The sequence below is a fragment of the Ahaetulla prasina genome, chromosome 7 (genome assembly GCF_028640845.1).
Source record: "Ahaetulla prasina isolate Xishuangbanna chromosome 7, ASM2864084v1, whole genome shotgun sequence".
NCBI classification, from domain to species: domain Eukaryota; kingdom Metazoa; phylum Chordata; class Lepidosauria; order Squamata; family Colubridae; genus Ahaetulla; species Ahaetulla prasina.
Genome location: NC_080545.1, coordinates 85,270,416 through 85,522,070, shown reverse-complemented (window position 1 = coordinate 85,522,070; position 251,655 = coordinate 85,270,416). Strand labels below are relative to the sequence as shown.

The window sequence follows — 251,655 nt, the reverse complement described above, 5'->3', positions numbered from 1 at the left end:
AAATGGGCCTACCAAAAGTTTTGGAAGGCTGGAATCGAACCAGAGGGCCTCCAGAGCCTGGGGAGGCTGTTTTCACCCTCCCGGAGGCTCGAAAGAAGCCTCCGCAGCCTGGGGAGGGCATAAACACACACCCTGCTGTGGTGCAGGAGGCCTACTAGGCCACACCCACCATGGCCATGCCGACCCAGCAACCAGGCAGAGAACCCTTTGCTAAAATTTTTGAAGCCCATTCCTGAGGAGATTGCTGGCAGTACAATATTCAGTGCTTGGGGTTTTGACTCCTAGTGAGCCTGATTGTGATAATAGATGCTATGGATACTAACAAGCTGGATCGTTTTTTTTCCTCTGAGTAATATGCACAATAATTTCAATGAAGCCTGTTTCAGATTTTAGCAAAATCTAAGATTCCTGAAGCTGGGATGTGGGGTGTGTGTGTGTGGTAAGGAGAGGAGGACAACGCAGCAAGATCCTGCAGATGGTCCTTGACTAGGTCAAAGGTTCAACGGCATTGAAAAAAGTGACTTATGACCATTTTTCACTCTTGCAAATGTTGCAGAACCCCCATGGTCAGGTGATCAAAATTTGGACCTCGGTAACTGGCATTTATTTATGTCAATTGCAGCATCCCGATACCATCGCCATTTGTAACCTTCCTAAAGCGAGCTTCCCACAAGCAAAGTCAATGGGGAAAAGCCAGATTTGCTTAATGGCTGCATCAACGGCAGTGATTTGCTTAACAACTGTGGCCAAACAAAAAGGTCATAAAATGGGTTGCAACTCAGTTAACAACTACCCTTCTTGCCCAAAAATAAGACTTCCCCGGATAATAAGCCCAATTGGGCTTTTGAGCGCATGTGCCCCTCCAAAAAGATAAGCCCTCCCAAAAAATATTTAAACGTATGCACAGCCAGGCCCAGCTATTTCCTCTGGTTAGGTGGAAATCAGGTAAAATGGCAAGAGGCAAGATTTTGGGTCTTGCTCCACCCGCCCCAAAATAATAAGACCTCCCCGAAAATAAGGCCAAATGCTTATTTTGGGGTTCAAGAAAATATAAGACAGGGCCTTGTTTTTGAGGAAACATGGTATCTCAATTGAAATTTTGGACTCAGTTGTGGTAATAAATCATGGACTATTATTGAATTTGCTTTCCAGGAGTAAGACTTTTCAGAGGGGGCCCATTAGTGCATGTGGAGTTGCAAATAGTGCCAGAATTTCTGAATTGCCTAGCAATGTAACAAATATTTATTTTTTTTATTCTACCTGCTTCCTCCTTACACCTCTTCTTAAGAATAAACAAGATCCTGTTGTTATCCTTTAGCAGAGAGGCATTACTGAAAACAACAACAGCATGAAAAACCCTAGGAATTCAGTCCAGCAGGCTATGCATCTCATCTAGGATGATTCTTTTTTCTTTTCTTTTCTTTTCTTGTCTTGTCTTTTCTTTTCTTTTCTTTTTAGGTCATTTGTCCACTCGACAAAGTTGATAGCCATTGAATCTTCTGCTGTAATGACAAAATATTTGCACAGCTGTATGGCACGGGAGAGAAAAGACACCAAGGAAGGGAAAGCTTGTTTGTATTTGTATTTTAGAGCTGCAAATCATTGTTAATTGTAAGCAGAGATGGCTTAATCTTTGCCTCCCTTCAGTCCAAAACTTCTTTGGTTCAGCTGCTAGCCATTCATTCATCCTCCCTGCACACCAAACTTTCACACACATCTTGATATGATCATAAAACCATTCATTCCATCACTGGGAGGATATGAATGACGTAACTCAGAAATAAAACTAGCTTCAGTAGAAACGAAGGCTTGAAAATAGTCCTGGGGAAGAATCAGTATAAATTGACAGGATTTGAAGGAAACAGCAGCCCCGCATCTGGGATAATTTTAACTGGCAGCTGTTTCCATTCATTAACCAAAGATACATGAAAAAGGAAAAGGAAAAATTGTTACCTTCACTAATATTGGGGTAGAGCCTGCAAAATGGTTATATTGCTACGAAATGAATGGTGCTCCCTTTTCAAAGCAAAGCTGGCTGAGGAACTCTGGGAGTTGAAGTCCACAAGTCTTAAAAGTTGCTAAGGTCTGGGGGAAGGGGAGGAGGGGAGAAGGAAATGATACATGGATTGATTATTAATGTACAGTAATTTTTGAAGATATGAAATTAAAAAATTTAAAATGATATTGGGGATGCTCGACTGCCATTTCAGGAAGAAAAGGAGAGAGAAGTAGAAGGAGGGAAGAAAGTAGGTAGGAAAGAGTAGAGAAGGAGGAGGGGAATAAGAAGGTTAGATAGGGTGGAAGAAGGGGGGAGTGGAGAAGGAGGAGAGGAAGTAGTAAAGTGAAGGAGATGAAGGATGGGAAAGTAGTAGAGGGTAGAAAGGGAGGTTGTGAAGAAAGGAAGTGGCAATCGGGCAGGCCTGAATCAGTAATAAATAAAAATTAATGATTAATGATGGATAATAGTTTGTACATAAATATGATGTTGGAAAATGGAAATAAAAAAATTATTTATAAAAAATAAAAAAATAAATAAAAAATAAAAAATAAAAAGTTGCCAAGGTTGGAGACCCCTGTTTTAGGGGAATAAGCAGCTTTGCCAGGGACTTCCACCCTGGAAAGCCCCGTCCAAGTATTATAATTAAAAGAAATAAACACAGATTGCTTTCTCGGCCTCAGCAGGCGAGCATTTGAGGGATTCTGCCGCTCCATCAGATACGGCAACCTTTGCACAGGGAGCGGTGATGATGAGGTGGCTGATGAGAATGGCGCCTGCCATTAGCTTCTGTCACGTTAATGTCCTCCTTGGACATTAATGCTGAGACTGATGGAGCACTCAAGGCCTCATCCCATTAACCGCTCCGGCAAGATGTGAAAGCTGCCAATTGCTGCCAAGGGGAGTGGACATGGCATACTACAGGTGGAAAGAAGCCACAGGTGACCACGCCTGCAGAAAAAACAGGGGAATTTTACAGGGCCAAAAGGATCTGAAAAAGGCCATTTTTACACTGAATCGTAAGCCCAAGATTTGTCTTGGAAGCTACACGGAGAAATCAGGCTTGGTTCCCCTCCCCATGTAAGTAGTCCTCGACTTACAACATTCATTTAGCGCCCGTTCGAAGTTACAAAGGCACTGAAAAGGGTGACTTATGACCATTTTTCACATTTATGACCGTTGCAGCATCCTTACGGTCACATGATCAAAATTAGGATGCTTGGCAACTGGTTCATATTTATGACCTATTTACAACTGAAGACTTAACAACTGTGGCAAGAAAGGTTGTAAAATGGGACAAAACTCCCTTAACAACTGTCTTGCTTAGCAACATAAATTTTGGGCTCAATTGTGATCATAGGTCAAGGATTACCTGTATGGTGTTAGGTGCTCTCAACCCCCTATTTGTAATGTTGACACATAACTGTTGTGACCCAGGCCCGAGTAGGTAGAAATAAACTTAGTCCATGGAAAAACAAACTTTATTCAAACAGCTGGGAATTACTTCATTCCCAGCGTCATTCAACTCAAAGTAAAACAAATGCCTCCCAACACAAATTCCTCAGTTATCTCACAAACCTTAGTCCAATTAGGCAAACTGCCAAAGGCCCTTCCTGGCAAACGTCCAGAAGCCACAAAAACAAAGACATACACAAAGCAGAAGACGGAGCAGAAGACACAGCTACAACATTGTTTTCCGGCAAAGCTGAAACACCGGTGCTGGTCTGTTTTAAGCCTTATGGGAGGGGCCAATCATCTCTTGGCCCTACTCCCGAGTTGTCCTCTCTGCTTGAGCTGCTCTTGCCTTCTGGCAGCTCTTCTCATGCGTGCATTAGGAACAGGCTCCTCCTGTTCCTCTGCCTCACTACTATCAGTCTCTGGAGGCTCTGGAGTCCGCACCTCACTTCCCGATGGCCTTGGCCCCACCTCAGCCTCATCGCTGTCTGACTCCATTGCCAGCTCCATTGACCGCTGACGGATCACAACAATAACTTTGTTTAGGCATACAAGATAATCCTTGGTTTACGATTGGTTGGTTAGCAACTATTTGAAGTTACAACAGAATAAATGGGATTTACGACCCAGATTCGAAGTGTCAGTGACCCCACGCCTCATAGTCACATGGTCACATTTTTGGCCGTTGGCAAAAATGGCTCACATTTATGGCCATTTGCCGCCTCCCGCAGTCACACAATTGTAATTCACAGTGTTTTGTGCTGGTGTTTACTTCAGTTTCCAGCAAAAAAAAAAAGAGGAAATGGTTCCATCAAGCAAATGCGAAACATTATAGATTTTAATTGCTATCATTTTGGATTAGACTTGGATGCTCTGTTGCAACCTAGCCGTTAAATTGCACATTGAATGACCAATTAATTTTTAAAAAGTAAATTATTACTGAGCCCCTACAACAGGATTGCTCAGGTTAAGGATGCCAGGCGGATTCTCTGAGAATAAAACTTCCAGGCAATCTTGTGCAAATTATCTCTCTAGCCATCTTGATGATAAAACGTCGGTGGAAAGGCATGAAAGCAGTGATGGGTTTCACATTTTGTTGCTACCGGTTTGCCCTGCATGTGCACGCTCGTTTGTCATGTGCGCACCTTCTGAGCGTGCACCGGGCCTTCCGTGCAAGCGCCTGGCCTCAAAACCGTGCCTAAATAGGACGGCATAGAGCCAGCGCGGGTGGACTCACCCACCCGCTATCTCCGCTATCAGTTCACCCGAATCGGTACAAACTGGCTGAATACCACCTCTGGATGAAAGACTAGTCTTTGATGATCATTCATTTAATGACTGTTCACAGTCAGATGATCAAAATTCCGGCATTATAGTTACGATGGTTGCAGCATCCTGGGCTCATATGATTGCCATTTACAAGCTTCCCCAGCAGCTTCTGACAAGCAAAGCCAATGGGAGAAAGTTTAACAACCCTGTGGTTTGCTTAACAACCACTGCAAAAAAAAAAGGTAATAAAATTGGCACCAATCAACAACTGCATCACTTAGCAATGGACATTCTGGCTCCAGTTGTGGTGGTACACTGTGGACTACTTATAATGAAACCAGACAACATAAATTGCACTTTAGAGAATTAAAAGTTCTATTTAGGCAAATGTTGGAGTTGTCTTTCTGGCCACTGAGAACTACGAACTATATAAATGTATAGCAACTTGGAGCTGAAGGGATATTGATTCACTCTGGAAAACATTGCTTTCTAATAACTCTCAAGTGTCCAGAATCATTCTCCATGCATTTTTTCCCAATATAGTCAGGCAGCTCTGATGGTTTTCTGTTATTTCACTGAGAAGGCTCCCCAGGGATTAGATTCGTTCACAGGATTAATGAACATAAAACAAAAGTTTTAAAAATCCATGTTCAGTCAAGATTTCAGAAAACTGGTAAGAAGCTCTTACATTTTTCAGAAGTTTTAATCAAGCTGAGATTGTAAAAGAGAAAAGAAGAAGCTTGTTGCTTTTAAAGGAAAATTTATAAAATTTATATTTACTGCATGCAGCCTCATCAACAACAAACTTCATTAAATAAGAACTTAAAAGAATTTCTTCTGAGCCACCAACATTTATTTTAATGATAATAGCACCATTTACTTTCATCTCCAGTGTTGCTGTTTGCTTGTAATGGATTATAGTTTAGTGATTTATATGAATTCATCCATTGTTGTTTATTTAATCAATCATAGTTAAATAAATCATGGCTTAGAATAATGTCTGAATCTATTTGAAACTATGGCTGCTTGGTAAAAATCACCTTGGATAAAAAATACCAGCTTCAAAACTGGTATTTAGTTATTTCCAGACTGACATCCTTAAACATTTTTCTATTTCTAGAATTCCCTGCTAGCAAAAACAGTTTTATTAGCAGAGGTTTTTCTGCTAATAATTAGGTTCATTTCCTGATATACAGTATTGAATTGTAATAAGCGTCACCATATATTAATGTCTGATTATCACATTGTTGAACAAAGCCCAGTAAAAAATAGTTGGCAGCCAAAATGTCTATGGAAATTCTCAAACATCCAGTACATGGTTGTCCCAAAGGTGCTTTTTCCAAAAGTCATTTGGACTTTTTTCCCTTTGAAATGTTTCACTTCTCATCCAAGAAGCTTCTTCAGTTCTGAGAAGTGAAACATTAAAAAACAATACCACCAAGAAAGTCTAGATGCTTTTTGGAAAAAAGCTCCTTTGAGACAGTTGGCAGCCTAAGATGTTTGTGTGTGTGTGTGTGTGTGTGTGTGTGTGTGTGTGTAAAACATAAATACATTTATGGAATAAGCATTATAGACTCGAGTTACAATCACAGTGGAGCCCAAAATTTATCTTGCTGGGTGAAACACTTGTTATGTGAGTTTTCCCCCATTTTACGACTTTTCTTGCCAAAGTTGTTAAGTGAATGATTGTATTAAATTAGTAACACTTAAATTAAGTGAATCTGGCTTCCCCATTGACTTTGCTTGTCAGAAGATCGCCAAAGCTGATCACATGACTCCAGGACACTGCAACCGTTATTAATACAAACTAGTTGCCAAGCACCAGAATTTTGAAACACTGTTACCTTCCCACCAAAGGTGGTCCCTATTTTTCTACTTATTTATTTATTATTTATTTATTGGATTTTTATATCGCCCTTCTCCCGAAGGACTCAGGGCGGTTCACAGCCAAGATAAAACAGCAATAATATACAAATAAAACAGTAGTTAAAAAACTTATTAAATATAAGGCCAGATTAAAACATTTAAAACTGTAAAAAAAAAACATAAAATTTGTATCAAATATTAAAAGCTATTTAAAATTCCTATGCCAGTCCTGCGCGAATAAACAGATAAGTCTTCAGCTCGCGGCGGAAGGTCCGAAGGTCAGGCAGTTGACGAAGTCCAGGGGGAAGTTCATTCCAGAGGGTGGGAGCCCCCACAGAGAAGGCCTTTCCCCTGGGGGCCGCCAGCCGACATTGCTTGGCGGACGGCACCCTGAGAAGTCCCTCTCTGTGCGAGCGTACGGGTCGGTGGGAGGCATTCGGTAGCAGTAGGCGGTCCCGTAAGTACCCTGGCCCTTAGCTATGGAGCGCTTTAAAGGTAGTAACCAAAACCTTGAAGTGCACCCGAAAGACCACAGGTAGCCAGTGCAGCTTGCGCAGGAGTGGTGTTACATGGGAGCCACGTGCGGCTCCCTCTATCACCCACGCAGCTGCATTCTGAACCAACTGGAGCCTCCGGGTGTCTTCAAGGGGAGCCCCATGTAGAGAGCATTGCAGTAATCCAAGCGAGAGGTAACAAGAGCATGAGTGACCGTGCATAGGGCATCCCGGTCAAGGAAGGGGCGCAACTGGTGAATCAGGCGGACCTGATAAAAAGCTCTCCTGGAGACGGTCATCAAGTGATCTTCAAAAGACAACCGCCCATCCAGGAGAACGCCCAAGTTGCGCACCCTCTCCACCGGGGCCAATGATTCGCCCCCAACAGTCAGCCGCGGCTGCAGCTGACTGTACCGGGGTGCCAGCATCCACAGCCACTCCGTCTTGGAGGGATTGAGCTTGAGCCTGTTTCTCCCCATCCAGACCCGTACAGCTTCCAGACACCGGGACAGTACTTCGACAGCTTCGTTGGGGTGGCCTGGGGTGGAAAAGTACAGCTGCGTATCGTCAGCATACAGTTGGTACCTCACCCCAAAGCCATTGATGATCTCACCCAGCGGCTTCATATAGATGTTGAACAGGAGAGGCGAGAGAATCAACCCCTGCGGCACCCCGTGGTCGATCTCTGCCCCCCTGCGAACACCGTCTGCGACCGGTCAGAGAGATAGGAGGAGAACCACCGATAAACGGTGCCTCCCTCTCCCAAACTCCCCAGCCGGGGCAGCAGGATACCATGGTCGATGGTATCAAAAGCCGCTGAGAGGTCTAATAGGACCAGGGCAGAGGAACAACCCCTGGCCCTGGCCCTCCAGAGATCATCAACCAACGCGATCAAAGCCGTCTCCGTACTGTACCCGGGTCGGAAGCCAGACTGGAACGGGTCTAGATAGACAGTTTCATCCAGGTATTGGGGTAATTGACGTGCCACCACACTCTCTACAACCTTCGCCACAAAGCGAAGGTTGGAGACCGGACGATAATTTCCCAAAACAGCTGGGTCCAGGGAAGGCTTCTTGAGGAGGGGTCTCACCACCGCCTCTTTCAAGGCAGCAGGGAAAACCCCTTCCAACAAAGAAGCATTGATAATCCCCCGGAGCCAGCCTCGTGTCACCTCCTGCGTGGCCAGCACCAACCAGGAGGGGCACATGTCCAGTAAACATGTGGTGGCATTCAACCTCCCCAACAACCTGTCCATGTCCTCGGGAGTCACAGGGTCAAATCCATCCCAAACAGTCTCAACAAGATGAGTCTCCAACCTCTCACCTGGATCTACCCAATTTTGATCCAACCCATCCCGAAGCTGAACGATTTTATTGTACAGATAACCACTAAACTCCTTGGCAGGGCCCTGTAAGGGGTCCTGCTGCACCTCCTGTTGAAGGAGAGAGCGGGTCACCCGAAACAGGGCGGCCAGGCGGTTATCTGCCGATGCAATGAGGGAGGAAACGTAAAAACGCTTCGCTTCCCTCAATGCCAATAGGTAGGTCCTACTATAAGACCTAACTAGTGTCCGGTCAGCTTCAGAAAGGCTGGATCTCCAGGCACTCTCTAGGCGTCTTCTCTGGCGTTTCATCTCCCTCAGCTCCTCGGAGAACCAAGGAGCTGGTTGAGATCTACGCCGGGTTAGAGGCCGCAAAGGCACGACGTGGTCTAAAGCCCCAGCCGCGGCCAGTTCCCAGGCCGCAACTAGTTCTTCAGCCGTGCCGTGGGCCAGATCCTCAGGGAACGGCCCAAGCTCCGTCAGGAACCTCTCCGGGTCCATCAGGCGCCTGGGATGAAACCAACGTATTGGTCCCGTCTCCCTGTGGTGTTGAGTGGCGGTCCAAAAGTCCAGGCGAAGGAGAAAATGATTTGACCATGACAAAGGCTTGGTCACTAAATCTCCTAAATCTAGATCATTTAACCACTGTCCAGAGATAAAAATCAGATCCAGTGTGCCTCCCCCAATGTGAGTAGGACCATCAACTATTTGTGTCAGGTCCAAGGCCGTCATGGAGGCCATGAACTCCCGGGCCGCTGTCGATGACAAGCCGGTCGATGGCAAGTTGAAGTCCCCCATGACCATAAGTCTGGGGGTCTCAACCACCACCCCGGCAAGCACCTCCAACAGCTCGGGCAGAGCTGTAGTCACACAGCAAGGAGCCAGGTACATGATCAACAAGCCCATCTGAACCCTATGACCCCACTTCACAAAGAGGGATTCACAACCGGCTATCTGAGGTACAGTGGTCTCCCTCGGTTCTAGACTTTCCTTAATAACAACCGCCACCCCCCCACCCCTACCTTGGGCCCTCGGTTGATGGAATGCTCGGAAACCCGGTGGGCACATTTCGACTTGCGTTTTTTATGTGCTTTCAAACTGCTAGGTTAACAGAAGCTGGGACAAGTAACGGGAGCTCACCCCGTTACGCGGCACGAGGGATTTGAACCACTGAACTGCTGACCTTTCGATTGACAAGCTCAGCATCTTAGCCACTGAGCCACCACATCCCTCATTTCAGATTACTATACAGTAAAAGAGTGTTACTGTTTTGTCCCCCCACCTCAGTCTGGGAGGCACGTGAACTGACTCAATTAGCCGGCAATTTAGTCCACGGCAGCTATCAGCTCTGGCAGCAAACCAGCGAGCGTCTGCCAAGGTTTTCTTTTATCTTCCTTGATGCCGGCGTGTCAGAAGCTCGTTACTGGAGCAACCAGGAAGTCAGGAACAAACAGCAATCCAAGCCAATGCTCAGTCAAATAGTTCAGCTCAAGTTTTCTCCAGTCAGTTTGATTTGTCCGTCACGAAGTAGTAGAGCAGCCATTCCTGCTTTTATACCCTGTGGGGTGTGGCTCTGTGACTCAGCGCTTTCTAGACCTGCTCCACCCCTTCTTCTGTTGTTCCCACCTCTCTTGTCTACAAAACCTGGGATCTAACCAGGACTGATTGTCCACAGCTGGGTCTGGAAGCATTGCCTGGGCGGGGGGAGATACAGGAGACAGAGGCCTCGTCACCTCCTCTACCTGGCCTGCCTCTGGCTCCTGGAGCTGAGCCAGAGAGGCCGGCCCTGCGGAGGGGAGCCCTGACGGCCCTTCCCCCTCACTCTCTGAGTCACTCTCTGGCAGGGGGCCAGGCCACAACAGTTACTTTCTTAATCTGGCAGGACCCTGTTAAAGGGGGGAGGGGGGGAAAGTAAGGCAAACCTATATTGGCACACTGGTCAATGAGGGGAACACAATTCAGTGCTAACCAGCTTATACAGCCAAGATGCAATCAGCAATCCAAGCAGTCAAATTTATGAGCCAATATCTTTTGCCAATGGACAATGGGTTCTTCATTAGCGTGGAAGTGGCCTAATTTCAAACATACACAAATATTAGAGTATTATGCATAGAACTGCAATATTGTAATCTAATACTACTAAGGAATCTTACTACTGTCTGACACAAATACGCAAATAACTATGAATCAAACTGTTCTTTTGTTATGGTGTTTCCCCCCCTTGTCCTTCCTCTAATTGTTAGATTTTAGTCTTAGATGCTTCTATAGAACACTGCACACCAGAACAACTAGACACAAGAACAGTTTTTTCTCAAACACCATCACTCTGCTAAACAAATAATTCCCTCAACACTGTCAACCTATTTACTAAATCTGCACTACTATTAATCTTGTCATTGTTCCCATCACACATCTCCTTCCACTTATGACTGTAACTTTGTTTGCTTGTATCCTTACGATTTATACTGTAATTGATTGTTTTCTGATTGCTTAATTGTAGCCTATGACTATCATTAAGTGTTGTATCATTAATTTTGTACCCTATGACTATCGTTACGTATTGTAAGTGTTGTATCTTGATGAAGGTATCTTTTCTTTTATGTACACTGTAAGCTGCCCTGAGTCTTTGGAGAAGGGCGGGATATTAATGTAAACCAAAAAAAAAACTGAGAGCGAATGCACCAAGACAAATTCCTTGTGTGTCCAATCACACTTGGCCAATAAAAAAAAAATCTATTCTAAATTCTTTTCTATTGTAAACATACAGATGGTTCATTCTTTGTAAACATACAGATGGTTTAAAATTTTCTTACCATAAGGAATTTTAGTGGATGTTCTAAAACTATACAAAATAGGGTAGTGGTAGAAAAAAAATGATGTTCTGGAAACTGATAATTTAAAAAAAAAAAAAAAGGCATATATGAATGGAAACGTCTCTGGTAGCCTCTCCTCATAACATACACTACACAAAATGTGTGTCCTACCTTTGTATCTGCATCATTCTGCCATAGGGACCACATACTGGTTGTCATGGCAACAGTGACGACCAGAAGCCTGCTGCATCATCACGCCATCTCCAGAAGACCCTAATAAGATGCTCACTGAAAGAGATGCGCATTGAAAATAGCAGATCGTTTTCACCTAAGTTTTCTATTTCCTCCATTTCTCCAAACGGGGTTGAAGAAAAGAAATAGTATCTGTAAGTTTTCCAAAACAAAACAAAATAATAATAATAAAAAAAAACACTGTGCAGAGCTAGAGGCGCCGTAGAACAAAAAAAGGAATTTATGATGCTGGAGATTTACCAAGTCAGATGCTGTTAAAACTACAGTATGAGCATGCTAGTTAATGGCAAGGTTTTAACCAAGGAAACGATGAAGAGGACAGCTTCATTTTTGTCCTGTAAGTATACAGCCTTCTTATATATGTTCTAATAGATGTTATTTGCCTTGTTGGAACGGAAGTGTTGTTGTTTTTAATGCAGCAAAACAATGCAAATAGTGCTCTTTGTTAACTGGCTCAAGCAAGATATTCTAAAGGGTGGATTGAGGCATTTGATCTGCGCTGTCAACTAACTGAATATGCCTTGGAGATTGTTGCTTTAGAAGTGGCTCTCATGTTTCTGTTGTTCTGGCATAAATGTAAATGATGCTTTGGGGACTTTGTTTTTCAAAAATCCACTTTTGAAGGTTTGGTTTTGCTGTTGTTCACATTTCAGTGTTCAATAGGAAAAAAAAAAACACAGAATGAGGAAATCATCCAGGGATGTTCACTCATTCACATAAGCATGTATTACACTAAACGGATCCCTTACAAGAGCAATTTAAGCAAAAATGCAGATTCCTGGAAGCTGGTAATCTAAATTACAATCGAGGGATAAGTAAGAGTGAAAATACTGGGAAGTACAAGGACAATAACAAATATGTAACATGGCAGATATACACAAATCTTATCCATGCAATCCTTTACAAGCTTGTTTTGATTTATACATCATTTCTATTGGAATCAGATCCCGTAATATCTGCATTTTAGATAATGGCTCCATGATTTCAGATCTGTATTTCAAAGTAACAGGGAGTAAACGCAGTAATGTTTATATGCAGGTACATGTGAATTCGATTGTATTCAACATACAGTATGAGGGTGAAATATTGCAGAGCTCTGTTCAGCGAGAGATGGTTTCCAAGTCTGTATGAAAGCAAAATTGTTCTGATGCACATGTAATTGTTAACTCGTACCAGACAGGATAGGTTCCTCAGCTATGGAAGCTCATGAGTTGACTTTGAGCAAGTTGTTGTCTCTCTCACCCTACCTTATCTCACAGGGTTACAGTGGAGGAAAAGATTACAGGAGAGATTGTTAGTTATAGTTTGGATGAGCCTTGTTACAGCTTTGGCAACAGCTGAGAAACAAGAAACAAGTCCTGTTAAGAGTCCCTCTAAATGAAAACTATCTACTTGTCAATGGCTCTCCAGTAGGGCGACAAAATACAGAATCCTATACTGTACCTTGAATAGTTATATAGGAGAGGGAATTTCAGCAAGTGTAGATTCCATGCTTGCCCTTCCGTTGCATCCAGCAGATGAAGTCAAAGGCATTTTGTTAATTGGGAAGAATTAGGAGCTTCTTCTAATCCCACCCAGATTTAGAAGACCACCTTGGCAATGGCAAACATTCTTCTCTATTTGCAAGAGTTGCAAGTTAGCTTGGGGAATGCAGAAGGGGTTGTGTTACCTTCTGCCCTTCTAGTACACAGTGTGTCCCCTTTCATCACAACATTTACCACCGTCTGTGCTGTTTCATTGAGCTAATGGTAGGCTGAGCCCTGAGATTTGACCCACCCTAAGCTCCAGTGTCTCATGTAGATATTCTTCCCCACATACTCCCAGCTCCTTTTAAATTGAAGATGCTAGAGACAAGAACTTCTACATGAGAAAAACCATTATTTATTAATTTTCTTTTTATGATTGATCAATCAATCAGTCAATCAATCATGTTGAAGGTATAATAAATAGCTTTTCTCCAGGAAGATCTGTCCCCAACCTACCCCTTAAGGTCTTCCAAAGTGCACCCATCACCACTGTAATCTAGTCTATCCTATCCACTTTTCCCTCTTTAAGCCTATATTAAGAGAACTGGATTTTTATATCATGTGTCCAAAATATGATAATTTGAGCTTGATCGTTTGAGATCATCCAGTGAGACTCTGGACTGATTTGTTCTACTGTCCGTGGGGAAGGAAGATTAGCTATCTCTCTCTATATATATTAACCAATAATGGTATTATTACTTTTTATAATTTAATAAAAGGTCTAGGCTGATTAACTCCATCTAAAGCTATACAAGAAACAGGATTTTGTTTGTTGGCAGTCCTACTTTATATTAGTTATTTGTGTGTAGACAGTTCAAGAGTAGCCCTTAAGATCCACTTTTGTTCTGCTCTTCGGATGCCTCTGAAAAATGTCAATAGTTCCCAAAACGAGCTTAATATAGTTTTAAAAGTTCCAAAAGCCAAAGCAACTCTCTCAAACCTAGGAGGGGTTGGAGAAAGAAAACCTCTGCTTACATGTATGATCCTGCCTTCCTCTTTTGCACCATATTTCTACCCCTTATGAATCTTATCTATTCATAAAGTCAAAATACTGTCATCTTTAACATGGCGCCAATGTAATATAGCAGGAAAAAGGAAGACGTACTTCTTACCCAAACAGAATTTATAGTCTTCAAGGAAGGGAATTGCAGATCCTGATTACCACCACTGAGAAGGCTCTGAATATTTGTACAATATAGAACCTCAAAAAAATCTAATTAAGCAAATTCACTTGGAATTAGATGCCCATCTGTTCAACACCTTGTGGAATCATGAAGCTTATATAACCTAACTTTTTGATTGGGGAGTTTCCTTATTATTTAATCCAGGGGTGTCCAAACTTGGCAACTTTAAGACTTGTGGACTTCAACTCCCAGAATTCCCCAGCCAATATGGCAGATTTGGGAATTCTGGGAGTTGAAGTCCACAAGTCTTAAAGTTGCCAAGTTTGGACACCCCTGATTTAATCAGTCTGGCTGACCCTAAGCCAATGTTTCTTTGTCCAAATTTAGTGCTTGTTCTTTTCTTTCAATTTAAATTTAAAATTTTAAGTCTTTATTGTCAGCGCACAATATACATACAATGAGATTGGTTGAGCTCCCTCAGTGCACTCCCCCACCAACACAGTACAACTCAGAGTGAAGACAGAAAATCCCTAACCCAATAAATCATATTAACCAAACACCCAGTCCTATTGCACCAGTGTGAATATGTTACACATTGCGCTGGCCCTGCAAGTCCATTGTACTATGTAGTTATGATGTTATTTTGCATTCAGGAGTCTGACAGCCCACGGATTAAAAACTGTTCTTCAGCCTGTTTGTGTGGCTGGCTATACTTCCATATCTCCTTCCTAATGGTAGGAGGGTAAAGAAGTGGTGACCAGGGTGAGAGTCATCCCTGAGAATTTTCCTTACTCTTCTAAAGCAGCGAGCCCTATTTAGAATAAGCATTTGAGAACAATACTCAGTGAGGTGGCATTAGATGTGGTTGTTGTTGTTGTTAGTTGCGAAGTCGTGTCCGACCCATCACGACCCCATGGACAATGTTCCTCCAGGCCTTCCTGTCCTCTACCATCCTCTGGAGTCCATTTAAGCTCACACCGACTGCTTCAGTGACTCCATCCAGCCACCTCATTCTCTGCCATCCCCTTCTTTTGCCCTCAATCTTTCCCAGCATTAGGCTCTTCTCCAGTGAATCCTTCTTTCTCATTAGGTGGCCAAAGTATTTCAGTTTCATCTTCAGGATCTGGCCTTCTAAAGAGCAGTCAGGGTTGATCTCCTCTAGGACTGACTTGTTTGTTCATCTTGCAGTCCAAGGGACTCGCAGGAGTCTTCTCCAGCACCAGAGTTCAAAGGCCTCAATTCTTTGGCACTCAGCCTTTCTTATCGTCCAACTTTCACAGCCATACATTGCAACTGGGAAAACCATAGCCTTGACTATACACACTTTTGTTGACAGGGTGATGTCTCTGCTTTTTAGTATGCTGTCTAGATTTGCCATAGCTTTCCTCCACAGGAGCAAGCAAGATGTGGTTATTATAAGGCTATTAAGTTACTCTGCTATCTAACGAGAAATTTGGATGGACCGAAGGCGTTTGAGGGGAGAACAGAATCTCTCCCAACAAAGAGAGAACAGAGCGGAATTTGAACCCAGAAGGAAAAACAAATGATCTCACCTAATAATCAAGTAACAAACTATCTACAAGAAAACAACCAAGCTTGGAAAGCAAGGGATTGGCTGGCTCAGTTAGATGGAGAAAGGAAAAGGTATGCACGCATCTCCTCACAGTGCTAATGGAAGTCACGAGATGAAATTCTCTAAGCCCCATGAGCCAAAGCCACCCCCTCAGTGTTCAAGCAGCATAAAGACGTGTCTGTGTATGTGCTGGCATGGCCACAAGCCTAGCATGAAAGAATAATAGACATCAGAAACGCACATGAATTATTTGTACATCTTGCCTGTCCCCACAGAAACCACCTCAGGGTTACACTCTGCTGTCTCCTCCAGAGAATACAACCCCCAGTAAACAAACACACAGAGAGAAGTGAAAGTCTATTGAGAGCATTCTACAGTTCAACAACAGAGACGCTTGGAGGCTAGTTCTGATTGAATCCTCCTAGCCTTCATTCTTCAGCACCGTTTTGTATTAATCGTATTTGTAGCCAACTGGTCCTCTTAGGGTGCTTAGTTGTCCTGTTTATCTTCAGAATCTTTATTTGATCCCTTAGACTGTGATACAGTGAACAAATCTAAGGGATTTTCATAGCTGAGCAGAGCTCTGAAACCACATTCTAAGTCCAGTACTGTTAAATGTGTAATACATTGACCTAATCGTGTGTCACTTTATACCAAAACAGGGTTGGTTTGGTTTTGGTTTGGCGTACACTGTGAATCCATCCATTGTATCTTGGAAATCATCCATTATTATTCAGCTTGTTCTGTGAATTCAGCCAATGTATAGTTTATTCTTTAAACCCAGGATAAGAGAATCTTAGCTCGTGTGAATTGAAAGGCAGATTCAGCAATATAAAATATAGATAAAAGGAGCGGGAACGGGAAAACAGACGGTGAGAAAACAACCCATTCATTCACTACTCATACAGAGAATGTTTGGATGATGAGAGAGAGAGAACATCAAGATGGTTAAAAGGTGGTGGAAGAAAAAGCTCATATATCTCTCTAAAAAGAGCATTCTAAGGCAGGTGTCCCCAGTCTTGGCAACTTTAAGACTGGCTGAGGAATTCTGGGAGTTGAAGTCCACAAGTCTTAAAGTTGCCAAGATTGGGGATACCTGTTCTAAACCATATAGACTTCTGTAGACAGTCCATTCACAAGCAGCCATAAAAATGGCACTTGCCATGTGCAGTAGTTCTTTTCCTGATTATTTCAGCTGTTAGGTCTGTAAAAGTAAAGAGGGCCTGTCAGTTACCCTTGTTCTAGATCTTTGTATCAGAGCCTTGAATCTGATTCACTAGATAATTGACAACCCAAGAGGTTCCATCAATTGTAATGAGTAAAATCCTCTCTGTCCATGGAAGATTTTTTTCTCTGGGCAAGTTGGACAGGTTGTAGCTTCCTTTCAGTACAACACATAAAGGAGTATCCCTCCTCCCTAGTCAACCCCTCTCAGCTAGAATTAATAAGCCAAGATGGGTACAAGTTAAGGGAACTTAAGATAGGTCATTTTCTTTGGCCTGTCTTGGATGATGTCTGTTACGCTATGTATTAACAGATAATAACAAATACATTGTGCTCTCTAGTATTTAGGAAGAGTAGTTGTTTAGTTGCTAAGTCGTGTCCGACTCTTCGTAACCCATAGCATGCTAGGCTCCCCTGTCCTCCATTATCTCCTGGAGTTTGCCAAAATTCATGTTCATTGTGTTGATGACACTCTCTAACTATCTCATCCTCTGTCCATGGAAGATTTTTTCTCTGGGCAAGTTGGACAGGTTGTAGCTTCCTTTCAGTACAACACATAAAGGAGTATCCCTCCTCCCTAGTCAACCCCTCTCAGCTAGAATTAATAAGCCAAGATGGGTACAAGTTAAGGGAACTTAAGATAGGTCATTTTCTTTGGCCTGTCTTGGATGATGTCTGTTACGCTATGTATTAACAGATAATAACAAATACATTGTGCTCTCTAGTATTTAGGAAGAGTAGTTGTTTAGTTGCTAAGTCGTGTCTGACTCTTCGTAACCCATAGCATGCTAGGCTCCCCTGTCCTCCATTATCTCCTGGAGTTTGCCAAAATTCATGTTCATTGTGTTGATGACACTCTCTAACTATCTCATCCTCTGCCGTCCCCTTCTCCTTTTTCCCAACATCAGGGCCTTTTTTCCCCCAACATCAGGGCCTTTTCCAAGGAGTCCTCTCTTCTCATTAGGTGGCTTCCAAAGAACAGTCAAGATTTCCTTTAGGATTGATTGATTTGATTTGATTTGATTTCCTTGCACTCCAAGGGACTTTCAAGAGTCTTCTCCAGCACCACAATTTAAAAACATCCATTCTTCAGCTCTCAGCCTTTCTTATGATCCAACTCTTGCAGCCATACCTTACTACGAGGATTTATTTTTTTATTTTATTTATTTGTCAAACACAACAGTATATATAAGTATAAGCATGAAATAATCATACAAATTGGATACAATCAAAGGGAACATTAGGACAGGAACGGTAGGCATGCTGGTGCTCTTATGCACCCCCCTTACAGACCTCTTAGGAATGAGGTGAGGTCAACGGTACATAGTCTTTGGTTAAAACTTTAGGGATTTGGGGAAGAGACCACAGAGTCAGGTAGTGCATTCCAGGCATTAACTGTTAGGAAGAGTTGTTGTTGTTGTTAGTTGTGAAGTTGTGTCCGACCCATCATGACGCCATGGACAACGTTCCTCCAGGCCTTCCTGTCTTCTACCATCCTCTGGAGTCCATTTAAACTCATGCCGACTGCTTCAGTGGCTCCATCCAGCCACCTCATTCTCTGTCGTCCCTTTCTTCTTTTGCCCTCTATCTTTCCCAGCATTAGCCTCTTCTCCAGTGTGTTCTTCTTAGGAAGAGTACAGCAGTGTAAATCTAATCAGATTGTTTTGCTCCCTTAACAAGTCCCTCTCATGCCAACCAGGAGCCTTGGAACATTCCATCGTTAAAAACATTTTCCAGATAAATTATTCATGTATCATAGTATATTTTAACTCATCACATGAGAACCACTCTTGTACGTATACCTGTAGTGGAATATTGTATTAGAATAGAATAGAGAATACAATAGAATAGAATAGAATAGAATAGAATAGAATAGAATAGAATAGAATAGAATAGAATTGTTATCGGCCAAGTGTGATTGGACACACAAGGAATTTTTCTTGGTGCATATGGTCTCAGTGTACATAAAAGAAAAGATACCTTCATCAAGAATTCTAAGGTACAACACTTAATGATAGTCATAGGGTACAAATAAGCAATCAGGAAATAATCAGTATAAATTGTAAGGATACAAGCAACAAAGGTACAGTGATACAGTCATAAATGGAAGGAGATGGCTGGAGGGGACAATGAGAAGATTAATAGTAGTGCAGATTTAGTAAAAAGTTTGACAGTATTGAGGGAATTATTTGTTTAGCAGAGTGATGGCGTTCAGGAAAAAACTGTTCTTGTGTCTAGTTGTTCTGATGTGCAGTGCTCTATAGCGTCGATTTGAGGGTAGGAGTTGAAACAGTTTGTGTCCAGGATGTGAGGGATCTGTAAATATTTTCACAGCCCTCTTTTTGATTCGTGCAGTATATAGGGCCTCAATGGAAGGCAGGTTGGTAGCAATCGTTTTTTCTTCATTTCTAATTATCATCTGAAGTCTGTGTTTGTCTTGTTGGATTGCAGAACCAGACCAGACAGTTATAGAGGTGCAGATGACAGACATTACAATAGATATTACAATATCATTTTGTAAATGTGAAATAATAATTAAGTACAAAATAACCAAACATTAAAGCAGGAAGAGGTAAAACATGAAATATTTGAGTTAGCATATGAGATAGGACTACAATGGATTACTTAGCAGGCTAACTAGGTTTGGAAAAGAGAGATCTTTCTAAAACAAAAGAAGACCATCATTGATGGGATAAGAGGGCCCTTTCTTGGCAAGGCATCCCAAAAGAGACTTGAAACCTTGCCAAATTCTGCAGACATTACATGCCAAAAAAGACACGCCTTTCAGTATTCCCGAATGCTTCCCAGCTCTCTCTACAGCAGTGAGATATTTTGAAGTATGGTATAACAGTTACCACTAGAAGCAAGATCACAGGTGTTACCTACAACGCATGCATTTAATGCATAGATATGGACTGAGACATATCTATGTGTATCAACCCCCAGAGGTTAATATATCTTTAATAACTGCGCCTCCAGCTTTAATGCATCTGATTCTGCTTGTTGTTTGTACACAACTATATGTACAAATAAGAAAAACTGGCCTTCTGAATTTGCCTGGCATGCAACTATTAAAGGGACAGCCTTGGGCAGAGATAAAGGGAATGATTTCATTGTACATTGTTAGTCTTGAAAATGCTTCAATTCTGAAAGAGTCTTGAGGGCCCTAAACTTCTTGTAGTTGTGTGTTTGGGACTAAAGGCATAATGCAACCAACTATCATGGAAACAGTTTTGATCATTATTATATTACTGCACTCCTGGAGTTTTCCAAAAGTGAAACCTATGAGTGTATATCCATCTAAACTATTGTGCAAATCAGTGGTGTGATTCAAATTTTTTTACTACTGTTCTGTGGGTGTGGCTTGGTGGGTGTGGCATTGCGTGGTGGGCGTGACTTGGTGGGCGTGGCAGGGGAAGGATACTGTAAAATCTCCATTCCCACTCCACTCCAGGGGAAGGATACTGTAAAATCTTCATTCCCTCCCCACTTCAGGGGAAGTTTACTGAAAAATCCCCATTTCCTCCTGATCAGCTGGGACTTGGGAGGCAGAGAATAGATGGGGGCGGGGCCAGTCAGAATTTTTACTACCGGTTCTCCAAACTACTCAAAATTTCTGCTACCAGTTCTCTAGAATTGGTCAGAACCTGCTGAAACCCACCTCTGGTGCAAATGCATGCAAACCAGCGTGTGTGTTTATAGAAGCCATGATATGCTTTATTTTCATTGCTCCCTCTACTAACTACATATTTATCATCTAGATCAGGGGTCTCCAACCTTGGTCCCTTTAAGACTTGTGGACTTCAACTCCCAGAACTCTGGGAGTTGAAGTCCACAAGTCTTAAAGGGACCAAGGTTGGAGACCCCTGATCTAGATAATAAACTGAGTACAGTAAATGGAGGATGTTTCTCTGTACCGACTCTGTTCATTTGTTTTTATCCCTAGTTCATATAATCACGAGAGCCAGTTTGGTGCAGTGGTTAAGGCATCAGGCTAGAAACCGGGAGACTGTGATTCTAGTCCCACCTTAGGTATGAAACCAACTGGATCAGGGGTCTCCAACCTTGGTCCCTTTAAGCCCTCTCAGCCTAGGGCTGAGAGAAAGCGACTAGGCCAAGGTCATCCAGTTCAGGGGTCTCCAACCTTGGTCCCTTTAAGACTTGTGGACTTCAACTCCCAGAGCTGGCTGAGGGACTCTGGGAGTTGAAGTCCACAAGTCTTAAAGGGACCAAGGTTAGAGACCCCTGAACTGGATGATCTTGGCCTAGTCGCTTTCTCTCAGCCCTAGGAAGGAGGCAATAGCCAATTACGCCTGAAAAATTTTTACCAAGAAAACTGTAGAGGCTTGCCCAGGTGGTCTTAAATATTGGACATGAGTAAATGGAAGAAAAAATATTCAGAATCATGACTTTCTCAAATCAATTTCTCCAGATTCACACAACACACTGAATCATAAACACACAATATGGGCAATGCCTCAAAATGTAGTTGGTTAATTTCAGTGTATTGTGTTAACGGAACCATAGCTACAACTTGATGTCTTCTAAATCAGGGGTCTCCAACCTTGCCAACTTTAAGACTTGTGGACTCCAACTTCCAGAATTCCTCAGTTGAAGTCCACAAGTCTTAAAGTTGCCAAGGTTGGAGACCCCTGTTCTAAATGAACTTCACCTTCCATAATTCCCAGCATTTGCCATAATGTCTGCCAATAATGGGAACTGAAGTTTTGACCCATCTGGAAGATATTAGGCTGGAGAAGGTTAAGGCCAGAGACCATTAATTCCTGTGCTAAAAAGGATTAAAGTTTACGTAAAGCCCAGGTGACTCTTTTTTTAGAATAGCTAATTGTATGGTTCTTTTAAAAGAGCAGAAAGAAAAATGTGACTTCCTTTTTAAGTAAAACAGGGCTAGATTAGAGATACCTTTGGTAGCCAGGAGTGCCTTTCTATTTTTTTTTATTTTTAAAGGTTCTCCTATATATATATGTAATATTTCTAAATTTAAATTTTTTTTTGAAGCTCATTGAAAACTGAATTTAAAATATTATTACCTCAGTGTATCTGCTCTCAGAAGATTTTTTAAACTACTGCTGGATCGGCGCTTCCATTAAAAAGGTAACTGGGTTGTTCTTTAAAACCCATAATAATGCTTGTTTAAATCTTGTTAAAAATCTTTTTATTGTAATTTAATATCTTTGCTCAAGGATTTCCTTTTATCACTTTTGCTACTGGTCAGCTGAAATGTGGCTACTTTGTAGCTCAGTCTATTGCAAAATCTCAACCGTATGCTAATGTTGTATGAATCCTTGCAGTCAGTTTGATTAAATAAACCATTATCAGCTAACAATGGATAAGATCCCTGAATAATTTTTAAATTCTATATTGATACCATTATGTGGAATAGCCCTCTCACACCTCCCTGGGTAAAAGTTATGGATTACTTACTTAACTGAACTTCATTTCTGTTTTTCAAATACTTTTTACATGATAAGACAGGTCTAATTTTCTGGTCTATCAGAATATGCAGTAACCATGAACATTTTCAGGTTAACCAGGGCAATAGGATGTGAACCAATGAATTTATGAGGTTAAAAATATTTTACTTTGCTTTCCTGTCTATAACACAAGGAATATTTGTTGTGTTACCTGCAAACACCCCCTCCCCTCCGAGCCTCTTAAAATAGATTTTTGTAATAAATATAGCCAGGAGGATTTTTGGCTATTAGATAGGTTATGAAAATGAGAGTATAAATAGAGTACTATAAAGAGGGCCAGGCAAATGAGTACAGTATTTTATTTATTTATTTATTGTTTCAATTTCTATACGGCCCTTCTCCCAAAGGACTCAGGGCGGTTTACAGCCAAGGTAAAGACAGTTAGTACAATTTTTAGGACCAGTATAACTAGGAGAAAAACATTCTTGTGTAATTAAAAAAAATGACCAGATTATAACAGATTTTCCAATCCAAAGACTAAGCACATAAATCATGCATCTTAAAGTTGCAAATATGTTAACAAGTTACTTAGAATAAATCCAAAGATTAAGCTGTGAAATTGGACAGAGTTGAATAAACATTGCTCTGAACAAAGAACTGAATCTGATGAAAACAAGGGAGGGGGATTATGCAAATAAATCACATCTGCTTCTATTTATGTTTCCAAAATGAAACAAAAAAAATAAGAGTTCAAAAATGAGCAGAGGTTTAGTTATTGTTATCTTTAGCCTGTTTCTGCAAGGTGGGGGGAATGACTGACTCAAATATAGATTTGTAATATTTGTATAGCAGAAGGAATTTCAGCAAGTGTGTCTATGGTATGTGTGTATGCGTAGTTGTTATTCCCACAGTCCACAGATTTGCTCTTTGTAACATGGTTTAAGCCTCTATACCAAGGTTTGTCAACCTTGGCAACTTTAAGATGTGTGGACTTCAACTCCCAGAATTCCCAAATCAGCCATATTGGCTGCGGAATTCTGGGAATTGATGTCCACATATATCTTAAATTTGTCAAGGTTAAGAAACAGTGCTCTGTACATAATAAGTTATATTTCCTTTCATTTGATTCTCCTTTTTAATTTGTTTTTTAATGTTAAAATATCATTTTAGTCAGTGGGATTTCCGTATTGTAGTCTGACATATGTATCCTACCAATGAATCATTCAGTATCTTCCTGTTTTTGAATATGGTTTGGAGTATAATGACTCACTCACTTCATAACAAAGAATATCATAAAAAGCTATTTTAAATGTTCAGTACTTGCTTTTCAGTACAAAAAAAAATAATTCTCAGCCATTCTGATGAGCCTCATGGCAGCAGGGCAAAACATGTAAAGAACTTTTCCTAGATTATTTAGTATTTTCTCATTCTGATTTTTATTGATGAATTTTGATGAGTGGTTAGCTTTAATTTAAAAAATAAATAAATTACAGTATAGATTTGTATTGTTCAGAATCAATACAATTTGGAGGACAAATATTAGTAACTATATTGGGGTTGGGGCAGGGGTGAAATCTACTTACCTTCCTTACTGGCTTGGGAGTGCTTGCATGCAACTGGCCTTAGGGTTTTTGTAGAAGTTGAAATACATTGTTGTATACATTGTACAAAGCATTTGTTTCCTTTAAAACAGGGGTGTCAAAGTCAAGGCCTGTAGGCCGGATCCAGCCCGTTGGGTGCTTAGATCTGGCCCACAGGCTGCCCTAGAAACAGCGAAGGCCCTCCCGAGCTCCATTTTCACTGGCAGAGGGTTGCAGGAGGCTGTTGCAGCCTCCTGAACTCTGTTTTGGGCTACCACAGGCGCCCCCTACGCGAGTGACATCGAGCTTGCCACGGCTACATTGGCCCCGCCCACCCAGGCCCAACAGATGGGGGCTGTAGAATAGAAGTCAAGCTTTCCTAATTTGTCAATGTGATGGACTACACCTTCCATTAATTTTCAAGCACTGCAATTCATTGTTATGCCGGTTATGAATTATGGGAATTGTTATGGGTAGCACACAGAGAAGCTACCGTACTCAACCACAAAACTCACTGGGTGACTTTTTAGCCAAAGATCGCTGTTTCAGCCCAATTAATTATACATGGCTGGAATGAGGATAAAATGAGGGGAAACTCTACTGCATGGTTTTTGAATTCCTAAAAAAAAAGTTAAATTAATAATTACTAATGAAATAAACAGTCTGATTTCTGCTGTGGGGAAAGTTTCAGATCTCCTAGGGTTGATATCAGCAAGGTCATCAGATAATTGTTGAGCAGTTTTGAAGTTAACCCCAATAAGAATCCACTGGGGAAAAAAACAACAAGATACAGGGCTATTATTCAGTATGAATTTTAATTAAATTAATTCTAATTGTGGTATATCAGTATTTATGATACCAAAAATGTATTTTTTTCCCATGGCTTTGCTTGGATTATTCCTATGGAAAAATTAATGTAAATTTAAAAAACAAACCAAAACTTGTTAGAGCATGGAAATATTAAGTACACTGGTAGAAACTCAGTCTGAGATTAGGTTCAAATAATGCATCAGAATATAATATTTGTTTGGTGTTGACTGGCATTTTGTTTAAACCCACCCATTTTGCTGATTAAAACATGCATCATGACTTAGTGCAGGGGTCGCTCAGGAATTTTGGGAGTTGAAGTCCACAGGTCATAAAGTTGCCATAATTGCTTGCCCCTGGCTTAGTGTTACAACACCCAAGCTATTGTAGTTTATTCAGTAAAACACACTTTGTTACACAATGGTTGTCCGAATACATACTCAATCTTTGGCTTAAGTTGTTGAATGAATTCAGAACAGATTTTATCCCTGATAGTGTCAAACGTATAGAAGCATTTAAAGTTATAACCAAAAGAGCTAAATAAAACCGCTTCCAGTGTTCTTTTCTTGCTCCATAGAGAACTGCAATCTGATTAAATCTTATTTTAGCATTTTGATCCCTGTAGTTTATCAGTTAGACAGTATTTGTTTCTTAAGAGGCAGTGATATATATATATTTCTCAATTAAAATAATGAAGGGCTCCCTCGGGAGAAGGAGTAGTATAAAAATAAACGAAATATTAAGGCTAAAATGAGTGTGTATAGGTTGTAAAGATAGGGTTTATAATTTATTAGTGTGACTTGTAATAAAATGTTGGAATTTTATGTTACTGTTCAGCCCTGTTCCTTTCCATACCAGCTCCCAACTCCACCACAGATCAATCAACAGTTTGTAGCCATTGATCATAATCTCTCCCAAGTTTGTTTGTTGTTGGTGGTGGGGAAGTTCTAAAAATATTTTCTGCCTCCTCCAGGTCCGCTGATACCTCTCTCTCTTTTGGATGGGTGGTTTATTTTTGGCCACATGAGCAAGGCATTGGCCATGCTGAGATCAGAAACACAAAGGGGATCATGAGAGAGGCCTTCTTAGGCCAGCAGTTGACAATTGGAGGGAACAAGGGTCTCTTTGCATGCAAACGTAAGCTGCCTAAACAGAATGGTTGAATTGCTTTTAAGTGACCAAATGATAAAATGATGTCTCCTTAGAGCAGGGCTGTCAAACTCGATTTCATTGAGGGTCGCATCAGGGTTGTGTTTGACCTTGGGGGCCAGGTGGGTGTGGCCAGCTCAACATCACTAGTGTTGGGGGTGCCTATGGCGGCCTGAGAACTCTGCCAGCAAAAACAGAACTCGGGAGGCTGCAATGGCCTCCTGCAACCCTCTACCAATGAAAACAGAGCTCGGAAGGGTTGCAAGAGGTCATCGCAGCCTCCCCAGCTCTGTTTTCACTGGCAGAGGCACCGTGGGCCAGTCCTTCACTGTTTCCAGGGCAACCCTGCAGGCCAGATCTAAGCAATCGGGGCCCAAATCTGGGCCGGGGGCCTTGAGTTCAACACCCCTGCCTTAGAGTTAACTGGTGACTTCAGGGAAGTGTCCATGCAGTTTAATACATGTAGTCCTCGAGTTATGACCACAATTGAACCCCAAATTTATGTTGCTAAATAAGACATTTGTTAAGTGAGTTTTGCCCCATTTTACAACTTTTCTTGCCGCAGTTGTTAAGTGAAACATTGCATTTGTTTAGTTAGTAACGTGGTTGTTAAGTGAATTTGGCTTTCCCATTGACTGTGTTTGTCAGAAGGTCTCAAAAGCGGATCACATGACTCAGGGACATCGCAACCATCATGAATACGAACCAGTTGCCAAGTGTCTGATTTTTCATCAAGCGAGCATGGGGAGGCTGCAACGGTCGTAAGTGTGCAAAACAATCACAAGTAACTTTTTTCAGTGCTGTTGTAACGGTCACTAAATGAACTGTTGTAAATTGAGGACTACCTGTAGATAGTGTCTTGTTTTCTGCTGGGATAATGTTTCCAACTTTCTGCTTGGAAGTGCCCTCACCAGGCTGGGTTCCCCTCGCTTAGCTTTCAGGCCCAGAAAAAGCCAAAGCCTGAGAATACAATGCTAACTGCAATTCATTTTAATCTGATGTTATATATAACAGGAACTTAAAAATGAATTTTCTGTTCTAGCCCTGCTGGTTTTAAGAACCACAGCCAGACACTCCAATGTCAAGTACAGGTAGCCCTCGACAACTGCACTGAAAAAAGTGACTTATGACTGTTTTTTATACTTATGAGCACTGCAGCATCCCCATGATCATGTGATTTACATTTGAACTCTTGACAACTGGTTCATATTTATGACGGTTGCAGTGTCCTGGGTTCGTGTGATCATCTTTTGCAACCTTCTAATAAGCAAAGTCAATGCAGAAGCCTGATTCATTTAACAACAGTGTTTGTTCTGTCCCCCACAACCACAACCAAGAAGACACGCGAGCTGACTATATCTGCCAGCAATATACTCCTACGACAGATATCAGTTCTGGCAATGAACCTGCGATTGTCTGCCAAGTTCTCTTATCTCCTCAGACCAGCGTAACTGCAGTTCAGAAATAAACAGAAATCCAGAAGCCAAAGTCTTAGTCTCAAAATATTGCAGCCAAAGTTTCCAAGAGTCAGTTTTTGTCTGTCACAAGAAGCTACAGAGCAGCTCCTCCTGTTTTTTTTTGTTTTTTTTTTGATTTATATCCCGCCCTTCTCCGAAGACTCAGGGCGGCTTACACTATGTCAAGCAATAGTCTTCATCCATTTGTATACTATATACAAAGTCAACTTATTGCCCCCCAACAATCTGGGTCCTCATTTTACCTACCTTATAAAGGATGGAAGGCTGAGTCAACCTTGGGCCTGGTGGGACTTGAACCTGCAATATTGCAAGCAGTTGCTGTTAATAACAGGCTGCATTAGCCTGTTGCGCCACCAGAGGCCCTGTGGGGTGTGGCTCCATGACTCAGCACTCTCTAGGCCTGCCCCACCCCTTCTTTTGTTGTTCTCGCCTCTCCTTTCTGCGATGCCTGGGATTTAACCAGGACTGATTGTCAGCAGCTGAGTCTTGAGGCGTTTCCTGGGAGGGGGAAGGTGCGGGAGAAAGAGGCCTCGTCATCTCCTCCACCTGGCCTGCCTCTGGATCCTGGAGCGGAGCCAGAGAGGAAGGTCCTGCAGAGGGAAGCCCTGTCGGCTCTTCCCCCTCACTCTCTGAGTCACTCTCTGCCAAGAAGCCAGGCTCGGGAGCCGAAGACACAACAGTGTTCCTAACTTAACAACTGCAGTGATTCACTTAACAAATACGGCAAGAAAGTCTTAAAGGGGGCAAAGCTCACTTAACAGTTTTCTCACTTAGCAACATAAATTTTGGGCTCAATTGTGGTCATAACACGAGAACTACCTGTACACTTTTAGCCCCTCAAAAAGTTACTCTATCTCTCCTTGTTGTATGCCAACCATTGCTAGCAATCCTCAATACCCATGTCATGTTTTACAAGTACATAGTGTAAGCCGCCCTGAGTCTTCGGAGAAGAGCGGGATATAAATGCAAATAAAAAAAAAAAGTACGATGGGATCTCTTAAAATAGAGAATGTTGTTGTGGTCTGCCAGCAGCCTGCAGAGCTGGCAACGAAGCCAGACGGCGATGAGGCTGAGGAAGAACATGAGCCAGTCCTGGAGGCCGGGGAAGGCCCGGATGAGGGCTCTGTGTCTGAGGCAGAGGTGGGGGCCAGGGCCATCAGGGAGTGATGTGCGGACTCCAGAGCCTCCAGAGGCTGACAGTAGTGAGGCAGAGGAACAGGAGGAGCCTGTTCCTAATGCATGCATGAGAAGAGCTGCCAGAAGGCAAGAGCAGCTCAAGCAAAGAGGATGACTTGAGAGTAGGGCCAAGAGATGATTGGCCCCTCCCATAAGGCTTAAAACAGACCAGCAACAGCGTTTGGGTTTTGCTGGAAAACGACATTGGTAGCTTCGTCTTCTTGCATTTATTTTTGTATCTGTGACTTCTTAACATTTGCCAAGAAAGGCCTTTGGCAGTTTGCCTAATTAAGACCAAGGTTGGTGATAAAACTGAGGAATTGTGTTGGGAAGAATTTGTTTTCATTTAGTTTGGACTATGCTGAGAATGAGTTAATTCTCAGCTGTTCTAATAAAGTTTGTTTGTTTTTACACTGACTGAGTTTCCTACTACCTACTTGGGCCTGGGTCACAACAGATGTCTTGAAAATACTTGGTGAGTTTACAGATTATAGATTGCTAAGCATTGTACTTAGCTTTGATTTCTTTATAATTGCAAATGGTAATATGAAGATAGGAGCTGGAAGTCATAGAAGCTTATTATTGTTTTGAAGGTCATTCTATTTTTTCCTCCAGAAATGTTTCACAGCTTCACAGAGGTTTATTATTTTTGACTCTGCAGAATTAATATACCCGTTAGTTCTGAAGCATATCGCTGCAGAAAATGGGCATTAGTGAAATCATGAATCACAAAAATGAATTGGTTTCTCATCCAATTCATTCTTAAAACTTAATCTAATGGGCATATCAGAGTTCAGGAGACTTGCCCAGGCAAATGTAAACAAACCCTGACTTGGATGATGAAAATAGAGGGATTCCCACAAATAAAAGGATTACTGTCTGCCGTGAAAGGACCCTTGTTAGTCTTAACACAATAATCCATTATGCTGGGTGTTTATAATTTGACAGCAGTAAGTTTTTGTCTTTCTCCTTCAGTTGTTGCTTTTTTCCCCCCCACCCTTCCCTGAAAAGATATATGTAAAAGAGAGAGAAAGTGATGTGGTGTTTATGAGCAAGAAAAGGCTGGACCAAACAGGGGGCCTGTGAGGACAACTATGTTGGCTTATAAGAGAAAGAAAAGTCTGTGATTGGACAATGCATTTATTAGGCTGTTCTAAATCTTGCACATTGTGTGGCAGCTTGATTTTAGTTGAACAAGAGTGCCAAGTGGCTCATTTGTGCAACTTTATTGGCTAATTTTGAGAAACTGAATGTAAAAAAAAATAAAAAAACCTTAAGGATAAATTGCAGCAGTTTATATAACAATGTAAACCGTGTAGAGATTATACTGGTCTTTTCTGGAAGGTGAATGCATTTCTTGATGTCAGCTTAGAAGACCATAATGCTCATCACAGTGGATGAGGGTAGGTCTAAACCAGTGGTGAAATCCTTTTTTTTTTTTACTACCGGTCCTGTGGGTGTGGCTTGGTGGGCATGGCTTGGTTGGCGTGGCAGGGTAAGGATACTGCAAAATCTCCATTCCCACCCCACTCTGGGGCCAGCCAGAAGTGGTATTTGCCAGTTCTCCGGACTACTCAAAATTTCCGCTACCGGTTCACCGAACTTCTCAAAATTTCTCCAGAATCTGTCAGAACCTGCTGGATTTCACCTCTGGTCTAAACCCCTGATGGGAAAAGAACTACTTCTCAATCATATTTTTAATTTGGCTTTATTTAGCTGTATATATTTGTTCTGCTTTGTCTTCTAAGAAAAATAAGGGGCCATGTGCGATATTCCCCTATTGCATAGACTCATGTAATCCCAAGAAATAGGTCATGCTGAAATTTAGTGATTGTTTAAAGTAAATCAATGATGTTATTTCTCAGTCCTGTTCTTATTCTGTAATCTACTCTAGGCTCACCACGCATTCAGGATCAGAGAACCATGCATTTGGGTAATTTATAATTTAGCATACTGGATGAATGAGGCCACCCTGTTAAATCATCATTTAGTTATTTGAGGAAGGGTATCATGTGAACACAGACAAGTATGCACTTTTAAAATTGGGATTTATAAATTCAGATGGCATATAAACCCAATCATTACTAAAATCCTAATATGTTTAACACCGAACAATCATAATGGCTGGATCCACAGAATACAATGAGACAAACAATAAATCACATTATGATTTAATGTGATCCAGTTTTAGGCTTCTACTTGCAGTCAGAGCCGCTGAAAATTTTTAGCATGGATATAAAAAAATCTGAACTTCTCTGGCACACTGGGATAGAAGTTGGTGGGTTTGTTTCTGAGAAACCAGAAATTAGAAGATTAAAAAGTATATCTTGTAGAAATTGTTGTGTCCACTTTCCACTACAGTGGAGTTTGAATGTATTCATAGAAAGCTATGCAAAATGATGCAGATAACCCTTTTGTAGGATTAAGCCAAAATCTGAGTTTAACAGCAGGACTGACCTGACTTTAACTGCCTAAATTTGCATGGATTTCAACTTGCATGCTGGTTGAAGAATTCTTGGCGTTGAAGTCTACATATCTCAAACTACCAAGCAGGCGTGAAATCCAGCAGGTTCTGGAGAACCAATAACGAAAATTTTGAGTAGTTCTGAGAACTGGCAAATACCACCTCTGGCTGGCCCCAGAGTGGGGTGGGAATGGAGATTTTGCAAAATCCTTCCCCCAGGAGTGGGGAGGGAATGGGGATTTTGCTGTATCCATCCCCTGCCACACCCACTAAGCCATGCCCACCAAGCCACGCCCACAGAACTGGTAGTAAAAAAAAATGGATTTCACCACTGCTACCAAAGTTAAGAAACACTGCTCTGGAGAAATTGCTTTTGTTTTTATTTTAATTTTATGATGATGATAAATAGATGAGAAGGACAAAGAAATCCTGATTCTATCACAGTAGCAGTACAAGAGAGCCTGCATCCTCAAGTCAGTAAGGCTAATGTGTGTTTTCCTAGCTATGAAAACATTGTTTACTTGGTCTTTCTCTCCTCTTTTTCTCCTCCCTCTTCCAACACACAATTTCCATCTCTTTCTTCAGCATGTCTTTTACTGTAAATCTGACATTTCACAGCAAGTGGTCAAGAATGTGGGTGTTGACGCCCAAGATCCTGGGCTTAATTACACAATTATGCAGCAGTCTGGTCACAAATCTTTCAGAATGGAGCAATGGGAATTAAGGAAATTTACAACCATGATTGTATTGCAGAATTGATCTAGGTATCGCAACTGTGATTAAATGCAACCCGTTGAAATCTCTTCTTCCTTGTAATGGCCAATATGTATATATATATATATATAATAGAATGCTGTGATTTTATGGAGAATATGTGTCTTTCTTCAGCCAACTGTAACATCTGTTAATGCTGTGGGAACTCTTTCGCAATCAGTGTAATTCACATACGTATTTAAGCTACTCTACAAGCCATATTTTAAGTAATATGATATATTTTCCCACTGGCTTTGATGCTGCAATTGGAGAGACTAGCTATAAAAGATGAGGAGAAAAAGAGGACACTGATGTTTCATTCCAAAATGTACATGTGTGTTTCTGTGCACATATTCTTTTAAACTTTTCTTTTTCCAGATGCTAGAACAGAATAGAATAGAATGGAGTGGAATAGAATAGGAATAGAATAAGAAGAGAATGAGAATGAGAAGAGAATGAGAATGAGAATAGAATCCTTTATTGGCCAAGTGTGATTAGTGCAAGGAATTTGTCTCCGATGCATAAGCAACCAAGTAATAATAATCATAATAACAAAGTAATAATAAAAGATACCAATAAGATAAGGTAGTGGAACAGATGAGAAGGATACAAGTAATACAGCCATACCAATAAGTAGTGGGTTCCACTTACCTTTGCTACCGGTTTGGAACTGTGAGCGTGCATTCGCTTTGCGCACGTACAGAGTGTCCGTAGTGATGTCTGGGCAGGTGGGCGGAGCCTCCCGCCGCCACCACTACTGGTTCTCCCGAACTGGGACAAACCACTAGAAACTCACCACTGATACCAATGGGTAAATATATACTTAGACATAGGACAGATCTGTGGGATTAGGTGTTCAACAGAATGATGGCACGAGGTAAAAAACCTATCTGTTTCTAGTTGTTTTGGCATGCAATGTCCTGAAGTTGCGTCCCGGGGAGAGGCGGGGGGGAGATGAAACAGATTATGTCCAGGAATGTACATTTACTGACTACTAAATTACTACATTGGGAACGCCTACTGAAAAAATGAGAACTAGGGCCCATTTCTGATGGTTCAGTTGGTATAATGGGTGTCTTAGGGCTGTGTAACTCCTAGCATACATTTTGCTTCTTAAGGTCTTCCACTCCCACACCCTGAAAGGTGTGTGTGTGTTTAATTTATATAGCTACATGCCTCACCAAATGTCTCTGGGCAGCAAACAAAATGGTTCAAAAAATAAAAACAAATTAAAATACAAAAATTAGAATACCTAGCACCTGAGAATAAATCACACATTCTAACTGATATGTTCCCAAATGTTGCTCATCAATCTGCTCTGGGCAGCAAAATGAAGGCAGACTGAACACAGTACAAAAGTATCTAAGGAAAATAAAGTTTTATTCAGAAAGGATTTCACATTAGATCTCCCATTCTAGCTTCTAAAGTTTCTCTCTCCTGCCTCTTTCAGTACTTTGATAAAACCTTTGACACTGCATCAGTTTACTTAAAAGCATTTGAAAAATTAGTTGCAAACACTCTGGCAGAATTCTATCATAGGAATATCCATTGGCTTGGAACATGTATTTATCCATGGTGGCACAGTGGTTAGAGTGGAGTATTGCAAGCTAATTCTGCTAGTCAGCAGTTCGAGTCTCACTGGCTCAAGGTTGACTCAGCCTTCCATCCTTTCGAGGTGGGTAAAATGAGGACCCAGATTGTTGGGGGCAATAGGCTGACTCTGTAAACTGCTTAGAGAGAGCTGCAAAGCACTATGAAGCGGTAAATAAGTCTAAGTGCTATTGCTCTCTTATGTGTTTCCAAACCAGTGAGAAAATCCAGTGCTTAATTTTCTTTGAATAAAAGAGCAATGGAGAATTACGTGCTCATATTTTATTTACAAAAATAGAAGCATGGTAGAAGCAAACAGGTATTGTTTTTTTTAAACAAACAGGAAGTATCTTACGCAAGGTTCCAAAAGCATCAAATTTTATTCAAAAAAACCTCCTTTCTGATTCCAAGTTTATTTCTCTAGCATTATCTTCATAAATTAGCGTTATACCTTGATGAACATATCTTTTCTTTTATGTACACTGAGAGCATATGCACCAAGACAAATTCCTTGTGTGTCCGATCACACTTGGCCAATAAAATTCTATTCTATTCTATTCTATATTCCAATTATTTGAGGGAGATCCTCAGCTATTAGGGACTTTTCCAGTCCAATGGCTTTTTAATACCATTTGGCCACCCTCGGGAATGCTAATGCCGTAACTCTATTCAAAGCAGTATATTGGCAGTTTACCTTTTTCTGTTTTGCTGGTTTGTCGCCAGGCTAAAAGATACTATCCTTGCAAAAAGTATTTTTATGACTTCATTTTCCTCGGACTTCGTGGATAAAATGTAAAATAAAACGTTAGTTGTGATCTTGGAAAATGAGCACAAGTCTCTGGTAGGTTTTTTTGGGGGACGGATGTTTACGGGATTATCTCTCTAGGCATCACTGCAAAAGTACACAGTACTTATAGTATTTTACTATAGACACCTCGTCCGGGTTGCTTAACAACGCAAAACTACAACTCCCAGGTTTCTTTCGAGAAGCAACGGTCTCCGTTTTGTTTTTTTCCGGCAGTTAAGGCTTCCATAGAAACGGCTTTTTTTTTTTTTGCAGGCATTAACTCTGTAACGTCCTGCGGTTCCTTGAGAGTTACCTCCATTACTCCCTTCCTCGTGCGTGTATAGAGAAAGCAGTGACAAAATTTGATCTATTAAATTGGCTGCGTCTCTTTTAAGCTACGGGTTACTGCTCAAGCAACTCTATTGCGGAATCCTAACGATCACAATTCCAACATGTACATATTGTTAAGCGATCGTGGGTCAGGCGTTTTTTTTTTTTTTTTAAGACAGGAACAAGACGATAATTCTCTGAAGTTTGCACTGGAACAAGGCTGCAAACCTACAGCTTTATATCCCTTGATCCTAAGACTTCCCCCCTCCCCGCTTTAAAAGCCATAGGATCGCAGCGTGCATTTTTTTTTAAATAAAGTGTTTTATTTTATAGACATACATACATTTAAAGCATCAGCAATTCCTTCCCTGTGACTTCTTGGTGTTTTCTTCTTGGCTCCATTATTTTGTTGTTGTTTCTTCTTTCTTCACTTCAATTTGAACGATTACCATTTTTCGACAAATACATTATCATTTTCTTACATAATTATCCAATGCTTATCTGTACCTTTCTTCTACCCAGTGGTAAAATTCATCCCATATCTTAAAATATTCTGAATCCTCTCTTTTCTTTAATCATCAAGGTTAATCTATTCATTTCTGCAGCGTGCATTTTAAGGCGCCAAGCGGAGAATCTTAGTGGTTTATATTTTGGGATGCAAATATTCGGGAGGCTTTTTTTGACATACCCTTCCCCATGGCTCAACTTCGCCCATGAAGCGCGGGACTTCTAACGCGCTGCTCCGACTGTATAGCTAGTACACCTTGGCTACTTTTTAAGTCTTGCGGACTTCAACTCCCAGAATTCCCTGGGAGAATTGTGGGGTGGGGTGGGGTGGGGAATTCTGGGAGTTGAAGTCCGCAAGACTTAAAAAGTAGCCAAAGTTGGACGCCTTAGCTGTACAGTATTAGGAAACCCTTCGTATAATCGAGCTGGCGGGAAAAATACAGCGTCAAGTCCCCAACGGCTTTTCCTGAGCAAAGTCGCTGCCAGAATAATTTTCTGGACTTTAGGCGCCTCCTGGAATTTCCCTTTTTAAAAATAAATATATAAATAAATTAAAAGTTTCTTTTCGGGATGCTGCTGTTTGGCAAACAAGGGAGGTCACCGCTGGGTCTCTCCTCACGGAGCCTGTGGCGTTGGCCAGCAGGGCGGTAGGATTGCTTTCTTCCGTGTCTCCGCGCGCGGTCCTTTTCCTTTCCCGGTTCTTTGGGACGTTTCCAGACACCTGAACCACTCCGTCCCCCCCAGCTGCCGGGTCGCGCGGCTCCTTTAAGCGTATAGCGTCTTGGCCCTGCTGCAGTCCTTTGAGCCACGCTTTGCGCGCCTCCATTGGCCGCTCCCCTTCGCATCCCTCCGCCCCTTAGCCAACCGCTGCCCTTGCGCTTGTATCAAAATTCGGAGCGTACCAACGGGGGCCGCCGAGAGAGGGGCGCGGGGCGGGAGCAACCAATGAGCGGACGCTTCGGCTTGTGCCTGTTCCCGCTCCGCTCCGGAGACCAGCACCGCCTGGCCCTTTAAGGAGCTCAAGGAGCTTCTCCCCTCCCGCGTGTCCAGCGGAGGAGGATCACAGCGGCCAAAGGTGTGCGCGATCGCCTGGCGGCGCGGGGCGGCTGCTTTGGAGATTGCACCGCCGCCTCCCTTCCATCTCCCGCGGGGGCCGAGAGGGCAGCCCGGAGCGCACTCCGAAGCGGCGGCGAGGAGCGCCGGAATCCTGGGGCTCCCGCGCGCGCGCGCGCGCTCCGCAGTGGGAAACCAGCCGCCCCTTTGCAAAGCGGACTTGCCCGGGTGTTCAACTTTTCCCCCCGCGCCCTGCTGCAGGCACCGGTCATGAGCGGAGGGCAAGTACGGGAGGCTGCAATCTACCGGCCGGAGGGAGGGAAGGAAAGAAAGAAAGAGAAGGACGGGCGGGACTGGGTCGCCCTCCTGGCTGGCTGGCTGGCTTCCAGCCCCGGCGATTAAGAAGCCAGCTTTGGCGGGCGGGTGAGCTGGCATCGGCCGCTCCGCCGTTACCTTCGTGGAAGCTGGCCTGTCCTTGCCAATTGCGTGGGGGGGAAAAATAAGAAAAAAAAAGGCGATCGGGTGGAGGAGGCTGCCCTCCGCAGGGCAGTTTCGACGCCGTTGGCTGGGTGGTTGCCTTGCAAGCGAATAAATGGGGATTATGGAGAGGTTGATATATATATATATTTCTTTCTTTTCTTTTCTTTTCTGGGCACGGGAAGCCCTCCTGGCTCCCCCTCGCCCCTTCCCTAAACGGGAGAGCAGCGCCCTCCCTCGGTGCTCCCTGGAGCCGAGCCTTTTCCCTTCGGACCTGGGGGGAGGTGTGGGGTTGGGGCTGCCGGGGCGGGGTGTGTGGGAAGAAGGCTGCAGCAGCGCCTGTTTCAGTCACGATCTTTAAGGAGGGTGCGGGGATTTGCATTAGTGGGTATTAATTCATCCGTATGGTATGGTCCTTTTTTTGGGGGGGGTATTCCGATCTGGGTTAGTCCCGGTTTCCAAATAGCAATAGAATTCTAAATGGGTTAAGATCAGGGGTCTCCAACCTTGACAACTTCAAGCCTGGCGGACTTGAACTCCCAGAATTCTGGGAGTTGAAGTCTTCCAGGTTTAAAAATAGAATAGAATAGAATAGAATAGAATAGAATAGAATAGAATAGAATAGAATAGAATAGAATAGAAAATTTTTTTATTGGCCAAGTGTGATTGGACACACAAGGGATTTTTCTTGGTGCATTTGCTCTCAGTGTACATAAAAGAAAAGATACCTTCATCAAGGTACAACACTTACAACACTTAAGGATGGTCATAGGGTACAAATTTAACACCTAATGATACAACACTTAATGATAGTCATAGGCAACAAATAAGCAATCAGGAAAAAATCAATATCATATAATACATAATATATAATTATATATAATATAAGGATACAAGCAACAAAGTTATAGTCATAAGTGGAAGGAGATGGGTGATGGGAACGATGAGAAGATTAATAGTAGTGCAGATTTGTCTAAAGATTTACTAAAGTTGTCAGGGTTGGAGACCCCTGGTTTAGATCACAGTTACTATGATATACAGGTAGGCTGCCGGTGGAGACAGGGCGAATTGCAATCTTGTCCATTATTATGGTGCCAACAAGGGTGAAGAAAGCTGTAGCCTCGATGGATCGTTTTGAAGTCCCCCCAGTCCCCCTCCTCTATGCCCCTTTTGCCTGCTCTTGCTGCATTCCCACTGGTGAAAAGGAGAGCCTTGAGATGCAACGGGCAGTATTGAATTTCTTATGGTACAGAAGCTTAAGCTGGCTTGGGAGCTAACGTTTTTTGATCTGACAGTCTAATGTCCATCCAGCGTGTGTAGGCTGGCCAGAGAAAGCAATTTTGTCCGTACTGTGTATTTCAGGGAGATAAGTGGTGATTTGGGAAGCAACAGGATCATTCTGTCTCAAAAACAATGAACTCTTGTCTGGGGGGGGGGAGTCTTGTTTTGCAATCCAGTATCATTCCTGGTTTTAGGGGGAAAATATTAGCCCCTTAGGATACAAGTGGATGGAGTTCCAAGTTAGCAAATTCTGTATCCTTTCCTGCAGGATTCTGAGCCCAAGGGTAATATCCGATTGCAAAATGTATGCATGCGAAGAACCCAGATAGTTATTTCAACTTCTCCCAGTCAGAAGTTGTTCACAGTCCTTGCACACATATATATTGGCTGTTGCTTGGAGCTGCCAGAAACCTGTGACAGTCTGCTGAATAGCAGGCATCAGCCAGTAAATCCAGATCCACCTTCCGCTGTGTGTCCCGTTGCTCATCATATGCCGTTGCAGCCCATTTTGCTGGATTGAAAGCATGATCTGGTACCAAAGGGCTGTAAGGCAGAGCAATTATCTCCAAGTTGAGCTTAGGCTGGATTTGTGAGCATGCTGAATCCCATGTGGGTTTAGTTGTGGCTAACGGAAAGCCAAAAGAAACAAACAGAAAACAGCCTACATTTTTAGCGGTGGTGGAGTCTTAAGGGAAGATAGCACAGTTTTACTTGTGAGTGGTCTTCCAGGGGCAGTCAAGTTTAGAACTTAAACGGATTTTGGATTTGCTCTAGAAAGCTCAGCAGCCTTTTCATAAACGGTTTCAAATGCAATTGTTTGAGTAGGATTTATTGAGGGGTTATCTAGCTTCAGTATAAAATGAGAGATGAATAAATGACTCAGTAAACTGCTTCACCTCTCTTATCTAAAGTGGTCTTTTGTATTAGACACAACTCATTGCTTTTCCTCCCTCCTGGGATTATTTTATGTATTACGTTCCACTGTTTACTCCAGGCACTCCTTAGATTATGCCTGAAGCATCTTTCCCCAGGAGAAGTGTAAATCTTTCCATTCTCATCGACTTGGAAATAAAGCTGGTTTTTGCTCTGTTATTTTAGCGTGCCTGGAGGAGATGTCCTTTGAGAGGAAAAACTCCTCATCCTGCGCCTTTCATTGAGTCAGGTGTTGGTTGTCCATTAAGTGTGAAGGGAAGGAGAGGTTCAGTCGCTGCCATTTTTCTTCAGCAGGAAACTACCTTGAGTCATTCAGAAGAATGATGCCCAGTTCTGACGTCAGGGCCTAAAATGCCTGTTGGATTTTCAAGTATCATCATGTTCAGAACTGGTGAGATATAGTGAGGAATTTTTGGGTAACGTCCAGAATGGGAGGAAAATATTTTACAGTAGTACATATTTAAATTTTTCAGCTAGGGTTTAAGGCAAATGGTATGTGTGTTGATTGTTGGACCTGATTTTCATTAGATGTATCAATGCCCAATTGATTAAGGAAATATATTTCAGTTCAATAAACGTATTTCTTAGGAGAACGGTAATGGATCCTAGACAGGAGAAAAGGCCATCATCCATTTTCTCGGTACATATAGTCTCCTCCTGATCCAGCTTATCTGCAGAGTTATACAGAAAGTCATTACTTACTGTCTGCTTTGTTTCATGATTGTTTGAGGTTAAAAAAGCTTTGCAACTAATCCTTGTAGCAGTAGCAATAGCACTTAGATTTATATACCACTTCATAGTGCTTTACAGCACTCTTGAGTGGTTTACAGCTGTCAGCATATTGCCCCCAACAATCTGGGTCCTCATTTTACCGACCTCGGAAGGATGGAAGGCTGTGTCAACCTCGAGTCGGTCAGGACCAAATTCCCAGCAGTGGGCAGAGTTACTGCATTCTAACCACAGTTCAAGTCTGTATTTGACAACAAGCCAGAGCCAATGGAGAGTAAAATTGCGAGGGGCATTCACCCGATGTTTCACTTACCAGCCAAGTTGGAAGAGACGTTGTAAGCCTATTGCAGTGCATGATTTTTCACTTTTTTTTTTTTTTGAATTTATATCCACTTATTGGCCACAGAGCTTAGCGAGAGAGTTGTGGCCATCTTGTGCCAATTATGGTTGCTGTGCACAAACTCAGATACTTCGGCCACCTAATGAGAAGGAAGGACTCACTGGAGAAGAGCCTAATGTTGGGAACAATTGAGGGCAAAAGAAGAACGGGACGACAGAGAATGAGGTGGCTGGATGGAGTCACTGTACGCGTGAGCTTAAATGGACTCCGGGGGATGGTAAAGGACAGGAAGGCCTGGAGAAACATTGTCCATGGGGTCATGATGGGTTGGACATGACTTCACGACTAACAAAGCACAAACCCTTTCTTTCAGGGACCTCCTCCAAATCCCGATGCTCCTATTGAGTAGGATGGTGCTTTGGTCTCCACCTCATTTTAAATCCCATTTTGCAAAAGTGTTACCTCAAGGAGAGGAGAAGTGTGCTTGAACAGACTTGGACTGTGGTTCAGGTATCCAGCCCTGAAATCACAGACCGTATGCAATCATTATTTCCAGTAAAAGCTACCTTCCAGAGTCATTGCAGGGATACAGTGAATGGTGGTAGAACTATGGATGTGCCCTCAGGGCAAGATGTTTGCAATTCAATGTATTTTTCATATTTTGACTCATACATACAGTACATAACTGGGATCGGTAAAATGTTTTGAATTTGATATGCTCCAATTTGAATGTGCAACCATTCAAGCAGTTCTATTTCATTACACTACTTAGTATTTTATGGCCCCCCTCCCTTATTATATAACACTCGTGTGTTGATGGTGCATTTCCCTGGCTTATTTACTGCTGGCATGTCAACTTCAATATATCAGTCAGCACCAGTGTATGTAGTAAGGGCTTGAATATGATGATGTGCTGACTGAAAGCTTACATGTGCATGGTCTCTGTGTTACATAATTTTTTTGGGGGGGTGCAGATGCAGACCCTATGTATTCTTAGGGACACGGTGGCTCAGAGGCTAGGACGTTGAGCTTGTCGATCAAAAGGTCAGCAGCTCAGCGGTTCAAATCCCTAATGTTGCCATGTAACGGGGTGAGCTCCCGTTACTTGTCCCAGCTTCTGCCAACCTACCAGTTTCGAAAGCACGTAAAAATGCAAGGAGAAAAAATAGGGACCACCTTTGGTGGGAAGGTAACAGCATTCCGTGCGCCTTTGGCGTTGAGTCATACCAGCCACATGACCACGGAGACGTCTTCGGACAGTGCTGGCTCTTCGGCTTTGAAATGGAGATGAGCACCGCCTAGAGTCGGTAATGACTGGCACGTATGTGCAAGGGGAACCTTTACCTTTACCTTTACTATATATTCTTATCTCTGCTTTAATGGCGATATCTTTTTGCTCTCTGAATTGGAGGAAGGCCATCTACACTCTATAGAAGTTAGCTATAGGAGGAAATAATGGGAAATGAGGTTTATTTGTTAAATTACTTTTGCATGCCATCCTTGATTCAATGCACGTAAGGCATCTTTCTCTTCTTCCAGCAGCCTTGTAAGACTCTTAAAATCTAGTAGTTTATGACTCCACTGGAATTCAGTTTTGAAGATGAGAAGGGTATGCACCCAAGATGTCCATGTCCCATTTCAGCTTTTAGGTTTTTTGATCATAGAGTTGATCTCCTAGACCTGTCTCTCTAGTCCGAATGGAGGTCAATACCATTCTATATCTGGGAATGGTTTTGTACTGTACCAGAGAGGTGTGTGTGTGCGTGTGTGCGCGTGCTTTTTCCCTGCCAAGCTACTTTTTCAAATACAACGATGATTCATTATCCAAACCTCACTTTGCTATAAATCCAGAAGGAGTTTTATTGTCTGTTGAAAGCTAGAGGTAAGAGTCAGCTTTACCTTGTCAAATGCTACTCTTTGTAAAACAACAGCTGAAAGCTTGGGAGGTTGATATTAATAAATTATAGGAGAAATAGGATCTCTGTGCCATACCTGCAGGGTTACTAGGGTTTATGCTTCTGCTTGTGGTTCCAAATTTATCTCAAGAACATTGGAAACAAAGTAGGCTAAACTCACATGCTGGGAAGAAGGCAGGCTTCCCTCCCTTGACATTCTTAAAGCTCTTTAAAACCAACGTAAAAAGTTCTTTATAGTTTCAAGCAGTTTTAACAGTGAATAATAATAATAATAATAATATTTTAATTTATATACCGCTCTTCTCCCGAAGGACTCAGGGCGGTGAACAGGCAGATAAAATATAAATACACACAGTAATTAAAAACATCCCTTAAAAAACTAATTCAAATGCCCAAAAATGTTAAAAAACGTACTCCCCCGTAAAATAACAAAATTTTAAAAACCCATCCAATAAAAATAAAAATCAGGCTAGTCCAGCCATACGAAATAAATAAGTTTTAAGTTCGCGGCGAAAGGTCCTAAGGTCAGGTAATTGTCGAAGTCCGAGGGGAAGTTCGTTCCACAGGGTCGGAGCTCCCACAGAGAAGGCCCTCCCTCTGGGGGCCACCAGTCGACACTGTTTGGCTGACGGCACCCTGAGGAGTCCCTCTCTGTGGGAGCGTACCGGACGATGGGAGATAGAAGCCGGCAGTAGGCGGTCCCGTAGATAGCCCGGTCCTAAGCCATGGAGCGCTTTAAAGGTGGTAACCAATACCTTGAAGCGCACCCGGAAAACAACAGGTAGCCAGGGCAGTCTGCGAGGATAGGTGTTATGTGGGAGCCCGAGACGCCCTCGATAACCCGCGCAGCCGCGTTCTGAACTAGCTGAAGTCTCCGGTGCTCTTCAAGGAGCCCCATGTAGAGAGCATTGCAGTAGTCCAGGCGAGAGGTAACGAGCATGAGTGACTGTGCATAAGGCATCCCGTCCAGGAAGGACGAACTGGCGGATCAGGCGAACCTGATAAAATGCTCTCCTGGAGACGGTTGCCAAATGGTCTTCAAAGGACAACCGACCATCCAGGAGCACGCCCAAGTTGCGTACCTTCTCCATCGGGGCCAATGATTCACCCCCGACAGACAGCCGCATCTGCAGCTGACTGTACCGAGGTGCCGGCATCCACAGCCACTCCGTCTTGGAGGGATTAAGTTTGAGCCTGTTCCTCCCCACTGGACCCCATCCAGTGCTGCAGGTAACCCTCGATTACGACCACAATTCAGCCCAAAATTTTTATTGCTAAGTGAGACAGTTGTGAAGTGAGCTTTGTCCCATTTTACAACTTCTGTTGCCACAGTTGTTAAGTGAATCTGGCTTTCCCATTGACTTCGCTTGTCAGAAGGTCGCAAAATGGGATCATGTGGCCCCAGGGCACTGCAGCCATCATAAATACAAGTTAGTTGCCAAGTATCCAAATTTTGATTGCGTGACCGTGGGATGCTGCAATTGTACGTGTGAAAAACAATCGTAAGTCACTTTTTCACTGCCATTGTAACTTTGAACAGTCGCTAGACAAATGGATGTAAATTGAGGACTACTTATATCCGTTGATACTTATTTTGAGAGAAGATTTTAGGCTTTCTGCTGAGAAATCTTAAGTGTAGAATTATTGAAAGGTAAAGATATGAATAAATATGTAATTGTATGTAGCCATGCATATTCACTACATTAAATTGTATTAACTGTCCTGGTCTAGTTTCTTAGAATTGTGGAAATCCTATCCTTATTAATGTTAGGTATTAATTTATAAATAATATTTGAACTACTGCGTTCACTGCAAACTTCAGCAACACCAAATGACAACACATGGGTGTGGATTTGATTGTGCAAATGCTGCAATTATGTACCTGCCTTGAGATACCTGATACAACTATGTACTCTGTGATGTTCCTCTGCTTGTGTCATTGTACAGGTATCACTATTTGTGTCCTCTTGAGCCCTGCAGACTTTTGTGATGTGCCCAGAGCTTCTGGGCATTCGGCTGTAAATTTAAACATGATGTACCTCTTGTGTAGCATAGCTCTTATTCTGCTTGACTAGTGACTAAGTCTTAGTTGATGCAATTAACAGCATTGTTCCCAGAACTGCTAGCTGTTCAACAGTTTTGGAAGCCTATTAAAAAAATTATTTAAAAGTGAGAGTTTTATACACAAACATCTAGCGGATTCAAACTGGTTGGAGTACATGTTTTGATGTGGTGGAAAATAAAAGTCTAAAGGGAGCTGAAAGGTACAGGAAAACAGATATCCATATTGCCGGAAAAAAATCCTTTCCTCTCCTTTTTCTACTTACACTTTTCCCTTGATTAATATAAGTTTTGGACTCATTTTTTCCTCCCATGTATTTTTTAAATCCTCATTTCCTGCCCTTGGTTCTCTTAGATTAATTCTGCTTTCGCTTCCTCTTTTCCTTCAGCCAAAGTTACTGTGTGATAGGAAGGCAAATTAGCAAATCCCAGCTGAAAACTTTGAGCCGTTCTCATGTATTACACTACTATCTTTATGCTAAGGATCATATTTGTCTCCTGGGGAAACGTGTGGCTTCAAATGTTACGTTTGAAGGAGCAGTGAAAAGTGAAAAATCTTAGACATCCACAGTTGTAATGAGTGGCGCTTGCAGAATTATTGTTGAAGAGGCCCAAGATTTATTTAATATATGCAGATCTACCAATTATATCTTAGGTAATAGGCTCCAATTAACTACTGTCTGAAATCATAGTTATTGACAAGTCCTCGACATGTTAAGGCTTCTGAATCATTGCCTAATTTAGCAAAGCCAGCGAGAATCTGACATAGGTTTAAGGTTAAGTACCAGCCATAATAATTTTTAGAATTAAAAAAAAATTAAAATGTTGACTCTTTGGTTAGAATTATTTCCCAATTTCCAACTACAATAAAATGGAGAATATTGGATATTCAGTCTTGGTTTGTTAGTTGTGTTGGCCTTAAACCTGAAAATTCAGCGTTGTCTTGCTATGTGGCTTCCTCAATTTCTTAACCTATTTTTACCCTCCTGTGAGGAATTGCAAAACATTAACACATATTCTTAAGAAATCTTTCCCTGAAGAGTTCAGAAAGTTAGGTCAGAAATGTTTGTCTTGCATAACGGAGACATTTCTTTTCAAGAGCTAAATTTGGAACAAAATAGAGTTCATATTTGTCTTAAAGAGGTCATAATCAGTGATGTGCTCGGCAATAAACTTTATAAGGTAGGTAAAATGAGGACCCAGATTGTTGGGGGGGCAATAAGTTGACTTTGTAAAAATATACAAATAGAATGAGACTATTGCCTTATACACTGTAAGCCGCCCTGAGTCTTCGGAGAAGGGCGGGGTATAAATGTAAACAAACAAACAAACAAACAAACAAACAAACACGTTCTGCACAGCTTGAATGTGGAAGAAGATTCTTGGCAGAAGAATTAATTACATACAAGTATTGTACGTATTAGCCCTGCAAATTCAAGAGCTGTATTTGTATTTCTGCCATGGCTTTATAGAGAGGTAATCACTGGCATAGATTTATTAGAGACATAGGATGGTACTGAGTTGCATCAGTGGTGGGATTCAGCCAGTTCGCACCACTTCGGGAGAACCGGTTGTTAACTTTCTGAATAGTTTGGTGAACTGGTTGTTGGAAGAAATCATTAGGGCAGAGAACCGGTTGTTAAATTATTTGAATCCCACCACTGAGTTACATGAAAGATAGTTGTCAGGTGTATAAAAACCCCTGTTGCTAGAACACCGCCCAGCCAAGATCAGTAAATGCCTACTAAACCTTGGCTCCAAAGGCCCTCTCATCAACAGATTCAGCCATTGCAACTTACTGTTAGAATTAAACTGTGCATTATATAGTAAAACCTCAGTTCAACAGACTTTGATGTAATGGATTTTGGCTGCAGTGGGCTAAATTTTCACTTAAACGGCTTCTAGAAAGCGGAGACAAATCTGTTGGATCTGAAGTCTGTCTGTTCCTATTGTTTCTTCTGCCCAGGTTTAGCCATATAGGCTATTGCCACCTCTCCCACACTGCCCAAGAGATCCTTGATTGACATCCCTGTTGCTACCCACCACCCTATGTCCTCTCCCTGCATCTTGCTTGATTGTAACCCTGCAGAAGGTTGTGTCACCTGCCGTGTTGTGCCAATACTAAAGTCACATGATCCAGATCACCCCAGTATTTCTACTCTCCCTACTATCCTTGTCCTTGTAACATTTTGCTCTTCCTGGCCAACAGCAAATAAGTAAAGATTATTCTTCCTGCTAGGTAGGTAATGTTTGACTTGCATCCAGTCATTTAGCGACCATTTGACGTTAAGATAGATTTCCCCAAAGGTACTTATGGTCCAATTTCAACATTACGACGCTATTATGACCTAGGCCCAAGTAGTTATTACCAGACACTATCAGTTCTAAACAAACATATTTTATTAGAACAGCTGAGAATTACTTCATTCTCAGCTTAGTCCAAATTAATTCCAAAACAAATCCTGCAGAAAAAGTCCTTCGGCCTTATCACCTTTGTCCTCTTTGGCACCCTGCCAAAGGCTTTTCTTGGCAAAGCCCCACAAACTTCAGAAACAAGAGACATCGACTAGAAACAAATGTAGCAATGCTGTTTTCCTACAAAGAGCCCAAGAGCCATTGCTGCTCTTTTAAGCCTTATGGGAGGGGCCAATCATCTCCTGGCCTTACTCCTGAGTCATCCTTTTTGCTTTAGCTGCTCTTGCCTTCTGGCAGCTCTTCGCATGCGTGCACTAGAACTCCTCTTGTTCCTCTGCCTCTCTGCTGTCTGCCGCTGGAGGCTCTGGAGTTCATGCATCGCTCCCAGATGGCCTTGGCCCTACCTCTGCCTCCGATGCAGAGCCCTCGTCCGGGCCTTCCCCAGAGTCCAGGACTTCACAGCCTCCTCACTGCCCAACTCCACTGCTAGCTCCATGGGCTGCTGGTGGACCACAACAGACCTACACACACACACACACACACACACACACACACACACACACACACACACACACGGAGTGGCCATGGGATCACATTCTGGCTTGTTAGCAACTGGTTCACCTTCACAAAAATTTGCAGTGGCTCGCTATTACATTCATGCAATTTTTGACATTTTTTGTAGGTTTCTAGTGTTTACTTCCAGTTTCTGGAAAACCTACCTATTGGGCATAATGTTAGGTTAATGAATGCAGCAAAAAAATGTAGAAAGTCAGTAGTGACCCGCTTAATGACCACAATGACTTATACTGTAACTCTAATTGCAGGCTCAATTACAGTCGTAAGCCGAGCGCTAACTATATATTTAATGCCATTGCCACCAGGACTATTCATACACTCGCCACACTTCTTCCTCTTGTTCCATTTTGATAGCATCTCTTCCTCTCTTCCTTTCCTCTGTCACTTTGGACTCTTTGCTAAGAGAACCCTTGCCTTGTGAAAAAGTAAAACATAAAGAACTGAAAAAAAAAATCTTTTGAGGTTTAGGACATATTCTCATTACTGAGAATATACCACTGTTCTTTAGTTTGATGAAGGATTCCATCTATCTCTTAAACAAGGGTCTCCATCCTTGGCAACTTTAAGCCTGGCAGACTTCAACTCCCAGAATTCCCCAGCCAGCAAAGGAAAGCTGGCTGGGGAATTGCTGGGAGTTGAAGTCCTCCAGGCTTAAAGTTGCCAAGATTGGAGACCCCTGTCTTAAAACCAGGAAGCAACGTGGATTTTAAGTTGGTTCTCTATAGAAAAAGCTCTGAAGGGAGTAAATACTTGACTTAAATAATAGTGACAGATAGCTCAGAGTTCTGCTGACTAAGAGGGCAGTCAGCTGTAAGGCGTTGGCTGTCAGTAGAACCAGGCACCAGCAGAACAAGACATAAAAATTGCAAGGTTTAACATTGGTGCCAAAATTTGCCCCTGAGGTGGCAATTTAAGGGAAGACTAAAAGAGAACAAATACCGCTGTGTCCTCAGTTCAACTTAGCATGGATGAGGCTCTAGCCAACACATACTGTTCATAAGTGCTATGGCTACGGCATATTTTTTTTTTAAATTAAATGTTTAATTTAATGTGACACCCACGAAAACTCAACTCTTAAGCATGAAATCATAGGTTGAAAGTATAACATGTTATCACAAACACGAAATAAAACCTTTTTCCAAGAAATGGGGCCTGCTAACTAAAGCCTAGAGATCCTATTGTTTTCAAGGGCAGGTGGGTTAATTCCTGTTGCTGGACCATCCCTGAGAAAATGAAGTGAGAAATCCTGGGACTCTACACATCCCCACTCCAGCATTTCTCGGTTGTGTTGGAAACGGCACTGACCGAATTTCATGGCGGTCAGGAATTTAAGTCCTGCCTATCTTAAAAATGATCAGTTGGGAGAAAGCTGGTGTACCTGGCCACACCTGGGAGAGAGGCAGAAAGAACATGGGGAAAAATTATATCAGCCAAAAGTCATATGATGGTCCAAAGGTCCATTGGGATAAAAACCATTTAGGACCTTTCTGAATACAAAGAGAACAATCATATATCAGCCGCAAACTGTTCCATAGACTGGGGATTGAAGTCAAGAAGGTTTGGCATCTTATCGCTGGCATCTTGTTCTCAAGGGAGCAGAATCCTTAACAGGTCTAGAAGACCAAATTGGACAGGTTGGTAAGATGATCCTTGATCTGATTTGGTGCCATGTTGTACAGGACTTTATATATCATGTCCAGCTCTTTGATTTGGGCTTGAAAGCCCACTGGCATCTTTTTAATAGATTAACAGAGTTGGAAGGGACCTTGTAGGTCATCTCATCCAACCCCACCACCCAAGCAGGAGACCCTACACCATTTCTGACAGATGGCAGTGCAGTCTCTTCTTGAAAGCTTCTAGTGATGAAGCTTCCACAACCTCCGAAGGCAAAGCTGTTCCATTGGTTGATTGCTCTCACTGTCAGAAAATATTTCCAGGTTGAATCTTTCCTTGTTCAGTTTCCATCTATTATTCCTTGTCTGGCCTTCAGGTGCTTTGGAAAATAGCTTGACCCCCGCTCCTCTCAATATTGAGCCCCTCAAATATCTAGTGCAGCATATATAAGAACATGGGTTTCCCCATGCACTTGGCCACCACATTCTGTGCCAGCTCTATTTTCCAAAATCATTTTCAAATCTAGCCCTGTGTAACCACTTGGGTGATGATTAGGGGCCAGTCACCATTGTAAAAGCATCCTGGTCTATGACTTGCACACCAGTTTAGTTTCTTTATATGCTACTGAAGTAGAAATATATTACAGAATATAATAAAGTCTCACCAGAATACATCTGATACAGCAAATTTTATTTTAAACTAGCATTGTATGTTAAAAAAAGATAATAAACTTCATAGGGCACTATTGCTGATAGCTTGCTATCAATGGTGTTGGACGGTAAATTTTGGAAAATCACCCCCTTTTTTTAGCCCATTTCTGGAATGGACAGAAGAATAATACATATGGTGTGTGTTTTTTGGTGAATAGAGAGCCTAAAATAACTCTTGCCATTGCTAAGCTTATAATTGTAGCCTACAGAGTTTGTGTTTTGCTAATAGCAAAATAAACTAAGCACGCTCATAGGTCTATTTATTACGTGTGTTTTATTGTGTTTTTGTATTGTCTGGGACAATGACCCTAATAAAATTACTTGTTTACCACCAAAACATCTGATATGTAAGCATTGTCACCTGATTTCAAGAATAATGCCGACATTTGGTGGCAAAATGACTGAATTCTTGATGTGATTTCAACTTGCTTTTCAAGGTTTGAGGTACTTTTGGAAGATAGGTATGCACCTAGTTTGCCTGAGGAAGTTTTTGTGTTCCCATGCTAGCCGTTAAAATCCCTCCCCAGAGTCAAAAGATTTCAGCCACCTCCAGTGGCCTGTTATGTTCCTGAAAGTCAGTCAAGTTGAGTTTGAGTCTTTAATTGCTTAACTCTGCCTGCCAATTGATGTTACAATCAGTGGTGGGATTCAGCCAGTTCGCACCCCTTCAGGAGAACCGGTTGTTAACTTTCTGAGCAGTTTGGCAAACTGGTTGTTGGGATAAATTATTAGGGCAGAAAACCGGTTGTTAAATTACTTGAATCCCACCACTGGTTACAATCCATTAAACCTCAACATGGATCTTTTCTTTCTCTTGTAGGAGTAAAATAAAATTGTACAGTATCAAATTTCTATGTATTATTATTGCCTTCAAGTCAGTGTTGACTGCCAATATTGATTCGTGCACTTTTCTTGGCAAGATTTTTGAAAGTAGTTTGCCATTGCCTTCTTCCTAGGGCTGAGAGAGTGTGACTGGCCCAAGGTTATCCAACAGGCGTTGTGCCTAGACCAGGTTTAGAACTCTGAATCTCTTGATTGCTAGCCTGGTGCCTTAACCACTACACCAAACTGGCTCTTCTCTTTACTATGTGATTTTCTTAATTCTTGGATGAGAATTTACATCAGCATCAGCTAGCAATATTGTTCTTTAAAAGGCTAATATCTCTAGTCCCAAATATTCGCAGAGCATCAGATTGAAGAACAATGTGAACCAAATCTCACAGCTTCATTAATTATGATTTATGACTTTGCATTTTGAGCAAAGCCAATTCGTTGGAGCTGATTTAAGTAAGTCATGTTTAAGATAACCTTGGCTTAGCATGATGCATTTATGCCCTTTGCACATTCAGCTATATCTGCTATTTTACCATAATACGATATAGCACACTTTTTCTTGTGTGTGTGTGTGTGTGTGTGTATATATATATGTGTGTGTGTTTAGTTTAGTATTTTTGCTTGGTGTTTCTGGATATGGTATGTTGCTGCTTATCAGAAACCACAGCTAAGTAAAGTTGAACATTCTTAATATATTTTTAATCTTGGAGGACAGTGGTGGGTTTCAATTTTTTTTACTAACAGTTCTGTGGGTGTGGCTTGATGGGTGTGGCATGGCTTGGGTGTGGCTTGATGGCCGTGACAGGGGAAGGGTACTGCAAAATCCCCATCCCCTCCCCACTCCAGGGAAAGGATACTGTAAAATCTTTATTTCCTCCCAATCAGTTGGGACTTGGGAGGTAGAGAATAGATGGGGGCGGGGCCAGTCAGAATTTTTACTACCAGTTCTCTGAACTACTCAAAATTTCTGCTACCAATTCTCCAGAACTTGTCAGAACCTGCTGAAACCCACTTCTGTTGGAGGATGTTGAAAGGAAAATTGCATGGCATTTAAGCTGTTCAAGAGCTGATAGTTTTAGTTGGGCAAACAACCTCTTAATAAATCCTGTATTTTTTGAAATAATACACCTTGTTGCTGAAAGCAAACTTTCAGAAGTGTTTGAGTTTTTTTATTTGCTTTAGCTTGTAACCTTTGTGAAAAAAATTAATCTAGAAGGATATTGCATTTCATAATACATATTGTGGAATTCAGCGGGTAATTATTTCTTTCCGATTTTCCCCATGACAGCAGTGCATAACAATAATTTATGATTCAGAAAAAAAAATAATTGTTGTAGAGTTAACTCATTGAAAGCTGCTTTTTAGGGCCAGTCACAACATTTCCAAATCATACTTTTATTTTTTTCTCTCTCTTTGTATAAGTTTCCATTTATGAGTAATTCATATATTATGTCTTTTTGCGGTTTGCCCAAATAGATTCTCTCTTCTGCTTTTTAAGCAGCAAATCCTGTGCCAATTGAGAATATCCTGTTAAGATCATCCATCCGTAAGTCATGAATACAGCAAAAGCTCTAAAACATTGACCGCCCAGGAAACTAAGCAACTACTTATAAAAGCAAGTGTTGGCATATCTTAATTATGAATACTTCATTTATGATGAATTACATGTTCTGTTTATAATCTAATATTTACCATAGTCTCTTACCATTATACGTGCTTATATAATTTTTTCTGCAGTACATTTTTGCGTTTGGATTTGTCTACCTGACTCGGGCTAAAACAAAATTAATTAATTTGTTTGTTTATTTGTCAAACATGTACAAGATAACAAGTATAGGTATGAACATAAACATGAACAAAGGAAGTAAATATAGATAAATGGTGACAGTAAGACAGGGATGGTAGGCACTTATGCATGCCCCCTTTAAAGGTTCCCCTCGCACATACGTGCTAGTCGTTCCTGACTCTAGGGGATGGTGCTCAACTCCATTTCAAAGCTGAAGAGCCAACGCTGTCATAAGACGTCTCCGTGATCATGTGGCCGGCATGACTCAATGCCAAAGGCGCATGGAACGCTATTACCTTCCCGCATTTTTTATATGCTTTCAAACTGCTCAGGTGGCAGAAGCTGGGACAAGTAAGGGAAGCTCACCCCGTTAAGCGGCACTAAGGATTCGAACCGCTGAACTGCTGACCTCTCGATCGACCCACTAAGCCACCTTTACAGATCTTTACGCCCCCTTTACAGATCTCTTAAGAATGGTGTGAGGTCCACGGTAGACAGTTTGAGACTGAAACTGTGAGGGTTTGAGGCTGTAACAATGGAGTTGGGTAGAGCATTCCAGGCATTGACCACTCTGTTGCTGAAGTCATATTTTCTGCAAAAGTTATTGACATTCTTTATCAAACTTTCTTATTGATTAGAAGAGATAACAGTTTCTATGGTAATTTTTAAATTATTTCAAATTTAAATTATTCTGCGGTGTTTTTTTTTAAATTCTTAATCTTAATTTTAGTATTTTAATATTCAATTTGTGTGTTGTTTATATATTGATTATACTGTATACCACCCAGAGCCCTGGCTAAGAATAGGAAATATAAATAAATAAATTATAAAATTATAAGGAAAACTTAGATGTGTTTTTCCCAAAAACGCAATGGGAAATATTAAGAGTTTTTTTAAAAAATCCAACACAGTCTTTAAACATTTGGTTGTGAAAGGCCCAGCAAAATGGTGCTTTCTCACATATCAGATGCTCTGCACTTCAGCCTTCTAAATATTAAAACCCTAGATTTCACAAGGAAGTTAAAAATATATGCAAATGTATGTGCTTCATTTAGATTGCAAAATTGTTGATCTGTTAAATACTGAACAGACGCTCTGTATAGCTCCATCATGGGTATGAAAAAAGAACAGTTTCGTATATAAAAGTTTCTAGAGGAGCAGCTTTCTTGAACCAGGGTCCACATCAGGTAACCAAGTTTTTTTAAACAAACCACAACTGACTTGATTCATATAAACCATAATTAACTGGTCAAAAAACCCCAAATAATCCATGTTACTGGTTTGCATGTTTTAGAACTTAGGCTTTTATCTGTTGCAGCTTTAAAAAAATGTTGTGGCATTTTAAATTTTAATGCAGAAATATTTTTTGATTGTTACGGTCTGCTTTGAATTAAAGAGATTGTGAGTCGTTAGAGTTTATACTTCTGTAATAATTTAACTTGTTAAAATATTATAAGATCATGTTCTTTTCAAAGAATAATAATTATTTTTTTATCAAAAGCTATCCCAACAATTAATATAAATCAGGCTTAAAAAGAATAGAAGTAAAATTGAAATTAAAAAAATACCTCAAGGAGAAAATAATCAGGATAAAAGCTATCCACTATTAAATCCTGCCTCAGGTGTAGGGGTGCTATTCAGCAGGTTCTGACAGATTCTGGAGAACCAGTATCGGAAATTTTGAGTAGTTCGGAGAACTGGCAAATACCACTCTGACTGGCCTCAGAGTGGGGTGGGAATGGGGATTTTCCCATATCCTTCCCCCAGGAGTGGGGAGGGAATGGAGATTTTGCAATATGCTTCCCCCAGGAGTGGGGAGGGAATGGGGATTTTGCAGTATCCTTCTCCCAGAGTGGAGAGGGAATGGAGATTTTGCAGTATCCTTCCCCTGCCACGCCCACCAAGCCACGCCCACAGAACTGGTAGGAAGAAAATTTGAATTCCACCACTGCTCAAATGGATATAAACAACAGTGCCTTTTTAAAAACACCTTTTTTATCCAAAAGTTGTCAACATCAATCACAAATTAATTTTCTTCCCTGTTTGAAAAGGCATATGCCTCCAGTATGATTGTAACTGTTTTAACATAGCTGCACAGTTTCGCTTGAAATACCTGAAATGCATTTAAAATGGTGGGCCATGGGAAATAATAGTCTCAAAAAAAGCTATTGCAATGGGTAAATCTAGTGACTAGAAAGAGCAAAAGGGATGAAGGAAGACAAGTGGCAGATTTATCTCTACTAACCAGGGGTGGTATTGACTTACCTTCGCTACCGGTTCGCAAATGTGAGCGCGCGCACGACACTTCTGCACATGCTCAGAACCTTCTGCACATGTGCAGAGCGTCAAAAACAGGACATGATGACATCCGGGCGGGTGGGCGGAGTCTCCCGCAGCCGCTGCTACTGGTTCGTCCAAAATGGATAGAACCTGCTGAATACCACCACTGCTACTAACGTCATTTACAGCTTACAATGTGGAGGACCTATTTCCTCATAAAACTACCCTAATGGAGTCTCCAAAAAATAAAACAAAATAAAACACCCACCCTCATTTTTTTTTCCTGGGTTGAATAGATGCCACGCTATCCGAATAACCCTCCCACGCGAAACAGAAGTCCGGAATGGCATTGTTAGTGGAGTTTACAGATGAAATAATAGCATTTCAAAGCAAACAGCAGTCTCTTGATGCACATGTAATCATTTACAGTAGTACAGCAAACCAGCTATTCTGGTTAATCCTGATTAAACCCCTCCAGGAAGTACCTTAAGGGAATTTAGTTTGGAAGTTTCATATCACCCATTTGGGAGGAAGCACACCGTTTTTCAAAGGCACAGAATTATCTTGTTGGTTATTCGCCCATGGAAGGTTCCCACAAGCAATGAATGAGTAAATATATATTTAAATTTATATGGATGTATTGTTTTGCAAACAGGGTCAAAGCCGGCTCTTAAATAGAGCTGATAAATATTTTGATTTCCTAAGTAGCATATTTAAATCTATATAGATGTATTATTTTGCAAACAAGGTCAAAGCCGGCTCTTAAATAGAGCCAAGAAATATTTTGATTTCCAAAGTAGCATATTTAAATCTATATAAATGTATTATTTTGCAAACAAGATCAAAACAGACTCTTAAATAGAGCTGATAAATATTTTGATTTCCTAAGTATCAGTGTGTCGAAAACAGTTTTTATCTTTTCTTAGAGCTATCAGTACCATTGAGATTTCAACCAGAACAATCCTCATTCTGTCCCCGAAAGATTTCAGGCAATTTTCCTAACGTGATATATAAGCAGGTTGGTCTACGACTCCCTAATATTCAGAGATAGAATGACCATTGGTTGAGGAAGGGCAAGCCTACAAATAGATAGGGAATGGGGTTATTCACTTGATTCTTGATGAACGTATCTTTTCTTTTATGTATACTGAGAGCATATGCACCAAGACAAATTCCTTGTGTGTCCAATCACACTTGGCCAATAAAAAATTCTATTCTATTCTATTCTATTCTATTCCATTCTATTCTATTCTATTCTATTCTATTCTATTCTATTGCTGTTACAGGATTCAGTTTTAACATGTCCAGTTGCAGTTTGGCACATCTGGAGAGAGATTGGGTTAAGCAGAGTTGGGTTGGTGAAATCATAACTTTAAAATACGCACATGGCCCTAGAGCAGTCATTTCAAATCCCTTGTAATTTCACACAACTATCTCTATCCTGACTTGGTAACGTTGGGTTGGGACATGGATCTTTGCCTACCAACTCTTGGTGTCAGAACTTTAACCTTTGTCTGTCACTTTGCATCATTTTCAAGTTGTAGAACATTTGCCAACTCTTCCTTATATTTATGATGTTAAATCAGGGGTCCCCAAACTTGGCAGCTTTAAGACTTGTGGACTTCAACTCCCTGAATTCTCTTGGAGTTGAAGTCCATAAGTTCAAGCTGCCAGGTTTGAAGACCTCCGTGTTAAATCAAATATTTGGAAGGTCCTAAAAGTAGTATCAAACTAGGTACCAATTGTTTGTAGTGAAAATTAGGATGCTGTTGTTGATTATATCAGATTTGCCTTTTTCCTTTACACTCCTATTCGGTATGAAGTGCCCTTTTTATTGTTCAAGGAGAGTGTTGTCTACTTAATGTACTTTAAAAAGCTTTCCCACTTTTTTCATTTTATTTAAAGAAAGCTGTAACAACAATAAAGAAATATCCTTTAAGGAACAAGCAAAGAGCATTCCTTTTCTTTTATTGCCTCTTCCCTAACTGACCAGCCTTAGGTCTTATGATGGCATGTTATTGCCAAGTCTAATGCAGTTTTGTGGGCTGTTGTCATAGAAGGATCTATGTTTTATATCAACCTTTAAAAAACAACAGGCTGTTAGTCGTCATGATTTCATATTAGACAAGCATTAGCAGATAAGGGCTTTGAGAAGAAGAAGATTGCAATTAGAATACTGCAAATTCGTTTATTTCAATATGAAAAAAATGCACTCAGAATGGAATAGAATAGAATAGAATAGAATAGAATAGAATAGAATAGAATAGAATAGAATAGAATAGAATAGAATTTTTTATTGGCCAAGTGTGATTGGACACACAAGGAATTTGTCTTGGTGCATATGTTCTCAGTGTACATAAAAGAAAAGATACCTTCATCAAGAATCATAAGGTACAACTCTTAATGATAGTCATAGGGTACAAATAAGCAATCAGGAAACAATATCAATATAAATTGTAAGGATATAAACAACAAAGTTACAGTCATACAGTCATAAGTGGAAGGAGATGGATGATGGGAACAATGAGAAGATTAATAGTAGTGCAGATTTAGTAAATAGTTTGACAGTGTTGAAGGAATTATTTGTTTAGCAGAGTGATGGCGTTTGGGGAAAAACTATTCTTGTGTCTAGTTCTGGTGTACAATGCTCTGTAGCATTCTTAACTGTTAACTGTTAACTTTAATATTAACTGTTGCCTTTATCAAATAAGTATGCCGTTTTCAAAGATGGCTTACTTTGGTTTTGGCTTTATCGGTTCTCCAAAGTATAATAAAACTGCACAGCAACTTTCTGTATTTATACCTTATTGTGAGGTTGGGGACGCTGCAACATGTTTTTATGTGTTTGTACTTAGTTCTACTTTATCTCCTTTTTATATTGCCAAGAAGCTTGGTAAGCAGAGCAGCAAAATCCAATTAATAGTATCCTGTGTTCTATATAGTGTTCTAAATAGTATTCTCTTTTTAGAAGCTTGTATCATGGGGAAATGCGTAAGTAGAGACACTAAAGACAGTTCCTGATTTTAGGCCAAAAATGCCATTCATTCAAGATTTCCATTTAAGAAAGTGCATTTATTGTTTCAGAAGAGGTATTGAAATAATAGTGCGTATAGTCAAGGCTATGATTTTCCCAGTTGCAATGTAGGGCTGTGAAAGTTGGACCATAAGAAAGGCTGAGCGCCAAAGAATTGAGACCTTTGAACTAAGGTGCTGGAGAAGACTCCTGTGAGTCCCTTGGACTGCAAGGTGATCCAACCGGTCAGTCCTAGAGGAGATCAACCCTGACTGTTCTTTAGAAGGCCAGATCCTGAAGAGGAAACTCAAATCCTTTGGCCACCTAATGAGAAGGAAGGACTCACTGGAGAAGAGCCTAATGCTGGGAAAGATTGAGGGCAAAAGGAGAAAGGGACGGCAGAGAACAAGGTGGCTGGATGGGGTCACTGAAGCAATTGGTGTGAGCTTAAATGGTCTCCAGATGATGGTAGAGGATAGGAAGGTCTGGAGCAACGTTGTCCATGGAGTCACGATGGGTCAGACATGACTTCACAACTAACAACAATAACAACAAATTGCCTGTGTGTTGGATTTTCCCTGGGCTTTCATTATATATTTGCTCTTATATATTTGCTTTTCCTTGGTTTTAGGTTTTGTTCCCATTGTGAACCCTCTTGAAGCTAGAACTACCATGAATAAACAAAACAATTTTATTTCATCACAATTAATTCCAATTCCAGGCTAATTTTCCCCTCATGGCACTCCCAGATTGAATATGAGTACAGCTATTCTTCGAGTTACGACAGTTCATTTAGTGAGCAAAGTTACAACGGCACTGAAAAAAGTTACTTATGACCGTTTTTTCAACACTTAAGACCGTTGCAGCATCCCCATGGTCGCATGATCAAAAATTCGGATGCTTGGCAACTGACTCGTATTTATAACGGTTGCAGTGTCCCAGGATCATGTGATCACTTTTGCCATCTTCTTACAATCAGTCAATGGGGAAGCCACATTCACTTAACAACCGTGTTACTAACTTAATAACTTCCAGTGATTCATTTAACAACCGCAGCAAGAAAAATTGTAAAATGGGGCAAGATTCATTTTAACAAATGTTTCGCTTAGCAACAGGAATTTTGGGCTCATCTGTGGTCGTAAGTCAGTAAGATCACTGATTGGTCTTGTCGTTCATTTCTTATTCTCCTTGTTGCTACTGAACTGATATAACTTCTCCTGTATTAAAAGTCTGCCTGGGAAGCAGTTGTGCTTTTAAACACTGTAACTTAAAACTATAAAAGAACCACTCCAGTATATTTTACACAAAAATGCATCCTTTCAACACCTCACCAGCTGTTAACATTTACCAAGGAATCTGCTGAGGGTGTATCAGGCGAATGTTGGAAACCAGAGAACCGGAGCATGTGACTTCCCATGGAACAGTTGAGCTTTTTAATCAAAGAGATTAGCAAAGCCTCACAAAATCCCTAAGATCCAAAATGTTGGCAGACTTTACAGATGTTACTTGAGTGTTTGTTTGAAAGAGCGCCTTTCCCAAACTGGTTGTCTCCAGATGTGTTGGATACAAGTCCTGGAATTGCCAACTATTTGACTTATTACTCACGCTGGTTGAGCAGCGTACCGGCGGTAGATCAACTTATGCGGAGGGCACCAAGTTAGAGAAGATTGCTTTGAGAATCTTAGAATCTTAGAATTGCTCTGAGAATCTTAGAGAAGGCTGCCAGGGAAAAGTGTAGGTTGTTAGATCAAAATGCACAGGTAGTCCTTGAATTACAACCACAATTGAGCCCAAAATTTCTCTTCTTAAACGAGACATATGGTAATAGAATAGAATAGAATTTTTTATTGGCCAAGTGTGATTGGACACACAAGGAAATTCTCTTGGTGCATATGCTCTCAGTGTACATAAAAGAAAAGATACCTTCATCAAGGTACAACACTTACAACACTTAATGATAATCATAGGGTACAGATAAGCAATCAGGAACCAATCAATATCAGTATAAATCGTAAGGATATAAACAACAAAGTTACAGTCATACAGTCATAAGTGGAAGGAAATGGGTGATGGGAACAATGAGAAGATTAATAGAAGTGCAGATTTAGTAAATAGTTTGACAGTGTTGAGGGAATTATTTGTTTAGCAGAGTGATGGTGTTGTGTCTGTAGTTGTTCTGGTGTGTAGTGCTCTGTAGCGTCGTTTTGAGGGTAGGAGTTGAAACAGTTTATGTCCAGGATATGAGGGGTCTGTAAATATTTTCACAGCCCTCTTTTTGATTCGTGCAGTATACAGGTCCTCAATGCAAGGTAGCAATTGTTTTTTCTGCAGTTCTAATGATCCTCTGAAGTCTGGGTCTGTCTTGTTGGGTTGCAGAACCAAACCAGACAGTTACAGAGGTGCAGATGACAGGCTCAATAATTCCTCTGTAGAACTGGATCAGCACCTCCTTAAGTGAGTTTTTAAGTTTTGTTTTGTTTTTGTTTACATTTATATCCCGCCCTTCTCCGAAGACTCAGGGCGGCTTACAGTGTGTAAGGCAATAGTCTCATTCTATTTGTATATTTATATACAAAGTCAACTTATTGCCCCCCCAACAATCTGGGTCCTCATTTTACCTACCTTATAAAGGATGGAAGGCTGAGTCAACCCTTGGACCTGGTGGGACTTGAACCTGCAGTAATTGCAGGCAGCTGTGTTTTAATAACAGGCTTCTTACAGCCTGAGCCACCACGGCCCTATATGTGAGTTTTTGTCCCATTTTATGACCTTTCTTGCACGGTTGTTAAGTAAATCACTACAGTTGATAAGTTAGGAACATGGTTGTTAAGTGAATCTGGTTTCCCCATTGACTGCTCGTCAGAGGGTCACAAAAGGTAATGGCATGACCTTGGGATACAGCCACGGTCATAAATATGAACCAGTTGCCAAGTATCTGAATTTTGATCACGTGATCATGGGGATGCTGCAAATGGTAACTTTGAAAAACAATCATAAGTCACATTTTTCAGTGTGTTGTAATTCTGGCGCGCCGGAAACCGGAAGTTTATTTTCAGGTGCATGCATGAGCCATTGGCAGCTCATATTCTGGGTTGCGGCCCAGACACTGGAAGTGCGCACGCTCCCTTTTCAGCACAGTACCGAAAAGGTTTGCCATCACTGCTATAGATTATTTGGGGTTTTTTTTTTTCATGTCCTTGTTTTCAGCTTTAGACAGTTATACGCATCCGAAAATTCTATCTGTATTGTAAAATTTTCAGACATACAACCTAACAGAAATAGTCGGTAGCAAAGTCAAACTTCTTTTCTACTCTTAAACTAATATTTTTTGGAGATAATGCATAAATTTACTTTAAGAATACAGTGTCTGGTGCATATAACCAGGTCCACATACAAAACTTCAAAATTACTGATTTATTGGTCAAGGGTATGAACAGGAATCTTCTCAGACCAATGGTTTGTACTTGAGTAAAATGTATTCAAGGAAGGTTGGTCTTTGTCCCCTTGTGGCTATGTAGAGACTCCAAACTTGTGCCTCGTTTGATTCCTCCCCCTAGCTCTGCCAATCTGTCTTTGATACAGGTAGTCCTTGACATATGACTACAAATTGGGACCAGAATTTTGGTTGCTAAGCAAGGTGGTGATTAAAGAAGTTGTTTCTGATTTTACAACATTTTTGTCATGGTCATTAAGTGGATCTGGCTTCTCCCATTGACTCAGCTTGTTGGAAACTGGGAAGATTTCAGATGATGATTATGTGAAGCCTTGATACTATGACCATTGTAAATATATGCCAAATGTCAAGCACTCAAATCACAATTACTTGATTGTGCAAGAACCAGTTTTAACTCACTTTCTTCAGCATCATCCTAACATGGAACAGTCATTAAATGAATGGCTGTTAATTGAGGATTACCTTTATATGCAATCATGTTAAGATTGTGCTTTTGTCTCTGCTTTCTATAAGATGTTCAGAAAAGTTTTGTTTGTGATGGTATCTGATAATGTCTCGCTGCTTTGTCCAAGCCTAACGTTCTTTTCCTGCTGGAGAACTCGTGACTCCAGGCATGGGTATCACTCTGTCTTCTGGCTCTATGGACTGGGTTCAAACGCTTCCCCACGCTGTGCTACAGCTGATAGGAGGCCGCCGGCGTACTTTACAGACCGTGAAAGATCACCGGGCAGCCTTGGCACGGAAGAAAGAAGGGCCCTCAGCTGAGGGAAGCTTTTCCAAAATCTAGTGGCTGGCGTGCGTGCCTAATGGCGGACCCTGCCAAAATCCGCCAAGGCCACGCTGTGCTGTAAAAGGAGCTGTCAGAGGTTTAGATCTAGTAGAAAAAACTCCCAACGGCCATATCTAAGTCAAAAAGAATCCTTCCAATATCAATCCAATATCAATCCAAGAGCAACCCAGATAAGGTCCTAACGAGCTCAAGACTGAGTTGAAACTGGGAGCGTCTGCAAAGAGGGCGGCCCTTCAAGTTTGAACCCAGTCCATAGAGCCAGAAGACAGAGTGATACCCATGCCTGGAGTCACTCCTTCTCCACAGAAAAGGAGGTATCAGGTAGGACCAACACCCATTTTGTTTAGCCTTAACAATACTCTAGCACTTGATGGTACTTAGAAGGCTCTATATCATTTTTTTAAAAAATTAAAATTTTAATTAATTAAGATGACAAGAGCAAGATTTTGCAGGCATTCTTAGAAAATGAGAACCACAAATAGCTGCCTGGAAGTGAGCAGGCCAACATAATCCTCTTAAAATGGGCTCAGAAAATCCTGGTTTGCTAAATCATAAAATTAACTTGGAATTAAATGGATTACAAATCTTGGTTAATTGAAAATGAAAAGAAAATCTACTGATTTCTTTATAATTGTTCTGGGAAAAATCTGCATGTTTCCTTCAGAAGGACATAAAAAATGAAAGCTCCAATATAAAATATAAATATACATGTGGCTAATTCTTGTCTGGTCTTTGAAAAGCACCGCTATGCAAAGTTATTTGGCTGCCTTGGCTGGTTACAGGCAGTGCTTACCTACTGATGATAATTGGAATCAGGAACTCAATGCCTAAGCAACGTAGGCATCTCGTGAACATGCCGACTTATGACAGCAGTTCTGGCAGCTCTATGTTGTCTGTTAAACAAATCCCTTGTGATTTTACTATCCCACAATCACATAATTGCCATTTGCGATTATGGTAGCTTCCCCTTTGACCTTGCTTGTTGGGAGCTAGCTGGGAAGGTTGCAAATGGCGCAGTCAACTCATCGCGGGATGCAGTGATGTCATAATTGTGAACTGGTTATCAGGTGCCAAATTGCAATCATGTGACTGCGGGGATTTTGCAGTGACTTGAACTACAAGGACCGGTCATAGAGATCCCTCATTCTGCCTTGTTGTAACTTCGAAGCAGGTATTAAATGAGGACTACCTGAATTTTTAAAATAGGCTTGATTTTATTGCATTCTCTACTTCAGAAGTTTCTAATAGATGAGCATGTTTTAAATTTTCAGAGTAGACATCATATTTTCTGATGCAATGGTGAGCAAAAAAAACCAAACATTTCAGAAGACCTGGAGATGTAACGTAAAGAAAAATAAATTGATCAAGAATCTTGAATTTTAAAAAAAAATGAAATCTACTTGTAGAGGCTCTAACCTTGTACCTCATTTCACTTTCTAGTAAAAAAAAAAAAGACTCTTAGCAACAGGGAATCTTTTAAGGCTTACTGGCAAGGTTTAGAAATGTACTGGCTACCATCGGCACTGCCGTGACAGCCCAGAACTGGGAATGAAATTCTGCATTCTTTAAATATTTTTGCCTATGCCCTAATTCAGAATGGCTGCAGTGGGTCCATCTGCAGTGGTTGCCAGGGTCAGATGCCACTTTGCCAGTGTATTTTCCAGTTGGACAAAGTGTGATTTGAGCAGACCTATCCAGAGAGCCAGATGCTTCGTTTTCATGTTAGTTTTGCCAGCAAGAACAGCTTCTTTTTCTACCTTCGTATATTTAATCTTTCTTATCTCTCAGTCCTGCACTGCTTGTGATAAAGACCCAAGCCTCTTCCCCTTAATGCTTTGTAGTAAAAGCAGATAAATTACTTCCATCTCTTAGACATGCCTCTAAGGTGACTGAGCATACAAGCTGGACTCCCGAAAGAACCCTTTCATTTGGATGTTAAAATTAAATTTAAAATTGGCCCACTCGGTCATATCTTGGATGGAAATAGATTGAGCAGATCTGTCAGCAGTGATTTTGGTAAGCTTCCTCTTTTTTCAAAGAAACCACTCCAAAGCAACCACACATTGTGTTGCTCCTGGAGATTACAATGTCCTGAAGGACGAGAATGGTCTGTTTTTCTGCTTGTTACTGGAAGGCTACAAATTTTTCTACGTGGCTTTAGGAATCAAGATTTGCACTGAAGGCTGATTGCGAGTGCCCCGTTGGGTTGGCTGTCTCACATTCGGTGGTCCTTAAGGATAGGTAGCCCTCGGCTTACAACAGTTCGTTTAGTGAATGTTCAAAGTTACAACAGCACTGAAAAATGTGACTTATGACCATTTCTCATAGTTACAACCTTGACGGCATCCCCATGATCATGTGACCAGAATTCAGATGCTTGGCGAGTGGTTCATATTTATGACCTTTGCTGGGTCCTGCGGCATGTGATCTTTTGTAATCTTTTGATAAGCAAAGACAATAGGGAAGCCAGAATCATTTAACAGATTGCTTACCAACTGCAATGATTCATTTAACAAATTTGGCAAGGTAGGTCGTAAAATGGGGCAAAACTCACTTAACAAATGTCTCAACAACAGAAAGGTCGGACTCAATTGTGGTCGTAAGTTAAGGACTGCCTGTATTCTGAATGCTTTAGCTTTCGTTGGTCTACCGCAATGCTCTTCCCCTCTTTAGTTTTAGAAAGAAAATACATACAACTATGAATACAGGTAGTCCTTGACTTATGATCTCAGTTGAGCCTAACATTTATGTTGCAAAGTGAGACATTTGTTAAGTGAATTTTGCCCCATTTTATGCTTTTTTTTTTGCTATGGATGTTTAGAGGATCACTGCAGTTGTTAAGTTAGTAACCCGGTTGTTAAGTGAATCTGGCTTCCCTATTGACTTTGCTTGTCAGAAGGTCACAAAAGGGAATCACATAACCTTGGGACACAGCAGCCGTCATAAATATGAACCAGTTGCCAAGTGTCTGAATTTTGATCACATGACCATGGGGATGCTGCAACCATCGTGTGAAAAACGGTCATAAGTCACCTTTTTGAGGGCCGTTGTAACTTTGAATGATCACTAAATGAACTGTTATAAGATGAAGTCTGCCTATAAAGTGAACACAGTTGGATACTGTCTTGACCTGCTGCTGTCTGGAGATGTTGAGGTTATATTTCCCCCAGGTAATTTGACTGAGTGTTCTAGCGAGGGAAGGTGGGAGTTACGATATACCATCCTTAAAGGAGACCAGGATTGCACACAGCAGTGTAATGATGTATAAAATCATGCACGGTTTGGAAAAAAGGATATAAAATATTCTTTTAATTGCATCAAACATGCGTGATGACAGATTAAATAAACAGCAGCCAGGATTTTCTCCAAGATGTTAGCATTATTAAGCCAATTGGAAACGGTGACCAAAATGCTGTTTTATTCAATGCAGACATTATTGGATGATTGCTAAAAGAAAAGTCTGACATCACATTTGACTAAAAATAACTTCTTAGGTGATGGGGAGATTAATATAAAAAAAGACACTGAAATGCAAAGTTAAGGGGATTGCCTTATTGAGAAAGTCATAAAATTAAATGTCACTGGAATGACCAAGGAAGCATGTCTTTTTCATGGATTGCCCATGTCTTTTGGAACAACATCCCCCAGAGATATGAATAATGCCTAGAGGTTCCATTCTAGCTTTGCTCCTAGACTGGGGGTTAGTGTATTTTGGAAGCCCCTGTCATGTTTTTTATTATTGTTATTTTTAGTTCAAGCTGTTACATAACTGTGTTACGTGTCTTATGTTTTTAACCGTTTTAACTTTGTATTTGGATTTTGTAAGCTGCCCAGAGCCTACTGATGGCCATATAATAAAACTTAATAAAATAAATTTAAGGAACTAATAGTTTTTTTCAAAGCCAAATTGTAGAAGTTTAGTTAGCAACTTTAACTCAAACCTGGAAGCATGCCATCCAGTTTTGCTGAGGATTGCCAGCAGCTGATAAGAGAAAATGATAATGGAAAAATGGTTTCCTTCATGACAGTGAAAGTCTTCTGCATCTAATGAGGATGAAGAGAAGGGAAAAACCAGCATTGCAAAGTTTGTTTTGCACAGACAAATTCTTAGTCTCACTCTTTGGGACAGTTGTTATCAGAGGTGGGTTTCAGCAGATTCTGACCAGTTCTGGAGAACTGGTAGCAGAAATTTTGAGTAGTTCGGAGAACCGGTAGTAAAAATTCTGACTGGCCCTGCCCCCATCTATTCTCTGCCTCCCAAGTCCCAGCTGACTGGGAGGAAATGGGGATTTTGCAGTAACCTTCCCCTGGGTTGGGGAGGGAATGGAGATTGTACAGTATCCTTCTGATGCCATGCCCACCAATCCATGCCCACAGAATCGGTAGTAAAAAAATTGAAACCCACCACTGGTTCTTATGTCCCTTGCTTGCTCATTTCTGAGGCATTGGTAGTAATTATCTATCAATAGTTTGCTTTAAGAGTGCTTACAGGAAATTTCTCCCTCCCATCACTTTGTTGTGTCTTTCTGGTAAATAATGATAAAATGGGCCCTTGATCTTACCACCTCTTTCCTTTCAGGGTTGCTACTTTGTGGTCCTATTAGAGTTGTTTTTAATTATTCTTTGTGAGAAAACCTTAAGTTTGAAGAAATTGAAGGGGAAGTTTTCTGATAGTGAGAACAATTAATCAGTGGAACAGCTTGTATCCATAAATTGTGGGTGTTCCATCACTGCAGATTTTCAAGAAGATTGGACACTCATTTGTCCAGAATGGTAGAGGATATCCTGCTTGAGCAAAGGATCCGACTAGAAGACCTCCAAGGTTCCTTCCCACCCTATTATTCTGTGTTTCATCACCTCAGCTATCATCTGGAAAATGAATTGCCTACGTTCAAAGATCTAGAATTATACATTTCATAGTTTGCAACTGATTCATCTTATTAGTTTTTTAAATAGCTACTTTGCATACTTCTTGTGGGACACATTTTCGCTTTTTATATGTACTGGACTGGGTTCTACTTACCTTTATTACCGATTCGCAGCGGGAGCGCGTGATGCGCAGAAGCTTCCTGATGATTTCGGGATCGATGGGTGGAGTTTCCCCCCGGTTTTACTACCAGTTCACAAGAACAGGTCCAAACCGGGGGCAACCCACCACTGGTACTGGAGCCTTCAATATACTTTTCTAATTGAATGACTTAATTGGCCTCTCTGGATTCTTTATGTGCTTCCAATAGGAAACCATATTCTGCCAATAATCAGAAAGCATCTGGTATCATCTTTTCAATATTTTGATTCTGTGAGAAGAATCACTGTAGCTCAATAACTAGATCCCAACTTCTTTTCCAGTATTTGTATGTATAATATAAGTGTTTAATCAACTTGGCATAGATTCAGTCAGGTGTTTGAATGGTGCAGATCGACTGTTGTTCAGAAGTATTGGTACATAATTTCTGAACCTTTCAAGAAGAGTGGTGAAAAGTTCTTGATTTCTCATTACCTGGTTTTATATCTGTCCAGGCTAAATAAAATTCCCTGTGCAGTTTATGTTATCTTTTGTTGCATAACACTTCGTCGTGAGGCTATTGTCAGTTCTTTATGAACATAGGGCCAGTATCCTAAAAGATTGTAAGAAGTCATAGATCTCATGTTTTCTTTTATGAAACTCTGTGGAATTGGTAGGAGACATGACAAAATAGATTTCTCTTTTGAGGTTTCTGCATGGACTCTGTGATTTAAAAACAAAACAAAACAAATCTGACTTTCTGGTTTAGTTCTAGTCTCTGGCTGTGTGATTGCAATTTCCTTTTATGGAATTGTTAAATGTCTTGCCAAAGGATATTTGTAATAGCTGTTGTAACTGGAATTGCAGGTTTATACCCTTTTTCTTACTTATCTAAATTAACAATTGCCTATTTGCTCCCATCATAAATATTTTATATATTGCTCTCTTCTCTAATTTATTTATTTTGCTTAGGTACTTAGGAGCTCAGACTGATAGGGGTTTGGGTTCCCACTTGATTGTAGAGCTTCATAGGGTAACTTACTCTGCCCAGTTATCTTAGGTCATAAATAAATGAGAGAGAGAGAAAAAAGGAAAGCTTTAGAAAGTTTTTTTTTTGTCACAACAGTACACACAAGCATCAACATAAAATAAACATATATATAGGCTAAAATATGTATAACATATAAAATATAGGCTAAAATATGTGTATATATATAAGCAAAAGTATTAATAGATGATTCTGTGTGTTAAACAGAAGTCAGAGTCGGCAGAGTTCTAAGTTTTCTAATCCCAGGATTTCAAGTCTGGTGGTATAAGGTATTTTGTTGTTTTCAGAGGAGCGAAGAACTCTTCTTGTAAAATATTTCTGGACGCGTTCAATTGTATTAATGTCAGAGATGTGGTATGGTTTCAGACAGGTGAGCTGTATTCAAGAATAGGTCTAGCAAATGTTTTGTACGCTCTGGTTAGTAGCATAGAGTTTTTGGAAAAGAAGCTACGCAAAATTATTTCCATGCTTTTGATTTAAACCTCAACAATCAAAGCAGCTTATATCTTGAGATTTTTAAGAGTAGGAGAGTGAAGAGTTTGGTTTGTGATGGAGTCGAGTTCAAAAATTGATTTTTCTTCTGGAGTGTGTTTCTTGGAATGTGTGAAATGATGGCAAAGCAATGTTTAATTAAATTAGTCTCCATTTGCCCATAGCTTCCATGGCTCCCAATATGGTCACCTGGGACATATGTGAATGGGGATGCAGTCTCAGCTAAAAAGATTGCTGGGATTCATTTTGTTTAGAAGTGAGTCCTTCTGCGTTGCATCAGTTTAGAAATGATGCCTTTGAATATGTGTAGAGGCAGACTTGAAATCATTGTTTCTCTACTGAAAGCAACTTTGGTCTGCATGATGAAAGCCGCTCTTAAGCGTTTGGGCTAGTATCGTCCAACTTTCCATCAACTGTGATTAAGAAGAGAAGGCTGAAAAGATCAGAAAACTGGATTTTTAGACAGGATTGTGCCTCATGTACCTTTCTTTTTGAACTTCTTTGCAGTGTAAAACACTTTCTGTTGATTCAGCTCAATAGTTGTAGGTCTGCCTGGAAGAGAAAGAGTGTTTCACCGTTGGTGGAGATTTATATGTGGGCCTTCTGAATGGAATCCATGTTTAATTCCTGATAGCCAATCTAGAACCAGAGTGCCCCTGATCTAGAACAGTAGATTTGCAGTTAGCCTGGTCTACATATTTCACTACATTCGTTATGCTTTGTATGCTGCTGCTTCTCTTCTGGAGAATGGGAGAATAGGATGGCAAATTTTACTCAGGTCTGTAGTACAGCTGTTAGTAATTTCTGCTGCTCATGAGATGATCCCTTTTACTATTATTTTTAATAATGTGCTGCAGAATTCCTTATTAGTAATTAATAATAATTACTATAGTAAAGTAATTTATATAGTAATTGGAAGCATGAGATTGGGACAGTGGTGGGATTCAAGTAATTTAACAACCGCTTCTCTGCCCTAATGATTTCTTCCAACAATCAGTTTGCCAAACTGCTCAGAAAGTTAACAACCGGTTCTCCTGAATTGGTGCGAACTGGCTGAATCCCACCACTGGATTAGGACCAGGGAAGTCTACCTGTAGCCATATAATCTGACTGGATGACTTGTGGTCCATTCACTCCTGTTTCAGTTCAGACCTTCTCGCCAGGTTATTATGGAGAAAACATTAGAGGAAAGAGTAGCATTAAATTCCAGGAAGAAAAGTGGGGTATGATCTAATGAATCAATAATTCCTTTGCTGTGCTTGGGGCTGCCTTTGAAGACCATTGAAAGGCTGATACAAAATGGGGAGGTTGAATTGATAGCAGGCAAGAGCAGTTATGGTCTTCTAATATCTTCGTAAGAGCTTTACTGGTAGACAGTTTCAGAGTGGTAGTTATTGTTTGCAAACCTCCTAGAGTCACTGAGAGTAAGTAGGCAACCATATAAATCCAATAAATAAAGAACAGACTAAGAATCCCTAACAAACAGGAGATTTAACAAGAGGCAGCCAATAAGCCAACTCCCTTTCCTTTGGGAGAACTCGCCCCTGGTTTGAAAAAAAGAAAAGTTGACTCCTCACCTCACATTTCAAAATATGCTGAAATTTTTACTTTCTCATGGAGCTTTCAAAGCTTGAAGGTTCATATGCATTTATGGGAATGTTTTTCCTCTGGCTTCTGAATGATAGATGGTGTGTGGAATATGGGCTGACAGTACTTTGAAATTCAATTAGTTTGGGGATGATTATTATGTGCATTTTTTCAGTATATATTATTAAATGTTATTGTCTAGGCTTTATGGGCTGTTTAGAGTCATTAGATTGAAGCCCCAATAAATAAAAGAAATATTGCAAAAAAAAAAAAGATGACTGATTTAATGCAGCATTCTTCATTGTCTCGTTACTTGAAATTATGCAAGTGCAAATCTAGAACAAGAGGAGAATTTGGACTAGCTCCATAAACAGCCAGTTGGCCTCAATAAATAATAAGTAGTCCCATCCCTGCATGTGTGTGCTGTTTTCTCTGTCCCGCCTCTAGGAATTTGCTTAAAAAATTGGCTGCTGTTTTAGCCAGCTTGGTCATGAGGCACTTTACAGCTGAAGCAGTAGTACCAACCTACTTCTTGATAGCCCAGCTGCAGACTTAAAAAAAAAAGAAGGCAAAATAGCATGGTTATCTAGCCTGTTGATGCTGGAAAACTGACAACCCAGCCACCTGCTGCTTTGCATCACACCCGCCTTTACACTGTGTTGCTTTTTAATTGGCAAATGTCTCTACTTGGAGGAGGCACAATACTTTTTTCTCTATCGGAAAGATAGCTCTAGTTGGATAGCTTTTGAAGGGCCCTGAGCTCTTTTGTCTGATGTTGTTATAGGGCTGGTTTAAAACACAGAAGAAGGGCGCACTGCTGTTCTTATAAAGATAGTCCTTCTGGGGAACATGTCCCTACAAGTTGCCTTCAGTTCCTGTGGGAAGGGCAGTGTTGATCTTGGTCACTCCCCATTAAGAGCTGGATATTTCCCTTCAGTTATTTAAATTGGCATCTGCTTTTATCTGGCTAATTAGCTAGCAGTGTTTCAATGGACTTTGTTTATACCCTTCTTCCCCTCTCACATTTAGAAGGAAGATGTGACTTTTCCCTTTTGGATTTCTGAACAAACAATCAAGTGATAATGATGTTCCAGATTGAGAGTATCTCTTTGCAACTGGAGGGTTGATTGGTTGATTAGTTGCTTGATGATTACTGGAGGATGCTAGGAGCTGGTAGGGACAAGAGTCTTTTCTTTTGGGCTTTATGGGAAAAGATTTGGAAGAAAAATTGGAACTTTAATCTTATATATGTTGATGGCACCAAGACTACGCACAAAAATGGAAGGACATTTCGACTCCTGCCATGGATGAATGACTACAAAAGTTGATGGAATTAGCAGAGATGGCTAAATTGACCGTTTTGATCAAAGAAAAAAGAATATACCGTATTTTTCGGAGTATAAGATGCACTGCTCCCCCTCCAAAGTGGGTGAAAATTTTAGTGCGTCTTATAGACTGAATACGGGCCTCCCAAACCCTCTGCGCATTGTGTATTCACCCTCCCCGGCCTCCAGAAGCACTCTGCAGTGCTCCACACGTCCCATTTTTGCCAAAACCGGGCTCGTTTTTGGGCTCCCAAATCCTCCATGTGCAGTGTTTTCGTCCTCCCTGGCCCCAAGAAGCACTCTACAGGCCAAAAACGGGTGCATTTTTGGCAAAAACGGGATGTCCACAGCACTGCAGAGTGCTTCTGGGGGCCGGGTTGGGCGAAAATGCAACGCGCCGAGCCCAAAAACTATTTTTTTTCGTGTTTTCCTCCTGTAAATCTAGGTGTGTCTTATAGTCCAAAAAATACAGTAAGTACTTTTGTTTCTACTTGGAAGCCACTTCTGTATTTTTATATTTTATACTATAAACTACTAAACATAACAATTAAAAAAGTATAGTAAAGAGTCTTCTTTCACCTTGTAGGATTATCTATTTTATATTATTGCCAGATATGCTCAGTTTAAATTAAGTAATAATCTATAACAAATAACACAGAAGAATAAACATAATAGCATCAGAGGCTAATAGGGGACTAGCTAGGTCTTCTTCAGCCTTTTGTAAGTTTGCTTTTAGCATTTCAGTAGCATGGAGTTTCTTACATATTTTATGAGCCAAGATCCATTTACTTAAGAGAGTCTTGTTCTCGTACTGTATGCACCTGTCCATGGCTGAATATAATGCAGTCATCTAATCAGAGTATGCCTTCATTCTTTTTGGGAAAACAATAGATGCTGGCTAATGTATATTTGAAAAACACTGAATTTAGCTGAGTTTTGACATCTCTACTTGTTCTTCTCCGGTAAATATTACTGTAGTTTCTGTGTCACTTGCTAGTAACACTTGATATTTTTTTTTAATCTTTAAGGAAAATTAAAAGCAGCACACTGAGCAAGCTCAATTTTATTCCTGACGCTGCATTCAATATTGACCATACTTCCAAACAGATTATGTTAGGTTTCTGAACTAGAGCAGGCCTTTGGATAAGGTTGGCTTTTTGGAAATAGCCTTATTCATTTAAGAGTAGAAGTAGCTGCTGCCTAAATTTGCAGGTAGAGCATCATCAGAACCCAACTGTTCACACGGCAAAGTATTCTCTGTTGCCAGGGAATAGCTTACTACAAACTTCTTTTTTCATTCAAGAATGAATTGGTGCTTTGGGTTGAGTTCTGATAGTCTCTGTAACTTCCCTGACTCTGTGTGGCATTTCCTCTTTCTAGAGTTGTTTGGGTCATATCCTGCAATTGCTGCCAGTGTGTTTGACAGTTGCATCCTCTTCCCTGATTCCAAAGAAATAAAGGGAGGGCAAGAGAGGGATCGAAACAAAAGGCTTTGTTAAGCAGGATTTTCAGTCTTTGAGGATATAATCATTGCAAAGTGATGGTTTTCCTTCTGGAAATCCAGGCTGGAGTGTTAACCTCTCCAAACCAGTTCTTCTGATTCACAGGAGGAGTTTAGAGATGTATTTCAGACTTACCCAACTTGGTAAACTCCAAATGGGTTGGACTTCGACTTCCGTACTCCATAGCCACTGTGGTCACACAACTTATATTGTGTGCTGGCTGTCAGCCTTAGGCTATGAAACTTTCCAACCCACAGATACTTTTACTGCCTCATGTTACCAATATATTCCTCTAGTCATTTGTGGCCGTTGGTGGTCCTTTCCCTCCTGCCCCAAATCCCACATGTTGCCTTCTGTTGATGGGACATGGAGAAGGGTTAAGGGTATGTAGCTATCCACACACATGTAGGTCAAGGAGTGATGCTATCTGACATAATTTACTCTGTACTTTTGTATTTTTCATAAGATTAACAAGTGAGTCAACCCAGCGATCATTAGGATATTTCATTTATTTGTACATTCTGCATCAGTCTACAGATTAGTTGCAGCCTTTCAGATTCTTTACATTTCAGAGCTCTAGGTATACAAAACTGCATATAAATACTTCTGGCTGCATTAATTCATGGCAGCCTCCTATGCTTTTGTAATTCATAGGATACTCTGAGTGTACGTATTTTAAAACCTTACATTCTTGGTTCCCACCACAGCCTGTAGCAGGCTACTCCGTAGTTGAAATGGATATGGTTTGAGGGAAAAATATTTCCTTTCTGTCTCTTTGATTCTCCATATGGAGGGTCTGTAGCCACGGAGAGCTGAGGCTGTGTTGGCAAAGAACTTGCTTGCTTGAATATATATATATATATATAAACGTACAAGATACTCTTTTATCACTCTCTGCTTATTTTTTTTTCTTTGTGGCAATGTTTTTTTGTGGCATATTCAATCTTCATGTTAAGACCGCTCCAGTTATCAACATGCATTATCTTTTCAAACAGGCCACCATCTTTATCTCAGTCATGTAAGAACAAAGCACTGGATTCTTCAGGGACTCAGTTGTGTGCGAGCAAGATTGGTATGAATTTAGTTTTTACATCTAGCAATGCACTGTAGAGTGGGTGTTTTTTAGTGCTGATAAAATAGGGTAGAGCAAAAATAGTAAGTTCAGCAAGGGATGTTTTGAGCTCCATGGCTGTATAGATGCTTTTCACCTGTTTCTCATACCACGTCACTGTCCTTTATCCTATTCCCACTTGCCACAGTATTATGTATCAGGAAACAGCTGAAGTGTCACAGGAGATTCTTTTCTGAAACCCACAAATCTTAATCCATTGTCCCTTGTGTAACTGACTGCTGTGTTCAGTTTTCTAGGAAGCTTGGGCTGAGGAGTTGCATGACAGTCTGGATTTTGATTATGATGGTTGCCTGGTTTGCTGCAGCCATCTCCAGTAATCTATTCTTCCCATTCAGTTTCCAATCTCTGATTGTAACATGGTTTGCAACTGCTACTCTTGTTTTTACAACACAGTTTTTACAGTTAAATACTGTACAAGATCATACCTGAAAAAATACAGGTAGTCCTCGACTTATGACCACAATTGAGACCAGAATTTCCATTGCTAAGCAAGGCTAAATGAGTTACACTTCCATTTTGCGACCTTTTTGCCATGTTGTTAAGTAAATCACTGTAGTCGTTGAGTGAACTATGTGGTCATTAAGCGCCTCTGGCTTCCCCCATTGACTTTGCTTGTTGGAAGCCAGCTGGAAAGATCTCAAATGGGGAACACATGACCTCAGGATGCTGCAAGCATTGTAAATACATCCCGGTTGCCTAGCATCCTAATTTTGGTCACATGACTGTGGGGACGCTGTGATGGTTTAAGTGTGAGGAGCAGTTGTAAGTTGCTTTTTTTCAGTGCCGTTGTAATTTCAGGCAGTTACTAAATAAATGATTGTAAGTCGAGAACTACCTGTATATAGAAATGGCAACACTAGTAGTAATACAAGGAAGAGGAAGAGATATAAAATGATAAATTCAAGAAGTAGGTAAGGAAAAATGTAATGTAAAACTACTTGTTTTGCTCAGGAATGTGAAGTGCTGTCATTCAAACAGGAAAAAAAAACGTGGTAGTCTTTGTTCCATCACAATTGGGAAAAGAAAAACGGTATAGGATGAAATGAAAAAGCTGCAATTTATGCTGGAGATGTTATTTTTGTCCTTCCAGCTTGCTAAGCTACCAGGGTGAGTAACACAATTTAGCAAGATGAGTGGATTTTCACATAAAATGCTTGGCCCTTGACCCAGCTAGAGTTTGGTACTCAGGTTAATTAGAAATAATGTAGAATTATGCCCTTAGTGAGGGTAGTAGAAGAAGAATGAAATGTGAAGCAATTATTCAGCTTTAGTCAAGTAAAGTCTGTCAAATTATCTTCAGGCCATTAAGATTCTTATTTTGGCTTAAAATGGATAAAGATTTAAGAGGTTTTCACCCAAAAGAGCAAAATTGGAAACATTTCTATACTTGCGTTGACACTGATTTACCTGTCTACAGCTGAAGTTTATCCTAACGGGGGCAGAGGTCGACCGCTAGGCAACTCACTTGTGGGGTGCCACAGGGGTCAATTCTCTCGCCTCTCCTGTTCAACATCTACATGAAGCCGCTGGGGGAGATCATCCGTGGTTTCGGGGTGAGCTGTCAACTGTACGCTGATGGCACTCAGCTGTACATTTCCACCCCGAACCACCCCAACGAAGCCGTTGATGTGATGACCCGGTGCCTTGAGGCCGTTCGGGTCTGGATGGGGACAAACAGACTCCGACTCAACCCATCCAAGACAGAGTGGCTGTGGATACCAGCGTCCCGGCACAGTCAGCTAATTCCATCGCTGACTGTGGGGGGCGAATCGTTGGCCCCCAGGGAATCGGTGCGCAATCTAGGCGTTCTCCTGGATGCACGGCTGTCTCTAGAAGATCATTTGACGGCCGTCGCCAGGGGAGCTTTTTATCAGGTCCGCCTGATTCGCCAGTTGCGCCCCTTCCTTGATCAGGACTCTCTATGCGCAGTCACTCATGCCCTTGTTACTTCCTGCCTGGATTACTGCAATGATCTCTACATGGGGCTCCCCTTGAAGAGCACCAGGAGGCTCCAACTGGTGCAGAATGCCGCCGCGCGGGGGATAGAGGGAGCATCGCGTAGCTCCCATGTAACACCTCTCCTGCGCAGGCTGCATTGGTTACCAGTGGTCTTCCGGGTACGATTCAAGGTTTTGGTCATCACCTTTAAAGCGCTCCATGGCATGGGACCGGGATACTTACGGGACCGCCTGCTGCCGCAAATAGCCTCCCATCGTCCGGTGCGCTCTCACAGGGAGGGCCTCCTTAGGGTGTCGTCGGCCAAACAATGTCGGCTGGCGGCCCCCAGGGGAAGAGCGTTCTCTGTGGGAGCTCCGGCCCTATGGAATGAACTACCTGTGGGGCTACGTCTTCTCCCTGATCTTCGGACCTTTAAGCGCGAGCTCAAAACTTTCTTCTTTCATCAAGCAGGGCTGGCCAAATGATTTTATTGAGGGTTTTTAAGGGGTTTGATTCATTTTTAGAATTTTACATACTCATTTTAATTACTTAGCGTTTTGAATTAGATTTTTAATTAATACTGTATTTTAAGTTTCTTGGTATTTATGTTTTATTTGTTCTGTACACCGCCCTGAGTCCTCGGAGAAGGACGGTGTAAAAATTTGAAAAATAAATAAATAAATAAATAAATACAAATATTAGAAAATAAAATAAGAAAATATAGTAAAAAAGTAAAAAAAGAACATAAAAAGAAATAGAAAAGAAAGAAAAGGACAGAAAAGATAAAGAAATAGCTTCCAATCTTTTTTGTAAGGTTATAAATGCATTTATATTTTACCCTCTGGCTCAATAATCTCCTTTCCATTAGAATCCTTTCTAATTTTCAGATCCATAAATCATAAGTTCATTTTTCTTCTTGTTAAAAATCCATAAGGGTTTTCAGCCACTGATAAATGTGGATATCGATTTTTCCCTAACCAAACAAGTTAATTTTGCCATCTTGGCTAGTTTGTCATCTTCACCAATCTGTTCTTCGTTGCAAGGATTTCAGAGTTTTTCCATTTTTACATATATAGTAGTTTCATAACAGTAATTATATATAGTCTTCCATGGTGTGTTTTTTTAATTGACTGTCCATTAACCCCAGCAAGAAAAAAAATCTGGTTTCAGTTGAAAACTGATTTTTAACAGCCTTTGTATCTTTATATATATATATATATCTGAACCCAGAAATTTCTGGCTTCTTTAAAACTCCCTTAGGCATGATAAAACAAACCTTCACAATTTCCATATTTCCAACATAGATTTAAAGTAACTGTATACATTTTAGACAATCTGTCTTCATGGATAGACTACTTATTTTGCTAGTGGAAGTCAGTGGATCCAAACCCCAGACAGATTAGGGTTCGGTCATGGCATTTTACAGAATGTTCATGTCCTCTTAATAATTTATATCACAAATTCCACATATTCTTCCTGCTAGCAGCTGATAGAGTTGTTTCAATTCTTGGACAGAAGGTAGTATATAAATCAAACAAATAAATGAATAATAACTGCACTTATTGTGGGATAAGTTGAAGAATTTCAGATATGTGCAGGATGGACATCAGATGTTGTAGAAAGCTCTGTGTTGTCCAAGAAACTTTCAATGAATGTATGCTTTGGCCTGAAAAATCTCTCAGCTCTTCTTTCATTCTTTGTCTCATGTCAAAAGCAATGTTAGACAATTCAGTACATTGGTTTCCAAGGATTTTTTTTTTTCTGGTCTGAAAGTCTACACAGATTTCGAGATGAAATAGTAGGAAATCTAATCAGCATTTTTTTTGTTCTGTCAAAATTAGTAATAGAGCCAGTCTGGAGAAAACAAGTGAATGTTTGTTTCACCATGAAGAAATTTTAAATTTGAACAATTAGTGACATGTGTTGTTACATTTTTTACAACATTTTTTTACAATAATTTTGAACTCTAGTCTTAGTATTTAACCTTTTGTACATCAAAATGGATGCTATCTCATCCCACATAACAGTTGCAAGAAACAATGCTGTCAAGATGTCTTCCCTCCTACATATGTTACAAAATAAAACAGTTTTCCCCCGAATGCCATCACTCTGCTAAACAAATAATTCCCTCAACACTGTCAAACTATTTACTAAATCTGCACTACTATTAATCTTCTCATCGTTCCCATCACCCCATCTCCTTTCACTTATGACTGTAACTTTGTTGCTTGTATCCTTATGATTTATATTGATATTGATTGTTTCCTGATTGCTTATTGTACCCAATGACTATCATTAAGTGTTGTATCATTAAATGTTAAATTTGTACCCTATTACTATCATTAAGTGTTGCAAGTGTTGTACCTTGATGAAGGTGTCTTTTCTTTTATGTACACTGAGAGCATATGCACCAAGACAAATTCCTTGTGTGTCCAATCACACTTGGCCAATAAAAATTCTATTCTATTCTATTCTATTCTATTCTATTCTATTCTATTCTATTCTATTCTATTCTATTCTATTCTATTCGCATTATTTTCCTCTCTCTTTCTTCTATCCTTCTAAATTCATGAAAGTTGTCCACGAACAATATTGTGTAGGGTTAATGCATTGGCCTTGGACCAGAAATTGCAGATTCCAGTCCCCATATAGCCAAAGAACTCATTAACTGACTTTGAGCTAATCATTCTCTCTCAGCCTAACCTATCATAAGATGATTGTTGTGAGGATATAAAATAAAGAGGGACCCTCAAAGTACTCTGTCTTGAAATCCTAGAAAAAAAAAGATGGTATATTAGAATAGCAAATACCTTCTATGTTAGAGCCTGATGTTGGTAATGGAGTGGATGAAATTAACAGAGTAACAGAGTTGGAAGGGACCTTGGAAGTCTTCTAGTCCAACCCTCTGCTCAGGCAGGAAGCCTTATACTATTTCAGACAAATGGTTATCTAATTTCTTCTTAAAAACTTCCAGTGTTGGAGCATTCACAACTTCTGGAGGCAAGTTGTTCCACTGATTAATTGTTCTCAATGTTAGGAAATTCCTCCTTAGTTCTAGGTTGCTTCTCTCTTTGATTAGTTTCTATCCATTACTTCTTGTTCTGCCTTCTGCCTATCCATTACTTCTTGTTCTGCCTTGTTCTGGAGAATAGGTTGACTCCCTCTTCTTTGTGGAAACCCCTTAGATATTGGAATACGGCTATCCTGTGACCCCTAGTTCATCTTTTAATAAAACTAGACATACCCAATTCCAGCAACAAATTAAAACAACTCATATCCAAATGAGAAAGAGATGATCATTAATCGTACACTCAATCAAGAAATAGAGAATTGATCTTCAGTGAATGATGGGGCAGCTCTCATGATTCATTTTCACAGCTGGATCTACTCTCAAATCTTAACTCTGAGCTTGGATATTCTGATTTTAGAGAAATGCTTAAACATATCTGCCTGCTGATATTAGACTAACACACCCTATTAATAGGGATATGTTCCTAATCTGCTATAGCGAATTCTAGGAGGTGTGGGCATACTTTAGGAGTTCTCAGAGAATTAAACCCATTCGGAATTCTGCATTGAATGGAAGTAATCATTGAGACCTGTAGGATGGATTGGTTGTTGCGGGTATGTGATTTGCCTGGTACAATAATTTCATTGAGAATAATTCAAAGGATATGCCTCTAGAAGTTGTGGGTTCTTCCAACATTAGAGGTTTTTAAGAAGAGATTAGACAACCATTTGTCTGAAATGGTATAAGGCTTTCTTCTTGTGCAAGGGAGTTGGACTAGAAGACCTCCAAGGCCCCTTCCAACTCTGTTATTCTGTTAAAGTGCTGGCAATGTCCTACAAATCTTGGAGAACTTGGAACAGTCTTGTTGGGAAAGCCATGTTTTCTGCTGTGACTCTGCCTAGGTTTTCAGATCTCTGGAAAGTACCTTTTGCTCAGTCTTGATGATCAAAAGAGGGAGACTTATTGCGAGAGATACGTAAATATCTTGGAAGACAAAACTAGTTCCCAAAAGGGTGAATAATTTTATAAACTTTAATAGATGAATATTTAAGCACATGTCTTACCCTGGACAAAACACTGAAATAATCTATAAAGTCCATTCCATATCTTAGATCTATTCTGTGCCTAAAGAGGATTGTTGAGGTAGCAGGACAATGGGAGTCACTAGTTCTAGTGTTACCTGTTCATTACTATAGATCAGTGTTTCTCAATCTTGGCAGCTTGAAGATGTGTGGACTTCAACTCCCGGAATTCCTCAGTCAGCCATGTTGGCTGGTGAATTCTAAGAGTTGAAATCCATGCATCTTCAAGCTGCCAAGACGGAGAAACCCTGATCTATAGTAATAAAAAGGTAACACTAGAAGGGTTTAACTCAAAGATAGTTATAAGCCACAGCCACACTGGCAGAAAGGCACAGAACTAAAATAGATCTGAGTTTTATTTCCATTGTGTAAACAGGTCCAGCTACTATACTTATCTCTGATTTCCCTGTACTAGCAAAACTTGCCTTAAGGTGAAAAGAAATCTGGGCTCTTGCCTGGAGAATGCCATGCATGAGACTGGCTCTGGTAAGATTGGAAGCACAGAATCTGGATTTGCACTGGGTTAAAATTTATCTCTCCAAGGCCAGGGTTCAGGGGATCAATACAGAATCTAGGTAACCGAGGGCAGAGCACAAGAGCAGGTGGAAAGCAAGAGCAACATTAGCAGAGAGCTAATGAGCTGGTTTTCCTTTTATCTCTGCCAAGAATTTTCAGATAGGATTTGGCTGCCCAGGAATAGAAATGAATTTTGCCAAAGCAGAAGCTTTGGCCATTATGTTCACAAACTTGGCCCTGAATGCTGCCCTTGTGCCAATATATAAAAATAGGTAGGATGAGGAGAGAATCTGTTCTCTATTCTGCCCCCCCCCTTTTTACTTTTTTGTTTGGGATTCATCAAGCATAATTTTAATTTAGGGTTGAGTGTTTGCTTTTCACTGCTTTTTGTCCTGCCTTCCTCCTTTAGCCTTTCCTGGATGTATTATGAAGTAAATTAAGCGAAATGGTTCTGCACATTTTCACGTTGATCAATCTATGTATTCAGAGTTATAGCTATATGTAATGTGTAATGTGTAATGAAGGAATATATATTCATTATATATTACACATCCCTATTGCTGACTCTTGTTCCAACAAAGCATTGCTTAACATAGTGTAAGCCGCCCTGAGTCTTCGGAGAAGGGCGGGATATAAATGCAAATAAAAAAATAAATAAAAATTCACATATAAGCCAAACTTAAAACTTGGATGCTACATAGAAAGTAAAATGCTGTTCTATGGCTTTATGCATTTTTATTTAATCTTTGTTTTATATAAACTCAATGAATTTTTTTAAATTTATCATCCTTGCTATCAGTTAATAGTTGAGATAAATAGGAAGGAAAATAGGAATTTAATAGAGAGATTCACAGTCCTTATAACCTTTGCTCAAGAGAAAATAATCTGCTGTTATCTAACCTTGTTTACTCCATACCTTAGTATCTGTTGAGTGTAAGTTGATTCAGATATCAAATCAGTTCCAGTGTTGAGGGCATCTCATTGTAATTTGGCCTCCTGACTAAACCGGCACGCCTGTTTGCCTAAAGTGGGTCTCTAAACCATAATTTTGTCTAATTGATAACACTTTCTTAGCTTTCAAACAAATGGCTTTGTAAGAGGAGAGCTTTGGTCATTTATGGTAGCAAAAAAAAATGAGAAGGAGTCTAAAAGCACACTTTCCAGTTGACAAATGTTATTAAAATATGTATTTATGAAGCATTCCAAATGAAATTCTACATCAATCTAGTCTCACTTCACCTTATAAAGTGAGCTGCAGCTCATGAAAGCTGCTACCTTTTAATGAGTTGGAAAAAGTGCTACGAGGCTACTCCTGACTTCAAACCTGTGGCCTGTAACCCATTACTGAATTCTCAAACCAACTGTCCAGGTCTTATTTGGAAATGTTCACTCTAAAACATTGCATTACATAAATAAAGTAGCATTAACTTAATGCAACATTAAATTAAAACATTTTTTCTTAAGTCATTTCCATTTGTATAACGTCATAGTGGGACTTTGTAATTTCACATTGCAATTTGAGTTTTTAGTTGCTGCTTTTCATTACAGCAACTGGCTGTTAGTTTATACAAGACTCCTAATATAACATATGCAGTACTGCATGCAGCCTGCTATGGAATTTTCTATTAGCCTAGTAATGTTTTAAGTAAATATAGAAAACAATAGTTTGGCTCGACAAGTTGTAACCCAGCCACAGCCCTGCTGCTTCAACAGCCTTATCAATCTTGCACTATCCATAGATGTTGGAGCACCGTTCCCATCATCAGAAGCCATCATCCAGTAGAATATATCTGATGAGCATCAGATAAGGAATGGCCTTTTCTCCTATTTCCCCCATCGAAGGAAAATTCTACAATAGACTTATCTCATTATCTCTTTGGCAAGAAATATTCTTAAATTCTTTCAATATGTGGTTCGTGTAGATGTATACTTATTGAGCTTAGCTGAAAGCATAGTTTAATATTTGGAAAGGTTAGTTTTTCTACTATCATATCTGATTGTATCTCAGATGCTTTAAAAGTACAGCTTCTATATCTTTTTCAGTATGATTCCAAAGAACAACACTTTCTGTTATCCATATATACCCCAAACTCATCCAGCCACAGTGTCATGTCCCCATCAGAGCCGGGGTCCGAGGAGGAGGAGATGGAGCCGGGACTGATGGACTCTCTATGGTCCAGGAGGAACGATCGGAGGAGGAGGAGGAGGAGGAGGCAGTCCTGGGTCCTGGGAGGAAGAATGGGTGCAGGATGACCAAGGGAGGAGGGAGGAGAAGGAAAGGGCAGGCAACGGAGCAGAAGAGCTCGCGAGACGAGCAACTTCCTCCCCCAGCCGATCCCCGAGTGCGGAGAATGGAGAGGAGTGTCGTCAGCGCAGGGTGGCCTGACTACTTGGGAGGAGGGCGCCCCTCCCCTCCTCACAAAGCTCACCTGGGAAATAGTATTTAGGGAGACGTCGTGAGGAGGGGCTTTTGCCAGGAACAAGTGTTTGTTTTCAGATTACACTCTCCCAGCTTTGACTCAGGCCTTTTGCCTTGCTTTGAGGGCTATTCTTATCTTGTCCTAGCTTTGAAGACTTTGCCTTTGAAACTGCCCTTATGTCTGGACTTTTGCGTTGGGGCCTGGCTGGGTAATCTATGAACTGTTGTTTGCGGGACTGAGGGTGGAGTCTTACTGGTCGGCGGTGGGTCATTTGTTTAACTATTCCCAAAAGAAATAACTGTCTGGAGGCTTGCCTAACCATGACCATCTGGGTCACACTGTCTTCAGCATTGTTGTCTTTGTGTTCATAACATTCCAAAAAGGTTTGGCTTCCAGGAGCAATTTTAAGAATTAACTTCCATTGATAGACATTACCTGACTACATTAGCCGGTCCACTACAATTTGCTTGGGAAAAAAATGACATGGCTCAGCTAGAGTATTGGGATACAAAATGCCATACTTAGAAGCAGAAACCATAAGTTTGTGTGCTGCCCAGGAGAAATCTAGTGATTGCAACCTATTTCAAGGATTATCTAGCATTCAATATCAAGAAGCTGTAATAAGAGAATTCTCAGGTGCTGTAGAGGCAGATTTTTCCCGATTGTAGTACAATGGTGCCTCAGTATTCATCGTTAATTGGTTCTGGGAGGCGCAATGAGTACTAAAAACGATGAGTATCAAACAAAATTTTCCCATAAGAAATAATTTAGTGAGCCACTAGACAGCTGACACTGACAAGTTCTAGCGTGTTTGTCCCAAACATCAGGACAAAATTTTCATGTCAAAATGCATCGAGTACCAAATTCAATGAGTTTCAAAGCAGTTAAGTACCAAGGTACCACTGTATGTATACAGGTAGGTATTTGTTTGTTTATATTTCATACTTCCTAACCACCCATCTCCCTCGGAGAGAGGCTCTGAGAAGCGTAGAATTTAATCAAACATTAAAATCAGAATAATTTAGGATTGAACATTTTAAAATTCTAAGACAACTTTATAAAAAATTCAAAAGGTGGATTATTTGTGATGATGATGGAGACTTGGGAAGAAGAGTCATGTACTGCTAAGGATGTGGATATTGGCACATTTTGGATTTTAGAGAAGTCCACATAAGCTGTTGGAGCATTTGCATTTAGCTTGCTGGCCAACATTTCATACTCTGCTCCCCAGCAAACATATAATCACTGAGCTATCTTTAGTCCCTCGGTGGCTTAACTTCACCTCGGGAGAGACAGCGCGGCACAGATGGCCTACGTTTTACTGTGTAAAAAAACATCCACACTAACAAGAATATATCTTTATTCCCATCTACCAGGTCTGACAGATTTCCCCTCCTCCAAGCAAGGCATTGTTCAACTGACTTCCCTTGCTTTTTAAATTTCCTTTGGATGACCTGCTGAAAAAGTTGAAGACATGAAATTGACATACATTAAACCTTAACTTTTATTCCTTTATTTAAAAAAATTACCTTATTTTCTTTCCTTTACAGTCACTTTGTCCCTTTCCTTCAAAGGGTTGCATATCCTTTCGGATACCCTTGCAATGAATGTATTGTGTGTAGCAATAAAAAAAAATCATTTTGTGTTTTAGTAACTGGCTGCAACAGTATTCATAGAAGCAGTGGAGATAATAAAACGTATTCAAGCAGTTAAAAAAACAACAACCCACCATAAATCCTGGACAAAGATATATAGTTGGGAAGATTTCTTCATTGATGATTTGTTGTTTAGTTTTAACAAGTGCCCATCATTCTCATCATTCAGAGTATATCTTGATATACTTTGGTTTACATTAAATGGGCATGTGAATCCTCGTGTTCAAAATTAAATGTGGTGAACAGGGATTTTGTTTGCTTGTTACTTTAAAAGGAGAGTTTCCTTCTTAACAGAATTTATTGCTTGAGTTGCATAATAAGATGTTTGATTTATTCTTAACAGGTTCTGACAGGGTTCTGCAGCCATTTTTTTTTAAGATGATCTGTTTGAATACTGAATTAAAGATTAGTGGGACAAATATATAGATTAAAACTCCATAACCATCTGAGCATATTTTAACTGGATAATGCTTCAATGTCACAAACAATTTAGATGTAAAGCTGAAGTTTCATTGAGGCTTAATTGCAACTGAAATTACTTACAAACCTGTTTTGGATTAATACAATTTCTAGAATATTTAACGCTATTGCTAATTTAACAAAATAATGTACAGTTTACATGTCATAATTTAGATAGAAGATGGATGGGTAGGTAGGTAGGTAGAGATAGAAAGATAGATTTTGGAGTTATCTATCAGGAAAACACTTAGGGTTAAGTATCTACAGATTCCATTCTGAAATCTGCCCTAATTAATCTTGTTATAGATCAGCTAATAATTAGGCTTTTCTCATCCATGATCATATTATCAATGAGAAAATCAATCTAGCATGTACTATTGAGGCCTTCTTGGGCATAGAGGGTGGAATTCCCCTCTCAGGATTGGGTCTACCTAAGTTTCAAGTATGCCATCAGTTGTGATCCCAGGTTATATGTTAAATTCATCCAGGAATTTTGTATCACTCCTTTCTCCCAAGCTAAGGGAGTGCTTGTCCAGTCATTGTTGAATTCCTCTATACCAGTTCACCACCATGGGGTGGAAGGACCCATAGATTGATCCTTTCCAAGCACCTCATGAATTATACTGGGTTTCAGAAAGTATTTAGGGAGGCTTTCAAGGTCTGTTATGGAAGTCAGTCAACTCCAGAAGAACAACACAGTTTGAGACCTCTGAATCTGGAGCTTTTCTTTCTCTAGTTCTAATATTCATCCCCAGATAGAGCTGATGGCTAATCCACTTGTCTTCTTAGACTTATAGATCCTGCTTTAAGAACAGGTAGTGGCTGTGTTCTTTGTAGAAATCCATCTTGTACTCTTTTCTGTAACAATGGGCCTTGGAGTCACTCATGCCTTGGTCACCTTTTGTCTGGTGTTATTCAGATCAGGGATCTCTAACCTTGGCTACTTTAAGACTTGTGGACTTCAACTCCCAGAATTCCTCAGCCGGCAAAGCAAAGCTGGCTGAGGAATTCTGGGAGTTGAAGTCTACAAGTCTTGAAGTTGCCAAGGTTGGAGACCTCTGATTCAGATAACTCTATTTGGGATTGCCTTTGAAGATCACATGAAAGTTGAACGTGGTCCTGAATCCAGTAACACAATTATTTATTTATTTATTTATTTATTTATTTATTTATTTATTTATTTATTTATTTAATCGTATTTATATACCGCCCTATCTCCCAAGGGACTCAGGGCGGTTTACAGGCACTAAAAACAGATAAATAGAATATAAATACAATATAAAACATTTAAAAAACTTATTCTAAAGCCCGTCCAATTAAAAATAGAAATAAAACCCAATTTAAAACCCAAAATTTAAAATCTAGCTCAGTCCTGCACAATTAAATAAGTATGTTTTAAGCCCACGGAAGGTCCAAGGTCCGAAGCTGACGAAGTCCGGGGGTAGATCGTTCCAGAGGGTGGGAGCCCCACAGAGAAGGCCCTTCCTGGGTGTCGCCAGACGACATTGCCTCGCTGACGGCACCCTGAGGAGACCCTCTGTGAGAGCGCACGGACGGTGGGAGGTATTCGGTCGCAGTAGGCGGTCCCGTAAATAACCCGGCCCAATGCCATGGAGCGCTTTAAAGGTGGTCACCAAAACCTTGAAGCGCACCCAGAAGGCCACAGGAAGCCAGTGCAGTCTGCGCAGGATAGGTGTCATATGGGAGCCACGAGGGGCTCCATCTATCACCCGCGCAGCTGCATTCTGACTAACTGTAGCCTCGCGATGCCCCTCAAGGGGAGCCCCATGTAGAGAGCATTGCAGTAATCCAGGCGAGACGTCACGAGTGCGTGAGTAACCGTGGATAGGGCATCCCGGTCCAGAAAGGGGCGCAACTGGTGTACCAGGCGAACCTGGTAGAACGCTCTCCTGGAGACGGCCGTCAAATGCTCTTCTAGAGACAGCCGTTCATCCAGGAGGACGCCTAAGTTGCGGACCCTCTCCATCGGGGCCAATGACTCGCCACCGATGTTCAGCCGCGGATTTAGCTGACTGTACCGGGATGCCGGCATCCACAGCCACTCTGTCTTGGCGGGATTGAGCTTGAGCCTGTTTCTCCCCATCCAGACCCGTACGGCCTCCAGACACCGGGACAGCACTTCGATAGCTTCGTTGGGGTGGTTCGGTGTAGAAAGGTACAGCTGAGTATCATCCGCATACAGCTGATACTTCACACCGAAACCACTGATGATCTCACCCAGCGGTTTCATGTAGATGTTAAACAGAAGGGGCGAGAGAATCGACCCCTGCGGCACCCCACAAGTGAGGCGCCTCGGGGACGACCTCTGCCCCCCTGTCAACACCGACTGCGGCCGGTCGGAGAGATAGGAGGAGAACCACCGGTAAACGGTGCCTCCCACTCCCAATCCCCCCAACCGGCGCAGCAGGATACCATGGTCGATGGTATCGAAAGCCGCTGAGAGGTCTAATAGGACCAGGGCAGAGGAACAACCCCTATCCCTGGCCCTCCAGAGATCAATTACTGGCGCAGGCCCCTTTGCCACCTTGGCATGCTCCATTGCCACTTCTATGAGCTACATTGGTTCCCACAGGTGCAATTTAAGAAACTGATTATCACCTTTACAGCCCATTATGGCATTGGGCCAGATTATTTGGAAGACAGCATGTTCCCAGTCAGGCCTGCCTGCTCAGTAACAAGTGCCAAATCCTGTTTTTTAAACAATGTCTTCTTATGGAACCTGGTCATTGTGGCTTCTCTGTTGCTGGACCTACTCTATGGAATACGATTTCTTGAACTATGGATAGCCCTATCTTGCCCACTGTAAAGCCTAAAGACCTAGCTTTTCTCCCAGATCTTGGATTAGAACAGGGGTCTCCAACCTTGGTCCCTTTAAGACTTGTGGACTTCAACTCCCAGACTCCCTCAGCCAGCAAAGCTGGCTGAGGAACTCTGGGAGTTGAAGTCCACAAGTCTTAAAGGGACCAAGGTCGGAGACCCCTGGATTAGAAAGATTTGTGATTTTGTTCAATAAGGTTGACTTTTGGATTCTATTGAAAGAATTTTCGTGTTAGTTTTTCATATTTTGTTTCCTATGAGAAAGTATTCGTGTTCTGTTTTTAATTACATTAAAACATCCTGGCTAAGAAGTTCTACAATAAAGTTTCTCAGAGCCAAAGAAGATGTACTGTAGATTTAGTTGGCCGTTAAAGGGCAATAATAGGAATATCCAAAGTGAGTTTTAAAAAGTTGAAACAGGTAGTAAGAGAAATGCAGAAAAACAGTCCTTCAATGACCGGCAGTAGCTCTAAAGATGAGGAATGTCTGCCTAGCATGACTTTGAAGGAAACCATTCAGATGGACTTCTCATGGCTGTTTTGGTACCTAAGCCAAAGACTCTGTTTTTCCACTCCATTAGTCAGTGGTGAGACAGCCTTCTGCGATAAAAAGGAGCAGTCCAGAATTTATTCTCTGCATGAGGAAGAGTTCAGCCTGTTCTTTTCTTAAGACCATTATGCTTCTGTTTTTCTCCATTCCTATATAACCTATTCTGAGAAGTCAAATGAAAAGTGATGCATTTTTTTTGCATGGGGGCCAAACCCATCTTCAATTTCTATTTCAGTTGTTTTGCAAGTCCATATTGGTACCTAACAGAAGTGACATAGTAAAGTTTTGGTTCTTATTGTGAATTGGAGGTAGGGGTTAAAAAGTTTGACAGGAAGTACCATCCTAGTTTCATGCCACTCCCTGCTACCGGCTGACACATTGCCTTTTGCATATTCACCTCTGCTCTTCTGTCTGTGAAAAGTCACAATCGCTCTAGTTGTCCTTGTCAGTCAGTTGGCCAAAGGTCATTATAAGGGGGTCTTCCAGCTGCTTTTTTGGTGATAAAACTTGGCCAAATGTGTGCCTTTTTTTGGTAGTTGGTAACACTTTTCAATGAAGCTCTATGAATATCTACTAGAGTTGATCCCAAGTATTCATATAAATTTCTCTATTCACATAATTTCATACTGTATATAAAGATAAAATGAACCTGTTTAACTTCTAATGAACCTTGGACTGCTGCAAACTATCTGGAACAAACATTTTATATAGTTACTGTGTTTATTGCCACAATTCTTCATAAAATCCGTAATGTGATGGCTCCATCGATTTGGAGTGGAAAAACAATAGTGAAAGAACTATTACCGAATTTCTGGAATACCTTCTGCTGAAGTGGAGATAATTTACAACTCTTGTCACACCAATTTTAAAAGTTGCCTCAGATTTGTCATTCCTAATTTTAACTCCTAAGAATATATTTTCAAAACACTAAGAATAACATTGGCTGTTACTGTACATGGATGTACTCTCCAAATTAATAGTTATTGCTGAAGTGTTTTTAGATGGTTTGGTCAGTTCATTGCATTTTGTGTTGAATATATTCTAGAAGGTAAAAATAAGGCAGATCTTCTTGGAGGTGTTTGATAGCAATTTCCTGACTGACTGGCTTAGTATTTATTTTGACATTCCTCCTGGTTGAGTATTTTTGACCTTATGGGCACTTCCTTATTGGAGAAGGCTAACAGTCTGGAGTAGAGAGGGAAAGACAATAGTGTTTCCTTTCCATCAGAAAGCTCAACATTTATCTCCAGGATCCCCTCAAAAGGGGGTTTAGGCACAAGCTTGCATTCTGCCTTCCTCCTTTTGTTTCCCTGATTTGGCAGTTACTGAATTGGACAAACTTGGAAAATGAATAATGAATTTTGAATCTTGGTGGTTCTCCAAGCAGAGCTACTTTGAGCAGGAGCAGCTACCATAATACAGTATGTGATCTCAGTTGTGCCTTATTCCACTTCGAACAAGCCGTAATTTGAGTTTTGTATTCAGGTTTGTTAGAAGCCTAGTTGATCACTGGTATTAATACAACGTGTGTGCTTATTTTCAAAAGTTACATCTACTTGTAAGGAAGCAATTCCCTCAATGTTTAAGATCATGTATAGCTGTATTTTGTGCCCCTTGGCATCTCATTATGGTGGCCACATGACCACTTCAGACAACACCGGCTCCTTTGGCTACAAAACAGAGATGAGCTCTTCCCTCTAAAGTTGGACAGGACTGGATAGGGGAAACCTGTATCTTTTTAAAAAAAATATTATTATAGTATAAACTTAAATGTCTAGAATAGAATAGAATAGAATAGAATAGAATAGAATAGAATAGAATAGAATAGAATAGAATAGAATTTTTTATTGGCCAAGTATGGTTGGACACACAAGGAATTTGTCTTGGTGCATTTGCTCTCAGTGTACATAAAAGAAAAGATATGTTCATCAAGGTACAACATTTACAACACAATTGATGGTCAATATATCAATATAAATGTATTTATATTTATATTGTATATATATAAATGTTGTACCTTGTACCTTGATGAACATATCTTTTTTATGTACACTGAGAGCATATGCACTAAGACAAATTCCTTGTGTGTCCAATCACACTTGGCTATTCTATTCTATTTTAAATCATAAGGATTGCCAGCAACAAAGTTACAGTCATACAGTCATAAGTGGAAAGAGATTGGTGATGGAACTATGAGAAGATTAATAGTAGTGCAGATTTAGTAAATAGTTTGACAGTGTTGATGGAATTATTTGTTTAGCAGAGTGATGGCCTTCGGGAAAAAACTGTTCTTGTGTCTAGTTGTTCTGTTGTGCAGTGCTCTATAGCGTCATTTTGAGGGTAGGAGTTGAAACAGTTTATATCCTGGATGTGAGGGATCTGTAAATATTTTCACGTCCCTCTTCTTGACTCGTGCAATATACAGGTCCTCAATGGAAGGTAGGTTGGTAGCAATTATTTTTTTCTGCAGTTCTAATTATCCTCTGAAGTCTGTGTCTTTCTTGTTGGGTTGCAGAACCGAACCAGACAGATCTCAAGACCCGTCTGTCCCTCCCCCCCCCACGAGCTCTGTTTTTGGCTGGCATAGTGCTTGGGCCTCCACAGGCGCTCCCGACATGAGTGATGTTAGGTTGGCTACGCCCCCTGGTCCCCCCAAGGTCAAACGTAACCCCGATGCAGCCCTCAATGAAATCGAGTTTGATACCCCTGTTCTAGACTATCTAGGCCAGGGGTGTCAAACTCACGTTGTCATGGCGGCGTCCTGTAATGTATTGTGACCTTTTTCCCCTTCGCTAAAACGGGCGTGGACATGGCCAGCGCGTGACACATCCGGCCCGCGGGCTGGGAGTTTGACAGCCCTAATCTAAGCACATAACAATTTTGAATTCAGCTTTTGCTCAGAAAATAACATTGGGGTGGGGAGGTACTGTAGTTCAGATCCCAATCAAAAAAGATATGAATTAATTTAAAAAAAAAAGCAAAAATGGGAATTCTCTACCTGTACTGTGCAGCTGACAATAAATGAAGAAGAGCTCTGTGTGAGCTTGTCTGCCTCACTTAGCAGATGTTTCTATATGTGGCTTCCAATCCACGAATAGGTATTTTTTGTTGCCTCTAAAGACCAGAAAAACAGTCCATCTTTCATTCAGTGAATCACATTATTGATTTTCACATAACTTGTGACTTTTATGTTGTTTTAATAGTCATTAAATTTACTATTAGCAGGTTTCCTTTGTAGCTTTAATTTCCTTTTAAACACTTAGCTTAAAATTAACTCCTGCTAGATGACAGCCCTAAAATGGGATGCGGTGGCTCAGTGGCTAAGATGCAGAGCTTGTCGATCGGAAGGTCAGCAGGTCAGCGATTCGAATTCCTAGTGCCACCTAATGGGGTGAGCTCTGTTACACACCACCCGAGCAGTTTGAAAGCACGTAAAAAATGCAAGTAGAAAAATAGGGACCACCTTTGGTGGGAAAGTAACAGCGTTCTATGCGCCTTTGGCATTTAGTCATGCTGGCCACATGACCACGGAGAGATCTTCGGACAGCGTTGGCTCTTTGGCTTTGAAACGGAGATGAGCACTGCCCCCTAGAGTCGGGAACGACTAGCACATATGCATGAGGGGAACCTTTACCTTTACCTTTACCTTTAGATGACAACCCTAGCTGAATTTGGCCACTCTGAAAAGGCTAAGGAAAATTAGGTGTAGTTGGTTAATATTTAGAAAGAAGACCTCCAAAGGATACAGACTAGAATATAAAACAACCCTGACGGTGGCAAAGCACTTCCATAAAGCTGCCAAGAAAACAATAGGGAAGTATTTAAGAAGACTTCGAGAGTCATGTTGAACAAGACTGCCTTTTGGAGATTGCTTGTTTATGAGCTATCAGGCGGAGTGTGTGTGTGTGTGTGAGCCTTCCAAAATACGTCTAAACTCTGAAAAAATGCCAGTTTGTTTTTCTCCCTTTGCTCCGTGTTTCATTTCTTAAGCTTAAGAAAATTCTTGATTCATAGCATAAATATTTTCTTTGTTTCATCCAATACTGTAATTTGGTAAGCTCTATCTTAATTGTTCTTAGTTGCCCTGTAAGAGAAAACTTCACAAGCTCCTTCAATTAAAGCTGAAGGCAAAGCGGGAACTTTCAGCTGAAATTGTACGATTAAGAATCAGATCTGAGCATTAAGAAAGTATATACCTTTTTTTTTTTTTGCCCATGTTCACAGAATCTTTAATGACTGTCTGCCTATTGCTTATCTTCCCTCTTGCTGTTTTGTTTTATTTGTTTAATTTGGTCAAACATCAAAGCTCCTTGGTGTAAACTGCCAGCAAGCTCTTCCACGTAGTGGCACTTTATGTGATGATTCTCCATATGTTTGCCTCTTATTTTATGGAGTCTTCTGTCTGCTGATGTGTATGAGATTGGTAGTTTTCAGAACACAGAATCAGATTTTAATAATATCTTGGTAATGTAGTTCTCAGATCTTTCTCTGTCAATCAGAGGCTTATCCCATCTGTACCTTTTAAAAATAGGAAATAATGTGACTTACTCACTGGAAATCAGGTATTTTAACATCACAGATAAACATGGTCATTATTTTATGAACTATTAATATCGTAGTATGGAAGATTTTTGTTGGGATTATTGAACATATTCTTCTTGAGCATTTTAGATGGCTCTATGTGATTTTTGACATGGTTTTCCCTTAAAATAACTTCAGCAAGATTTGCAGACAAAAATCCTCAGTAGGGTTTGGCTGTGATTCATCTATCTATCTATCTATCTATCTATCTATCTATCTATCTATCTATCTATCTATCTATCTATCTATCTATCTATCTATCTATCTATCTTATCTATCTATTGCATAAGAATAATTTCTTATTAGCTATTTTTCTGTCCTTCCAAAGAGCTTCATACAATCATGTCAGAGACCTTAATTACTTGAATCTGCTATAGTTCCAAGTTAAACAGTACAACTTTCAAATCCTGGAATTGATGTTGGATTATACTTCCGAGAAAGACTTGCAAATATTCTACTTTTAATCCGGGAGTGTAAATGTTAAGATGTTGAATTCAGACAAGGACAATGTGACTGAAATTTTCATTTGGTTATTGAGATCGTTGACAGAAAGATTAGAGTTTATTTCAATTATTGATCAATAAAAATACAATCAATAAAACGAGCAATACAAGACTATATCCTCTAGCAATAACTATTACCATCCATTTGCCTGCGAACAGCGGGTGACTTTGAACCACTTACTGTTTCTCAGTTGAACCAATTGTAGATTGTTGTTTGAAAATGAATAACACCCCCTCAGGAAATAAGTTCATGGATAATACCCATGTACTGTAATAAACCATTTGCCTCTTTTCTTGACCTATTTGGGTCTTTTGGACTAACTGTACTGCAGAAATATTGTAGATTATCTCTGTATTATATTGTACTTAGCAATACACATTTTTACCCTTTAATTTATAATCAGCATTTAGGAAGTTATGCTATCCTACAATTCCTGATTTAAGCTTTTTGAATTATTTTAAGGCTCGTGACTTTTTTTTTAATTGCCATGTGATTGGTTGCTCTTATTTTTCCACCAGGAACTGCTCGGTGAACTTTCCATATTTGTCAGTCCTCAAAAGTTCTTTTAACTGTTATGGTTTATAACCATCCTTTCAGCTTAATCGTTTGTAAGCTTGCTTGAATACTATATATAGTCCCTAGTCACACTTCTGCTCTAGGCTCACTGAACTGCTTAGGTTACTCATGGATATAGTTGACCAAAGAATACATACCTCGTAGGATTTTTATTACAGTGTGTATAATAAAAGATAATAATACACTCTGTCAGCTGAAACTGATAAATGGGCACTGTTAAATGGGCCGTTGACCTTAAAACCATCAACAGGCATGTCCCGGTTAGATTTCTTACACAGTAAGAGAATGCGTGCTTTTCACTAAAAATAAAATAATCTCATTACAGTTTCCAACAACTCAGTGTCAAAGAATCAGGAAGCAAATTTTGTGGGAAGAATTTAAGAACTGGGACTAGAGTGGACACTTCTGGGATGACTAGACAAGAGTTTGATGTGGCAGAAAGCAATGTTCTGTGTCAGTTGTATTTGTATTGTGCCTGTGTGTTGTATTTAGGAATAAGGGAATGCTTTTGCCCATTCAAGTAGTGGATCTCAGTGAGTAGAGATCCAGATTTGCCACAAAACAAAGAAGGCCTTCAGCCCATGAGGTTGATCATATCTTAATGTACATGATAGACCATTATTTGCAGCTTTATTGATATTGCAGATCTCAGTGTAGAGAATGTCTATTTTCCCTGAGGCAGCCGAGTAGCTAAATACAGGTAGTCCTCAACTTATGACCACAATTGATCCCAAAATTTCTGTTACTAAGAGAAACATTTATTAAATGAATTTTGCCCCATTTTTACGATCTTTCTTGCCACAGTTATTAAGTGGATCCCTGCAGTTGTTAAGTTAGTAGTACAGTTGATAAATGAATCTGGCTTCTCCGTTGACTTTGCTCGACGTTGCCGAGCATCCAAATTTTGATCACGTGACCATGGGGATGCTGTGAACTGTGAAAAACGGTCCTGTCACTTTTTTTCAGTGCCTTTGTAACTGAACGGTCACTAAATGAACTGTTCTAAGTCAAGGACTACCTGTATAGTGGCAACCACATGACTAAGGGACATTGAGAACATCATAAATGGTTGTAGAGTTATATTTTCAGCAGTGTCATAACTCTCAGCAGTCACTGAATGAGATGATTGGTAAGTGAGGATTACTTGTGCTTCAAGAGCAGAATAATACTCAGTGCCAAAACTTCTTCCAATCAAGTTCTTTACTCATGTATTTATATACCCGACCCCAATTCGTATGTATGTGGATCAAGTGAATTGTATAGGAAGGCATAAACATATGATGAAAGATTCTTTACAACTCTTCAAAAACGGTTTGCAGAAGTACAAAATTTTACTTTTATGGAAAATAAAGTAACATTATCTCCATTTTAGCTACAATTTTGTAGGGAATTAGCCTGTACTATAATCAACCGCCTGATTCAGACATTTTTTTTTAAAAAAAGAAAGAACACGGACTTGTTTTTAAAGTGTAAGCTAGATTCTACTACAGACTGGTTCATTTTTTTTATTCACCCTGCTTGCTTAGGCATCCACAGATGTAAGTACAGGCTACACATAATAAGTACTTAAACTGAACTCTGAAAAGAACAGCAGTGCACCGATTCAGAGCTATAACCTTCCATTATTATAATATCCGATGCATTTTCTGTGTATCGAGGCAAGAGAATCAACTTGCGAAACCCTATAGCAAAAAATTGGCATTTTAAAGTCATCTTCCTGAAGTTGACATATTGTAAAGCAGTGGTGATGTATATATAGAGTGGATGTTATAAATCTAAAGAAAAAGTTGAAAGGGAAGTGGCTGACATCTTGCTTCTCTTTAGAAACCTTCCCCAAAGAGAATCAAACATAGATAATATGGTCAACCCAGCTCAGGCAGAGGAAACTCTATAGATATATAGAATTGGAAGGAACCATTTAGGCCAGGGGGGTCAAACTCGCGTCATCACGGCGTTGTCACGTGATGTATCGTGACTTTTTTCCCCATCCGCTAAATCGGGCGTGGATGTGGCCAGCCTGTGATGCATCCGGCCTGTGGGCTGCGAGTTTGATATCCCTGATTTAGGATATCCAAACTGAGGCAACCATCCACGTTAAAGCATACAATAGAGAGATAGTGATACAATGTGTTTTGTAGGCAGTCTTCAGTTTTAATTCTGACAATCCAATTACAAAAATCTCAGGCCACAGGGCTTTGCAAAAATCCCAGGCCATGTTCTTCAAAAGACAAGCCCGAGCAAGATATAGTATGGGCTGTATATTCTTGTGAATGAGAAATCCTCCGTTCTCCATATTGGTGGAGACAGCAGCCAGGAATGGGTTGCACTCGCCTGTTCAGATTGAAGGACTGAGTCTATCAGAGTTGTTAAATCCTGCCCCCTGTTGCTAGGGGTCTTCGATTTACAACAGTTTGTTCAGTGACTGTTGAAAGTTACAACAGCACTGAAAAGTGACATTATGACCTTTTTTCACACTTCCAGCAGCCCCATGGCCATGTGCTCAAAATTCAGAGATTTGACAACTGACACATATTTATGACCCGTGTCCCAGGATCATGTGATCCTCTTTTGCAACTTTCTGACAAGCAAAGTCCATATTACTAATTTAACTACTACTGGGATTTACTTAGCAACTGTGGCAAGAAAGATCGTAAAATGGGGCAAAATTCACTTAACTGTCTCACTTAGCAACAGAAATTTGAGGCTCAATTGTGGTCATAAGCTGAAGACTACTACCTATAGTTAGTATAGGTCGTCCTTTGCCTGTCCTGTTGCGTTCCTTCCCCCCCCCCTTGCAGAGTGGAGAAATTGGAGAAGAAGGGATTACAAGAGAGTATGTAGGCACACAATGGGGAATACACATGAAAAGAGTATGGTGCAGCCGACAGGCCCAAGGGCACCATGCAGACAACCCAGCATGTTTTCCATTGTGGACCTGCTTGTTCTTTTGTAATCTCTTTCTCTCCAATGAATGCGAATAGAAATATTAATTTCCTTTTTTGCTAATTATCCCAGTTCAGGAAGGGCGAATATTTCAAATGGGGAGGTGAGGGGTGGGGAGAGAGGAAAGGAAGCACAATCAAGGTCATGTGATTTTCCACTTAACAACCTCATTGCTTAATTATATAGTTGCAAGTCCTAATTGTGGGTTGCTGATAAGAACTGCCTGCATTTATGTGCAAGTCTCTAGAAAGCTAGCTTAATAAATAATGAAATAATACAATTTAGCATTTTCACTTAAGTTAACCTTTTATCTCTCGACTTTCTTCTTTGCCCCATGCATATGTAAAGATTGCAGGTGGAATGGATTCCAGCCTATTTACTCATCTCCATAAAATCCTTGGTTTGATGTTGCGAGGGGAAAAAAATTGGAAGTCCATTAAAGAGCTGTTCTTGTTCCTTACTCTTACACTCTTATCTTTGCCAGGAATGAGGTTTGGCTGTTTTAACTAAAATTCCTAACTCCCTTTTAAGTTTCTTAACCTGCAAAACCCATTCCACTTCCAACAAGCCTTCCACAAACTCTGGAATGCGGAGGTGTCCTAGCTTGGATCTGCAGGTGGTTCCAAGGGCAGATGATGCATTCGTGGAGATGCCTGCAGGCAGGAACAGCCACACTTCTAATCTTGTTACCACCTCCTGACAAAACTGATTTCCTAATAGGATTTTATTAGCTCCCAGTTCTAAAGTTTTAGTTCTTTGTCTAGCTTATAGACAGGTCTGGTGCAGCAGTAAAATCCTACCGGTTCATACCGGTTCGGGCGAACCGGTAGTGATAAAAACTACCGGTATTTCCGACGATCAGCTGTGCCGCATGATTTAAAATCGCTAGAAAGCAGGAAATCCTGCTTTCTAGTGAATCTAAATTGCGTGGCACAGCTGTTTCCCCACCCCCGCTGTTATATTTACCTTCCCAAGCCTTCTTTTTCTGCACATTTGGTGCGGAATGCACATGCGCACACACCACGCATTTGGTGCTCACTGCGCATCCATGGCCAGCAAACCGGTGGCAAAATGGTTCAGATTTCACCACTGGTCTGGTGTCCCTGTGAATGAAAGTTACTTCTAGCCTCAAGTCGGAGTCAGGTATCCAAGCTGGGAGGAGAACATGCTGCCCAGTTGCTATTTTTAAGTGCTTGAACAGTGCACGAACACTGGTAACTGTCCTCTGAAGCAGAAACTCTGGTCATAATCAGCTGTTACTTTTGCCGAATCTAGGTCAGGGCTTCTATAGAGTGCTGTTTGCACAAGAAATTGCAGCAAGCAATTTCCAAAGAGAAACTGCATGGCCCTTGCCAGTCCTACGAGAGTGCTTCATGGGAAAATAATTTGTTTTGTTAACCCGGCTAACAAAGCCTCGTAATCTGCCTTGGCAAGACAGGGGAGGATTGATACAGCACCAACCTAACAAAACAAGATTTGTGTACTGGAATTCTTGGTCTTTCCCACCACTGAGGAGACGTGGTAAAGTGTGGTTGACTTAAAAGAGTGTGGAGCGTTGAATGCAAAAAGCCTAGCAAATTTGTTCCTAATTGCTTTGCTTGATCTTCTGGTTTCCATGAGGGCATTGCTTTTTCTTTAAAATAATAATAATAAAAAATTACGGGAACAGAGCCGGATGGATGTTTAGATAATTGATTTGGTGTGGGGTGGATTTAATCATCCAAAACTGGAATAAACAAAAGTGGGAGAGATGCTATCGCTCGGTCTTCAAGATGTATTCTGAGGATCGTGCAGTTCTGGTTGCTTTATGGGTTTAACCTATGAGTGCTTTAAGGAATGAGATAATGGCAATTAGCCTAATCATCACAATATACTTGAATTGTGCGCTGAATATGCAGCTGGAGAAAATGAGTTAATTACACCTTATTTTCTTGAGGTTTCACCTTTCTAATTTAAACAGGTGGCCTTAGGGAAGTCGATAGTTCCCAGATGAATCTTGGTCTTCATGCCATATGTTTTGTTTTGGGTTAATATTATATGAGAATCTAATCACGTAAGCCACAGTTTGCAATTGCTGTCATCGTGGCAAGTTGTGATTGATTCAATAAACTATAGTTAATAAGCCATGCCTTAATGTACTGTTCAAATCAAGTCAATATTTGCCAGTCTCATTTCTCTTGCACTAAGTCCAGTTGTTATAAGGAATACAGAGATGCCTTAAATGCTTTTAAAGTTGCCTAAAATGGTAATGTTGTTATCCCTCACTATGATGGGGCTCGGGATCTTTTAATGGAGTCAGGCTCTTAGCACAATAAAATGCAAGTATTTTGATTCCTGGTATGTTAGTGCACTTATCTGGTGGAGTAAGAGCTGGCAAAGAGAGAGAGAATTAGAGATTGTAATGTGGTTGTTGCAGGGAATAGGATGGGCTAGTGGTTGGCCCCCTTATCCCTTCAGATTGACTTTCACCAAGGAAACATAGGTGATACAATGAACCCTTCAGACTTCAGTTCCTGCTTTTTAATGTCAGGTCAATTGCCCATAAAACATCCAGAACTCAATGCTGGATGAAAGCATTGATTTGCCAAGTATTGAAGAGACCTGGCTGGTGGGCGGTGGGGGGAATCAGTTCTAACGAAAGTTGGAAAACATACATTTGTTTGTTTTATTTAAAAATATTTATATGGCTGCCCATATTTCAGACAACTCTGGGCGGCTCCCAATACAATCATTTTTAACAACTATAAAATACACTCAAAACATAAAACATTTAGAAAAGTAAAAACAGAAATCTGTGCCAGTCCAGGCAAACATATCCATTGTCTAATCTCCCCAACACTTGAGGGGAAAGCCAGGTCTTTAAGATTGAATGTATTCTTGATCATTGCCTAATTGTGAAAATGAACTGGTTGGGAAAGGACAAGCTTGAAACTAAAGGAAGACATTGGTGCTGTTAGTAAGAGAAAAGATGATGGGAACTAAGCTTGTTCTGGATGGATCTGCACTTCCCCCAAAGGAGAGGGTGCGCAACTTGGGCGTCCTCCTGGATGAACGGCTGTCTTTTGAAGATCATTTGACGGCCGTCTCCAGGAGAGCTTTCTACCAGGTTCGCCTGGTGCGCCAGTTGCGCCCCTTTCTAGATCGGGATGCCCTATGCATGGTCACTCACGCCCTCGTGACGTCTCGTCTGGATTACTGCAATGCTCTCTACATGGGGCTCCCCTTGAAGGGCATCCGGAGGCTGCAGTTAGTCCAGAATGCGGCTGCGCGGGTGATAGAGGGAGCCCCTCGTGGCTCCCGTGTGACACCTATCCTGCGCAGACTGCACTGGCTACCTGTGGCCTTCCGGGTGCGCTTCAAGGTTTTGGTAACCACCTTTAAAGCGCTCCATGGCATAGGGCCGGGTTACTTATGGGACCGCCTACTGCTACCGAATACCTCTCACCGACCCGTGCGCTCTCACAGAGAGGGACTCCTCAGGGTGCCGTCAGCTAGGCAGTGTCGTCTGGCGACACCCAGGGGAAGGGCCTTCTCTGTGGGGGCTCCCACCCTCTGGAACGAACTCCCCCCAGGACTCCGTCAACTTCCGGACCTCTGAACCTTCCGTCGCGAGCTTAAAACACATTTATTCATCCGTGCAGGACTGGATTAGATTTTAAATTTATATTGGTTTTTAATGGGTTTTATTATTTATACTGCTTTTTAATAATTCGGCCTTTTAGAATAAGTTTTTTAATTGTTATTTTAATTTGTATTTATATGTTTTTACTTGCCTGTGAACCGCCCTGAGTCCTTCGGGAGATAGGGCGGTATATAAATGTGATTAATAAATAAATAAAATAAATAAATAAATAAATAAGTAGATTTGTAGTGTGAGAATATTCTGAAGTCATACTTTGCAGGTTGTAGTTCATGGTGGGGAGTATTTTTTTTTAACATCTAGTGCAACTCTTATGGACTGGTAGGACTAGCTAACATTTACCCATATCTTAGTTACAAACTGGCTTGGCTATTGTATATTCTTTACATGGATTAAATTGCTGACTAGTGCAAGATACAGAGATCATATGATGTCTTTACTGAAAGATCAGCGCTGCTTGCTGAACACAACTGAAGATGTTGGGTGTTGAGCTATAAAGTCCTAAATGGTTTAGGGACTGATTGTCTTCCAGACCAGGGGTCACCAATCTTTCAGACCTCAGGGATCACTAAATTCATAATTTTAAATCCCACGGACCACTAATACGATCTGTCTAATGGCCAGCTGGGTGGGCGTGGCTAGGTGATCATGTAACTGGGTGGGTGTGGTCAACTCAATGTCACTCATGTTGAGGGGCGCCTCGCCGACCTCTGCTCGCCCCTCCTCTCCCAGCCCCTTCTCGCCTATCCGCCCAGGCTCCTTAGTACCCCAACAGGAAGCAGTTATTGGAGCTAAGCAGCCACCATGAGAAAGAGTTGGCAAAACAGCTGAATTCAAATTGGATCTGACCGAGAAGGAGGCTTAGCAGAAACACCTCACTGAAGACTAGGAGTATAGGCTTTCCAAGCAGAGGGAAGACCTGCGGGAGTGCAAGGCCAGGTATCGGTGCCTGGAGGCTCAGTGGGCTGAGATGGTCAGCCAGTTCCAGGCCATGATGCAGTCCCACAGGAACAAGGCCCTCTGGCTCTTCGCCACCAGCAGCACTTCCCTCCAGCCTTTGCCCAAAGTCCTACACCAGGAGGCTGAAGCAGACCCCAAGTTGGAATTTCTGCCCCACTCCGACTCACACAAAAGGACCACGAAGGGGGAGATTCTATGCAGCAACACAAACGTTCATTGCATGTATCTGTCCCAGGGGCCGTAGTTTGAGGACCCCTGACTTAGTGCAATATAAAAAATGCAAATAATTTTTCTGCGGACCACCAAAATTTGCTTGTGGACCAGTGGGTGACTGCTGTTCCAGACCACTTCTCATTTTATGAACTGTCTGGTTACTGACACCGGCAGAAGAATGTCCCCAGTGCCAGAAGCTCATCTATGGGATAGACAAGAAAGGGCCTTCTTCTTTATGGCTCTCAAGCTTTTGAGCAGGCTTCCTAAAAGACTTTCTTTGGCTTCTCTTGTGTCATCAGTTAGGAAGGTAATGAAAATACATCTCTTTCTCAAAGCTTTTAGTTGTCAGCTACCTTATTCATTGATTTTAATTGTATTACTTTAGTTCTGTTTTATATATTGTGTTTTCTATTATTCGCATGGGAATAAAAAGAAAAATGGGGTATGAATTGAGTAATACATATAAATAAATTGTCCAGTTTGTTACTGTAACCGGAACTTGGTTCGATCTCTGCGAAATTAATACTTATTACTTTTACCTGTATATAGGTCTGACTGCCCTCTCCTGGATGGGATTGGGTAAATTAAAGAATTGGTTGCCTTTTATCTCAGCCGATGGCATCACCTGGCAGACCATGTCTGGTCTTGAAAGATAAGCAGGACTGGGCCTATTTAGCATTTGGAAGATTCTGGGGAATACCTGGCTAAAGAGTAGGCTAGGAAGTTGAAACATATCCCAGGAAAAAAACAACAACCATTAGAACTGTTGCCAAGAAAACTGCGTGGTTGTGTCCATATATAATGCCTGGAATGCACTACCTGACTCTGTGGTCTCTTCCCAAAATCCCCAAAGCTTCAACCAAAAACTGTCTACTATTGACCTCACCCCATTCCTAAGAGGTCTGTAAGGGGCGTGCATAAGAGCACCAGTGTGCCTACTGTTCCCGTCCTAATGTTCCCTTTGATTATATCCAATTCGTATGGCTATTTCATGCTTATACTTATATATACTGTTATGTTTGATAAATAAAATAAAATAAATAAATAAATAAACAAAATAAAAAATAAATATATTCACTAGGAGCCAAGCTCAGCTTGAACCTAGCTTTATTTCTATATTTTTTTTAAGCTCATACATGGCATACTGATTAAGAGCCAGGATAGAAAATAATCACTTTCGTAAAGCAAGCATAAAAGCATGGTGGAACCATAGAGAAGACGGTGAATTCAGGCTGGAATTGATTTAAATGGAAATAAATTAAAACCAACTCAGGGGGAAAATACTCTTTAATTAATTAGGCCACTCAATTCCACAATGACTTTGGGCAATACATAGTAAAAAAGCGACCGTGCCACTCAGTTTAAAAGAAAAACACCACCAAATGCTATATATATAAAAAAACAGCCATTAAGAAAAACGGGATCCACAATCCACTCTAACCAAATCCCTGGGGAAGCAGCCAGTTTTCAGAGCTCTTTTTAGAGTGCCAGCTTAGGGGCCAGTTGCATGGGGGAGGGGCATGGTTTTCCAGTATTCAAATCACTAATCAAAAAAATTATGTGTGTTGTTGTTTAGTGACTAAATCATGTCTGACTCTTCACGACCCCATGGACCAAAGCACGCCTGGCCCCCCTGTTCTCAACTGTCTCCCGAACTTTGCCCAAATTCATGTTTATTTCGTCAGTGACACTATCTAACCATCTCATCCTCTGCTGTCCTTTTCTTTTTGCCTTCCATCTTTCCCGGGGAGTCCTTTCTTCTCATTTCGTGGCCAAAGCATTTGAGCTTCAGCTTCAGCGTCTGTCCTTCCAAAGAACAGTCAGGGTCGATTTCCTTTAGGAAGATTGTGCGCAATCAACTTTTTCTTGTAAAAATGCATTGCGCCTCTTTTTTGTGCAAAAAATATCATGGCAAATTGCCTATTTAAAGGCCAGATACCAAGAATGAATCTGGGCTGATAGAATGTGAGACAGGAGTGTGGATAATGTGTGAAATGAAAAGGCTGAAATAGACTCCCTTAATATAGCTATTTGCACTTTGTCTCCCATAATCTTTAGCCATCAGAAAGTAAATTGAATTGAATTGATTAGAACATAACAGAATAACTTGATTTGGCCAAGTGTGATTAGAAACACAAGGAATTTGTCTCTGGTGTAAAAGCTCTTGGTGTACATGCAAAGCAATAGAATAATAATAATAATCAGAGTGGGGAGTAAGAAGGGTAAATAAGAATGATTAATAATACTACAGCCGTACTATATGGATAAATACATATTGACATTAGACAGTACTGTGAGAATTAGAAAAGCTGGCTGAGGAACTCTGGGAGTTGAAGTCCACAAGTCTTAAAGTTGACAAGGTTAGAGACCCCTGGCCTAAAGGGAAAAAACTGTCTCTGTGTCTAGTTGTTCTCCATTGTGGGTAGAGACAGCAGCCAGGCATGGGTTCTACTCGTCTGTTCAAATTGGAGGACTGAGTCTGTCAGAGGTGTGAATCCTGCCCCTGTTGCTAGGGGCCTCCAGCTTTTGACTCAGTCTTTCAGACTGGACAGACGTGTGGAACTGTCTCTCTGCTTTTTCACCCTTTTCTTCAAATTTGACATTTAGAGTTTAACGGTTTCTTCGAAATTGTGAGTGACATGGCTGTAGTGTCGTCCCAAGGGATGGAGTTGAAACAGTTAATGTCCAGTTGTGAGAGGTCTGCAGATACCTTCTCAGCCCTCCTTTTGACCTGCACAAATATAGAGGTCTTCTATGGAAGGCAGGCTGGTTGCAATTATTCTTTATTTGGATTGCTCTCCTAAGCTGCATCTGTGAAAGTCATGGCTCCATCATCTCAATGCTTGCCATATTTAAAACAATGAAATCTTGCAAATAGAAATACAGCATGTTAGCAGAGGCATCTCCCTAGGATGCTGACATTGTTTTGTGAAGGAAATTTTGGAGGTGGACACAAACATTCTCCTGGTTGTGGATCTTGGGACATGCTGATGAGGTGCTCCACCATAGCTCTGTCAGAAGCAACTAAATGCCTTGACCACAAAAAAGTATCCATCATACGATCCTCCTCCCGTCTTTCGTTGAGATCTTGGGATCTACTTTGTAAGCAGCATTCAAGTCAGTAATGCTCCCTATACTCATACCTAAAATTGGCAGTCTCATTCTCCAGAGGGAGGGACTAGAACTTACTAATGAACAGAAGGGTTTCTTAGTTCACTGATCCAGACCCATTTCAGCAGTGAAGTCTTTAACGGCAACCCAAGTCTATTTCTTGGTGCACTTAGAAGAAAATATTTTTTCTGCACTTATTTTTAGCTTCCTAACTGATTTCTATGTGCTCTTATAAGGCAACATCTAGCAGCAAGAGATGTCCTAACCCTTGGAAGCTTTTTTTCTATTTTTCTTGGAGGGATCAGCACAGTGTTTGTGCGCATAGTGTGGTTGTGATTACTTAGAATGTGACTCATGCAAGCAGGTCAAAATGAGCCTCCAGGCACTAAGTTCACAACAGAGTTGGCAAAGATCACCTGTTCTCTTCTGTTGTATAAAAATTGGAAGGAAACTCAACACACAGTTCAGCTTTTGATGTTCTTCCTACATAAATGGAAAGATGGCTAGGTGGCCACACCTACATGCTCAGCCTGTTTTAACTGGATATTCATTGCAGGAACTTTCCACATTTTTCCATCCATGATTGGAAAGCTGCCATATGCCATTGTGGGTAATACATTGAAAGATGTAATAGCTGTGCTTTCATATAAGAATAAACTGAATTCTGGTTTGCTCAGTTGCAGTATAAACATTCAGGATTCTGATTCATACCATTGGTCAGTCCTTGCTTTTTCCAAATCATCCATACTGCTTTGGTTTATGGGACCCAAATAAGCTACCTATAAACAATAGTGTGTTGGCTTAGAAATTGTTATCAAACGATAGGTCCAAAGTTCTTTACCTACTCTTCTGAAAACTGGGGCAAGACGAGAAACAAGCTGTGTCCTTACTATATGTTTTTCCTTCCTTAGCTTAGTGAACACTGCCAGTAAGTGGTTGAAGAATGAGACACCCTTTCAACCCATTTCTGAAGTGTTCTTTATTTTTTCAGCAACATTGGTTAAACCAGAGGTCTTCAAACTTGCCAACTTTAAGACTTGTGGACTTCAACTCCCAGAATTCTCCAGCCAGTTATGCCGGCTATGCTGGCTGGAGAATTCTGGGAGTTGAAGTCCACAAGTCTTAAAGCTGCCAAGTTTGAAGACCTCTGGATTAAAAAAAATTGATACTTAAAGTTTTGATAGAGGAAAAACTTCTGCCTCCAGGATCTAACAACTGGTTTCCCATAATTTCCAACAGCTGAGAATTTGGAGACTGGAAAGCCAATACTTCCAGAGGGTATCAATCAGATTTGAGAAGGTTGGCATTTAATAATGAAATACGTTCCACAAAGAACACTGAATTTAAGCCAGCCCTATGTCTTGTTGAAGTAACATTGTGAAGTGTCCTAAGGAGGAACACTGAATATGTTAGGTGTTGTGTACTCCTGCCATAGGAAGCATTTGTTATTTATTAATTTGATATGAAGGGCTTTTTCAGTTGCCATACCAATGTTTTGAGATTCCGTCCTGAAGCAATTTATTGCTGATTACTTTTAATTTGCTTTTGATGATGTTAGATTATTTATTTATTGGTTAATATTTTTCTTTCATTTTCTTCTAAGATGGCTATGAACTCCATACATAGTTGTCTCATTTTATCCTGATAGCATAGCAGTCCTTCATAAGAAAGTGACAGATCCAAAATCATACAATTGTTGTATGATTTGACAGATTCAAAATCATGTTCTGGCGTTGACTTGAGCAAAATCTTCTAACCTCTCTAATGTGTTGGGTATTTTTGTTGTTTTAAAATCACATTTCCATTTTATTTGTTATAATTAACAACTCTTGAACTTATGATAAGTTGTTCCATAGTGTAAATTTAAATAAAATGTAAAACCTAACCTTTTATCTAACATCTGCTGACTTTTCTTTTCCAGTATCAAAAACCATATGGAACTGCATGGCATTTTTACATTTATTTTGTTTATTGATCAAATTTCTACACCAGCCATCTTACCTAAAGTGACATTTGGAGGTGTACAGATAACATAATAAAATAATATAAAAACATGATTTAAAGCACAGTTAAAATGTAATGAAAAACAAGGTTAAACTTTGCAAGTTGAAAGTAAGAGTCAGAGTTAAAAGAGTTAGCAATAAACTTGTTGAGGTTAAGAAACAGTGCTATACTGTATTGTTAGTAGGATTCATGATGATGATATTTGATAAATATTGGCCATTTTAATTAATTTTACTTGAACAATTGGGTTAGCTTGCATGTAATTTCTATCAATAGAATATTTGTAGCTCAATGATGAATTGTGGAGTCCTTGTTTAACTTGATTGTTTTCTTGCAGACGTTTCATTACCGAGCTAGATAACATCTTCAGTGTTAGAAGAGAGTGGGGCTTGCTCTCTGTTTATATGCAGTGGGTTGCCCTGTCAGTATTGCTGGGAGTAATTTTTTCTTGGTAGTTCCTTGATAAGACTGTTGTTTACCATTTGATGTACTGCATCTGGGTGTTGATTGCTGGTGAAAAGGAGTTCTGGTCTTTTTGTTTCTTTTTTACAATAGAAAAATATACCAACAAATCAGAGGAATATCCGGGGATTACCACTCTCAGAATTCAAAGTAAGACTGTAATGCAGTGTCTAGAAATTATAGTACTCCCAAGCATATAGCCAAAAGTACGGATCAGGTATGGATTTATCATCAACACCCAGATAAGCTAGGATTAACACCATGATTAATACCAGACCAACAATCAGTAGACCCAGTCAACTAACTGCCAAACCAGATAAACAGTAAAATACACTCTAATCAAGAAACTGAGAAGAGGAAAACAATACTCCAACATCATAGGGCAAGCAACTGTATATAAACAGGGAGAAACCCCAATCCCTGCTAGCACTGAATGAGTTGGGTGATGAAAACATCTGCAAGAAAACAAACAAGCTCAGAGATTACCAAGGTCTCCATATAACTTTCTTCTTGCCATTATTCCCTCTTGTGTCTGTTGTAGAACTCGACTAAGATGTGTCTTTCTATACATCCTTTTAGGCAACGTAACATCTGGGCAGGCCTGACCCGTGGTTTACGTAGCTCAGTTTACAAGGCATGGGCATCCTCATCATTTTGAGCCTCTTGAATTGTCTTTGTGTTTGTTTATATAAATGTTTAAAACAAATATATTACTTCTGCCAGACTGCAACATTCTGCCTGATGATTATGGATAGTTTATACAGTACATGCCTCTTTTCTCCCTCCCGCCCCCAGTGATTATAGGCAGCACATCTGCCATACTTATATTTATAATTCACAAAGCTATCATAGAGAAGTGGAAAGCATTTGGCTGCTTTTCTTGGTCTATCTGGTGGCCTTGCCCTTTGCAACTGGAAATCTTTTGATGTCAGCCCACCAAAGGATTAAAAAGGTGTTTCACCAGTTATCTGAAACAAAAAGAAGGAAGCACATTAGTGGCATATCTGGTTGTGGAGTGGATGGAAAGTGGGCTTTCTTTGATCCCTGCTACTCTATTAGGAATGATCTGACTGGAATGCTATGGGCCTCTGACCTAACCTCTTCGTTTTAAGTCAGAAAATGTCCAGCAGGCTTCTAAGACTGTATATTGATCCTTTCACCCTTTTAATCTGGTTGACTGCATTATACAGCAGCGATTCTCAATATGCTGCCTATGGAGTGCTAAGTGTTGAGTAGATTCATGTGGAAAAAAGTTAATATTCTGCATTTCCTTTAAGTTCATTAAGTGATGCTGCAAAACACAGCTGTTTTTCTTGGAAGAACAACAACACCTGGTTGGCAGTAATCTTTCAGGGACTTTTTGCTGTCTGTCCTCATGTATTATATATATAGTCTTTTGTTCTGGAACCGGAGAGACACATGGAGTCATGAGTCAAGGGCAAGTACTTACTAGCAGTTGTACCGAGGAAAAGGGTTCTTCCTGCGTCTTTCCTCATGGATTAAACATCCATCCGTTCCCTTCCTTTCCTTTCTTCCTCCTTTCCAATGCGTAGACCAAGGAATATGCAGAGGCTCTGAGTCAGTGCTAGGACAAAGTATACAAGGTGTTGAAGGCTCACAGTAACATCCAGCCCAGACATGCATAAGCAGTACCTTGGAAACTGGGCAGAGGTGTCTCCCTCCCATCTCACTTCCTGCCCTTGGGATTCAAGGGGGAGGAAGGTGCTTCCTCTTGGGAGGAGGATGGAAATTATGCAAGATAGGTTGCATATGACAGTTAGTTTTCCCACTAACAGAATTTCCAATCTTTTTCTGGAATTCTTGACAGCTCCATTGAGGTTTGCACCATGCAAAGCTTTGAGTACTACACCAGCAAAAAAAGGGTACAGATTTTCCCTGTCCAGTCATGTCCGATTTTAGGGAGCGGTGCTCATCTCCGTGTTTAGCCAAGGGAGCCAGTGTTATCCGTAAAGATTTCTTTTGGCAGAGTTTTTTCTAGAGTAGATTAGAGTTCATTTCCACAGACGTCTGAAGGGTTCGCCTCGGTTGGTGGATCACAAAAGTAAAGAATGGGCTGAATACACTGGAGGAGATTCTATTGAAGACTCGGCTTTCTGAGATGAGTGAATTCCAGCCCTTTTTTTTAACCTCTTTTGAAATTGTTTTACATACACCTCCTTATAGCATCCAGGTTAGGCAAAGTGCCTTTTCCCCCTTCTCCCAAAAAAGATGTAGCAGGAGATATAGATGTGCTAAATTTAGCTTCAAATTTGGTCTGTAGATTTCTCTTGGTACTTAATTGCTGAGTGTTCTTTGATTTATGGTCCCTATTAATACATAAAATGTTTTATCAGTAGTAGAAAGGCATAAGTGTAACTTGACACACTAAAGAGGTTTGGCAGTACATGCAGATAGGGTTTCTGGGAAAACACAATCTTTAATATGCATCAGAAGATTTAGAATACTTACCCAGAGTTGTTCATTGTTGTTGTTGTTGCCCAAAATCTTTTGAAACGGGGCAAACTCATTTAAACGATAATAATAAACACAGAATTCAAAGTGGGTTTTTATCTTAGATTATAAGCAATTGCTAGAAGAGAGGAAACAGATAGCTGATGTTATTTTTTGCTCACTTGTTAGTGAGTTTATAGTGATAACAGTTTGTGCTGTACAGAGCAGTTGAAAAACAAGCTTTGTACAGCAGGGCAATGCAATTGAGCAGTTTTAATCACAGCATTAACACAGCTGCATCTTTACACAGTTTGTGTGGCTGCTTCAAAAGTTGTCTCTGGTTGGCTTTTCTTACCCTGTCTCCCCAAAAATAAGACATCCCTTGATAATACGCCCAATTGGACTAAATGCATGCACTGCACTAAAATAAGCCCCTGAAAATAAGCCCTCCTCAAAAATATTTAAACACAGAGCTGGAAATCAGGTAAGACGGCAAGAGGAGCCCCATCTTGTCCATGTGCCCCAAAATAATAAGGTAGGTCTTGGCATATTCGGGTCTTTTCCCGTGTAAGGTTGAAAGTATCTAGGCGACGTTTCGACGAGGTCCCACTCGTCATCTTCAGGCTGGTGCTTTCGGCTTTGTACTTGTGCGAGCAATTTTACCAATTTTACGCGGGAGAAAACCCGAATAACCAAAGACCTACCTACACACACACACACACATACATGCATGGGCATGCACAATTACTTCACTTACCTGGAAGTCCCAGTGGAAGGGTTATTTGCACCTGGGACATAGATGTAGAGATAACCAGGAAAAGTTGCTAAACCATCTTATGAAGCTTTAAAAGGACACGGGCGCTTTAATGGTTCAAAAAGAGGTGCCTTTTGAAAGAGCCCTTTTTGAATGCTTGGCACAACTTTAGGCATTTGTTTTTTGTATACATTAGGTTTTACTGAGTAACTTTGCAGGAAAAAAATGTGCCCGTTGCCAGAGGCATTCTGATAAAAGAACATAGTGCTGTCTTTGTGTGAACTCTGAGCCAGGATTTTTAAGGCCTAGTCAACCCTATCAACCATAGTGATTTAGTTTACAAATACTGTAATGTTAAAACCTAGAGCAAGGATGGGGAACTGTTTGGTAGCTGTGGGCCACATATTTCGGAGAAGGTCTGAGACGTATAGTGGGTGGGATTTTTATGCAGATGGCTAGCTTAAAAAGATTTTTGTTTTTATCTTCCAGACAGAGGAGGGACGGGGAGAGAAGTTAGAGCTTTCTAAAGTTTGTCTGAGGCTATTTTAAGACCTGTATTATAATTTTCACATGTTTCCTGACTCAGAATGCTAGAAAACCACAGATTTTCAGTGCTTGTCAGAGGTGGCTCTATAATCCTCAAGCTTATAGGGGGAGGAAGGGGGAGGAAGTCACGATACATCACATTGACGATGACATAACGACACAAATTTGACACCCCTGAGCTCATCTAGAAAGTTACGGTGGTACCCAAGCAGTTGACGCCTCACTCTTTTTGTATGTGAGTATATGACACATGTACCAAAGGGATCAGATTTTGCGCTGTGCAGACATCTTGACTTTTTTGACCCCTTCCCACATCCCAGGCTCAAGCAGCCCTCTTGTTACAAATTTCCCACCTTTGCTGCAAAAGCCAGTTTGCACTTCATGCTAAAGAAAAGCCAAGATTCTTTATGGTATGAATAAAACCTCAAGGCTTACTTCTACTTTCTTAAGGTCCCTTCGTTTTGTATATATATATAATTCATCTGCCTCAATACCTTTATGCCTTTAATAGAATAGAACAAAACAACAGAACAGAACAACAAAATACCTTATACTAACAGACTTGAAATCCTGGGATTAGAAAATTTACAACTCCGTCGACTCTGACATGACCTGTGTTTAACACACAAAATCATCTATAGCAATATCCTTCCTATAAAAGACTACTTCAGCTTCAATCGCAATATTACAAGAGCAAAAAATAGATTCAAACTAAATGTCAACCGCTTCAAACTTGATTGCAGAAAATATGACTTCTGTAACAGAGTTGTTAATGCTTGGAACTCACTACCTGACTCCATAGTCTCTACTCAAAATCCCAAAATTTTCAACCAAAAACTGTCTACTATTGACCTCACCCCATTCCTAAGTGGACTATAAGGGGCGTGCATAAGAGCACAATAGTGCCTACCGTTCCTGTCCTATTATTCCCTTCATTATATCAAATTAATATTATTGATGCATATTTTTTACTTACCGTATATACTCGAATATAAGCCGATCCGAGTATAAGCCGAGGTCCCCAATTTTACCCCAAAAAACTGGGGTAAACTGGGGACTTGAGTATAAGCCGAGGGAGGGAAATGAGGCAGCTACCGGTCAGGGAAAGCCTCCCTCCCTCAGCCGAGAAGGCTGGCGGCTCCCCCGCCCCGCCCTCTCACTGCACCGCAGGGCTTCCCGCTAATGCAAAAGCCCGCCAAGTTTGCACCATCCGTATAATGTGAAGAAGAAGAAAAAAAAAACCTCGAGTATAAGCCGTATATACTCGAGTATAAGCCGAGGGGACGTTTTTCAGCACAAAAAACGTGCTGAAAAACTCGGCTTATACTCGAGTATATACGGTATATATTTTCTTCAATACATGTTGTTTTATCTATGACAATTGTTTGTGTATACTGTTGTGACAAAATAAAATAAAAAAATAAAAATAAAAAAAAGAACAGAATTTTTTATTGGCCAAGTTTGATTGGACACAAAAGGAATTTGTCTTTGGTGTATATGCTCTCAGTGTACATAAGGAGAATAAAATACGTTCATCAAGAATCAAAAGATACAACACTTAGTAATACTCAAGGTTATTAATAAGCTATTAAATCGTACTAGGAAACAAATAAAAACAATATAATTGAAAGATACAAGCAACATGGTTATGGTAATAAGTGGGAAGAGATAGATACTAGTAAGGAAGAGAAGAATAATAGTAATACAGTCTTAGTAAATTGTTTGACAGTGTTGTGGGAATTAGTTGTTAAGCAGAGTGATGGCATTCGGGGAAAAACTATCCTTATGCCTAGTTGTTTTGGTGTGCAGTGCCCTATAGCGTCTTTTTGAGGATAGAAGTTGAAACAATTTATGTCCAGGATGTGAGGGGTGTGTAGATATTTTCACAGCCCTCTTTTTGACTCATGCAGTATACAGATCCTCAGTGGAAGGCAGATACACCTTAGACAAATTTATATTTATATTTAAAGAGGGAAAGGGACAATGTAAAGGTAGTGCTTGGGGAATTTATTCAGCATAGTTGCACTTTTATGTCTGGACAATGGACAATAGCTAATCTGTCATGTAATTAGTCTAGGATTTGTTTCAGGAAGTGGGTGGGATATGCAGCGTGGGTAACTCATTTTCAAAGCATATTAAGTGGGTAGAATTGGATTGCTGGCTCTGTAATGTATATAATCTTTGGTTTTTCAACTGGCACATATTGCGAGTCAAAAGGGAATTTGGTCCAGAACAAATAACAACCCCATCATTTGTGGAAGTTTCTCTGCCTGGGAGGCTCAATACATCCTCTGCTATTTTAATATATTCCTTAAATATGGTATTAAAAAAACCCAAATGCCTCACGATGTTAGTGGCTATACATAGGTATATAGACTAATAGTTTTGTAGCTATAGTTAAGCATTATGCCTGAAGATATACTGACTCCAAAGATCGGTCATAACCCATATAAAACCGTAATTTGAAATTGATTTGTAAATTGTAATTGCACTGACCAAAATTAAGCAGCATATTTGAATTAACCCACACTTAGGGCAATACATTCTTTGCTTATACATTCCTAAAGAAGGTTTTGCTGGTGGTTTATTATATGAATGCTGCTGGATAAAATTTATAATGTCTAGTTTAATGGAAAGAAGGACTAGGGGTGACATGATAGTAGTGTTCCAATATCTAAAGGGTCCATCAAGAAGAGGGAATCTTTCAGAATTCCTAATCTTTATTTTGCTAAAAACATGAAATCTCTCCTTAATGCAGTTAAGGATGTGATAGAAGGCAGAACATATGGCATTATTCAGAATGGACTTTTCTATGCCCTTCTCTCTGTTTAGCAGATATGAGCTGAATGGGGTTTTTTTATGCTAATGACAGGACGTGAATGTAGATATAAATCCATCTGTGCCTATCTGGTAATCTTTTTTTTTTCCTTTTCCTTTCTCTAGATTAATTATGCTTATGGAATAAAAGAAGCAATTATTGATGAGCAAAATAGTGGACCAGAGGACAGGCAGACTGGAACGGATCAGCTGCCGGGGGAACCCCTGGCCGAACTGGAAGCATGGAGGAGGGGATTAATGGAAAGATGAACCAGGCCCATGTCCTCTTTGACCGATTTGTCCAGGCTTCCACCTGCAAAGGGACTCTGAAAGCCTTTCAAGAGCTCTGTGATTATTTGGAGCTGAAGCCCAAGGATTACCGTACTTTCTACCACAAGCTCAAATCCAAGCTGAGTTATTGGAAAGCTAAAGCTCTTTGGGCCAAGTTGGATAAGAGGGGCTGCCACAAAGACTATAAGAAGGGGAAAGTGTGCGCCAACACGAAGGTGAGCACGAAAAAATGGCTTTCTTTGAGTCCTACTTATGGGAATGGCTTCCATACGCTATACGGTTCATTATGTGTGGATGAACTAAAGCAGGGGTGTCAAACTTGATTTCATTGAGGGCCGCATCAGGGTTGTATTTGACCTTGAGGGCGGGCGGGTTGGGTGTGGCCAGGGTGGGCATGGCCAGCTCACTGTCACTCGTGTCGGGGGCACCTGTGGGGGCCCGAGTGCTCTGCCAACAAAAACAGACTCCCGAGCTCCATTTTTGGCTGGCACGGGCTCCTGAAACCCTCTGCCAGTGAAAATGTAGCTCGGGAGGGCCATTTGTGCACCACCACCCCCGAGCTCCGTTTTCACTGGTAGAAGCAGTACAGGCCAGTCCTTCACTGTTTCCAGGGCAGCCCCCTGGGCCAGATCTAAGTACTCCACAGGCCAGATCTGGCCCCCGGGCCTTGAGTTTGACACTCCTGAACTAAAGCAAGAAACTTTAGTTTCCCAAAGCATGGGTCAGTGGTGAAATTCAATTTTTTTTACTACCAGTTCTGTGGGTGTGGCTTGGTGGGCATGATGTGGCTTGGTGGGCATGGCAGGGGAAGGATACTACAAAATCCCCATTCTCTCCCCACTCCTGGGAGAAGAATATTGCAAAATCTCCATTCCCACCCCACTCTGGGATCAGGGAGAGGTGGTATTTGCCAGTTCTCCGAACTACTCAAAATTTCCGCTACCAGTTCTCCAGAACCTGTCAGAACCTGCTGTATTTCACCCCTGGCATGGGTCCATGCTTTGCTAATTTGAGCTGAACTATGTTCTGTTTCAGCTGATATGGGGATAATGCTTATGTAATGTTTAGATTAAATTGAAGCTTTGGAAGCCATCCTTAAAAAGGAAAGACCCCAATGGCTTATATTTGCTTGTGCTGTTTGCTCATGTGGATTTGTGTTCAGCTAACAGCCTGAAATCAGCAGATACATATTGCCCTTCATTGGCAATTACTCATGGTTTTGCCATGAGACAAATTCCTTGTGTGTCCAATCACACTTGGCCAATAAAAATTCTATTCTATTCTATTCTATTCTATTCTATTCTATTCTATTCTATTCTATTCTTATTTATTATTTATTTATTTATTTATTTATTATTTTATTTATTTGATTTTTATACCGCCCTTCTCCCGAAGGACTCAGGGCGGTGTACAGGCAAAAATAAAAACAGATAACACAATATACAATTTAAAATGCAGATTAAGAAACTTATTTTAAAATTAGCCGGATAGGTTAAAATATACTAGACTAAAAAACCCATTTAAAATTAATTAATAAAAATTTAAAATTAATAAAATACCGTTCAAGCCAGCCCCGCGCGAATGAAAAGATGTGTCTTCAGTTCGCGACGGAATGTCCGAAGGTCAGATATTTGGCGTAAACCCGGGGGAAGCTCGTTCCAGAGTGTGGGAGCCCCCACAGAGAAGGCCCTTCCCCTGGGGGCCGCCAGCCGACATTGTTTGGCGGACAGCACCCTGAGAATTCCCTCTCTGTGAGAGCGTACGGGTCGGTGGGAGGCATGTGGTAACAGCAGGCGGTCCCGTAAGTAATGTAGTAATGTAGTTCTTGAGTAATGTACATGAATAGATGAAATAACTATTACAAATGGTTTGTTCCCATTGTATTTTTCTGTCACTTAAAATGTTGATTGGCTCCGAAAATGGTTGCTGCTCTAAGCCAGTGTTTGCTTAGAGTAGTGTTTCTCAATTCAAGCGAATTTAAAATGATTGGACTTCAACTCCCAACATTCCTCAGCTAACATGCCAATTGGGAATTCTGGGTGTTGAGGTCCAACTATCTTTAAATTGCTGAGATTGAGAAGAACTGATTTAGAGCAATGAATAAGTCAATACCCATTTAATGTCCCACAAATTCCTTGTTATTTCTTTTTTCCCCCCCAGGTCATTACTAATTCCTATTTTACTTCATTCTAATCAAACAGTGAAAAAGCTGTTTACATTTTCAGGGGGAAAAAACATTTGGGAGAAGATATTAGGCCATTTAGCAATACATTAGACAAGAAACTGTTTATTTTATTTTTAATTTTCTAGTTGGATTTTGATCTTAACAAGGCTTTCTTGAATAACCAAATAATCAGTTTTATATAAAATAGTATATACTTAAGTTATTCTTTGAAAGCATCAATTAAACTTAAATGCCTGTCTTTCTTGATCTCAACTCCCACTTCTGTCATTAAATCTTCTAGTAACTTTTTCAGGGTTCTGTCAAACAGAATCATACTTAAACCATGATTCACTTGAGTGTGTAGCCTGCCTGCCTTGTACCAGCGATGAGTAGAGAAATGGTCAGCAGCTGTGTTTGCTTCTATTCCTTATGCGCAGTTACGACAGGTTCCTAAGCTGTGTACAGTTCACTGTGTGCTTTGGAGACCATCTGCACATCGTTTCTCAGTATCCAACCTTTAGCCTTATGGTTTTCTGTTCTGGCTGCCTGGTAGCTTAATGAGGCATATCGAAATACGTCTCTCTAAATGAAACGACTCAAGGATCATGATCCCCCCCCATAAAGAAGACAAATGTTTCCTTCCAAAAAATACAGATAAAGAGACATGAAGACGTTCTCTTACATTTTAATGATAAGAAGAGAAGTAGCTGTTGAAACCAAAGGAGCGGGCAGGAGATAAAAGGAACTGTAAAAAAACGACTGCTACGAAGCACCAGTGCCTTTGAAGATTAGGCTGAAAATCAACTGGAGGGCGTGTTTTCCTGTGGTTTCCAGATCTTTTTGCTATCTGTTCTGTGTTATTGTTTCTCTCCCGTAGTTTTTTTTTTTTTAATAGAATCATAAAGTTGGAAGGGACCTTAGAGGTCTTCTAATCCAACCTCCATTGCACTCAGTTATGTTCCTCTTTTGCCTTGGGACAATACACCCCGTTGGCTTACTCCACCCCCCCCCCCTTTTTTTTTTTACTGTTTCTGCTAAATTAGCGGTCTCCAAAGCTGGAAATTTTTAAGACATTTGTGGATTTCAAGTCACAAAGTTCCTCGGCCAGCTGGCTGGGGAATACTGGGAGTTGAAGTCCAGAAATCTTAAAAGTTGCCAACTTTGGAGACCCTCTGTGCTAAATGATGGAGGGAAGGGTTTTTTTGTGTCATATGTTTCCTAAAGTATTTTGGGTGTGCAAGAAGGAATGGTCTGTGCAGATGGAGATTGGTTTATTTTGTAAATGTGGTGCCTTGATTTACTGACCATTATTTGTAATTGTTCGTTTTTCTTCTTTTATGTCCCAGGTGGGTCTTGTTTGTTTGTTTGTTCGTTTAAAGAACATGAGTTCTCTACGTATATTTACAAACATTTGGGGGGGTGGGGTGGATGGAAAAATCTCCAGGTCTGGTCTCAGATTAAAATCAGTAACCCAAGTTGGTTGCCAAGATGTAGAAACTAGGCAAAGCACAAGACTTTTCTGTGTGCTTTTAATTCAATCTGATTTCTCTGTCTAATCTTCCTTCTATGGGATCATTTTAAATTTAAGGCCATTTTTTAAAAATATATGCAGTGTTACCTTTGTAACATTGAGCAATGGTTGGTCCCACTGCATTTGCTTATATGTCCCAAAGGTGCTTTTTCAATAGGCAACTGACTTCCTTGTTTTTCTTTGAAGACATTTTGCTTCTCATCCAAGAAGCTTCTTCAGCTCTCTTGGATGAAAAGTCCAGTTGCCTATTGAAAAAGCACCTTCGGGGCAACCATGACCTGGATGACTGAGAATCTCCATAGACATTTGCTTATATGGATATTTGCTGTGATATGTCAGATGTCTCTGTTGTCTTGGATAAATGTCTCCCACCAATTTTATTTTATTCCAGTAACACTAAGATGCAAAAGAGGATAAGAAAATAAAAGAGAAATTCTGAGCTTCGCATCTATAATGTGATCTGCATATGCAGCAGAAAAGAGGGTTTTGAGATAATGGAATAAATAGTTGTTATAAGTAGCCCTCGACTTAGGACCACAATTGAACCCCAAATTTCTGTGGCTTAGCAAGACTTCTGTTAAATGAATTTTGCCCTGTTTTTTATTTATTTATTTATTTACATTTATATCCCGCCCTTCTCCGAAGACTCAGGGCGGCTTACAGTGTATAAGGCAATAGTCTAATTCTATTTGTATATTTACAAAGTCAACTTATTGCCCCCCCCAACAATCTGGATCCTCATTTTACCTACCTTATAAAGGATGGAAGGCTGAGTCAACCTTGGGCCGAGCTTGAACCTGTTGCCATTGTTGTTAAGTGACTCACTGAAGTTGTTAACATCATAATTGTTAAACTGAATTTGGCTTCCTTGCTTGTCAGAAGGTCACAAAAGGCGATCAAATGACTCTGGGACATTGCAACTGTCATAATGATGAACCGGTTGCCAAGCATCTGAATTTTGGTCACGTGGCATGGGAATGCTGCAACGGGTTGTACGTGAACAAGGGAATTATAAGCCACATTTTCCAATGCCGTTGTAACTTCAGATGATCACTAAATGAAGGGTTGTAAGTCAAGGACTAACTTTACTTATGACTGCAGATGTGGGTTGCCCTTAATAATTCTGTAAAATTAAAACTCCCCTGCAAATAAAAACTAACTTTTAACAGATTAACAGAGTTGGAAGGGACCTTGTAGGTCTTCTAGTCCAACCTCCTCCGCCCAAGCAGAAAACCCGACACCATTTCTGACTAGTGGCAGTCCAGTCTCTTCTTGAAAGCTTCCAGTGATGAAGCTCCCACAACTTCTGAAGGCAACTTCTGCTCCATTGGTTGATTGTTCTCACTGTCAGACTAGTGCAACTAAGACTGGACTGAGAACCTTTCTCCATAATTTGTTCCCCCCTCCATATTTTCAGGGACTGATTTGGATAATGGGAGTCATTCCAGAGCTATGTGACATCTGAAGTTATATGTTTTGCTCTATGACATTGCACAGCTGTATGCCCCTATTTGACCTATTGAGGGTGTAATTGGAGCTTCTGGATAGCTGCAGGTGGCTAACCAGATGTTGTTATTGGAAAGAACAGAGCTAAAATGTTTTAGCTTTGTTAGAAGGGGAGGGGGAAGGGATGACTTTGAGAAGCAAGCTAACTTGGTGGTCTTGCTGAATTTTGAGGTGTTGTGGGACACAGATGGGTACTGCATTTAGTCCACAAACTACAAGATTTCTGCTGTTGTAAATTCAGCCATCTGTGGCTTGGTTTGGTTTTAATTGGAATTCCAAGTGCTTTGGAATTTGCTTGAAATCTTATAGAGCAGGGGTGTCAAACTCAAGTCCTGCAGGCAAGATCCGGCCAGTAGGGTGCTTAGATCTGACCTGTGGGGTTGCCCTGGAAACAGCGAAGGACCAGCCCGCGGTGCCTCTGCCAGCAAAAATGGAGCAGAAGGTTTCACTGGCAGAAGGTTGCAGGAGGCTGTCACAGCCAAAAATGGAGCTCAGGAGCCAGTTTTTGCTGGCAGAGCGCTCAGGCCACCAGAGGCGTCCCTGACACGAGTGATTTCGAGCTGGCCACGCCTCCCTTGAGATCAAACACAACCCTGATGCGGCCCTCAATGTAATCGAGTTTGACCCCCCTGTTATCGAAGGTCTCACTTGAGGCTGCAGGATTATTGTAAAGGAAGATATAAGTACAATTCAGGCAATAATCTTCCTGAACATCTGCAAAGTGTAACAGTTTCTAGGCCTCTGCCATTGGTCTCCCAAACTACCCTGATGTCTGGAAGTCTAGTAACTGCTTATTTGGAATCCCATCTGTTTCTGTTGCCAAATGGATTACATGTTGTAAGGCCTGCATTATTTTTGCAAAGCAGTTTATGCATGCAGGTAGCATTAACTTTTTCTAACTTAGCTAATCATTGCTGTAGTGGAAATTGTGATCCGAAATCCTGAGATGTCTTGATACAGGTAAACAGAGCTTTTAAAATTACTAGCTTTGTTGTTATTGTAAGTGTGTGCACTGAAGCAATGACACTATTTTGCAACAATAAGTTTGGGAAGCTTCTTTTAGGACACAAATATTCCTCACTAAGTGCTTCAATACCTTCCTAGTTTCTGGTGCATCGAAAGTCTGTTCGTCTGTGCATAATAATGCTGATTCTTCCCTTCTCTTCTAGTGTCTCATTATTGGGGCTGGACCCTGCGGCCTTCGGACAGCCATTGATCTCTCCTTTTTAGGAGCAAAGGTGGTGGTGATAGAAAAGCGTGATGCCTTCTCCCGCAACAACGTTCTGCATCTGTGGCCGTTTACCATTCATGACTTGAGAGGTCTTGGCGCCAAAAAGTTCTATGGCAAATTTTGTGCAGGAGCCATCGACCATATCAGTAAGGACTGTTTTACAGGTGGAAGGAAGGGATGGATAATATATGATGTTACCATAGTAAAGGACAAATGGATTGTGTCAGGGTTTTAATGGACGAGGTAGACTTAAGAAAGAGGTGCTAGTGCGAAAGGCCAAGCATAAGGCATAAGTTGAGAAGAAAGTATGAGTAATTTAAAATTTGGAAGTTTATATTTTATACATATAACCCCCAGCTTTAATAAAAACTTCTTTAAAAACCGGAAATATGCTTTTATTCCAGTAGTGATGCTGGGATCCACAGGGTAGAAGGAGGTTCCAGGCTTCCTATCCCAAAACTCATTTGGGCTCTCATTCTCTAGTCCCCTGCTTTGCACTGGGATAGCAGCTGTGTGTTTCCTGTTGCTATTATCCAGAGAGCATATCATTTGGATCCATGAGCACAGTGGGAGAGAGTGGAGCAGGATCTTATATCCTGTATTGGTGTTTAAAAGGTAAAAATACCAAAGATGAAATAATATCTACCTGGTTATATATCATAGAGATGTGGTGACTAGAAGATTCACCTTTATCTCAGTCGATCTCACAGTAAATGAAGAAAATCAAGCTCTTATAAAGTAAAATGAAAAAATTTTTTTTTCTTGCAAGCTTTCACATGCTAACATTCAGTATGGGAAAAGATAAATTCAGAAAACCCCATTTCGTAGTAATTCAGCACCTTACAAATTCACTAAGAAAGAATATTCCAGAAGATAATACAGTATTCTGAACACACCAGCAGGTGGCGGTATCTGCCACAAAAATTGAAGATCATAAGGTTCTTTTTTAAAAAAGTTATATCTTCATCAGTATAACCTGAATTATAAATGAGAGTTGAAATGAAACACCCATGTCTAGGATGTTTACAGAGACAAAGAAAGCGAGGATTAGTACAGCGCAGAAAACAAAAAGCACAAATTCTGCGTTTTATCTGTTTACCAGAAGTAGCATGTTTCCTGAAGTAAAAGGTTCTCAGCTTCAACTTCTTGGAGTTCCCAAGTGTTCGTCAAAAGCTGTTGGGAACAATGGAAATCAATATTCAAACCTTTATATATCTAGCATTTGGAGCAGAGGCGGGATTAACTTACCTTCCCCACCGGTTCACAAATATGAGCATGCGCAAGCTTTGCTTACACACGCCACCTCTGCGCATACGCTAAATTAGTCCATGTATATGTCAAAGAGCCATCCATCACTTTTAGAGATGTGGATTCTTAGCATTGTAATTACAATTACATGCAAATTACATTCACAGCAAATGCTTGATAATAACAGATCCAGTGTGGTGCTTTTAGAATGAAATGGAGCCGTAATCTGTATATGACAGAAATTAATAACATTTAAAACACTCCATGGAGTAATCTCTGATTTTTGGGAGCTGTTACTACTACCTGAAAGAGAACCCTAATAGGCAGCTTAGTTGTTCAAGCAGGAAATCCACACAATAATTTTCTCCCGACGATCATGATTAAATGGAACAGAACTTGGAATAGTTTTGTTTTGTCTGACTTATGGCCAGTTCCATTTGGAACTTAGTTTGGAAAGTTCTTCTTTCTTCTTTCCAAAGTAAAAGTAAAAAAAAAGTTTTTAAAAAAAAGCATTCTCAGGTGCTTTTAATCATTTTGTTGACGAGATTACATTTTAAATGACAAGCTCTTCTACAGATCTTTGAAATGTGCAACTGTTGCATAAATTGTGAAGAATGGGTTGTCTTTATCTGTGTTTCTGTTTCTCAGGTATTCGTCAGCTTCAGCTGATACTCTTGAAGGTCTCCTTAATTCTTGGTGTTGAGATCCATGTCAATGTAGAATTTCAGGGTCTTCTCTGTCCTCCTGAGGACCAGGAGAATGAGAGTAAGTAGGGTTGTCATTTATAGCAAACTCGGGGTGAAATTCTTGCTCTGTATACAATGTCTAAGAAATTACTTTTGTACAGATAGTCCTTGACTTAAGACCACATTTGAGCCCAAAATTTATGTTGCTAAGTGAGAAATTTGCTAAGTGAATGTTGCTCCATTTTACGACTTTCCTTGCCATTTTTTTTTTGTTGCGTGGATCTCTGCAGTTGTTAAATTATAACATGGTTGTTAAGTGAATTTGGCTTCCCCATTGACTTTGCTTGTCAAAGGGTTGCAAAAGGGGATCACATGATCCTGGGACACTGCAAGCGTCATAAATATGAGTCAGTTGCCAAGCATCTTAATTTTGATCACATGACCATGGGGATGCTGCAACGGTCATAAGTGTGAAAAATGATCATGTCACTTTTTTCAGTGCTGTCACTAAAGGTTGTAAGTTGAGGACTACCTGTATAAGGCAGCATGATGGCTCCGTGGTTAAGACGTTGGGCTTGTCGGCTGGAAAGCCGACAGCCCAGGTTTGAGACCAGAGTGTCACTCAATAGGGTGAGCTCCCATCTGCACCCTAAATCCTGCCAACCTAGCAGTTTGAAAGCATGCAAATGCGAGTAGATAAATAGGTACCACTTCAATGGGAAGGAAACAGTGCTCTGTAACATCATGCTGGCCACATGACTGCAGAAATGTCTTCAGACAGTGCTGCCTCAAAGGCCCTTGAAATGGAGATGAGCACTGCCCCTTATCATTAGCAACCGCTAGTGGAGTAAAATCCGCAGGGACTTCTTTACCTCTACTCTTGTATAATCAGACCATCGTGAGTAGTGATTGTTATGTGGCTAATCCACTTTACAGATATAATGAGATGTTTAACTTCCCACACTGGTACTGAAAGGCCCAGTTACATATTGCTTGAGTGTTCAATCCATTTACATGTCTGTATCCATTTTTGTACATGCTGTGTTAATATATAATTTATCCACAGGGATAGGTTGGCGTGCACAAGTCTATCCAAAAACACATCCTGTATCAGAGTACGAGTTTGATGTGATAATTGGAGGGGATGGAAGGCGAAATACTTTGGAAGGTAACTTGCTAATGTTTATGCTGATGTGTAGGGCATGCCTGCAACCCAGTTATTGCCAGGTTAGCCCTACTGGCTGAGGATGATGGGAAAAGAAGTCCATCACAAAGGCAAGACTTCTGTAGCCCCTGCTTATTACTCCATTATGCTGTTTTTCTTGTGGCCCTTTATCCAGGGAGACATTTTAATGAGAATAAATTATATTAGATACATAGACTGTGTGTTCAAGCAAGTTATTTGCATACAAGAGATTCCTTATTAAGTTCTTTTCCAGTTTTATGTCCTAGATAATGGAGCTGGGAAAAGAATTTTCAGCTAAGATCTTCCAGAATTGTTATCAGGCAGAGTTGAGAAAGGCCAGACAAAGTGATGACATAACTAAATGTGGAATTGTATTTTTTCTGCAATGTTTCATTTGTTTATCTGCTTCCAAAAAACAAAACAAAAATTCCATAGCTCTTTGCGCATTGCTTTGTACATTTACATGTTAGTACAGTTTCACTTGGAGGGGAGAAAATTAAATACATGGTTGGTTACTATAGATGTAAAACTAGAGTCATCCTGTGTATTCATGAAAAAATGTTTTCTCAGGCAGTTGATTTGAAAATTGAGGCCTGTTTTATCATGGTATATTTGTTCTGTAGGGTTTCGGCGAAAAGAGTTTCGTGGGAAGCTGGCAATTGCCATCACGGCAAACTTTATCAACCGGAATACCACAGCTGAGGCCAAGGTTGAAGAGATCAGTGGCGTGGCTTTCATTTTCAACCAGAAGTTTTTCCAGGATCTTCGAGAAGCAACTGGTTTGTAGAAGTGATTGACAGCTGAAAATAAGCAACGTTATCTCATTCTGTCTTTGTTCCAGACATGCTCTTAGCACACGGGTGTCAAACTCGCCGCATTACGTTGCCGTCACGTGACATTTCGCGATGTTTTTCCCCATTCGCAGAGCTGGGTGGCGTGGCCTGCCCGTGACGCATCTGACCTGCAGGCCACCAGTTAGACATCCCCGTCCTAGCTTATGAATGCTGCGAGTTTTACAGTTTGCACGCAGAGAGGATGAACCAAAAGAAGGATGTATATACTGTGACTTCTACAGTATGTTTTCTTTGTGTATTCATGGCAACCAGATTTTCGCAAACTAGAACAGTTTTCCCAGCACGGAAAGTAGTTTTCTGGGCTCAACTTCCAAAGCAATTGGACATGCCTGGAAGAAGATGGTTCTGCTTTGACCATTTAAAAGAAGGTGCTTCCTAATTTATGTTTTGAGAAGCCCTTCTTTTGAAGGACAGCCAAGAACTAATAATCAGTGTCATAATAATGAATCATCCAATATTGGAGTGGAAGAAATTTTAAAGAGAAATCTGACTTTATGAGTTCTAAGTGATCTTTTGAATCTGAGCGGACAAACATGCTAAGTTGATATGCATTTCTACTATTGGTGGCAGCGTTTAACTCATTTTGCAGATTTTACCTGAGGCATTTACGGTCCTGTACCTTGACTCTTGATCTTTCTTGATTCCATTTTAGGCATTGATCTAGAGAACATTGTCTACTACAAAGATGATACCCACTATTTTGTCATGACTGCCAAAAAACAGAGCTTGCTGGACAAAGGAGTCATATTACATGTAAGTGTGCTCATTGAAACCTCAGTTACACCTGGGTGAGGAGGCCATTGGTGTGTTTAAAGCAAGTTAGGGGATCATAATATTCGTTTTCATTGCCCTATAATCTTTCAGAATAGATTTTAATGGACAGTTATCCACCTTTCTGTTCTGCTGAAGGAAATTTACCTTGCAGCAGGGAGGAATATTTGGATAACATCCTTTTGTTTTAAGATAGCCATTGTGAAATCAGTTGTCCTGGGTAACTATTTCCTTTTAATTTATCCAGAACCATAGAATTTTAATACAATCTTATGTTGGTTGCCAGCTTGTTCCAAGTCAGGAGGGCTTTCCCCTGCATAAGCTTCAAATGATGAATTGCATCCATTTTCCTTTGTCTGGAGAGACCTACAGATTTTTTATGGGTCACAAAATAATTACAAGAGAGAATGATTGAGAATCAGATAAAGGAAGATGCAGCTACTTCCACTCATGTTCCCCAGCAATTGATGCATTTCATATTTTTGTATGAATGTAAATCAAACTTGACAGTTCAGTGAAAAATCTGAATGCTGAAGACAATCACATTGCAGAGATATACCAAATCCATCTCAAAAGTCAATATATTGTGCTACAAATGATCGATCCATCCAGTCAGATTTTGCATGATCTCCTTTGTACTTTCTGTTCCTCTAAGGAACTAACTAAACACCACACTACTAACCAGAGCATATAAAACATTTGCTAGACCAATTCTAGAATACAGCTCACCTGTTTGGAACCCTCACCACATCTCTGACATCAATACAATTGAACGTGTCCAGAAATATTTTACAAGAAGAGTTCTCCATTCCTCTGAAAACAACAAAATACCTTATCCCACCAGACTTGAAATCCTAGGCTTAGAAAACTTGGAACTCCGTCGCCTTTGACAAGACCTAAGTTTAACTCACAGAATCATCTATTGTAATGTCCTTCCTGTCAAAGACTACTTCAGCTTTAATTGCAATAATACAAGGGCAACCAATAGATTTAAACTTAATGTAAACCGCTTTAATCTAGATTGCAGAAAATATGACTTCTGCAACAGAATCATCAGTGCTTGGAATACTTTACCTGACTCTGTGGTCTCTTCCCATAATCCTAATAGCTTTAACCAAAAACTTTCTACTATTGACCTCACCCCATTCCTAAGAGGACCATAAGGGGCGTGCATAAGCGCACAAACGTGCCTACCGTTCCTGTCCTATTGTTTTTCTTTTCTTCTTCCTATATATGTTTATATGTGTATATACTATATAATCTTTTTGTATGATGTTGTGACAAAATAAATAAATAAATAAAATAAACATTGGGCCATTTTCTAACTATGTGGGTTATTGATTTGGGCAGACTTGGCACCAGTAGTAGGTAGTCCTCGACTTAAAATCACAATTGAGCCCAAAATTTCCATTGCTAAGCAACAGTTGTTAAGTGAGTTGTGTCCTATTTTACAACATTTTTTTGCCCCAGTTGTTAAGCAAATCACTGCTGTTGTTGAACAAATCATGCAGTTGTTAAGAGAATCTGGCTTGTTGGTAGCCAGCTGGGAAGTTTACAAATAGTGACCACATGACCCTAGGACAGTGCAACTGTTATAAATACATGCCAGTTGCCAAGCATCCAAATTTTGATCATGTGACCATCGGGATGCTGCAACAGTCATAAGTGTGAAAGCTGGTCATAAGTCACTTTTTTTTCAGTGCTGTTGTAACTTTAAACAGTCACTAAGTAAATGGTTATAAGTCGAGGAATATCTATCATTCAGTACATAGCTCATGGTTCGTTTGTCAATCCTGAAGCTGACCTGACCGAAGCCATTTTGGAGCTTCGACGTAGCCACACTGGAGCTGAAATATAGGGAGGGGGGAATTGTAGCCAAAACAAAATATTTTCTCTTGGGAACCAAGGACATTCTCACATCTGGTCAGAGGAAGGAGTGATGTCATTAGGCAACCAGACTGCACCATGTGACTGACTGGCTGGGGAGGAGGGATAAAGTTTTACTTTTAATTAGATGAAAACCGCGGGAACCTTCAGAGTCAGTTTTCTCCAGAAGTGTGCCAATTTGATATATCCAATAAAACTATTCTTTGAGGAATTTACCTGCCTCGGAGTTTTGTTTGTTATGGGTGTATTTTGCCTGGCAGGATTATGCAGACACAGAACTGTTACTGTCACGAGAGAATGTGGACCAAGAGGCTCTGCTCAGCTACGCCAGGGAGGCTGCTGACTTCTCAACTAATCAGCAGCTGCCATCGCTGAACTTTGCCATCAACCACTATGGACAGCCCGATGTCGCAATGTTTGACTTCACGTGCATGTATGCCTCAGAGAATGCAGCCATGGTTCGAGAATTGAATGGCCACCCGTTGCTTGTGGCATTGGTCGGGGACAGTTTGTTAGAGGTTTGTTTTCTGTATGTCTTCCTTGAACCATTTCCTCCTTCTTGTTCTACCGTGTTTCCCTGAAAAATAAGACCCTGTCTTTTATTTTTTTGAACCCTGAAATAAAGTGCTTAGCCTTATTGCCATGCGCTCAAAAGCCCTATTGGGCTTATTATCAGGCGATGTTTTATTTTGGGGGAAACAAGGTATTTCCTCCTTAAATTTTCTTTTAATATTTATTGTTGTGACCCAGGCCCAAGTAGGTAGTAATAAACTTAATCTGTGGAAAAACAAACTTTATTCGAACAGCTGGGAATTACTTCATTCCCAGCATCATTCAACTCAAAGTAAAACAAATGCCTCCCAACACAAATTCCTTAGTTATCTCACAAACCTTAGTCCAATTAGGCAAACTGCCAAAGGCCCTTCCTGGCAAACGTCCAGAAGCCACAAAAACAAAGACGTACATGAAGCAGAAGACGGAGCAGACCAGCACTGGCAAAACTGAAACACCGGTGCTGATCTGTTTTAAGTCTTATCAGAGGGGCCAATCATCTCTTGGCCTTACTCCCGAGTCATCCTCTCTGCTTGAACTGCTCTTGCCTTCTGGCAGCTCTTCTCTTGCGTGCATTAAGAACAGGCTCCTCCTGTTCCTCTGCCTCACTACTATCAGTCTCTGGAGGCTCTGGAGTCCGTACCTCACTCCCCAATGGCCCTGGCCCCACCTCAGCCTCATCGCTGTCTGACTCCGTTGCCAGCTCCGTAGGCTGCTGACGGACCACAACAATTTATAGGCCATGGGTGTCACTCATCGTGTCATGTTGCCGTCATGTGACATTTTGCCATGTTTTTCCCCAGCTGGGGTGGGCGTGGCCTATGCGTGACGCATCCAGCCCATGGACTGCCAGTTTGACAACCCTGCTGTAGGCTAAAATGGTAAACAGACACCATTTCAAAGTACCATCATATAGGATTTTTTTTCCTGAGGAGGAATGTGTAGATTGCCGAAGGACTTAAAATGGAACAAACTTGCGTTTTGTTCAAGTTTTCCAGTCTAGGATTTTAAAAATGTAGAAAATAATGAAAACAATGTTTTTGAGGGGGGGAAAGTGAAAGTGAATGTAGAGATAAATTCGAGGAGCCTAGCTACTCACTTATGAATCGAAAGATCATTTTAATTATTCTTCTGTGTGCCTAGCTTAGTCATTCTGCTTCTCTAAAATCTTTTCTGCACAAGAAATACAGGTAGTCTTGGACTTACGACCACAATTGGGACTGGATTTCAGTTGTAATTTGGTGTGGTTGTAAGTCATGTCATGATATGATCAGACCCAATTTTATGACAATTGTTTTGATGGTTAAACAAATCATATGATTGTTAAGCTCCAGCTCCAGCTCCAGCTGTGTTTGTTGTTGTTGTTGTTGTTGTTTTGTGCCACTGGGATGGTTTTCAGTGCAAGTACAGGCTGTGAAGTAATGTTTACAAGGCCATTGTAACTTTAAACCATCATTAATGAATGGTCATAAGTTGAGAACTACTTGTATATTACATGTTTTAGTGAATAATGGTAAGTTATTCTACATAATGAAATTTCATTTTTTCCTCAAACATTAAATGAGTAGCACATGTACATATATCTGAGGTGATTTTGTTGTTATATATTGAGGGCATATTTATACTTTTCGGAGTCACAAGATATCTCTGAAGATGAACAGAAATGCAATATGAACATTTCAGTTGAGGTTAGAATTGTTATTGTTTTCAGAATAAATGAGATTTGTTGTAACTCTGATTTCAACGTAAAAAAGAGTGACATGAAGAAGTGACATGAACTTCTGACATTTTAAACACAAGTCCCATTAGGACACAAGGCCCCATTAGAAGTAGTCCTCTACTTGATATTCCATTGGGGTATGAAAAACATGACTATATAGAGTCTCTAATTTGGCATTAAACGAGGTTGTTCACAATATTATATTGGACTTCAAGAAATTATTCTAGGACTTTGAATATCTCAAGCAGTCCCATCAGATCTTGTCCTACAGATGCTCCCTTGGGGTTTTAAAGCAGTTTTGCAGTGTACATACAAAAGAAATGTCTCAGCCATGGCTTCCCATGGAATATATTTTGCCTTCTCTTATCCCTTTTTATGGTTGCTTCCAGCCATTTTGGCCAATGGGAACTGGAATAGCCAGAGGCTTTCTTGCTGCCATGGACTCTGCCTGGATGGTACGAAGCTGGTCCTTAGGAACAGGTCCTTTGGAGGTCCTTGCAGAAAGGTAACAAAATGCCCATTTCTCCGTATGCATGTTTACAGGTGCACGTGTTTGCTTTCATAAGCAGGAAATTTATCTACTATTAAAATGTGTATGTCTAAGAGTATGCAACTTCAGGCTCATTAATATGCAGTGTGTGCATTTATTAGCATCTTCTTGTATGTCAGTTCTGTGCTCTCTTATTTTCTCTGTGCTAGTCAATGTGTTATCCAGAGTTATTTGTCATTTTCTGTGTTTAGCTACAATAGCATAGCAAGGAATAACACACTTTTCTCTTCATGCATGGGGTAAAAGATGGCTTAAACTGAAGTATCTGAACTTAATTAGTGGGACACAGCGAAAGTTGCCTCATTATGCTTCTAATTGGCAACATTCTTAAGCCCAGAATTGAGGTTAAAAAACATGATTGTTATGTTCACATAATACACTAAGCCCAAAACAAATGTCATAGTTGTTTCACACAACTTGCAAAACAATGTTTGGGTTACTACTACATATGAACCACAAATTATTCAACCCCTTTAGCTTAGTTTTGTGTGTGATGTGTATACCAACACAAATGTAAGTCTTCCTGTATTTGGTGATTTTTAAAAGTGCCGTTTTTCAAATGACAGTATTAGTGAATTATTTAACTTGGTGCAAAAAGGACATGAAAGATTTATCTAGGCAGATTGGATCAAGAAATTTATATGACAGTATAATCAAGGATGCAGTTCATATGGGTTAGGATGGATTGAAATAAGTGAAACCTACATTTAAGTGGCATTGTTAAAATGGCATTGAATACACAGCCTTTTAGAATTACAGGAACTGATCATTTAAAAATGAGCTACTATACAGTATACCTACCTACCTACCTACCTACCTACCTACCTACCTACCTACCTACCTACCTACCTACCTATCTATCTATCTATCTATCTATCTATCTATCTATCTATCTATCTATCTAATAAACAGCAGTGTAATTAAAAACTATTCTTTTATAATATGCATTTTTCTTTCATTAAGCAATAGCATTATTAGCTTCACTTTTTGTACATTGGGGGAGATGGTAAAATGTGTAAAAAGTGGGAACTGATGGCAGTACAAAAACCTGGAACAAATTAAATAGATGTCCTCTTGCTAAGCATTAATTATTTTTTGCTCTCCTTAATTTTCATCTCATGGAAGAATTAATAACACAATGCTCATTAATTTTTTTCTCTTGTTTAACTCCCTTAAATATCCCAGCTTAGCTTCACTCACTTTTCTGAGTTTTCTCATTGCATTTGGCTCCTCTCAACAGACCAAGCACTGTGCTGGTTTGAAAACTGCATGAAATGTGCAGTTTGTCAGATGCCACTTTGCTTATCTTTTTTTTCCCCCATTGGTATGTACTTCGCTGGCAGTCAGTGATGCATAGCTCAAGAGAATTGGAAATTAAGACCATAATCAAAATGACTTCTTCTCTATTATATCTGCCTCTGAAGAGGAGTTTCTTCCTCTGCTTACCCAACCAAGCAGCAGTTTCTTGCAATATGGAAGACTCGGAAAGGGCCCTGTTTCATTAATTTGAAAGTGTAAATGCTAGCGTCAAGCTGTTTGGGTATGGATCAGGCAATTATTCTAGAGGCAGAAAAGTATAAACCATTTGACAAAAATACAACTAGTCCTTGATTTAAGGCCACAATTGAGCTTCAAATTTCTGTTGCCAAGCAAGACAGTTGCTAAGTGTGTTTTGCCCCATTTTATGAACATTTTTGCCACCGTTGTTAAATGAACCACGACAGTTGTTAAGTTAGTAACACTGTTGTTGAGTGACTCTGGATTCCCCCATTGATTTGGCTTGTCAGAAAGTCACAAAAGGTGATCATATGACCCTGGGACAGTGGAACCATCATAAATATGAACCAGTTGCCAAGAATAAGAATTTGGATCATGTGACCCTGGTGATGCTGTAATGGTCATAAGTGTGAAAAATGGCACTTTTTTCAGTGCCATTTTTAACTTCAAATGATCACTAAATTAATTATTGTAAGTTGAGGACTACCTGCAGTTGAGACACCATAGTACATGCCATCCACCTGGTAGAATATAGTCATTTTGCTCTAAGTAGTAAAGTCATGTCTATCAATGTCTTCTATATCACTGAAGCTGGCACTATTGTCCTATCTTTCCTAGAGAGAGCATCTATAGGTTGTTGCCTCAAACTACACCAGAAAATGTCAGCAAGAACTTCAGCCAATACAGCATCGATCCTGTCACTCGATACCCCAACATCAATATCAATTTCCTAAGGCCAAGCCAGGTAATTGACTCTATCCTGTGGTGTTCCAGGATATATGATGGACACCTTATGTAGCCAGTTGAAGAAATGGCATTGAAGTAATATAAATACAGCACTGAAGTACTACAGTATAACATGGCAGCTGCAGTAACAGAACAGAATAAATCAAAACTTGCCACAAAAGAAGTCTTGGGGTCACTTTTGGCTTTGAGTAGTTATGTTCATTTCTGTTCATGGAAGGATCTATATATGTATAAAATTGGCTCTGTGGGTGTGTGTTCCAGCATAACTCTGGAACGCCTCGAGCAATTTCAACCAAACTTGGTACACAGATGACTTACTCTCTGGAAAAAAATACTATGGGGTAAGACATTCCTAACATCCCTCGGGATGTCTGAGTGTCTCTGTGTGTGTGTGTTCCAGCATAACTCTGGAACACCTGGGCCGCTGAAATGAAAAGGAATGAATTATATGTATAGTGTCAAATCACAGTACTTTGATAGTGTGCATTTTGGATTCAAGTTCTGTTAAGATACAGCCTTAAAATGGTTTCTACTGTACAGGATAGTGGAGTTGCCATGGTAACAGCTTCACAGTACTCCACAAGGGGGCTCCCTCTGGTAAGGGGGGTTGGTTCTTAAATACCCGGGCAATACTGGGTTATCAGCTAGTATTAAATAATATAAACTACATGTCCAAATAATTAAGACAAAAAGTGTATTGGAAAAGGAAATAATTTCAGAGTTATTTGGGCAGGGGTTTTTTTTTTTTTGGTTAATCTTTATTCCATGAAATGTATAAACAAGTGCTAGCCATTGGCTACCATAATCTAAACTTGGAGGAGGAACATCATTGGGCTTGTTAAATATTTAGATGTGAGATCTCAGTGAATCCTAGGGTGTAAAGGCAAAGCATGGAAACATTTTGGGATGATTCTTGACATTAATATGCAATGTTCAAATGCATTAAACAAGCAAGAGTCATTGGCTATTGATCTTCCTGTGCTATATTAGAAGTGAATTTTCTGCAGATACTTAATACATTTTGCCCACTCTTTGGCCAATGGACAATTGCTTTGTTGTTATCTTGACATTTGATGTGATACATGCACTCTTTTTGGACTGCTGCAGGTACGTCATTTGTATGATACAGGAGACTTGAAGGATATTCAACTGGAAATAGAAAATTTGCTGAATTCTAGGACACCAAAGTTATCACGGAATGGTAAGTCATTCCATGTATTCCTTGTTACTGTCTTTTTTTCCCCCCTTCCCTTTCTGGAAATTTGAAATTGGATTCCATGCCAGGTGCCATTTTCAAATAGTGCATTAAGAGAATATTGGCTGCATATTTACTTAATCTGTGTTGTAGCCATTAGTGATCTCTTTGACCCGCAGGCTCTTATAAATACACTTAGTATTCACTTACGTACACTTACATTCTTATGGACAGGAATGAGAATAAAAACATTTTCCTTAGAGCTCTGTGTGCATTAAAAGCAGAGAGACAGAGGGTTTTGTTGTACTATCAGGAGCAGGAAATTGGTATTTTCCGACTGGTGTAACTCTGAGTTTATGAACAATCTTTCCTAATGTGATGCCTTCTTAATTGTAATACAGCCTTCAAAATTTTTGGCCAACATGCCCTTTAGGCCAATATATCCTTTAGTTATACAATATTGGCATGAAATTCTTTAATCTCTAGTTCAGTGTATGTGAAGAGCACAAGTCAGAATAAAATTGATTTATAATGGGGGTGGACAGTCTATAACTCTGGGGCTTCATGTTGACTTGAGTTCCATTTTCAATGCCCAAATTATCCCTCCTAAGCATGATTGTTAAAGACTGATGTTACAGTTCTTGGGCAATTTTGAGATGGGAAAGGGAAATAGTTAAAAAAAAGAAAAAAGGTAAAGATTCCCCTCGCGCATTTGTGCTAGTTGTTCCCGACTCTAGGAGGTGTGCTCATCTCTGTTTCAAAGCTGAAGAGCCAGCAGATATCTCCATGGTCATATGGCCGGCATGGCTAAACGCCAAAGGCACATGGAACGCTGTTATCTTCCCACCAAAGGTGGTCTCTATTTTTCTACTTGCATTTTTTACATGCTTCTGAACTGCTAGATTGGCAGAAGCTGGGACAAGTAACAGGAGCTCACCGCATTATGCGGCACTAGGGATTCGAACTGCTGAACTGCCTACCTTTCGATCGACAAGCTCAGCGTTTTAGCCACTGAGCAAGACAACTATCAAATTCTTCCCCAAATCCTAGCTTAATCCATATGTATAATGCACCACTGCTACTTTGCATTTTTTAGTTCCCTGCCCAAATATTACAACTGGCCTTTGTCCACCAGAATGATTGAGAATACTACTTTCATAGTCACATCAAACACTAAAATACTGTATCTCAATGTTTATTTCAGAGTCTGTGGCCCGTTCTAGCAAACTTCTGGGCTGGTGTCAGAGGCAGACAGATGGATATGCTGGTGTGAACATAACAGATCTTACAATGTCATGGAAGAGTGGTCTAGCACTGTGTGCTATTATTCATCGATTTCGTCCAGACTTGATGTAAGCAATAGCGTTTGCTTGTGAATAGCTATTTGAAGAAATTCAGCCAGGCAATTGAGGGGGTGTTTATATTTTCCTAAGCTATAGTAGATCGAGTTTTTGTTGTAATTTAGAAAATGTATTTTTCTCTTCCAGAGATTTTGATTCTCTAGATGAATACAACGTTGAGAAGAATAATCAGCTAGCATTTGACATAGCTGAGAAAGAGCTAGGAATATCTCCCATTATGACTGGCAGAGATATGGCGTCAGTTAGTGAACCAGACAAGTTGTCCATGGTCATGTATCTCACCCAATTTTATGAGATGTTCAAGGACTCTCTTCCTTCCAATGGTAAGATACATATTATGCATCTACTACAATCTTTGAAAGTTGCAATATAGAACTGACAGCTCTTGTTCTAGTCTAGAACAATTTATTTTCTTTGATGCTGAAAGAGAATGTTTCCTGTGTCTAAATTTTTCTCAAGATAATGAATACAATATAGTAAACTGTAATGCCAACTGTTCTTACAGGGACATTATTTTGTGAAGCATTCTGGATTGAATTATTTCTGAATTGATGAGATAGAAGATTACTTGTGCTCTCATCTCTACTTGAGGGTGGCAAACATTGTCTTGTTATGGGTCTTAAACGATCGCAATGAAAATCAACTCCTAGAATGGAAAAAAGATTAAATGGAGGATTAGCATTTGTGGTTTGCAACTGAATGTAGACAGTGGGAAGAGCCAACATCAAAGTCTGAACTTTGGGAGATTTTTTAATTTTGTTATGCCTCCATTTTTTGTTTCTTTTTATAGATAATCTGGAACTGAATGCGGAAGAAAAAGCTGCTTTAATTACTAACACCAAATCACCAATTTCTTTCCTAAGCAAGTTGGGACAGACCATTTCACGGAAACGGACACCAAAGGTAATAACAATGTTTTTGAAATAAAGGTAAATCTCAGTAAGATTGTGATTTAATATCCCACTTGAAGAAATATGAGTTAAATCCAAATTTATATGGTTTGCATTGTGCAATTACGCAAATGAACCAATTGATCATCAGATTCACAGTGTTGGACTCTTTCAAAAATAATATATTTTGTTCAAAGTTTGAGGTTGAAGTCCAAACTAAAATGTCCAGTGCAAACTAAAATGTCCAGTGCATAACTGAATGGAAATTAGCGAATCAAATTGTACTGAATTCCTAGGGCTATATTTTGTTATGAAGCTGGGGGCATGATTTTTGAGTGTCATATTGGGTAGTTTGGGAAAAAACTTGGAGTGACTGGGGCTGACACTGCTTATCTCCTAGGACAGGGGTGTCCAAACTTGGCAACTTTAAGACTTGTGGACTTCAACTCCCAGAATTCCTCATCCAGCTTTGCTGACCACAAAGTCTTAAAGTTGTCCACAAGTCTTAAAGTTGCCAAGTTTGGACACCCCTGTCATAGAAGGATGACTATGATGGTCGTTCATTGGCTTTTTTTAAAGAGTCTGCACATCTGTAAAAATTCATTTTATCTATTTCACGCTGGAAGATTGTCATTACTTAGTTACTTTGCTAACGTAGAGTAGGTAGAATGGGTGTAAAGGATATGCTTCATATATATAATCGGTAATATCTGAAAAGCAAGAAAAATGAGCCTTGCAAATGTGTGTTAAAAGTTTGTATGGGAAAGAGTCAGCTCCTGGTGGCCCTTGTTTGAACTGAAGTAGAAGTTTGGTCTGTATTCGAATGGAAACATCTGTGGTCTCTGAACTACAGACAACCTGGATCTATTAAAAACAGATCTATAATAGATACTGATAGATATGTATAATATTATTATACATATAATATTTAAGAGTATCAAAAGACAATTGTCTTTTAATACTCTTACATATGTATAATAATCTGATGCCATAGGCGTGGATATTTTTCGGAGCCAGTGTAGTTCCCAAGATGCGTATGGCATCAACTTGGAAAGGTTGTTGCCTGGATGACAGCAAGTAGTCCTTGACTTACAACCACAATTGAGCCCAACATTTCTGTTGTTAAGTGAGACATTGGTTAGTGTTGCCCCATTTTATGACCTTTTTTGCCATAGTTGTTAAGTGAATCACTGTGGTTGATACGGTAATAAGCTGGTGGTTAAGTGAATCTGGCGTCCCCATAGAATTTGCTTATCAGAAGGTTACAAAAGGAGATCATGTGACCCTGGGACACTGCAACAGTCGTAAGTATAAGCCAGTTGCCAAGCATCTGAATTTTGATCACATGATCAGAGGATGCTACAAAGGTTGTAACTGCGAAGAAGGGACATAAGTCCCTCTTTTCAGTGCCATTGTAACTTTGAATGAATGAATTGTTCACTAAATGAACTGTTGTAACTATTACCTGCAGTTACAATGGACCACCCCAACTGTCCTCTCTCTCTCTCTCTCTCTCTCTCCCTCCCTCCCTCCCTCCCTTTCCCTCTCCCTCTCCCTCTCCCTCTCTCCCCTCTCTCTCTCACACACAGACACCCCCCCTATGACTGCATTTTGGGCACTTGGCAACCAGCTGAAGTTGTACAACTGTTTGCAGCATCCCATGGTCACATGACCACTGTTCCCAATGTTTTTTGCCAGTTTCCAGTATTTATTTCTGTTTTCTGGCAAAAACTGCCCGTTGGGGAAAATTGATTCACTTAACAATCGCAACATTTGCTTTATGGTGTTTGCTTAATGAACACCGGGGGGAAAAAAAAGCTCCCAAAATAGAGGCATTGGTCATCTGATGCCTTGACTTACGACTGCAATGACATATGACCATAATTCCAGGCTCAGTTACAGTTGTAAGTTGAGGACTACCTGTGATCAAATGAGGACACATTGTCCCAGTTTTTCCAATTGGGGTTGTAGTGGATCATTTAATAGGCTGATCTAAAATGTTAGAAACACACCGGATCACTTCAGAAAAAGGTCCTCAGGTTGTTCTCAGATGGGAAAAACAGGAATAATAACATTATCAACATATAAAATATGAGATAGAGACAATGGGGCTCAGAATTCTCTCTCTTCTGCTTAGGATAAAAAGGAGAAAGATCTGGATGGTTCAGGAAAGAGGCGGAAAACCAGCCAATCAGAAGACGTAAGTAATACTGTTTTCATTTTTTAATTTCCTGTTCATTTTGGAATCTTAGCTAGCTTGAATTAAAGGAGTCAGGGATCATATATTTGCACAGTACATTGAACTGTAACTTAGCAAAGCATTTTTAAATCAGTAATTTCTACGTACTTCAAATGAAATAAATGCAAAAGCCAAACTAAATTGAACACAACAATCAAAATAGCCAATAAATTGAAATCAAGAGCTAAAATACCCCAGGTTTGATTCTGTCAAACCACAGTCAGGCTAGAACAGGGGAGTCAATTTCAAGGCCTGGGGGCCAGATCCGGATCACTGGGGGCTTAGATCTGGCCTGCGGGGCCAACCTGGAAACAGTGAAGGACCGGCCCACGTTGCTGCCCTCCTGAGCTCTGTTTTCGCTGGCAAAGGGTTACAGTGAGCTGTCGCAGCTGAAAACAGAGCTTAGAAGCCTGTTTTTGCTGGCAGAGTGCTTGGGCCACCACAGGCACACCTTACACGAGTAACGTCGAACTGGCCATGCCCACCCTGGCCCCACCGAGGTCAAACACAACCCTGATGTAGCCCTCAATGAAATTGAGTTCGACACCCCCATTCTGAGTGCCAACATAACTATTTCCGGTTGAAAACAAACCACATCTCTTTTGTTTTGGGCCCAGCTCTGGCACTTAAATAAGTATTTTCATGCAATTTAATCACTAGGTAAATACCAGCAGTCAAAACTGGACTCCCAGCAACCTGTACATTCCAGTGATTAAAAAATGGTGCTCTTTTTAGCTTAATTAATACGTATTTTCATATCTTGATCAGAATTATCCCCTATACTGGCACACTATAATCTGGATAATATTTATGCCTTACACATTTTAGAGTCCTGTTCAGTGGGCTTGTTCCCTTTGGGACTATCTTCTCCAGGTTTAATTTGCTCACCATACCTTGGCTGTGAGAAGATGATATGGGTACCTGCTCCCAAGAGCAGGGGCCTCCAACCTTGGCAACTTTAAGACTTGTGGACTTCAACTCCCAGAATTGGGAGTTGAACTCTGGGAGTTGAAGTCCACAAGTCTTAAAGTTGTCAAGGTTGGAGACCCCTGCCCTAGAGAGATAGGAGGTGTAAGAACCCCAAAACCCATCATTCTCAGAGGTGGGCTATTTATTTTGGGACACTTTATTCTCTTGTTTTAGGTTGGCCTCCATCACTTTATACATTAAGAAGTAACTGAAAATATTTTGAGTTTGGAAGCCACAACTCCACATTTTTTTAAAAAAAGATATTTAATATTTGGATTTTATGGATATCTTGAATTTACTCTTGTAAACCACCTAGAATTACTTGAGTAAGCAATGTACATACCACTGTAAACAAAGGAGTAAGAACTTAATTTTAAGAGATTGAGATCTGACTGGAACTCAGAAGAATCTTGCATTCCTCAACATAGTTTTGGGATTTATAACAGCAAGAAGCCTGAAGCTCTTGTTACTAAACTTCTTGCTCAAAGTCACTTGGGTTTCTAATCTTTAAGAAGACATTGAATGGCTGCCATATAGTTTGTAATAGTGATCTCCAACCGTGGCAACTTTAAGCCTGGAGGACTTCAACTCCCAGAATTGGAGTTGGAACATGGGAGTTGAAGTCCTCCAGGCTTAAAGTTGCCAAGGTTGGGGACCTCTGGTTTATAAGATGCTTAATCATCAGCTTTAATTTCTACAAATATTAGATGGGAAGAAAAATGTGTTTCTGGGCTTTCACTTCCAACAGTGATCATGGACATGATTGAATATTTATTTAATGTTATGTATCACATTTCTACACTGTTCATCTCACCTAAGTGACTCTGGGCAGTTTACAATAACAAGCAGAATATTTCTTTATAAAATCAATAAAATGGAAGTAAAAATAAACCAAATCTTGTCTATATAGTTGGATATTAGGATGAAGCATTCTGCCTTCACCTTGATGTACTCCCTGTCTACCTTCAGGGGTTTAGCTTGGTCAAAGGATTAGTCATTTATGTGATTCTCCATGTGCTAATAAAGCTCAGAGATTGCTTTCCTCCCCCTCTAGACTTTATTAAACCATTGGGTAAACTTACATGGAAACATATTCCTAGCTTTACTTTGGTCTCAGAATCTTTGGAAGGGAATTTTAAAATACGTGGTGTATCCTGATGTAAGATTATATATTAACATTTGCAATGCTGAACCAATAGGATTTGTTTTTCTTTGCATTCCTTAGTTGAACGTAGGGAATTTGCATTTTTAATTTGTTTTTGCAAATGGCCCTAGATCAGGGGTGTCAAACTCTCGGCCCATGGGCCAGATGCATCATGCGCTGGCCACACCCACATCTGGTTTAGTGAAGGGGGGAAATAGTCACGATACGTTATGTGACGCTGCAGTGACGACGCGAGTTTGACACCCCTGCCATAGACCATAGGAGAAAAACCATAAAGATTTGTTACAATAAATAAAAATAATGTATACCCATAAGCAAAAGTCAGCATGATAAGTATGTGGAACTTGGTAAAGAGTAATGTATTATGAACGATATCAAAGTTCTATACACAAATTATCAAGATTCTGAAACAAGGCACTCAAAGGCCTCCGGTGGCTCAGCAGACTAAGTCTGTCTGTTATTAACACAGCTGGTTGCAATTACTGCAAGTTCAAGTCCCACCAGGCCCAAGGTTGACTCAGCCTTCCATCCTTTATAAGGTAGGTAAAATGAGGACCCAGATTGTTGGGGGCAATAAAGTTGACTTTGTATATAATATACAAATGGATGAAGACTATTGCTTAACACAGTGTAAGCCGCCCTGAGTCTTCGGAGAAGGGCGGGATATAAATTCAAAAAAAAAAAGTTATAAAGGAGATAGATGGAAAGAAAAGAACCCGGGCTGCGGCTTGTGAAGCAAACGCATTCTAATCACCACAACTAAGAATTTTGAAACCTGCTTAGATATTTCAGTGCCGTAATCTGGCAGCAGCTGGTCTATAATCATTGATTTATAATCACTGATTGTAATAATTGGGAAAGCTTGATAATAAATGATTTAATGAGCCAAATGTAATATAATGGGATTATCCAGCCCCACATGTGCCGCTGATTCAACCTTGCCAGAGAGAGCTGCTGTTCCTCAGGCTTTATCAAATAGCTGATCCTTCTAGTGTGTGTGCATTAGATCTGAAATATTTTATATGCCCAGCATATTCTCTGATAGTGAGCAATTATGCCTACTCTGTACTCTGCTTTCTCTTCAGATCGTATAAATCTTTTGCCTATACCTAGTCTTCTTTAATTTGATGGTACTTTGAACTTGGAGGAAAATAGGCAATGTACAAAGCTATTGTGACCTAGGCCCAAGTAGTTATTACCAGACACAATCAGTCCTAAGCAAATGTATTTTATTAGAACAGCTGAGAATTACTTCATTCTTAGCTTAGTCCAAATTAATTCCAAAACAAATCCTTCAGAAAAAGTCCGGTGGCCTTATCACAAACCTTTGTCTTGTTTGGTACCCTGCCAAAGGCTTTTATTGGCAAAGCCCCATGAAGTTCAGAAACAAGAGACGCCATGTTGCTTTCCTACAAAGAGCCCAAGAGCCCTTGCTGCTCTTTTAAGCCTTATGGGAGGGGCCAATCATCTCCTGTCCTTACTCCCGAGTTGTCCTTTTTGCTTTAGCTGCTCTTGTCTTCTGGCAGTTCTTCGCATGCATGCACTAGGAACAGGCTCCTCCTGTTCCTCTGCCTCTCTGCTGTCCGCCTCTGGAGACTCCGGAGTCCGTGCATCGCTCCCAGATGGCTGTGGCCCCATCTCTGCCTCCGACGCAGAGCCCTTGTCTGGGCCTTCCCCTGACTCCAGGACTGGCCCATAGTCCTCCTCAGCCTCCTCACTGTCCAACTCTGCTGCCAGCTCCACAGGCTGCTGATGGACCACAAAAAAGCTAAACTGGCAAGAGTGAGAAAATTCTTAAGAATTCATAATGATGCTCAGAACTGGAATTGGGTAGAGGGATTTTCAAGTGTACCCGAAAGGAATCTCTTAATCCGTTCTTGACACTGATCTGTAGGAGGACACTTCCAGAAGCTGTCGTGAAGACAGGCCCACCCTTGTAAGTGCCCTGACCGAGAGAAGAATTGATGCCGCTATCGGGAACCAGAATAAAGTGAAGTCTATGGCAACACAGCTGCTAGCCAAATTTGAGGAGAATGCCCCCGTACAGTCCACAGGCCTCCGGAGACAGGTGAGAAGGGGCACCTTGCATTGGATGCATTTGGGGTTTTAGTTAATGCTTTGATAAAGGATGGATCTTCTTGCCTTGGAGGGGCATTTGAATTTGAGTGGAGGGCATGGAGTCTCCCTCTGTAGCCAAACAAGTTATAAAAGCTGCTCTTGCATTCTAAGAATAAAGAAGCCCTTTTTAAAATCCTGCTGGAGTTTTATGCCAGTCTGTCAAAGAGCAGTGCTGGAATATAGAGACATGCTGGCAAGTTGCCATTCCTTTGCTCAATGCCTAGAAACAATTTGGGGTTGGAGTCCTGATCAGGTTTCCAGGTCATGAAAGCTACTGGTTGAGAGCCCCGTCAGCCCCCAGCTCTGTGCTCATCCTGGAGTTAAATGTAGCCTTCAGGGAACTCCTTTGTAAAATAATCTTGGATGAATTGCCATCTGTTCAACATACAGAAGACAATTTTCAGTAGCTGTTGCAATGAAGCGTGAATACATAACCAGCTTCTCTGCTTGAGAAAGTGGTTCAAATAACTGGCTTCACCCAGGAATCCTATAGGATTTATTTAACTTTGACTGAGCACTGCAGGAAACACATCTTTTTCCCAATGAGCATTGCATCCGATGTACAATGTGCTACAAAGGGAAGGCCAGAATTTCAAACGATACCCTGGTAAAGAGACCGTTGGCATGAAGAGCGGATTAAAACATCTGTGCTGTGATTATTTTAGGAATTTTTTTTCACTTCCAATCTAAACCTATTCAAATAACTTGTCCAAATAATAGGAGACAGATGGCCTTCTTGTGGCTAAGTTTCTGTCTTCCTTCTCCCCCTTTTTTCCCCACTTCCATTTTTAAATATTTCTCTATATTTTTTTTTGTTTGGCAACTAATTTTTTCTTATTCCATTCCCCCCCTCCCCCCGATGTCTGTCGTCGCATCACCCTGTTTAATATCTACCCCCGTCCCTTTGTGGGTTTCTTTGTGAGTTCCGTTTTTTGCCTTTTGTGGAAATGCCCACCATCCTGGGCATGTTATGACCTGCATGCAACATTCTGCCCAGCCTTATCAAGACCGTGCTCTCAGCCATCCTGCCTATCGACAGAGAGAGCAGGGCCGCCATGCCCCAATACCTCAGTGGAAACAGGTAAAACGAACCCCAGTGAATGACTGTCACACTGCCAACCTCATTGGCTACTGCTTTTCCATCCCACACGCCTCCTCCTCCCTTTACGCAGGCTCTGCTTTCTCTTCAAGATCTCTGAGCCTACTAAAATGTTATGGCTTATATATGGTTCCTAGTTTCTAACCATTAGTAAAATTGATAGCACAGAAAAGCTAGCAAAGATCCTTTCTAACGTATCTTATTAACAAAACCTTGAGCAGTCATGAACTCACTACTGTGAAAGCATCTAATAAATGTAATTTTGTTTATATAAACTGTCCCATCAGTTTATATAATCATTGATTTGAAGATATTTACAATTCAATCTTGGGAGCCTTAATATTATTGCATTCAGGTATCTATGAGGAACTTTCTTGAGGAAGATCTAATCCTCAGCACTGGCGAACAATATGAGAATTGGCCCTGACAGAAACACTTTACACATTTTGAAATATACCAATTGCGCATCTCTCTTGCATTAATATAGAGGAATTGACAGTTGCATCTTTCTGTTTCTGTTACAGATGATAAGAAAAGTTTATTTCCTTTGGCATTATGGATTGTTGCTATACTTAACAGTAGATGCTCGTCCTTTTCAGCTTTAAGAATTTTCAAAGAGATTTCATTACAGTATAAATGTAAAAAAAGATATTTAATTTAATTGGGATAAATCATTTATAAATTAAACACATTCTTTTCTGTCTTCTGATTCCTGTTCTAGTATTGTTTTAAGTATCAAATATATAGATTCTTCAAGGAAATAAGTTTATGGTTAGGGAACAATCTCTCATCAGAACATGAGCAAAAACCTGCAAATTAATGTGAGGATTAATAATATACTAATAATGTTTCTAAGTATTCACATACAATAGGTATATAGAATCTTTTAAAGAAAGCGTATAGCAGTATTAGAGTTTCTAATATTTTCTCAGTTTGCATCTGCTTAAAACTCAAAGGAAAATGAAGATGAATCTATTTAGTCTCTGTAAATTCTTGTTAGTGAATATCTCAAAATAAGTTGGCTTACTTATTTATAGCGGCTATTGAAGACATTATCAACCTATGGATAGCCTCCTTCAACCTGTTACCATCAGCAGGGCATCAGATTATGAAATGTATGAAATTATTTACCAACATATTTTAATTTGTGTATTAGCCACTCAGTCAAAACATATATACTTCCTACTAGCTTCTAGCCAAAAATGTGCACAACATTCTGAAAGCAAAATGAAGTGGAAAATAGCAGACAGAACGTAACCGCACTGGATGGATATGCTTCATTTGCAGCTCAGATCATGTGCTAAGTGCAGAGCCAAGAAACATGGAATTAATCTGCAAGAAAGGAATATTTTCAAAATTGTTTTTCAACATGGCTCTCCTTTTGGTGTGTAACTTAAAATACCAAGTTTATACAGTAGAACCATTGCTATGTTATATAGTTTAATTTCTTACTTCTGAGGAATTTATGTACAGGACTCAGGGCCAATCCACACAACTCTCAGACTTAAAGGTTTTTCACTTTTTTTTTTGTAGCAGATCGTTTAATTTCTTAACCTAGATTCAGATGAGTTCCTGAGAAAGCAGTAGTCTGAAATTTAATTATAACATTGGTGTGATTCTGGCTATCAAAGTGAAATTGCTTTGAGAACTTAATCTTCACAATTGTCGTATGCAAAGACAGTGCTGCTAAAGTATAATGCCATCTTGATCAGTGAAAAGCACATCAAGGATGAGTTACTGGAACAAGATGAATTAGCATAAGAAATTTAAGCATTTGAAGAACTTTTGATGGCCAGCTAATGGAAAAGACACTATAAGAATATAACAAATATCCCACAAGCTATCCAAAATCAGTAGTTAAAGGAGATATGTCTTTCTAAGAATGGTTGCAAGATCTTATGACTTTGTTCCTTATATTTTTTCTTCTGATTGCATCAGTTGGTAGTTCATGAACAGAACTGTTTGCCTTCTCTCTCCTCTAAATGCACCATAAACCCCTCTTTTTCCCCAAAGAGGCAATCCTTAATGGAAATTTCCATTTTATTACTACCAACACAGGGAGAATATTATAATTACAGACAAAAAATTTAGTTAGGGTATTTTTTTAATGAACTTCATTCTGGTCAATATCATGGTTTCTTCTTGAAGATGAAGCATATATGGTTTTGAAGGTGAAAGGTACAAAGTTTTCCAAATTACCATTTAAGAGTCTTACAAATTATGGTGTGAAGCTCATTGAACAAGTCAACCATCTCTTTGCTCAGTAGCTTGAAGCATCTAGAAACATGGTATCTTCTCCAAGAGAAACAGCATCAAATTTAAGTGGAATAGCTCTTTGATGTTCTTTCATCTTACAGACAAGAAACAATTCATCCCGCATATGTTTTGGTCAGATCTAAGAGTGTCTGAGAAATTAGTCCTTTGTGTTTTGAATGTATTCCACAAAAAGATGTGACCAAAAGAATCATATCTCTTATTCACTTGATTCTTTACCTTGAACAAATTTAATTAAGTAGATTCAACATCTTTCTACCAATTCTAATCATCCTCACATTTTTGATTAACGTGAGTATACACAATCAGAAGTATAGTCTCTCTTATTTTTATAAAAATGGACATTATTAAAAAGATTAAATCTACTCTTCTACCATGTTGGGGAAAAATTCTAGCAATAGTACTGAAGAAATAAACATGACTGCTCTAGGGTTGAAGACAATTTCATCTTGAACTTAACAGCTTTACTCTTCATTTGCATACTAATAGCACAAGTGTGGGGGGGGAGTGGGGAGTGGAAGGGGAAATAAAGTTTTGAAACCTGAAATTGTAAATTGGAATTCTGATAGTAGGTCATTGTGTCAAGGTAGCCAAATGTGGTTATTACTTGATGGAGAAGAATTAGGTTGGCAACAACATCAGATCGTTTTACACTGAAATGGAAAAAGGTGATCATTATAGAAGAACATCAACAGTAAATTCTGTAATGCACAACCTCTTTTTTACCTTTAATGCGTTGACCCAGGGAACATCCTTCATTGTTGTATTTTTGTAAACTAAGAACTGAGTGCTACATCCCAAGTGGAAAATAGTGTATTCTACATTTTTAGAAGTTTGATGGAATGGTCCATACTTTAGATGAATTTATTGGGACATGGTAGAGTGGAGTCCAGGACCCAAAAGTAGGAAAATACAAAACTGGAATAATAAACTGCAACTGTGAATTTGGTTGCACAAATTGTAGTGATATATATGAAGAGTAAGGTTATTAATTATTACTGATCATGGAGACCTCGTATTGTGCTCAAGGATTCAAAGGTTGAACGTCATAGCTTTCTGTCAACTGCTGGGGAACAATCATGTGTATGGACTGACACACTGACATCTTGTTTGTATGTTTTCGAAAGATGAAAAAGATGGGCACACAGTAGTGTGGTTTGCAAAGTATCTCTTACATTCCTATGGAACACTGTGACTCCATCTCTAAACATGTAGTGACTGTAGTATCAGGAAGTTTGGAAGGTAGACCTGTGTACCAGTGGTGGGTTACTCCCGGTTCTGTCCAGTTCTTGAGAACTGGTAGTAAAAACAGGAGGCTCCGCCCACCCGCCCTGACGTCACATTTGGTGATCTGCTCATGCGCAGAAGCATGCGTGCTCCCGTTGCAAACCGGTAGTAAAGGTAAGTAGAACCCACCCCTGCTGCGTAGATGTAGAAAGGTCAGGTCCTATTACAGTGTAATGTAGTATTAGTTTAGGGAGAACTGGAAAGAAATCCAGGTGGAACCTTATGTCAGTCATCAATCATCATGTGGTCTCTCCTGATATGAGCCATCATCAGGCAAGCAGTGAAGCTGATGATATATCTATGTTGTATGAGCTGTATATTCTGGTATGCTTTGCAATTAATATTATTGGATTGGGAAAATAATATAAAAATAGGAAACAGCAGTATATTTCTATACAACAATAGCTTGAGTTGTTCTATGCAAAATGCTAAACACTGCATAGAGTAGGGCAGGCAGTTCGTTTTGCTTGACTATATTTTGGTGCTTTTGAAACTGGACACAGAATTCCATACTTGAACATTTTTGAGCACTTCAGACAAATGAAGCAACCTGTCATGAACATTTGTGAAAGATTTCAGGTGAAGTGAAAACCCTGCCCTTTAAGAGTTTGCTCTGCAGAGGTTCTAGCTCAGAGGTCTTCAAACTATTCTCCAGCTATGCTGGCTGGAGAATTCTGGGAGTTGAAGTCCACAAGTCTTAAAGCTGCCAAGTTTGAAGACCTTTGGCTCCTAAACTAAGAAAGCAAGCAAGGGCCATTTCCTTCAAATCACTTGTTCTCTTCGATTCGTTCCCCATATATTCACCTGCCATTCTCATTATCCCCAGCAACATCGCATTGGCTAAAAGCTACAATCCAAATTTCGGAGGACCCCAAAAATTTAAGGAGCACTGCTCCAGATGATGCATTTTTCAGCCACAACTCAGGCAAAATGCAAGGGAAGGCGCTCAAATGTATTTCTTGGCTACATAATTTGAGATTAAGCAGTCAGTAGTTGAACAAAAAGATTTTGCTCCTAGGCTGGTTTTCTCTGTAGAAAAAAAATTGAGTTTTCTATGCGGGGTGTTAAAATAAAACCGATGATATTGTTTTTCTTGTTCTATCATTTTCTCCTACCATTGTTTTAAAACAAAGATGAGGAAAAAGGAGCGTTGTCGGACCTGTCCCAAAAAAGTGATCATGCTCTCTTCTTCCTCCATTTGTACTTCCTCTCCATCGTACCCCAGTCAGCAGGTGATTTCATTCTGCATGCTCTGTCCTTCTTCCTTTTTCTCTCCCTCCTTGCTTCTTCAAATGACTGGACTACATGCCCTTCTTGGGTTGGGTTTCTCCTTAAAAGCCTGCAGATCTCTTGAACTGATTCTCCCTTTCCTCCCAAGAGAAAACTTAATGGTACACGTTGGATTTCAGTTTAGTATCTTATGATTAAACGGAATCTACTTTGTCCATCACGTTAGATAATTATATGTAAAACATATAAATTGTTGAACCCAATAAAATTCTGAGATTAAATTAAGGCTAATGTTGGGATTGCACAGCTATTTTATTGTTATTAGAGAGTGGCAATAAATACTACTAATTTAAATTCAAAATAATTTGATTCTATTTTTAGTTCAAGATCTTTGTGATTGCCTGTTGTTTGGTTTTTTGTTTTGTTTACTATGATTAAAGTACTTTGTTTATTTGACTTCAAGCATTAGAGGCAATTTTCCTGTTGAAGTGTTCTTCTTGATAGAAAATTTGTAGGCATTTTTCTCTTTTTAAAACTTTATTCTTTTTTAATGCATATGAGGTATTTGTGCATGTTAAGGCACTATATAAATTTATTTATGAAACAAATTTATGTAGCCTCAAACACAGTGGCTACACTAATACATTGTTGTTTTGATAATATCAAAATCTGCTTGCTCTTATCTGACTCTTGGTCAGATACAGTTGGATATCTATGATGTCTATGGAGATTCTCAGTCATCCAGGTCATGGTTGTCCCCAAGAAGCTTCTTGAATGAGAAGCGAAACATCTTCAAAGAAAAAACAGAAATTCCAGTTGTCTCTTGAAATTGGGATAGCTGTGATGTTCAAGATATTTTTTCTTTCCCTGTCGTCATCGCCACTGGTGAAATGCAAACTCTTTCAAATCTTGCTCATTTTATTTTAGTTTTTAAAGAGAGAAAGTGAGACACAAAAACACGTAGATCAAGTTTTTGTGCTGTGAAGTGACCTCTATATTAGGGGTCTTCAACCTTGGCAACTTTAAGACTTGTGGAGATGAACATTGTTCAGACTTCCAGACTCCCTCAGTCAGCAAAGTTGCCAAGGTTGGAGACCCCTGCGTTATATTACTCAGTTCTTGGGAAGCGTTTTGTTAATGAAGGTTCTTAGAGAAATCCTGCTCTTCAGTGGAGCACAGAGGCATTATCTTCTTTACTTGTGAGATTAGAAAACGCAATCATGTTTGACACTTAAGAAAAGAGTTCCCAATTTGGCTGATTCTAGCCCACTGGCATTTTTACCTTACTTCCTTTAGTGCTTTATTTTAGCTTCTCCCACTTATAAAGCACTAGTAAACAACTCAATCCTTTAAAATGTCTACATTATCTGCTTTGGTTTTTCTGGTTATTCTTTCCAGGCAATTTGTCAGGGCAGTGATCAGGTGCCCAGGCAGTTGGTTCTTTTGGATCTAGAAACAATAAGCAGGCCAATAAACAAAGCTAGCTTAAGCTTTATTATTAGCTCAAGCAAAGAGAGGAGCCGCCAGGATCTTCTTAATAATTCCCCAAGGATAGCCAGTTTCCATAGTTCCCAGTGGTGGGTTCTGCAGAAGCTCCCAACAAGCAACAGTCTCAAGGTTTTTATTGCAAGCTGGCATCATGACTTCATGGCATTGTTTGGTTATGAGACTATAAGACCTGACACTTTGATTGGGTGGCACATGACTCTGAGATGGGAATTGAAAGTCAAGATTTTTCCCAGGAAGAAAAGCTTGGCAGCTAGGTGTAAATTCCTCCCTTCTCCTCTATTTAGTAAACAAGAGTAAGAAGTACCAAACAGGTTAGCTCTGAATGAGCACTAAATGTCTAGATTTTTCTTAATATGAAGGAGAAATCAAAACAGGTCACTAAACTTGAAATAACAATGGTCATCTGCATTGGCACAAGACTTGGAAAATAACGTGTTTCTCTAAGTATAAATAGTTATGCAACAGCATGATAAATTAAGAGTAAATCAGCTGTATCTTAAAAAGCATACCAATTTTGGTATCCTCATTTGTAAAAAATAAAATTGATCTTCTAACCATTGTCCTTGTGGTTGGAAAAAACACATAAATCAAAATGTGTGCTTGATTCAATTAAGGGGGGAAAAACTCCCCTAGTTAACTTGTCATTGCATCTTGTAAAGCTGTGCTGTTAGGGCCACGTCTAGCATTGAAGAGAGAGACAGCCTGAGATTTCAAAAGCTGATTTCAGGAAAACACTTAAAATATAATCCCTTTCACACTGCATAGAATATCCTTCCATTTATATTCTCCTGTCATTTTGGAGAGGGTAAATCGTTAGCCCTTTTGGGGATCTTTGAATTGTATCCGAAGACATTCTTGGAAGGAGAAAGTCAGGCTAATGAAGCAAGTTTGCAGTCTCCTTGCAAACTACAGTAGTGGCCAAAATTGTGGAAACCTTTTGGGAAAAGTGTATTTTTGAGGCTTGATGGATAATAACAGTACTTTTTTTTTTTTTTTTTGAGTTTCAAGATAATCATATTCCACTGCTGGAATGGCCTGGGAATAGCCCAGACCTTCACCCAATGGAAAATCTATGGAGCCGACTAAAGAAACTTGTTAGTCAGAACAAGTTAGACCCAGCAATAAAACCCAGTTAATAGAAGCAATCATTCAATCTTGGTTTCACATTAGAGCAGCTACAGAACTAAAAGACTTGGTTCACTCCATGGGAAGACGTTGTAAGACCGTAATTCATTCTAAAGGTTACCCAACTAAGTATTAACTGACATGGTGATAATTTTTGTATAGTTCATTTTTTCTACGTGTTTCACTTTCCTTCTTTATACGGTAACTGCTATTCTAATATCAAATCCTTCATAAAAGTTATTGCAGTAACTTTTAAATTATTTTTCCATTGATATATAATTTTATGGTACTAGTCCAAAAAAAAGTGGTGTTATTATCCATCAAGCCTCAAAAATACACTTTTCCCAAAAGGTTTCCACAATTTTGGCCACTAATGTGTGCTGCTTTTGTTATGTGTGACAGTATAGTAGTCCTTGTTTAGCGACCATAATTGGAATCAGCAACTGGATCCTTAAGAAAAGCAGTCGCTAAGTCACTGCTTACAAACTTCCTTCAGCTTCCCTTTGCTTCACAGACCAGCAAAGGCCATAAAAGGCCATAAAAGGCCATAAATGCGTGGATTAAATTTATTTTTTCATCACTGTCATAACTGTGAATGATATCAATTGCTAAATGGGGACTACACTATGTATGCACACCTCCAGATGTTGGAGCTTGGGGTGTGAAGCTCCAATGCTGCTTTCATATGGACAAAAGGGCAAGAAGCAGCTGTCCATTCCCAAGCCTTTAGGGGAAATATTTGCTTCAAAAGTCTGAAAGTGTTAACTTTGGTCACAGATTGTGGACCCCTGTTATAAATCAAAGCTCTTTAAAAATATGTGTAAAATAGTTATGATTTGAACATGACGGCTCTGGATTTGCTAGGTCAGAAGATAACATCTTTCTATATTAGGACTTCAGAAAACAATGCCCTTTAAGCCATATATAAATATAGAGTTGATAGAAAGATTATAATTATAGCTACATTAGTTTCTTTGTGAAGAGTTGGTTGTTTCCGGTGTTCTTTGGAATTTCAGTTTGATAAAACAATTATGTCCTATCAAGTTGTCAACTCAGCAACCACATAGATAGATTTTCTCCATAATGACTAAACTATAGGTAGGTGAATTATAATGTAGATTTAATCTAGATTTCTTAAGGCAGGATAGCTTATGGTCCCCATAGACGGAAATAAGAGTGAGACTGTTCCAGAGGCCTGTTTACTTGTCCTGTTAAGGAGAGTTGGATCTTTTCAAAATAATAAATGTATTTTTAAAAACCATGGCATAATAAATTTATCTGGTTTTAATTAGCCAAATTATTTACGTCTGACTCCCCACGTTATTTCTAAAACAAGGTAGATTTTAATGCACTAACTTGGTCATTTCTTGGAAACTGTCTCTTTTTCCTGCACCCCTTTTATTATTGTGTATGCAGTGTTACATCACCAGTTATTAACACAGTTTGTCTAGTGTGTTGTTTTTAACCGTGTCACAAAAAGTTGGATAAGTATGTTCTCCCTACCCTGGCATGACCTGTGCCGAAAACAAAATATTTCCTGGACTTGTAATATTTTTCTCTTCTAGGATGATCCTAATTAAACCCTGTTGTCTTTTGTGTGTCTGGAGAAGGGGGTGTTGTTAAGGTAACTCTTTTGCCTGCAGGCCACCAGATCTCCTCAGACAGATCCACCTGGAGAACAGAGTCCCAGGCATCAATGGGTAAACTGGCATGACCAAAGGAAGCATGAGTTGTAGAAGGCACATCGTCAACTGGCAGGGGAGGATGGTTATTTGTTTATCTGTGTGCTGATGATGCTAATAATCTCAGCGCAGCGCTGCTGCAGATCTTTCCAGAATTAATAATTCTCTTGAGTGTATGGGGTTTACATCAAAGTACTTGCTTGAAAAGGCTCTGACCCAACCTTTAAGAGTATGCAGTACGCTTTTTTCAGTTTGGCACGTTGCTCACTGCAGATTTGGAACCAGCTTTGGGGTAGGAAATGCTGTGGCGTGAAGCAAAAGGAGCTTTTTCTGGCATAAAGGGTGCATTTGGTATGATTCTCCTTCAGTGCGATCAGATTTTACTAGATAACACCTGAAATATAGATAAGATAACCTTTATTGTCTTTTTTTTTTTTTTTTACTATGAGCATGCTGGCAACACATTAAAAATGGGGAGCAAAGTTGGAGTAAGAAACAAAATAGAGTACTTTCTTTCTCTTTCGCATAGCCCAGGAGTGTCCAAACTTGGCAACTTTAAGACTTGTGGACTTCAACTCCCAGTTGAAGTCTGGGAGTTGAAGTCCACAAGTCTTAAAGTTACCAAGTTTGGACACCCCTGGCATAGCCCTTATATTGCATCAGTCTTTCTGTCCTTGCTCTCTAACTCTCACAGTGCTACATGGATTCAGTCCCCAAAAGATTCTTCAGAGCAGACAGGAGCACAGTTCTTCTCTCTTGAGTATTTCAGAAGAGCCCTACCTTTTCCCCTGCCTTAAGTTCTCATTCTGTATCACTTAGAATGATCGTGGTGTTTGGCTAGACGTGGAAGCATGTTCTATTTCACGCTGCCACGAGATGCCCAGTTCAGAATGCAGCCTGTACTTTCAATCTACTGGAAAGCAGTAGGTCTTCAACAGCAGATATGGTCAGATTGGGCCACTCTAAATGGCTTATGACAAGTTTTGGTCCCACCCAAGGAGGGAAATAGCTTCTATTCCAGAAGAGTTTTACAGCTCCCTCAAACGTCATATCTGGCACGGACATTTTTCAGCTTGGCTTCTGTGCTTCTAGCTCTCTCTCTTTCTCTCTCTTTTTTCTGCCCTGTGTGTAATATTTCCTCTGGTCATTTTCTTCCTTCGTTGTTGTTCTGCAGAGGACTCATCATTTCTTTTCAGATGACCATATGGCCGAGCCTACCCTCACCATTGAAGAGAGGGCAAGCCAGCTGGCTGCTCTTCTGGAGCAGAGGCCAACAACCAGGCACCAGGTGATGGATTTCCTGCTTGTCTGGTCTGGTTTGATCGCTTGCTGTTCCACAGAAAGGGAATGAAAAGTTGCTGCTGCTCTAATGTGGCAGGCATCAGATGCCATGTATTAATGGCTGATCACTGTCTACTCACATTGTAGCAGAATTCATTCTACTGTTCTGAGCTTGCAAAAAAATAAAATAAATTGTGATTCTCCCCCTTTTTCTAACAAATGTTCCCCCTTGAAGAATCAGTATTTTAATAGATGCTTCTGGCACTAATGAACGGAATGTGGCTTCTGTGGGAAGGAAGTGACTAAATTAAAAAGGATTTTTGATCAAAAACATGTTTTGTAGCTCCGAAGAATTGGGATTGCATTTTTCAGAGACTGAAACGGATTCAACCAGTATTAGCAGAGCATTGCTTGGCCAGAATAATGCCTGCAAGTATTTATTAGGTTTGGGCGACCATGTTTTTGTAAAATGGCCTTCTTAAGAAGTAGCTAAACCCAAGAGAGTAACAACCCATAACAGGGTTTAAATCCAATTTAAAAATGGGTCTTAGAAAAAAAAAGAACAAACCAAATTCCTGCATTTGCTCTGCTTCATTAATCTGATTCTCAGTGCCAGGAATTCAGTCATATATTATCCCTTGAAAATTAGAATGTATTCTGAAACAACTCTCAACACACCCTCTGAATGTGTTGAGACTGCAGATCCTAAAATTCCAGTGTCTGGGAACTCTGGCATTTGCTGTTTAAATACAATGCAGAGGGTGCCAGATTCAGGAAAACTAGAATATACTTTGTAGTCTTGCATAAGATGCTGCAGTGTCAAATTCTGTCCCTTCAGCTATCAGTTTTGGCTTACAGGGTCAAACCCCAAATTAAGCCTGATGGTATAAAAAACAATCTCCTCTTTTGACACATTCCAGTCAACAGCTTTGCCATAAAGCTGTAAACTCTTACCATAGTTTTTTTTTTTTTTTAAAAATCTCTTCAAAAACCCCAATCTTTTATTTATGGTTGTGTTTCATATCCAAAATATTTCTATTTATTATTACCAGAGGATATCCTACGACCTAAAGGAAATCTTTCAGGAAGATTTCCCAGATTTTCTTCAGAGTAGATTGTTTTAGTTTTAAAATTTTCCAAATCTCCCAGTCCTCATCAATTTGGATAGATCTTCATTTCCAGAATTTGAACAAAACATGACAGGAAAGCCCTCATGGCGACACTAGCACTTAGTCTCTATTGTTTTCCCGCTGAAAGCATCTGATATATTAAAGCTTGGGTGGATTTCATTTTCCCATGGCTTTTAAACATGTCATCGCCTGACTTTCTCGCCTTTATTTTGTAGCCAGAGACTGAGCGAGCTCGTCGATCGGTTGTCGAGCAGTGGGAGCTCTCCCTTAGCCTCCGCTCTTCCAGCCGCCCCGCTTCTCCCTCATCTGATTCCCTCAGACAGGTAGCATGGTGTGGGGCTTCTCGCTACACCTGGCTGCATACGTGAGCCTGCTCCATCTCCTGCTGTTGAATAGGCCTCAGGCATCTCCAAGGTCTTTGCTTTGGCGAAGCTGAGCTTAATTCTGTTTTGCTTGCGAATTGGAAAGCTTAGACTGCTTTATACCCAGGGTATTCCAAAGCTTGTAGAAATCGATACCGATGTGCATCTTGCCTGTCTTAACATCACTGGCTTTATTTTAGAGTATGCCTCCAAAGTCATTCACAAAACACAAGGCCACACACCACGGAGGTCTTCAAGAGCCTCTTCCTTCTAATATCGTCGTTTGCAATGCATTGGACTGCTTGAGGCACCCCTGGAGCTCGAAATTACCAAACTATGGTTTGGTCAGCAAGTATATTTCTTTCTCACCTTGCTCCCCTCTTATCTCAGGATCGTGTCCTCCTTTGGTTCTCGCTTTTGCAGTAGGTGTAATTTGTGACGACTGAAGTTGCACGGCAACTTACAACAAAATGCCCTGTATTTCGGAAAGTAAAAAAAAACAGAGACCAATACGCGAAGAAATAGGGGAAGAAATGAAATGCTTATCACTCGCTTTGTTAAAACTAAAGCTCGTGAATGTTCCTAAACTAGGAAACATTTTATTTATTATAAGAAAATATTGCCTATTTTTGCAAATAAACAGGCAGCACCAACCCTCAACCAACCCACGCAGCCCCCCCCCAGCAGTTCACCTCCCTAATGACCCTGACTTGATATAATCTACTCATCACAAGACCCCTCACAGACCTCATTTGACATACCCACACCGACACTGACACCCCCTAAACTCTTGTTACCTAGCCTGGTAACAAAACGCTCAGAAACCAACCCATAAACTCCTGAGAATGAGCCTTCACCCTCATCCTTCACCCAGGCTACAGATATTCACCACTATTGCAAACATACATTTATTGTTGAAACTGTAGAATTCACTTCTAATCTTGTTTTCTTGTGTGTTGGTTCGCTTTTATCTGGGTAGCAGAAGGAGATATAGTTTTGAGTGGGTATATCCAACGTGATGGCTAAATTTACAGATATCCAGAAACCCTTTCTGGTTGAAAGACTGGGAATATAAATCTCCCATTCCAAGCAAAAAAATAATAATAAAGGAAATATTTCCAACCAGATTTGGGGTAGGAAATCAAGACTAAGAGGCATCTGTAGTCATTTCCTCTAATTGAGGCAGAACCCACTTAAACCAATTACTAAAAAACTTTTGGTGACCCATAGGTCACCCACTTTCTCCTGCTCTTCCAAATGAAAAGGAAGAAGCATTCACAAGTCACAGTCTACTCTCTGTGAGTTAAAACTTGCTGACAAGCAGAGAGAAACTGGTTTCTGGCAGTTTTCCAATATAATTGGCCAATGATACTGTCAGTACATGAATAAGACAGAAGGTCATAATGTATGGAAATAAGCAGGGTTTTCAAAGGGCCTTAATTTGCCAGACTTCAAGATAACATGCAATTTTAGAAGTCTTGCTTGCTTCATTCATACAGAAACAGGAAGCAGCAACATTATCTTCCAAACAATTATTACTTCGTGGGTGTTGATTGCAAGGTGAAATGATAATCCGTAGTTTAACCAGACTTGTAGATGTTCCTGAAATATGGGGCATGGTGAAAAGCAAAGCAAATTGTGAAGAATTTCAAATTAGATGACTAGGCAATAATATGATGAATAAACTACAAAAGTTGCAGAAGATTTATCTTAAAGAAGGCAAATTATATCTACAACATAAATCGATGAAGTCCAAACTCTGTGATTTCTCCAGGAAAAAGAGGAGGGAGTAAGGTGTTGTGTTCGTATGTAAAACTTTGTAGCCACAATAAAAGGCAATTTAAGAATTACAGATTATTAGGTAATCAGCCAGGATTGTGATAATTTTATGTAAATCTGTGTAGTCCCCTTCTCTGAATAATAGGTACAGTTTTGATATCCCAGCTCAAAATGGACGTTGAAGAACTTTCCATGCAAGGTTGAGACTAGCTTGTGGGTTTTAATTGAAGAACATCATATTGTAAGATACTTTCTGTGAACATAGGCTTACATAATTTTGCACATTATGGGGATTCTACTTTGACATAATGCTAGAATTATGTCACAGGTGATTGGCAGTAGAGCTGGCGATAGATCATTAAACAATTTCTTCATACTGATTGCTGCCAACGTTGAATTTCGTGAGCTTTAACAGTTCTTAAAAAGAGACAAAATAAATCCAAAGAAACGGAAAAATATTTGTAGAAACCTCAGTCCATCTAGTTTATTTATCAGGGTGAGATAGGCAGCAAACAAATTTAATAAATAAAATTTAATAAATAAAATGAATACATTATTGTTAGATTTATATCCCTTCTTTACTTGTACAACTCTAGGCAGTCTACCTAATATTTCTGTCTCCTATTTTCCCAACAATAACCCTGTATGATGGATTGGGCTGAGAGACAGGGACAATCCCAAAGTTGCCCAGCTGGCTTTCATGTCTAAGCGAGGAGTAGAATTCACGACCCCCCCAGTTTCTACTCCAGCACCTTAACCATTGAAGCAGACTAGATTTTTCTGTGGTGCCTCTGCCAGTAAAAATGGAGCTCGGGAGGGCTGCATGGAGCTCTGTTTTCACTGGCAGAGCGCTTGGGCCACCACAACCACCCCCAACACGAGTGATGTCATGTTGGCCACACCTACTCTGGCCACCCCCCTTCCACCCCCCGAGGCCAAACACAACCATTATGTGGCCCTCAATGAAATTGAGTTTGACACCCCTGGATATCAGTTCAGGGGTTGGGGGGGGCAAAACAGATGGCAAGCCTTTTAATCTTCTATGTGTGTCTAGATTGACATTATAGTCACAGCAGCTTTTACAGTCATGGTAGTTGGGCAATATGGAAATGTACTTCTGCACATCCACCCAACGTCAAGTTGGAGAAGGGCAAAGCTATCATACCTTTTCTACTACCTTCAGTCACTCAAGAAGTCAAAAGGGAACACTTGCAGGTCTTAGCCTGTGTCCTTCTGTGCAAAGGAAATTAATGCATAACAGTTGGAACATCCTTTGTTTTTGAAACGACTGAACTGCTGGATGGTTCTACTTTGTTTTTGAATCTCTTTTCAAACTTGTTTTTCTTGGAAGAGGTGCCATCCAACATCAATCTGTTTTTCGTTTCCCATGGAGGTGTTGGCAGAATGTATTTTGCGTGACTTGTCAAACAAAAGCTTTTTCTCTTCCAGTGTAGTTCTCGAATGAAAGTCCTGTCTGCTTTTTTTCTGTAGTGCAGTTTGATTTATCGTTTGCTTTTAGAACCCTGTAGAAACGCTCTTCTTCTTGGACTCTAAGCTAATATCAGTAATTTTCACATTAATTGTCTCTTTCCTGCTGTTGTCTTTTTTTCTCTCTCTTCCAAAATATCCTTTATTCAGAACATACAATTCCCAAGCTTATGTTTTTGGATGTCATAATATCCAAATAGTTGGATATTGCTGTGAATAACATTCTTCTGTGTACTATATATGCCTGAAATAGCAACAGGACTTTTTTCTAACACATGTATCTTTCAGATGGGGAAGATTAGGTTAGATTTTGCAAAGTTGTGGTGATGGAAGCAAGTTTTTAACTGTCCAATGTTCCATGAGTGGTTTTCTTAAATTTGGATTGTCTCACTTTGACCAAATACAGTGCACATCTCTTGCTGAATCAGGAGTTTACTCCTATTTTCTTGCCTTGTGCATCAGCAGGGCCAAATTGCTGCTAAAATCTAGACCTGCCTAGGGCCTATGCCTGGTTTTCAACATAGAGATAAATACAGCACATTGGAGAAATAGGGTGATGGAGAAACTTTGGTCTTCAAAGTGTTAAATGTATGCCTTACCGATGTTTATGTTCGGTAAAACGTAAATTTAACCCGCAAAAATAGTGACTGCCTGCGAAGGACCCTGGATTGGGGCTGAAAGGCGAAAACGGAAACAGTATGCTCCATCCCATAATTGAGGAGACCAGGTTGCCCTGATAGACCGGTCTCACGGGAGAAAAAACCCTTTGGTCTTTGAACTTCTTCCCATTTGTTGAAGTGTCTTCTGACAAATGAGTTAGTCTCTTCTGAGAATCACATGGAATTGGTTATGGACTGTGAGTGGTTACATTTTGTGCTGCTTAACCACTGCTGCCACCTGTATTGCTGGTATCACACCCACTTGCGTGGTCCACTGCCCTGGCATGGTTTGATTCGTTTTTTGCACCCTTTTTTTAATCCTTTTTTTTTTTCGTTTTGTTGGTTTCAAGGCAATTTATATTGTTTCTCTTTCCATCCATTACTTTCCCTCTCCCCAATTATTTTCACCTGGTAGAAGTATATAAAGATGTATACAGGAGGCGTGAGCTCATTGGCTGAGCAGATAGCCAATCAGCTTCAAAGGAAAGACCAGCCTAAAACCCTGCTAGACAAAAAGGAACTGGTAAGAGAATGACTTGCAGAAAGCAGTGTGTGCTTGTGAGTGTGAGATTTGAAATTAGGTTCTGTTTCTTCATCTTATAATAAAAGCATTTTTTTTTCTCCCTTGGTGCTTTATCTGAGGTAGTCAGACATCTATGGAAATTATCAATCAACCAGGTCAAGGTTGTCCCAAAGCTGCTTTTTAAAAGGCAACTGGGCTTCCTTGGTTTTTTCCCAACTCTTTTGAAGACAGCAAAGTTCACATTTTGGACAGAGAGACAGAACAAAGAAGCCATCTGTGTTACAATTGAATAGCCCTCTCTCAACAGAGGGGGAAGCATAAGACATCACCCATCTCTTGTCTACAACACAGTCCTTTTTAGCAGTCTGAAGAAGGTTCCACACCCATTTGCACTCTGATTCAGGTGGCCCTGAGGGTACAGGTAAACCGGGGTGAAATCCAGCAGGTTCTAACAGGTTCTGGAGAAACGGCAGCGGAAATTTTGAGTACTTCGGAGAAACGGCAAATACCACCTCTGGCTGGCCCCAGAGTGGGGTGGGAATGGAGATTTTGCAATATCATTCCCCTACCACACCCACCAAGCCACACCCACACAACCGGTAGGGAAAAATTTTGAATTTCACCCCTGAGGTAAATCCCCAGGTGTCCTCAATGACTCTCAGAGAGCTAAAGAGTAGCCTTCAGAGTGCCAGATGACTTCAAAAATATGCATCTTTTTATTCCCCACCATTCAGTCAGAACTGAAGAAGCTTCTTGGATGAGAAGCAAAACGTCTTCCAGGAAAAAACCCAAGAAAGTCCAAATTCAGTGGGAGGGGAACCAAGAAAGCCTTTTGAAAAGCACCTTTGGGACAGATAGCCAGACATACCTGTTTCTGTTCCTGACTCTTGTAAAGACTCCTATGAATAAAAGATAAGTTGAGAGATAGATTGTGTTTTTAGGATTATGTATGCGGACGCCACTCGATATCATATAGACGGGTTGAAACTCTTGCCTGGGTAGCTGAGGAGGCTTATTACCATTGCAATTTCTATATCACAAGTATCTCTTTCACAATAACCCTACAAAGTAAATAATTATTTCCTCCTTTAGAGATGGGAGGTGAAGATCAACAAAACTTTTGTGAATTATTTATATATCCTCTAATCCATCAAATGCCATGGGGCTTGTATAATTCGGGTAGTTAAGTGCTACAGGTTCTGGGTTACTTGTATCATTTGCCAACCTTTTCTCACCATCTCAGGATCCTTGATTTATTTGGAAGTTACTCTGTTTCGGGCATTCTCTGGAGCATCCTCTCTGTAGAAAATTTCAAGACAATCCAAGAGAAAACGAATGGCTTCAATGGGCGTAAAAACAAAGTTACAATGCTTTCCTTGCTTCTCTCGCTTTAGGGTTCATTAAAAAAAGAATTCCCCCCCAATGTTGGAGGCAGTGATGTCTGTTACTTCTGCCACAAGCGGGTTTATGTAATGGAGAGGCTCAGCGCCGAAGGCAAATTCTTCCACCGCAGCTGCTTTAAATGTGAATACTGTGCCACAACTCTGCGCTTGTCCTCCTATGCCTACGATTTGGTGGACGGTAAGTGACATTTTCTCTGAAGTTGAATTTGCCTTTTGTCTTCTGGGGCTGCACGTCTGCAGAAATAAATCTTGGGATATGTCGTGGATGGAGAGGGTTGTTGTTCTGGGAAAAACTGGAGGAGGAGGAGATGTTATGTATATCACTTTGAGCTCTTGACAGAATGCAAACCTTACACATATCAATATCTAGGTTTATATTAAAGCTAGATACTAAAGGTTTAGTATAGACCTAGATATACTTATCTTTTACAAAAGCACCAAGCGAGACTACTCAGTTGCATTTCCAATGAATAACAGTTACTCCTATCTATTACAGAAAGGAGGCTTTTAGCTTTAAAGACAAAAGAACTGGTACTTTTAAATCTCAGCTGTAGCTTTTCAATGAGATGAATTCTTCCATAGAGAAGGGATAAAATATATGTGATTCAGCTCCTAATTATGTTATTGTTGTGGAAAACTTTGTGTAATAATTAGCAAGGCTGGTTATATTTTATAAAATATAATTTTATATTTACAGTTGATAATACTATTTCAGTGCTGAGACTGTAGATCTTTGCAGCCACGTATTAATTAGATTTCTCTTGTGAGATCCCATTAGTTGCTAACAGAGATATTCCCTGAGGAGAGGAATGGCCAGTTTCTCAGCTTTTAAGATTTTTGTTGTTAGACAGCTGTAACTTTCCATAAGGAAGTGTCCTCAGAGACTCTTCAGAAAGTTTAGTGGGTCGTCAGAGGTTCTTGTACCCCTGACTTCAGTAGCAGATCTGTTGCCTGTTGGAATATTTAAGACAAATATTTAAAATGTATAGTTGGAAACCACCTGCCTTGGCATGATACATTCCAACAGTTTCCCCCATTCTTCATCCCTCAAAGTTTCCCAGAGTTGCTTGTAAGCAAGTAGCCTGCTTGGAGTTAATGCCTAGCCCTTCTGTTTTTTGCATTCATTTTTCTGGCAGTTTTTCTGCCAGATTTTCATGTGATACAGTCTTTGTTCCTTAACAGTAGTGCTTTGTTTGGGATAACATACAACTTTCCCTGGGATGCTGGGGTGGCTAACTGGGTGTTGGTTAATAGATGTCAGGGAAACGTAGGAAAATTGATTATTTTTGAAGCTGGAATAAGTTAACTTAAATTCAGAATTTGGGGATGTAATTACATAGTTGACATGACAAAGTAGACATGATACAAGGAAATTCCTGCACTGCAAGTGTTAAACAACTGTGGTGTTTGCCTATTATCTTATTGTTCTCCTTGATCTGTTCGTAGGAAAATTCTACTGCAAACCTCACTACTGTTACAGGCTTTCAGGTTATGCCCAGAGGAAAAGACCAGCAGTGGGTCCACTGTCAGGAAAGGTAAGATATAGTTTTTGTTTTTTTTTAATAAGAGTTGCTTCTTGGTATTAAAAATGGCTTTGAGTTGCTTGTAAGGGGAGGGTTAAATTTTAAACCTTGCAGAACTGTAGAGGCCACGCAAGAATATGTCAGTAGATGTAAAATTATACTGTTCTGTAGTCAAAATTGAAAATATCATATAGAATCATAAAAATACTCTTCTTTGCATTATTTCCCGTATGTTCAAGTATTTCACAAAAGAAGAGTTTTTGATTCCAAATCTGCAAGGCTGGCTGTTAATGAGTGTGTCCTCCAAATGTTTTGGACTATCTCTTTCATAAAAGTGAGGCAAAATGGGCCATGGAAAGGATTTATGGAAACTGTAAGCCAAAATATGTGGAAGACATTGAGGTCTATACCCCAATCCAGAATATCAGATCAACTAGATAAAGGAATAAATTAAATCAGTAACATGTTCATTTTATCTCTGTGGTTGACTTTATATTTTTTCTTTGCATTTAAAACTTTACATCACATCAAATGGCCAAATCTGCATCTATAAATCCATGTTTTAGTTTGTTTGTTTATATATAATGTATGTATCAGGGGTGGGTTCCAAATCCTGTTGCTACCGGTTCACTCGTGCGTGCTTGGAGTCCTTCTGCGCATGTGCAAAAGCCTCCCACCGCTGCCACTACCGGTTCGCCCTCTGGTGCGAACCGGTAGCATCCCACCACTGGTATGTAGATAGGTAGGTAGGTACATATAGCCACCTAAGATTTAAGGGGCCCCTATCCTTGTAGCCTTCTGGAAAGTAATGAAAACTTGACTGTTTCCACCAAGATTGGGTTAGGATGGGGTTGAATCAAGGGGTCAATAGTATGATTGGTCTGACACCTGATGAAAAGAGTTTATATTTTAATCTTCTTTTTATTGGTTGCTGTAAACTGCCTAGGATCCCTATGTAAGATAGACAGCCATGTACAGTCTTTAAATAAATATGGAAATAAGTGATCATGTTTACCTGTTACCCATGGAGCATTGATGATGAAGGGAAGCATGAATTACATTAGGTTGGCCAACTTCCAGCTCACGACTGGTTTCACCCCTGACATTTTGCCAGTAGACCTTGTTAGCCATTCACCGTCTGATTCACAATCTGTCGCAAATGGGCTTTGCTGACAGATGGCGGTTAAGAAACTGGACTTGTATGCGTTTGTAGGCTGATGCAGCCTCAAAATAATAGGTTATTTTCAAGTTCCCGGTTCCCCCCCACCCCCATTATGAATGTCATTCTTGTATCTTTGGATCAAACAGCAGCTTATGGTCAGTTTTGTCCTCTGGCAGAAGCAGCCTGTTTCCCAGCAATCTATTGAACGTTGATGGGAGTGAGGGAAGTAGGTGCAAAGACAAGAGTGTGTAGAAGGAAAGGAGTATCAGAAGGGGACCCATGAGCTGGAGAAAGCTGAAGGAGTTGTGGGGTTTGATGAACAGTCTTCAACTGTACATTTTATTTCAATGGAAAAAATAACCCCACATAGCCAGCAGAGGAGGATATGCTGAAAATCGGTTCTCGGTTCTAAAAAGCTGTCTTTGTTTTGAAGGAATCAAAAGTAGTATAATGAATCAAATCATGATTAAGTAGGATCTCAGCAGCTCACCACTGCAAACATGTTCAGCTTTTTAAGCAAAACAGTGTCACCCTTTGTTCATTTGCATTTGCGTCTTCCTTTACCTACACTTAACGTTGTCTATTTCCTTACCTTCCCCTCCCCCCTTCCAGGACAACAAAGGGACTGTACAGGACAACATGGCGGCTGATGGTGCAGGGCGTGCCAATTCCATCTCAGCCTCGTCAGAGAAGACCCCAGGTAGCTCTGCTTCCTTGTTTGGCAAGATGGTGCGGTACTCGCTCTGTGTCTTTGACAGAGTTAGGGAGGCAAGCCAGCTGCTGCAGGGCATGGTTTCCTCCATTGGGTACCACATAGCCCAAAATCCTTTGGACTCCTTTTTCATGTGCCAGCTGGTAGCATTTGGAGTCCCCTTTCTCTATGTCCAGTCGGAGATCCTTGTGCAGATACTGGGAGAGTTTTTATCGGCACTAGGATATTAACCAGCGCATTGTAACCCCTGATTTGTTTGGGGAGACGCTTGGGGACCAATATGTACATGGGGGAGGTTGGGGGAAGGAGCAACGTATCTTGTAGTTTTAGAGACAAATCTCTTCAAAAATGACCTTTAAAAATCTTGTTTTGAATCTGGTTCAGGTAAACACAGACAACCAGTTCAGCATTTCCTTATGGTGGGTCCAGTTTTTCAAAAGAATTGATCTGTGAAATGGGTAACTGATGAATTATTTATAATGTTAGCGTTGCTTGAAAAGGCTTGGAATATGGCTTCATTAATTAAATTTCTGTGTTTACCCAAACTCTTGACTGCTGTATCCCTGTATCACCTGACTCTCACTAATGTGGTATCTGAATAGCAAAACATCAAAACCTCACCGATAATCCTTGATTTCTCTGGACAGCTAAGAGGGGCCCCCATAGCCTTTAACTCTAGTGGTTTCTGAGGTTGACAAGCTTCGATCTCCTCTGCCTAGATATGGGGGCTTTATGGTGGTTCAGGAATGGGCTGTCAAGTCAAAGTGCTATTGAGAGGATTCTATTTGACCATGAAATTGATGCTTCCTTCAAGGAAGCGTTTTGTGCCAAAAACATTCATGTGGCTAGGCTGTTCTTTTGGACCATTGGTAGCCAAACTGGAAGGAAACCTGAAGGAAAATCAGAATGGATTTAGTTCTGGGTCTGGAAAATTCTGGGCCTATTTAGTTTATGGCCAATATTTGGGAATGAAGCCATGATGGTTTGGCCTTTGAATGAATATTTAAAAGACGCTAAGGCTTTTTTTTAATGCATGAAGAAACTGTAATTGCATGACATGAGCCTTGGGGTTTTCCATTAATGTAATTGCTTAGTTGCTGTCACTGAGTGAATCCCTTAAAAAGAGTTTAAACCTAATAGTCCAGACAAATATTGAAAGGACAGGTTTAATTTAAATTTGTTATTTGATAGGACAATTTAGGTAATTTGAAAGTGGAGCAAATTGCCTATGAACCAGATTTCTAATAACACTAGGGAGCTTCTGATTTATTTCTCTCAGTTTAATTTGAGTTAATGGCTGGTTGGATTCTTCAGAAGCTACTTAACCTGTTAATTCCTGTCCCCTGCTGGTCAGGAGAGATAATTGGCATCTCATATTTCATGAATGACTCCTAGGTAGAGTGGCATTTCAGTAGTGAGTGACAAATATAAGAAACCAATATATATGCTACACTAAGCAACTAGATAGTACTTTATATATTTATAGTGTGACTTCAGGGGTCAAATAGCTATTTTGCTAATATGTGTGTTTTTACATGTTTGAATTATAGAAGTAATATTATAAGCATCCTACTAAATTGATTATAGCAATAATTAAAGCATGAATCAATCCTGTGTTTTGTGGTATAAATTGCTTTATGACCTTTGGTGATAGTTAGTTATTTCAAATCATCGCATACCAGCGTGGACTCAGAGCTGAGGAAATGTTGAATATTATCTAGGTCAGACTGGATGTCTTCGGATTTTTCAGACCTAGCTCGTTTCCAAAAACTTCCAAAAGTTTTTGTGCAAATTCTAAATTGCTACCAAGAATAAAGAGAGTGGATTCTTGTAACTGTCAATGAGAGAAAAAGAAATTAAAGCAAATTGGCATTTTGAAGTATGCAAATTATTCCTGGTTTGTCAAGAAAAAGTGGCAGAGGGATTACTAATATATTAGAAATGCTGGACAAACACTGTACCTCATACCAATTTATGTTTGTGGTCAGTTGTCCATTCCAAGCTCTTGGTTCAGAGTGGGCCAAGGCATGAGAGTGTTGTGCTGCTGTTCGGTTGTTTGCATGTTTCAAGCAAGTTAGCATTCAATGTTTGCTTGGTTACTATGGAATTTTAAATCTCTACTCTCCCTCGTCTATTAGCTAAGAAGAGAATTTTACTGTATTCAGGCGTGTGGTTTAATAGATAAAATAGGTGCTTCCTGTAAGTTGTTATTAGTTTTCCTGGCACATGTATCCCTTCCACTTTACAGATTGTGTGATTGTCATTAGAATAAAATTCTAGATCAAAGACATCATTCACCAAACTTAAAGAAATACATTTAGTACAGCTTATTAAAGCAGGCCACATTTCCTCTTCATGGCTGCTTCTGATTTGCAAAGGCCCCTGAAATTGTTTTCTGTGAATTGCTTTTGATGTTCCTGCTATCTGGAGACATTTTTTGGAAATTGACTGTCAAAGGTTGCAGGCCTCTCTGCTGGTCCAAGAGTGTTGAAAGTCACAACTGGTGCTTTCTAAATTTGAACTCCGACATACTTATTGCAGTCCTTGTATTAAACCTTTGTACTTTTTTCCCCTGGGACTCTTATGCCAATAACTACTTCATTTTTACCTATATGATGCAGTTGCTGCTGTTGCCAATTAAAGCTATGAGAGTCCTTGCTTTTCAGTGGTTATCTCCTGTAACAGTTGCCTGTCTCTTGTATTTTTTTGATTGTTTTACAGTGAGTGTTAATTTTTTAAATATGTATTTTTAAATATACAAATGTTATTCATTGTTTGTAAAATGTTCTAAAGTATGTTGATTATCCCCAAGAGTCTAGTTCAGAGTTCCCACCCTGGTGTCTTCTAGCTGTATCTTCTAGAACGGGGGTCTCCAAACTTCGCAACTGTTAAGATCTGTGAACTTCAACTCCCAGAATTCCTCAGCCAGCAACTGAAGCCCACAAGTCTTAAGGTTGCCAAGTTTGGAGATCCTTGTTGTAGAAGCCAGTCAATATGGCCAGTGATGATCCAGCACATCTGGAAAACATCAGAATGAGGGAAGCATATTTTCAGAGGCATGGAACAGTCTCATAGATGTAATGAAACTATGGCAATTTTCTTTTCATGAAAAACCTGAATTGTTACCTGCCCAATCCAGGATATCTCCCATATTAAAAAAAAAAACCACAAGAACATTTACATTATTTTTTTGAAACCAATATTCACAATTGCTTGTGAGATGGAAGTTAAGTAGTTGATTCCCTTTGGATTAAGAAGTTAAGTACTGTTCAAGTAATTATGATATTTCTCAGACCTGTGGCCCCAAAATTAATTAAACTACCATCTCTTTTGTTTCCAAGTACTTCAGTTATTAGTTATTCTGACTCGTGATGATAGGAGGTATAATTCAGTAGGCTGGAGGGCACTAGTGAATTACCCAACACACTGGCCAAGATACTTGGGTTACTAGGAAATTAATCTTTACATTCACAGATTATGAACTGGATATATATTTAATCACATGATAAGGGCAGTGTTCTAAGCAGAGATTTTATAAAGCTGCATACAGACTGCATATTGGGGTGGGGATCTTTGCTTCTTGATATTCTTGAATGAGCATTGATTGGATTCCTAATGCCTAGTTGTTAGGCATTTGCTAAAGGATAGAAAAGGAGTAGAATGCTAGAACAGGTGAAAGGATTCTAGTTTTAGCTGTCTGTTGTAGAACAAAACTCTGGATAATTCACCAAAATTCACTAAACTCACATGGTTTAAACAAACCAAATTTACATTTCTACAAACAAATTGATTAATCCAGTGTATACACATAGAATTGAAGAAGGTGTCTGCTGAGAGGCAATTAAGAGTTGTTGATAATCAAAAGGCATACAAGTTTAATAAATTATTAGATTCACAGTCTAAGACTGGTGGAAATTAATAATTCAAGTCCCAACCGAGGAGCTAAGAATTATTAAGATAGCATCTAAGAATAAAGGCATGTCCAAGCAGGGTGGGGTTTTTTGGAGGTGGGGGTGTAAAATTAGTGTGTTCAGATCTGATAAATTCAATATTTCCATATGCCAAGGAAATCCTTTAGGTATCATTCTGAGAACACCAATCATTTATTATCATTAATTTACCTCACTGCTAAAATTTGATAATGGTATTTTTATAGCAACATAGCTATAATAAGGAATTATATACACACATATAATAAATGATCTTTACAAGTTATATCCCTTTCTTAAAGGCAAGAGGTCTTGATTTATAAATATTTTTTGTTGTTCTTTTACTACTGTACATGATTTTTTTGCGCCGATAATTCACTTGGGTTTGGTTAATTTAAGCTTTTCACCAAGGATTAAATTACTATGTTTGTTACTTAAATCAATTGCCAACTTTCAGTAGAAGATAAAGCTACATACAGTATAATACTCCATTGTCATACAGTACAAATAGACCACTCTAGGACCTGCATTGCTTGAAGTTAACCATCCCCAAAAACTCAACATGAAACATTATTTGTCCAGCCTCAATTTTTGTATTAGTGACATCAGTTTTAGGGTAGCACATATTTCATCCAATTAGTAAAATATTTGTAATATGCAAAGCACTTTTGCACAGGTGTGAGAAACACTTTAAAATATCTGTATATTTTTTCTTATTGTATCTGGCCAAGGCACTGCAGTATAAGAGAATTTCAGCTCTGTCGGGAAACAGTAGATTTTTACTATCTCTACTTCTTTTGTACAGCATCTGTCAAACTGCTAAATTAAACCTTCCTAAAGTGTTTCCCTTATATAGCAAATTACTTTGGAAACCTTATAAGTCGTCAAAATTTACACTGTGGACTCCGAAGATACAAGACTGATGTTTTTATTATTTTCCTCGGTAATTGGATAAAATAATGGCACTCAAACAATCATGTTAGATTAAGTGACATGTCAAAGACGAAAATAGGCCAATGACACCCAAGAGATTTTGGATCATTTGGTATATCAAAACAGCCATTCAGGGTCTGCTAGTTTTCATCTTATCTGCATCTGTTCTCAATAAGACTCTAAGTTAGCCTTCCCTAAACTGTTCTCCCTCCAGATGTGTAACCTCAGTCCCCAAAATTGTCAGCAATAGATGTGTTGTCTGGACAACTTGGAAGTCCTCATATTTAGAGAGCACTCAGCGTGGAGAAAACTGCCATTGTATAAATAGTACCCTAGAACACTGCCTATTTTACGAAGGCTACAAACCTTTAACATAGATGACACTGTCATATCATCATGCGATAGCAGTCATTCTATGAAATATATTGCTTAACTACATTAAAGTTTCTCTGTGGAATAAGATATTATGGGTTAATTTCTAGAAGGTTTAGATCAGTGTTTTTAATCTCTGCAACTTTTAAGATGGGTGGATTTCAGCTCCCAGAATTCCCCTACCCATCGCATGTTAGCCAGAGGGATTCTGGGAGTTGAAGTCCACCCCACTTAAAGTTGCAGAGGTTAAGAAACACTGGCTTAGACATAGCTGCTGCTACGTATGAAACTGCCATTAGCCTAACATTAATAAACAGCCTTGCTCTTCAGGAGGGATAATTATTACACTGTATATTGGGGAACTATCGGTGTAGGGGCCCTCTCTTTTGAAACAGAATTTTTCAGAACCTGACTTGGAATTGTCTTGTTCTGGGTTCCCATCACATCAATGTTCTTACTAAGTTTTTAAAGCAGAACAAAATCACCCTGTCATACAGGTGAGATGAAAGGTCAGAATATGGAATGCCAAAAAAACTATAGCAAAAGAACAGGGATAAAAATTGAATCTTCTTCATTTTTACGATGTAAGAAACATTTTAGAAGTGCTACAAAGCAGAAAGTCATAGGATACTGGAACTCCAGCATAAAATGTGGTGGAGAATATTTTTTGGCTGGGGAAACGAGTTCTCTCTCTCTCTCTCTCTCTTTCATCTCTTTTTCAACCTTACAATGACTTGCTTTATTTGAATGTAAATGCATTTCTTGAAAGACATGGGTTATTCTGGGCACTTTCATAAACAATATGCAATACTGCTTGTGCATTGATGTTAAAATACTTTGAATCTTGGAAAAGAACAGTAGTTTATCTCTTTTTGACTCCAAGGTGCTTTTATTTAAACCACTTGTTTTGTGAAATGCAAACTTGACATCAACTTGAGATTTAGACTGGAGCTCAGGGAGGAAAGGGGAATGTACTCCAAAAAGCTTGATATTTACAGCTGGAGATGTTGCACCTTACTTTTAGCTTTTGGTTTTTTTGCACTTATTGTGGGGGTGACGGTGCATGCGCATGTTTACATTCTGTAACTGGATTTCTTCCTACTGTGAAACCGAATTATTGTTTTTGTGCATTTAAAAAAAGGAAATAAATTCCAAGCAATATTCAGTTTTCTGAGTGTTTATTTTCTATTCTATTGTTCCTCTTGTGTGACTTCAGCTTGGAGTGGTTGGAAATGAAAACCCTTTAGGAGGTTCTGCAGCTGACCCACAACATTGAAATTAGAATCATCCTAGCACGAAAATAAATATTCTTTATAGAAAATTTGAGAGAATTAAGGTTTGCATGGCACATTTCCAATGCTTGCATTTCCAGTTCGTGATTCTGTGCAGAGGTGGGGAACGGTGGCCCCTTTATGACTTGGGGCTGACTTAGGAATTCTGGGAGTTGAAGTCCACAAGTCATAAAAGGGCCATCTTCATGTTCCCCACAGCTGTTCTACAGTGTGCATAGAATCCCAGAGCAATAGGGCAGGGGTCTCCAACCTTGGCCCCTTTAAGACTTGTGGACTTCAACTCCCAGAATTCCTCAGCCAGCAGGCTGAGGAATTCTGGGAGTTGAAGTCCACAAGTCTTAAAGTGGCCAAGGTTGGAGACCCCTGCAATAGGGTACCTTAAACTAATGAAGCATATACATCTATCTGTACATAAAGCAGACAGCCGTGCATGAACTGTGACTTCATGTCTTTCATCTTCTGCTTATTATTATTTTTTCCCTTTTTATTGGTTTTTAATTCTATGTTTATTGCTCAGTCACAGTTACAAGCTGGGCACTTACATAAATGAAATGAATGATTAAATAAATAACTCCACCCATCTTTTATTCATATGGTAAGCTAAATTGTAGAACAATAAACAAAATGCCAATAAAGGAGAATATTTGTAGCTGAGGATTGAAATGAAGGGTCCTTGGTGCTCTCTGAACTTTGTTGTTTTGTTGCAGACGTTTCATTACCCAAATAGGTAACGTCATCAGTTACTAGTACTGATGATGTTATCTAGTTTGGGTAATAAAATGTTTGCAAGAAAGCAGCCAAGCTTAGAGAGCACCAAAGACCCTCCAGTAAACCAGATAATCAAGAAAAAAAGCAAAAGAAAACAAAGATGGCAAGATCCATGCCATTTACCCCATGTGGGTTGAGGTGGTGTTTTTATATTAAGAATACCATATATAAATTAAATACCCACAGTTTCTGTTGGTTGACTACTGAATAAAAGAAAATAATATACAAATTAATCTCCAGTATTTTGCCCATTGTGCTAAATCACTGAAAATGTTTCTCACTTTGTTGTAGAATACTAATGATATTTTCCTCATAAGTGGCAGCACTTTCTGCCACTAAGAAAAGGCGGCAGAATTATGTCAAGAAAGAGGAATGAAATGTCTGAACTCTGGAAGACATTGTTATGTAAATATTTTGGGTTACTCATGATGCAGTAAGAAACTGTCAAAGCTCCCAAACACATAGTTATGCCTCTGAGTTCCAGACCATTAAATAAAAGTGCTCTTCTGAGAAATGTTTCTCATTGTTTAAAGCGAGAGCAATAGACACATATGAGAGGTCTTCTCCTCTTTGGTTTCCAGTAGGGCTGAGTCATAACCCACATGGGTTGAAGGTACATTACAACAGTGCATATAAACTCACAGTTAGGATAAATGGCACTGCGATAGCGAATGCTACAAAATGCACCAGGAACTTTTCTTTCTCCGCTACACTTAACAGTTGGAAGAACATTCGATATATAAGTAATTCTACTTTGAAGATAACATTCCTGGCATCTGGCATACTCTATTAGTGCAGTTTTATTAAAAGAGTTCTGATCCCTTTCTTTTTAAACCAAATGTGCAGACAGGGTTCTAAGCTTGTTCATCTGTTGTATTTTTTTTTTCCGTATAAAGAATGAGTGGGCTGTTTAATCCCGAAGATTATAAATTCCACGTCAAGAGAAAAAGCGATATTAGTCCCTTTGAAAAACCAATCAGGCACGCTCTTCAAGAAATCTAATCTGGGGAAGGAAGGAGTAGACTACTATAAATCAATTTATGACAACCCTTGTTTAGGGTGCTGAAGAGTAGCAGTTACAAGGGTAACTGCACTTAACCAGCCTCATGGCTGTGTCTTCCTCTAGGAGTCCCAAGCTAGATAGCAAGGCCAGGTCTTTCAGTATTTTCAAAAGGCTGGAGGTTTGGGGACCACCTCACCTCTGGGGGGAGAATATTCCAAAGGACAGGGGCAACAGCAGACAGCACTCTCTTCCTGGGCCCCACTATTTGGAATTCCTTAACAGATGGGGCCTGCTGCATATCTTCCCTATCTGACTGGGTGGATGTGCTGATATGATGGGGTGAAGATGGTTCCATAGGTAGTCTGGACCCATGTCATTAGGGCTTTAACGATCATAACCAACACCTTCAATTGGACCTAGAAACCAGCCGGCACCAGCCAGCACTCAATGCACTCTTCTTTGGATGCCCAAGTTAGCTTGTGCGGCTGCATTTTGTACCAGCTGAAGCTTCTGGATCAGTGGTGGGTTTCAAAAATTTTTACTACCAGTTCTCTAGTTGTAGCTTGGTGGGCATGGCAGGGGAAGGATACTGTAAAATCTCCATTCCCACCCCACTCCAGGGGAAGGAAACTGTCAAATTTCCATTTCCTCCCGATCAGCTGGGACTTGGGAGGCAGAGAATAGATGGGGGCAGGGCCAGTCAGAATTTTTACTACTGGTTCTCTGAACTACTCAAAATTTCCACTACCAGATCTCCAGAACTGGTCAGAACCTGCTGAAACCCACCTCTGTTCTGGATGCTTTTCAAGGTTAGCTCCATGAACAGGACCAGTTACTTCTGGTTGGTAAGCGAAGTCATCAACAGAGCTAAGTACGAGTCTTCAGCAGAACCTAAAAGCCAAGAATATGGCTGTAAGCACTAAGTGACTTCCCCACAACACATGCTTTTCATTCAATCTTTGGAGATAATCTTCAGTAGGAAAAAAAACTCAGATTTTTTCCTACAGATTGTTGTAGAAAATTGCTACAACTTAATGTGAGATGCTAAAATAAGATAATGTTTAACAGATTTAAAACAAAAATGAAAATTTTTGAGATCTGCAATTTTTTTTCTTTTAGTATCTCTTTTCCCCTCTACCTCTTCTGAGACATGGTGCCTCCTACTTCAATTGTACCTAAATTGATGCAGCGTGAACATGGTAGCTCATTTCAAAATAATACTGCTTTTATAACACATCAGCATTTTTAGACTTATGAGATCTTCTAATTCTTTTACTGTATCACTGCAAGCTTTTGCGATCTCCTTATCAAATAAATATAATTTTTAAAACTCTTCTTTTGTATCCTTTCCTCTCTGAGTGTTTTGAAAAATCAAGTTGTGAGAGCCATATTTCAAAGAACAACCTAAACCAGTTTTGTTGCTCCTTTTAAGATGTATTGCATCAAAGCCCCCTGTGAAATAATGCAGATTCTTTCTAGATGGCAGAGATCAGTGTTTCTCAAGCTCTGAATCTTTAAGATGTAAGGACTCCAACTCCCAGAATTCCCCAGCCAGCTTGCATGAGTTGTGGTCCAAACATCTTAAAGATTGAGAAACACTGATCTAAATATATAACTCATATAAGGAACAGATCTTCAGCCTTACCTGAGATGCTGGAAATGTAAACTGTTATCTATATAAAGCATCTGCTTTACAAACTACCTGTAGGCCCTTCTCAGATGGCAGAGAAATTTGGTTCATATGATGATAAATGCTGTAAAGGAAATCATCAACATTTTTAAATAGGCCCCTAAATAATAAACAATGAGCTTGATTCAGTGTTGCAGCAAAAAGAATACCAAAGTATACCAAAATATTAGTTTACTAAAATCCAGTGTATCAACATAGAAGAGAGCCAATTTGATGTATTGGTCAAAGGCACCAGGTTAGCAATCCAGGTGACCCTAGGCACTAAGCCAGCTGGGTGATTTTGAGCTAGTTCCTCTCTCTCAGCCCTAGGAAGAAGAAAGCAATGGCAAAGCACTTCTGAAAAGATTACCAGGACTCTTCCAGGCAGTTGAAAGGACTCAAAGGCACACAAACACAGACACAAGCATACACAAACAACACCAAATCCAATAACCTGTTTCAAAATGAAACATACTTGAATAACAAATGATATAAAAATTATAAATGTGTTTCTTGAATATGATGGGTTCCAGGGCTCCCTGGAGCTTGTTGAAACAAACCCTAAGGAAGGGATGTCAAGCTCAAGACCTGGAGGCTGGATCCAGCCCCCAGGTGCTTAGATCTGGCCCATAAGGCTGCCCTACAGCGAAGGACTGGCCCATGGTGGCTCTGCCACTGAAAACGGAGCTCAGAAGAGCCACACCAACCCTCCCAGACTCCGTTTTCACCCACAACAGCCCCCTGCACCCCCCTGTCAGTAAAAATGGAACTGGGGGGGGGGATGAGCTCCGTTTTCACTGGCAGAGGGCTGCAGGAGACCGTCACAGCCAAAAACAGAACTCGGGAGTCTGTTTTTGCTAGCAGAGCACTTAGGCCATCACAGGCGCCCTCCTCCCCCTCAACACGAGTGACATCAAACTGGCCATGTCCATCCTCTCCACGCCAACCCCAGGTCCGTGAGGTCAAACACAACCCTGATGCAGCCCTCAATGAAATCGACTTTGACCACCCTGCCCTAAGGCATTATGTGGCTCAACTACTCAAGATATCTTAACATTGCCAAAAACTCTAGAAGAAACTAAAAGACACCTGAACACCTCCAATACTATTGGCATTTTATTGTGAAAAAAAATAAGACACCCGAAGTATTTTTTCTGTTAAGTTACAAGAATAATTGACTTTGATAGGAGGAAGTTTATAGTTTTGTACTGAAAAGAAATCAGAAAATGAAATGAATTTCTGTATAAAATGATTATAGCTCTATTGCTCTACTGCGTTAACATCAATAAGGCAAGTCCTTTATTAGAAAACTCTCAGAAAAATTACATACATTACAGTATTTCTACTTATCCAAGTCTGGCTGATTTTGAAAAGGCTAAGCCTGGCTGTACTTGCTTAATAGGTAGGCAGGACTCCTCCTAGGACAGGGGTCAGCAACCTGTGGCTCTGGAGCCGCATGTGGCTCTTTCATCCCTTTACCGCGGCTCCCTGTTCCCAGTCGGCTCCACAATTGATAGGGCTTTCGATTAGAACAGGTAGAGGAAAAAAAAGTACGCCACGCTAGGGGGAGACTTTATGGTGGGGGAACCGGACTTCTGGTTGGCAGAGGAAAAAGGACACCATGCTAGGAGGAGATTCTATGGTGGGGGAACTGGACTTCTGGCTGGTTCCAGAATTGAATGCGGGGGCTTCCAGTTAGGACTTTTGTGGCTCTTTGAGTGTTTAAGGTTGCCAACCCCTGTTCTAGGAAGTACTAAGGCTTTAGTCTAGACTGGGAGGTTGAAATAGAAGAAGGTAATGGCAAACTATTTTAAATATTTAATCAAGAATAACCATGGAGTTATTTGAAGTTAAGGAAGTTCCAGGAATATTTCATTAATGATTATATCATCCATGTCTAACCTTGACAACTTTAGGACCTGAGGACTTCAACTCCCAAAATTCCCCAGTCAGCCAGCAGTTGAACTAAAAAATCTTACTTTCTACTCATACTCTAAGACATGGGTGTCAAACTCGTTTGCATCACGTGACATATCATGACATTTTTTTGCCTTTGTGAAGCCAGGGTTGGCGTGGCCTGCGTGTGACGCATTGGGCCCATGGGCCGCCAGTTTGACATGCCTGCTCTAAGACAAAATCCCTATGACTAAAGTACTGAGTCACTCTTCAGTAGCTGGTACCTTTTAGAGAATTGTCAGCACAATCTTCCCTTCCATTACTGATTGCATCTTGGCCTAGCCCTTTTTTTGGCCATGAGTGCCTTTCCAGTCCACCCGCCTTCCCAGGATATGTTCCAATTGGAGAGTAAGGTAATATGATAAACACCTCAGCTAGCCTACTCTATTCATAGTACAATCCCACATGGATTATTGGTATTTGAATGTTGTTCTTCTAACATGAATGAATCAGTCTCTCGAATAAATTAGAGGGAAAAATCCTTATTGCTCCACAAGCATATACATGCCAAACAACACTGAAATCCCCACCATTGTCCAAATCAACCTAGTCCAGACTTCCCTTTCTTCCTCTTTCTCCCAACTTAATTATTTGTGAATCTTCAATGTGACCTAAGATCTCTGTTATATGGCAGAATAGTCTCTTCACGTCTAGAGACTCTAGGAAGCCATTTTGCGTCCTCAGTATTATTTCATACCTTCCAGAGGCTGATAATGGACGAAGAACTCATCTGTATCTTCATGTTTTTTATTTCCATATTTGAAAATTATCATGAAATGAACAGGATGATATTCAGTGGCAATACCCCTGACAATATATATTTGGAAGCACTTGAGTATGGAATTTTATCTGTCCAGGTTTAGGGTCTTAGTCTAGAATTCCTGGTCTCATAGCGTTGGAATGATCTCCCCGTTCACTTCAGGAATTCAAATTAAAACTTCCCAAACATGGATGTTTAACCTCTGTTTAAAAACTTTCAGTGAAGGGGATACACCAATCAGTTCCATTATTGTCAATCTTGTGAGTGAATCCAAACAGAAAACATGCCTAGATGAACTATTCGTATTTCATTGTCAAGTTAAATTAACAGAATTTCTGTACATTCCTTCTTCATCACCTATACAGCCCATGAAACTAGGGAGGGTCCCTCATGCCCACACTCCTTCTGATGTAAGCTGTCTCTTATTTGACCTTTCTTCTGGCTGTAGCTCTTTCCAGTGGTGGGTTGCTACCGGTTCACCCCAGATCGGGCGAACTGGTAGCGGTGGCAGAGGGAGGCTCCGCCCACTCACCCAGATGCCCACCCACAAGCAAACCGGTAGCAACGGGTTATGAAACCCACCACAGGCTCTTTCCCCTGTCTACCAAGGTCAGCCCCACATGTCATTACAATTGTTGAACTACTCTTACATCAGGAAGTTTCTTCTAACATTTAACTGGAATCCATCTTCCTGTAAATTTTTGCTGTGATAGAAAATAGGCTTTACCTTCTTTTAGGTTTAGTATTTGGAGAAGGCTGTCATACCTCTCTTCATTTTTTCTTCTTCTCAAGACTAGCACTGCTAATTCCTTCAATCTTTTCATAGGTCTTAGTTTCTAATTCTATTGCTCTTCTCTGACCCACTCTTGATTCATTGATTCCTTAGGTTGATCTGTATTCTGTACTAAACAGAGTACTCAAGATGGGGTCCCATCAAGACTAAAATGAAGTGGATTCATGACTTCCTGTGAATTAGAAACTTCCTTCTGTTGATACAGCCTAAAATGGCATGTCCTTTTTTTGCAGTTGCTTCACGGTGTGATCTCATATTCAGTTTGTAATTCAATACAGTTCCAAGATCCCCCCCCCCCAAGGCATGTTCATAGAATAGCTACTAATGCTAAACCAAGTAACATCCATTCTTTACTGTTACATTGGCTAGATAGGTAGGAGGCTTTCTTACTCACAAAACTGCATGCTGTGGTGAAATTGGAAAGCAGAATAAAAGAGATCCATGGGCACATTGAAGACCTGAGAATTAATTAGGCAATTAGGTAATTTTGAAAGTGAGTAATGTAACAGCATTGAACTACCTTGGGAACTTGTAGTCACTATTTCTAGTCTTCTACCAAGTTTATCAAGGGAATGCGGAATTTGAAGTAATAGACTGCAAATTCTTGCCTGATGTGCAGAAGGAGATAAGGACAATCTATGCAAAATATTCGTGTTGCTCCTCAGTTCCTCTCGCAAACATGTGACATGAACATGTGATTCAGGCATACTAACATTTCTTTACTTGCAGATGGCCATTTTTTTCCCCTTAGTTGGGCTTTGGCTACGGGACGTTTCAAATAAGGTTTTGTTGATATGTATGGAATTTAGAAATGTTTTATGGAAGCCTCTGCCAACTATACTATTTAACTTCAGTTATATACACAAGCAGGGACGCGATGGCTTAGTGGCTAAGACACTGAGCTTGTTGATCGAAAGGTCGGCAGTTCAGCGGTTCAAATCCCTAGTGCCACATAACGGGGTGAGCTCCCATTACTTGTCCCAGATTCTGCCAACCTAGCAGTTCGAAAGCCCATAAAAAATGCAAGTAGAAAAATAGGGACCACCTTTGGTGGGGAGGTTACAGCGTTCTGTGCGCCTTTGGTATTGATTCATGCTGGCCACATGACCACGGAGACGTCTTCGGGCAGCGCTGTCTCTTCAGCTTTGAAACGGAGATGAGCACTGCCCCTTAGAGTCAGGAACGACTAGCACATATGTGCGAGGGGAACCTTTACCTTTACCTATATACACAAGCATTTATTTTGCTGAAAGGTGCTCAAAATTACAATGTGTTCTTGACATCTCTCAGGTATTTAATTGTTCTAGCTAATACAGGTGGAAGTTCCAATGTACTTCAGATCCAAGTGTCTGATCATTTTATTTGTCAGTGGCCCAGATTCAAGCAATTACACTTGACACTGATTAGAGATAATTTATTTATTTATTTATTTATTTATTCATATTTTTATACCGCCCTTCTCCGAAGACTCAGGGCGGTGTACAGCCAATAAAACGACAAAAATCCCAACAAATTTAAAATACAATATCAAATTTAAAAAACTGATTCAATCGCTGTAACTTAAAATATTAGCTAAAGTTTATCAAAACTAAAACCTTGGTAAAAACCCTATTAAAACCCACTAAAACCCCCATACTAAAATCAATCGGGCCAGCCCCGCTTGGTGAAAAAAGAAAGTCTTGAGCTCACGCTTAAAGGTCCGGAGATCAGGGAGGAGACGGAGTCCCACCGGCAGCTCATTCCATAGAGCCGGGGCCCCCACAGAGAACGCCCTTCCCCTGGGGGCCGCCAGCCGAAATTGACTAGCCGACGGCACCCTAAGAAGACCCTCCCTGTGGGCGCGCACTGGACGTATCAGACAATGGGAGTTAACTGTCGGCAGCAGGCGGTCCCGTAAATATCCCGGTCATGATATTTTTATAATGATAAAAGGAAGATAATATAGCTAGAATTTGTGATTATAATTTAAAATATAAAACACTGCATAAGTCAGTGAAATCATTGGCACTTCTTGCTGAATAGGAATATTAGTAAGATTTAATATCTAATAGCTTATATTTGTCATAAAACAAAGGATAATTGCATTTATTAATGATACAGATTATCAGGAACCGATTGCCTGATAAGTTGCATATTTTGAGTTTATGAGCAATAGATAAATAAACACATGACACAAATACACAGAGAAAGAATATTCTGTATGTTGGATGTCTGGTTGTTTTTGGTCTGGTTTGGTTTGTAGTATCTTTGTAGCATAGTAACAGCTGGGAATTAAAAAGACTAAGCAAAATGCTATTCCTTCAACTCTCAATGGCAGAGTAGTAATCTGACAAAACTGTTTCAGTTCCTCTTTTTCTTGGCCATTTTGGTGACCCTTTGAGAAGCATTCTTTGCATGTTGTGACTTGAGCATATCTCTTTCCTCGTTCTTAAAAAAATACACTATCATTTATAGCTCACAGTTCTTCAATAGCTTCCAGCCCCAGCCCTTCAAGATCTGCTTTGAAGCTCTTTTTCTGAATTTACTCCAGTTGTGAATCTCCTGACTCACAAACAGCCCAAAGTTCTTTTTTCACCCTTGAGAAGACAAAGGGATCAAATTTTGAGCTTAGTGCTAGAACTTTATACCACAGACATTCAGGCAAGGGGCCTTTTCCTTTCCGTACCTCCTTTTGGGAAAAGGCCCCTATGAGCACTGTCTACTTTGGGTGGGTGGGGGGGAAGAGTTATAAGGTTCTAGACCAGGGGTATCAAACTCAATTTCATTGAGGGCCGCATCAGGGTTGTGTTTGACCTTGGAGGGCTGGGATGGGCATGGTTGGGGTGGGCATGGCTAGTTCAATGTCACTCATATCAGGGGGCGCCTTGGGGGCCTGAGCGTTCTGCCAGTGATAACGGGCTCCCAAGCTCCGTTTTCAGCTGCGACAGCCTCCTGCAACCCTCTGCTAGTGAAAAGGGAGCTCGGGCTCCACTTTCGCTGGCAGAGGCACTGTGGGCCTGTCCTTCGCTGTTTCCAGGGAGGCCCCTTGGGCCAGATCTAAGCATCCCACAGGCCAGATCTGTCGCCCGGGCCTTGAGTTGGACACCCCTGCTCTAGACCTTGCCAATGTAATTCTCCTACCAGCTTCAAATAAAAGATGTCAAAAAAAAATAAATATCCAAGCCAATTTCTCTTTCAGGTCCTTCCATATCAGCCTGAGGCGGAATTCCTGCTGATTTTAAGAAAGATTGAAAACACTACAGTCCTACTACAGGTCACGAGTCCTTGCCTAATTGTCTAGTGGGTGTTCTCCAAATCTTGCCTTCTTTAAAGCAGGGGTCCCCAACCCCCAGGCCGTGGCCCACTACTGGGCCATGAGCCGTTTGGATCCTGGCCGTGGAAGCAGCGGGCCAGCACACACACTCCATTTACTCAGGTGGGGTGTGTATGTGTGTGTGTGTGTACGCTGGCCTCTCGCACAAATGGAGTTGTGCCTGCTTGCCATTCCCTCGCACAGAACCAACCCCTCCTCCCCCCACCAGCTCCGCAAAGCTAGAAAGATTGTGGAACTCTGCTTTAAAGTATCTTTAAAACCTGAAGGAAACCTTCTACTTTGTGCTATTATAACACAAAATGGAATAGATATTGCCTTTCTACTTGATAGAAACAGATTAGTCCTTGTTCTTTGCCAGCACTGATGCCTTTTTGTCTTCTGTTAAGTGTTAAATGGAAGACCCTATTAAGCTTTTAGGATTTATTTGTGCGGCAATTTCAGTTTTTCCTTCTACTATATAAATACCACTAGTATTTCATCAATTTTCGTTTTCTTTGTAGTTAAACAATTTAGATTTAGCTCCCATAGCTTGTTTCCTCCTATTACTAAGTGGGCCCCTTCTTGGAGTCTTTCCATGGTCCTTGCTCAGTTATCATCCAAAACATTCGAGCCAAGGATCTTCTGCGTCTTTATGTCTTTTCACTATGAAAACTGCATCTCTGCCTACCATACAAGTAAACGGTGTCAGCTCTACATAACTTTGGATAAACACAAGATTAGCGTCTTTGATAAGAGCATCCTTTCTTTAAATTTTCTCTACTTCTCAAATGTCACAAGTTTTACTCCCTGATGTTTGTTTGTTTGTTTTTTCATAATCCCGGGAATCCATCTTACCCTGTCTTTGTCTCTGACATATTTTGGGGCTGTTTTCAGCTAGGAATAAGACTATGAGTAAATCTTCCATGTTCTTCCTTGTCGTTTTAATCCATGCAATGACCTCTCTGTCTAAGCATGACACTATTCGTACTTGATCATCGAGTTGAACTAGCTCACTTTTTGCGTTAATGGTTTAGCTCTTCCAAAGGATGCTCAGGGTCTTTTCAACTGCATCTACAGAAGCTTCATCCCCAGGAATAGCCTCGTCCACCTCTGTGAAATGTCATTGGCCTGATGTTAACTGTTATAATGGATGCTTTTTTTTACATTTTTTCTGGCTGTCCTTTGTTCGTTTTTAGAACCCCTTAAATTCAGGGTCTCCAACCTTGGCAACTTTAAGACTTATGGACTTCAGCTCCCAGAATTTCTCAGCCAGCAAAGCGACCCCTGCCTTAAATGATGTCCTCAAATAAGCTCACTATTCTTCCAATTAGGGGATGCAGTGGCTCAGTGGCTAAGACGCTGAGCTTGTTGATCAAAAGGTCGGTAGTTCAGCGGTTTGAATTCCTGGTGCCGCGTAACGGGATGAGTTCCCGTTACTAGTCCCAGCTTCTGCCAACTTAGCAGTTTGAAAGCATGTAAAAAATGCAAGTAGAAAAATAGGGACCACCTTTGGTGGGAAAGTAACAGCGTTCCATGTGTCTTTGGCATTGAGTCATGCTGGCCACATGACCACGGAGACGTCTTCGGACAGCGCTGACTCTTTGGCTTTGAAACTGAGATGAACACCGCCCCCTAGAGTCAGGAATGACTAGCAGATATGTACGAGGGGAACCTTTACCTTTATTCTTCCAATTGCTGATCTGTAACTGAAATTGTATGTTTGGTCACTTGACTATTCATAAAACCATCCTGCCTTACTCTGTCTGGTGGTTCATTTCATGTTAAGAGACTGAGCAGCTGAATCAGGTCACATGACCATGGAACACTGCAAATGGCTGTAAATTTGGCCCAATTGCTGAGTACCCAAAGTTCAGTCATGTGACCTTGGGTAGGTGGGTGGGCAGTGACGGTGGAAACATCCAATCTGCTCTGTTATGATCATCTAAATATTTGCAGCCCGAATCTGATAGCACTAAAACTGATAAAATCTTTTGGCATTACTCCACTCCCAAGAAGCCATCCTGAGCCACTGCTGCTGCCCTCAAAATGGCTAGTGTGTGCCACCCCAGCACCAAAATTTCCTCTGATGTAGCAATTCATGGACCACAGTGTTCTACTTAAACTACACCAGATGTGTTTCAACTTTGTTCTTGCAGTCCCCAGCTGGTATGAGAGGGCGTCTTAAGATATCTGAAGGACACCAGGCTGAAAAGACAATATTGAAGGCGTAACACAGCATGCTATTTGGTCCAAGAAGAGAGAAAAAACCCACCTTTCTGTGCTTTTTTACATTCTAAGGAAAAAATACCATAACAAATTGTTGTTTTCTCCAAAACATATTGAAGGACTACTATGAGTCTCCTGTAGTTAGATCCCGGTTGGAGGTCAACAGTTTAGCATCCTGGTGGGACTGTTACAAAGGCAATTGTTCCAGATGCATAATTGGGATCAGGATTCATAATATTTTCTGGTTGTTTGTTTCTTAATTCTTCTCCAGTTCCCAACATAAATGGCGTAGAGGAACCCAGTCTTGCTAAGAGATTGCGTGGCACACCAGAACGGATTGAATTGGAGAACTATCGGCTCTCGGTACAACGGGAAGAAGACTTGGAAGAAGTGCCAGAGGAGACATTGGCAGAGCACAACCTCAGCAGCGTGCTAGACAAAGGAACAGAAGAGGATGTACCCAGCAGGTTATTTAACAGGCATATTTAACAGCTTCTGTAGTTAGATTTTTATAGCCTATGCTAAAACATACTTCTTCAAATTAACTAGCAAAAATCTCTTAATATATTGTGGTACCAGAGACTGAAAAGAAAGATGGGTTTGGAGTTCCATTATAAGGTCACTATGATTTCTCTACAAATCTTACAAAGCTTTGTCTTCTAGTTGGTCAACCATTTTTAGCACAGGACACATTTTGCCCTGAATAGCGTTTACTGCTGTTTTTTTTTCTTTTACTCTTTATCCTATAAAACTTAGTAAGACCAAACAAGATTTGCATGCTTCTTCAGATTTTAAGATTTGGGGGCACTTAAATGAAATGAAGGATCTGAATCAAAAAACTGTCCAAATAAGAGGTTAACCAAAATGCTACATTTTGGGTTCAGCCTCTAAATTCAAAAATGCCAACTGCCAAATTATAAAGCTTGCAATTTTCTAACTTTTTTTTTTACAGAAAGGGTTTGTAAGCCGCCTTCTGCAAGCACAAAAATGTCCTCAGATATTAACACTTTACTTTAAAACAGAGGTGTCCAACTTTGGCACCTTTAAGACTTATGGATTTCAACTTCCAGAATTCCCCAGCCAGCCATACTCCCTGGACACCCCTACTCTAAAAGAACTACAAAAACCACCAAACATGGCAGTGGACACCCTTGTTGTCATCAGAAATCTATTTATCACTTGGAGATTCACTCAGCTATCTTAAATCATAGAATCATAAAGCTGGAAAGAACCTTGGAGGTCTTGTAATCCAAGCCCCTGCCTAAAGCAGGACTCTTTATCCCCATTCTGGACAAATAACTGTCCAATCATTTTGTGAAAACCTCTAGAGGCAAATATTAATAATGTAGAGAAACAATTGAAGAACTCTATTTAACTCATAGGTTCCAGCTAGAGTTCTTACTCTATATACTCCCATTTTCAAGTAACAGCAAACTTTGTCTTTCGAAGAAAATAAAGCTAACATTCTTTCATGATGGTTTCTTATCTGACAAAGTAATATACTAAAATAAAATAATGTTTTTGCATTGCAGGGGTTGGGAGGGAGGAAAATGCATTCTTAGAAGTTGCAAAAATATGCGGGATTTCTTTCATACTCTAGATAAAATTCCCAGATGATTTACATTTGTTAAGTTTGCCCATATTTTTACTTAGCAAGCTTCTTTTTTTAAAAAAATAGAATCTATTTGCACACATACTATTTGGGGAAAATAGAAATAGAGGATAGAATGAATGATTCTCTAAGTTAGATGATTGTTTTTTCCCCCTCTCCAAATGGGCACCATTATTTATCATTAATAAAGCACAGGTTGAATAAACGAGATACAGACGTTGAAGTGACTCAGACTGTTAACTATGGAGAGAGAAAATTTAAAAATGCAATTATCAAGCTCTGTTTCCATTCATACAACAGATTACAAAGATTTCCATAGGTAAAATAATGGTAGGTACAACATTTTTCTGTGAAGGTAGCAAATGAAACTATCATAGAACATCTGAAGGACTTAAAATCAGGAATAAGTAATATTCCTTCTGATGTTTTGAAAATTGTTCTCATAGTCTCTGCCCATTGGCCATGCTGGCTGCTGTTGAAGGGTATTGAAGTACATGCTCTTCAAATAGGGGTATGGTTGTTATACCCGTATTCTTAGTAAATCAGCTTCTCTAAATAAAGTTCTAGATTCAGTTTTGCCTTTATGCCATAGAATACCCAAGGACTTAAATTTCAGGTTGTTTATGAAAATAGAAACTCATTCATTCCCAGTCTCCCCATCTCCATTAAAATAGGGAGGGGTGGGGAAAGAGAATTGAAATAGAAAATTTCAATAGACTGCTGGGATATATGATCTCAGATATAGCTGCTCACCTTTTGAAAATTCAAAACCATGGGAAAACCATAACTTAGCACTAACTGCATGTTTGAGTCATCTTCTATTTTACCCCAGGATTCTTTAGTTGAAATGAATGAATATAATACATAAATATCTGACATGCCAAAAAGCTATTGCTGGCCGGATGTACAGGTAGTCCTAATTTATGACCACAATTGGATTCAGAACTTCCATTGCTAAGCGAGGTAGTTGTTCAGTGAGTTATGCCCGATATTATGTTTTCTACAATTGATAAGCAAATCACTGCAGCTGAATCATGTGATTGTTAAGTGAATCCAGCATCCCTGCATTGACTTTGTTGTCAGAAGCTATTTGGGAAGGTTGCAAATGGCGATCCTATGACCCTCAGAACACTACAACTGTTGTAAATACATGCCAGTTGCCAAGCGCCCAAATATTGATCACGTGATTGTGGGGATGCTGTGATGGTCATAAATGTGAAGACCATAGATCACTTTTTTCAGTGCCATTGTAACTTTGAATGGTTGCAAATCAAGGACTACCTAAACCAGGTTGAAGTCCTCCAGGCTTAAAGTTGCCAAGTTTGGAGATCCCTGATCTATACAATATCAGGCTAAATAGTTGGGTATTCCGAACAGGTTGATGATAGTTTCCTTTAGCTATATTTATAGAAAAGTATTATTAGCTGAAAGCCTTTCAAAATGGCTCTTGCCTGTTTTCCCAACAGTAGTTCAGAATCAGAGATAGAGGAGGAGGAGGAAGAGGAGGAAGAGGAGGTCGAGGCAGCAGACCAGCCCAAGCAACCGACCTCCGATCTGGGTGGCGTGCCATGGAAAGAGGCTGTGCGAATACATGCCATGTTGAAAGGGAAGAGTGAGGAGCAGCTGGAGATTGAGAAAAATCATGATCATGAAGAACAGGAAGAGGTGGAAGAAGAGGAGGAGGAGCTGGAGGAGGAGGAAGAAGAGGAGGAGGAAGAAGAAGAAGAAGTCTCTAGCGAAGGTTAGTAATAGTTTTTTTCCCCTCCATCTAGGTATAAATTTGTGTGCTGATGTGTGATATATGTGTGTCAGGGATGGGCTTCAGATCCTTTAGCAATGGGTTCGCTGCTCCATTGTTGGGTGGGCATGGCCTAGTCGGCAGCCTGCACCATGGTGGGGGATGGGGGGGCATTTTTTGCCCTCCTCAGGCTCCAGAGGTTTTCCTCGAGCCTCCAGGAGGGCGAAAACTGCTTCCCCCAGGGTCCGGAGGCTAGGGGGAAACAGGACTGTTTCCGGACTTCCGGAATTTGCCCTCCCCTGCACTTACCTGGAATGATGAACGGGCCATGTGGAGACTTGTGGGAGGGGCAGCTGGGGCGGGGTGGGCATGGCCACCAGGAGTGGCATTTGGGGGTTCGCCAAACCCCGGCAATCCTTGGCTAGAGGATTGCCTGAACCCTGCCAAATCCCCAGGAGCCCACCCCTGATGTATGTATTCCTCTTTTTCTCTGGAAAACTTACATATTAATACATAGCAGTAAATCTGACTGAGTTTGATATATATAAAAAAATTCTGGGAAGTGAAAAAGAAATCCTTTGAGGAAATAATACTGGTAGAATCCAAATTGAGGCTATCTGTTCTCGTTGTATTTTGTCTAATCCATTGTTCATTGCCTTTATTTAATGTTAATATCTTAAACGCAATACTCGGCTGTTCTATTTGGGTTTACCAAAAGAAAAAGCTACGAATGAATACGTTGCACTCAAGATGAAGACAGAATCACAATATTAGGAGCCAGGAAACCAACCTCCAAAGGCAGACATTTCAGAAAACAGTTATATCATTATTGTAAAGCATATTAATTATCTACGAAGTTCAGTGTTCCGCTTCTATCACTTGCAGGAAAGGCTGAGAAAAACCTCCCATCTGAAATTTGTGAAGCCGTTACTGCAAGCTGTAAACTGTTTGGAAACATGATCATGCGGTCAGCATTTGCGAGCCAGTTTCCGAAAAGCAGCCAGTGGGGGAAACTAGATTCATTTAATGACCACGTGATTCATACAACAACTGCAGTGATTCACTTAACAAATGTGGCAAAGAAGGTTGTAAAATCAAGCGCAACTCATCATTCAGGTGTCTCATAATGCGCGTAATCCTTTTCTTGACGAGCAAGGAAATATTGACTATAATTCTTTCTCCATTTTCAATGTATTGGACACTTAAAAACTTTACAGTAGGAGGGCACTAGAAACAACAACAGGCCATAATTCCATCAGTTGAGGCCAGGGGTTTCCAAACTTTGCAACCCCAAGACTTGTAGACTTCAACTCCCAGAATCCCCAGCCAGCATGGTAATATATGTGCCAGAGGAATTCTGGGAGTTGAAGTTCAAAAGTCCCAAAATTGCCAAGTTTGGAGATCCCTAGTCTAGGCCCTGACCAATTTTGAGGTTAAGAAATTGCTTCCCTATGTTTTCCAAGATGGGTTTCAATGAATTGGCGATTGTTAGTTAGACTGAAACAGCACATTTCCTTACAACCTTGCTTCATAATGGAAATTCTCGCCCCAATTGCGCTCTTCAGTCAAGGAGTACCTGCAAGTAGCAAAGACTGTGAGGAAAGATACTAACGTTATTCTTTCTCCAGCTTCATGAACTTATTCCTTTTGTTTTTTTAAAAAAACTAAACATTAACAATACCTAGCAGAGAAATAAGGTGGGATATGAAATGGGGGAATCTGACTCTGTAGATGACAAACAACCATTTCTCATTCATGGGGATGAGGATAGGATTGGGAGTCTGAGCCTGCAATTGGTATACATTCAATGAACACAACAGGCTAGGTTTTCAGTTGTCTAAAACAGAGGTCTCCAACCTTGGCAACTTTAAGATTTGTGGACTTCAACTCCCAGAAGGAAATCTAGGAGTTGAAGTCCACAAGTCTTAAAGTTGTCAAGATTGGAGACCCCTGTTTTAGACAGGGTCTAAAAAACCCTGTCTTAAAAAGCTGTGAGTCAACTGTACTCAAAAAGCTGCAAGTCACTATTTATTGTAGCAGCTAGTAGAAAATCATAAACATGTAGAATATGTAGGTTGGAAGGTGAGGAGGCACCCAGCATCTCTGATTTTTATAATCGTAACTGACAAAACCACCAACTTGGTTACTTTTGGAACTGATCGTTTTTTTAAAACGATCAGTTCCTTATTTTAAAATAAGTATGGTCTGTCAGAGCATTTGATCACTCTCTCAAGTTCTGCATGGATCAACTCCTTTAATAATGGAACATAAGAAGGGGATTTTAGCCAATAAGAGTCTTGGTAATAAAGTAAAATTAGTTAAATATCGTAGGTGCAGGAAAATTGCTTGTAAATCCACACACAAGTTGTGAGATATATACGGATTTTCCAATTTTGTAGCCTCTGTGTGCGGTGAGATAGATGGTGTATCCATTACACATGTATCTGTACATATTTAGCATGTTCGGATTCCTATGTGAGATTGAACATGCGTAAGACTATCTAGAAAAGTGAAGCAACTTAATGCCTCTGTGGGTTTCCTCAGCTTTCACTCTGTCCTTTATTTCACTCTGACAATGCTATTTGTTGGTGTCTTCCTCCCCCTGCTGTAGAGGGAGAGTATTACCCTTGGGAGCGAGAACTTCAGCAAGGCCTCTGGCTTCAACGTCTATCAAACGAAGAGGACATGGGTACTTTTAAAGGTACCCTAGCACCGTCACTGCATTCCTTGAGGAAAAAGGGGGAGCTCCTTTATTACAAAGAGCAGGTCTCATGTGGTACAGCGTATTTAGAAACTGCTGTATTCAACAAAATTACATTCCAAATAAAAGCACACCTCTATCCGTCTTTTCCTCTAGATCAGTGTTTCTCAGCTTAGCAACTCTATGTTATGTGAGCTTCAACTCCCAGAATTCCCCAGCTAGTTCCTCAGCCACCCATGCTAGCTTCGGAATTCTGGGAGTTGAAGTCCCCGTATTTTAAAATCGCTAAGGATAGAAAAACTGCTTTAGGACATTAGCATGGTCATTTACCATGTGGTTTTACCTTGTGGTTTACCTTAGTTTTTCATCACAATAACTGTGAGATAAGAAATAGAGATTACTCAGTTCAATCCCTAATTACCATGAACAAATAGGTTCTCTTTAATTTTTATTGAACATTTTAACCATTATATGATCAGGAGCAAATATAACATTTGGTTTTTTTTTCTGCCTCTTTCATAATGTAAATAGAGTAAAAGCTAGATTAAAGCTCAGGCATTTTTAGTTTAAATTCATTAAATTCCATTGCCAAATATGTGTCTGTTGCTGCACACTCATATACTGTCTTTTTTGTGCTGCTTATCTGGGAATGAGTCAAACTCTAAGCATTCAAAGACAAGCAGCATTGTGATCTTGTGTTTTTCACTGTGCCAGATTTTTTATTTATTTATGTCATAGCTTGACATTTTTGTTACAGTGATAACTTCATCAAAAAGAAGTTATCAAAAAGAACATTCTCTCTCTTTTTATTAACCAGAAAAAAAGTATTTTGTTCCAGTTTTTGAAGACTAGGTTTGACAAGTTGGAAGTTCCCTCCATTTTGGCTTAATATTATATCACATGTTATTGTGACATATTGTGATAATTTGATAAAAGCTGTTTGTTTCTAGTGTCTCAAATTCAGCTGCAAAAATGGTTGTATATAAATAGGGAACAGGGTACAATAGCAGTCATTATGGCTATATATTGTCATAAATAAAATTTTGAAGAATTATATCTTTCTGGAGACCAAACAGAATAGGAGTATGTGCTGTTTTGCTCACGCTAAAACCCTGCCAGCAATTGTGGATAACAAATCACAGACTGCTCTATATTTTGTTTATTGGGACATTTGAACAAGGGTTTCTATCTTTTATAGAACAAGCCAGATCCACATTTTACTCTTACTTTCAAGGTAAGAAAACAATTTTTTTAAAAAGTGCCAGCTGGACAATCAGAATTCATCAGTGATCAGATGACCAGCATTCAATCACCAAACCCCTTTTCTTTATACTAAATAAACTACAGATTTTCAGAAATGCAACATAATAATCCCCTGTGTTAAAGTTTACCATTAGGTCAAAAGCTTCATGGGAAACAAATCATCTTTATGGGCTTAAAAAAAATTGGAAATAATGAGTTTTGTTGCATACTGTCAGAATAACAAGTTTTTGTTTCTCATGGTTGATGAGGCCTGCTCTTTGAGAGCCTTGCTAAGGTTCTGTGTATGAATTCCCAGACATTTTTTAATCTCACAAATTAAACTCATCTTGTTAACTCTCCAGCAGTGTGTTCTAACACTAACAATACTTACCCAAGGATTTGTGATGGAAAAGGACAGTTGGCGGCATGAGTTGCCATAATTCAACAAGAGAACTTGAGTGCATGATGTTCCTCAAAATGCCACAGGATGGTTTTATAGTTATATCATTCTTCTTGGAAGCAAAATAGGATTGGGTGTGAATTAAAGAAAAAGAACAAAATGTATTTAACATTCTGCCTCTATTTTTAGTTTCTTTTTGGCTATTCTGTGATTTAAGTTGCACATATTGGGCAGTTATTGTTTGGAATGCTGCTTAGTAAAAGAGAAGAGACAAACGGTCTGTTATAAACCATACTGGTGAACATGGTATCTTTATTAGCAGTTAAGGAAGAATGACAAAATATACATGTTGGAATTAGATGCTTTTCTAATAGTCTTCACCATGATGAATCTTCAAGTATTGTATGCATCACTGAAGGATTATTGTATTTTGTGGTGAATTGGATATATAAACTGCAATGTAGAAGGACACACCGGCATGCCCAATGCTGATCTTTATCTATTTTCTCTTTCAGTCTACTTCAAATAACTTTTTTTTCTTTCCCTGTCTTTCCTGTACCCTTTTTCCTCCCTGTTTTCCTTTACCTATGCCTTCTACATGATCCACCATTGGCCCTTTTCTTTGCTAGCTGGAAACCTGAGGCTGCAGCAGATAGTAAATCCAATTGATCCCCTGGAAATCTTGGCTGATGTGCATTGGACACACATCCGTCAGAAGGAGGAGGAGGAAAAAGTGGGTCCCACTTCTAAGTCCTCCACCTCAAGAGGTAACCATGTCCACTGCAGTGACCCCCTATATCATAAGGGCATTTGATTTCCATTAAATGCAGAAAGACCAATTCTGAGACCATCCTCATGTTGCTTCTAGAGCTTTCCTGTTTGTCATTGTTTGTAATAGAATGGAACACGTCTTGTGTCTGTGGTATGAACATTTATTTGTAGTGGAAGAGGGATCTGCTGGTATGTACTATGAAGACTGTAGTAGGAGGTATCTCTTTTAAGCTTTAAGTACCCATGATTTCCTAAGACAGGCAGAATTAGCTAGATTAGTCTAACCCAGACCAGGGGTGTCAAACTAAAGGCCTTGGGCCAAATGTGACCCCTGGGGCACTTACATCTGGCCCATGGGGCTGCCCTGGAAACAGCAAAGGACTAGCCCGCGATGCCTCTGACATCGAAAACGGAACTCGGGAGGACCATGCGTGGCCTCCAGAGCTCCATTTTCGCTGGCAGAGGGGTGCAGGAGGCCATTGCAGCCGAAAACTTAGTTCGGAAGCCCGTTTTTGCTGGCAGAACATTTGGGCCACCACAGGTACTCCCAACATAAGTGATGTCAAGCTGGCCATGGCCACCCTGGGTCTCCGAGGTCAAACACAACCCTGATGCAGCTCTCAATGAAATTGAGTTTGACATTCCTGGTCTAACCTAATGCAAGAGAGAAATTGAGTCTATACAGTTCTTTAGGCTGGTTTAATGGAGAATAGCCTCCCTCAGCCTGGTGGATCCTAGATGTTTTCTATCTCCAAGAATTTCAATCCAGCAAGGGTCAATTTGATGATTGGGTAGTTTCAGAAGAGAAGAGTGAAAAGGGCAAAATTGATAAGGAGCAAATAATTAAGAGAAATTGAGAAAACTTAAGGGCATTGCATCTAAAGGGGGGGCAGAAAGATAAGAATATTTTAAATAAAACCCTTGAAGTAATAAAATAGCACAAGGCCTCTTCAGAATGATGACAACCGATTGCCTGAAAAACAGTTTGTTCACTAAATGGACAGAGGATGGTGAAGGATGAAATTATTTTTTGAAAGTTGATCTTTCAGTGAGATGTTGAAGATTTTATGTGTCAAAGACAAATGTTGTTTCAATTACTTTCTTCATGGAGATTTCTTAAAAGATGAAAAGAAACGTAAAGGATGGTTTTCTCCATTCTATACGTACCAAACACGTTGGATTCCAATTCCCATTGTCCGTAGCCATTTGAGAATGAGGGCACTTGCATTTCCAGTAACTGGAAAGTGCCGATAGGGAAAGTTTCATTAGAGGATGTCTCAAATATCGGATTATTAATATTCTGAACAATTTGCAACATGTAGAGTAATGGGAGTCTAGATAAAAAAATATTTCCCCTGTAAACTAAAAAAAGTAGGGCCCTTTTTCTTGGCTCTGATCTTCTTGAGTGCACCATAGAAAGTAAATCCCATACAGAATTGGGATAAGAAGCTGTTACTTATATTTAGCTTAGCAAATGCTTGATGTTTCCATGCTCTTGATACGATATTCCAGGGGGTACAAAAACTTGGGTTTAGAAGTTTTAAAATTATAGTATACATGTATAATTATATGCATATACTTATTTGTTTTTTAAGAGGTGTGAGAATATATCAGAAGCATTCTAGGGATGCGGGGTATAGGAAAGGTTGGGAACCCCTGCTCTAGAGCTTCTGTTGGATAGGTAATCCTAGGTTTGGGTCCCAGACATATTTTTTTTTACATTAAATCTGCAGTTTGTTACTTTTCTGAAACAAAGACTCCCAGATTCCTGTTTTCTAGGATTGGGCAAGGTGCCTGTTGGTTTTTGTGGCTGGGCTGCCAAAACTTGTAGTTGACCAGCATCTGAATTAGAGGTGAGTTTCAACAGGTTCTGACCAGTTCTGGAGAACCAGTAGTGGAAATTTTGAGTAGTTTGGAGAACCAGTAGTAAAAATTCTGACTTACCCTGCCCCCATCTATTATCTGCCTCCCAGGTCCTAGCTGATCGGGAGGAAATGGGGATTTTGCAGTAACCTTCCCCTGGGGTGGGAATGGAGATTTTACAGTATCCTTCCCCTGCCATGCCCACCAAGCCACACTCACCAAGCCACACCCACAGAACCGGTAGTAAAAAAATTTGAAACCCACCACTGATCTGGAGGTCACCCATACTTCATTCTAGTTCAAGACAGTACTTCTTATGACCTATTGTATACCTAATTTTTAGAGGGACGCGGTGGCTCAGAGGCTAGGATGTTGAGCTTGTCGATTGAAAGGTCGGCAGCTCAGCAGTTCAAATCCTTAGTACTGCCATTTTGAAAGCACGTAAAAATGCAAGTAGAAAAAATAGGGACCACCTTTGGTGGGAAGGTAACAGCGTTCTATGCGCCTTTGGCGTTGAGTAATGCCGGCCACATGACCACGGAGATCTTCGGATAGCGCTGGCTCCATCTTTGAAACGGAGATGAGCACTGCCCCCTAGAGTCAGCAACGACTAGCATGTATGTGCGAGGGGAACCTTTACCTTTACCTTTATACCTAATTTTGAAATATAAATATTTTGCAAGGAGGGTTTTTTTCCCCTTCCAAAGCCACTGAAATTGCAACTCCTTTGGTCCAATTATGTATTGACTAGCTTTTTCCAAATCCTTTAGAAAGTTTATTTTCTTATACTTTCTTGAAATGAAAGGGGTGGGTATATGTGTGTGTGTGAGAGAGAGAGAGAGACAGACAGACAGAAAGACCGACCGACCGACCAAGAGAGACTGACTAAGAATAATTATTAGCAGAGGAGGTATTATGAACTTTACAAGAGAAAGATTGCTAGTTTGTTTAGTCTTGGAATTCTGCACTTGTTATATACCGTGAAATGTTACTCCAAATACCTATGCTGCGACCTACCAAAAATAAGTCTAAAAATCAGTTTAAAGCAAGTCCTTCCAAATAAGGAAAATTGGAAAGAAAGAAACCATCATCTGCCCTTTACTTCAGTTTTCACTGAATGTAAGAGAACCTTCCCATTTTAAAGGTAAATGATTTGGGTGAAATAGTAATCTTTCTTTTGAGGAATGTAAATGGTGTTCCCAAGTACTGATTACATAATTATTCCAGCTCAGGATCTGTATGTTATTTGAAAGTATCACACAGATAGTCTTTCAACAAACCCTGCACCTCAGCCTATTTTCATCCAAACATATAATGAATACCTCTAGTATTCTATTAGTGGAAATCTCAGACACTTTTTTTCCTAACAGTAACTCGGTCACCTTTGAGCTCAAGGAAACAACAATCTGTATTTCTCAAAATATAAGCATTTTTAAAAATTTGACAAACCTCTGAAATTGAAAACGAACAGCCCAAGCACAAGAGATCTTATATGTTGATCTTATACTTTCTCTGAAGAAAAAAAAGAAGGCATATTTTGGGTTTCAGTAATTCTTGCAGTTTGAAAAGATTAATATGTTCATTATACTTCCCTTGTGTTATAGTCTACAATTGCCTTATTTCCTTGGATTTTTCTCTGATGATCTGGTGTATGGTTTGGGGTTTCACCATTTATTTGGCTTCATGGGAACTTTCCTCTGATTCCTTTCCTTGATTTTCCTAACTTGCTATATGCCGGTATGGTCTTTTTGTTGGGATGAACTCTTTTGAATTCTCAACCAGGGCAGCCAGACCCAGGTAACACTGGTGTCAGGTATGGAGAACCTTGACTCAACCTTTTAAAGGTTCCAGGTGAAGTAGTATAAAAGAGTTTGATTTTGTCTCATAACTGAGAGATATACTATACAAGAGAAGGCTAAACATTGCAGCTGAAAACGGAGCCGGAGACAATGGATTCTCCCAGCCCTCCCTGGGCCACCACAGGTGCCTCTGACATGAGTGACATTGAGCTGGCCACGCCCCCCCCGGCCACGCCCCCCCCCATCGAGGTCAAACACAACCCTGATGCGGCCCTCAATGAAATTGAGTTTGACTCCCCTGTTGTAGATAGAACAATCTTTATCAAAGCTGGATATTTTTGGCAGGAGAACATGGGAGATGACAGTTTGAGGACTGCCGTACTCTATGGCAAAGTAATCATCAGAAGACAAATTCATCCACTTAAAGGAAGGGAGTGAATATAACAGGGATTAAGGAAATCCATTGATCAGAGCATTTCTTTCTTTAAGTATTTTTTATTTTACTAGAGGATCTTTGATTTCTATGAGAAAGGTCAGAGCTCAAGCAAATGTTTTTCTGCTTCTGGACTTTTTTTCTTTTTCTTTTGTGATGTTTCCATTTCAAAATACATGTTGAGTGTGCTGTGGAATTTATTATATTTTTATTTTATTTTAATTCAGCATCTGACCTTCCCTCCATCCGCCACGAGGCAGTACAGGCATGGCTGGATGCAGTCCCAGGAGGTAGTTGTGGTGATGTTGTGTTTATAAACTCACAAGTAACCCTGCCCGCCACCGCTGGCAATGCCACTGCTCCATGTTTCCAGTGCCCCAATTGCTGGCCTTTTTTTTAACCCAGGAACTATCCATGTCTTTATTGCTACTGCATGGCAGAGTTGGAGAGGCAGGGAAAAGGGGGGTTTGCATGTCTCAAAGAGATAAGCCATTCTTGCATGAATTAGACCACCATCTTAATTCCTTCAGCTTCTCTTCTTGCAGGCAATACAGGAAATCCAGATGTAGTTGAGAAGAGAAATAGATTTTCTAGATATGCCATAGACCAGTAGGACCTATTTAAATCTAACACTAACTGAAAGGTGAAAACAAGCCAGAGCCTCTTATGTAGGTATTTATCTGAGTGCTCTTATATATATAGTCCCATCTTACAGTTTGCCAGAAAAAACCCACCAAGATTTCCATTGGTGCCAGTAGAAGATTATACAGTACCTCAAGATAAATTATTTCCTTTACTCAACTCTCATGGTCTTGATTTTAAGCAAGGCCCTTGGTGGCAATTGTTTTCTAAAATGACATTTAAGTTCAATGCTGTTTCAGGTGATCTGAAGTGGTTCCATCTTTAAAATTCATAATGGGAAGATGTGTGTTATGTGTCCCACATAACATAATCTTATTGTAATATTACAATTTCTACAGAACATCTTCCTAATATGGGGGGGGGGGGAAATCTTCTCACTTGCTTTATTCTGTAGCCATTATCTTCATTACTTTAGCCTGTTTTGAAACTTTTATTTTAAAAAAAGTAGAAATGGTAGACAAAATGTATCTACAGTTTTGAAAAGAGTAGTTCACTGAGTTGGAAGAATGCTGGTTAGATAGACCTTAAGTTGACAAAAACTTCAATGAGAAGTCATTGCTGAAGTCAATTTGAAGTGTATTAAAGTCAGAATTGAGATATGTTTGTGTGCCTGGAATTCCGCCATCTAGATAGATGTGGAATAGATCAGATTCTTCGTAAAGTGACTTTACTGTAGAATGAGACATGGTTATGTGAGTGTCTTTTCTACTCCATGTAAAATAGCTAAATTGTACAGGTTGCTTCTAAACAGCCTTACCCTTTCGTCTTATTTTTAAAATTGAGTCCTTCTAAAAGAATTGGTCATAATTTTAGATAGTAGAACAGAGATTGCTTGAGACTTGGCAATTTAGATTTTGCATGGATGGAGCTAGTGCATTTCTAAAACTTTTTTTTTTTTTGCTTCTGTCAGCAGAGTTTGCATATTGCCTTATTCTTAGCCAGTTTTGATTGCTGGCCAATCTGGGCAAAACATGGCTTCCAGTAGTTTGGGATATAGTAGTGCATCGCTCTTAAGGTTCTATGCGAGAGCTTCCCTCCCTACCCTGCACTTTATGTTTAACTGCTTATTCTGTGCAAAGATGTATTTGCAAAATAACTATGAATAGAACACATTTTTCCAAGAATAGATGTGCACCAATATATGCTAATTTGTGTCTCCATTAACATATCACTGAAATTTGATTTTGATTCATGGGAATACGCATGATTGCTTAGGAGAGACTAGTCTTTCCTATATTGAAGGCTATTCCAAAATATTACATCAATTAAACGTATAGCACCAGTTATGTTTGATTTTAAAATGCTGTATTTGATCTCCACATACAGTGGTACCTTGGTACTCAGCTGCTTTGAAACTCATTGAATTTGGTACCCAAAGCATTTTGACACAAAATTTTTTATCCCAGTGCTCATTGTTTGTTTGGTACTCAACACACAAGCTAGAACTTGTGTTGTCGGCTACTTTGTGACCCACTACAGTATTCCTTACGGGAAAATTTTGTTTGGAACTCATCAGTTTTGGTTCTCATTGTGCCTCCTGGAACCAGTTAATGAGGAATACCAAGCTATCACTGTACTCTTAGTTTGGATGGTTGCTTAGAATAGCGACAGCTAATATGTATATGCCATAAATATATTTCCAATTATGTTTAAACTTTAATAGGGCTACATGGTCCATTGTATAATATTACAAATATTTAAATATGAATATTCTAAAAGGTCAGCCTCACATTTCAGGGAACCATTCATTTCATATATTAACAAAACATATTCCACTTGTTTTTAAAAAAGATGTATTTGACTAATGACCTGAAGTTTTTGTTTTTATCCAACATTTATGAACTGAGCTTTTATGATTAAAAAATTATGTACTGTAGCTCATATCTGATTGTCTCGGCTCAGATGCGTCAATGTCACATACATCAATGTTCTTCAGCGTTCAAATGAAAAAAAAAAAGGCAAATCTTTATTCCAGGATAGTCTTGTCCCGTCATACATATCAATTTTAATCCAAAGTGGTACAGTCCTAGCAAAACAAACATCACATGTTTGCTGTATTTGGATTACAGGAATGTGTCTTAAGTGATCCTCCAAACAGAAATCTATTTTCTTTTCCACCCCATTGTTTCTTTTTAAAATTGGTACCAACAATTTATTGTAGCCCTGTGTGAAGAGAATGATGATGAAGATGAAGTGGGTACTGAGCCAGCAGAAGCTATTGAAGATGGAGACACCGGGGCAGAGTTGGATGATGGTAGGAGTCTGAGGGCATCTTCACACAGTATGTTGTTGGTTGATGTAATGGAACATGTGGGTGACCTTGGGGGGTGAGGGGAAGAGATGCTCCCTAGAAAACAATCTGATAAGAGCGGGAGGAGCCCCCAGTGACTTAACAGTCAGAGAAAGAAATTTAGGAAAGACTGACCTCATTGATTAGATGGTTAAAAGTAGTGATGGAAAGTTTGTAGCTTCAGACTTGTCAGATTCTATTAATGTGCCCTTACTATAAAGTGGGGACCTTTTCCTTTTACTATACTTTTACCCCACCATGTGGGGATGCGGTGGCTCATTGGCTAAGAAGTTGAGCTTGTCAATCAGAAAGGTCGGCGGTTTAAATCCCTAGCACCGCATAACGGAGTGAGTTCCCGTTACTTGTCCCAGCTTCTGCCAACCTAGCAGTTCGAAAGCAAGTAAAAAATGCAAGTAGAAATATAGGGACTACTTTGGTGGGAATTAACAATGCTCCGTGCACCTTTGGCATTTAGTTATGCCAGCCACATGACCACAGAGACGTCTTCGGACAGCACTGGCTCTTTGGCTTTGAAACTGAGATGAGCACCACCCCCTAGAGTCGGGAACAAGTAGCATGTATGTGCGAGGGGAACCTTTATCTTTTACTATTTATTTATTTATTAAACTTATATACCGCACCATCTCCCATAGGACTCAGGGCGGTTCACAGGCATATTAAAACAATATAGAACAATATAATAAATAAACATTTAAAACCCAAATTAAAACTAAATATTATCAAAGCCTGATCACTAAAACAATAAGAACCAATAAAACCCCCATTAAAATTTGGTTAAAACATTTTGTTCTTAGGCTAGTCCCGCACGCTGAAATAATAAAGTCTTCAGTTCACGTCTGAAGGTCCGGAGGTCAGGGAGTTGTCGTAATCCTGGAGGAAGCTCATTCCACAGGGCTGGTGCCGCCACAGAGAAGGCCCTCCCCCTGGGGGTCGCCAACCTACATTGTTTGGTCGACGGCACCCTGAGGAGGGCCACTCTGTGGGAGCGCACCGGTCGTTGGGAGGCAATCGGTGGCAGAAGGCGGTCTCGAAGGTATCCCGGTCCTAAGCCATGGAGCGCTTTAAAGATGGTAACCAAAACCTTGAATTGCACCCGGAAGACTACTGGTAGCCAGTGCAGGCCGCGCAGGATAGGTGTTATATGGGAGCAACGCGGTGCTCCCTCTATCACCCGCGCGGCCGCATTCTGGACTAACTGGAGCCTCCGGGTGCTCTTCAAGGGGAGCCCCATGTAGAGAGCATTGCAATAGTCCAGGCGGGAAGTGACGAGGGCGTGAGTGACCGTGCGTAAGGCGTCCCGGTCAAGGAAGGGGCGCAACTGGCGAATCAGGTGGACCTGATAAAAAGCTCCCCTGGCGACGGCTGTCAAATGATCCTCTAAGGACAGCCGGTCGTCCAGGAGAACGCCTAAGTTGCGCACTCCCTCCCTGGGGGTCAGTACTTCCTCCCCCACAGTCAGCGATGGTGTAAGCTGGCTGTACCGGGAAGCTGGCACCCACAGCCACTCTGTCTTGGAAGGGTTGAGTCGAAGCCTGTTCCTCCCCATCCAGACCCGTACGGCCTCAAGACACCGGCCCATCACCTCAACGGCTTCATTGGGGTGGTTCGGGGTGGAAATGTACAGCTGGGTGTCATCAGCGTACAGATGATAGTCCACCCCGAAACCACGGATAACCTCACCCAGCGGCTTCATATAGATGTTGAACAGGAGAGGCGAGAGGACAGACCCCTGAGGCACCCCACAAGTGAGGCGCCTTGGGGTCGACCTCTGCCCCCCTGCCAACACCGTCTGCGAACGGTCAGAGAGATAGGAGGAGAACCACCGATACACGGTACCTCCCACTCCCAATCCCCCCAACCGTCACAGCAGGATACCATGGTCGATGGTATCAAAAGCCGCCGAGAGATCTAATAGAACCAGGACAGAGGAACAACCCCTGTCCCGGGCTCTCCAGAGGTCATCCACCAACGCGACCAAAGCCGTCTCAGTGCTGTAACCGGGTCTGAAGCCGGACTGGAACGGGTCCAGATAGACAGTTTCCTCCAGGTGTTGAGGAAGCTGATTCTACTATAAAGTAGAATGAGCTCATCTAATCTTGTTTCCTGTCTGATTTACCTCTGAGAGCTGGCAGTTAATACTGCAGAAATGCAAAGTCATGCTGCAAAACAATTGCATGTAAATTTGACAACCCCAAACAAAAGAGTTCAATTGATATAGTAATTTAAGTAGTGGCTTAATGGTGTGAGACTTGGAGGTGGTAGAGAAGGATTGCAAGATAATTATACATGTCATTTTTTAATCACACGTGGAATAGCCACGTTAAATAAAAATGTAGTAAAGGGCTTCAGAAGCACAGAGAGAAAACCTATTTTTTACTCTACAATTGTGACTTAGAACTAACAAAACTAGGTAATTTAGCATACACAAAATTTACTCTGAGTAGCAAGTACGAAAAGGGAGGGAGGGAGGAAGGAAGGAAAAGAAAGAGACAGGGAAAGAAAGGGAGACAGAGAGAGAGAGAGAGAAAGGAAGGAAGGAAGGAAGGAAGGAAGGAAGGAAGGAAGGAAGGAAGGAAGGAAGGAAGGAAGGAAGGAAGGAGGGAGCAGACGCCTACATGGTTTCACCATTCCCTTCTCTTGTTATGAAGTTACTATAAACGTATATAAAATTTGATTCTTAATTCTTTTTTGTTTTCCAATTCCTAACATTGTTGGGGGTTTAGATGACATCCCTTCTGATGCAGAGGCAGAGTGTCGCATCCATCAGGAAGAAAAAGAAGAAGAAAAAGAAGGAGAAGAACTGAAAGTCTCTGAGCTCAAGGAAGTAGAAACAGTCACCCCTTTCATTATGACGGAAGGTACTAAACATTTCAGCACATTGGACTGTCTAAGAACCTGTAGGCCAAAACTACACAGTTTTTCTTGTTTTTTAATTTAGAACAAATCAAAGAATGATTCCCATTAACAGTGTTTTCAAATAAATCTGTTCTCCCTTGCCAGCGCACACTTGCCACTCTAGAAATTCTTGCAATAATTACCATAAAGGTGTCTATTTGTCTGTCTGTACCTACCTACCTACCTATTATCTATCTATCTGTCTATCTATCTATCTATCTATCTATCTATCTATCTATCTATCTATCTATCTATCTATCTATCTATCTATCTATCTATCTATCTATCTATCTATCTATCTATCTATCTATCTATCTATCATCTAGAGTTTATATGGCTGCCCATCTCACAGAAAGTGACTGAGTGGCATACAATAACCCAGTAAAAACAATAAATAAATAAGACAAACATTAGTTAAAACGATTAGATAATAATGATTTAAAGAATTTAAAATTATAAAAGCAGAACTAAAACTGGAAAAGAGAACAGAGGGATGTCAATAATCAGGAAGCCACCTTTTGAGTTCAGTGTTCCACGGCATGATCAGATTTTGAGGGAACTTTGGAAGCTCAAGAACGATGAGGACAACCGTATCTTGTATCTTGATGCTTATGAACTGCATGTAGTAATCAAATACTGAGCCTTTGACTCTTGGCAGCTGGTTCTGTTTGGGTATTTAGGCCTCATGAAGGGGAATAAAGTAAAATATAGAACTGGGTCATTCTGCCATTGTGCTTAAAAAGAGCATCTAGTTGGCCAATGTGGGACACAAGATACTAGATTCAACAAACAAATATTGGATCCTTTATGATTCAACACATTGTTTTCAAACTAAATAGCAATTCACACTGCTGTCCCAAAGGAGCTTTTCCAAAAAACAACTGGACTTTGTTTTTCCTTGAAGATGTTTTGGGTTTTTGGATGAGAAAGGAAACATCTTCAAGGAAAAACAAAGTCCAGTTGCCTTTTGAAAAAGCACTTTTGGGACAACCATGACCTGGATGACTGAGACTCTTCATAGAAATTCACACTGTTATTATTACCATTTTTATAAAAAATTCAGCATGTAAAACCTTCTTCCTTGGCAATAATCTCTGAAACATAGAGGGACTTCCTTCTGAGTAATGTGCATAATCATCATCATATGTATAAGAAGAAATTGTGCCAAGTATAACGCCAAAGGGTGTTGAAGGGAGAGAGTCAAATTTGGATCACGTAGCAAATAGACTATCTAGAAAGAAGCATGAAAGGAGGCACTTAACTCCATGTACTTTATTTGGTTTTAAGATGGTCACAGCTCTGTTTTTTTGGTTCTTCAGATACCTGTAATCCTTGTCTTCCAGTCCAATCACCATGTGAAAGGACTGGTTCTATTTCTCCAATTTGTAACGATAAGGAAGAAGAAAAAGAGGTAAGGAATTGTCTCCATCCATAAACCTAAACCATGATGTTTAATTGTACAGGTCATAATAATCTTATTTATATACAATGAAGATATGGTTATTAAATAGAATAGAATAGAATAGAATTTTTATTGGCCAAGTGTGATTGGACACACAAGGAATTTGTCTTGGTGCATATGCTCTCAGTGTACATAAAAGAAAAGATACGTTCATCAAGGTACAACATTTACAACACAATTGATGATCAATATAAATTCACATGTTTAGTCTAAAACAAATGATATTATAGGTGAAGAAGAAATGGTGATAGCTACAGTGACTTTCTTTCACACAGTTAATACTGTGGTTCAGTGAAATCAAGATTTGTTGAAAGAGTTCTTTAATTTTCCAGGCTGAATGGGAAGCTGATATTTCTCATTGTAGAGATATAATCTGCTTCCCAGGGATGGGACATTTTAAGACTTAAGGAGAACATTGCATTGTCTGCTCCTTGGGAGCCAATGCTGAAAGGCCCACTCAGCTTGGAGCATTTTTATAATTTTACCCAGTTAAGGAAAAAGAGCATAAGGAAATAAGGCAATAGGTAGACAGTGGCTGATATTGCTTCCAGCTGAGCAGCCATAATTTCAAATTCAAGTTCAAATTACACCAGAAACTAGTAGTAGTTTCTGCCAAATGTAAATAATGTGCCTCAGTTGTTTTCAATACTAGTTCTATTCTTACAGACTTGCATTCTCGTTTCTCCATTTTGATTGTCTGAACAGGTGTAGAATTCTCTGGAACAATACTTTTTATATTGTAAACACATATGCTATCATGTTCCTTGAAAATTTGTCGGGAGTCTATCAGTAAGATGGTCAGTAATGGTAGGAAAAGCTGAAAAATAGTTTGTCCAACTGCTATTTAACTTCCATGTAATGTACACTAATTGGGGCAATTTTGAATAATAGTGTTGACTTCAAGTGTAGCAAGAAGTAACCTTAGTGCACCCTGGATTATCTCCCCAGAATCTAGTAGTAATATCCTGTGGTTCTGCAACAAAATTGTAGGCACTGTTCTGTAAATGTATTGATGAGGAAATATTATCAGAAAGTAGGAATAGGAAGCCATTATTCTAGAGCAGGGGTCTCCAAACGTGACAACTTTAAGACTTGTGGACTTCAACTCCCAGAATTCCTCACCAAGCCAGGAATTCTGGGAGTTGAAGTCCACAAGTCCTAAAGTTGCCATGTTTGAAGACCCTTGTTTTAGAACTTAGTGAAAGATATTTTAGGCCACTAACTATGCTCTGATTTTATCACGTTTGTAGGAATCTCTTATACCGATATACAGAAAAAAGTCATCGGATATCCATTTTTTCTCTGAGCCTTTCCTCCCGGAAAAAGAAAAAGAAGACAAGATCCTTGATGATCAAAAAGCTCAAAGTCCACCAGCATCAATTTCACCAATACGGTCACAGCCAGTTGCACTGCCTGAAGCCATCACACCAATATCTCCTGTAAAATCACCGTCAACAGTACCCGTAGAATCAATTTCTCCACCTCTTGCCCCCCTGCCTATTTGTTCACAGCCTTTGCCCACCACAGAAGCCTCCATTACACCTCCAGCAGAGCCACCAGTGTGTTTTCAGCCAATCCCAGCTTTTACTTCTACTCCTTTGGCCAAACTTGCTCTAAAAAGTAAAGATGGGCAGATGGAAAAACTGGAAAGTCCCACCACAACAGAAGAGATTTTGAAAAGGAATAATCTTGTGGAGGAATTCTGGATGAAGAGTGCTGAAATCCGTAGGAGTTTAGGCCTCACTCCTGTCAACAGAAGCAGGGGATCAGACCCAAACTTTACCTACTCACCCCTAGAATCTGTTCCTCTTAAACTATATAATTCTGATTTGGGGTCAGAAGAAAAAGGAATCCATCCTGTCAAACCACCAAAGGTAATCATGCCAAAGTTGGATAAGGAACAATTTTCTTTGCTGACACCAACCTCCCAATCAGAGAAAGAGTTGAAAAACTCAAAGGATGTGAAAAGAGATCTCTCCAGCAGTTCTGGACTGGGACTTCAGGGTAGTTCATCCAACATGAGGACACTGGCCAGCCAAAGTTTCAACACATCGGATTCCACCATGCTCACCCCTCCGTCTAGCCCTCCTCCGCCACCACCTCAGAACGAAGAACCAGCAACGTTGCGAAGAAAAAGGCACCAGGCAATTTGGCAGAAGGAAGCAGAGTCCGTACAGACACCTCAGATGGCGCCAGCCAATGAAAGAATCCGACCCACCAGAAGTTCTTCTCAACCACCCAGAGAGGAGGTGAGGAAGTCATTTGTTGAGAGTGTGGATGAAATACCATTTGCTGATGACGTAGAGGACACTTACGATGACAGAACAGAGGATACAAGCCTTAATGAAAAATACTACACTCCACCTAGCAAGCCAAGGCCTGAGAAGCCTCTTCAACTGCATGTGGTTAAGGAAAATGATAGATCATCGTCCACTGAAGGAGGAAAGAGAGGCCTTCCTCAGGTCTCTGCTGAAGCTAAGGAGCTAGCTGAGGAAAGGATGAGGGCCAGGGAGAAGTCTATCAAAAGCCAGGCCTTACGGGATGCTATGGCTAAGCAGCTTAGCAGGATGAAAGATCTGGAGATGACCAGCAGTGGTCTTGCTGCAAAATCACGTAAAGCATCTACAGCACCCTCAAAGACCAAAGAATTTACTTTAGACACTTCAAAGCATCCGACTGGCAAAACCAGCGAAGGCCCCACTCTGAAGCACGAAGCTAGTAGCGAGAGGTTCTTTCCCCCACTAACGGACCTTGGTGGTCACGATGGGTCTATCACATCCTCAGACGGCTCCAGCGGGAAGAATAAAAAAAGGACTTCTCTCTTCTCTCCCCGGAAGAACAAAAAGGAGAAGAAGTCAAAAAATGAAAACAAGCAATCTGACAAATCTAGCAGCGCCGCTGAGGAATCCACAAAGCCCAAATCCCTTTGGAAGTCGGTTTTCTCTGGTTACAAGAAAGACAAGAAGAAAAAGGCAGATGACAAATCTTGCCCTAGCACACCTTCCAGTGGGACCACAGTGGATTCTGGGAAGCATAAGGCATCTCCATTGGTTAGAGCAGGAGGTATAATATCAGTGCCTATATATTATAATGATTTCACCCTAGCCAGAAACTCTTCCAGGCGTTGTGCACATCCATCAGATTTGCTCCAGCATGCTGTTAACCCCATTATATATTTAGTGGTAGCTGAAAAGAAAGAATAAGTATGAGACGTCAGAATAACAACATACAGTCCTTTTTTTAAAGGCATCAGGTATTTTTAGATTCCTGCCAGATATTGAGAGTTCTGTATTTCACTTTAGCTAGATTAGACTAAAGGATAGCAATTCACCCCGTGTCACCAGTGATCTGATGGAAAGTTGAACATTGTCTGCTTAATTCTTCTCTGGTAATTTTGTCTTCTTGTATCTATGCATTTACATATTTATTGCATTTAACCCAGTCTGCAAGACACCCAACTCTAGTCCAGAAAAAAGAACAGTCATTTAAATATATATATATATCACATCACAGAAGGGTTTCACCACCCAGTCTAACCCAACACCTGGAGAATGGGTCAGTTTAGGGCCTGATTGGGGGGAATGAATGTGAATCCCAGGAGGGGTGGGGAGAGGGAATGGTGTTGACAGAGAAACCCAATTTCCTGGATCCTGGATTAGGCAGCATTGTTTAATCAACAGGATCTGGAAATGCTGACTTTTTGAGACTGTGTGGGATGAGCAGAAGTTACAGGGAATAGGCAGCACCTTAGAAGTAGTTGACTGCCGATCATTTATCCCCAGTTTCAACTACACTGCCTGGGGAGATATTGGGAGTCATTGAAAGACCAAAAAGTTAGGTTGTTGTGTCGGGAAAAGGGGATATTATCATTGCTTCTAGAGCACCCTTCATTGACCTGAGATGTTAGAAAAGGCTGAGTTGAATCACTGTTGCAGGAAGGGATGATACGGTCCTTTTTCAACCATGTGTCTGATGATTTAGTTCATTGTCCATTTTATTATGAACTATGAACTGCTCCTTAAGTTTTGCCGTTTGACACATTTCTTTATTGTCTCAGATTTGCAACTGCGCCAACACTTAAGCTTCTCCGAGGATTCTGATCTCTCTAATGAAGATGTCTTAGAACGTTCCTCACAGAGATCTAAACGAGAGGTAAGTTGATACTGCTGTGATCATTTGAAGCCAAGATGAGTCACAAAAGCTTCACAAAGGCCATGAAGCTTTTGTGGGTCATTTTAATATTTCCCTGTGATTTTGGATCTCTCTGGATCCAATAAGAATGAGAAAAATTAATTAGACCAAACTTCATAAGTTATATCTAAAACGTTTGTTTCTGTTCATAAGCGTAGGTCTGTTTGAAACTAAGTTGGGGAAGTATAAGTAGTCCTCAGATTACAACTATAATTGGAACTTTGTTGTTAATTGCAAAGTCGTGTCCAACCCATCGCAACCCCATGGACAACGTTCCTCCAGGCCTTCCTATTCTCTACCATCCTCTGGAGTCCATTTAAGCTCACGCCTACTGCTTCAGTGACTCCAGCCAGCCAGTCATAACTGGAACTAGGAATGTCTATTACTAAGCGAGGCAGTTGTTAAGTGAGACACAGCCAATTTTACAATCCTTTTTGGCACAATTGTTAAGCAAATCACGGAATTTGTTAAGTGAATTGTGTGATCATTAAGTGAACACGACTCCCCCCCCCCCCCGATTTCACTTGTTGGAAGCCAGCTTGGAAAGTCAGAAATTGATCACATGACCCTGAGATGCTGAAAACATCATAAATAAATGCCAATTGCCAGTTGGCCAAATCCTGATCATGTGACTTTGGAGATGCTGCAGTGTTTGTAAGTGCCAGAACCGGTTGTAAGTTACTCTTTTCAGTGCTGTTGTAACTTCAAACAGACAGTCACTAAACAAATGGTTATAAATTAAGGACTATATGTAATCTCAGATTCTTGTGCAGTCCTGAATTCTAGGTGAGCTTAGGTAGCTAGCTACTCCAAAAGTTATTTTAATAGAAGTGGAAAAGATGTTTAATTACATTGCCAAAATGGCAATATATATAAAAAGTATTCTTTTTCTAAATTATGTAATAACCATAGGAATTGGCCAGGTTTTTTTTTCAAATAATCATATATACACTCTCATTTTTGTAGCGAAGTTTGGCAATGGCAAATTATATCTATACTGTTGCTTAGTAAAACTTAGTGCAAATGTTCCTATAGTCATTAATAATCAACTTTGAATTGAGAAAGAAATAACTAACCATTTTGGTAATTGTACAAGATTATTATCCTGCAAACTTCTTGATTGAAATAGCAATTTGCAAACTGAGCTATTTGCAAATTGTTCTTTTTGCTACTCAAACCTACTTGTGACTGAGCTTGGTAACAGACTTCCTTTTACCCAGGATAGCTTAAGGCAATTCTGGTGGGGTGGAGGATAGTGAAGATAAAATGGCTGGTTCAAAATTCAACGTCTTTCATGTACAGTGCCTGAATTTTTCTCCTGGATTAATTTCTCTGTAACCATTCTTTTTAGATTGCTCTTTTTATTTAATTTTTTAAAAATTTATCACGTTTATATTTGCCTTCTAGCTTTCCATGGCAGTTTTTACATTACATGTGGGATTTTTTTAAAAAGGATATACTTGTGATACTGAAAAGGGATAAAGATTGTAGTTTCCTATGAGTTCCAATGTAATCAATCATCTTGAAATCTAAAACTTGCTACTTAACAGAGGTTGGGCCCGAGTGTAACAGAGGAACAATTTCCCCCTTAAAAAAAAATCAGTCATTGTGAATATTGTGTTTTTCCTGCCTAGTTTGCATTACATAGAGATATTCCAGATATCGTAATCCCTAAAGAGCAATGGTGCTAGGAATTACAATATTAAGATTTAAATTCCAAGTGGGAGCTAGGAAATCTTATTTTGCTAGCAATAAGAGTTAAATGTTCCATAGATTAGCTAATCCACTCTAAGTGTTTTAATAAGAGTACATTTACAGGCATTTCTTAGAGTAGTTAAAGGATCAGACTGACAATAGCAACAGATGGTTTAACTCCTACTTTAAACATAATTGTCAAAGAGCTTTTGCTGTACCCCTCTCCTTGTGGGATGTTCATAATAGTGGCAAAATGGCATGGGATATTTTAACTTTAACAATGCGGAATAGATGAGCTGATAATGTACTTTTACAGGACTGTCCTTGAATCATAGGGTGTGTGATTTGGAAAGAAACTTGAAAAATCACGTAATCCTTTACTCTTGTCACTGAAGTTTAAAAAGCAAGAGCCAGAAGGTTACATAAACTTTACACAGAGCCTTAGTCTAAGGCAGACTGAGTGTGTTTATATCTTAGTGCAGGGTTGGGCAACAACTATAGCCTTTTTACAGCCTGTGGATTTCAACTCCCAGAATTCCTGAGCCAGCCACAGGTAAAGGGGCTATAATTGCCCATCTTTGTCTTAGTGGCAGACCCTAACTGCAAAAATAATTGTTTTCCAAGTGATGAAGAAACAAAATAAATAGGGAAACTGGTACAGGTATCCTTCACAGCGTGAAATCAATACAACAATATACCTTAGAAAGGAAACATATTAGTTATGACCAGGTACAGAACAGTACAAAAATTAAAATCCAATTCTTAAGAATGCTACATAAGAGATACAGAGAATGACGAAGACAGTATTTTACAAAGACAAATGTGAACTTTGTTATAAAATCAGTTCAGTCTAAATTTTTATTCCAACTCTCAAGTTTCTAGATAACATTGTCACGCCAGAGAAACAAAGCACAGTCAGTGTGGTTTTCCAAGCAGTAAAAGTAACTTGTGCATGGCTTCTAGACCAAGGCTCAGCTGCCTGTTTTGTGGTGACATTACTGACTAGCATTGGGGAAGACGGGGGATCTGATGTATAATGTTGAAAGCAAGGATGAAATGCTCCTGATTCGGACCGGATCGCCCAATTCGGACCAGATCGCCCAATCCAATAGCGATGTCAGTAGGTGGTTCAAAGAACCAGTAGCAAAAATTCCTGCACCCTCCCCCCATGCCCACCTGAGCCGCGCAATCACCAGAGGTTTTTTTGTTGTTGTTGTTGTTTTACTTTTAAAAGCATTTTTTTCTTTGGCCGAAAAAATGCTTTTAAAAATTAAAAAAAAAGCCTCTGATGATCGCACGGCTCAGCTGGGATTTTCAGAACCCTTTAGAAGCCTTTTTTCTATAGCCTCTTCAGCCAAAGAGGCTGTAAAAAAATTGCTTTTAAAGGGATCAGGCAACTCAGCTGGGATCGCCAGAATCCTTTAGGAGCATTTTTTTACAGCCTCTTCGGCCGAACAGGTTGTAGAAAAAATGCTTTTAAAAGTTTAAAAAAAAAAAAAAGTTGGCCACGCCCACCCAGTCACATTATTCTCCCCACCAAGCCACGCCCACAGAACCGGTAGCAACAAATGTTACATTTCACCCCTGGTTGAAAGGATCTGCTAAATAAATATATCATTTCTTGTAGCTTGTATTCCTGAATCAGTTATCGTCCATATATGTATGTGCTGCAGTCATGAAGCATTTAAATCATGTAGTTGCAGATTTCTGAAAAATATGTTGCCTTTTCCTAAATGCAGACATTTTATCTAAAACTCACCCAACATTTCTCACTTCCCTGTTCATGTTTTTATGTTTAGTTTCAGAAAAACTGAATGTGTTGCCAAAAGTATTGAAGGGCAGGCATTCAGAATAAGAAATAATTCTGTGTTTTGTGTGATCCTATCAGTGTTTTGGCATACTCACTTACCCAAATAAAGTGTTAGATCCAAAATTCAATATCCCAAGCCCTTAAAATCTAACACTGGGGCTTAGGAAGTGATTGTCTTTTGCATATTTGCATAAAATTTGCAAATTTGGAAAATGCAAATGCAACTAATAACTTTGGGACCCCAAGATTATTTTATTTTATTTTACTTTATTTTTTGTAAAGCTACATGCTTCCATTGCGTATTTCCAAATTCTGAAGTATTTGTATTTTGAAGTTTCATGTAATATTTCAAGCAGCTTTTTTGTTTATTGTTGTCTTTCTGTATTGAGTGTTATTATGTTGAACTGATCTTGCTCCATTTTGTGTATTTCTTTTATTTTTGCCTTTGCTATTCCTTCCCCTCCCTCCCCATTTTTAAAGTTGATTTACATACCACACGCCTTGGCATTCAAGAGATCATATGCATCAAAGGTAGTGTCTCCATTCTCATTGACTTGCCATTGTTGCATGCATTCCTGTCATTAACCTACCAGCTTCTTAGCCTATATCTCCTCTGCTTTTTCCTCCCTTCATTTATACTAATACAACCTGAGATTGTGCATGTATGCAGCAATTAACAACATCAACACAACAGATCATCTTCACGTCCCAGAACATCAAGTCCATTTGAAGTGTGTGTAATATCTTCATTGAAGACCCAGCTAGGAAAACTGTTGATCTTAATCACGGTTTTTGGAGGCACTCTTGGTGGGTTGAATATTTGCCCTGTACCTAAAAGAGGGATTGATGATCTAAATATTACCATATATTACAGATTCTACCTCCATTTTATCCTTACAACTCTTCAGAGGTAGATTAAACAGAGAGGAAAGGATGGGTTCAGAGTCAACCAGGGATTTGTCTTTGGATCGTCATGATCTTAATCTTGCAGCCCAGTCACTGTACCATGTTGAGTATTGATTGATGAGTATCCACTGTGTCCTTGTGTGGCTAAGAAAGACTTTTAAGAGGCATAGAACTTGGCCTATGGGTACATAAGAAGCAATTATGGTTGTAGGTTTGAGTCGTGAATGGAAAAAATGAAATAAGCAGTTCATCAATTTATTTATCTTATGCTAATTACATGAGCTATACATTATCTCCAAATTATTAATTTAACCATGGAACTGATTATCAGACTGATGTAGTAGAAGAAGGCTTAAAGCAGCTTTCATCAAACTCCAAATATATTGTAATTGGAGCTTCCCAAATTTTGGTCTTTTCTGTTCCTAATTGGAAAAGACTAACTTAAAGGGACACGGAAGAGATTTCTTGTTGTATGACATCTTTTCAGCTCTAATGAACTCTGGTGGTGATTTTAATGGTATTCCTTCTTTTCCTTCATCTTATCTGTTGAGGGATTCAGCTACGATGATTTAGGGCTCAGTTGATTTTTTTTTAATGAGGTGAAAATGTGGGAAACATGAAAACAGTCTTTAGCTGCTTATATAAAATGAAGATCTGCCCTCTTAATATAAAATGACATACAGTAGATGGTCATAAAGCATATATTACAATTACCATGGATATCTTTTTATTAGACACATAGGAATTTTTAAACTGAAAGGAATTATACAAGTCACAAAACTATCTTGAAAATAAATATGTGCATTAATCACTTAGATAACATATTTTAGATGCTGAATTTTGTATTTTAAAAAAAGAGGAAACACAGCATTATAGGACAATTTATATAAAAAATATATAGCTAAGGTGTAAATGCAGTTCCTGCTGGTGTGTCTTTTAAGATTATTGTCAACGTGATTCCATTATATCTTTATTGACATGAAATTTTCCCTCAAATATTGACCTGATAGGCGAAATGTTTCTAATAAAGGAGAATATTTGCAGCTTAGGGTTGAAATGAGGGGTCCTTGGTGCTCCCTGATGTTAGCTAGTTCAGGTAATGAAACATCTGCTAGAAAACAACCAAGGTGTCGTGTCCCACTCCTCCGCTGATGGCCGGGTCAGGGAAATCCAAATCAGGCTTGCCTCTGCAGCTCTGCCCAAAGTCCTAGCAAAGTCCTCAGAGCAGGCAGGAGACCAGTAAGTGACTTCAGCAAGATAAGTTCGACTTTGCCTGACTCAGAGACTGCCAGAAAGCAGAACCTTTATATAGGCCATGGGGTGTGGCTCCATGACTCAGCACTCATTAAGGCCTGCCCCTCCCTTCCTTCTGTTGCCTCCGCCTATCCAATCTTCTGATGCGAGGGTCACTCCAATCAGCTGTTGGAAGTAAACTTTCCTCAGGCTCACATGCTGTGGAGGAGGGGCGGGGTCTAGCTGCTCCGTTTGCCTGGGCATGGAGCCAGGGCTGGGGCCGGGGGATGCTCCCTCCTCTGCAGCCTGCTTGGGCATGGAGCCAGGGCTGGGACCGGGAGGTGCCCCCTCCTCTGCAGCTTGTCTGGGCATGGAGCCAGGACTGGGGCCGGGAGGCATACATTCCTCCGTGTTCGGGAGCAGATAAGCAGACCCCGGCTGCGGTGAGAGCGGACAAGACACAACACAAGGGCCCCATTTTCTAGCCTATCTTCTCCCAAGTACTTTGGTTGAAGATATGTTGGAAGTTGATTTGCTTTAAATGTTATGATGGAGAATTCAGCCCTTTTCCTCTGGTGTGGTTTCCAAGTGAATCGCAAAATGCATAATACATCTCTTCTCATTGTGTTGAGACTGCAAGTTGGGTCATTCAAAGGGTTTTTTGAAATGTGAATTGAACTGCAGACTACAGGTAGTCCTCAACTTACAACAGTTTGCTTAGTGACCATTCGAAGTTACAACGGCACTGAAAAAAGTGACTTATGACCATTTTTCACACACTTGACGACCATTGCAGCATCCCCATGGTCACGTGATTTACGTTTGGATCCTTGACAACTGACTCACATTTATGACTGCTGCAGTGTCCCAGGGTCATGGGATCAACTTTTGCAACCTTCTGATAAGCAATGGGGAAACCAGATTCACTTAACGACCGTATTAATAATTTAACAACTGCGGTGATTCACTTAACAAATGTGGCAAGAAAAGTCATAAAATAGGGCAAAATTCACTGTACAAATTTCTCACTTAGCCACATAAATTTGGGGCTCAGTTGTGGTTGCATGTTGAGGACTACCTGTAAAGTCTTAGCAACAGCATTAAAAAGGCTCTTGGCCATGCACCATGCTTTGCTCAGATATATCTTTACATGTTTGCTTAACAGATCCATGAGGAATAACACATAGGATTTCATATGTAGTAAGAAACATGAATGAAATCAAGAGCATCTCTCATGTATGTGACAGGCCATAAGGGGCATTAAGAAGAAGACCATCATAACTTGAAGCTCTCTGTCAAAATCACTGCTTTGCATCTGGTTCAAGCCTCTTCCTTCCCCTCTTAGAACTCCACCAAAGCTCACCTGCTGCGCCATTAGCACACATCCACCTGGGAGGACAACTTGCTTGCTGAACAGAAAGCACAGCAAGAGGCACAGTGCTCTAGAAAAGTAGAATGCTTCAATCCCAGAATCTAGGGACAAGTTCCAGTAAGGGATTAGATTGTGTTGCTATGTCTTTCTTGTTACTGCAGAAAGCCTACACGGAGGAGGAACTCAACGCCAAACTGACCAGGCGAGTACAGAAAGCCGCTCGTCGTCAAGCCAAACAAGAAGAACTGAAGAGGTTACACAGGGCCCAGGTACAGTTCTCCCTTTTCTGGAAAATGCTTTGCATGAATGCATAAAAAAGAGAACATCTTGGGCCTATATCTCTCTGCATTGTGCATCAGAAAATATACCTCAGATTTATGAAATCCTTAAAGAACATATACCACAGATTTATGAAATCCTTAAAGAACATATACCTCAGATTTATGAAATCTTTAAAGAAAATATATCTCAGATTTATGAAATCCTTAAAGAACATATCCCTCAGATTTACGAAATCCTTAAAGAAAATATACCTCAGATTTACGAAATCCTTAAAGAAAATATACTTCAGATTTATGAAATCCTTAAAGAAAATATACCTCAGATGTATGAAATCCTTGAAGAAGATAGTAGTCATTCAAATACAACTTGAAGTTTTATCTCTCTGCTTGCTTTAATATTGGATTTAGTATAGTATATTGGGGGTGCTATTGTAAAAGTCCTACAAAATCTGAGGTCCAAAAAGGGAAAGAATAAATTACTGCATCATCATAAATAGCAAAGGCTTTCTTTCCAGCTGTGAATATTGTTCTGTGGCTGCATCTCCAAGTGTCACTGTGGTAAAAGCTAGGGAGGGATTCCTAACAGTTACTAGCCATAGATGTGCACTTGATTATGTTGCAGAATCAACTGGTAGGTTGTGTAGAAATGGGACTGCTAATGGGCATGTCTTTCTTTGCAATACTAGAAGGGGAAAATCTCATATATGCAGAGTGCATAGTTATTTGGATCATTGTTCTCTTTCCATAGATCATCCAAAGACAATTAGAGCAGGTTGAAGAGAAGCAAAGGCAGCTGGAGGAGAGGGGAGTTGCAGTGGAAAAAGCCCTCCGGGGTGAAGCAGGTACTTTCCAGCATTCAGTATTGTGTCTGTCCTTTTTAGAAAAAAAAATGTTGTCAAATTTTCCTGCAGAAATATATGACTTTTATGCTGTCTCTGGAAAACAGGTTGCTTTCTAAGCTGCAAATAGTTTGATTCATCAGTCCTTTTAATATACAAATGAAAATTCACCAGTTCCCTTATCTGCAAAGTTGGGTTCATGGCAAGATAACACTGTGGAAGGGGATTTTGACCCCAAACCTCTGTTTTTCAGCCTTTGGCCAGTTCTTAATGTTTTCCAGAAAGTTGTGATACACTTGTGCTTCGTTTCGGAACTAAAACTTGCCGTAGAAAGAAAAGCTCAGCTGTTTTCAGCAAGTGAAAAGGAGACAATGAAACCTGTCATGGTTTTAATTCACGATGTTGTGAGTTGAAACCATTGGCTTGCAAGGGACCATCACAGAACAGCCCCAACCAATGCCACATACTATTTATTGATTTTTCACCAACCCAATCTTCTCACCAAGATACATGGAACATACATTCATACAGTGCATGAAATGATGTTCTGCATCTTCTGTTCATAGAGTGAGTTTGCACCTTTGGTGATTTGCTTTGGTGAGCATTTCCTAGAGTCAACATACCGTAGATGGAGATAGGAAAAAGTAAAAGTTCCCAACGAACACAGGACTTCTACTTGAAATCTGATGTTTCCCTTTTTAAAACATCAGTTGTAACCTTCCCTCAATGGGCAGTTCCTCAGAAGTGTTGGGATTAAGTCATATCAGCATTCTAGACTTTAATGTCAAGCTATCTGGGAGTTGCAATTTGAACAGATCTGGAAGGGCCCAGATTAAGAAAATGAAAGCTTCTTGGACAATATTAGTCATCTCGCCATCTGTAGCAGATGTCATCAAAGTGTGATGACATTGTTTCATGCAGTAGGTTTCCATGGACTTTGAGATGGAGGGAAATTATAAATGAGGATGTTGTGGGCAGGAAAGATGTGGGTCTAAAGCATTTTTTACACACAATGCATGTGTAGCAACCTCTCTATTATACCGGAAGGAGAGTTCCACAGACTTGGGAATGGTGTAGAGAGATAGACCCAAAGCTTGACCACCATAGGAGGTGAACATCTCCTATGGAGTAGTTTTAGGAGTAGTTTTAGGAGGAGGTTTTTCCCTTGCATTATATTGTCCCAAAGGTACTTTTTTAAAGGACTTCTCACTAGTTAGTTAGAACTGAAGAAACTTGTTGGATAAGAAGTGAAATAGCTTAAAAGAAAAATCAGGAAGTCCAATTGCCTTTTTAAAAAAGCACCTTTGGGACAACCTTGTCAGGGATGATTGAGAAATTCCCCCCCCTCCACCCCCCCCCAGAACTTTCCTTCCTTAGACATTGTATTGTAATTCTAGAGACATTATTCCCCCATGCTTTTCTAAGGAATTGATGAAGATACATTTGAAGTCAGTCTGTAGCTAATTCATGCCTTTGTTAGTCTACTTCCCTGGTTCAACAACAGGGTGTGATGCTTTAATCCATCTTTGTCCTTTCACATGTAGATTTCCCTCGGATAGCACCCAATGAAGGTTAACTTTTTTGACTTGTTTCTTTTCTTTTCTTTTTCATTTCTTTTCTTTTTGGTTGGGCTGTCTATGACAGGGGTCTCCAACCTTGACAACTTTAAGACTTGTGGACTTCAACTCCCTTCAGTTCTGGGAGTTGAAGTCCACAAGTCTTAAAGTTGCCAAGGTTGGAGACCCCTGGTCTATGACATCCTGGTAAATAGGGCCACAAGAGACTGAGCAATCTTGTAAAATGAGAGCTCATTACCTCCCACATATTACATGCAGTGGTGGTGAGCTGGTAGGTAGAAGTTCTTCATAGTTCCACTAGATATACAAAATGTGAAAGGAGATAAGGAAAGTAGTGGCTGAGGAAAATATCCAGAGACCTGCCTTCCCCAAGGCTTCACTTTGGGGCTGGTTCATCATTACTGTTAATTGTCTGTTCAACTCGGGGTTGAGAATTTAAAATAGTTCAATACTACTATTGAAAAAGAAAGAGAAATTTAGACTTGGTTCAGACTCTTCCGCTATCAAGTGGGACATAAGATTTCTAGATATTCATGTCACTTCAATCTCAGTAGTGACTTATCCTCAACTATTTCCCACCTATATCTTCCCATGTGTTTTTTTTTAATGTAGTTTGTCAGTTTGATACATTTAGCGGTAATCCTAAGTGAGTCTCCCTGGTCTCTAAGGACAGTTAAATAGATTTTGCCGAAATACAATTGTGGCGTGAAGTTAAAGGGCAGGACTTCTCTGTGGTATCCCATACATCTTTCAAAACTACCCTCAACTCTATGCCTAGTCCAATCACTTCTGGCATTTAAGAAGACACTAACATGCCATTCATTTTAAGTAGCCTTTAGTGCAGGGGTGAAATCCAGCAGGTTCTGACAGGTTCTAGAGAATCGGTAGCGGAAATTTTGAGTAGTTCAGAGAACCAGCAAATACCACCTCTGGCTGGCCCCAGAGAGGGGTGGGAATGCAGATTTTGCAATATCCTTCCCCCAGGAATGGGGATTTTGCAGTATTCTTCCCTTGCCACGCCCACCAAGCCACGCCATGCTCACCAAGCCACGCCCACAGAACCGATAGTAAAAAAAAATTGGATTTCACTACTGCTTTAGTGCCTATATTATATTGATGGATCACCCTGGACTTTTATTGTACTTCATTATAGTGTATTCCTGATACTGTTTTGTTGTTGTTGTATACTGCACAGAACGCAGTGGTATAAATTTTTTGAATTTTTGAAAAGCTGCATTCTCTCTCTCCTTTAACTAGTTGTCAGTGTGGCAAGAGATGATGCCCTTCTGACACTGCATGATGGGAAGAAAAACTTTGCAAAACAGCCATCCTTTTGTTGGCTGATGATGTATGCTAAATAACATCCTTGTGAAGTGGGTTGTTTCACTCTGGAGGTACACCTAGATCCTCTAGTTATATTTTTCTTTAGTATACGTTTGATGAAGAGCCAAAATGGATTGGTGGATAAGGTGTTGGACGACACAGTCCTAGACCTAGAAACTCATGGGTGACTTTGAATCAATCGCACTCGACCTCATTCCAACTTATCTCACAGAGTTGCTATTGTGGAGATGTAAAGAAAGGAAAACCTCTCTTCTGCCTAAAGCACAAATTTGTGCTCTATATATTGTTTTCTGTGGATTGTGGAGTTCTCTGCATTAGGCAAAATTTTTGTTCTCTGTCAAGAGAAGTATAGTTTGTACAGTTTAGGGGTAACCTGAGATATCTTGGCACTGGAGGAAAATAAAAAAATCAAATTTCTACTTCTTCCCAATGGCAAATCAACAGTAGTCAAGTAATAAGTGTTTTAATGCCTTTTAATAGTGCTTACAAACAGTTGCCACCAACTTCTCTGTGTGTGCTGCCTAAGAAAGCCACAAAGGAAGTTTGGTACATTGGGTGTGTTATTGGTAATTTCTTACTAAAAATTGAATTTCAAGTAATTAAGATTCTTTTTCTTCTTTTTATAATCCTTAAAGGGGGATGCTTTTAATAAATAAAAATATTCAGATAAGTACTTTGCAGATATTTTTTAAAACCACATTTCGGACCTAAAGGAAGTTCTATTGGAAGAATTTTCCGTTGGATCTCTCCATAGAACATAATTTTGGGGAGGAATATTCCTTTTCTGCAGAAGAGACATGGCAGCTCCTTAATGCCACTGAATTTTGAGATTTTGTGTGGTTGTTATCACACTATTGCTCAGTTCAAAACAGTATTGGCCCACACTTTTTAGTTCTGTGAAGAAGGCTACATCAGATGGACTACGTTAATTATTATTTTATTTATGCAAAATGATTCTTTGTTGAGGAAAGTTGTTAAATAGTTGTTTAACAACTGAGAGTTTCTTAGGATCTCGTAAGCAAACTATTGAGTCCTATTGGTGAATGTTCCTCTGAAGAACGAGTAAAATGTAAAAAAAAAAAAATAGTTGGGAGAGGAAAACTTTGCATTTATTTAGCTGCCTAGATAAAAACAGGCAACATGGCGGAGCAACTGAAGGATGAAGGAAGAAAGTCATCCTTGAGGGGTCCTTAGCGCTCTCTGAGCTTGGTTGTTTTCTTGCAGATGTTTCAGTTTCCAAACTATGTAATATCATCAGTCTGATACAATATTACCAGTCTATTATCTAGACTAGGGGTCTCCAACCTTGGTCCCTTTAAGACTTGTGGACTTCAACTCCCAGAGTCCCTCAGCCAGCAAAGCTGGCTGAGGAACTCTGGGAGTTGAAGTCCACAAGTCTTAAAAGGGACCAAGGTTAGAGACCCCTGATCTAGACTGAAGATGAAACGAGCAAACTCAGAGAATACCAAGGACCCCTCATTTCAAACCTGAGCTGCAAATATTCGCCCTTAAAGTCATCCTTGCAACACTCAACAGTGTCCATTCCAGCAGCATTCATGGGAGCTGACTTTATCAACAAGTCGAGGTAGTAACCACAGCAGCACGATCAAAGCCCCTTCCCCTTGGTGCACAAGTATAGTATCAACACATGTACAGGAGGATGGAATTTTGACCATGCTGCTATGCCTACCATCTTGACATTCTCGATCTCTCTTCTACGGACATAGTTGCCCCTTCCTACTTTGTTGAATGGAGAATACATATAACATACATTGAATTTCTTTCTACTGGAAAATGTTTGCAGAACCTTCCTTAATGCCCCTCCGACGGCATATAAGAAACAGGGAATTTGCACATGCTGAAATAAACTTTACAAAACGTAGCCTGTTCCCTTTCTTTGCTTGGAAGTCCATCCCTGCCTGTCTTGCCTGCCTATTTTTTTTTTTAAGGGAATGTTACTTCCTTTCTTTGTCTTTTTAGTATCTATCATATATATGTATGTGCATATGATGATTATAAAGATGCATGATTTATTGTTGTTTCTGTCTCTCTCTCTCTCTCTCTCTCTCTCTCTCTCTCTTTCTCTGTACCTTCTCATGTTTGCAATTTCTCTTAATAGAATGCTTTGAAATCTGGGCAGGGAGTGGGGAGGGCAGGTGGGGGAGGGGGGACTTGAACCAATAACTCTCTCTCTTCACCAATTCCTTGTTGTAGACTATTGGGGAGAGTCTTATTACAGTGACCTCATCGACTTGCATCTGGGTGGTATGTATGGCAGACCCTCTCTTCTGGCACTAACCTTGCTGACACCCTCTCCTGCTCCAGTTCCCCTGCACTGACTTCTCGCCATCCCAGCTCACAAGCAATGAGATGGAACCACCCAATGGATTGGCGAGGGCACAACCCCTTTTCCAGCTCGAAAGAAAGACTTCATTCTCTAGAGCAGTCCTTTCATTAGCAGGTTTTTGTTTCAGAGCTCAGTTTGGCTGGAAAGCACCAGACCGAGAAAGCAAATTATACCTGCCATGTGTACCTACCTTTTGTAACATATGGAATTTGTCTTGTCCGGACAGAACAGTACATGGTTTCTTTTTTTCTTTCTTTATTGTTTTCTATTCTTTCAAAATACAAGCCACCAAATGTTGTTTTGGAGTCAAGCAGCCTTTAAATCTAATAAATAAATAAATGACCAATCAATCAAGCTTGTTGCAGTAAAAAAAAGGAGGGATGGAAATAGATTAAGAGAAAGCTCCTTGTGACCGTCTAGAGCTGTGATGGCGAACCTGTGGCATGCGTGCCACAGGTGGCACGTGGAGCCATATCGGTGGGCACGCAAGCTCAGCTGATTTTCAGGCCTTCTGGGCCCACCGGGAGTAGGGAAACAGGCTGTTTCCGGCCTCCCAAGGGCTTCTGGGTGTGGGTGGGGAAGGCCATTTTTGCCCTCCCCCGGCTCCTAGAGAGGCTCTGGAGCCTGGGGAGAGCGAAAACCGGACCTACCTGGCCATAAGTGGGTGGGGGGGTTTGCGCGCGCATGCACAGAGGGCATAGAATTATGGGTGTGGGCACGCATGCGTATGACCCCCCCTCCCCCCGTTTTTGGCACACGATGGCAAAAGGTTAGCCACCACTGCTCTAGAGTTATGTTTCTCAAACTTAAACCACTTTAAGGTGTTTGGACTTCAACTTCCAGGATTCCTCGGCCAGCAGTTGCTATGCTTTCATTTCATCCTTCGGAACCTTGGCCATCATTGCCAAGAATAATGGCAATAATGTAAGATGTAGTTCAATATTAACTGATGGCCACAGGCTGAGCATTCTTGCATTAGATATAGTAACAACATACAGAAGAGACTTCAAAATTGCAGAGAAGATGTGAAAAGGCACAGACTGCTTTGAATATTAAAAGTTTTTCAGATGGCCCTGATTCAACTTTTTTCAAAGTGAAATCAGACTTGGCTTTCACATCAACTCAAGCTGTCCCTCCCTGAAGAAGAATCTCACTGTTGAAAATGGCCTGTCAGGAAATTGGTCCTTTGTTCATAATGAAAACATCTTTAATCATGTGTTTTATTCCTATAGTGAGTTTTTGGACTGTTACTTCTAGGAATTGGGGTTTTCTGTTTTCATCCAGAACTGTGAGATCCATTCCTGGATATTTGCATAGTCCTAAGCATTGGCCATGTTGATTAATTTAATTTAGACAAGTTTATTTAGTAACAAATTAATTAGAAATGCTATTCTTCTAACAGCTTGATAGCATGACGGCCTATTTAGGAGGCTCAAATCTCTAAATCTCTTTTATCTCTTTCCATATGTAGCAGTCACTGAATTGAAAAGGGGCCATTATAGTTTGCTATACTGCACATTTTACACTTAGGAAGTGCCAGATGGAAGTATTTCTCAACTTTAGCAACTTTACGATGTGTGAATTTCGCTGGTGGATTCTGGAAGCTGAAGTCTACACTTTGTAAAGTTGAGAAATATAGTTCTAGATTACTATTTCTCAAGCTGATTACTTTCAGAATGCAATTCATATTTTTGTTTTTGCATTCAGCTACGGTGAATTCCACTATGTGAATGACAAAGACACATCAAACTCCAGTTTCCCATATTCTTTCTTTAAAAATCTTGACAATCCTTTTTCCAAGGCTGTTAACCTTTTTCCATCCACCCTTGAAGCCTTGCTTCAAGAAAAAAGTGTGTTCATTTATGCTTCATTTACACTATAATTTTTTAAAACGTATTTCGGGATTCAGTGGTTGCAAAAAAAAACACAACCCCATACATATTTCGCTCATAGGTTGCTTGAAGCTTCAGAAACATGTCACTACATTCACAAATGCTACAATTTATATGGACTCAGTGCTAGTCCAATGTATTTTGTTTTGTGTAAAGACACAGGACAGAATCGTGACGTGTATTTATTTATGTTCAGTTTATATGGCTGCCTGCTTGCTAAACAATTCTGGGTGGCTAACAACATTAAAAGCAGCCAGAGATGCAAATAATAAAAATCCAGCAAATGGTTTTTTTAAAAAAACACACAGTATGAACACCTTCAGTGCCAAAGTAAAAATTCATCTCATTTATCTTAACACATAATGATCACTGGTGCAGCATCCTGCTCCGAAGGAAGAGCCAAGATTTCAGTGTCTATAGATGGAGCTGTAAAAGGGTTCATGCTAAGTTACACCTAGCAAGCTCTCCTTCCTGGCTGATGTTCTTCCCACTCTACTACTATTTCTGCTTCCTCTTCCTAATTCCTCCTGGAAAACAGTCTTCCTTTCACTTTTGCTAACTGATGGCTTTAAAAAATAGTCCTTGAAATAATTTAAAGGAACACTGTCATTTTTCATATAACAGTTTTACATTGCTTGAACAAATAAAAAAAACCAACAACAGTCGAATTTGCTTTCCATAACCTGTGTCCTTTGGCTATCTGCATATTCCATTTGGAAGATGGACTCTATGCAGCACTACTACTTATTACTTCCTGCCTTTTTGGAATTATTTATGTGGTGTTTCTTTCATTGAAATTCTATGCGAATAGAATGACACAATTAGAAATTGAAATTTCTATGCGAATAGAATGACACAATTTCCAGTTATTTCTCTTAAACCATGGCATAAATATTTACTTCTCAGCTGTTTTTGAGATTTCAAAATCTAAACCCCCAAAGGAAAAATGGGTATTCCTTTAATTAAATGGCAGTATCCCTTTATATCAGTATTTCTCAGACTTGGCAACTTTAAGACACATGGGTTGCTAGCTGGGATATTCTGGGAGTTGAAGCCCACACACCTCTTAAATTTGCCAAGCTTGAGAAACATTGCTTTAAATGCAATGCTGTGTTAAGTGCAGAAAAGGAAAGTTGTGGCTTTCTAGTTGTAGTTCATGTTGTGTGACTGATGTTGATGCAATTACGGGGCTGCCAGAATGCTCACAAATCAAATTGGAACTGGAATAGGAATTTCCAATTAAAATATCCAATTAAAATATCTACAATAAACTTAGCAGCTTTAATTAATGTCTAATGAAGGGAGTCTTCAGTTACTATTGTGAAAATCTGAGGGATTAGTGTTTCCCTCCAAAAGAAACCCTCAGAATATGACTTCATCTGAACAACTCGGTCAGAAGTGAGGAATTCTGGGAGCTGCGCCCCAATATATTTGCAAAGTGCTGTGTTGGGGAAAGTTGTTTAAATGTTAAGGGAGGGCATGTGAAGGCTCTAAGATAATTTATCACCAGTTTTAGCTTACTTGTGGTAAATCTCACTAGAGGACCTTGTTCTAACTCAATACTGAGTTTGACTGAAATCGAATTTCTGAAATTAATTAGAAAAAGAAATATGTGAACCAAGGGTCCTTAAAGATGCAAACTTGCCAGAGACTGCTGGCTTGCAATCTCCTCATGAAAAGTGCTATCTGGAGCACTTGTGGGTGATCTCGTGTCCTCTCCTTATCCAGAGAGGTATTACAAAGAGCCTGTCTACTCACTGAATCATCTTCATTCTGCCAAGATTGTCAGCTTCACTTTTAGTGAATTCATCTTCAGTTCACCATTTCTGCCCTGGAAGTCCAATGTTTCAGTGATGTTTTTATTTTGGATAATACAATTGTATTGACAATTGATTTACCACTTAAGCAATGGCAAAGGGATATATCTAACTTTATGTGGCAAGAGGGGGGGGGGAATCACAATTTAAACATAAGGTGTTACAAGATCCAAAGGAAAAAGGAAAATTAGTTTTACTCAACTTGAAATTGTATTTTGTAGCTTGCTGTTTGGTTTGAATAAAAAGGGGAAATAAAAAGCTCTTAATGTTATAGGGACATGAACTGAGATTTGGTGGCATGGATATTTGTGGTATGATAAAGTCAAGATTAATGTGAATTTTTAAAAATGTTAGACATGCCATATTAAGAATATGAAACACATACAAATCCAAACTGTGTCCAAAAACCGATTGTGGCTTTCAGCGTTAGAAGACGATAGATTTGCTGAGATTGCCAAGTTAATTTGCTTGATTAGAGAAAAAATAATATTTATTGCCAACTCAAAACCTGTTACAGACTTTTTGCATAAAACAAAAAAATGAACTTTACAGTTCATGGTTTGATAGGATAGATCATAGAAAGGAGACATAATGCAACTTTGGAGAAAGAGGTAAATTTATAATTGTAAATTACCTGCTATAATTTACCTGCTGTAAATCTACTTCTTTATATCTTTTTTTCTTTCTTACACTTTGAACTTTATCTTTGATTACTTTCTTCTTATTTTTTTATTCCTTACTCTATTCAAAGAGGTATCTTTTGGCTTAATTTGACCACTTACCTTTTAGCTTGTTACGAATCAAGATGTTTGGAAGTGAATTTCATTAGACCTATGCTGCAGAAGCTGCCCTGATCAGTGGTAGGTTTTTGGATGCAGTAGAAGATGTTGGCTGTAAAGACCTGTACTGGCCCAAGGCCTGGGTATTGTAAAGATTGCCTTTATCGGCTTGCCCTGTTCAAAAAATTAGAAAGCACTTGCTAATGGTCCCCCCCACTACTAACAGACACAGTGGGGAATGCCCAGCAGTTGGCATTCTTTTAACAGCAACCATTAAAACAAGGGAGTCCGCCATCATGGCCTTCTAGAAGACTGTTGGGGATTAATTTTAACCAGCAGTACTACACCAAGTGAATTTTAATGTTAGTCTCCAATTTGGAGAATTAGATGTTGAAGTTTATTGCGATATATTTTGTGCTGTGTTTTGTTTTGTAAGCTCTTTCAATTCATTAGAGTCCAATGGGTTTCAAGTGGTGGTCAAATCTCATTTAAACAAACAAACAAACATGAGAGAACTAATTCTTCAGTTCTGCATTGAGTGTTGAGCTTTCCAAGCCTGTGAGATGTACAAAGTGTAGCTCTGCATTGGTTGATCAGCAAAACAGTGGAGATGAATGTTATGTAATTCACGTATTTAATGTTTTGCTTCAACATTCCCTGCCCTGCACTATTCCAGATGTCTTCTACTAAAAAATCTATTATAATTGGACCATGTTTCTGGGATAGATGATAGAGTTGCAGCCTGACATATATGGAAGATGTGAGAGTAGGGAAGTTTACTTTATTGTGTAGTATTTGATAGAAAGGATCTTTTTGAGGTTGGGGGAGTCTTTGCTGTTGGATTGGATAAGGAGATGTCTGGGACTCTGGTGACCTCAACTAGATTTTTCTGCAAAGTTTAATTATTTGACAAATCATCCAAGGGATAGTCAGGCTACAAGGTTTTATAATTTTAATTAAAATTAACACTTGACAGACCATGTTGATCTTTGATATGTGTTGTATAATCTGTGTACCGGTTAGCAATCTAGATGTTGCATTTTATATATACTTTTTAAGGATTAGGTTAGATAGGAAACACTTTTCGGTATGATGTCCTCATGCACAGGTGACTGTTGTTAGTTCAGAAATAGTCAGGGTTGCTTCACTGACTGTTACTGTGTAAACACTTTTGTTGTTATTGTTGCTACCTGTCAATCTAGAGGCTGTGAAAGTTCAAGAGAACATTCCCATGCTGTTTTCTTGATGCAAACCTAGTCAGTTAGAGCTGTAAAATTCCAATAGCTTGAAATAGATACCCAATCCGGGATCTTGAGAGAGAATTTTAAATTAAAACTTATTCTTCCAGATTTATTTTATTTAAATAATACATAGATAGTTCTTGTTGACATGCATCGCCATGTCTGATTTCCTCAAACAACAACAAAAATCCACTTTGGGGACATTTGAGCTAGTTATTTTATGATTATATATCTTTACATATGCTGTAGATACCAGCAGTGGAATTTCTTCAAATATGATTTTAGAAAATATATACTTTGTAAAATATTGATGTAGCTACCGTACTGTACCCTCCTTTCCTCTGATTAAACTTTTCCATACTCAATATAAATGTTTCTTCTGTCTATGAAAATTGGTCTATCCCCACCCTGTTTGCAGACTGGTGTTTCTTTCATTTTGATCCGTTCTGTGTGTTTCTGTTCTAGTTCTGTGATGGTCCCTTCTAAAAAAAACTTCCCTTCCCAAATTGTGTAGTTCTTCAAAATGGAAAACATGACTCTCTTACTCTTCCATTTTGAGTACATGTAACTCTGGCTTCTACTGAATGCTTTCAAAGGAACGTGATGGTTCTTCCTCATTTCACAGTAGTTTCACTACAGTTCATCTGCTGTAATCCTTACGTCACAAATCTTTCTATAAGACTTTGTCTCTTTACATATAAACTGATGTAGTTGCTCCCTCTGAGTCTTACCACATAGTTTTTCCTCTTCAGCATGCATTATTGTTCTGGGCCTGCCATGCCTAGTAAACACCACTGATACTAGATAATCCACTCTGGAAACGTTTAGAGCAGAGTTGCCAAACTCGCGGCCTGTGGGCCGGATGCGTCACGCTCTGGCCACACCCACACCCAGTTTAGCAAAGGGTGGGAAAGTCCCGATATGTCATGTGACACCGCCATGATGACATGAGTTTGACACCCCTGATTTAGAGTGTATCTTGAATTCTTCCTGATATTGGGTGGACCTTTCTAGTCAATATAGCTAGATAAGAAATGAATGGATTTGTCTAAACAACAGCTGGGGTCTAAAGTTGATTCAGAAGATCGAACAGTGAGAAATATGCCTCCTCCTGTCTCTTCAGAGGGAGGAATTCTGTGTCTCTCTCAGAAGGAATGTTTGTTTACTGGTCCTGGTTCCATGCAAATTTTTCCTTTACAAATACATTACAGCTCAATGGATTATATTCAGGTGTGAAATCCAGCAGGTTCTGACAGGTTCTGGAAATTTTGAGTAGTTCGGAGAACCGGTAGCAGAAATTTTGAGTAGTTCAGGGAACTGACAAATACCACCTCTGGCTAGTCCCAGAGTGGGGTGGTAATGGAGATTTTGCAATATCCTTCTCCTGCCACGCTCACCAAGCCACACCTACAGAACCGGTAGTAAAAAAATTCGGATTTTACCACTGAGTATATTCATAGTTTTCTGCATTCTCTTTCTATTTAAAGCCCTAAAGTCTAAAGCAATAGCTGATGGAGTTCTATTTGGGGCCTTACTTATGTTTCACGTGAAATTCAAAAGGGAGAAAATATCTGTGCTTAGTAATAAACATTGTTCAATTTATAATAATATGGAAGTTAGAAAGGTTCAAATGTATATGTACTAAGAAAAAAATGTATTGGATGAAGTTAAAGCAGGCCCAGTCTAAGCATATTATTCGGTAACAAGTTGTAGCCAAAGATTCTTTTCTGTAATTATAGATATTTTGGGCAGAAGGAGAAGTTTTTGACTCTAACCCCAAAATATTTAACATAAGGGATACATAATCTTGGTCAATCTGCTTTAGAAAATGTTGGGTAGTTGGCCCTTCTTTATATGCCTTTGTTTTCTAAACATTAAACATTTTCTATCATTGACCCATTTTTGTGGGGGAACCTCATCCCAACATGAAGCGAACTGTGAAAGTGGCCTTTCAAACATATTTTGTAATCCTGCTTTCTTAGAAACTTAATATTGCTCGCCAACCTCTTAGTATTACCTTCTCTTTATAGCCATAAACTGTAATATTGCGTGAAAAATCTACATGCACAAAACGTGTCAAATCTTGGCAATTTTTCTTCATCTTGGTAATGTTTGTGGCTCTTGCTGTTTTCCTTTCCATGCCCCAGTCTGTTCTCTTCCATCAGTGTGGACAAGGGATGTTTCATTTGTAGATAGTTGTTTCTGCGTCTCCATTTTTTGTATTATTTTTTTCTTTCCTATTTTCTTCTGGTTGGTTGCTTCCTTTCTTTCTCACTCTTGTGCTTTTTTTTTTGTCCTTTTGCTTGTCTGTTTATTTTCACCCTGTTTCTCCTCCTTTTTCTTTCCACGTCCGATATCCTCTTCCCGTCCCTTCTTCCTCTCCCATTTTTGGTCCTATTGAAGTTGAGCCCAATGCCGGGACACCACGTCGTAGACCTCTCTCCTTCTGTCCTTGCTGTGCCCATGAAGGTAACGTAAATTCTTGCATTCCCTCCATCCACGTTCCAAACTGCAGTTGAATTTATATAGGAACACTGGTCAACATGTGACAGTTTAAGTACTTCACAAACTTCTCCTTTCTTTCCTTCTTACTCAGTGATACCTTCACTATCAAACGTATTGCAAAATGTCCCTGATAATATTGTAAAATTACAATATTCCTTTTTTAGATGTGAACTATAATACTCCAGGCTACTGAAGCTCTTTCTATGGGGTGGTAATAGTGCAACACAGCAAAGTTCCTGTTTGACATGCTAGATATCCCAAAGAGGTTCTTGGAAAATCGAGGAGAAACCAAAATCATTATAAAATTAACGGGAAAAAGAAATACTGTAGTTTGGTTTGGTTTGGTTTGGTTTTTTGCAACTGATTTTCTTTGATTTCCCTCAAATTTGAATGGTCAACCTCCTGACTTGTGTGGTCTAGTTTGATTTCCTGAAGTCCATATCTTGCTAAGCATTTTCTCAACTTTATCTCATGTGGACCCAATATCCATTGTAGAGTTTCCATTTCCCAAGGCATGGGGCAAAGGGGTGGAATGTGACTGTTGTGTGTAACTTATGCTAACCACTGTTTCTGCTTTTCATGGTGGGCTTTCATCCACTGTACATGCTTCTTCCCCACCTCCACCTCCTCCTTCTGCTCATTGGCTTTTACAAAATAAGTCAAATGAAAGTTTCTATAGGTCAGTAATAACACATATTTGGCTATTTTGTTTAGGAAATTTTCTTTTACTGTATCCTCTTAGTGGAAAGAGTGGGGAGGATTTCCAACGCTTTTCATGGGTCCACCATTCTGGCCATTTGCATGTATAAGCTTTTCTATCTCTCTCTCCTTTCATCATGGCTATAAGGGCACTTGTGCAGAGATGCTCAGAAAAGCATGCTTGGACTGAGCAATGGACAGGTATTGCCAGTTACAACATGAAAACTGTAATGCATTAGGATGAAGGGTTCATGCGGTTTCTGCTCTCCTAATTCCATAATGTTTTAGTGTTTTGAAGGAGGAAAAAGCACAGGACGCCAGGCCACTGGAAGTAAGAACACTACCAAGAACCAGTGGATCCTACCTCTTCAGTTCAGTGATGAGGTTCAAGCAACAGTCAGACTCCTGAAATAGTGTCTAGTTTCAGAGACTATTGTGTTTTCTCAATGGATGCTAGAAATACGTTTTGTTATCTAAACCAGCTGCTGCATAATGTGACCTAATAATATAACCAAACAGTGAAAAACTGTTCCATTCAGACGGAATTACAAAACTGCTCAAAGAATCCAAATTGATTATGACTTCAGCAATTTTACACTGTAAAATTGATGAAATTCTGGGGAAACACTCTTCGGTTAGGATCTACCTTGCTAGTTGATTATTTCACTTCCATTATTTCTTCTTGGCCTTTAAATGTAACCTGTTGAAGGCCCTGCATTTTTAAATATATAAAACACCTTTTGATATAGTTGTTGATGATATTTTCATTTTACTGTCTGTGAATTTTAGAAATGGCAGTTCCAAAACAAGTGGTTTTTGTCAGTTCAGGAAAGTTGGGATAGATTCACATTAAGAGAAAAGGCTTATGTTTTGGATATATGAGAGTTTGGGAAAGTTTTGTTGATGGTCTCTCCATTTGCCAATTTTCTAAATGTTTCTAAGTCAACTTAGCCAACAGAGGCAAGTCCTTCACAATCAGAATCGCCTTAGAATCACATTGTTTGTATTTGAATTGGTATTGTCTGTCATGAACTGCCATTGTATATTATACATTGGTTGAGGATGCAACTAATTTGCACAAACATAATGTGCCATGTAAGCTGCCCTCAAGAGATTGTTGTTGTTGGATCTACTACTAGAAAATAAATCTAGAAATTATTGTGATGGAAATCTGGATTACTTTTAGTCATTAATATAGTGCACAGGCCATGTCAACAAAGATATTTTAAATTAGCTGTGACTCAAGGAAGTGTGCTGAGTTTGTACAGTGATCTGTCTGTTAATCACTCTGTAACTACGTGTCAAGCTGCCTTCCAAGTTATGAGAATGGGTGAGAAATTCACAGGCTTTTGAATATCCAGATCACCTAATATCCATTGTTCAAAGCTAGACTGCTTGAAGGTCTGAAATTACACAAATTAAGAAATACAACACAGTATTGAACAGAGCATTGCCATTTTGACTATTCTGGGGTGGGAGGCCTAACATCTAGGGAAGAATCTAGATGAATGCATAGATCCAGGGGAGGGTTTGGGTTTTTTTAATATTGTTTTAACTTTATGTGTGTTAGAGGCAAACTAACAAACAAGACCTGATGGGAGCGCTCTGGCAGCATCTCGCTCAGCTTTCTTTGCACATTTTGCCCCCCCCCTCCATTTTTGTCCCTGCCTGACTGTTGAGCTTGTGAAAATAGCAGAGCGTGTGTCTGAGAGCTGACTCCAATTTTTCTCTTGGCAGGCATGGGGAAGAAGGATGACCCTAAGCTGATGCAAGAGTGGTTCAAGCTGGTGCAGGAAAAGAACGCCCTGGTGCGCTACGAATCAGAGCTGATGATATTGTGAGTAGCGCCCCAACGTAGAAAAGTAACAAATATGTCGTAGCACCAATATGGCTGTGGTTATTGACACGCTGCTTTCTGATAATCGTGATAAGTGGAAAATGGCTTTAAAGATGAATGAAAAAACTTGAATGGATGAAAAGATGATGGTGATGAATGAAAGGTGAATGAAAAAGTCAGAATAGACAGTACTGTGTTAGATGAATCACTGAGTCCATGATAAGACAACTTCCACAGTTCTAAACTGTGATTCTTGCAATACGCCCATACAAAATTCCGATTGTTCAGAACTGCTGATCATTAACTGGAATAACTCTAGAAATATGACAGTGTGGATTGTTTGGGTTGTAGAGAAATCATGATTTGGAATGCCCTTCTTTTTTTTATTGAAAAAGTTTTACAAAGCTTTTTCCCCCCCTTACCTCCCCCTTCACAAACTCCCCTCCCCCTCCCCCCCCCCGACTTCCTGGAACAAACACAAGGTATAGTTAAAAATAAAACAAACATATGCTAAAAAAATTTCCCTCCTAACTCAATTATACTCCTACAATTCTCATCAATTCCTAACCTCCCCCAAAACAATCAGAAATAATACATTCTAATCATTCAAAGGCAATCTGATAACTCTTAGCCTGATATCTGCTTTGAATATAGTCGATCCATTTTTTCCATTCGTTTAAGTATCTCTCTTGTGTATTGTCTTTCAAAAAGGCTGAGATTTTTGCCATCTCAGCCAAATTGGCAACTTTCACTATCCATTCTTCTATTGTAAGTACTTCTTTTTTCTTCCAATACTGTCTTATCAGTAATCTTGCCGCTGTTATTAGATTTAAAATCAGTTTAGTCTCAATTGCTATAGAGTCTGTAATAATTCCCAGCAGAAAAAATTGCGGCAGGAACTTTATCTTCTTTTTCAGAACATTTTGTAAAATCCACCAAATTTTTATCCAAAAAGCCTTAATATTCTTACAAGTCCACCAAATATGAAAATACGTAGCGTCATCACAATTACATCTCCAACATTTTGCTTGCATATCTGGATACATACACGATAATTTCTTAGGATCTAAATGCCATCTATAAAACTTTTTATAAAAATTTTCCCTTAAATTCTGTGCCTGCGTAAAGTTAACATTTCTAACCCAATTTTTTCCCAAGTTTCCAATAATATTGGCTCCTGAAAATTTTGTGCCCACTTTATCATACAGTCCTTTACCAAATCCCTTTCAGAATCTATTTCAAGTAACACATTATACAGTCTCTTTATATGCTCCTGAGACTGATTTCTAATTTGCTTTACCAAATTTTCCTCATTCTAGACTATACCAATTTTCTGATCTTCCTTCCATCTAGCACGTCATTGCCCGTACTGAAACCAAGTATAATTTTTCCCTTCTTCTTTTAGTACGTGCAAAGATTTTAATTGCGAAAAGATCTTTATATGTAATCAATTCCTGATTCTGTTCTAAATTTATATTCTCTATTGTATGTCTAGGATTTGCCCACATAGGAACCTTATAATTTAATTTATAAAAATATTTCTTCCAGACATGCAAGAGAGCAATTCTTAACACATGATTCTTAAAAGCCTTATCCACTTTTTTGTCATAAATTAAATATGCATGCCATCCATATAGCAAGTCATAATCTTCTATATTCAGGATTCTTTCCTCCGTTAAATTAAACCAATCACTTATTGCAGAGAGAGCAGCTGCTTCATAGTATAATTTAAAATTGGCCATTTTTAAACCTCCCCTTTCCCAGGAATCTTGAATTATTTTCATTTTAACCCTCGCTCCTTCCCATATAAATTTATTAATTCCAGTCTGCCATTCCTCCAGATTCTTATCTTTCTTAATTATTGGTATCATCTGAAAAAGGAATAAGAATCTAGGTAAAACATTCATTTTGATAGCAGCTATTCTCCCCAACAACGATAATTGCAATTTTTTCCAATCAACTCCTTCTGAACTTTTTGCCATAAAACCTCAAGGAATGCCCTTCTTTTTAATAAAGATATATTCAGCACATCTGACAGATTCTGTCATTTTTTCCCCTTTTTTTGCTGAGCTTATTTTTTCTTTCTAGACTATGGTTCACACATAGCCACATAAAACTAGAATTCCCCACCTAGAATTTTCAATGGGTGCACCATCTTAGTATCCTTTTTTGTTCTTCTATCGATGTACAGCAGGAAAAGTACAAAAGTGCTGATGTTGAAATATCCCACCTGGGTGTTTACCTGATCACCTTAGATCAGAGAATAGCTTCGCTCAGTCCCCCTTTGTAATCAGTGGAAGGGAATTGAACATTTTATTTAATTAAAGATTATTGAGTTCATGCACTTGTGAAGTTTCTTTGATCCTGGAAATAGTCATGCCACAAAAATAGCACAGATGTTAAAACTGAAGGTTGTCACTATTCTTGAAAGCTTGCTTTCAAGAATCCTTTAAAAAGAGAGAAAATATTGGAATATGTCATTTCCTGAGCATCCTCAAGTTAAAGTCATAGTGGAGGTTCCTGCTGAAATGACCCATAATTAACTATTCTCTACCTTTCTTTTCAGTGCACGTGAGTTAGAACTAGAGGACAGGCAGAGCAGGCTACAGCAAGAGCTTCGAGAGAGGATGGCAGTGGAAGGTAAGCCTGGTAGGGAGTTTCTTGTTCTCAGTAGAAACAAGATGTCCCATATCCTTAGGACAGCGGTTCTCAACCTGTGGGTCGGGACCCCGTTGGGGGTCGAATGACGATTTGCCAGGGGTCGCCTTAGACCATCGGAAATATGGGAAGTATACTTGCGAGTCGAAGAATCGCGCTCCAGTGATTGACTCCACAAGCCAGCTGCAGGCTCTTCAAATCGCTAGCCGAATTCAGCTTCAGGCGTGATGAATTAAAAAAGAGAGAAATCTTTGCTCTGATGTCTCCCTCTCAAACCAGCTGCAATCACTCCCAATCGCTAGCCTAATCTGGCTTCAGGCGCGATAAACTTAATAGGGGAGGAGTCTCCGCTTTAATGCCTCTGTTCTCAAGACAATTGCAAGCAGTTCAAATCGCTAGCCAATATGGCTTCAGGAGCGATAAATTCAAAACAAAAATAATTTTATGGTTGGGGTCGCCACATCGTGGGGAATTGTATTAAAGGGGTCGCAGCACTATAAAGGTTGAGAACCACTGCCTTAGGACATCTTGTCTTGACAAGTTTACTGTTTTCCCTTTATCCAGATCAGCTAAAGACAGATGAAGAACTCTCGGAGGAGAAGAAGATCTTGAATGAAATGTTAGAGGTGGTGGAGCAGAGAGATTCTCTTGTGGCTCTACTTGAAGAACAACGCCTTCGAGAGAAGGAGGAAGACAAGGATTTAGAAGCGGTTATGCTGTCCAAAGGGTTCAACTTGAACTGGTCCTGAGTGTATCACCATGACTGGTTGCTGATCTGCATTGTCCATTTGGCATATGCCAAGTTAGATGGAGCTGCCTGGTTAGAGGAGACAACTTGGAGCAGGAATTGCTTCAGGAATCTTGCAGCAGCTGAGTGCTTGAGGCAGGAGCTTCTTGCTAAGAGGGTTGCTTGTAAGGATTCAGAGTCCTGGGTGAGGCTACTGAGCCGAGAACGAAGTCGTGATCTGAGATTGCGTGCCTTCCTTGAGGACCTGTGCAAGAGGTCAATGTCTTTTTGTGTGTGTGATCTCTGAAAGAGACTAAAAAACAAAAATATTTTGTGTGATTTTTTTTAAAACAAGAACTTTAACCAATTTAGATGGGCCATAACCTGTTCATTTCATATTTACCCAACCTGTGGTATTAATGGATTTGTTCATTTAAATAACAAAGGATAAGGGGTGTCTAATTAACCTTCTGAAAGGTCACCTTGTAGCAGCCTTTGGAAGAGCAAACCACTCACAAAGCACACTGTGTCTATGCTCTTCTCACCAAAGAAATCCGAAGCTGCCACTGTGGTCTACGTATGGAGGAACATCCATATCTGAATGTTGACGGGAAACTTTGAAACAGAACTTGAAACGTGGTTTCTTGTGATTTCTACAAACAGGGACAGAGGCAGACTCCCCTCCCCCAACACCCCCCCCCCCCACACCTTCTCTGCAATCTCCAGGAGTTGCCATTGTTCCAAGCAGATCCAGCATGCAAACTTTTTCCTTTCGGACATGAAGTGCTCCAGACTGAAAGAAGCTGTTTCCTGTTTTCTGATGACCTTGGACTACTCTGTTGTGAACTCGATGACCATTTAGACACTGGAAAGTGCATATTATCAAAAGATGGTTCCATTCTGAAGCATTTTGAGGGATCTCCTGGGGTTAGTTCTCCAGCTTCAAACTTTCCAAGAGTGGGCTGTTCAGTAGGTTTTTGATTCTTTGTGTTTTGGAGAATATTTTTTCCTTCCCCCTCCCCTCCCCCCTTTTTTTGCACGTCAGAAATGAAGCAGAAGACCTATCCTGGCCCTTTAGTCACTTTAGATCCTTTAATGTCCATTAACTTATTTTTTAATACTTGAAAGAAAAATTGGTTTTGTACCTTTTTAAGAAGTGAACAGATGAGTGTGTGGTAAAGCTGTGTGCCAGCCCAACCTGTCCATCTTTGTGTGTTTAATGCTTTTCCCCTCTTCCCTGTATCTATTTATTAGAGTCCTTATTAATGATATTACTGTTACACAGTACATTTGATCTGCAGGAAAGATGCTTTTAAATTCCAGACTATTGATTCTGATTTGGGCTTCTTCATGTTTAGTGGGAGGATCTGGGAAATATGTGGGAAGAATTCCCATGCAGTATTTTCTTGAACCCTCAAGGGAAAGTTTAGAAGGAAAGAGCAGTGATCATTGGATTTATTTCCTATACTTCGAAAGAGCCCCCTCTCTTCTCTGAATAATGCTAAATATACAATGTTATTTACTATTGCAAGAGGTTTGTAACTAGAATGGCATTGGTGCTTCTGTTCATATAATCAACCAATGACAGTGGGCCTCATAGAATCTACCACCAAGGGAAGGATTAGCACCAATTTCAGTGGTTCTGTCCCCATTGTCCCGTTTCTGCTTTGTTCAGGAAGGGAATAGGTGATTCTCTCCCAGTGTAAAAGCAAAAGGGACATGAAATAGACTCGTATTTAACACCAGCTCTGAAATTCCATAAGCACATATCCTTCACCCTGTTTCTCAAAGGTGCTGGCCTGCAACTTGCAGAACTTTCCATTACCAATGCACTGTGTTAGGGGGAGAAAACGCCAGTCTCTGGATTAAGTCCTTTGCAGCATCTTAATTTACTAGACTGAACAGAGAATGGAGTTCCAATGCTATACTTACGTCAAAAAGGGAAGCTTCCAGCAAATTTTGCTTCTCTGGCATTGCAACAGTATGAGAAGATATTCCTGCTGCTATAGCTATAAAAGCTTACCAGATATTTTTAGCCAGATGTTGGCTAATCGAAACAAGAATTTCCTTTCTGATGTTGGCAGCACCTACCTCTGAAAGGGACTGTACCTCTTTTTGTCTTGAAAGAAGCCTTAATTTCTACTTTTTTAGAAGAATATGGCTGCTGCCTTTTATCATTAATCAATAGAGAGTTTCTTTCCATTAAATACTTTGATGTTAGATTGTATGTGTTCAAAAGCAGCATCCTAGCAGCTGTATTTTAGGCAGTGCCTAGAAAGAAATGATTTTTTTTTCCAGGAGACTGCACAGGTATTGTTTTCTAAGTATATATGGTAATTGCTGTTTTAGGCTCACAAGCAACTTTGGCCACCTTAAATATTACTCCAGGGTGCCCAAGCTTGGCAACTTCAATTCCCAGAATTGGACTTCAATTCCCAGAATTCCCCAGCCAGCCGATTCTGGGAGCTAATGTCCTTAAGTCTTAAAATTATCAAGCTCTGATCTACTCCATGTGATTGGAAGGAGGACAGACATTGTTTCTTTAATAGCTTTGTAAAAGAGGGAATCTGCACTGCAGTTGATCATGAGACTTCATTTAAAAAGGCACCCTTGTCCTGCCCTCCTTTGTACCTGGCTACCTACCACAGCTCAAAGAGGAACACATTAAATTTCTGGAAGTATCCCACCCCATCACCCTGTTACAGCAACAGATGACAGGCAAAATCCTACCTCTGAAGTTCTGTCTCACCTAATAAATTGGAAACAAATACAAATTGTTTACACGTGATAAAAAAGAAAAGAAAATCCTATTTAATGTTAAATTCCTTTCTTTAGCTGTTGGGATAAATTGATAATGACCATGGCCACTGTTAGAGAGCTTAACGTGCATCTTTTCCCATCTACAAAAAGGGAGATTTGATACATTGTCTTCTTATTTTTGGAAATTGGTTTTAATGTCATCAGTAGGAAGATTCCAGACAAACCTGTTTTTCAGCTTCATTATTTTCTAACCAAAATTTGACCTTAATGAAAGAAATTCATTCCATTCCACAAACAAAACCCTTCTAGCTTTTTAGGACCTTGAAGTAATATTGTGAATTGAAGAATTCATCCTGTGCAATGCAGGCTAATAGTTATTATCCTTTCCTGTGTGGATCTGTACAAATCCCCATGGAGGAGGAAAAGTCAGATTTGAAACATGGTGGTGTGATGATAGACGTACAGAGAAAGCTGCCCTTATATTGTATTTTGGTGATTATGATTGCTCTTCAAACAGAGATCCTTCTAGTTCAGGCAAATTCAGGTAAGGAGCCACGGTAGTATGTCTCTCTTACTACATTTCAGCCAAATCAAAGTTTTCTTCAGGAATGCGGAAGAATGTCTTTCAACATCTCAATCACAAATGTCCACTTCCAACATTCATGTTGTCTTGATATCTAAGAATGGATATCACAGCCAAACAAAGAGAACATTCAACGACAAAAAGTTTCATAGAAACAGGTACTTCTTTAATATTATGAGTACTTAGTAAGTCCATTCCTTCAGTGTTTTATTTCCATTCCAGATCTTCCAAATGACCATGCTACCTATGCTTTTTTGATCTCCACCAACCATTAGTGCAACAATAAAACCATGAAACAAAAGATGATTATCCCCATAAGGCAAAATTATGAATGTTTAAATTCTCTTTTATGTCACAGCTGCGAAATGAGGAAATTAAGCTATTTTGGAAGTAATACACAGGGTGAATGCATCTTTTCAATGGGTTGAATTTTGATGAAATGGTTTTTGAGCACTGATAACTATATTTAAGAAATGGTATTCATTGGTAGGAAAGCCTATAGAAAAAGTAGAAACTCTCAAAAAACAATCTGAAGAGGCAGAACGTTGCTGGAAGAAGGGAATGTCTTTAGATGAGCTCAAATCACACTTTTGAAAAGCTGATGATCATTACTACACATGCCATATGCTGAACATAATGGGAGATTGGAAAAGCAGAATTACATAGCACTCCGATGTTTCACACCAAGGAAGATTGTACAGCAAAATAGGGTGCATATTTTTCTGGGTTAAAGTAGGAAGAGATTTTTAAGACTATTCATGGGCCAGGTTCCTGATATCTAGGAAGAAGAAAAGAAAATACAACTTTTAGGTCTTGATAAGATACAAGTGAGAATAGAAATCATTTCCTTATTTTTCTTGCCTTTAGCTGCTATATCTTGGCACCTATTCAGATGAAAGAGACACTGGATGGTTCAGTGTTTCTCAACCTTGGCAAGTTTAAGAGGTGCAGACTTCAACTCTCAGAATTCACCAGCTGGCTTGAGAAACACTGGTGGCTTATAAGAATCATGACTGTCATTCTTATAAGAATTTACAAGAATTTAAGAATTTGAACCTCCTGCATTGAGTAAACGAGTAGAAATCATGCTTTTTGAAAAATCCTTTTTTTAAAAAAAAAATATCGTGACAAGAAAAGAATCACTCTTACTAATTATACTTCTTCCTCTTTGGCTGTGGGTATCATGACAGAAGAATTGATTATATCGTGAGGATGGAATAGCTTCATCTCTTCAACCTCAGCTGTAACCTTGTTCTGGAGATTCAAGACCTTTCTTTTATTCAAGATTTCCATGGCTAGGACACCACTTGCCCCCGGGAACCTTAATCGGTTTGACACTTGTAGCATTTCCTGTAATATTTTGCACTCACCGAGCTTATCATTTGACTGAATTATCAGGGAGTTTTGTTCGTTTTAAATGTGGCATGTTGTCTTCTTTAAGACAAGTAGCAAGCATACATGGTGTGTGCCCTCTGGCTTTTTAACCTTTTTATAGTACATACCATTCAGGAGCCTTTTAGAATACCTGCAGTGATGTTTAGAATTGCATGATCTCCTGGTGCAAACAGCAAAAAAGTTGTCCCTCTCTTTGTATGGATTTAAGACAATGTATTCAACAGTATGTTTACATTTGGCTTCTCTTCAGAGGGAATTATTGTATTCATTTTCCAGTCTCTTCTGTAAGGAAAATGAAAATGCTGTGAGTTTGGGAGTGTTTGCAATAAAAAGAAAACAAAACCCGCAGGGACAGCCTATTATTAAGAGGAAACAAATTTTTTATGCACCATAAAAGAATAGAGTATTTCCTAATGCAGGTAGTCCTCGATTTACGACCACAATTGCGTCCAAAATTTATGTTACTAAGTGAAACATTTGTTAACTGCGTTTTGCCCCATTTTACGAATTTTCTTGCCATAGTTGTTAAATGAATCACTGCAGTTATTAAGTTAGTAACATAGTTGTTAAAAGAATATGACTCTCCCATTGACTTTGCTTGTAAGAAGATTGCAAAAGGTGATCACATGACCCTGGAACACTGCAACCGTCATAAATATGAGTCAGTTGGCCAACACCCAAATTTTGATCATGTAACCATGGGGGTGCTGCAACGGTTTAAGTGTGAAAAACAGTCATAAGTCACTTTTTTTCAGTGCCACTGTAATGGTCACTAAATGAACTGTTAGTGAAGGTCTACCTGTAATGCCTACATTTGGGATATTTAATGGAAGTTGACAGGCAAATTAGGCAGATAATACTGTTAAAGCTATCAGATAGTGTCATAATCAATTGGGGAGTTGCCGCTACTTAATTTGGCTAAAAATCCTGAAGGATGGCTTTTATTATTCCCATATCAATCTTTTACCAAACAGCAACATATTTATTATGAGTATCGTGTATCGCTGTTTGGCCATTACATTGGCAAAAAAAATCATAATTTATTATGGGGCAGTGGTTAAATGCAGTATTGCTGGTAAACACTGTCTATGGTCTAGAATTAAATCTTGACCAGCTCAAGGTTGACTCAGTCTTCCATCCTTCCAAGGTCAGTAAAATGAGAACCCAGATAGTCAGGAGCAATATGCTGACATTGTAAACCACCCAGAGAATAGAATAGAATAGAATTTTTTATTGGCCAAGTGTGATTGGACACACAAGGAATTTGTCTTGGTGCATATGCTCTCAGTGTACATAAAAGAAAAGATACGTTCATCAAGGTACAACATTTACAACACAATTGATGATCAATATATCAATATAAATCATAAGGATTGCCAGTAACAAGTTATAGTCATACAGTCATAAGTGGAAAGAGAATGAGGCCGAAGGTTCGTTCTCCGAGATTGTGGGTTGGTTTCCAAATGTTTCGTTAACAGGCTAGGTAACATCTTCAGTGGAGTTTAGGATGACGGGGGGACCATTCAGTTTCGACATAGATGGCGGTCTGGTTTGAAAGAGAGGTCAAATAGGCCATCTATGTCAAAATTGAACAGCCCTTCTCTCAACAGAGGAGGTGGGATACAACATCACCTATCTCTAGTCTAAAACACAGTCTTCAGCAGTTCCAAGAAGGCTCCACAACTATTTGCACTACTCTGGTGAACCTATGAATAACATAAACCTCCAAGTGGCCTCAAGGACTCTCTAAAAGAATGCAAATGACCAACTGTCTGCAAGGAATATAAATCCTTCCATTCCCCACTATCCAGTGAGAGCTGAAGAAGCTTCTTGGATGAGAAGCGAAACGTCTTCAAAGAAAAACAAGAAAGTCCAGTTGCCTCTTGAAAAAGCATCTTTGGGACAACCATGACCTGGATGACTCCTGGATAGCTCCACCTGAAATAAGAGAATGATCAACCTGTAACAAGTATAGCAGGGGTGCTCAACCTCCAGTCTGCGGCCCAGTGCCGGGCCATAACCCATTCAGAACTGGACCATGGAAGTGGTGGGTAAGCACACATCCACATGAAGCTGCATTTGTGAAAGTGGCGCATGGGCTGGATCCGGCCCACGGGGTGCTTAGATCTGGCCCATGCGGCTGCCCTGGAAACAGCAAAGGATCGGCCCACAGTGCCTTTGCCAGAAAAAATGGGTGGCCCTCCCAAGCTCCATTTTCGCTGGCAGAGGGTTGGAGGCTGTTGCAGGTGAAAACCGAGCTCGGGAGCACTTGGGCCACCAGCCCCCCCCCACAAGTGACATTGAGCTGGCCATGCCCCCTGGCCACGCCCACCCAGCCCTCCCGAGGTCAAACACAACCCTCATGCGGCTGTCAATGAAATTGAGTCTGACATCCCTGACATATTTAGAAAGGCTTGAACACATTTCCACTTACTTGCAGATCTTACCTTCAGAACTTCACTCTCCCTCCCTCACAAAATTGGTTGTGAATCTAAAATGGAGGGTGGGATGAAAATGTTATTCATCCTTTCATAACTCAAATAGATTTCGTAAATTTTTCCAGTTCTGACAGCTAAAAAATATTTTTCTTACGTAAGTAGCAATTTATACTCAAAAGAGCCGATTCCGGAGTGCTATTCTTTTTTCAATGTTTAAATGTTTTTAGATTCTAAAGCTGAGACGATGGAGCAATTTTTTTTCTATCTATAGGTTTAATATCATCTTAATGTTTTTAATCAAATGTTTTTACCCTATTTTCTTTTTTTCACTTTACATTTTATTTATTTTACTATTTTGGCTATTTCTTATTGTACTAACACTGCTACGTTACTTTTACGCTTATTTGGTGTTATTATAATTCACCAAAGATCCTGGAAATAGGAAATAGGTTTTGATTTCACTTTCGGTTACTAGAAAGAGGAAGACATGCTGTACTGCTAGGAAAATATCTGTGTATGGACATACAGCAAATATTTAAGCCTGTTTTCTTGTTGAATGAGTCAGGGGGGGTATTGCCATCAAGAACAGTATCTGTGCCACTGTGCTACTCCAAGTGTAAACAGTTTACTCAGATAATTAATACTGTTTACAAATGGAGTGACACAGAAAGGAGATATAGTATGCTGACCCTCAATCACCCTTCCCTCTCTCATAAAATTAAAGATAACGTATGTATTTTGTAAGCCAACAGGAACAAAACTTGGGAGAGCATTTTGCTAACACAGCAAAACAGCAGCAAAGGTCAACTTACACTAAAATAGCTCTTATGAAGTCTCATGTTGCAATCTGTGCTCTAATTGCAACACACCTTTACAAAAATTGCCTTTAAAAAGGATTTCATTTCCTATACATAATAGGAACAAAAATAAAACTGCATGTCCGAAGATTTTTATTTTTAAGGTTCATCTTTGATTTGAAGAGCGTTTTGGTTGGGAACATTTGATCAGAAACAGCCAAGCTAAGTCAAAAGATTTAAAAATCCTCATGGCCATAAAATAAGGGAAATAGCGTTTTTCCATTTTCCAGGATTTATTTGGTGGTATAGCTTGGTAGCTTGGGAATATTTCCTTTTCCAAAGATGAATCTATTTCATCTTTCTTTCTTTCTTTCTTTCTTTCTTTCTTTCTTTCTTTCTTTCTTTCTTTCTTTCTTTCTTTCTTTCTTTCTTTCTCCCTCCCTCCCTCCCTCCCTCCCTCCCTCCTTCCTTCCTTCCTTCCTTCCTTCCTTCTCTTTCTTTTCTTTCTCTCTTTCTTTCTAGTGTTTACTTTTCTGTCCCACCCTTTACTCCCTGAAGAATCCATATGGCTTGTTTTCCATCTCTGGTTTGAGAACAACACTGATAAAAGTTCCCACTCCCCTAACTTCAATTTTCTGACTGGGGCAGCCTGGGAAATTCCCAGCACAACAATCAGTTGCAAAGTAGCCACCCCACAGCCGCAGAGAGCTGGGGTGACTCAACAAGGAAAGTACCACCTGGTATTCTCTTTTGCATAATCTTTTCCACATCAGGTCCCTTGTGAAGGATAAATTGGTGTCAGAGATACCTGGGGGGAAGGGGAAATTCCATCTTCCCCAGAAAACAATGCCACAGTACAGCTGCAAAAAATCAATAACAACAAAACAACAACTTATGGCATCTTTGAGAATAACATTTCAGTGTGGGGGGGGGTAAGCTTCCATGGATCATGATTCACTGCATGTTTTAGTTCTTTATAATTTTGTTTAAAATGTTAACATAATGAAGAAATAAACAAAAACAAATGTAGAAAAGTAGAAAAGCAAAAAAAGTGCTAGAAATAAAGAGGGGAAAAAAGAAAAAGTTAAACTATCAGCTTTTCTTCCCCCTTATATAGTTGCCATCTTCTCATAATCAACCTTCCTCCTGTTTTTTAGATTTTTATTCCATTTTTTTTCTTATACAATGCAAGGTGGTGAATGTATTTCAGAGCACTTCCTCCTCCTATTTCCCCCCACAACAACCCTGTAAAGTAAGCTGGTTTCAGAGAAAGTGATTTACTTAAAGTCACAAAGCTGGAAACTCAGAAATAGTTCATTTTTTTAATTAACTTTCAGCAAAAAGTTCATAAAAGTTGTCCATGATCCATTAAATCTGATCCACTCAAATTGTATGCTGTTTATAAACATGTTGGCCCTTTGCTCTTTATTTGCACTGATTAAAACCTCCTGAATTCAAAGCCACTGTTCCATCTATAAAGAGTATAGTTAGTTAGTCCCAGACTTACAGCCATAATTGAGCCTGATAATTATGGTCATAACTTGTGACAGTCGTAAAACAGGTCACATGTGGTCTGATCCAATTTTATGACCCTTTTTTGCAGCAACCATTAAGCAAACCCATTGCTTGCTATGGGCTGGGGATCTTTTTGCCAGAAATCAGAAGTAAATGCCAGTTTCCAAAAAATCACCTGACTGGGCAATTTCAAATGGCCATAAATGTGGTAAATGACAGCGGGGAGGGGCGACACTGCAACTTCAAAATTGGGGTTCTAAATAGGTTTTCAGGGTTCCAGTGTAAGTTATTAAATACTACCTGTATGTATTTATTTGGTTTTTATTTACTTACTTGTTTACTTATTTATTTGTATCTGGCCATTATTATTTTTACAAATTACTAAAGATGGCAAACCTACCCAATGCATCTTCCTCCTCTAGTTTCCTCACAACAATCCTGTGAGGTGTGTTGGGCTGAGAGACAGCGTCTGACTCAACTTCATCTAGCTGGCTTTCATGGCTAAGGTGGGATTTGAACTCAGAATTTCCTGCTTTTTAGCTTGGTGCCTTAACAACTAGACCAGTGATGGCTAACCTTTTTGTTGTTGTGTGCCGAAAGCGTGCGCACGCACCCATAATGCAATGCATGTGCGACCCCCCCATGCACCCCGTGCATGCGCACACAACCCCTTTGTGTGCACCCTGCCACCCGCACATGCGTGCATGATCTGCAAATGTGATACCCCTGCATGCGCACCACACTGTACATGCACATGTAACCCCCCACATGCATGCCTGACCCCTCTTGATGCACCCCCCGCATGTGACCCCTGCACATGTGCCCTGCCTCCCCCACATGTGCTCCATCTCCTGCATATGCCCCATCCCTGCGCATGTGATACAGACCCAAAAACCAACTGGCTGGCGGGAGGCGTGCACACATGTGCGGTGGAGTTGAGCTGGGGCGATGGCTTGCATGCCCGCAAAGAGGGCTCTGCATGCCACCTGTGGCACGCATGCCATAGGTTCACCATCGTGGCACTAGACCAAACTGCTCCCGCTCCTTCTACCTTAAACAGATTCAATATGCAGTTCCTGGGTTTATTCCAGATACATAGGCCAGAAATTTTACCTGTGGATCAGAAACCCCCAATTCAAACATTTTGGGATTAATGTTTCTAAAAGAGCAAGTTGGTTACTGTCACACAGCACCTTTGTCTCTTAGGACTTCAGCTTGAACTTGTTTCTCCTCATCTAGTCTCTTACAACTTCTGGATACTAATCCAGGAAAATCTTCTATCCCTTTCTTTGTCTCTTGATATATACTAATTGTGTATCATCAGAATATCAATGATGGCTCAAACTGACAGATGATTCTCCCCTGATTTCTTACAGCTATTGAATAACATGGGCCAAAGGACCAAGCCCTCTGCAGCCCTTCACCTTGGGACAACTAAGGGCTCAAGTGCTCCCCGCCATCATGGATCCGGTATTCAGGCAAAACGATGTATCTGACTTTCAACCTTTGCAAGTAGTCTAGAATGTTGGTGATGGGCTCAATAGGATAAGGAGAAGCATGTTTCCCCCATCCAAGTTCTCTCAGAGTTAAACTAACAGGGCTCAGTGGCTATTTCTATGCCATTTTCGGGCCTGAATTCTGACTAAAAGGGGCCTAGGTAATCTACTACATTTAGGATTTTCTGTAATTTACTATCACCAACTTCTCAAAAACCTTCTCTAGAAAAGGGAAGCTTGGCGATGATGTGGCAAATGTACATCATGGCTGGATACAGATATGGCCACTTCGAAAGAGGAAGCACTGTCACCTCTTTCAAATATCGTGGCCACGCAGCCTCCTTCAAAAAACACCTCTTGCTGCCCCAGAAGCCCAGAAGAGTCACTTCGTACTACAGAACATCCTATCCACTTTATTGGATCCGGAAGTATTGCACTTGAACCCAATCGTTGTGATTTAGTATCATAGATGAACCAATATTATGGCTGATTTGGGACATGTAAAGCTAACAGATTTAAAATAAGGATGGTCATGTTTTCGTGTGTTTGTGCGCAGTTTTCTTAGTCTCTGGGTTTTCTTGGCAAGAGTTCAGAAGTGGTTTGTCATTTCCTGTTTTTGTAGGCTAAGACAGAGTGGTCTAGCCCAAGTGACCCAGCCAGCCTTGTGTCCAAGGTGGGGCCAGAAGTCAGAGTCTCCCAGTTTCTAGCCTGATGCCTTAACCACTAGAAACAGGCTCAAACAATCATTAGATGTTGATATAAAGAAAATCACAATCCTTTCCTCCCGAATTTTTCTGTTTATACTTCATTCTTTCCCACTTTCAAATACCCCATTGAGATACATCTGTAAGTCACCGTCCCCGGGGGCTAAATATGGGTGTGTGGAGCTTAGTAGCATACTGTATGTCAGTAGTGAAGGGGTTGAATTTATTAAGATACCCTCACATACTTTCAGAGTCTTATACAGCAAATAAATGTATGGATTCAATCTGAACAAGGAACACAATATTGAGAAGAACCATGTTGATTGCAATGTTTACAACGATTTATGTTTATAATTGGTTGCCTGTTTTACAAGAAAGAGGGATCCTGAACAATGGAAAAGCAAAGGTTTTTTGTTTTTGTAGGCTAGAAGATGGAAAATTATAGTAATCTGATTTATTGGCCAGTTTGGGGAAGTCAGACAAGTCAATGCAGCTGGAGTTTAGCAAAATGGTCCTTTCAAGAGAGCAGAAAAGTCGGGGAAGTCCACTGTGAAGGAGCTGAAAGGTTGAACTTGTCAGTTGAAACAGGATGGATGGTTGCGATTTCTCCTTCAAGAGGTGTGTTTTTCAACCTTGGCAAGTTGAAGATATGTGGACTTCAACTCCCAGAATTCTGGAAGTTGGAGTCCACCCATCTTAAAAACATCGAGGCTGATAAACACTGCTCTACAATGCAATCCCGTTGTAAGGCTACCTTTGGGCTGCACTGTGAGCTGGTGAAGAGCCTTCTATTTTTCAGTTTAATGGAATTGCTGGGGGGGTTTTGTCTGGAGCAGGAATGGTCAATTTGGGCCTGATGGGATTAGGCAAGGAGATGAATTGGATTTGACCAGCGGTCATAGCTAAATGAGGTGGGGGGAAGGGTGTAGCCTCCATTTGTTTGCTAGATTTATTTTCTCACCTACACAGCCCAGAGACATTCAATGTGCAAATGTGGTTTCAACCCTCAAGAATACAGTTGCTCAAAGCTAAACAGTTGAATTCTATGAGCTTGGATACAAAACACCAAGAACATACGCAGAGTCTCTCTTAACCTGCAGAAGCATTTTTTTTTAATTTTAATAAAATATTTGAAATATTTGAGGGGCTGCCACAAAGAAGGAGGGGTCAACTTATTTTGCAAAGCACCAGAAGGCAAGACAAGAAATAATGGATGGAAACTAATCAATGAGAGAAGCAACCTAGAATTAAGGAGAAACTTCCTAACAGTGAGAACAGTTAAGCAGTGGAATGGCTTTTCTTCAGAAGTTGTATGTGCTTCATCACTGAACATTTTGAAGAAGAGACCGGACAGCCACTTGTCTGGAATGAGCAGGGGGTAGGTAGAAGAGCTCCAAGGTCCTTTCCAGCTCTACTCTGACTTAAGCTTTGTTATTTATAATTGCTTAAGCATCACAGCACATATTCATTGCCCTCCTACACATGTTGAGGGTTGTACTGAGATTGGGGAAGAAGCCCAAGCCTCTTGAAGCTGCCTGCACAGATTGAGGGTCTTCTAATGCAGACCAGAACAGCTTGTCCTTTCAGTCTTTATTTTATTTATTTTTACTTATTTTTATTTGTCACAACAGTATATATAAGCATAAGCATGAAAATAACTATATAAGCATATATATGAGCATAAGTATGTAATAACTATATTAATTGGATATAATGAAAGGAAACAATAGGACAGGAACGGTAGGCACGTTTGTGCTCTTATGCACGCCCCTTATAGACCTCTTAGGAATGGGGTGAGGTCAATAGTAGAGAGTTTTTGGTTAAAGCTTTGGGGATTTTGAGAAGAGACCAGAGTCAGGTAGTGTGTTCCAAGCACTAATAACTCTGTTACAGAAGTCATATTTTCTGCAATCAAGATTGAAACGGTTAACATTGAGTTTAAATCTATTGTTTGCTCTTGTATTGTTATAATTGAAGCTGAAGTAGTCTTCAACAGGAAGGACATTGCAATAGATGATTCTATGAGTTAAACACAAGTCTTGTCGAAGGCGGCGGAGTTCTAAGTTTTCTAAATTCAAGATTTCAAGTCTGGTGGCATATGGTATTTTGTTGTATTCAGAGGAGTGGAGAACTCTTCTTGTAAAATATTTCTGGGCACGTTCAATTGTATTGATATCTGAAATGTGGTATGGGTTCCAGACAGGCGAGCTGTATTCAAGAATTGGTCTAGCAATTGGTCAGCAGTGTCCTGTCACACCTTTGCAACTGCAACTTCTGCATTTCCTTTATCAGGTGTGGACTGCTTGTTTGTACTGTAATCACCCATTGCATGCCAATTCTTCTCTCTAGGAGTGGTATCCAAACCTGATCTGATGGTTTCTTTGTTTGGAGCCTCGCTCTGCACCTCCACCTCTTTCTCCCCCTGTTCTATTTTCTGCAACACCTGGATTTTTGGCAAGGCATCCCTCGCCTTGCAAAACAATTTAAACAAATTCAAGCAGTAAGACGTTTGTAACAGCCGCCTCGAAGGATAGAATAGAATAAAATAAAATAGAATATAATTTTTTTATTGGCCAAGTGTGATTGAACACACAAAGAATTTGTCTTTGGTGCAAACGCTCTCAGTGTACATAAAAGAAAAGATACCTTCATCACGGTACAATTATTAATGATAGTCATAGGGTACAAATTTAAGACTTTGGAGAAGGGAGGGGGGTATTTTTAGATGGTTGCATCACCCGCGAAGAGCCGCTGAATCGCAACCCCGACTCCAGCCCCACCCACCGGAGCGCACCCACCGAAAGGAAAGGGAGGAGCGGAGTCCTGTCTTTTTAAAAGGCGGCTTCGCTCAGCTCCGCTGACTCGGGAGGAAGTGAAGTCAAGCCCCGCGGCGGCAAATCCCCAGCTTGGGGCGGAGAAGAGGAGGAGGAGGAGGAGGCTGGCGCGACAACCGCTGCACACCGACCCAACTCACCTGCGTGTGCGGTAAGCGCTTCGGAAGCCGCCTTCTCTGCCTCGCGCTCTGGTTTTGCGCGCGGTTTTGCCTCCCCGCCAGTTAAACCGGCTGCCTCTTGGGTAGGAACGGAGCGCGCGAGGGAAGGCGCCGAGTGCGCGTGTGCAACAGCCCGAGGCGCTCTTCTCTTTGCGCGCGCCGGGGGGGAGGGCTTTTCGCTGGAGGGGAGGACAACCGAGCCCCCCCCGTTTCTCCCCCCCCTTCGGGCAGGGATGGGGTGCTTGAGGGAAAAAGGCTCCCACGGGGGCGGGGCGGGGATGATGCGCCCTCGCCGAAGTAAAAGGAGTGCACCTCACCTCGCCTCTCCCGGGCTAGGAGGAACGGGGATGCTCCGGCCGTGCCTGGGCAAAGCTTGACAAGGGTTCCCGCCTTTGAACAGCCGATGGGAGGGGGAGAGAGGGAAGCGTGGGGGGTGGGGAGGGGCTCCCAGGACCCCAGAGGTCAAGAAGTGGCCGAACGGTCTCCGTTCTTGCGACGGGTACCGTTTGTTCGCCCTGCCCGGTGTGCGCCCCTCGGAGCCCGGGGGTGGGGGAGCGTCTGGGTGGGCTCGGGCTCCTGAGGGCTAAGACCAGCCTGGCAACTGGGTGCCTCCTTGGGTCGGCCGCTTATTGACCTCCTGATTTTCCGCCAAGACTCCCGTGCCAGCGGTGCAGGGTGGGGGATGTGTGTGATGTCACCAATAAAAGAGAATATTTGTAGGGTTGAAATGAGGGGGGTGGTCCTTGGTGCTCTCCGAGCTTGCTTGTTTTTATTTTATTTTATTTATTTATTTATTGTATTTTTATTTATTTATTTACTTCTCAAGCATATATAAGATAACAGTAGAATAGAATAGAATAGAATTTTTATTGGCCAAGTGTGATTGGATACCCAAGGAATTTGTCTTGGTGCATATGCTCTCAGTGTACATAAAAGACGATACCTTCATCAAAGTACAACAGTTACAACACGTAAGGATAGTCATAGGATACAAATTTAACACTTAATGATACAACACTTAATGATAAGCATAGGGTACAAATAAGCAATCAGGAACAGTCAATATCAATATAAATCATAAGGATTACCAGCAACAAAGTTACAGTCATACAGTCGTAAGTGGAAGGAGATGGGTGATGGGAACGATGAGAAGATTAATAGCAGTGCAGATTTAGTAAATAGTTTGACAGTGTTGAGGGAATTATTTGTTTAGCAGAGTGATGGTGTTCTGGGGAAAAAAACTGTTCTTGTGTCTAGTTCTGGTGTGCAGGGCTCTATAGCGTCGTTTTGAGGGAAGGAGTTGAAACAGTTTATAACAGGTAAAAGTATAAACGTAATTTGAATACATGAAAAGAGTAAGTAAAAAGGAATATTAGGACAGGGACGGTAGACACGCTGGTACAGGATTTATGTTCTTGGTGCTCTCCGAGCTTTTCTTGCAGACGTTTCATTATTATCCTGAACTAGGTAAATATTTTAGAGTGATGTGCTTCATAAAAAATGAATTGGGATGAGGTGTGTTTCCAGCTACTGATGGTTTGTCTTGCAAAGGATGGCTAGCCGGGACTTAACCACGATGGGTTTAATTCAGACCTTTCACAGGGCTGTGGTTTTTGGTTTTTTTTGAAACTTAGTTTCTCTGGCCTTGCAAGTGCATCATCCAAGAATTGCCCTGACCTCTTTGCCGTTTTAGGGCAAGCAGTGTGGGACTCATGAAGTCCACTGCCCTTCTGCTGATCTTGGGGCACCCCAGGCTGACAGAAAGGTGAATTATAATTCATAAAACCTGACTAGATGATGGATAGCCCAGATACGCTTTTTTTAATATAATTGACTGGGATTGATTTGCAGAAAAGCACAAACATCACATTTCACAAAACTCATTAAAGTAGGTGTGTATGTACTTGCTGCGAGGAGGGATCCCCACTGCGCAGCCTTAATAAGTAGGAACATATCGTTCATTTTTGTAATCAAAGTGTAGATAGAAATGGGTTTATGCATGTAATGATAATTTGGACAAGACTAGATGAGCTAAAAATGGTTCAGACCATAATTTCCAAAATAAGGTTTCCAAAATAAGATTCTGTACATTCTCGTAGAGATGTGATTGTAAACCTACCTTGGATATAAATTAATGTGAAAAACAAGTACTCAGTCTATTTTCTAATTCAACCTTGCTTGACTTCAAATCTTGCTTTGTCTAACTATTCTTGATATCTGCTTCTTCCATTGAGAATCAAGCTAGATTTGATGGGAGGAACAGAGAATTTGAGTGCTTTGCTCAGCCTCATGGGCCTTCTTTCCTGATCCTTTCTTTGCTTATAGCTGTAGCAAAGGTATTCTTTTAAATAGGAATCAGTGAGGCAATGCCTTATTTTGTTTCAATGGGGAGTTTTAAAATATATGTGGGTGATGGGCCTGTATGA

General features: G+C 40.2%; 1 protein-coding gene across 27 annotated transcripts; it reads left to right on the top strand.

Moving 5' to 3' along the window:
- The first annotated feature begins 11,745 nt into the window (after positions 1-11,745).
- On the top strand, positions 11,746-239,635 carry MICAL3 (microtubule associated monooxygenase, calponin and LIM domain containing 3). 27 transcript variants are annotated; one of them, XR_009156059.1, is made up of 43 exons: positions 36,053-36,303; positions 113,478-113,857; positions 120,013-120,220; positions 121,971-122,087; positions 123,075-123,176; positions 123,818-123,973; positions 124,701-124,801; positions 126,967-127,224; positions 129,368-129,483; positions 131,644-131,770; positions 132,880-132,973; positions 134,172-134,319; positions 134,455-134,651; positions 135,119-135,231; positions 137,356-137,418; positions 141,486-141,659; positions 142,707-142,790; positions 147,503-147,601; positions 151,877-151,933; positions 153,090-153,203; positions 154,542-154,649; positions 159,030-159,137; positions 160,532-160,718; positions 161,987-162,075; positions 163,838-163,925; positions 183,202-183,397; positions 186,009-186,283; positions 188,892-188,981; positions 191,253-191,390; positions 195,717-195,779; positions 198,293-198,385; positions 201,166-201,300; positions 202,657-202,748; positions 204,050-205,862; positions 206,857-206,951; positions 210,976-211,026; positions 214,168-214,275; positions 215,036-215,129; positions 228,527-228,592; positions 231,065-231,164; positions 233,731-233,804; positions 234,387-235,476; positions 239,083-239,635. XR_009156059.1 is itself a non-coding variant. In XM_058190694.1 (43 exons), the coding sequence occupies exons 3-43, from the start codon at positions 113,594-113,596 to the stop codon at positions 234,569-234,571; spliced, it is 6,840 nt and encodes a 2,279-aa protein (XP_058046677.1). In that variant the 5' UTR covers positions 36,053-36,307; positions 51,407-51,523; positions 113,478-113,593; the 3' UTR covers positions 234,572-239,635. The 27 variants fall into 27 exon arrangements, 24 of the variants coding, with proteins under 24 accessions (XP_058046680.1, XP_058046676.1, XP_058046677.1 ...); XM_058190694.1 differs by adding an exon at positions 51,407-51,523 and having other exon boundaries at positions 36,053-36,307; positions 234,387-239,635; XM_058190697.1 differs by lacking the exon at positions 36,053-36,303 and adding an exon at positions 11,746-11,803 and having other exon boundaries at positions 234,387-239,635.
- Positions 239,636-251,655: the final 12,020 nt, after the last annotated feature.

What these genes read in the sequence shown, in the direction of transcription:
- MICAL3 (XM_058190697.1), top strand. Translation starts at nt 113,594, where the DNA reads ATGGAGGAGGGGATTAATGGAAAGATGAACCAGGCCCATGTCCTCTTT. An exon ending in CCCTTTCATTATGACGGAAG is followed by an intron (nt 201,301 to 202,656) that starts GTACTAAACATT and finishes TTGGTTCTTCAG; the next exon opens with ATACCTGTAATCCTTGTCTT. An exon ending in TCCATTGGTTAGAGCAGGAG is followed by an intron (nt 205,863 to 206,856) that starts GTATAATATCAG and finishes TTATTGTCTCAG; the next exon opens with ATTTGCAACTGCGCCAACAC.